The sequence below is a fragment of the Euleptes europaea genome, chromosome 11 (assembly GCF_029931775.1).
Source record: "Euleptes europaea isolate rEulEur1 chromosome 11, rEulEur1.hap1, whole genome shotgun sequence".
Classification (NCBI taxonomy): Eukaryota; Metazoa; Chordata; class Lepidosauria; order Squamata; family Sphaerodactylidae; genus Euleptes; species Euleptes europaea.
The window spans coordinates 75,722,636-76,010,993 of NC_079322.1; the positions used below are offsets into that span (position 1 = coordinate 75,722,636).

The 288,358-nt window shown below is 46.3% G+C and overlaps 3 protein-coding genes across 3 annotated transcripts in view; 1 reads left to right on the top strand and 2 right to left on the bottom strand.

The window, feature by feature from the left end:
* Positions 1–6,772: 6,772 nt before the first annotated feature.
* On the top strand, positions 6,773–8,305 carry LOC130484660 (5-beta-cholestane-3-alpha,7-alpha-diol 12-alpha-hydroxylase-like). Its single transcript, XM_056857741.1, has one exon. The coding sequence runs from the start codon at positions 6,773–6,775 to the stop codon at positions 8,303–8,305; it is 1,533 nt and encodes a 510-aa protein (XP_056713719.1).
* An 8,160-nt stretch (positions 8,306–16,465) lies between these two features.
* Positions 16,466–241,174, bottom strand: OBSCN (obscurin, cytoskeletal calmodulin and titin-interacting RhoGEF). Its single transcript, XM_056857144.1, has 117 exons — positions 240,451–241,174; positions 240,040–240,327; positions 229,187–229,456; positions 225,515–225,775; positions 221,756–222,058; positions 220,557–220,823; positions 220,122–220,148; positions 219,674–219,949; positions 218,046–218,321; positions 216,283–216,558; positions 215,211–215,486; positions 213,818–214,093; positions 211,875–212,150; positions 210,740–211,015; positions 209,602–209,877; positions 207,644–207,919; positions 204,619–204,894; positions 202,657–202,932; positions 201,502–201,768; positions 199,614–199,883; positions 198,515–198,781; positions 195,062–195,328; positions 193,781–193,893; positions 190,881–191,034; positions 189,333–189,494; positions 187,170–187,274; positions 186,064–186,330; positions 184,899–185,168; positions 183,653–183,919; positions 182,973–183,242; positions 181,741–182,007; positions 181,270–181,539; positions 180,839–181,105; positions 179,456–179,722; positions 176,182–176,448; positions 175,290–175,556; positions 173,507–173,770; positions 172,202–172,468; positions 171,267–171,530; positions 169,807–170,073; positions 167,904–168,170; positions 163,770–164,033; positions 162,310–162,576; positions 161,227–161,490; positions 159,944–160,207; positions 158,522–158,785; positions 157,548–157,811; positions 156,750–157,013; positions 155,119–155,385; positions 154,415–154,678; positions 153,223–153,489; positions 151,563–151,835; positions 149,903–150,169; positions 149,229–149,495; positions 148,311–148,577; positions 147,618–147,887; positions 138,996–139,268; positions 134,273–134,545; positions 133,121–133,393; positions 131,258–131,527; positions 127,195–127,586; positions 126,237–127,149; positions 123,821–124,099; positions 121,561–121,639; positions 120,539–120,663; positions 119,002–119,199; positions 117,189–117,221; positions 116,692–116,790; positions 113,652–113,873; positions 112,540–112,606; positions 108,805–108,842; positions 107,249–107,362; positions 106,309–106,448; positions 104,589–104,789; positions 103,549–103,631; positions 101,766–101,939; positions 100,362–100,521; positions 99,936–100,052; positions 98,944–99,108; positions 97,383–97,541; positions 96,246–96,423; positions 95,274–95,387; positions 94,203–94,370; positions 93,291–93,393; positions 90,604–90,733; positions 89,687–89,792; positions 81,928–81,970; positions 76,148–77,516; positions 70,210–70,291; positions 69,109–69,235; positions 66,152–66,261; positions 65,595–65,707; positions 64,828–64,996; positions 62,993–63,074; positions 60,690–60,890; positions 60,249–60,309; positions 59,653–59,730; positions 57,775–57,947; positions 55,999–56,025; positions 55,183–55,335; positions 53,891–53,936; positions 53,333–53,410; positions 51,100–52,315; positions 50,275–50,460; positions 48,580–49,206; positions 47,861–47,971; positions 46,711–46,821; positions 45,698–45,865; positions 43,585–43,707; positions 42,003–42,155; positions 40,418–40,426; positions 39,619–39,709; positions 29,842–30,081; positions 28,559–28,782; positions 26,989–27,064; positions 19,780–19,929; positions 16,466–16,640 (listed from the first exon to the last, which is right to left on the bottom strand). The coding sequence occupies exons 1-117, from the start codon at positions 241,172–241,174 to the stop codon at positions 16,466–16,468; spliced, it is 27,000 nt and encodes an 8,999-aa protein (XP_056713122.1).
* A 42,228-nt stretch (positions 241,175–283,402) lies between these two features.
* The window catches only part of IBA57 (iron-sulfur cluster assembly factor IBA57), a 5,932-nt gene continuing 976 nt past the window's right edge, over positions 283,403–288,358 (bottom strand). The window contains exons 2-3 of the mRNA XM_056857145.1: positions 286,311–286,657; positions 283,403–283,797 (exon numbers count right to left, since the gene is read on the bottom strand). Of these exons, the coding sequence (XP_056713123.1) occupies positions 283,403–283,797; positions 286,311–286,657 (742 nt within the window). The remainder of the gene's footprint in view (positions 283,798–286,310; positions 286,658–288,358) is intronic.

Below are 288,358 nucleotides of genomic sequence, written 5' to 3' on the forward strand. Positions count from 1 at the left end.
GGAGATCTCCTGCTATTACAACTGATCTCCAGCCGATAGAGATCAGTTCACCTGGAGAAAATGGCCATTTGGCAATTGGACTCTATGGCAGTGAAGTCCCTCCCCTCCGCAAACCCTGCCCTACTCAGGCTCCACCCCAAAAACCTCCCACTGGTGGAAAAGAGGGACATGGCAACCCTAATTATATTGGGTGCTGTGGAACACATATTGGGTGCTGTGGAACCTGGTTGGCCCCTGTGTGGACAGACTGCTGGACTTGATGGGCCTTGGTCTGATCCAGCAGGGCCATTCATTCATTCATTTACTGCGGTCGATAGACCGAAACGTCCAGCATGGCCTTTCTTATGTGCTTATGTTTTCAGCCAAGAAAAGCTCACGGAAACAAAGTTGGGTTACACAGTTTGTGAAAGCGACCTGGACAGAGCGCCCTGCAGTGGCGGACCTACATTTTTGGGGCCCTGAAGCTTGAACTGTTATGGGGGCCCCTTCGCAACCAGCAACAATAGGGCAACATCAAACAAGATCCAAAGGGCCTTGCTGCTTTTGCAAGGACCTTGAGGCCGAAATGGTGGAGAACAGGGTGGTGGGGTGGAGTCCTTGAAAATACAGTGATGAAATAAAACCACAGAACTATTAAGCTGTGCACCAACAAAGGATTTGAGGATCCCGCTACTGTGTAGGCTGTGAATAGACTCGTACAGCCGGGGGGTTCGAGCGCTGCAAACCCCCAAGAAAATTTTGAAATTTGACCAATTACAGGGACATTTTCAGGCCTTATGAAACGGGTATTAGAGCATATTCTAAAGTCAATATTAAGTACTTCCACCCATTGGCTTATGATTCTATCACTAAAATGCTCCATTGTAGTGCCCAGATATAAGGGCTGGTATATAACACTATGTGCTCATATGCACACACATGGAAGCTTTGGGGAGGCTGGCATCCGGGGGCCATGAACCTCTAACCTTAGCAATGTGGTTTCTGTCTGCTAGCTCACAAGATCAAGCACTTTCCTAAGTGACGCCTTCGGGCAATATCTATAGGCTATGCTAATTAAAATGGAGTAGACACCTAATGTGTATTGGTGCTTTTGTGTATCAATCTGCTTGTAAGCAGCTATGGGCCTGCCCCATTCTAATGGCATAAATGATGCTGACCTTCCTTTGTTTGCTTGGTGAGTAACCCTGTGCTTTGTCTGTGGTTAACTCACCCCAGCTCTGTGTTTAGCTAAATAAAGAACCGTTGCTTTTAACTTAGCCTCCTCCTTGTTGTCTATCATTGGACTCTATAAGACAACCAGGCACTTCACCATCAATTTTGTTGAGAAATTAACTCATTAAAAAAAAGTTGCTTCTGCTGGCCCCTCCAGGATTAGGGGCCCTGAAGCTTAAGCTTCATTAGTTTCACAGTAGATCCGCCTCTGGCGCCCTGTGCACCTTCTTTGGCAGATCATTCCATAGGGTTGGCGCAATTGAGAAGTATGTGGTTGATCTCACAGAGGATAATTGCACCTCCTGATAGGAACATACTTAAACCTGCTGCCCAAGCAAAGCTGGTGGGTAGATCGGTAGGCCTCACAGTCACCCATTGTGTGATACTGCATGTTTCCCCATAGTGCATGCGTCCTCCCTGCCTTTGGTCCCCACAACAATCCAGTGGGAGGTTATGTTGAGAGAGAATAGAGCGGCAGCTCCGGGTTTGGAAATACCCCACTACATGCCCAGAAGATGATCAAGATGTATTCCCTCTCATCTTCTGCTTAAGGCTATAGAATCAGCATTGCTGACAGATGGCCATCTAACCTCTTCTTAAAAACCTCCAGGGAAGGAGAGCTCACCACCTCCCGAGGAAGCCTGTTCCACTGAGGAGCCACTCTGACTGTTAGAAAATTCTTCCTAATGTCTAGACGGAAACTCTTTTGATTTAATTTCAAGCCGTTGGTTCTGGTCCGACCTTCTGGGGCAACAGAAAACAACTCGGCACCCTCCTCTATGTGACAGCCCCTCAAGTACTTGCTTGCTTCATCTCCAGGTGACAGAGATCAGTTCCCCGGAGAAAATGGCTGCTTTGGAGGGTGGGCTCTATGCCGTTATACCCCCTCCACAAACCCCGCCCTCCCCATGCCCCAAATCTCCAGGAATGTCTCAATCCAGGGTTGCTAACCCGTCGATCAAAACAGCTGTGGTCCTCAGACATTTCAATAGTCAACTTGCACCATCTGCAAGGAGCAAAGATGTACAACTTGTTTTCCCCATACAAGTGTGGTGTGCTTGCCAACTGGCCAAGAAAAGGCAAAGATTTGAATGCAGATGGAGGAGAAGAAAACAGTTCCAGGGATTGAAGCAAGCTGGAAGGGGTTGCAAAGAGATCGCTGGCCAACAGAAGCGTCGTTTCATCTGTTGTGGTTCTGAGCTGGAACTAGCACATCAATTTATATGCTAATGTGTCAATGCCTTAAGCTTGCCAACTTCCAGGTAATAACTGGAGATCTCCCACTATTACAACTGACCTCCAGCCAACAGAGATCAAATCGCCTGGAGAAAATGGCCGCTTTGGCAATTGGACTCAAGTGGTGCACACGCACACACCCAGGTGTTCCGGTGCATGAAAAGGCACAGTGAGGGGAGGGGCAGAACATGACTGTCATAGGCCCGATCAGGCTTGGGCCCTCGCAGCATTTTTGAATCACTTTAATACGGTGGTGTCCTCATGGCGGCCCCATCTAGGGTTGCCAATCTCCAGGTACTAGCTGGGGATCTTCTGCTATTACAACTGATCTCCAGCCGATAGAAATCAGTTCACCAAGAGAAAATGGCCGCTTTGGCAATTGGACTCTATGGCATTAAAGTCCCTCCCCAAACCCCGCCCTCCTCAGGCTCCACTCCAAAAACCTCCCACTGGTGGGAAAGAGGGACACAGCAACCCTACAATGCCTGCTCTACCGGTAACTTTGGACCTCACAAAAAAACCAGACCAAGTTTGCCAATAACCAAGATGCTAGAAGAACAGCTTTCTCCAGTACGTGTCCTCCCTCCAGGAGTCAGCAGAGGTCGGTTTATTGGCTGGTTACGCTCCCATGCCTAGGGCTGCCAGCTCTGGGTTGGAAAATACCTGGAGATTTTGGGGGTGGAGCCTGAGGAGGGTGGGGTTTGGAGACAGGAGGGACTTCAATACCATAGAGTCCAATCACCAAAGTGGCCATTTTCTCCAGGGGAACTGATCTCTGTCACCTGGAGATCAGTTATAACAGCGGGAGATCTCCAGCCACCACCTGGAGGTTGGCAACCCTACCCATGCCACACCTGATGGACGTTCTCGTCACATCACTGAGGTCTCTCCACCTGCAGCTGTTTTTGGGGTTGCATTCCCATCCAGCTGCTGCTGGCAGATGCCCTCACTGCTACCGAACAGCTCATCTCTTGCTGGAGTACAGAGGAAATTATCACCATTATGGAGAATTCATAATTGATCAAGCCACGTGGTACCAATCTTTTCCTGCCACGTCTTGTGCGTGCTCAGTACTATCAAGTTGCGGCTGACCCTGTGGTCAGCTATCAAGCTATCAAACATATCTATCAAAGAAAGCCTTGAGGGCTAAATAGGAGATAGATGTTCAGGGACACTCTGTCTCTGCATGATGGGAACAAAATAAATGGGAGACCTTCCTGTTTTCTGTTAATTTAAGTTAGTCACTTTCACATATGCTGAATAATGAACTTTCAATCCATTTTCAATCCACTTTAATGATCCTTTGCAAGTGGATTTTGACCTTTCACACAGTAAAGTCTGGCTGCAAAGTGGATTGAAAATGGATTGAAAGTGCATTATTTAGCATGGGTTAATCACACATGCACACCAAACTTTGTGTAGGTGCACATGGCCCTTTAGGGTGAATTTTTTTTCATGGGGTGCAATTTTTGGGGAGAGGCAATAGACTTGTTTCTTTAAGCAGAAACAAACACTGATTTGTAAAACAGGTTTATTAACTTCTGTTTGGGGCAATCAATACTTCCCTCCTCCCCCAACCAATGGTAATAAAAGATCACAAGGAGGGAACCTTACATTGAGGAAAATGTGTTGTTTCCCCCCCTAAAATTAACAATTACTACTCACATAGCTTATCCTAATTATTCAAATTACTAACTATTATCAAGAGTTAACAGGGACCAAATTAGGGTTGCCAGCCTCCAGGTGCTAGCTGGAGATCTCCTGCTATTACAACTGATCTCCAGCCAATAGAGGTCAGTTCACCTGGAGAAAATGGCTGCTTTGGCAATTGGACTCTATGGCATTGAAGTCCCTCCCCTCATCAAACCCTGCCCTCCTCAGGCTCCATCCCAAAAGCCTCCCACCAGTGGCAAAGAGGGACCTGGCAACCCTAGACATGGGGGATACTCTAGCATTTTGCAAACAATCTATGGAAGAACCAGTAGGCTATTAATGGGAGTGCCAAGGGACTTAGGTTGCCAACTCCAGGTTCGGAAATACCTGGAGATTTGTGTGCGGAGCTTGGGAGAGCAGGGTTTAGGGAGGGGAGGGGCCTTGGTAGGGTATAATGCCATGCAGTCCACCTTCCAAAGCAGCCATTTTCTCCAGGAGAAGTGAAACAAATGTTTTAAATAAATAAACAGCAAATAAATACATGATTTTTGTAGTCTGGAGAGCCGTTGTAATTCTGGGAGATCTCCAGCACCCACGTGAAGGTCGGCGACCTTACCTCCATAGCAGGGTTGTCAGGTCCCTCTTCGCATTGGCGGGAGATTTTTGGGGCGGAGTATGAGGAGGGAGGGGTTTGGGAGGGAAGGGACTTAAATGCCATAGAGTCCAATTGCCAAGGTGGCCATTTTCTCCAGGTGAACTGATCTCTATCGGCTGGAGATTGGTTGCAATAGCTGGAGATCTTCTATTACCTGGAGGTTGGCAACCCTACTCCATAGCCATTCCCCAAAGCACAGATCTAGGGCCCATTGCTAAGCATGCAGCTGATGGCTGGGAGCGAGCCACATCCCAGCAGTTGGCATTTTCCCTTTGGCGTCTTGGGAAGAACCAGCCCTGCAAGCCGGCAATATAACCCACAGGTGGCCGGCATATTGCAACACTCTAAGTACCTACTCTGGGTTGTTTCAGTATTGGCCATGCATTCAAGTTTTCAGTCCCAGCCCACAGACACTGCAAGCTTGCTGGCACCTGAGAGCAGTACCCGTGACAGCCATTTGTATATAAATTTCAAGATTTCAAAGCATTTCACCTACATTTACTTCTAATCCTTCTAATCCTCGGAAGTGTAAAATAGCATTTTTTTCCCCTGGCTAGATTTTTTTTTTTAGATTTTTTTTCCCTGGCTGAGGAGAGCGGGGTTGGGGAAGGGGAGGGACTTCATAGGGTATGATGCCATAGAGTCCACCTTCCAAAGCATCCATTTTCTCCAGGTGAACAGATCTCTGTCACCTGGAGATCCATTGTAAGCCCAGGAGATCTCCAGCCACCACCTGGAGGCTGGCTAAATCTCCTGTTATCACACAGTATTTCAACACGCAGCCACAAAAATTCCTTTTGTTATTTTTATAAATTATTTTTCTTATGCTCACATAGACAAATATTCCCAGCTCACAGAATCATCATTGTAAACAAAGCAACCTTGTAATATTACAACTAACAAAAGCTTATCAAGTAACTATAAAGAGACAGGATCGAGTTACTGTTCATCAGAGTCACTCTGATGAACAGTAGCTCGATCCTGTCTCTTTATAGTTACTTGATAAGCTTTTGTTAGTTGAAATACTGTGTGATAACAGGAGATTTAGCCAGCTATTATATGCAACACGCCCTTCTTAATAGTACCACCTGGAGGCTGGCAACCCTGGCATGAACACTTCAATCAGTCACAACTGTCTGCCGATTGCGAATGCACTTCATGCACCTAAGGAAGTGGGCCTTAAACCACAAAAGCTTATGATCTGATCATTCTTTTAGTGTTTAAAGAGACATGTGTCTCCTCTTCCCCACTTTTGCCATGATAGACGCAGTTACCCCACTGTAGGTCCCTCCCCTCCCCTTCACAAACTCTGCCCTCCCTAAGCCCCACTGTCTCGTCCACCCCCACCTCAAATCTCCAGGAATTCCCCAATCCAGAGTTGGCAACCTTACCTGAAATTCTTCCATTTCCCCCTTTCTCCCTTTGGCACAAGGCATCTGCCTTAATCTTCTTCGCACTTCCATCTTCAGTGATTACATTGTATTTCTCTCTCTTTGCCCCTGTTCTTAGACCGAGGTCTCGAACAATAAAAGCATAAAACCTAAATAAGACTCATCTCTAAAAACCTCTCCCTTCGACTCTTCTCTGCAGCCTCCAAAAAACGAGCAACAAAATAAGTACGCTGAGGGTCAGAGTCCTCTATGAGGAGCTGAACCTCCTGCTCCAAAGTCGCTCAATTACATTGTATTTGTGTTGGCTGGAGAGGGGAAAATATGCATTAAAATGGTGATGTGAAAGACTTTCCATTTGGATTCTTCAAAAAGTTATCAATTGGAATAATGAGTTGCCTTATGCCCCCGCTCAATTATTCCTCCTGGTCTCCCTGCTACGAACATGATTCTTTCATTGGAGAGCTTGCCCTGCTGAAAACCAAGTATGCATAACAAAGAGTTAATGACAGCACACAGTCTCTCTCTGTTTCTGCCAACTCCCTTTGTAACCAGATAAAACATGCCCTATAAGCACTTTCTGAGTATAAACAGCTTTCAGCGTAGCCCTGGCACACAGCTCTCCGAGATGGCACTGTGGCAGGCAATACTGTGTGCCCTCTTAGCGGCCGCTTTGGGTGGGCTTTACCTGGCAGGCGCGTTCCGCAAGCGGAGAGCCAACGAGCCCCCCTTGGAGAGAGGGTTCATCCCCTGGCTAGGATGTGCGCTGGAATTCAGGTACGACGGCATGGAGTTCTTGCGCAGGATGCAGAAGAAGCACGGGGACATTTTCACGGTGCTGTTCGGGGGCGACTATTTCACTTTCCTGATGGACCCCCTCTCTTTTGGGACAGTGGTGAAAGAAGCGAGAGCCAAGCTGGATTTCAACGAGTACGCGCACGAACTCGTCGAGAAAGTGTTTGGATACCGGCCTTCTTTCATGACCCATAAGATAGTGGAGAGCGCCAGTACAAAGCACCTCAAGGGGAACGGGCTCGTGGTGATGACTCAGGCTATGATGGATGGCTTGCAAACGGTGATGCTTCACAGCCTGGGCTCGGCGGAAGGGGGGAAGCCCTGGAAACAAGATGGGCTGTTCCACTATTGCTACAACTCAGTCTTTAGAGCGGGATACCTCGCTTTGTACGGAAACGAGCCGAGTCAAAGTGCAAAGGACTCCCCAAAGGCCCAGAAGGAGGACCTCCTGCACTCTGAGGAGGTCTATGAAGAATTCCGGAAATACGACCAGCTTTTCCCCCGCTTGGCCACTTCCACGCTCTCCTACAGGAAGAAAAAGGAAGCTGAACGCTTGAAGAGACTCTTCTGGGGGCTCCTCTCAGTGAAGAACGTGTACCAAAAGGACAACATCAGTGGGTGGGTGAGGGAACAGGAGCAGCATCTTGCTGAGGAGGGCATGCCTGAATACATGCGGGACCGGTTTATGTTTTTGCTCCTCTGGGCAGCCCAAGGGAACACTGGCCCAGCGTCCTTCTGGCTCCTTCTACACCTCATGAAGAACCCAAAGGCGATGGAAGACGTGGGGAAAGAGGTGGACAGAGTGGTGAGAGAATCTGGACAGGAGGTAAAGCCAGGCGGGGCAGTGATCAATGTCACCAAGGAGATGTTAACCAACACGCCTGTCTTGGACAGTGCTGTAGAGGAGACCCTGAGGTTAGCGGCGGCTCCCCTGCTGATCAGGGCTGTGGTCGAGGACATGAAGCTCAAGATGAACGACGGGAAGGAATACGCTTTGCGCAAAGGAGACAGAATCGGGATCTTCCCCTATTTGGCGGCACACATGGACCCAGAAATCCACCCCCAGCCTCACGTCTTCAAATACGACCGCTTCCTGAACCAAAATGGCGCCAGAAAGGAATTCTATAAGAACGGCGAAAAGGTGAAGTATTTCACCATGCCCTGGGGCGCGGGGACCTCCATGTGCCCCGGACGGTTCTTTGCTGTCAATGAGATGAAGCTTTTTGTCTTCCTGATGCTGACCTACTTCGAGATGGAGTTGGTGAACGAAGACAAGGAAGTCCCTCCACTGGACAAGACCCGCTATGGGTTTGGTGTGATGCAGCCCGCCTACGACGTCCAGTTTAGGTATCGGCTACGATATTGACTGGCGGGGCCAAGTTTCTGGCCTGGCTACCCGAGGGACTGTTTGGGGGTGGCAAAATGAGGAAAGCACTAATTCACAGCAGGGGTTCGATTCCCTCACAGTCATTTCATTTCATTAACCTTTATTGGCATACCAAAAGACAGTCCTCAGTGACACAAGGTGATTAGCAACAGTATAGGCCCAGGAGTAGGGTTGCCAGCTCTGGGTTGGGAAATACCTGGGGATTTGGGGGTGGAGCCTGAGGAGGGTGGGGTTTGGGGAGGGGCTTCAATGGGGTATAATGCCATAGAGTCCACCTTCCAAAGAGGCCATGTTCTTCAGGGGAACCGATCTCTGTCGCCTGGAGATTGCATGTAATAGCCGGAGATCTCCAATCATCACCTGGAGGATGGCAACCCTACCTAGGTGAGAGCTGTGACTCTCTTGAGGTGACAGTTTTCCTTGACCTGGACCTGTTGCCTGAAGAAGCCCACTGTGTCACCGGTGACATCATTACATCGCCAGCAAGGGCTCCAGCAAGGTGACGCTGCCGCCAGTTGCCATAGGGGATCGGGCAACCCTAGGTTTCCCACATCCTAGTTCTACACTCTAACTCAAGGCTCCCCAACCTTTTAGGAGAGCCAGCGTGGTGTAGTGGTCAAGAGCGGTGGTTTGGGGGCAGTGGACTCTAATCTGAAGAACTGGGTTCAATCCCTCACTCCTCCACATGAGCTGAGGAGGCTAATCTGGAGAATTGGATTTGCTTCCCCACTCCTACATGTAGCCCTGCTGGTCCATGACGTAAAAAATAATTCAACAGCAATAGTAGTAGGACGCTTTTATCAGGCTTACTGTTCAGTAAAGACAAAGAGGTGGGGAGAGGGAGAGGAAAACATCTCTATATATTTTTTCTTGACTGAACATCTAGTTCAGGGGAATAATGCCAAAGATCAGTTTACTACATCATGATATTTTATTTCATCCTAGCTGTAAAAAGGAACCAACTGTACACTTAGGGATGCTAATGAAATGAGGGGAGGGAGGCTTCCAAAATCAAGTTGGGCATCAACCAAGGTGAGTTAACATCCAGCTGTTTTTGTTCCCTGAGGATGGAACTACACACTTGGCACTAGAAACAGGATCCCTCAACTGGAGGTTTTTAAGCAACGTGCAAAGTATATGTGTCTTTGCGTTTGCTTGGGGAGGGGAGGTATGTGTAGGGAAGAAGGTGTGTTCTTGTTGTGGATGCTTAACCCTTCTCTTGTGTGTGTGAAGCGCCGTCAAGTCGCAGCCGACTTATGGCGACCAGGAAGAGACTTTCAAGGCAAGGGAGAAGCAGAGGTGGTTTGCCATTGCCTTCCTCTGCAGAGTCTTCCTTGGTGGTCTCCTATCCAATACTCATGGCAACCCCAGCAAGGGGCTTTCAAGATAAGTGAGAAGCAGAGGCAGTTTGCGGTTTGCCTTCCTCTTTCCGAGCCTTCCTTGGTGGTCTTCCTTCCAAGTAGTGACCCTGCTTAGCTTCCGAGATCTTATGAGATCAGGCTATACCATGCCACCTTCCCTCCAACCTCTTACCCATCACTTTTCCTTTGCAACCCCTCCTCTTAGCTCTTAAACTTGTCCCTTTAAATTTTTAACAACTTCAAGCTCTAAGAGAGTGTACACTGGCACAACCTGGCTCCGATGTTGCCTCAGCCATGAACCATATAACGGCTCCAGGAAAATTACCATCTCTTCCCTCCCCCACCCCCCGCATGTCAGCTTCATAGGGGATAGTAACGATGGCCTATTTTACAGGGATGGTATATGGGTCACTGAAACAGAGGGTTGCCAACTTCCAGTTGTGGCCTGCAGATCTCCTAGAATTACAACTGATTTCCAGATGACAGAGGAAAATGGCTGGTTTGGAAGTTGGACTCTATGGCATTATGGTCCCTCCCCCAAAACCTTGCCCTCCCCAGGCTCCACACTTTTCAAATCTCCAGGAATTTCCCAACCCAGAGTTGGCAACCCTGCATGTTGCATATTACTGAATTGCATCCCGTAAATACTGAGGTTTAAGCACATGCCCAGCTCTCTGGGAAAACCAGCGGGACTTAAAATGAAATCTTCGGATGGATTTTCCCCCTAATATTTTTTTTTAACATTCTATTTGCTGCATTGCTGTATCGTTTGTTGTTTAAAAAAAGGTCTTTCTCTCCACGTCTCAGGATTCGTTCCCCAGGTCTCTGGTATTCTGGCACAGAGAATTGTTCTAGCTTCCACTTTGAGGCTAATTAAAAGGAGAAGATTTAGGAATGGGGATGATCCGGAAAGGCCTTAATTCAAAGCAGTTTCCTGGCATCCTCATTTGGCAGCGGCTGGCATTGTTTTTACCCTGGAACTCCAAGTGCAGTTAAAAAACTTGCTTGTCCACAGATATTTGGGTAGTTAAAAATACATGTCTAGACTGATAGATACAGGAGTTGCTGAACATTTCTTTTCCAGCAAAGAGAGGCTTTAACCATTTCTGTCTTCGGAATTATTTTATTCCCATTTCACATGTGACATGTCAGTTTCCGTCTTGAATGGAACGGTTTGTTCTACAGCCAAACGAATGACAGATGTCATTTTCTTAAATGTCATTTTGTTTTTGATGGGTTAGGCCGATTTTCGCAGGTGCTTCTCCAAAAATCATCTCCTTATTTATTTGCTGATGTCAATTCCTGGTGCAAGGGTAGGTTCATCACCGTGTTGCTGGCAACATCAATGTGTCACCGGTGACATCATTACATCGCCAGCAAGGGCTCCAGCAAGGTGACGCTGCCGCCAGTTGCCGGAGGGGATCGGGCAACCCTAGGTTTTCCACATCCTAGTTCTACACTCTAACTCAAGGCTCCCCAACCTTTTAGGAGAGCCAGCGTGGTGTAGTAGTCAAGAGCGGTGGTTTGGGGGCAGTGGACTCTAATCTGAACAACCGGGTTCGATCCCTCATTCCTCCACATGAGCGGAGGCGGCTAATCTGGGGAATTGGATTTGCTTCCCCACTCCTACACACAAAGCCAGCTGGGTGACCTTGGGCTAGTCACAGCTCTCTCAGCCCCACCTGCCTCACAGGGTGTTTGTTGTGGGGAGGGGAAGGGAAGGTGATGGTAAGCCGGTTTGATTCTTCCTTAAGTGGTAGCGAAAATTGGCATATAAAAACCAACTCCTACTCCTTCTTCTGCCTGTGGGCACCTCAGATCCAGGTTGGGAAACTCCTGGAGATTTGGGGATGGAGCCTGGGGAGGACAGGGACCTCAGTGGGCTCCAACGCCACAGAGTCCACCCTCCAAAGCAACCATTTTCTCCAGGGGAACTGATCTCTGTAGTCTGGAGATGAGCTGTAATTCCAGGGGTTCCCCAGGCCCCACCTGGAGGCTGGCATCCCTAGATGCAAGAGGCAGCGCCGACTACAAAATGGAGGCGGAACCAACTACAAGTTGTTAGGGAGGGAGGTTCTGCTTAACTCTAGTAGTATCTCTTCTAACATTTCAGGCAGGAGTCGGGTACCCCTGCTCTAACCTCTACAAATCACTGTCCACTGTTCGTAGCCAATTTGCTGTCTTTCAATTACTTCATTAGAAGGTTGTGAAGATACAGAGAACTAACCTACTGTGAGGTTGCAGAGGTATGGTGTGCATGTAGTCTTCTGTTCCAAACGTTTCTGTCCACAATCCAGTCCATTTCCGTTGACTCCCTGTTCTTCGATTGAACCGAGAGAGGAATATCTTCAAAATCAAATAAACCAAAGCAAAATGTCTTCACCGTTGTGTAATGATCATTCTTTTTAAGCACCTCATTTATGTACAAAACACTTAGGGATACTGTGAAAGAAAGATCAGTCACAGGTGTGTGTGTCACAGGTACCTTTGCCCTTGGTTCCCGGCTGATAAAATTCCCAGCTGTGGCAAAAATATATATGTGAACTTTGCTCTTTTAAAAATGTAATTCCTTCAAAGGACCTTGTCTGGCTACTTTGATGTGGGACTGTTTCTCTGGCTTGCTGGAGACAAACAAAAGATTCTTTTCAGATAGTGGAAGGTAATATGCTATGGCTGGACACAGCGTGAAATGCTAATTTCTTTTCTCCCATTTTCACCTCTGGTCAAACAGGTTTTTCAGATTTTTTTGAAGCAATATAGAAGCCATTTACTGTTATCGCTTACTAAACTCCTAGGTCATTTATGCGTGGGTACTTCAACTCACATTCAACCCCAGACTGACTCGGTTGTTTCGTGGAGTTATGCATGAGTTTCCCGTCCATTAGAGATGATCTCACACACATCCCTCGCAAATCCTGGGTCTTCCCGCCCCTGTTTTAACCCAATTCTTCGATCTCCCCTGAGATCAGCCCGGGTGAAAGCTCTATGCATAAACCAAAACGCGGGACAAGGAAGCTGAGGCGGTGACGCTTTTCTCACAGCAAGCGCTGCAGCCCATCTCAAAGCAGCATTTCAAGGGTGGGGACTCCAATGCATCCTGGTTTGTCTCCCACATGGAGATATGCCCTGGATCCTGGCTAGTTCTTGGTTTTCTTACCACGTTAAGTCAATTTAGGAGATTATGGAATCTGCTAGCATAGATCAGTGTGGGGATTCTATAAGGGAGGGAGGAAAGTAAAGTTCTCAAGACATACCTCTGCAGGGGTTGCAACCCAGAGATGGCTGGAGGGGGACCATCAATACCATCATCTCTATGGCCCATAAATTCTTGTATAGGAGCTGCTTGTAGACCCATTTCAGAGTTCCAAGCTTCTGCAGTTACCACCAGAAACACATTTCCCACCATAATACAAATAGAACCAACAAACATGGGATAAAGTCTTTATTAAATTAATTTATTTAACAAAACAACATTATGTTCATAAATATCTTCAGGTGTAAACTAGATGCTGCAGCTGACATGAGTCAGGGTTCCTCTTGACCTGGTTGTTCTTTTTACAGTCAGACATGATATCAGGGAACTACTGTTCCCAAATGCTCTGGGGCTTAGTTTGGCTTGGAAGTGCGGTGCTCGCCGAGAAGGCACTTCAGCTTTCCCTCCCACACCATTTTCCCAAGCCAAAAGAGCTATGCGGGGAGCCTATTGGGCTGCCCTTCACAGCCATTTCAGCTCTGGAAAATGGCTTGGGAGGGAAAGCTGAAGTACCTTTTCTTCCAGCTCTGTACTCCTGAGGAAAATTGGGCCTCAAAGCACTTGGGAATGTTCACTCCCTGATGTCACCTCTGATTAAAAAGACTCATGTCAGACACGGCATGTAGTTTGGGCCACAGCCATGCTCAAAATGCATGCAAACAGGAAAGAAACAAATTCACTTCATTCACATCATATACAGAAGGTAAGATGTTGGGAGACCAGATGCCAAATGTTTAACAAACCAAAAACCTATGTTAAAATCAAGACACCTTTTCCTCCTCAAAATAGTGGTTTCTACGTTATCAGCCCAAACCTCAAACAATTAAACTGTGACAACTTTTAAAAGTTAGCAAATTAATCAGTTGCAGTGATTTGTGGAGAATCCTTTGAACTAGATTCTCACCTCACAGGTATGAATGCAAGAAGGAAACTTTAAGGGATGGAATCAAGATCTGTAGTTTAGTCACAAAATCCAGAGTCTCTGCACCGGACTATGGAGATGGCTTACTTTGAAATTCAAAGTTCCACAACAGCCTAATTAAACCTCCAGTCTTTACTGAGATGAGAAAGCTCTGCAAACCAAACTTTAGTTCGCAACAATAGTCATTATCGAAAGGACCAGTAGCAAATATGTAAACAAATATTCTCACCTGCATCCTTGATACCATTTTTGCATGGAAAAGGTAATTGCTTTTTGCCCATCCTAAAGATATGACATTTGCATCATCTTTCAAACTAGATTATGGACAGATGCTCTTTCACCCAAACCTAAACTCGCCAGTTTGCAACACACCTATCACAGTTTCACGATGTTACACTGTCATTATAAAAAAGCAATTTCCTTATCTTACTCCACACCCACAGGACTTCAGATAAGCTTTTCCTTTGTGTGTGTTAAGTGCTGTTAAGTTGCTTCCAACTCATGGTGACACTATGAATCAAAGTCCTCCAAAATGTCCTATCTTTGACAGCCTTGCTCAGATCTTGCAAATTGAGGGCTTTTCATTTACTTTTTGCAATAAGAGAAAATAAGAGGAAAAAATAAGAGAAAAAAGAGTGCCTGGTGAAAGAAATGGGATAGAACTGAAATTACATATAAGTATTTACTTGTTTGACAGAAGCTTAGGAAAACAAGCTGATTTATTCCACATTGGGGGTGGGGGAGAAATGAGTATCACCACCTTGAACTGTCAAAGAATCAAACAATACTCAACAGCTCCTGTAGACAAAGAAGAACCACACAAACTCATGGAAGGGTTGGCATTTTGAATGTGGGAAAAGAATCAAACGGTTGCTGGTAATCTCTTCAAACATCATATTCCAAAATTGGCCATACAGCTTGCCCAGTCTACCAAATGAATGCAGAAAACCTTAAAAACACTGCATGTAACCTTGGCAAGTCCAGAAGGAGAAACAAATCTAGAAAGACGCCCATAGCAAAATGGGAAATATTTGGACTGCAAATCACATATTAGTAATACTTAGTAAGGAATTGTTTTATCATGCAGACAACTCTCTCTTTGCTAGAAAAAGCAATCTGGGCTACAGGTATGGGTCTTGCCCACACGTAAGACTATGAAGGATTCTCATACACGAACATGCTTTTTTACATGTGGAAATTAGGCACTTAGGTGATGCTTTTAGAATTCTCAAAAACAAGATCGCTTTTGTTTTCTAACAAGCGATGTTCTTGAGTGGCATCTCTACAGAAGTACAGACAGTGCTCAGCATTCCGAGTTTATGTCCTGTAGAATTAGCAGGTAATTACTACAACCTCTCTATCTGTGGCTGCTACCTTCAGCGGGTTCAAGGTCTCTCTGAGGAGCAACGCAGATAAGATTGCAACAGCTTTATTGACTCCCCACCCCACTAGCTGAAAAGTGCAAGGTTTGTATGCATTTTGTAACTTTGGCCATTCCAGGAGGAGGAGGAAGAGGACGGGGGCCAAATTTGGCTTCCGCAGCAAAACGGGGATATTTTGAAGGCCGATTAGTTGTGTATATACTGAAGTATACTAATATACAGTTATTTATTTACTTGCTTTACACCACACCCTTCTCCCCAGTGGAGTCAAGGATCTCACATCTTTCTCCTCTTGCTTTGACACTGCTGAAAGGCACTCTGGGCTACAACATGACATGTTCACTAATATGTAATCCACGTTACATTTCATGGCCTGGTGTGATCCAAACAGGGTTGCCAACCTTCAGGTGAGGCCTGGAGATCCCCTGGAACTGCAACACATCTCCAGGCGACAGAGATCAATTAATCAGGAGAAAATGGCTACTTTGGGGGGATACACTCTATGTTATTATACCCTGCTGAGGTCCCTCCCCTAACCCAGACCCCTCCCTTCCCAGGCTCCACTCCCAAATCTCCAGAAATGTCCCAACCCAGAATTGTCAACCCTAGATCCAAACCTGGTAATATTTAACAGACTTTTCAGTTGTCTGGTTTCATATGAGGCGCTTCTGTTTTCTCAGACCATAAAAAGCATGGTTTGCCTTAGAGGTTTTTTTTTTTAAATTAACAAGCCTTAGCTGATAAAAAAGTTATTCATACAGCATGGTTGGGGGTCCACTACATTCATGACATTATACACATGGTTTTGTTAAATGCATATACCAAAATATGCAAATTAGCCACAGGTGAAGAGGGGCCGTGGCTCCAAGGCAAGGCATCTGATTGGCATGCAGAAGATCCCTGGTTCAATCCCTGGCAGCATCTCCAGTTAAAAGGATCTGGCAATAGGTGATGTGGAAGACGTCTGCCCGAGACCCTGGAGAGCTGCTGCCAGTCTGAGTAGACAATACAGACTCTGATGGGCTGATGGTCTGATTCAGTATAAGGAGGCTTCACATATGTGTTTCATTTGTGCCATTTGGTCTGAAAACGGCATCCATTCCTTTTCAGTTCCAGAAGTTAAAAATCATAATAATCTAGGTCCCAAGCATCCTGTGTAAATATTCTTGGGACATGGAGATGGAAGACAGCATCACAGTGATCGTGTCTGGAATTGTTGCACTACACAGTCATCACGCCATACTTTGAGCACAGTAAGGCCCTTTTCCTTTCCCGCTCTGCGACGAAATTCCTCAGTTTGGTGGTGGAGAAAGTCACTGTCGCTTGCTGCCTCTCGTCCAAACCAGTCTCCTGCAGCCAGGGAGACTCAAGGCATTCAGACGCTGTGGGTCTCCTCCTAGCGAAGAGGGAAAAATAAGAAATCAGGTAAGAGCAAAGAGAAGCAGAAGGAGGAAATGTAGAAAGGTGGTTTTCACAGTCCCTAAGAGTCCCATGGTGCAGAGTGGTAAGCTGCAGTACTGCAGTCCAAGCTCTGCTCATGACCTGAGTTCGATCCCGACGGAAGTCGGTTTCAGGTAGCTGGCTCAAGGTTGACTCAGTCTTCCAGTCTTCCAAGGTCGGTAAAATGAGTACCCAGCTTGCTGGGGGTAAAGGGAAGATGACTGGGGAAGGCACTGGTAAACCACCCTGCAAACAAAGTCTGCCTAGGAAACGTCGGGATGTGACGTCACCCCATGGGTCAGGAATGACCCGGTGCTGGCACAGGGGACCTTTACCTTTTTAAGAGTGAAGAAAACCAAGTGGGAACTAATTTGGCTATTTCATATTGGATTCCATGATTAAAAATACTTACTGTAAATCACACTCTGAAAAAATACATTCAGTGTTGCTTAGTATTAAGGAAATATTCCACCACATCTGGAGGAATGGGGGGGGGGTCAGGAAAGTCTAGTGTTAGAACAGGGGTCCCCCCACCCCTCATGCAGATGGGCTCCATGACATCTACTGACACCTTTATTGGAGCCCTGGCTGGGCAGATTAAAATAACATTGATTCCAAGGCAGCTGCCAACAGTGTTTGTTTTATTTTCTCTCACCCTGTGTGTTTGTTAAGTACCCCTCTTTTCCCCTGTACTTGGGCTTCCTCTCTGTGCGTGGCCAGCATGCTGTAGTGGTTAGGAGTGGTGGATTCTAATCTGGAGAACCGGGTTCGATTCCCCACTCCCCCACACGAAGCCTGCTGGGTGACCTTGAGCTAGTCACAGTTCTCTCCGAACTCTCTCATACAAAAAGAAGATTGAGGAACTTCTGGACCCTGCCACATACAAAAAACTAAAACGAGATCCAACTTGCAAAATTACCAGGAAAACTAGCATTCTGATCAAGAATTCCACTCTTCATCCCGACACACACAGAAAACTATGCAAGACAGAAGCACAACCACCACGATTATATGGACTACCAAAAATTCATAAGGATTCCGTTCCACTCCGACCCATCGTGAGTGCCATTGGTTCCCCAACATATGAATTAGCTAGATATTTGACCACCCTCCTACAGGACCACATTGGAAAAACCACTTCTTACATCAAAGATTCAACTCACTTCATCAACAAAATCAGTCCGTTGAGACTCAATCCACAGGATATATTAATCAGTTTTGATGTTGTATCCCTCTTTACCAAGGTTCCAGTAAAAGACACAATCTCATTGATTAACCAGATTTTTCCAGAAGACATAACAGCCTTATTTCACCATTGTTTGACAACAAGTTACTTCCTATGGGATCAAGAATTTTATGAACAGATTGATGGAGTAGCTATGGGAAGTCCACTCAGTCCAGTAATAGCAAACTTTTACATGGAATATTTTGAAAAGACAGCATTAGAATCAGCACCTTACAAACCTACAGTCTGGTTCAGGTTCGTAGATGATACATTTACTATTTGGAGCCATGGTGAAGAAAAATTAATGGACTTTCTAAACCATCTTAATAATATCCATCCAAACATTCAGTTTACCATGGAAAAGGAAATTGAGGGTAAACTCCCATTTCTTGATACCCTTGTCATCCGTAAAACAAACTTTCAGTTAGGTCACAAGGTCTACCGGAAACCAACTCACACAGATCACTACTTACACAAAAACTCCAACCACCACCCCCGACAGAAAAGAGGAATAATCAAAACATTAATGGACCGTGCAAGACGGATCTGTGAACCACAGTTTCTCAAGGAAGAAACTAATCATCTAAATCACGCACTGCTAGCAAACGGCTACTCCAAGAATGAAATCAGAAGGGCCATTAAACCAAACAAAAATCAGAAAACTCAGGAAAAACAGTCTCCCATAGGAAAGGTATTCTTGCCATTTATTAAAGGAGTCACTGATAGGATGGAGAAACTTTTGAAAAAACATAACCTACAAACAGTGTTTAAACCCACCAAGAAAATACAACAAATGCTACGATCAGCAAAAGACAAAAGAGACCCCCTCACCTCTGCAGGAGTATATCGTATACCTTGCAGCTGTGGAGAAGTTTACATTGGGACCACAAAACGCAGCATATAAACAAGGATAAAAGAACATGAAAGATACTGCAGACTTGGCCAACCTGAGAAATCAGCAGTGGCTGAACATGGACTGACACAAACAGGGCACAGGATCTTATTCCAAGACACTGAAAGACTGGACAATTCTACCAACTATTTTGTCAGATTGCACAGAGAAGCCATTGAAATTCATAAACATCAGCACAACTTTAACAGAAAAGAGGAGAGTTTAAGAATAAATAAGGCTTGGCTTCCTGTTCTAAAAAACCTCCAGACTAACAAAGACAACATTCAACAATAGCCATGCAGATTAGCTTTGGATTACACACATTAACAGATCACTTCAGGATACAATGGTTCCATATTAACATACCATACCCTCATTAGCACATTATCTTGATACTTACAGGACAATGATTAGCACATTACTTTTGCAGGACAATACTCAGCTCAAACCCAACCCCTTTCTGACTATATAATACTCTTCCTACACCCTTGACACTGAGAGACACTGTCCTTCAGTGTTACTACTCTGAAGATGCCTGCCACAGTTGCTGGCGAAACGTCAGGAAAGAAAATTCCAAGACCACGGTTACACAGCCCGGATAACCTACAAGAACCAATTATACTGACTTTGATAGACCAAGGGTCTGATTCAGTATAAGGCATCTTCATGTGTTCAAATGAACTCTTCTTCTAAAAGGAGTCCAATGAGTACTGGACCACTGTTCGCTTCCACAAATTTCCAGGAGTACAATTTTTACAGCTTGCCTCATATACAAATGCCTGACTGTCCATTGCCCATGGGGCCCCTCTGTACAACCCACTTGACTCAATGACTAAAGTCCTTGCTTGTCTGAGGAGGGGCCAAGTGAACTTCACAGATCCTTCTTTGTTCAGTAGAAAAGTCAAACAACCACCACCACCCCAAGAACCTTTCCCTTCTCTAAAAAGCTTCCTTCCAAGTGGAAAAGCAGCATCTTACCATGGATTAGAGGAAAGCGTGCTTTGGAGGAAGGAGACAGCGCCTCCGGAAAGCCCTGCGTAGCATTTGTTCAGCTTGATTTTCTCTCGCTTGACCAGTCTCCCGAAGTCACAGGCTGCCTCGGAGCCGATGGGGTATTCAGCGCTCAGCCTGAGAACAAAGAGGGAGGATTCCATAAAATTCTTGTTCTTCGGTTGTGGTGAGCAGGGCTGCCAAGAGCCACCACTGGCCCCCAAAGACTCCACCTGCCCCTTCGCATATGACCTTAATATTACAAGAAATCTTTAGTAAGTAAATCAGTAAAATCTACTTCCGTTTACTCTTGTACCTCTACTAGGGTTTCCAGGTCCTACTTCGCTACCAGCAGGAGGTTTTTGGGGGCAGAGTCTGAGGAGGGCGGGGTTTGGGGAGGGACTTCAGTGCCATAGAGTCCATAGCAGCCATTTTCTCCAAGTGAACTGATCTCTTTCAGCTGGAGATCGGTTGTAATAACAGGAGATCCCTTGCTAGTACCTGGAGGCTGGCAACCCTAACCTCTACCTAGAACAAAAGCAAGTGCAGAATGAGTGATGTAGTGATGCTGGATAAGTACTGGGATCACTGGGACTGATTTTGCTGACTTTTTACAAAAATTGCATCGTTTTATCATGTAACGTGAAGCTTAATGCCTACCTTAGCAAAGTACCATTCATGAAGGGGTATTAGATGCCCCACCAATACTATAATAATCCCACTGCTCAAACAGTGTGCAAAACAGTCTCAGGTGGGTAGCTGTGTTGGTCTGCAGTAGAAGAGCAAGATTCTGGTCCAGTAGCACCTTAAAGACCAACCAGAACCAAAGGGTTCTCCCCCTCTTTGCGGCTCTGGTGCTGAGAACTTCCTGGACCATTTCCAGCTGCTGAAATAGCATAGAATCATAGAGTTGGAAGGGACCACCAGGGTCATCAAGTCCAACCCCACACACACACACCCAGTGACCCCACTCCATGCCCAGAAGATGGCCAAGATGCCCTCCTTCTCACGATCTGCTTAAAGCCATTGAATCAGCATCGCTGTCAGATGGCCATGGCTAGCTGCTGCTTAAAATTTTCCAGGGAAGGACGCTTACCACCTCCAGTGATACCATTCCTTTTTTCTTGCTGGGCTTGCAAGCTGAATGAGGGATTACACACCTGTTGTTTAGATCATCCTTTGTTACTTGGAACAATTACAGAAAAAAAAGTGCTTGATTAATTGCTTTTTAAGAGTTGCAATTGGCCTTATCTTGGTATCTCAGATTATCTCAAACGCATTTGCTCATTGGCTGTTTGCACCTGTGGTGCTATCTCTTATTTAGAGTAACCTGTTGGGTATTTAAAAATAATCACCTGATGGAGAGAACCTAAGTTAGAGAAAGATAAGATTGTTAATTTTCTCTATAGATAAGCACTCCTGTGAGAAGCAAATCAGATTTCTCTGATTAGACGTCTCAGAATGCAGAGGTTTAAGAAGATCTCTTGGTGGGATATTGGGTACTTTGGGGCTTTTTTTTTAATAATCCCTAAAAGCAGAGACAAAAACCAAAAACCTGATTTGTTTTAAACAACTATGATCAGTAGGGTTGCCAACTGCCAGGTAATAGCAGAAGCTCTCCTGCCAATTCAACTGATCTCCAGCCAATAGAGATCAGTTCACCTGGAGAAAATGGCTGCTTCGACCATTGAACTCTATGGCATTGAAGTCCCTCCCCTCCCAAACCCCGCCCTCCTCAGGCTCCACCCCAAAAATCTCCCACCGATAGCAAAGAGGGACCTGGCAATCTAATAATCAGTTATAATATGAAGACGTAATATAGGAACGCTGATATTGTTAGTGCGCGTTTCCATAGTTTCTGTGGGTTAATTTTTTTTATGTCTTTATTTTTCTTTTGTCTTGTCTTGTTTTGTTTTGTTTTGTGGAACTCCCTGCCCCAGGATGTGGTGATGGCTACCAACTTGGAAGGCTTAAAGAGGGGAGTGGACATGTTCATGGAGGAGAGGGCTATCCATGGCTATTAGTTAAAATGGCTACTAGTCATGATGCAAAGCTATTCTCTCTAGTATCAGAGGAGCATCCCTATTATATTAGGTGCTGTGGAACACAGGCAGGATAAATGCTGCTGCAGCCGTCTTGTTTGTGGGCTTCCTGGAGGCACCTGGTTGGCCTCTGTGTGAGCAGACTGCTGGACTTGATGGGCCTGGGTCTGATCCAGCAGGGCTTTTCTTATGTTCTTGTTCAATAAAAATAATCTTTTCTTTGCTTAAAAGATAAAATATTATACAGGTGTCTTGTTTAGTTGCTGGTCACTCAAAAGAGAAAAAAACCCAACTCAGATCCAAAATATTGTTTTTGTATTATCAAGAGACAGAGGCAGAGGAGTTTCTCTAACATGATCAACCCCAGGGAACTTTCTGATCAGTGTTTCACAGGCCAAGCTTTGAAAGACTGTTCGGTGCAAGTCTCTCTAACAGGATGCAGGGAGGGGGGGTATTCTCATGCTACACAGCCTCCCTCCAAAGCAGCTGAATCTTATTTCAGTTTTAGAGATGAGGACCTCCAGTTGGGGGCTGAGCTAGGGTTGCCAACCTCCGGGTGGTGGCTGGCAATCTCCCGCTATTACAACTGATCTCCAGGCAACAGGAATCAGTTCCCCGGGAGAAAATGGCCACTTTGCAATTGGACTCTGTGGCACTGAAGTCCCTCCCCTCTCCAAACCCCGCCTTCCTCAGGCTCCACCCCCTAAAATCTCCAGGTATGCCCCAATCCAGAGCTGAGCCGGAACAAAGTCATCTGTGTAAGTCATATCTGACGAAGGGAGCTTTGACTCTCGAAAGCTTACACCATAAAAATCTTGTTGGTCTCTAAGGTGCTACTGGACTTAAATCTATCTGTGTACAATAAAGGCATGGTGGAGGACCATACAGTGGGAGCACACCTGCTAGCTCCACCCTGGCCCTCCACACTTAAACTTATATATGTCAGCTCTGTTCACAGGTGTGGGTGAAACTGTAGAAGGCACATCCGCAGGCATAATCCCATACTTCTCCTTGATTAACTCTTCCTACTTCGGTATTACTCAAACTGTGGCTAAATTGGTGTATAAATGCACGCCTTCTAGATCAGCACTGCCCACAGTGAAACTGTGGAAGGAAACTGTGAAACTGTGGAAGGCACAGCTGCAGGTATGATTCCATACTTCTCCTTATGAACTCTTCCTACTTTGGAATTGCTCCATCCATGGCTAAAGTGGTGTATAAATGCACGCCTTCTAGAGCAACACCTGCCCACAGTATGGAGAAGAATGAGAGGTTTGCTTGTGAATACACTTCTTATTCCATGGCTTTCAGGGTGTTTGGGAGGAAGCCCCCACAAAGTGTCCTAACACAAGAAAGCAGACCTTGAAGGCTACACAGAAGGAGGAAAGACAATTTTATCAAAGTACAAAGAGTTTAATACGGTCCAAGACCAGCATAAAAACATACCAGATATACATACATAACATAACACATATAAAAGTGCATCAAGTGTGAGCCCCTATAACATCTTACAATCTCTCACTCATAAAAGCCGTTAAGCGCTTAATTAAAAATATTACATGTTTGGAATTAGTATAGATATAAATATAAAATCGCTCAACCATTAAGTTCGACCCATGCACGCCTGGTCCTCATTGCTTGCCACCCAAATTTGGCCATTTTAAAAGTTATCTCCATATCTTTGTCTGAGAGCATGTTAGAAAGACTAAAGGCTCTGGATCGCCCTGGGAGGTCCGATAATACAGAAAGAATGGCTTCTCGTATCTTGTTGTAGATTTTGCACTCAAACACAACGTGAATACACTTCTTATTCCATGGCTTTCAGGGTGTTTGGGAGGAAGCCCCCACAAAGTGGCCTAACACAAGAAAGCAGACCTTGAAGGCTACACAGAAGGAGGAAAGACAATTTTATCTTAGCCCTGTGGCTCATAAAGGATGCAAACTCTACTTTCTGTTCAGACATACACATCTTTGGTGTTGGTGGAACATGTCATCAATTTGCAGCTGACTTACGGCGACCCCTTATGGGGTTTTCAAGGCAAGAGGTGTCCAGAGGTGGTTTGCCATTGCCTACCTCTGCGTAGCAACCCTGGACTTCCTTGGTGGTCTCCCATCCAAGTACTAACCAGGGCTGACCCTGCTTAGCTTCTGAGATCTGACAAGATCAGGCTAGCCTGGGCCATCCAGGTCAGGGCAGACATCGTTGGTACAGCTTGGTAAAGGATAAAGCTTTTTTTAAAATCCATCTCTTAATTGATTCAATTTGTTAAATTTGCATGTTGTCAGTTCCTCATACGTGTGCCTTGTAGAGATCCTGAAGCAAGTGCATGATTGCTTGCACCTGAATAAGCAAAAGCTACCCCTTATTGACAGCAGGAGAGATCCCCTTAATATTTCCTCATTTCATTCCCTGTTACATCGACACATCAGAACAGAAAGAGAATCCATGGTTGTTTATGCATGGGTACTTTCACTCAACTTCGCCCCCGGTCTGTCTCGGTTGTTCCTTGGAGTTCTGCATGAGTTTCCCCTCCATTAGAGATGACCTCACTGCCAGCCCTCACAAATCCCGGGACCTCCTGTCCCTCTGTTAACCCAATTCTTCCCTCTCCCCTTAGCTCAGCCCGGGAGGAAGCCCCATACATAAGGCAAAGTGCAGGACACAGAAGCTTGGTTTATCTTACAGCAGTAGACAGCCAATTACAAAGCAGTATATAAATGGGCAGGGGTTCAAATACTTCCTGCTTCCTCTGAGTTCTTTCTGAGCAGAAGGCTTTTAAAAACGAGCCTTGAGTTTCTCCCCTCTTTCCTTTCAAATAACTCTGGTTTTTGTTCTTAAAATGCTCTTAAAATGCTTTTTTATGTGGCAATTGGGTTTCGGGCGGGGGAGGAAGTTTTCTCTCAGTACAGCCAATTTCAAAACAGCATTTCAAGGGGCGGGGATTCAAATACTTTCTGATTTGAGCTTGGAGATGGCTGATGAATAGATTCCCAATAGGAAAGTGTGGGTCCAGTGAGCAACAAACCTCAGGTAAAACACCTGTGCATAAATGACCATAATGGACAGAAGCCATTCCCTTTCAGACCGAAAGTCTCGAATTGGCCCCTCACCAATTAAATAATTAAAGTATTAGATGATTAATCCATTTATTAAACCTTGCAACCCTAATATTTATTCATAAAGACACGCCGCTGAGTTCATTGGGACTGACGCCTTGGTGATTATCCTTAGGCAGACTGGCAATGCATTTTGCATTCGGTTATTTATTTATTTATTTATTTGCAAAATTGTATATCCCACCTTTCTGCCAAAACTGGGCCACCCAGGCAGCAAAGGAAATGCAGGAAAGGTCCGCGTCAGAGAATCGCAAGGCTGGGAGACACCTTGAAAGGTCTAGCCCAGGGGTGTCAAACATAAGGTCCGGGGGTCGGATGCGGCCCCTTGAGGACTCTTATTTGGTCTGCGAGCCAGCTAATACAGCAACACACACCCCGATCGAATCTGGGCTGGCCAGTCAGCTGCGGGCTCACCAGCCGGGGCAGCCCTGTTCCCGAAGTGTCAATTATCAAACACTGTTAAATAAAAGAACATACAGTAAGAGTGTAATTGTTTTAAGCATGTTTGTATTGTAAGTAAAAAATGAAGGAAAATTAATATAATTAATTGGCTCTGCCTGGGTCTTCTATAAAGTTTGTATCTCTGGGACCTGGAATTAAAATTTATGGTAAACCAAAACAAGCAAAATCAGTGTTGTTCAAACTGTAACTATAACAAAAAAAACAACACTAGGCTATTGTAATATTATATACTATGTTCACTACGAATTTCTATCAAACATGACTGTAATGTATTGAAAATAAAGTACTCATACCATATTTTATAAGCAATTGCACAGAACCCAACCTTCCGACAGAGGTAAAAGCAAACCCGAGAGTTCAACAGGTAAGTCAACAAGGTTCAACAGGTAAATCAAAAAGTCTGTATCTTTAAAGAACCAAGTGATATATCTTCCTCCTTAGGTGCCAAGTGGGTCTCTAGAGATTCTTGGATTATTATACTTACCTGGCCCACTTGGTTATTATATGCCAACTTTGTCTACCACTTAAGGGAGACTCAAACTGGCTTACAATCCCCTTCCCTCCCTCTCCCCACAACAGACACCCTTCGAGGTAGGTGGGGCTGAGAGAACTCTAAGACAGCTGTGACTAGCCCAAGGTCACCCAGCTGGCTTCACATGTAGGAGTGGGGAAACAAATCCAGTTCACCAGATTAGCCTCTGCCACTCAGGTGGAGAAGGGGGGAATCAAACCCGGTTCTCCAGATCAGACTCCACCGCTCCAAACCACCGCTCTTAACCACTACACCACGCTGGCTCTCAGCTTTTTATTAAAATAGTTTTTTCTTGAATATTTGATATATGGGCTATTCAAATTCCTCCACATTCATAGAATCGGCTGTTGAAGGACTCTGCTGTTAAAGAGGTAGAGTATTCTGCACATGGTCAGTGCTGGGATATTACCCCTAAAGAAGCAAGTGGGTTATTTTCCTTCCCCCCCCCCCCAACAGACTTAAGGTTCTACTGGACTCAAATCTAGACCTTCTCCTGCAGACCAACATGGCTACTCACCTGCAACTGTCTTCAGAGATAGGGGCTGTGACCTCTACCTCTGCATCACAACCTATCACTGTATGTACGCTCCAGGCTAGGTAGTTGCTACCCCACTTACTGTGATTATGTTTAAAAGCTCATCCTTTGTTTCAGCTGTCTGAGATTTCTGTTTGTTTTCAGAGTGCTACAGTCCAAACCCTGTTTTACTACTCATTGGATGTCCCACCCTGTTGATTGTACTATACAAAGTAATATATTTAAGACAATAGACTTTTTCAATGGTTTCTATAAAGTTCCATACAAATTTTATTTCTGGTTTCAATTTCCCAGCACCTACGCTGTTCAGAATATGTTTTTTTTTTCAAGTACTACCCGATAAAGGATTATCTGTTTTATTCCTGCCTCCAGTTTCTAGTCAGCGTATGTAATTTTCGGATTATTTTCTAAGCTCTTGTAGTGTCCGAGTGGATCTGCTGTGAATCTTCGGTGGATGTAAAGCTAATTACTACTTTCGCAAAAACGCGGAAGGACGCGAGAAGACTTACATGATGAAAGCGGTTACGCCAACTGCCCAGATGTCAGTCTGCGGGACAGCGCCTTTATCCGACAGAAGTTCTGAAGCTGTGAAGATGCATTTGGATTAGGAACGCTCCTTTCAAGACACGCCCAGGTGTGGGGCCTGCTAATGGTCAAGGGTGGCTCAGGGCTGACCCAGGAGGAAGAAGAGTTGGTTTTTATCCCCCACTTTTCTCTACCTTTAAGGAGTTTCAGACTGGCTTACAATTGCCTTCTCTTCCTCTCCCCACAACAGGCACCTTGTGAGGTAGGTGGGGCTGAAGGAGTTCGGAGAGAACCATGACTGGCTCAAGGTCACCCAGCAGGAATTCTTGTCCTCCCGCCCTTGTCCTACCAAGTGGTGGACACACACACCACCAGCTGCTCTGGTGCTTGGCATGCAGAAAGTCCCAGGTTCAATCCCCGGCATCTCCAGTTAAAGGGACTAGGCAAGTAGGTGATGTGAAAGACCCCTGAGAAAGACCCCTGCCTGAGACTCTGGAGAGCTGCTACCAGTCTGAGTAGACAATACTGACTTTGATGGACCAAGGGTCTGATTCAGTATAAGGCAGCTTCATGTGTTCAGGGGAAGAACATGACTGCCATAGGCCTGATCAAGCTCGGGCCCTCACATCATTTTTGAATCACTCAATGGTGGTGTCCTCGTGGCGGCCATGAGGACCCCATCAAGTCTAGTTGGACCCTTAGTCATGGCTAACTTTAGCTGCACTGGGACAACGATTATGAACAGGGTGTGATATTGAGGCTGTTGTGTACTCTGTGGGGTTACTGAGCATGGCGATGGTTCACATGCAGATGTCTGGCATAGACAAAACATTTCTGCCTGAGGCACAGTCTGTAAGAGGCACGTTTTGGAGACAGAAGGTTCAATCTTTGGCATCTCCAATTAAAAGTATCTCTGGTATCAGGGTGGGGAAAGACCTCTGTCTACATGAGACATTGGAGATTCGTGGCTAATCAGAACAGAATGTATTGAGCTAGAAGAAGAAGAGTTGATTTTTATACCCCGATTTTCTCTACTTTTAAGGAATCATAGAATTGAAGGGACCACCAGGGTCATCTAGTCCAACCCCCTGCACAATGCAGGAATTTCACAACTACCTCCCCCCAACACCCCCAGTGACCCCTACTCCATGCCCAGAAGATGGCCAAGATGCCTTCCTCTCATGATCTGCCTGAGGACATAGAATCAGCACTGCTGACAGATGGCCATCTAGCCTCTGCTTAAAAACCTCCAGGGAAGGAGAGTTCACCCCCTCCTGAGGAAGCCTGCTCCACTGAGGAACCGCTCTCACTGTCATAAAATTCTTCCTAATGTCTAGATGGAAGGAGTCTCAAAGCGGCTTACAATAGCCTTCCCTTCCCCTCCCCACAACAGGTAGGTGGGGCTGAGAGAGTTTGGAGAGAACTATGACCAATCATCTGATTAAATACGAGAGGTCTTCATCTTCACCTGCTTCCTGTCTGAACTTGACCTTCCAGATCTGAATCAATCCCTACCGATACCCCACTTACAAACCAGGGATGAAAGGAACTTACCCATCGTTTCCACATAGTCCGTGCACCCCTCCAGAGTAATCACCTTCTCTGGGGTGTAGAACTGGGCACTGCCAAAGTCCAGGAGTTTCAGCAGGTTGGGTTCAGTAATAACCATGTTTTCAGACCTCAGATCCAAGTGCAGGACATTCTGAGAGTGGAGGAACTCAACGGCAGTGAGGATCTGCCACAGGTAGTCTCTGACTTCCACCTCTGAATAGGAGGACCTAGTAAAAGAGAACCCATCACAAAATAGCTGATGCATAAGAAGAAGAAGAGTTGGTTTTTGTATGCCGACTTTCTCTACCACTTAAGGCAGAATCAAACCGGCTTACAATCGCCTTCCCTTCCCCTCCCCACAACAGACACCCTGTAAGGTAGGTGGGGCTGAGAGAGCTCTTAATAGAACTGTGACTAGCCCAAGGTCACCCAGCTGGCTTCGTGGGTAGGAGTGGGGAAACAAATCCAGTTCACCAGATTAGCCTCCGCCGCTCATGTGGAAGAGTGGGGAATCGAACCCGGTTCTCCAGATCAGAGTCTGCCACTCCAAACCACCGCTCTTAACCACGCTGGCTCTCAGGCGGAGCCATACCTAGAGGAAGTCCAAATGCATGGGAGAAGAGGGTAATTTCAAAAATACACTGAGAAAGGGGACTCAGAGAGAATAAAACAAACCAATAGTGGTAGCAGCTGCCACAGGTAAAAGATAAAGGTAGTCCCTTGTGCAAGCACTGGGTCATGGGGTGACATCACCCTGCCATAAATCAAAGGAAACAAAGTTCCAGCCACAGATCTCGGCAGCAGGCGCATCCTTCCCACTGAGATTTCTCCTGCTGAATTCAAGTCTGGGCATTGCTCTACAAACAGGAATTGCCTCACCCTTCTGAAACTTCCAGTTTCGGCAGCTCCCCAAATTGAGCTGAGGCCACAAAAGGCTACTAGCCCACGCATATTTTCCCAGATCGGTTGGAACCTCCTATGTTTTGCAGGCCTCCAACTTTGTTCAGCTTTCCCAAGATCTTTGCCCGCACTTCGCTGCAGAAACGGGAGGCCTGCAAACGGGAGTTTCTGGGGAGGAAAAATGTCTTCCAGCAAGGAGAAAAGAGGTCCTCAGATTTTCCAAACCAATTCTAAATACAATCGGCTGAGCTCAAGGCATGGAGCAGGGGTCGCTGGGAGTTTGGGCGGGGGGGAGGTAGTTGTGAATTTCTTGCATTGTGCATGGGGCTGGACTAGATGACCCCAGTGGTCCCTTCCAGCTCTATGATTCTATGAAACACGTTTACCTTCCCGCCAGGGCATGGAGCAGCTCAGGCCCCACACACAGCTCCAGGATCAGCACCAGGTGGCGGGGGCTGACATATGCCCCCTGCAGCTGCCCGATGTTGGTGTGGTGAAGCTTCCTCAGGATGTGATACTCTTGGAGCACAAATTCCTTGTCTTCTGCTTGGTAAGGAATGATTTTGGCGGCCAGGGCGTTCCCGCTGAGCTTCTCCCGGCACTGCTTGATGATGCTGAAGCGCCCTCTGCCCCGATAGAAACAACACACACACACAAGCTGATTGCTGGCATGATGACCAATAATTCATCATTAAGTGCTGCCAAGTCATGATGGACTTATAGCTACCCCTGATGTTGTTTTCAAGGCTAGAGGTGAGCAGAGAGGATTTGCCATTGCCTTCCTGCATCTATGGTGCATTCCTAAGAAGAGTTACTCCAGGCTAAGCCCACTGAAATGAATGGGCTTAGACTGGAGTAACTCCCCTTAAGAATGCACTGTTAGTCTTTCTTGGTAGTCTCCCATCCAAGTACTAATCAACCATGGCCAACCCTGCTTAGCTCTCAATCCACCGGGCTCATAAGAACGTAAAAAAAGCCATGCTGGATCAGACCAAGGCCCATCAAGTCCAGCAGTCTGTTCACACAGTGGCCAACCAGGTGCCTCTAGGAAGCCCCCAAACAAGATGGCTGCAGCAGCACCATCCTGCCTGTGTTCCACAGCACCTCATATAATAGGCATGCTCCTCTGTGTGAGGGTCTCTGTGTATGTGTCTCTGCTTCCCATCACCTGCTATCAGTGAACTCGTAAAAGCAGTTCACACCTTCTGGTCTCAGGCGCCAGGCCTGATTGCCCCATGTATCTTCCCCCCCGCTGTTCTTCCTGTCAGTACTCCCTCAGGCCGATGCGGCCTTGGAAGTGTGATAGCTTCACCAGACTTCCTGGGACTCGTCTGATGTTTTGTATTATGCCAAGCTTGTAACTTCCCATAACAATAAGTGTGAACCCCAGTGCCCCAGTGCCCTGGAGTCAATATATTCTGTAAACCCGATTAGCCCCTCACTTGCAACTTGCTATCTGTGCCTGTCTCAGCTCCTGATGTCTTCAATAAATCCTTTGTTTCTTTATCAACGTCTGAACATTTGATTTTGAGAAGTAAACTCAGAGAGAGGGGATCTCTCACATTAAGTTGCAAGTCAGGGGCTAATCGGGTTTACAGAATATATTGACTCCAGGGCACTGGGGCACTGGGGTTCACACTTATTGTTATGGGAAGTTACAAGCTTGGCATAATACAAAACATCAGACGAGTCCCAGGAAGTCTGGTGAAGCTATCACACTTCCAAGGCCGCATCGGTTCTCTGGGTAATCACGGACCTTTTTTCCAAACAGGTCCATTTTGTTCCATGTGCAGGTCTTCCTTCAGCCCAGGGTTTGGCTAAACTATTTGTTACACATGTCCTCAGGCTACACTCGGTACCGAGGAAGGTCCTCTCCGACCGGGGGGTCCAGTTTGTTGCCAAATTCTGGCGAGCATTTCTAAAGCTCATGGGGGTGGAGGAACAGGGTTTGTCTTCCGCCTATCACCCCCAAACGGATGGTCAAACGGAACGAGTAAACGCGGTGGTAGAATGTTATTTGCGTTGCTATGTCAATTTCCACCAGGATGACTGGGTCGACCTGCTGCCATTCGCCGAATATGCGTACAACAATGCGCCTCATTCCTCTACCGGCTTTAGTCCCTTCCAACAGCGGCTCCGGGACGCTTCCTTACAGGAGGAGGAGCACCATCTCCTCCCTACTGGCCTGGAACGAACCAACACTTGGTGGATGCAAGGGGGGAAACTGTATGTCCCGTCCTCCCTTCGCAAGGAGGTATTGGGACTTGTACATGGTGCCAGATTGGCGGGTCATTTTGGCTTCATTAAAACACTTCACCTGGTACGGAGGCAGTTCTGGTGGCCCGGTATGAGAGCCGATGTGGAGCTGTATGTGCGCAGCTGCCCCACTTGCGCCACAGCTAAGAAACGGATGGGAAAACCCCCCGGGCTTCTCAAACCGCTGGAGAACCCCTCCCGCCCATGGGAAGTCATAGCCATGGATTTTATCACCGACCTACCTCCCAGTCGGGGAAAAACGGTTCTCTGGGTAATCACGGACCTTTTTTCCAAACAGGTCCATTTTGTTCCATGTGCAGGTCTTCCTTCAGCCCAGGGTTTGGCTAAACTATTTGTTACACATGTCCTCAGGCTACACTCGGTACCGAGGAAGGTCCTCTCCGACCGGGGGGTCCAGTTTGTTGCCAAATTCTGGCGAGCATTTCTAAAGCTCATGGGGGTGGAGGAACAGGGTTTGTCTTCCGCCTATCACCCCCAAACGGATGGTCAAACGGAACGAGTAAACGCGGTGGTAGAATGTTATTTGCGTTGCTATGTCAATTTCCACCAGGATGACTGGGTCGACCTGCTGCCATTCGCCGAATATGCGTACAACAATGCGCCTCATTCCTCTACCGGCTTTAGTCCCTTCCAAGTAATATACGGGACGGAATTCGGTCCTTTCGGTTCCGCCCCCGTCACGCCAGAGCTCCAAACCACCCCTGATCTTCAGGAGTGGGTCCAGGCAGTTAAATCTACCTGGCCGTGGCTGCTCAAAAATCTTGAGAAGGCAAAAAGCAAGTACAAGGAACAAGCAGACAAACACCGGTCTCCGGGATGGGAGCTAAAGGTGGGGGAGCAAGTGTATCTGTCCACCAAAAACCTCCGCTCCCTTCGGCCCTGCAAAAAACTGAGCGACCGTTATGTGGGACCTTTCCCCATTACCAGAGTGATCAATGAGGTTACCGTGGAACTGAAGCTCCCAAAGACTCTCAAGGGAGTCCATCCGGTTTTTCATATTAGTCTTCTCAAACCGTATGTGGCAGCCCCCCAGTTCCACCCCCCTCCCGACCGTGAGATTCCTACTGTGGTAGGAGGGGATACCCATCTGGAAATATCCAAGGTCTTAGATTCCAAATGGAAGAAGGGGAAACTGTTTTACTTTGTTCGTTGGAAAAACCTTGGGTCCGCTCACGACGAGTGGGTGGCCGCACCCCACATGGCGGCCCCTCGCTTGGTCCGAGAATTCCACCTCGCTTATCCCGATAAGCCTCGCCCTCTCGAGGACCCCGGAGGGGGGCCTTAAGGGGGGCAGAATGTGAGGGTCTCTGTGTATGTGTCTCTGCTTCCCATCACCTGCTATCAGTGAACTCGTAAAAGCAGTTCACACCTTCTGGTCTCAGGCGCCAGGCCTGATTGCCCCATGTATCTTCCCCCCCGCTGTTCTTCCTGTCAGTACTCCCTCAGGCCGATGCGGCCTTGGAAGTGTGATAGCTTCACCAGACTTCCTGGGACTCGTCTGATGTTTTGTATTATGCCAAGCTTGTAACTTCCCATAACAATAAGTGTGAACCCCAGTGCCCCAGTGCCCTGGAGTCAATATATTCTGTAAACCCGATTAGCCCCTCACTTGCAACTTGCTATCTGTGCCTGTCTCAGCTCCTGATGTCTTCAATAAATCCTTTGTTTCTTTATCAACGTCTGAACATTTGATTTTGAGAAGTAAACTCAGAGAGAGGGGATCTCTCACACTCTGATCCTGGAGAGAATAGGGATGCATCATGACTAGTATCCATTTTGACTAGTAGCCATGAATTCCCCTTTCCTCCAAGAACATGTCCACTCCCCTCTTAAAGCCTTCCAAGTTGGTAGCCATCACCACATCCTGTGGCAGGGAGTTCCACCATTTAAGTATGCGTTGCGTGAAGAAATATTTCCTTTTATCTGTTCTGAATCTCTCGCCCTCCAGCTTCAGCAGATGACCCCGCGTTCTAGTATTATGAGAGAGGGAGAAAAGCTTCTCCCTGTCCGCTCTCTCCATACCACGCATAATTTTATAGACCTCTATCATGCCTCCCCTTAACCACCTTCTTTCTAAGCTAAACAGCCCTAAGCGTTTTAACTGCTCCTCATAAGGCCATTGCTCGAGCCCCCTGATCGTTTTGGTTGCTCTTTTCTGCACAGACTCTTTTCAGCTCAGACTAAGTTGGGCTATTCAGGCTGCTGGCCTGGTGACGGCAGCCCCCATTGCGCCCTGCCTTGAGAAACCAGACCCTTTTATGAGCAACCTGACATTGCTTGACAAAAACGCTGCCCATGCAAGGTCTTGTACGCCTCCTGGTGTCTGCGGTTTTGAGCCCACAGATCACCTGTCCTCAAGGGATCCCTTCACCTGTGGTCTGCTTCTCTCACACCCTATAAGCTGCTACCCATTTGCTACAGAAAATGTTAGGGTTGCCAGCCTCTGAGTGGGGACTGAAGTTCTTCCAGAATTACAACAGAGCTCCACACGACAGAGGTCAGCTCCCCTGAAGAAAATGGCAATTTCAGAGGGCAAACTCTGTGGTACACCTTAGATTCCCCCCTCTGCACACCCAGCCCCCAGAATCTCCAGGAATGTCCTAGGTCAGAGTTACAGTAGCAGCCCTGGGTGGTATCCCCTCCGGCTACTGCTTGTTGCAGGAATACTGCATTTCCCCACTGCTCATGAGACTCATCCCCACAGCACAGCTGCTGTTATTGAATATTTATTTTAGAACATACATAACCCACCCTTCCTCCCTGAAGCTCGAGTTGGCGAACAACAAACAAATTCAAAACCCGTACCTCAAAAATCAAATCATAATACAGAAAGCGCAGGAACCAAACGTGGCGGTGGAAGCGCCATCAAGTCATAGTTGACTTATGGGGTCCCCTCATAGAATTTTCAAGGCAAGAGATGAGTGTTGCCTGCCTCTGCATAGCAACCCTGGACTTCCTTGGGGGTCTTCCATCCAAGTTCTAACCAAGGCCAACCCTGCTTAGCTTCTGATTCCCGTCAGGATCGGGTTATCCTGGGCCATCTAGGGCAGGAGATACACAAGTGCTTCATGGCAAATTCACCCAAATGCCCTTTTGAAAGGTTCTTCCCGTTTTCCTGCAAGCTAGCTGCAATGAGTTCTTATAGACCTCACATGAACACACATGAAGCTGCCTTATACTGAATCGGAGCCTTGGTCCATCAAAGTCAGTATTGTCTACTCAGACCAGAAGCGCTCGCCAGGGTCTCAGGCAAGGGTCTTTCCCATCACCTACCTGCCTAGTCCCTTTAACCGGAGACACCAGGGGACTGAACCTGGGACCTTCTGCTTGCCAAGCAGATGCTGTACCACTGAGCTATGGCCTTTCCCCCTCCAGGAGAGTTCTTTCCAGATCTGGAGCAACTAGAGAGAAAGCACGTGTGTAGGTTGGGGCGCCCTGTCGAAATCTAAAATTAACAAGCCCTGATCTGCAGAGCATAATCGCTGTGTGGGTTCCTAAGGGAAGAGCTGAGAAGGGTTGCCAAGTGAAACCAGTCTGGATTTAGAACCAGGATCTACTAATGGGCATTATCATGGGCATTCTGGATTGGGTTGCTCCATTTATCCATTTATGGAGGTGGTGCCAGAAAAATTTGTTTAGCCCTTGCATCGGAAAGTGTTCCCAGGTTACGGACTAGCAGCAATGGAAGGAAGTGTGAAGAATTAAAACACTAAGGGCCAAACTAAATGTTACAGTTTTTTTAAACAGTTGGGTTTCCGGAGCTCAATTCCTGTTCACCGCAGTCACACGGAACTTGTGGAAACAGCTTTTTAAAAACAGAGATGGCCCAAACAGGCTCAGAACAGCACCCCGGGGAGAGGAAGGGCCCCTGCTTTCCCTGCAAGTAGGGTTGCCAACCTCCAGGTACTAGCTGAACAACTCCTGCTATTACAACTGATCTCCAGCTGGTAGAGATCAGTTCCCCTGAAGAAAATGGCCACTTGGGCAATTGGACTCTGTGGCATTGAGGTCCCTCCCCTCCCCAAACCCCGCCCTCCTCAGGCTCCGCCCCAAAAACCTCCCACTGGTGGCAAAGAGGGACCTGGCAACCCTACCAAGAAATATTTCTTTACACAACGCAGAGTTAAATTGTGGAACTCCCTGCGGCAGGATGTGGTGATGGCTGCCAACTTGGGAGGCTTTAAAAGGGGGAGTGGACATGTTCATGGAAGAGAGGAGTATTCATGGCTACTAGTAAAAAAGCTACTAGTCATGATGCAGACCTATTCTCTCCAGGATCAGAGGAGCATGCCTCTTATATGAGGTGCTGTAAAACACAGGCAGGATGGTGCTGCTGCAGTCGTCTTGTCTGTGGGCTTCCTAGAGGCACCTGGTCGGCCACTGTGTGAAGAGACTCCTGGACTTGATGGGCCTGGGTCTGATCCAGCAGGGCTTTTCTTATGTTCTTATGTACCTGCAAGCCATTTCCCGCATAAAAACAGCACCCCGGAGGACTTATTACCCCAATTTTCCCAGTTTGCTGCTCGACATGGAATGTCTGTGTACATGGAGTAACAAAATCAGGGAACCCCCCGCGCGGTTCAGTTTTAGGTGGGAAAACAGCTTGGGGGGGAAGGCGAGAGCACGTCCTCTCCCCAGGGAACCATGCCAAGCTCATTTGGGCTCTCCTTTTTTTGAGAAGCCATTCCCTGCAGCCTCTTGGTGGCTGCGGGGAACCCAGATTCAACTCTTTAAAAACCTTTACATTTAGTTTGGCTCTAACCAGTACCTCAAAAGTCGAAAAACAAGCCAAGAAGAAAAAAAGGTTGTCCTGATAGGTATCCAAAATCCTCATTCTACTCCTGAGTTTGATAAACGGTCTCCCTTCTAAAAATATATACAAACACTGCCTGTCCTGTTTAGAACAGCTTGTATTCCCACTCTTGAGAAAATAGGGATGCCAACCTCCAGGTACTGGAGAGAATAAAGGCTCAGTGCTGTATAGATAATGGAAAAGATCCAAACAGCACTACAAAATAATTTTAACCAGAAATAAGTTTATCTAAGTGCAGAAGTGCAAAAAAGTGAAACTATATATAAAGGAAACACAAACAGCAATATCTATACAGTATGCGAAACGTGTGTAGGATCTAGACGACACGTCCGGACACCTCCTCTTTGCACCTCCTTGTTGTGGTCCTCTTTTTGACATCTCGTGTCCAGCTACTTTGAAGCACAGGAAAGTCTCCCATGGACAGTGACATTGTTCCTAAATGACTCATTGAACAAATTTTTCTGTCATATTGCATATTTTGCTGGACTGTTTTGCATACTGTATAGATATTGCTGTTTGTGTTTCCTTTGTATATAGTTTCACTTTTTTGCACTTCTGCACTTAGATAAACTTATTTCTGGTTAAAATTATTTTGTAGTGCTGTTTGGATCTTTTCCAACCTCCAGGTACTAGCTGGAGATGTCCCACTGTTACAACTGATCTCCAGCTGATTGAGATCAGTTCACCCTGAGAAAATGGCCACTTTGGCAATTGGACTCTATGGCATTGAAGTCCCTCCCTGCCCCAAACCCCGCCCTCCTCAGGCTCCACCCCAAAAACCTTCTGCCGGTGGCAGAGAGGGACCTGGCAACCCTATGAGAAAAAGTGCTTTGGCATCAAATGAATGGCTTCCAGAAAACTGATGAGATCACTTCTGCTGGAGAAAAGGGCTTCGTTGGAGAGTACATACCGTCTGTGGCATTATACCCCGCTGAGGTCCCTCCCCTCTCTAAACCCTGTCCTCCCCAGGCTCCACCCTTAGCTCTCCAGGAATTTCCTAAACTGGTAGTTGGCAACCATGAGCACAGATCTTCCCTCCCCGTTTTGAAGAAGAAGCCACAAAATTCTGCAAGGCTTTCTTTCTGTCATAAATCCTGGTCTCAGGGTTGGGCGTTCCCTGCCCAACCAGCACCGTGAATGCCGTCAGCCGCATGTCACCACTGCTGATGGCAGGCGTGAAGTTGACAAAGACCATTTGCAGGATTGTCGGAAGACTTTGCTCACACAGGGAACGACAAATGCCTCAAAAGGCTGGTGTGAGGACACACCGCCATTTCACCTCCCACCTTTTAAAAATAGCAACAGTCAACTGCATGGCTGTCTCCGTCCCTTCCCAGAACACCTTCCCCTCCCTCTATACTCCAGATATAAATCTGTATGTTTAAGTGCCGTCAAGTTGCAACCAACTTATGGTGAACCCGAAGGGTTGCCAACCTCCAGGTACTAGTTGGAGTTCTCCTGATCTCCAGCCAACAGAGATCAGTTCCCCTGGAGAAAATGGCTGCTTTGGCAATTGGACTCTATGGCATTGAAATCCCTCTCCTTACCAAACCCCGCCCTCCTCAGACTCCGCCCCAAAAATCTCCCACTGGTGGTGAAGAGGGAGCTGGCAACCCTATGACCCCACCAAGGGGCTTTCAAGGCCAGGGAGAAGCAGAGGTGGTCTGCCATTGCCTTCCTCTGCAGAGCCTTTGTTGCTGGTCTCCCATCCAAGGATCAACCCTGCTCAGCTTCTGAGATCTGATGAGATCGGGCTACACCATGCCACCTTCCCTACCCCAGATATGTGTGTGTGTAGGTAAAGCGCTGGCAAGTCACAGCTGACTTATGGCGATCCCAGCAAGGGGCTTTCAAGGCCAGTTAGAAGCAGAGGTGGTTTGCCATTGCCTTCCTCTGCAGAGCCTTCCTTGGTGGTCTCCCACCCAAGACTAGCAAGGAGCTTTCGAGTCAAGTGAGGAGCAGAGGTGTTTTGCCACTGCCTTCCTCTGCAGTCTCCCTTCCAAGTACTGACCCTGCTTAGCTTCCAAGCTCTGATGAAACCAGGCTATACCATGCTGCCTTCCCTCACTCTCACAAATATGTGCAGTACTGTAAATCCAGGGATTGCATACAACACTATTATTGAAAGATTCATAAGTGCATTGCATCACAGGGGAAAATGCAGAGATGATTTATTACCCATGCTTCTAGTGAGGAATAATGCTATAAATATGTCATAAAACATTTCCCAGAATTGTGGATAATGACCAACCCAAATTTATTTATGTAGGTGTGTCGCATTACACATCTTGTCTGCAAGAAAGGCAGAACCAAAGAAGGGGAAAGCCTCTCTTTAGAGAGAGCAAAGGCGAATATTCGACCTGGCCATAAGTTATTTGTGTGTGTGTATCTGCCGTCAAGTCACAGCTGACTTATGGTGACCCTGTAGGGTTTTCAAGGCAACAGACGTTCAGAAGTGGTTTGCCATTGCCTGCCTCCATGTCATAAAGAGAAGGAGGAGGAGGAGAAGTAGAAGAAGAAGAGTTGGTTTTTATATGCCAACTTTCTCTAGCACTTAGGGAAGAATCAAACTGGCTTACTATCACCTTCCATTCCCCTCCCCACAACAGACACCCTCTGAGGTAGGTGGGGCTGAGAGAGCTGTGGCTAGCCCAAAGTCACCCAGCTGGCTTCGTGTGTAGGAGAGGGGAAACAAATCCAGTTCACCAGATTAGCCTCCAGAGCTCATGTGGAGGAGTGGGGAATCAAACCCGGTTCTCCATATCAGTCCACTGCTCCAAACCACCACTCTTGACCACGATACTATGCTGCCTCTCAAGAATATGTACAGAATGAACATTGCTGAGAATTATATTTCCCGGCCCCACTCCCAAATCTGAAGTGAGTTGCAGCTTGCAAAGAGCTGGGCTAAACACCAATGGTCTTGCCGTTATTCAGAACAGCAGTGCGAACTGCAAAGCTCCCATCTCTTGCCTCGAAGCTTCCTGTTTATCAGACAAATTCCTATACAGACATAGCATCCAATGGTCTAAGCATTCCTGCAAATGTTTCTCATGCAAAGGGACCTCGGTACCTTTTGATCTCTGTCTGGAAAGCGTAGGTTTGGTGGGTAGGCTGAGCTGGAGCCGTCATTTTGCTGTCCTCTGCATCAGGAGAGTGGAATGCTGGGGGGGCGGAGGGAACGTCAAAGCAAAGAGTGAATGTCAAAATTGCCACTGGCCCGATACACATGCACAGCATAGAATCATAGATTCATAGAGTTGGAAGGGCGCTACGGAAATAGCCAGAGTGCAGCTCATCAGAGCATAAAGCCACAAAGCATCAATACTCGAAACATGCATTTAGTTAGGTATTTCATAGAATCATAGAGTTGGAAGGGACCACCAGGGTCATCTTGTCCAACCCCCTGCACAAGGCAGGAAATTCACAACTGCCTCCCCCCCCACACCCCTAGTGACCCCTATTCCATGCCCAGAAGATGGCTAAGATGCCCTCCCTCTCATCATCTGCTTAAGGTCATAGAATCAGCATTGCTGACAGATGGCCATCTCTGCTTTAAAACCTCCAGGGAAGGAGAGCTTACCACCTCCAAGTGGGAGGCAGAAACGAGTAAATAAATATTTATTTATTTAAAACATTTTCTGCTGCCTTTCCACCAGATCAGGGTCCCCAAGGCAGCAAACAGAAAAAAATTATTTATTTGTTCATTTAAAATATTTATTGGCTGCCTTTCTTCCTACAGAGCTCAAGGCAGCTTACAATATTAATAAAATCAATAAAATAAACACACATCAACAAAAACATGAATAATAGTTGTAAACAACTGACAGAAAAAAATCTCAAAACTAACGTAAGGAACCTCCCTTTCCAACATGGAGCACCTGTTTTTTTTTTTTAAAAAAAAAATCGAAGTGATTTTGCACAATTTTGAATTTTTACATGCAAATTTCAGCAGACTTTGCGGTTTTTACAAAGGCACACAAGTTATGGCCAGCGGGACTGTGGAAACAGCGCACGCGGGTAAGCTGTTGGCCATTTTGTCATGTGATACCCCATTGTTAGGGTTGCCAGGTCCCTTGTTGCCATTGGCGAGAGGTTTCGGGGGCGGAGCCTGAGGAGGGCGGGGTTTGGGGAGGGCCTTCAATGCCATAGAGTCCAATGGCCAAAGTGGCCCTTTTCTCCAGGTGAACTGATCTCTATCGGCTGGAGATCACTTGTAATAGCAGGAGACCTCCACCTGGAAGTTGGCAACCCTACCCATTGCTGGGGACTGGAAACCAGTTTGGGAAGTGGCACGTGAGATTAGGAATGGCAGCACCCAAGTGGGACCTGAAGACCCTCCAGAATTACAGCTCATCTCCAGACTACAACGATCAGTTCCCCTGGAGAAAATTGATGCTTTGGAAGGTGGACTCTACGGCATTGAACCCCATTGAGGTCCCTGTCCTCCCCAGGCTCCATCGCCAAATCTCCAGGGGTTTCCCAACCTGGATCTGGCAACCTAACCCCCCCCCCTCCATTCTGCACCAGTGGCCAAGGGGGACCTGGCAGCTCTAAGCAGCCTCCACCCCCAAATCTCCAGAAATTTTCAACCCAGAGTTGTCAATCTTATCTCCAGACTACAGCGATCAGTTCCCCTGGAGAAAATGGATGCTTTGGAAGGTGGACTCTATGGCATTGTACCCCACTGAGGTCCCTCTCCTCCCCAGGCTTCCCCCCACCCAAATCTCCAGGAGTTTCCCAACCTTTGAGCAATGTTTATTGGTTTCTCAAAAACATCTGGCTGGCCACTGTAGAAAATGGAATGCTGGACTAGATGGGTGCTAAAGGTCATAGTTCATCTAGGGCACACACAAAACAACAACCCTTGGGCCAGCCCTGGATGGGCCACTGTATCTAGTAAATTTGGACTTCTGGGTCGCCATACCAAGAAGGCTGGTAACTAATACATCTATTCTAGGTGAAATCACTCCCCAGATTGCCCTCTCCACAGGCACTGCCCCCAAATCTCCAAGAATTTCACAACCTGGAGTTGGTAACCCTAGACGAGATTGGCCTTGTCAGACCAATGGCATGATGCAGTACACATGAACACATGAAGCTGCCTTATACTGAATCAGACCCTTGATCCATCAAAGCCAGTATTGTCTACTCAGACCAGCACCGGCTCTCCAGGGTCTCAGGCAGAGGTCTTTCACATCACCTACTTGCCTAGTCCCTTTGACTGGAGATGCCGGGGATTGAACCTGGGACCTTCTGCACGCCAAGCAGATGCTCTACCACTGAGCCATGCCCCCTCCCCATGAATACTTGTGCATGACAGAAACAACAAGACATCTGTGGGGCTAGAAATGTTTTCTCAAAGTAGGATGGTAATCCAGATTTATGCTGCAGGAGAAGAGAGCCCAGCAGCTATCGCGGTTTGTATTCGGATTGTACCTGATTGGTCCTTTTCGCCAATCCTCACTTTGGCAGATGGGTTGCTGTAAGGACCCACGCCGGCTTTACTGACACAGGCGATCCGGAAGGAGCAGACCAAACCCCACGGGAGGTTTCTGGCAGTGTAGCAGCAGTTGGAGATGTCACTGGCCAGAGTCTTCCATTCTCCGTCTAGGCCCGTGAAACAGAAGGAAAGGTAAATGCGTCGAACCTAGTGGGACTGCATATAGCCATGCCATTTTTTTTTTTGATAAATTATGCAGCAGAATGGACTTGCTTAGCAGTCTGCAGAAAAGGGGAACTCTGCTTTGAGCAGAAGTATGTGGACAGTTTCTGAGACATTTTATTAGCCTCCTCAATGGTCTGGAACCATCATACCCGTGGGATTGCCTCTCCTAGGGTTGCCAACCTCCAGGTACTCAGAATCTTCAATAGTCCATTGGATCTTTCTTCAAAATATAGTGTGTATATATGTCATTTTGTATAGGTTTGTTGTAGTTTCTTGTAAATTGTTGTATGTTGAACTTGCACAGTTGCACTGCACATTGTTGTATGTATTGTGGAGTTTTTCTAATATATATATATATATATATATATATATATATATATATATATATATATATATATATATATATATATATATATGACTGTTGATAGAGCCTAGTACTGGTTATTTTTGCTGATATACTTTACAGTACTAGTGATCCTTTTGGTTGGAACCTCCAGGTACTAGCTGGAGATCTCCTGCTATTACAACTGATCTCCAGTCGATAGAGATCAGTTCCCCTGGAGAGAATGGCCGCTTTGGCAATTGGACTCTATGGCGTTGAAGTCCCTCCCCTCCCCAAACCCCACCCTCCTCAGGCTCCGCCTCAAAAACCTCCCGCCGGTGGCAAAGAGGGACCGGGCAACCCTAGCCCCTCCCGATATACCCCCCCAAAGAGAGCTCCACTCAGCTGGAGAAAACCTACTGGTGATCCCTGGCCTGAAAAGCATCTGGTTTTCCTTGGCCAGGGCCTTTTCGACTCTGGCCCCGGCCTGGTAAAATGCTATGCCCGGTGAGATTTTGGCCCTGCAGCACTTGAAGCAGTTCTGCAGGGCCTGTAAAACAGAGCTGTTCTGCCAGGCATATGGTTGAGGACAGAGACGGTTTCCATCTGTCTGGCCTCCTCTCCTTCTCCCCGCCCCTCTGCAATGGTTCCCGTTACTGTTTTTATTGTTATTAGTATCCATGATTATTGTACTTTTTGCTGCTATGGCTGAAGGTGCCTGGTTCTTACTATGTGTGGAATTTTATTGTAACTCGCAGATTGATTTTAAATTGTTTTAAATGGTTGTGAGCTGCTCTAAGCCTGACCTCAATTTAGTCATTTTAGCTTCCAGGGACAGTTCAGGCTTGATTTGATGTATAACCCACTGATTTGTCTTTTGGGGGGGGGGTCTATGGTAGGCAAGTGTTATTACTCTGTGATGGTGTTGTGATAATGTTGGTCCATCTACAGCCACTGAGTCCGTTCATTGCAAAATTTGAAGCAGATGCCTCCTGAATGATAGCTCATTCCACCTCTTGGACACTACGGATACCAGGGTTCCCCGTTACCTTCCTTCCTGCACAGAACTGTGTAAGTCACGGGGGTGTGGAGTTCCACCGGCTTCCAGACCAGCTGTACTCCATCCTCAAGGATCTCCACGATATCAGGAGACGGAGGGTTGGACGGAGCCTCTGTCGGATGAGATGCAAAATTGTTCGTTACGGCTAGAACAAGACCTTGTCTACACTTCAAATTGTATTTATTTATTTACTTAAAACATTGATCTGCCATCTTTCTACCTTATAGGAACTCAAGGTAGTTTACAATGTAAATAATAATTATAAAATACCATAAAATACATATAAACCAATAATTAAAATTAATAATTTAAAACTGCCAGCAAGCAGAAGAAATAATCAAATGCCATCATGAATCAAACTGTCTTCAGATGCCTCCTAAAGGTTTTTTCAGAGGGTAGCCAGGTTAGTCCGCAGAAGAACAGCTAGATTTGAGCCCAGTAGCACCACAGAGACCCACAGATTTTTCAGGGTATGAGCTTTTGAGAGTTAAAGCTCCCTTCATCATACCCTTAAAATCTTGTGGGTCTCTAAGGTGCTACTGGGCTCGGCTCTACCTCTCCTAAAGATTGAGAGTGAGGGGGCCAGGTGTGCCTCACTGAGGAGGTTGTTCCATAATTGTGGGGCTGCCACTGAAAAGGCCCTCTCTCGTTTGCCCACCTGATGTACTTCTCTGATTGGTGGGACAGTCAGGAAGGCCTCTCTTTGAGATCTTAATTCCTGGGCAAGGAAATATGGGAAAAGACGGTCCTTCAGATATCCCGGTCCCAAGCCATGTAGGGCTTTAAAGGTCAAAACCAACACCTTAAACTGGGCTTGGGAGTGGATCGGTAGCCAGTGAAATTGCTATAGGATTGGGGTCACGTGATCCTGTTTAGGAGTGTGTACTTTTTTTTGGTATTTTTCAGATTCGGGTTTAATATAACCAGAAATTTTCAGAAAAGAAAAATAATAATAAAAAAATAAAGCCAAATCTCAATACAATATGGGGTTGTTGTTTTTTTTAGCTTTTTTCGAATATCCGAAAAATTTCAGGTCTATTAAACCCTATGGGAAACTTTTGTGGGGCTGTGGGGCATTGGTTCTTTAAGGTAGAGCCACCACATTTTCAGTGTAGCTTCTGGCGATTCTCCTTAGAAGAACCCCCCAAGTTTGGTAAAGACTGGGTCAGGGGGTCCAATTTTATGGGCCCCCAAAGAGGGTGCCCCCATCCATTCTCCATTGTTTCCAATGGAGAAAAAAATGAGCCCACATGAAATTGGATTCCTTGACCCAATCTTCACCAAACTTGAGAGTTCTTGTAAGAAGAATCACCAGCAAATACACTGCAAATTTGGTGCCTCTACCTAAAAAAACCTGCCCCTTCAAAGCCCCACAAAGATTTCCCAATAGTTTTCTTATGCTGGAAAATATTTTATTCTGTGATTCCCAGCATGTGTTTTGCTCCCTCTAGTGGTCAATTCGATATTACATCGGTTTATGTCCAGCATATCTTGCTGCAGATTTAACCTACAGGTTTTTATGCCAGACATAAACCAACGTAATATTGAATCGACCACTAGAGGCAGCAAAACGTGTGGAACAGAGAGAAAAAACCCTGAAGCAACAGAAAGACACAAATGAGGAAAATAAGAATGTGGAAACGCCCTTGACCTGGGAGTGGATTGTTTTATTATTCTAAGTTTAATTTTAGGTGGGATAATTTACTTGATTTACTTTCTCCCTATGGTGGGAGGCATCCCACTAGCAGCACTCTTGGGCGGGGGGGGGGGGGAACAGTGACATCAGCAGTGTCATTATGTCACTTCCAGGAAAAACCCAGAACTGACCTAGGGTAGCTCTAGGAATTCCTGAAAACTCTATGGTGATTTCTATAGAGATCCTATGTCACTTCTGGGTTTTTCCTGGAAATGATATAGAGAAGCCGCCAACATCTTGCTCCTCATATCCCTACCCCCAGTGCTCCTGCTTATGCCAGGCTCAGCCTGGTAACTCTAAACATGTCAGAGGAAGGCAACGCCAAAACATCCTTCCACAGTACTGCTTTAGATAATTGTATGCAGCAATCTCAAAAGATCAAAGCAGAAAGATCTCCTTCCTTTACCAGCTTTCCTTATTACACAGGAGGTAGAGACTGTCCCCTGGGCATTGGTGGCCACACAGGTGTAAGTCCCAAAATCATCCTTTGTAGCCGCTAATATAGTTAAAAGCTGGTAGTGTTTGAGCGTGGACGAGATCAGTATCCTGTCTGTGCTGCGAAGGGCGGCCCCATCTGCAAACCATAAAGAAAACACTGTCAGTTTCACCTCTGATCAAGTTGCACGTGGATCTCACTGATGAAGGATCTGGGGTTGCAGTGTGAGGCTGGCCTTAGAGATAATGTATGCCACTGTAGGGTTGCCAACCTCCAGGTGGGGCCTGGTGATCTTATGGAATTACAACTGATCTCGGGACCACAGCGATCAGTTCCCCTGGAAGAAATGGCAGCCTCAGAGGGTAGAGTCTATGGCATTACCCACTGAGGTCCCTCCCTTCCCCAAACCCTGATCTCCCCGAGGCTCGGCCCCCAAATCTCCAGGAATTTCTCAACCCAAAGCTGGTAACTCTATGACACCATGGAGAACATGAAAGCAGGGGTGCTACTGCAGAAAGCACTGAGGCTTGGCCAAAGAAGAAGAAGTTGGTTTTTATATGCCGACTTTCTCTGCCACTTAAGGGAGAATCAATCTGGCTTACAATCACCTTCCCTTCCCCTCCCTATAACAGACACCCTGTGAGGTGGGAGGGGCTGAGAGAGTGTGACTAGCCCATGGTCACCCAGCTGGCTTTGTGTGTAGGAGTGGGGAAACAAATCCAGTTCCCCAAATTAGCCTCCGCCGCTCATGTGGAGGGGTGGGGAATCAAACCCGGTTCTCCACATCAGAATCCACCACTCCAAACCACTGCTCTTAACCACTACCACCCCCAAAAGTAATGGTTTAAAGGGCAGCCAGGCCAGAAAAGCAACAAACAATTTCTTAACGCAGCTAGACTGGAACTGGTTCCAGTCCCCAGATCTGATCAGCAGATTTACACTCCACACTTCAGAAGTGGTCAGGGGAGGGAACCTTACATTACCTTTGAACCATTCAACGTGAGGAGAAGTATGTGCAGTAGTCCGGCAGGACAGCGTCACAGACTGTCCTGAGGCAATCGTCTGGTCAGTGAGCTCCTCTACAAAAGAAGGTGCTACGGAAATAGCCAGAGAGCAACTCATCAGAGTTTAAAGCCGCAAAGCATCAATACTTGAAACATGCATTTAGTTAGGTATTTCATAGAATCATAGAGTTGGAAGGGGCCACCAGGTTCATCTTGTCCAACCCCCTGCACAAGGCAGGAAATTCACAACTCCCCTCCCACACCCCCAGTGACCCCTTCTCCATGCCCAGAAGATGGCCAAGATGCCCTCCCTCTCATCATCTGCTTAAGGTCTTAGAATCAGCATTGCTGACAGATGGCCATCTAGCCTCTGCTTAAAAACCTCCAGGGAAGGAGAGCTCACCACCTCCTGAGGAAGCCTGTTCCACTGAGGAACAGCTCTAACTGAAATTTGACAAAATTTATATCCTGCCTTTCTGTCTTCATAAGGGCCACCAAGGCAGGCTGACAAATTAAAGCATAGATAATAAACTAACATTTTAACCATTAATACCCCCCCCCCGAAATCACATCATTAAAGCAATTGAATCCATGCAGAAACATAAAAACCTCTCAAAAACATTAAAAACAGCCATTAAAACACCCTCGTAGGCACCCTGACCTAGATAGCCCAGGCTAGCCCGATCTCGGAAGCTAAGCAGCGTCGGCCCTGATGAACACTTGGATGAAAGGCTGCCAAGGAAATCCAGGGTCACTATGTAGAGACAAACCACCTCTGAATGTCTCTTGCCTTGAAAACCTTATGGGTTTGCCATGAGTCAGCTGCTGCTCGATGGCCCTTTCTACCACCATCTTCCCTGGAGGAGGGTAGAAATACTGGTGCAAGAGATGTGGGAAAACACATTGGTTACTTCCTCTCCTGCCATTGCCTCACCTCTTGTAAAGCACAGGCAGGATCTGTACCCTGCAATCCAGCCGCTCGAGTTTTGGTTGACCATATTGGTCGGTACAGTTTTTTTTCCTTTGCTTTGTTTCTTGAGAAGATTTTTACTGTACCAGCTGTACAGTTTTCAACCTATGCTTTTACAGGCGCTGACTTTCTGTGTGTGGCTGTTTTTTTTTAAAGTACCTTTTTCCTTGGTTTTGAAGCTTGGAAGAGTAAATGATGGGAACCCGGCCTTTTTCTTTAAAGTTCCAGAAGCCTCCGTCAAGGAGTCCCTCTCCTTCCTCTCCTCTGAGCCTGTGGGAAAGGAGGATGAGATTAGCCTCCTAATTTGGCCCATTTTACAGCAGCTGAGTTAAGACAAATGTTCATCAAGTGCATCAGCAACCAATGTTTTATTTGAGTTATTTGGTTTGATTTTGTGAAGAAGAAAAAGTTGGTCTTTATACCCCACGTTTTTCTACCATGAGTCTCAAAGCAGCTTACAACTGCCTCCCCTCCCCTCGCCCCACAACAAGAACCTTGTGAGGTAGGTGGGGCCGAGAGAGTTCAGAGAGAACTGTGACTGGCCCGAGGTCACCCACCAGGATTCATGAGTAGGAGTGGGGAATCAAACCCGGTTCTCCAGATTAGAGTCCACCGCTCTTAACCACTGCACCACGTTGGCTCTCCCCCAGCAAGCTGGGTACTCATTTTACCAACCATGGAAGGATGAAAGGCTGAGTCAACCTTGAGCCAGCTACCTGAAACCGACTTCCATCAGGATTGAACTCAGGTCGTGAGCAGAGCTTGGACTGCAGTACTACAGCGTACCACTCTGCGCCACGGGGCTCTTTATTGCAGGCTTAAGAAGGGTGAAATGTCCCATTCCCGTGGCCATTTTAGACAGAAAAGCAAAGTGTTACCTTCCCTGCTTCTCTGATCGGGGGACGGCTTCCTCGACAGCATTCTCGAAAGGTGGGCAACCGACGCTTTCATCTTCTTCTTCAGGCTTTGCTCCATCAGCTCCATGGACTGAGACCGGACAAAAGGCTTGAAGGCTCCCAGTCTGCTTTGTAAAGAGCTCCTCCGCTTCCCGGTTGGGTCTGTTGGGAGGACATATACCTGCTGAGACCCCGTGGGTATGTCTCCTTCTGAGTCGGACCTTTTCCCCATTCGGGGTGCTTTGGGTCTCACTGACGCGAGTGCAGCCGTCTCTTCGACTCTCAAAGCTTCTCTCGTAGCCCCACCTGCCAAGATATCCTCCTGAAGGCACATTTTTTTACCATGAGGGGAATGAACTTTTAAGCCTGGCGACAGCTTGGCCCTTTCCCCAGAAGGCAGACGTCTTTTGCTGGGTAGATTCTCGGGGGCTTTTCTGAAGCTGAGGAACTCAAACGGGTAATAAGCAATGTCGTAGAGTTCATACAGGTTGAGGAAGGCTGGCTCAACCTCGGAGATGTCAAACTTTGCTGTCTTGCTGTCGGGACGAGGCATGTCATCCCAGAGGTCTTGGATTTGTACCAAGGCAATGTCGTATGGTCGGTCACTCCCTGAATAATAGTAGAATTGGTCTCCAAAGCCAGAAGTAGGGAATGGAAATCCCGTCTGCATTTCCATCCCTACATTGTCTCTGCCTTCATAAGGAGGAGCCATTCTGGCTTTCTTGCTCGTAAAAGGAGGCATATTGAAATATTCTTCTTCACCAGGATAGATAACACCTGCTTCTGACGGATCTGCTAAGCCAATGCCCCCTTCTCTTTTTCCCCTTCTCACAAGATACCTGGAGACTGGCCTTAATGTTTGTCCAGGTGGGCCTTGATAGAATATCTCCCTTGGTGGGAAGGTCTGTCTCTCGGATCCCTCTTGATCTGAAACGGACTCTGCTAAAACATTCATCTCTTTTGACAGGCAAACCATCTCATCCACCAAGCTCTCCAGAGCTTCAGCCTCTTCCTCAGTGTAAACAGAAGGTTTCCGGTATACATGTTCCCCACTCCTTACTGGGGTTCTCTTTAGTGCGGTTTTGTCCTCAGCGGTTAAAAATGGTGCCATTGAAATGGCTGAACTAGATAGCCCTTGGCCCCTCATAACAGAAGACTTGACTTCGCTGACGTTGGGTGGTATATAGTGGAGCAACTCTCGATTTTCAACTCCAAAGCTGGACAATGGAGTTGCTTTATTTTCTGAAGCTGTTAAAATATGAGGACTTTTGCCCTTCGGGACAGCGGAAATTACCTCACCCTGTGTCAAATATTCCTCATGTCCACGTTCCCGACTTTCGCCAGCAGAAGCTAAAACTGGGCCTGGTCTCGAAACACCTCTGAGAGGTTCTCTGCCTTTTTCAAGAGCTTCAGGCTTCCTCTCACTTGGAACAAAAGGTTTCTGGTGTAGCTGGTCATGGCGTCGACCCTCAAGGATCAATGTCTGGATTGTTTCTGCTTGTCGAGGGGAGCTTTTCTTCTCACTGAGAACAGACCTCGCTTCACCATGAATGGAGGACACTGGAGGAAGGTCCTTATGGCTTCCTCCAGAAGATGGAGATATGGGGGCAGTTTCTACTTGGGAAGCCATTTGAGTAACACCATCTGCACTTCTCAGGATACCGGAAACCACCTCACCGTAAGCAGAAGGCTTCTGTGGTACCGTGCGCTGGCTTTCTCCCTCAAAGTAGCCAACAGGCCCTGTCTCTACATGCTCAGGACCTTTGCCTTGTATAATGGGCAGCTTCATCTCACCACGCATAGCAGGTGTTTGGCCCGCAAGCGTCTGGGTCTTGTTTTCAGAGATCGAAACTGGCACTGTATCTGTTTGAGAAATAGGTAAACCGATCGGGCCTTTCCCCTCCGAAACAGCCATTTTTGTTAAACCAACTGCCGGTTGTTTCTGAGGTAGAGTTTTCTGGTCTTTCTGCTCAAAGGCTGATAACGCAGAGGCGCCTGCTTGCGAGACTGGCATACTTGAAGTTTTGACCACCTGGATGACTGGCTGAAAAAGTGAAAAGCTGTCCCCCACTGTGGCCGGTTGTTGGACCCCAGGGGTCATTCCTTTCACCGTTGCAACCTTTTGTGGCTCACCCTGAACAGAAGGCACCTGAGGCAAGAGATCCCCACTTCTACATGTCCCTGGAAGTGGGGCAGGCTTTACAGAATCGGGGCTCTCGCCTTGGAGAACTGGTCTTTGTGAAGTCTGAAGAAAAGTTGGTTTGGCCTCGTGAGGGAGATATCTTGCTCCCTCACCATCTTGGGAGGTCAAAGGGGCTGCCTCTGCTTGTGAACTCTGTTCCTTTAAAGGAACAGGTACTGGACCCTTGGGAACGGGTGCTTTGGACTTCTCATGTAATTGTTCCTTTCTCGCATCCTTTTCGGATGGCGCCAAGGCAAAATCTGATTGTTCTGCAGTTGGAATAATGCCTTCTCCCCCTAGAACAGCTGTTCCCATCTTACTAGACAGAGGGGGCTTTGGTTTCTCAAGTAAGCTTTCCTCTATTCCAGGTTGCTGCGTTGCAATCAAAACCGGTTTTTGTCGCCGCGCGGCCATGGAGGAGCCTGGCCTGTCGCCCTGCTGTGCTAACAAGACTGGTTGCCCCTGTGAAGAAACCGGTGTCGACATTTTTGAGACTTCCTTTGCGGACGTCTTTTCAGAGCCATCTTCAGAAACGTGACGCTGATGGGCTGCTTCTGTGGGGCTGCCCTGGGGAATCAGGTCGGATTCTTCCTCTTCAATATATGGCTCCTCCGCAAAGCTTGCCTTGCGTATCCTATAATCATCCAGAGAACGGCTTCTGCTGGAAACTTCAAAAGTAACCCGCGGCGATTTCTGGGCGGTGTCGAAGGAAGCGGATTTGGTCAAGGGGCCCCCTTCTCTCCATCTTCCGATGTCCTCGTCGCCAGACAGCCTTCCTCCTTCCTCCCCAAATTCAAACTGTTCCAGAAGGGGTTCCCGCAGACCGCTCAAAGCCCCCTTAGAGTATCCTGCTTTCCTATAGGTTCTCTTGGCTCTTTCTAGATGTTTCCGGTGCTCTTTGCCCGGCGAAGAAGGTACATTTGCGAGACTCTCTAACGGATGGCTGTAGAATGTGCTTTTAATGACACTGTGTCTGGGAACGCAACCGGGGGACCTTCCTACTTCAGCTTTTTCCATTTTACCTTCTTCAGGGAGCAGCAAACTATCTTTTTCCTGTGGGGGAAAAATTTCCGTGGTGCCTGTCTCCGGCTGCAAAGCTCTCTTGGTACCCCTTTCCAAAGGATGGCCCCTTTGTGTTCGCTCTGGACCAACTCCCTCCACCTCCTGAACAAAGGCCCTGGCAATTGGTTCTTCGCTTTCACCCAATCTCCCCTTTGATGAAGCAAGTTTGCGTTCTGAGGGCTTCAGGGCCGGCAGCAAAGTTTCGGGATATTTTGCTTCTGCTGTGTATTGTGGGAGTCCTGAGTAAGTTGACCCGTCCAGCACCGACAGGTGAAGTTCCGGCACAGGACCAAAGTGTCTTCTCCCCAGGGGGGCTGAAATTTCGTTGTCTGAAGACGATCCGCTGCTGCTAGTCGAACTGCTGTCTTCTACCAGGTGTCGAGAGACGCCAAGGGATGTGTTTTCCTGAGATTTCTCCAGGATGTCTGGGATGGGTCTCATTACCAGTACAGATTTATAGCTCATAAGAGAACGCTAGGCAATGAAGAAAATACAGGAGAGATATGTTAAAACGAATGATAGGGGAAAACAGATCACTTTTTTAAAAAAAGCTGCTGCTGCTGCTAGAAGCCCTGAAAAGATGCTCTGCTGTTGGAAACAGCATTTTTAATCTGTGCACATTACCCCTAAACTTCTAGTTATTTTTTGCTCACTTCTTCGCAAATAAGGAAACTGCACAGCGAATCAGTGGCCATCAGGAAACAGACTGATAGCTGTCATCCTAAATCAGCCCTTTGAAATTATGGTTTTTTTAAAGTGCACACCTAAGATTTTTAAAGCGTATTTCTATAAATGTAATGCATGATCAAGGAAGACAGACATTTGGAGATGCATTCTGTATAAAAAAAACTGGGTTTGCTACTCTGTAAAGTATGAAACTCCCCTTTTGAGAGAAGTTATAAAAACAACTACTACTCTTAGCATTTGTATGGCGCTTTCAAGTGGCTTAAGTGCTTTGCGGAGGTTATATTATAGTATTTCTTACAACATCCCCATAAGGTAGGTCAGTGTATTTTATCCCTTACTGCAGATATCAGGGGGCTGGGGCTAAAAGAATGGTTTGCCTTAGGCCAGCTCATGAGTTTAGGGCCAGGCAAGGTTCAAATGCAGGATGTCCTGATTCATAGCTTAGTTATTTAATCGTTGCTCTAAGCCTGCCCTCGTTTCTTTCATCATTATCTTGAGCAATGGAAATTCCTCTTTCAAATTCCTGTGACGAATGACAGAGGACCACTGAAGGTATGCTAATAGGGCAAAATTACACTGACAGATAACCAAGGTCACCCTTTCCTACCCGAGAATGAATGATAAATCAAAATTATCCTCCGTTTGTGCATGGGTCCTGGTTGTAACCCAATAACAAAACAGACTGCAGGGGTCCCTAAAGCCTGTGGGCACCTTTGGAATTCTTTGGAAGAGGGATCTGGCAACCTCCACCTTCTAAAATGCACACTTGGGAAAAGTGAGTTGGCTGGACGGATGCCCACTGACCTGCCACTTGCTTCGAGACACAAAGAATTTGAGCTGCTTTGTATCGATAAAACGAACTTCCTCAAGTGGGGGTTGATTCTGTAAAGGCGAGGAAAAAAGTAAGAATGAGAATACGATTACTGTAAAAAAATATAGATCTTAAGGTCTTTAGGCACTCCAGATCAGAGTCCACTGCTCCAAAACACAGCTCTTCACCACTACACCACGCTGGCTCTCAACACACGGACTTTCATCAGACTGTATAGTGGTAGTGGCCAACGAGGGGAGAAAAGGGCTGGTGGAATGAGGAGGGGACAGGGTAGGTGGTTGGGTGAGGAGACGGGAGACAAAATGTTGGGAGAGTGTGTGATCAGTAGGGGGGATGAAAGCATACAGAAGATTCTCAAGCAAACAGGGCAACAGGAAGGAATACAAGATTCAGCAGTGAAGGAGCAGAATTTCCCATTCCCATAAGTCCTTGTAGGTCCTCCTTTTATTAAAAGATCTAACTGCTAGAGTCTTCAACTGTGGACCCTCCCTCTCTCTGTCCTACACCAAGAACCTCCTTACAAAACTTACCACAAACCATCCGTGGGAGAGGCATTCCCTGGCACTGGGTCTTGTCCTGCAAACACCGACAAACATGCCATAGCTTGTTAATTCATGGTATACATTTCTATTCCAGCATGGTTTAGATGAAGATATCACCACACTGGAAAATTCCCCTCATGTTTGAGTGAATTGTTTTAATAATAGGCAGGCCATGGCTAGCCCGATCTCGTCATGTCTCAGAAGCTAAGCAGGGTGGTCCCTGGTTAGTTCTTGGATGGGAGACCTCCAATGAAGTCCAGGGTTGCTACACAGAGAAGGCAATGGCAAACCACCTCTGCTGATCTTTTGCCTTGAAAACCCCATAGGGGTCTCCATGAGTTAGTTGTGACTTGACGACACTTAATTATTAGCAGCCTGTTCAGCCCTGACAAGCCTGATCTCACCAGATCTCAGAAGCTCAGCAAGGTCAGCCCCGGTTAGTACTTGGATGGGAGACCATCAAGGAAGTCCAGGGCTGCTACACATAGGCAGGCCATGGCTAGCTTGATCTCATCAGATCTCAGAAGCTAAGCAGGGTCAGTCCCGGTTAGTACTTGGATGGGGGAGACCACCAAGGAAGTCCAGGGTTGCTACAGAGGCAGGCCATGGCTAGCTTGATCTCATCAGATCTCAGAAGCTCAGGAAGGTCAGCCCCGGTTAGTACTTGGATGGGAGACCACCAAGGAAGTCCAGGGTTGCTACAGAGGCAGGCAATGGCTAACCATGTCTGTTCATATCTCTTGCCTTGAAAACCCTATGGGATCACTATATGATGGCTGCAACTTGGAGGCACTTTCCCCCACTGTACAGTAGACACTCCATCATGCTGAAGTAGTTAAACTGAAGAACTCCCTGCCCCAGGATGTGGTGATGACTGCCGACTTGGAAGGCTAAAGGAGGGGAGTGAACAAGTTCATGGAGGAGGGGGCTATCCATGGCTACTAGTTAAAATGGATACTATTCTCTCCAGGATCAGAGGAGCATGCCTATTATATTAGGTGCTTTGGAACACAGGCAGGACAATGCTGCTGCAGTTGTCTTGTTTGGGGGCTTTCTAGAGGCACATGGTTGGCCACTGTGTGAGCAGACTGCTGGACTTGATGGGCCTGGGTCTGATCCAGCAGAACTGTTCTTATGTTTTTAGTGTTTGGCTGCAAGTATATTTTTGCAGGTACTTGTGAGTGTCAGTTTAAGAGTCCAAGAGATGGCTGCATTCTCCTTGCCCCCTGATAAATGCAGCTTGCATGGTATCCCTGGAAAACGACAAACCGTGGACTCACTCTGCCGACTGCTGCAGTGTCCTTCTGATAAAATCCTTTCCATCGTCACTCAAACAAACAAAATCGGGAATGTCCCATGAGATTGTCCCATTCTGAATATTCCGCAGGGTTGCTCGGTCATTTTCTCCGGCAAATGGAGATTTGCAGGTCAAGCTAATAGTTTAGAAAAAGGTAAATAATTTTTTTAAAAACTTTGCTCCTGAGTCTTGTTATCAACATAGAGAAACATCAGGGTCAACAGATCTATTGCTGTCCACAAGGATCTCTCACAGCCAGACATGGTTGGTGCTGATCAAATATTAGAGTGTGAAAAAACCAAACCTGGACTTTACTGCCCAACCAAAGAAAGTTGATGGAAGGGTATGCAGTGTAAAAGAGCCAGTCTATCCAGACTTAATAGGTTCTCAGGCCTGAAGGCTGGATGCAGGGTTCTGTTTACACACACACACACACACACACACACACACACACACACAAGACAATCTTCGTATGTGGATTGCAACCTGCAAGATGAACATTCTTCCCCTTTGTTACACACTAGGGGCTTTTAAGCATTCTCAGTTTCCTCGCATCTAACTTCCTGTTTCCTTGGGGTTTTTTTCCAGTTCTGCATGTGTTTTGCCTTCAGCTTGCAAAACCAGAGCAAGGCTGTTAAGGAGAGGATGTTTTGGAGTCACCATAACTCATGGGCCCCCATACGTCGGAAGCGAGCTGCCAACACTTAACCCACGCACATAGGGAAACATTTTCAGAACTTATCTAGAAGTACCTTTGGTCAGGTCACAATGAAGATGGTCTTTGCCATCATCTGCTTACCTTAAATAGCTAATAACTCCAACAGGCCTGCAGAAAAAGAGAAAGGTCAAAAGTGATGTTAGTCCACATGGAATCTATAGACAATTTCACCTCTCATAAGAAAGTAGCCTTCTAAATATCCACATAGTTGAACCTGCATGAGGGTTCCCAGGTCCCTCTTTGCTACCAGCAGGAGGTTTTGGGGATGGAGCCTGAGGAGGGCGGGGTTTGGGGAGGGGCGGGACTTCAATGCCATAGAATCCAATTGCCAAAGTGGCCATTTTCTTCAGGGAAACTGATCTCTATCAGCTGGAGAGCAGTTGTAATAGTGGGAGATCTCCAGCTACTACCTAGAGGTTAGCAACCCTAACCTGCATAGATCAATTTAATGTTCAACTTGATGCCAACAAAGGCCCTAAAGCAGGGGTTCCCAACCTTTTTGAGCCGGCAGGCACCTTTGAAATTCTGACACACTGTGTTGGGCGCACAGCTTATTTTCAGTCACACAGTGACTGGGGTGGAAGCTGCTGCCAAAGCAATGCTTTTCAAAATCTGCACAGCCAATCAAACCTCTAACGACCAATCAGAAGCTTTGCTGGGCAAAAGCTCCACCTGGCCCCACCTACTTTTTGAAAACACTTGGTGGGCACCAATAAAGGTTTCGGGGGGGGGGCCATGGCACCGCTGGGCACCATGTTTGGGGACCCCTATGCTTAAATATCACTAGAACTCTCTTGATAAGCATCTAGAAACAACACTCTCAGGGGTGACTGCCATTTCTTCAATTCTGAAATTACTGGCTCAGTACCAAACAAGGCTATCAGACCAGGTTTTTGTTAGTCCATCCAGGTAGAAAGATTTTTTGGTCCTCAAGGGGACAGTGATCGGACAATATGAATGTAGTTTTCTTCAGAATACTTATTTCCAAGATCACACAAAACTCTAAAGCCAATGAGTGGTCAGTCAGTTGGGTTGTATACTATTTTGATATTGTAACTCGCCTGAGCCTGGTTCTGCTGACTCAGAAGTCTAAGATAATAAAAACAAAAATAGACTACTGGGTATTTATTACATATGCTAAGAAGGCCTGACCCAAAGCTTGAAGAGATAACTTGGACGTATGTGTCCAAGCACTTCAGACTACTATGCCTACAAGATACAATTCCTTGAGGTCAACTTATCATGTCCAGTAGCCATCAGTACTCACAAGCAATCCTGCTCTGTGTAATAAAGGTAAAGGTAAAGGTCCCCTGTGCAAGCACCAGGTCATTCCTGACCCATGGGGTGATGTCACATCCCGACGTTTACTAGGCAGACTTTGTTTACGGGGTGGTTTGCCTTTCCCAGTCATCTTCCCTTTACCCCCAGCAAGCTGGGTACTCATTTTACCGACCTCGGAAGGATGGAAAGATGAGTCAACCTTGAGCCGGCTACCTGAAACCAACTTCTGTTGGGACTGAACTCAGGTCGTGAGCAGAGCTTAGACTGCAGTACTGCAGCTTACCACTCTGCGCCACGGGGCTCTGTGTAATATACCCTCATAAAAGTGCAGGTGAAACAGGACGAGTTACAGACAAATAAGCCAATCTGGTATCACAGATTAATGTCTCTCATTGAGGCCAAGCTAGGTATGAAGTGGACAGCCATTTAAGCTCATTCATCTGTCTGTCCAATTCATATATAAAGCAGCGGATGGGGTCTAAATTAAACGATTAATAAGAACACATCCTACATTGGCTTGGAACTCTAAATGTATTCTGCATTTAGTATTAACATACATATATGTATATATTTTACCAGATATCAGATGCCATTGACACCGGTGACTGAGAGAGAATTTCTGGGGAGACAAACTCTGGAGACCCATATTTACTGTACTGAGGCTCGGCCGGATTTATCTTTTGAGCAAACCCAAAATCGCAGATCTTAATGTCGTCCTTGTCGTCATAGACCATCAAGATGTTGGAGGGCTGTGGAAACAGGAAAAAAGTGGGGGATGTACATGTGGTAGTGGATAGCTCAATGAAGATGTCAACCCAGTGTGCGGCTGCTGTAAAAAAGGCAAATTCCATGCTGGCCATAATTAGATGAGGAATAGAGAATAAAACTGCTGATATCATACTGCCCTTGTACAAATCTATGGTGAGACCACACTTGGAATACTGTGTACACTTCTGGTCACCACACCTAAAAAAGGATATTACAGAGCTTGAGAAGGTGCAGAAAAGAGCAACCAAAATGATTAGGGGACTAGAGCAACTGTCCTATGGGGAGCGGTTAGGACGCTTAGGGCTGTTTAGCTTGGAAAGAAGGTGGCTAAGGGGAGACATGATAGAGGTCTATAAAATTATGCATGGTTTGGAGAGAGTGGACAGGGAGAAGTTTTTCTCCCTCTCCCATAATACTAGAACACGGGGTCATCTGCTAAAGCTGGAGAGCGAAAGATTCAAAACAGATAAAAGGAAATATTTTTTCACACAACGCATAGTTAAATGCCCCAGGATGTGGTGATGGCTGCCAGCTTGGAGGGCTTTAAGAGGAAAGTGGACATATTCATGGAGGAAAGGGGTATTCATGGCTATTAGTTAGAATGGATACTAGTCATGCTGCATACCTATTCTCTCTAGTATCAGAGGAGCATGCCTATTATTTTGGGTGCGGTGGAGCACAGGCAGGATAGTGCTGCTGCATTCGTCTTGTTTGGGGGCTTCCTAGAGGCACCTGGTTGGCCACTGTGTGAACAGACTGCTGGACTTGATGGGCCTTGGTCTGATCCAGCAGGGCCTTTCTTACGTTCTTATGTTCTTAAAGTTTACCACTATTTGAGGCAGCAAGGTTATCTATCCCCTGCAGTTTATTTCTGTTAAGCTGTATGCGGAGAGGCCTGCGACCCTGTCCAGTAGTCGGGAATATTCATCACATGGACACATGAAGCTACCTTCTACTGAATCAGACCATTGGTCCATCAAACTCAGTATTGTCTACTCTGACTGGCAGCAGCTGTCCAGGGCCTCAGGCAGGTGTCTTTCATATCACCTACTGCCTGTTCCTTTTAAGAGGAGATGCCGGGGATTGAACCTGGGACCTTCTGCATGCCAAGGAGAGGCTCGTCCACTGAGCCAAAGCCCCTCCCAGAGACTGGCAGTCTTTTCACATCATCTACTAACTGGACCTTTTTGAAAATCTGGAGATGCTAGAAATTGAACTTGGGACTTGCAGCATGGAGTCAGTAGGCCTCCACAATCTCTGAGCCACCTCAAGAAGTTATGGCACACTCAGTCAACAGGATAGGAGCCTATGTCCTTATACATGAAAAGGACCCGGTGTGAAATCTCTCTCAGGCCTAGGAGAAATATCTTCCAGAAGATCTGAAGCGTTTACTGAACCCTCAGAACATGGGGAGTTAGACTATGGAGACCATTGCTCCAAACTGAGGTCCTTGAGGCCTAGGTCTTTGTCAACTTCTTTCTTTCCACCCATCACCAGATAGGGTTTATGCCGATTTTTTTCACCCAAACCAAAACTTTGTCACATGCTTCCCAAAATGTCCTTTAAAGCAGTGTATCCCCACAGAAGTTACTAAAACTGATACCCGAATGTGTCTCCAAGAAAGACTTCCTGCAATTTATTAAACAATTCCTACAACTCACTGTGCATCTCCTGTTCAAAGGTTACCTTAATGTCCAAGTGAAGTATTTCATTTTCATGGATATAGGCAATCCCTTCTAAAAGTTGTTTAATATATAGCTTGACCTATAAGTGAAAAAATAACCAAACAAAAAGTTTAATGGGGAATTTAATAGGGGATTTGGAGAGGTTTTTGCATTCCTGAGGGCATAGAGCAAGTATCACTGGGGGAGTGGGGGGGGTAGCTGTGAATTTCCTGTGTTGTGCAGGAGGTTGGACTAGATGACCCTTTAGGGATCTTCCAGCTCTATGTTTCTAGGTTTCAGAATGAAAAAATGCCATTCTGATTTCAAAGGTATTCTGGACTCAAGCTCTACTCCATCTGTGGCAACACTAAGGGACACCAACACTAGGTTGGCACATTCCTGGAGATTTGGGGCTGTAGCATGGAGAGGACAGGGTTTGGACCTCAGTGGGGTACAAGGCCAGAGAGTCCACTCTCCAAAACAGCCATTTTCTCCAGGGGAATTGATCTGCATAGTCTGGAGATGAACTGTAATTCTGGGAGATCTCCAGGGCTCACCTGGAGGTTGGTAACCCTAGCCAAAGCCATGCCCAAAAGATATATAAGAAACAAAAATCACCTCCGTTTCCGTTACCACGTTCTTCCTGAACAACCTGTCCAAAAGCTCTTCATTGGAGCATCTCACGTATTAAGGAACATGGAGTGTTTTGAGACAGTATAAAGCAACGGATAAATTGTGGACTACCGTAATTATCCAACCTCAGAAGAATCCTGTGAGTCAAACGAACAATTAAGAGTACCCTTTTAAGAAAGGAGAATGGAAGCTGAAGCTGTTGGCGGCCCAAGATATTTTGGCAACCCAGGGAGATGTTGCTTAATAATGTCTGAATAGGTGCAGATGAGGGTGGGGTACCACTCTAGTGTCAGATGCTGGCACCCCGACTTTAATTGCATTGTTTCGGATATGTTGCTTGCCATTGCTAAATCGCCCTCCCCAGCACACTTCTGCAGAAACAACTAACACACATCCCACCCCTGGATTTTCAACAACAAAGGATACAGCTCCAAAATAAGGATCAAGGTCTTCCGCGTCTCGAATTCGTCCAGCAGCCGAGTGATCCTGTCATGGGACAGCGTGGCTAGAACGTCCCTCTCGCGATAGGCCTGATCCCTTGTTTTGCTGCGCAGTGGAATGAATTTGGCTGCACAGAGCATTCGGTTGTCCTTATGGACAACCCTCTTGAGGAAGCCAAAGGAACCCCTGTAAAGATTTAAAAACCAAGGCTTTAAGGGGAAGACTCAAGTCCAGGGTTGGTTCCAGGTTTGGCGGGGTCCTAGGTAGAAACTGCTCAGAGCCCCTTCTTTCGTCTGCCCACCACCAGCCTCCAACTTACAGCATTCTTCCCACACATACACCTACATACCCTTCCTCCACCTACTCATAAGAACATAAGAAGAGTGATGTTGGTCCATCTAGTCCAGCATCGAGTCTCACACAGTGGCCAACCAGTTCCTCTGAAGGGCCAACAACAGGGCGTAGGGCTCAAGGTCTTTATTAAACATAAGAAGAGGCCTGCTGGATCAGACTAGTGAGGGTCCCTCTAGTCCATCATCCTGTCTCACACAGTGGCCAACCAGTTCCTCTGGAGGTCCAACAACACAGGGCAGAGAAGAGGGCATTGAGGCCAAGGCCTTTATTAGAACATAAGAAGAGCCCTGCTGGATCAGACTAGTGAGGGTCCATCTAGTCCATCATCCTGTCTCACACAGTGGTCAACCAGTTCCTCTGGAGGTCCAACAATCAGGGCATAGAGGCCGAGGCCTTCATAAGAACATTAGAAGAGCCCTGCCAGATCAGACCAGTGGTCCATCTAGGCCAGCATCCTGTCTTACACAGTGGTCAACCAGTTCCTCTGGAGGTCCAACAACAGGGCATAGAGGCTGAGGCCTTCCCCTGATGTTGCCTCCTGGCACTGGGATTCAGAGGTTGACTGCCTCTGAATGTGGAGGTTCCCTTTAGCCACTGTGGCTAGTAGCCACTGATAGACCTCTCCTCCATGAATCTGTCCAATCCCTCTTTAAAGCTGTCTATGCCTCTGGCCATCACGACGTCCTCAGGCAGAGAACTCCACATTTTAATCACTCGCTATGTAACGACGTATTTCCTGAATGGACTGGCCATCAGCTTCATTGCATGCCCTCGAGTTCTAGTATTTTGGGAGGGGGGATTCATGAGCCCTCCCACTGCATATGCTCACAGCTGCCCACAGTCCCGTTCCCCAAAGGTGTCAGACAATGCACAATTAGGAGCATTACCACTGTGGCTGCCATAAGCATCATCACCATAGTGCAACGGCACAACCTTCCCCGGTATGTGCAGTCGAGAACATGGGCGGCAGAATGCTCCTAAGTGGACGGGGTAGTGGGAGCTGACGGGAGGGCAAGGCAGGTTTGTGGGCAGGGAGATGGCAGAGGTGGGCCCTGCTAGAAGCCCTGGGCCCTGGCAGCTGCCCGTCCTAGGGGATGCTCATGCCGGCCCTGCTTATGTTTCCAGTACATAATGAAAGAAGATGTCTTTCTTATTTAAGAAGATAATTCACAGTGGGTAGCCGTGTTAGTCTGTCTGCAGTAGGAGAAAAGAGCAAGAGTCCAGTAGCACCTTAAAGACTAACAAAAATATTTTCTGGCAGGGTATGAGCTTTCGTGAGCCACAGCTCACTTCTTCAGATACTTTTTCAGGTATCTGAAGAAGTGAGCTGTGGCTCACGAAAGCTCATACCCTGCCAGAAAATATTTTTGTTAGTCTTTAAGGTGCTACTGGACTCTTGCTCTTTTCTATTATTTAAGAAGAGCTGGTTTTTATATACCGATTTCCTCTACCTTTTAAGGAGATTCAAACCGGCTTACAATATCCTTCCCTTCCTCTCCCCCACAAAAAAACACCTTGTGAGGTAGGTGAGGCTGAGACAGTTCAGAGAGAACTGTGACTAGCCCAAGGTCACCCAGCTGGCTTCATGTGTAGGGGTGGGGAAACAAACCCAGCTCACCAGATTAGAGTCCGTCGCTCCGAACCACTACACCGCGTTTTCTCTCCGTCCCCAAAGCAACAGGACCAAAGATGGCTCTCTGGCTGAGCTACCCAAGTGGCAACTTGAGATGGCAAAGCCAGGCACCAATGCTCCATCAGTGGTGCGGAAGGAGACTGGCACCCCCTCCTGGACGAGCACCAGCACCAGCTGGTCTGACTCTCAAAGACTATTTACCTTGCTTGGGGCCACAAAAAAACCCTTGAACCAACCCTGAACCACACAACAACACAAACAGAGTGTATCATTTCTGTGGAACTGGAAAAGCTTCCCTGACCTTGCTATTTCTTGCTTGACCTCGTAGAAGGAATGGAGCTTTCTTCTTGTGCTCTCTTTCTTTGCCTCTTGGCTTTTCTTGTCTGCGGGACAACACCAAAAAGGAAAAGTGAACAAAGCAACAAAAACTGAAAAAATAATTAAAATGCCTGGCTTTTCTGCATGATCTAGGTCTCGTTTGCTGACTGCGTTCCACACCTCTTCCCTTCCAAGGAGCATATTTGTGGGGGCAACGCTGCATTTTTTTCCGAGCGCCGTACCTGAGCAAATGGGATACTTCCGTTGGGTAGTTTATTAGCTGCAGTTGTGGTTGCTGGTCTGTAATCTAATGGCTATAAAGAGTTGCTTCACCTAGATCCAAATCGCTGATTCACCAAGCCCGGTACTGTCAGTACCTGTTCTGGCATCAATTCTGCGGGATTTCAGATACAAGACGTCCCAAGTCCAACTACCCAGAATTATTTAACTGGAGATGCCAGCGGAGCCTGGGACCTCACTCATGGCACAGGATGCGCTCTCTCGTTTGTGCGTCATCAGCATAACTGACTTACGATGCCCTGTTCCCATCCAAGCCACTGCCTGTACCTGCATCATGGAATGCCCACAAACATTCTAACTGCGTGGAGTGATGGTGATATTGTCAGTCAGAAACTGGACACGCAACGCTGCTTCTTGGAAGGGAATGCAATTTTAATTTGGCCTCGTGACCGGTCGAGTTGTGCAAGCAGGAGGAAAGGTTGTAAGGGGGGGAAGGCTCAGGAAGTAGGGAGTCTCAGGTCCCAGGGGCCCAGATGAAGGGCAAGGAAGCTCTCACACAAGACAAGAGCAGAGAAAACCCTACCCACAGGCCATACGGATGGGAAGGCACATATTTTTTTGCCAGGCAAAGCAAGCCAGTTTGGGACTCACTGGGGGTTGAACCACATTAGAGTTGCCAGTTCTGGGTTAAGAAATACCTGGAGATTTTTGGGGTGGAGCCTGAAGATGGCGGGGTTTGGGGAGGGACTTTAATGCCATAGAGTCCAATTGCCAAAGCGGCTATTTTCTCCAGGGGAACTGATCTCTATCAGCTGGAGATCAGTTGTAATAGCGGGAGATCTCCATCCGATAGAGATCAGTTCCCCAGGAGAAAATGGCGACTTTGGCAATTGGACTCTATGGCATTGAAGTCCCTCCCCTCCCCAAACCCCACCCTCCTCAGGCTTTGCCCCAAAAACCTCCCGCCAGTGGCAAAGAGGGACCTGACAACCCTATATATTGTACTTAGTATACTCAAAGTACTTCCAGGGTGAACTTTTGACAGTGCGCAACCCGCGCAATGCGTCCACATCACTTCCGGTTTTACCCGGAAGTGATGCGGACGCTCTATCAATCTCTGCCACTCTGGTTTCCATAGAGTTTCGGTGGAGGTTGCTAGAGCGTCCGCGTCACTTCCAGGTAAAACCGGAAGTGAAGTGGGCGCGGGTGACTGGTGGATTGGTGGGATTTTACCCACCACCAGGCACTTGGTAACCCTAGTTCAGTAGCCTTCAGCTCGATTCCACATGGGGAATTATGCCTGCAGCTTCAAAGAGCAGATATCTGTGTAGTGTGTGTGTATAGGGTTTCCAGGTCCCTCTTTACCACCGGCGGGAGCTTTGGGGGGCAGATCCTGAGGAGGGTGGGGTTTGGGAAGGAACTTTCATGGGGTATAATGCCATAAAGTCCATCTTCCAATGCAGCCATTTTCTCCAGGTAAATTGATCTCTGATGCCTGGAGATCAGTTGTAATCCCAGGAGATCTCCAGCCACCCCCTGGAGGTCGGCAACTCTACTAGCAGAAACTATCCATACTACCTTCTTGCACCACTAATTCTGCTTTGCATAACACCTCCCCTCCTGTGTTTTTAGCCATGCAGGTGTAGACGCCGCCATCTTCGGATCTGGTCTGGTACAGAATTAAAGAGTATCTTGTGCCCTCGCTGAACAGACGGACTCTTTCGCTGTCTGCCAATAAGGAAATACCCTGGAAGAAGGAAAAGCCATAGTGAGCGGCAGATCAGGTCCGACCAATACTATTTACATTCGAGTCTGGTGGCGCTTCTCTCTAAGGTGCTCAAATGCAGCTGTTCTACAGCAGAACAACATGGCTAACCTCTGAAGCAAGACTATTTAGGCCATTTATACAGGGCTGTTTCCCTCCCGATCACCTCGCTGACTGCTCCAGTGCTTCATTTTGATTATGCATGCCTTTTGCAACTGTCAGAGGTCGCCTCGCTCTCCCGCACATTTTGCCCGTGTTTTCCAGATGCTGTTTTAGCGAGAATCCGGAAAACACGGGCAAAACACGTGGAAACCCTCAGGGAGAGCGAGGCGACCTCCTCCACACGAGCGGCGGACTCTGATCTGGAGAACCAGGTTTGAGTCCCTGCTCCTCCACATGAAAGCCTTCTGGGTGACCTTGGACTAGTCACAGTTCTCTCCGAACTCTCTCAGCCCCACATACCTTACAAGGTGTGTGTTGTGGGGAGAGGCAGGGAAGGCAATTGTAAGCGTGGTTGAGACTCCTTAAAGGTAGAAAAAATTGGGGTATAAAAACCAACTCTTCTTCTTCTTCTACCTACCTTGAACCAAGTAACGGTTGGCTGGGGATTCCCTTCAATAATGGCATCGAATTTTGCCATCTCCCCACATCGAACCAGAACATCTTCAATCGTCACTTGCATGTACGGAGGGGCTGTGAGACATAACATTCCAGTCAGTTTTCCAAAAAAAGAAGAGAAACAAAGCAGAGCTGTGATCCATTTCTCTCTTCTCTGAAGAGGCTTCATTCTTGTGCCCCATAACCTACGACGGGAAGTGAGACGAGGCCATGCCCTGCCCCCCCGCCCCTTCATGTGCATGGTGAACCACGAATTCAAGTGGGGAACAGATGGGAAGGGGCTGTGGCTCAGTGGTAGAGCCTCTGCTTGGCATGCAGAAGGTCCCAGGTTCAATCCCCAGCATCTCCTGTTAAAGGGACCAGGCAAGAAGTTGATGTGAAAGACCCCTGCCTGAGACCCAGGAGAGCCACTGCTGGTCTGAGTAAACAATACTGACTTTGATGGACCGAGGGTCTGATTCAGCTTCATGTGTGTGTTTATGTTGACCTCATGCCAGAACATGTAGTGGGTCATCTTACTTGCCACACTCTTCTCTGCTGCACAGACAGAGGTCTGGTCCATGGTCTCCCTGTAAGCTTCCCTCCGCACATCCCCGATGACATCAGCTGCCGCCGCGATTTGGGGTGTCCTTTAAACATTGAATCAAGAAGGAAGGATCATAATGCGACCAGAACTTATGAGACACAATAACCAGCCCCTGTGCAGATCAGAATTGCCCACTACTTCAAATGAGACAACCAAAATAGCCACCAAAAGATTGTTTGAAATGAGAAGCAATTATTTTCCAGTAAGTTATGGGTACGAAAACCCTTTTGCATGAGATCAAGATTCAAGTCCAGTAGTACCTTGGGGAGGGGCTGTGGCTCAGTGGTAGAGCCTCTGCTTGGCATGCAGAAGGTCCCAAGTTCAATCCCCGGCATCTCCAGTTAAAGGGACTAGGCAGGTAGGTGATGTGAAAGACTCCTGCCTGAGACCCTGGAGAGCCACTGCCAGTCTGAGTAGACAATACTGACTTTGATGGACCGAGGGTCTGATTCAGTATAAGGCAGCTTCATGTGTGTTCGTGCATACCTTAAAGACCAACAAGATTTCCAAGATATAAGCTTTCATGAGTCAAAGCTCCCTTCGTAGGAACATGTACCTGATGGAGGGAGCTTTGACTCGTGAACTTTCATTCTAGGGATCTTCTGCGTGGTGCCCATGGGAGCCACGGCATCTGTCAACACCTTTCCTGGTGCCCAACCAGTGTTTTCAGAAGGTGGGTGGGGCTTCTCCCCAGCAAGTTTTCTGATTGGCCATTGGACATTTGATTGTCGGTGCAGGTTTTTAAAAACATAGGTTTAGTAGAAGCCATTGGGTGGCAGCCATTTTGTAGCTGTGCCCACCACACTGTGTTAGAAGGTACCCGCAGTATCACAAAAGCTGGAGATCCCAGGCTTATACCCTGGAAATCTTGTTGTTTTTAAGATGCTACTAGGATTGCAAACTCTGGGTTCAGACATACCCGGAGAGTTGAGGGTGGAGCCTGGGGAGGGTTGGTTTTAGGGAGGGGAGGGACCTGGGTAGGGTATAACGCCATGCAGTCCACTGTCCAAAGCAGCCATTCCTGCCAGAAGTGGGATAAATGTTTTAAATAAATTAATAATAATAAATAGGGTTGCCAGGTCCCTCTTCATCGCTGGCAGGAGGTTTTTTGGGGTGGAGACTAAGGAGGGCGGGGTTTGGGGAGGGGCTTCAATGCCATAGAGTCCAATTGCCAAAGGGGCCATTTTCTCCAGGTGAACTGATCTCTATCGGTTGGAGATCGGTTGGGACAGCAGGAGATCTCCAGCTAGTACCTGGAGGTTGGCAACCCTAGGTGCTACTGGACTCAAATCTTGCTCCCCTACTGCAGATCACCATGGCTATCCACCTAAAACTATCTTTTACATGAGGTTATCAACTTTATTTCTCTCTCCTTAGGAAAATATTTTTGCAATATCCGTCTCAATCCGTCTTGTTGGCTATAAACTGGACCACTGTTGCTTACCCTTCCTTCTAGTGGTAAATCTTCATGTATACTCTAAGAAGGACTGCATTCTGAGTCACGTTATGGTTACTCCATCTAGTTGCTAGGGTTGTCACTCCAGGTTGGGAAATACCTGGAGATTTTGGGGGTGGAGCCTGAGGAGGGTGGGGTTTGGAGAGGGGAGGGACTTGAAATGCCTGTAATCATTATTATTATCTGAATGTATGCTTTTGTGTTCAGTCTGCATGACTGCTCTTGTGGAAATGCTAGGCCTAAAGTATTAAGAGCTGATTCGAAACACTATGTGTTCATGTGCACACACATGAGGGCTTTGGGAAGGTGGCACCCAGGAGCCATGAGTCAGTAAATCAGGCCCTCTGTGTCTGGCACAGCCTTCCACCAATACACAGCCCAGAATTACCTACTGCTTAAGGAATGTTAGGTTTTGGTTCCTGTTGTAGATCATGTAACCAACTAAAGTGCCCGCCTCAACCCCCACTGATAGGCCTATGCTAATCCAAAGGTGTTCATTATTGGATCTTTGTATGTCTATGCTCAATGTTACGTGTGTTGTACCACCCCTGACCAGAGGTTATAAAGGTTCTAACAACCCTTTGTTCTGGTGTGTGAATTTACCTGCTTCTTTTGAGGTAAACACACCCGACTGTATTTATTTTGGCCACAATAAACAGATCGTTAATCTCCTAACCTCTGACTGTATTATTATTGGCTATTGAGTAATACAGGACTACTTCAGACTTTAATGCCATAGAGTCCAATTGCCAAAGCAGCCATTTTCTCCAGGGGAACTGATCTCTGTCAACTGGAGATCAGTTGTAATAGTGGGAGATCTCCATCCACCACCTCTACCAGTTGCCGAGGTCGAAGCTAGTGACTTCAGTGGGCTTGAGGTTCTTTTCCTCCCCACAAAAAGAGTGAATGAATTTCCAACCCCATTTCCCCGTTCATGGCCTATATTTCCCCAGCTGACATTTCTTCAGCAACGTATAGTTAACTGGTGGAACTCCCTGCCCCAGGATGTGGTGATGGCTGCCAACTTGGAAGGCTTTAAGAGGGGAGTGGATATGTTAATAGAGGAGAGGGGTATTCATGGCTTCTAGTTAAAATGGACACTAGTCATGATGCATACCTATTCTCTCCAGGACCAGAGGAGCATGTCAAATATATTAGGTGCTGTGGAACACAGGCAGGATGGTGCTGCTGCAGTCATCTGGTTTGGGGGCTTCCTAGAGGCACCTGGTTGGCCACTGTGTGGACAGTCTGCTGGACTTGATGGGCCTTGGTCTGATCCAGCAGGGCTTTTCTTATGTTCTTATGTTCTAATCACATCAATAATCTTGCTCAAACTGAGATTGCTAAATGAATGGAATGGTATCTCGGTGCTTATTAGCATTTTCTCTAACTGCCCATGCCATCCAGAGCTGCAGAACTATACGTTGAGGTTACCTGGTAATGGGAATGGTGCACTCTTGAATGCCGTCCTCCCGGGCAGTGGCATCTGTCTGAACAATGCTGGGACTCGGCAGTTTTTCAGTTTTGCCTGGAATCTTACCAGGAGTTTCCTGCTGTTCAGCTGGCAGCAAAAACAGAACTTATTAAATAATGCACGTAGGAAAAAAGCAGAGGGAAAAAGGAGAAAACTTTAGCTATGGCTGTTTATGCAGGGCTGTTTTCCCGTGGTCACCCCTGCCGACTGCTCCGGTGCCTCGTTTTGATTATGCAAGACTTTCCCAACCGTCAGAGGTCGCCTTGCTCTCCCAGCGTGTTTCTGCGTGTTTTGCCTGCATTTTCCAGATTCAGCATCTGGAAAACCTTCCGATTTCTACGACTCTTAGCCAGAGGTTGGAAAACATATGAAATTGTTTCATAGAGAAGTTCTAGAAATTTGCAAGACTAGGTTCACAGTGCAAATCATGATATCTGTTCTGTTGCATCTTTCGGAAACCAAAGAACCTCTGCTTCCTTTCAAATGGCTGAAATCAGTTTCCAGCACTGATCTGGCTGGAGTTTTGAATGGCCAGGAGTGATGGAATTTATTCCTTATGTTCACCAGCGTGTATGTCTTTCCACTCATACTATAGTCCCTGCATCATTCACCAATAATATCCATGAGAGGCCCAGCTCTTCCCCCTCTATTGGTAGGGCTGCCAACCTCCAGGTAGTAGCTGGAGATATCCTGGGATTACAATTGATCTCCAGGCAACAGAGATCAGTCCACCTGGAAAAAATGGCTACTTTGGAAGGTGGACTCTATGGCATAATACCCCCTTGAAGTCCCCCCTCTCCCTAAATTCTTCCCTCCTCAGGCTCCACCCCCTCCCCCTAATCTCCAGGTATTTCCCAATCCAGAGCTGGCAACCCTATCAAGTGGTCACATCTCCGCCTCCCCCAAACCACACCCCAAAAATACTAGAAAAAGAAAGGAAAATGTACAGTAATAGCACAATAGTACATATGTTTCCCCCCACAAATTTGCATAGTTCTAATAGTTTGGTGGCACTTCCAAATGCTTGGAAAGGTTAAGAGAGATTTGTGAATAATGTGTACCCCTCTTGGTGCCATACTGTGAGTCATCTTGTCGAATGGCGTGGCCAGATGAAGACTTCATGTTTACATTTTTCTTTTCACACTGAAAAAAAGAAAAGTTATTTTTCTTGTCCATAGGGGAGGCCTTGCCACAGTCAAAGCTGGAGAATTTCATACAGCCCTTACTTGGACACAGAGATCATAGGGTTACCAACTCCCCGGTGTGGCCTGGAGATTTCCTGGAATTACAACTGATCTCCAGGCTACAGAAATCTCCTGGAAAAAATGGCTGCTTCAGCGGGGGGCCACTATGAAAACAAACTCTGCTGAGGTCTCTCCCCTCCCCAAATCCAGCTGTCCCCAGGTTCCACCCCCAAATCAAATTTTCCCAACTTCGAGTTGGCATCCCTAAGAGATCAGGAGATAATGATGCCCCTTGAAAATCCTCATTATTTAAGCCACAAGTAGAAGAACATAGACTGACTCCATGACTGTAAAAATGCAGCAAGAGGGCAGATGGGCAGAAGAACCCCCCCTCAAACCAATTCCAATGCTTGTGGATGAACCCCCAAGAAAATCAGGAGTAACTCAAGCGTGCAGAAAAGTTCTAGTTCTGCTGACAATGGTGTTGAGTCATCCATTTGGGAGGCCTGGAAAAGGGTTCCCCCCATAAGCCCGTTGAACTCGGATTCCGTGTGAGACTTGGGACCACTTTGTAAGGAACATAGAGGATGGGCTCCTTGCTACGAGAATCCTGTCCCACTTCCCAAATTTGCCCTTCTGATTGGGGATGGTGGGGAGCATTCATGACAACATAAGCCACAAGGTCTCCATTAGGGTTGCCAAATTAGTTGGACTCGCAGGCAATTGCCCGCCAATCCATCGTCCAGCTCAGGAGCAGGGATCGCACGCATGCGTGGCATGCCAACGTGATTACGTCACTTCCGGTTTACACCTGGAAGCTAGGGTTGCCAACCTCCAGGTATTAGCTGGAGATCTCCTGATATTACAACTGATCTCCAACCGATAGAGATCAGTTCCCATGGAGAAAATGGCCGCTTTGGCAATTGGACTCTATGGCATTGAAGTCCCTCCCCTCCCCAAACCCTGTCCTCCTCAGGCTCCGCCCCAACAACCTCCCACTGGTGGCGAAGAGGGACCTGGCAACCCTAGTGGAACCGCCACATTGCGACAGGCTGCTTTACCACTCAACCTCCCCAAACGCTAGCATTTGGGGGGGTTGAGTGGTAAAGGGGCCCGTCACGATGCGGCGCTTCCGGGTGTAAACCAGAAGGGACGTAATTGCTTCGTCATGGCTGCACATGATCCCTGGCCAAGCTCCGCCCCAAAAGCCTCCTGCTGGAGAAGAGAGGAGAACTGGCAACTGGAGACCAAGTCCTATGAAGAAAGGTTGAAGGAGCTGGGCATGTTTAGCCTGAAGAGGAGAAGACTGAGAGGGGATGTGATAACCATCTTCAAGTACTTGAAGGGCTGTCATATGGAGGATGGTGAAGAGTTGCTTTCTGTTGCTCCAGAAGGTCGGACCAGAACCAACGGGTTGAAATTAAATCAAAAGAGTTTCCGTCTAGGCCAGTGGTTCCCAACCTTTTTTTGACCAGGGACCACTAGGACTTTTTTGTTCAGTGCAGGGACCCCAAGGTTCAAAATAAAAATTCCGAGAATTTGAAAATAAACTTTAATCATAACTGTTAGTTAAATATTAAACTTAGAATAATATTTGAATATATATTTTTATAATAGAGAACTTTTAATTGCAAATATTAATTTATTATGGGTTTATAACTTTGTTTCGTGGACCTTAATTTAGTTCTTGCGGACCCCTGGGGGTCTGTGGACCCCCCGTTGGGAACCAGTGGTCTAAACATTAGGAAGAATTTTCTAACCGTTAGAGAGGTTCCTCAGTGGAACAGGCTTCTTCAGGAGGTGGTGAGCTCTCCTTCTCTGGAGGTTTTTAAGCAGAGGCTAGATGGCCATCTGTCAGCAATGCTGATTCTATGACCTTAGGCAGATGATGAGAGGGAGGGCATCTGGGCCATCTTCTGGGCATGGAGCAGGGGTCACTGCGGGTGTGAGGGTTTCCTGAATTGTGCAGGGTATTGAACTAGATTACCCTTGTGGTCCCTTCCAACTCTATGATTCTAACCCTAGTCTCCATTGACCCTGGGAGACAAGGGAAATGTCTTTGGAAACCACCGTTCCCATGCTTCCTGGCATCAAACGTAAGCCTTTGGGCTGAGCCTTCTGTCATTATGACAGCTCCCCAGAAATGCCTCCCCCAATCATGAGGAAAAGGAGAGGTCTGAGTTGAGAAATACCCTTAAGCCTGGTCCTTACAGCCCCCCGACTTTAAACAGCAAGAGTTTTGATGAAACTCATCCAGCAGTTTCACCGTTACAAGATGTGAGTGTGTATTGCTAAAAACACTATTTTTAAAATATCAAATCAAAGCAAGAATCCAGAAAACCAACTAAAAGTATCTTCGTGAGGAGACCACGCAAAAGCAAGACAAAAGCAAGAGAGCTGATCTGAGACATTTATTGATACGAAATTGAGCGCCTAACAACATATTCTGACTTAGAAGTCGACTGAAGTTTTAAAAAAATTCATCTCTCGAGCAGACTGGTTTCCGCTATTGTCACACCCTCCCCTCCACTGGGAATTTGCCGTCAAGCCAGTTCGGTTGTTCTGAGTTTTTTTTAAAATACAAACCTGTGCTTTTGTTCTACAGGAAATAAATCCCCACACACTTCCTAAACTCTTATTCACGAACAAGCCTATTTTCATTTAATCTCTAGGAAAATACTTTAAAAATAAATATATAAGATGCTTCAGAGCTTTTCCATTAAAAAAAAATACTGCATACGGTTTGTTGTTGACTGAAAGTTGCTTTTCTGTTTAAATTTTTAGAGAAAATACAAACAGATGGGTTGTGGGGTTGTTTTTGTTTTTTTAAATTGGTTGATCAAGAGACTTCCTTGCATTTCTTGAAACAAACTACTGTTTAGTTCGGCACACCGTTATTCCGCTAAATAAAACTGAAAGATTACGCATTTTCTGCACATTTTCACAGACAGAATACCTTAAAATTTCTGCAGGTAACATCATAAAAGGCCAACATCTAATATTTCTGGCGTCGAGGTTCATTCCTCTGACCTGAATGACAGTATTCTAGATTTCCACAAAAGTATCTGAGCTAAACAATATGGCCCTAATAAGAAACACACTTCAGCAGAGAGGTATTTTTCATGTTCTGTTAAGTCTGCAAAATTCATAGTGCAAGAAGACATTGATGTACAATCACATACCTTACTTATATACAGAAAAAACCAGTGAGGCGTTATGAAATAGAATAGCTGTTATGTAAGAAAGATCCACAAAAGATAGCCATTGAGAAACATTCAACTTTTCTAGAGAAGTAGTAAGCGAGGTACGGCATGGTAGTTGGGATTTTAAATTAGCCATGCCGTTTTTGAGATGAAAATTGTCTAATGATGTTTGTGAAGCTACCTGTCTTCCTCCCATAGACTTAAAAAAAAAATCAAACCCACAGGAAGGAAGCCTAGATAACCTTTGCTTGGTATCCGATTGGGGAACGTTTGGAAGCAAAGTCCACCACATACCAGTAAAAGCAACTTATCAATATTTTTATAAGATGGGCAGCAAGTGAGCTGCCATAGCATAAAATCACTTTAATTCGTTCATTTTAACTCCATGTCATTTAACATGATTAACACTTTTGACTTTGGTAAGGTTGAGCTACCAGATTAGAAACCTTTTGAAATCATTTAAATGAGTCCATAGCAATGTTGGTTAATAACAGATCAGGACTTCTACAGGAGCAAATAAATACTTTTCCTCTGCAAACTTCTTGAGCAAATTCATCAATGCTATTTGCCATGTCTAAAGTCCCTTTCCTACAGACTCTTTAAACTTGCTGTGGCTTCTGACAGCAAACACATTCTTTTTTAAAAATGTTTCACACACCTAAAGGATAAAGTGCAGCAACCACCACAACAAAAAAGATCAAAACGGGCTTTGGAAAACCTGAAGTAAGGCTTTATTAACTGTGAGAGGACACCATTTTATCTTTAAGGAATGTGAAACCTTAAAAAAATCTGTTGGCCTTCAGAAGTCAAAGTACATTGAAGAGAAGAAAAAGAAAAGCTGGTTTTTATACCCCAATTTTCTTTCCCTTTAAGGAGTCTCAAACCGACTTACAATCACCTTCCCTTCCCCTCCCCACAACAGACACCTTGTGAGCTGGGTGGGGCTGAGAGTTCTGAAAGAACTGTGACTAGCCCAAGGTCACCCAGCAGGCTTCAGATGGAGGAGTGGGGAATCAAACCCAATTCCTCCGCTCTTAACCACTACACCGCATCGGCTCTCATATGAAAGGGACCAAAAGAGGAGGAAGCAACCCATTCCTCTAATGGGTGGTATTTTAGGAGAAGCCTATTCATTGTCTATTTTTTAAATAGGCAATGTCAGTGTGTGCTTCTTGAGTGGTAAGGCATCCACTTTAGGTATATGTTAAAACAAACATATGGATACCTTAAAAGACAACCACCATTTTAATAAAGGATGAATGTATAGGCATGGTATGATTGCAAGGTTAAATGCTTATACTAGGGAGTACTGCTGTGCCAACCCCCTCCCAACAAGAAAAATTATATTATATCTGTAATGCAAAGACATTAAGCCAGCTTTACAGGTGTTAAAAAAACAAAGCGCAATCCACAAACTGTTGAAACAGGGGACGTTTGCACTTGGTCTGTCTTCAATATGACCCAAGTTAATGGAGTAAAATGAAATTCAGTACAAAGTTGCAGCCTTAAGCAATTTGTGGATCCCACTGTGGCAATTCAAGTTCACCCCTGAAGTTGAGCAGAGCAAAGTCTGGGCAGTTTCTTCAGATATGGTCTAAGGTCTTGTATGCATGACTGTTTCACGCGCCATTACCCCTCCGGCAACTGTGGGTCTTTGTTTGAATTATGCATGCCGTTTCCGACCGTCAGAGGTCACCTCGCTCTCCCCTCCCCATGTTTCCCTGTGCTTTGCCTGCGTTTTCAAATTTGAAATAAAACAGATCTCTGAAAATGCAGGCAAAATACAGGGAAACGCAGGGGGAGAGCGAGGCGACCTCTGACGGTCGGAAATGGCATGCATAATCAACATAAAGACCCAAAGTCATAGGAGGAGAGATGGAGAGGAAAACAGCCATGCATAAAAGACCTGAGTTTAACTGAACCGCAAGGAGATGAACTATTATACAAGTTGTATATTCCGCAAAGTAGGCAAACAGCAAACAGCTGTGCTGTCCGCCATTTAAAAGTTAAAATAAGTCATTTTTTTTAAAAAGCACATTTAAATGTGCAGAAGCAGTTTATGGTCATTACATTGTTCTTTAAAAGTTTCAGCTCAGCCACTTTTTTCCACAGTTATGGCGTGCACAATACGAACTAGAAACAGATAGAAACACTCAGCCTTCCTTCGGTTGCCGGGAGGAACTGCCAAATCGTGATACTGCAAGGATAATTTAAGGAGTCTGGCAACTTGAAATAATGTATACATATATATATTTAGAATGAGACCTATTTAGATCTCCTCGCTAATTATGCCCTAGGTCTATACTACCTGCTCCTTACTGTTTCGCTATGGAATGGTGTTGTCTTTTTAGCTTTCAGTCACAATCAAAGATTAAATGATATGTCCTGAATTGACAGAAGTGTTCCCTTTTAAGAATGGAAAAGTTCCACATTTCATGCTTTACAGTATTTTCCTTGGGAGAGTTTTCTTTTAGGTTCTTTATTATTCCCATCATGGTTTTCTTGGTGTCGTTTCTTGTGGTTTATGGCAAAGTTTATATGTGGTAGTAGAAACCAAACTGGTTCCCTGCTTAGCTTTGGGAGGGGTCTTCCTTCTTGATACACAGCGTTACCGGTTCCCCAACAGTGCCATAGCTGAGGGTTCTTGTAGAAACTTCTGTTTTGAAGCTAGATTGTCCATTATCTGCAGACAGCTGGACTTCGGTACAGAAAGATGGTGCCATTTTGAATGGAGATTCGGCTGAAGCTCCCGCAGCTGTCGTATGTGATGCAGGTGTCGCCACTGCCTCAGTGAGGGTCTCACTGACATGGAAAGAAATGTTGGATGGACCACTGGACTGCATTCCGGTCACTCTGGATGCCGACATGAAGACGCCGCTTGGATGATGCCCTTCGAACTGGCTAAAAAAGGTTTGCTTCGTCTTAGGAACCACAGGCCGGCCCACATTGAGTAAGACAGGCTTCCCAATGGTGGGCTTGTTGATTTCAGTTTGAAGCACAGCTATTTCGCAAGGCTTGTCTTCATAGTTTGGATTTCCACATCGGTAGGTCTCCCCTTCTTCAGGGACATAATCTTCAAGGTCCTCCAAAGTCAATGCTTTTCCATTTCGGGTCAGGATTTTGTGATCTCGGTTGCTAAGGTCAACAAACTCTGCCTCTTCGGGCTCATCGATTATGATGTTTTCTTCTTCTGGAAGGTCTTTGTCTGGTGCGGGACTTGATGGTCTCTCTTGGGCAGCCCACATTGTTTCAAAATTAGCAGCAGCATCTTTAACCTCTGCATCTCGATGGGAATCCTTGCCCGGATCAGTTGTCTCAGCTTGTTCGTCGACAAAACTGACCATATGAGAAGCAGCTGGGGAATCAGTCATACTGACTGACTCACGTGGGCAGTTCTTTCCTTCTTGCTCAGACCTATGTTTGGAACTTACATTTTCATCACTGGTTAATATCCCCTTGTCTTCAGCTCCAGATGTTTCAACATCAGAGGGTAGGGAAGACTTGTCTTGCTCCACCAATTTATTGTTGGAATTATTTGTGTTTGGGTCATCTTCAGGGGAACGCCTGGGTCTGGAGCCAGACCAAATAAAACTTGATTCATCTTTTTCCAGTCTCACAGGAGAAGCTCCTCTTTTCCTTGAAGTCTGAGCTGACTTCTTCACGTTAAATTGAATTATTTCCTCCACCTCAACCCATTTGGGTTTCTGCTCTTCCGCGATGGTTTCTACGGTGCTACTTCTGACTGACGCTCCTTTCCTTTCTTCTGCCTCCGTCACAAAAAGAGTGGGAATGGCTGCTCTTTGCATGGCTTCAATGTCATGTCGGTGAAGAGGCTGCCTGACTTTGGTCATATAAACTGGCTCAGGAGTCGAAAACTCTGATCTCGAGGAACGTGAAGGGGAATAGCTCGAAGGCGGGCGGGCAGGAGAGATCCTTCGCTTTACCCTGGGGGTCTTCACCACCGTTGTTATCGTTTCCTCTCTGACGATGGAAAACGTTGGAAATTGTGTTGTTGCATGGAGAGAAATGAGCTCTCCCCTTTCCCACCCTTTGGAGGTCCACACACCATCACATGCGGCAAAGGCACTGCAATCGTGTTAGTTGTGTGAGCACCGCAGCATTGTGTGAACCCTGATACTTCAAAGGGGCATGCAATAATATACGCCCCCACACCCATCTCAGGTTCAGAAATTATCCTCTGTTGGGCTAGGATCCTATTCAATGTATCCCAGCTCTCTATGAGTTGTTCAGAATGGATAAACATGGTCCGAATCCTTCTCAGTTTAATTCTTTGAGCTGCCCACTCTAACAGTGGCTTCAAAACTTTGGGGTCAAGTAACACGATCATCCCTCACATCTCATGCAGACTCGCTGTGCCTTTTGGGCGTACTTTTTAGTTGGGAAAAAATATAATAGGGCTCAACAGAACAACTTAGAATTAACAGTTGGTTATTAGTAATATTTTACGATGTTTAATAAATGACTAATATCACTGTGTTTCTGGGAGAGGCTGTGGCTCAGTGGTAGAACATCTGCTCGGCATGCAGAAGGTCCCAGGTTCAGTTCCTGGCATCTCCAGTTAAAGGGACCAGGCAAGTAGGTGATGTGAAAGACCCCTGCCTGAGACCCTGGAGAGCCGATGTCCGTCTGAGTAGATGATACTGACTTTGATGGACCAAGGGTCTGATTCAGTATAAAGCAACTTTAAGTGTTTCAAAGATTTTTTTTCACTCCTAGATTGCTTACATTCAGAAGCGTTACCTAATTTAAACTCCATAAAGAAGTTCTGAATGATAATGTTGCATATTTTCATTATTTAAACTGTTTTTTATTTAGCAAGATGTCATTCGTGTATGGGAACAAGCAAGCAAGACTGCAAAACACAGCTTGGTTAGAAAACAGTAGCAAAAAGTAAGTCATGCCCATTACAGAGCAAAAGACTGAAACAATGAAAACTGATTGTGCCAAGCTAGAAGTATTCTCTCTGGAACTTATCTTTGCATTTCGTAAATATTATGAGGGTGATGGAAAAGATTCATTCCTGACACTGCTGCCTTGGACATTACTTGAACATCATCTCATTTTGTGGGGCCCTACTGTCTGTTCCCATACATTTGTCTGTAAATTTCTAGAGTTATCAGCCCCCATTGTTAAAGATTGAAAATGACGTATGTCACCTATGCAGAAGAACCCCTAATCACTTGGTTATGAAAGCAAATGCTGAAGGTTGATTTTAGAATCAGTGTTAAAACTGCTGAAATCTGAGGTTATTGTTTAAAGCGGTTTTGGGTCCTCAGTGGGGAGAGAGGTGGGGTATAAACGTATTGGTTGCCTCAAGTAATGTCCATCTGTCCTCAACCAGGGCCAGGGTTTTTTTCCAGCTCCGGCACCAGCCTGGTGGAACTCCCTCTCAAATGAGACCAGGGCCCTGCGGGATTCATTACAGTTCCACAGTGTCTGTAAGACTGGATTGTTCTGCCAGGACTATGGTTGAGGGCAGCAATGGTTTTCCATCTTAGCTGGCCTCCCTCCTCTGTGTAGGAGTGGAGAAACCAACCCCGTTCACCAGATTAGAGTCCGCCACTCATGTGGAGGAGTGGAGAATTGAGCCCGGTTCTCCAGATTAGAGTCCACCGCTCTTAACCACTACACCACGCTGGCAGAAACACATCAGCCCACTGCTGTCAGCCAAGCAATACACTCTCTGCCTTGCCACACAAAATGAAACTACCAGCAACAGGAGTGTTTGACAGGTACCCTCAGCAGGAACGAGAAATGCCTGATATTCAAACTGGTTTCAGAAAAGGAAGAGGCACTAGAGATCATATTGCAAATATAAGCTGGTTACTGGAGCATACGAGAGAATTTCAGAAGAAAATCAGCTTGTGTTTCATAGATTACAGCAAAGCTTTTGACTGTGTGGATCATGAAAAGCTACGGCTGGTTTTAAAGGAAATGGGTGTGCCACTACATCTGATCGTTTTGATGTGCAACCTGTACTCTGGACAAGAGGCCACAGTTAGAACAGAATATGGAGAAACGGAATGGTTTCCAATTGGCAAAGGTGTCAGACAAGGATGTATTTTATCTCCCTATCTCTTCAATCTATATGCAGGACATATAATTAGGAAAGCTGGATTAGATTTAGATGAAGGTGGAGTGAAAATTGGAGGGAGGAACATTAATAATTTGAGATATGCCGATGACACTACATTATTGGGAGAAAATAGTGAAGATTTGAAACGACTACTGCTGAAAGTTAAAAGAGAAAGTGCCAAAGCAGGACTACAGCTGAACATCAAGAAAACAAAAGTAATGACTACAGGAGAATTACACAACTTTAAGATTGACAATGAGGAAATTGAAATTGGTTCTTGTGGGTTATCCGGGCTCCACCATCAACCAAAAGGGACACTGCAGCCAAGAAATCAGAAGGAGATTGACACTGGGAAGGGCAGCCATGAAGGAGCTAGAAAATATTTTGAAGTGTAAGGATGCGTCACTGGTCACCAAGACTAGATTAATTCATGCCATCGTATTCTCTATTACTATGTATGGGTGTGAAAGCCAGACAGTGAAGAAAACTGATAGGAAGAAAATAGATTCCTTTGAAATGTGGTGTTGGAGGAGAATGTTATGGATTCTGTGGACTGCCAAAAAAACAAATCAATGGGTGTCATGAGTCAGCCTGCAGAGAGTCAGCCTGCAGAGACCTCCTCCGATGAAGAGGAAGTAGAGACCAGAATAGAGGATCAGCCAAAGTCAGCAAATGACTCACCATGTCTGCAGCCTGCCAGCTCAAGGTCTCCAGTTGGACCTGACACCTTGCAACATGCAGTGTCTCCAGAGGCCTCACCAGGGCCGCTGGAGCAGAGAAGAAAACAGGTCCGTCTGGCAATGCAGCAGAGATGGCAGAGTGCTAGGCTGAAGGCTTTATAGAGGAACCTCCCCAGTAGCAGTGATGAGGAAGAGCAGGGCTGAAGCACCACCTGTGAACTCAGCCTCATCAGCATCAGCTGGCTGCTACAGCAGCAGGGGAAGGGATTTAAGCCATCACTTAGGCTTGGCTGTGGTGCAAGCAACTTGTCACCAACCTCCTTGAGTACCTGCCTTGTTTCCCTGCTATCCTTTGGATTCCTGGTATCCTGACTTCTTGGACTGACTCTGACTAACGCCTTGGACTTCCCTTGCCTGTATTGATATCTCGGACTCTGCCTTCACTGTGAATGACCTTGGACTGTTCCCCAGACTACGCTTACAGCCCTCGCTCCTCGCCTGTACCACGACAATGGGTTATAGATCAAATCAAGCCTGAACTGACCCTAGAAGCTAAAATGACTAAACAGAAGCTAGCGTATTTTGGTCATGCCATGATACGACAAGAGTCACTGGAAAAGACAGTGATGCTAGGAAAAGTTGAGGGCAGCAGGAAAAGAGGAAGACCCAACAAGAGATGGATTGACTCAATAAAGGAAGCCACAGCCTTCAATTTGCAAGATTTGAGCAAGGCTGTCAAAGATAGGACATTTTGGAGGACTTTCATTCATAGGATCGCCATGAGTCGGAAGCGACTTGACGGCACTTAACACACACACCCCCTCCCAGCAGTGAGGCTGACATGTTCCTGCCTCCCCCTTCCATTCAGAAGGCAGCGTGAGCGCTTTTCTTGTCAACGGTTACACTGCTCCATTGCTTAACCTGACAGGCTATACTGTGCCATCACATCTTCATGTCAACAATGTGATCCCTGATGAGTTGAGATAATGTAGCCTGAAGGACAATTATTTGGAAAACATCACCGAAGCAACAGCTAGCAGGGCTACAAACAGGCACAAGCAAGCAAGGAGAGGTAGCGAACTATCAGGGCCCTACGCCGACACCCCTTTTTAAGATAAATGTGTTCGCTCCTGAAAATTCAGCACAATGTTTCAAGAGTGAAAGCTAGGCCGTGTTGATGAGCTTCACCAAGTTCTCCATCAAACCGTTTCTTGGCGATGCCGACAGTAGCAGAGAAAAATTGAAGAGGGAAGAATTGCAAGTTAAGAGGCTCGTTAGTATGCATAAGCACATCTTTTGAAGTTGTGGTGTTCAAAGATAAAAGATTGTTATTCCTGATGGATCTGAGCCTGCTCAACGCCTGTTGCTGTGCAAGAATTAGCCCAACACCGTGGCTACGGGTTGGTCCTGTTGCACGTAAAATGAGGGGCGGCTACAGGTTTGTGGGCTAACTGGCAACCTACTTCTCTCTTTTCCCATAACACAAAAATACCACAAGATTCTGATGGGATGGGAAGAGACACACTCGCATGGCCAATAAACACAGGCTTGTTATTGGTTCATGCAGAGGCAGCGACGTCAGAACACGAATGTTAAAGAAAATATCAGCACTTACATGATGATGGTTTTCTTGGGGACCTTAGTCTCTTGTTCAGTGACTACAAAGAAAACAGTATGAACAGCATGGGGTTAAAGAGAGGCAAAAGCTGAAACGATCACATTAACCTTGTTAAGCGAATCAAGAAGGAAAAAAACACCCTTGATTGAAAAGAATTATAATTTAAAAAAACAAAAAACAAAGCATACACCATCCCATCATTGCTTGCTGTGGTTATTTCAAGTGTTATAACTGGTGTCTCTAGGTGCTATACTGGAGAATTTGGACAATCAGATCTACAGATCACTGAAACTGGCAATGCGTTTACACCGGGACCAATGCCCCTAGTGTTAATGGCACATAGCAGCAATTCACGGCAGACTCTAGCCGGATCATCTAGAATCATAGAGTTGGAAGGGACCACCAGGGTCATCTAGTCCAACCCCCTGCACAATGCAGGAACTTCACAACTGCCTCCCCCCCACACACACCCAGTGACCCATACTTCATGCCCAGAAGATGGCCAAGGTGTCCTCCCTCTCATCTGTGCTGGCAGTGTTAACGGGTTATACATAAACAATGATGCCAGTTCCTATTCCTTCAACCTCACCCCTCATGCTGGGACTTCTCTTCCAGTGCGGAGAAGGGGCAGTTAGGCAATCGAAGGGTGAGGGCTGCTATGGGGCAGTTAGGCAATCGATGTGTAAGTAGGGAGGGGCTGTGGCTCAGTGGTAGAGATCAGCTTGGCATGCAGAAGATCCCAGGTTCAATCCCTGGCATCTCCAGTTAAAGGGACCAGGCAAGTAGGTGATGTGAAAGTCCTCTGCCTGAGACCCTGGAGAGCCACTGCCGGTCTGAGTAGACAATACTGACTTTGATGGACCAAGGGTCTGATTCAGTATAAGGCAGCTTCATGTGTAGGATAGCTTAACTGGTTTGTGGATCACAGCCTAAGGCTAGTTCACCACCAAATAGTTTTGGGTGGCATGACTATAAGCAGTAATGGTAAAGATGGGTATGTCTACCTCCAGCCATGACTTGAAGGCCAAAACCTACTATGATGGTGGAAGTTCCAGGACCAAAGCTCTCAAACCTTTTTTTTCTTTTTAGATACCTGATTCAGATTCACACTAGGGAGGGAGGTTAACACTTCCTTCCGGTGCCATTTTCGTGACCAGAAATGCAGAAGAAGAAGAGTTCGTTTTTATACCCCGATATTCTCTACCTTTTAAGGAGTCTCAAACTGGCTTACAATCGCCTCCCTTCCCCTCCCCACAATAGACACCCTGTGAGGTAGGTGAGGCTGAGAGAGTTCGGAGAGAGCTGTGCCTAGCTCAAGGTCACCCAGCAGGCTTCATGTGGAGGAGTGGGGAAACCAACCTGGTTCACCAGATTAGAGTCAACCGCTCTTAACCACTACACCATGCTGGATTTCAAACGGCCCTCCAGAGCTTTATTTGCCACCTTGGAGAAAACATGCAGGCAACATAAAGTGGGGCTAACAGCAGCTCTGCGGGGCCATTTCATGTTGAGGAAATGCCATGGGGGGAAATAGTATGAGGTCCCTGCCATTTTTTAAAAAACAAATGCCTGGAAGCACCAATTACAGCAACTGTGGGCTGTACATCGGGTTTGGCCCTGGGTCATCTTTGCATTTTGAACAGGGCAGGGAAACAAAATCCTAACAGCTGCTCCTCTTTGAGCAAATCCATCAGAAGAGTTTCTGAAAGCGGATGGCGGAGGGGATCTTTCTCCACCTTCCCCAAGCAACCGCCCGTTTGTCCTGAAACTCCTTGCTGAGGGCCGGGAGGTCTTTGTAAGCAAAATGCACACAGGACTGAATGCTGAATCGATGAGGGTGTATGAGGTAATATTGCTGATTTCCTGAGGTAATATTGCTGATTTCCTCATGCTAAAGCGATGAGGGTGCATGAAGTAATTTTACTGGTTTCCTCCTCATTGTTGCAGTCACACCTCCCTTATTCATGTGGCACATTTTTTCTTGTGAGGCGCTTCCAATCCTTAGAGAGGAGTTTCAGGACAGACAGCAGGCTGAGTGAGGTAGGGAAATGTGGGGAACGACCCATATTGCCAATGGGTTCTGTGAACTCTTCTGATGGATCCAACCCAAAGAGACGATACTGAGATATCGAGAGTGAGGGTCATTGAAACAACATATTAAGGGGTGAGATCAAACCGTTTACACTGGAGTGGAGTCAGTATCAACTTCAGGGGAAGTATACCTCACAGATAAAAATGTTTTACCAAAAAATTCAGGGGTGTGTGTGGTTTATATAAGAAAATAAGACCAAGACTCTTACTCCTTCTTGGTACTGGTTTCTAGCAATCTGTCTCCTCTATTACAGTCTCTCTTTTTGCAGGGTGGAAGTCTTTTTCTCTGAAGAACAAACGTTGAGTCCAGTAACACCTTAAAGATCCACACGTTTGACCAGAGCTTAAGCGTTTGTGAGTCGGTGATCACTTCAAGTTTATACCCTGGTAAATTTCATTATTTAAGGTGCGACTTGACTCAGAGTTTGTTCTACTATTGCAAACTAACACCGCTACCCACTTGAAACCATTGCTCTAGAAGTACTTAAATCCTGTACTCAAAAGTACTCAAAATCCAATTATGGGCGGATGCTCTTTTTTGAAACCTGAAAGGTCATCCATTCCTTTATCTTGGATTTCAAAACGTGTATGGTATAAGCAAAGCATGACACCACACTGTACTTAATGAGTTAGTAAGTCCTAAGGGGAAATAATCTGTTTCTTAACATTATGTCTTAAATAATCTCTTCCAGGCATTTCTCCTGTCACAAGTTTAAAATATCTGGATGACAGCCCCAGGACTCATGCCTATATTTGCAAAGCACATATGAATATCTTGTGTGCTATCAAGCAGCTTCCAGATACACCGATAAGCAGCTGACTGTTGGCAGATCACAGGTCTGTATGCCAAACATGTATATTATACATTCAGAGTACTTTGTGTTTCTTTGCAAAACATAGGAGTGTCCTGTGGGAACCGCCGGGCGTTTCAAAAGCATCACATAAAAGAGAGCTTCACAAGCAATTGGGGGCAAGAAATGAACCCTCCAAATCACCTGAAATATGGGTGCTTCGGTCTGTCTCCATGTTGTGCATGACGTCAGTACAACTGACTACAAAATGCCCAGACGACAACTCTCATTGCCAATTGGGCTAATATAAATCAGGCTATCCACAGACCTGTTTTGGCTTGACTTGCATCTAAAATGTGACTAAAGGGTTGCATCAGGTACCGAATTTTCACTAAAGATGCCCAAGTCCCCCTCATGTTGTTCCTCCAGAAGAGGCAATTCAGGTAGCCTTTTGGGTTATACCTTGCAAGAAACGGCGGCCTTGAACTCCTCTTGTTTTCAGACAGAACAACTGTAAACTAGTCTAAATTAACAGACTCCTTTGGCTTAGGATCTTTTTAGAACCACCTTCAAAATTGTTGCGTTTTAGCAGCATTTAGCTTTGCAAAGCAGGGAATCCTGATGAGCAGGTTAAAAGCTGTTAAGTCAAAAGGCTAGCCACGGTTTCTCTGCTACAGGCCCTCTCCGCTGTTAATGGGTTAAGCTGGCCGGCCGCGCAATGCAGGGAGATATGATGGGTGTGTATGAAGGAAAATAAAACGCGCAGAAGGTGGCTTCCAGAAGACTTTATTATAAATCTTGACGATCCCCTTGAGAAGCAAATGGTTATTTTCATGGTACATTTATTCAGTCGGTTTTGTCAAGAAAACTAACAGATTCACAGATTTCCAAGAAAACAAGCTGTCAATTATGATACTTTGAGAAAGGAGTGTCCAAATCAATTCAACTGAAGCCTATTCGATAAGGGATAGAAAACACTTCCCAAAATGCATTTATGAATTTTACAACAAATCTAAACCATAAAGTCATTATTATACCCTAATAATTATCACTGGAAAACAAAGTCATTTCTCTGTGAAACCGTCTTTCGATCCATTTATTTTGAAATGAACAATGGTATTTAGTCTGGATTAACAATCCTGAACAGTGAAGCTGATAAAAGAGTTCAGCTACAAAAGATTCATCTTTTAACATCCTGGCTAAAGAGAACTCTAAATATGTCCTTAGCCTTTGCATAAAGAAAGGATTACTAAGCTGACAAATCAAACGTCACTCTGATCATAAACTGTATGGCCCTTGTATGGATAACGAAAGCGGCACAACAGAGTGACCACAGACAAAGTACCTCCACCTACTCAATTAGTTAATGTTAAAGATGCAAGTAGTTATGTTTTAACAGAAAGATGAAATGGAAGCAAGGATTCTTTAGTAATAGTTTTATTGGTGTGCTTTATCTAAAATGAATCTAGAAGGTTGTTGAGGTGTACCTCTTGCTAGGAGATTAATGATCCGCTTTCAGAAAGCTCACCAGACACCTAAGGCTTTTTAAATGCATGTCTGCATCTGAATCAGGCCTGACTGGAGTAATCCGGAGCTCTACAGCCTGGCTCTCAGGACAGGCGAACTTCAGACGCTGGCCTCGGGGGCCTGGCAGAAAGGAGGGATAGAAATGTTGTAAATAAATTAATGTGCCATTTCTAGATGGGAAGCCTGCCAAGTGCCCGATTGAGAAGTGCATGGTACCTTGGGAAGAGCTGAGGAAGGGTACTATGAAGAAGAAGTTGGTTTTTATATGTCGACTTTCTCTACCACTTAAGGGAGAATCAAATCAGCTTACAATCACCTTCCCTTCCCCTCCACACAACAGACACCCTATGAGGGAAGTGGGGCTGAGAGAGCTCTAAGAGAGCTGTGACTAGCCCAAAGGTCACCCAGCTGGCTTCATGTGGAGGAGTGGGGAAACCAACCCAGTTCACCAGATTAGCATCTGCTGCTCATGTGGAGGAGCGGGGAATCAAACCCGGTTCTCCAGATTAAGTCCACCGCTCCAAACCACCACTCTTAACCACTACACCATGCTGGCTCTACACTATGCTGACGTATATATTCCATAATGTTGTGGGTGGGCTCAGGGGGAAAGCAGGCAGTGTTGTTCCTATCATGGGCTGCACCATGGTTTTGACCACTCGGCCCCAGCTACACTTGTCCAGATGGAGAGCTAGGATCATGGTCCAAGTCTCATCTTTGCTTAAGGCAAGCAAACCATCTCTCAACTTCCGCACACACGCCTCAGCAATAATCTTACTGGCCTACCTTACCAGGTTATTGTTGAGATCACTAACATAATGTACGTGAAGCATTTGAAATGCCTGAAACAAACGAGCTGCTGTATATTAATTATTATTGCATAGTCTCTCCACATCAGGAGTTCCCAAACTTTTTGAGACTGGGGGCACCTTTGGAATTTGTACACAGCATGGTGGGGGCAGTAGCAAAATGGATGCCGTGGAAGGCGGAGCCATACACACACCCAGAGAAAGTCCAACTGCAGGGGAGAAGAGGGGTGATTTTAAAAATACTCTGGGAAAGGGGACTGAGAGAGAGAATAAAACCAACACTGGTGGTAGAAGAAGAGTTGGTTTTTATATGCTTATTTTCTCTACCTATTAAGGAGAATCAAACCAGTTTACAAACTCCTTTCCCTTCCTCTCCCCACAACAGACACCTTGTGAGGTAGGTGAGGCTGAGAGAGTTTGAACTGTGACTAGCCCAAGGTCACCCAGCTGGCTTCATGTGAAGGAGTGGGGAAACCAACCCGATTCCCCAGATTAGAGTCCACTGCTCTTAACCACTATACCACGCTGCCACAGAAGCTACATTATTTTAATCTGCACAGCCAATCAGATCTCCAGTGGTCTAACAGAACTATGCTGGGCAAGAGGCCCACCTGACTCCATCCACTTTCTGAAAACACTGGCTGGACACCAGGTCATTGGTGGGTTTCATGGTCCCCACAGGCACCATGTTGGGAACCCCTGCTAAACACCATGCTTTCCTGGTGCCACTAGTAGCAGCAAATGCTCCCCGTTCTCAACTGGAAGCTTAATGACATGGAAATGGCCTCAAAAGAAAGCAGCTGAAACCTGATTTCATACCCGAGAATTCAAGAAAAAGGAGCCAAACAAACTACATTCGAAGATGAACATCTGGCGCAGAAGTGGGCAAATGACAACCTGGGAGTTGCAGCCTGACAATAGGAGCTTTTCATCCAGCCCTCGAGTGGCTTAATCATTTGTCACAATCCTTGGCCAGCTGGCCTACAGTGCCATGACAGGCACAATTTCTCCCAAGAAATTGTGTAACAGTTCAAGGGACATTAAGAGGAAAGACTACATCTGGTGCTAGAAATAGGAAGCGCCTGATTCGAGCTCAGAGCCCCCACCAATAGCGGCCAAGACGTAAACCTGGCCCTTGGCCCGAAAAGAATTTAGCCACCCTGCATTCTAGTCATACATTCCTTGCTAAGAAATAAAATTTTGAGAACACGGCTAGATGAGATGCTGGTGAAACATATTCAGGACTCCAGGGGGCTTTAATTTTCTTCAAAATAGCCATGAGGAGGCAGGGAGGGATTAATTTTTCCCCCATGCCATTTTCCTGAGAGAAATCCCATCACTACCACTATTGGGCTTTTCCACATTCTCCTTTTCCTGGCTTCTAAATTCCTGTTTTTTGAGTGGGGGGGAGGTGTTTCAGTTCCGTATGTGTTTTGCACCCTCTAGTGGTCGATTCAATCTAACCCAGCGTTAAGTTCGGCGTTAAAAACCTGCTGGACATAATGCTGCGCGTTATCAAATCAACCACTAGAGGGACCGCAACACGTGCAGAACTGACCTCCCCCCGCCCGCCCGCCCCCGAAGAAACAAAAACTTAGAAGCAAGGAAAATGAGAATGCAGAAAAGCCCACTCGCTTCTCCCCTTCCTTACCAGCGCTCACAGCTGCTTGGCAGAGAGTGATTTCTCTTGGGAGGAGAGAAGGTTTAATCCCCCTTGTGCAAAAACCACAACCTGAATCCAAAGCGAGTGTGCAAAAATACATGCAGCTGCTTTGGAAGAAAATCTGATCGTGGATCTCCGGGCATCTTACTGAGCCATGTCATTTGTTATTGCTTATCCTTTACCGTGGCCTATTTTCCATAGGACTGGACAACGCAAGAAAGACACTGACTAACTACCAGATGCCTTGTGAGGTACCCCTAAGCTGATATGAATGAACAGGCTAAGCCAGGGGCGTCAAACATAAGGCCCGGGGGGGGGGGAAATCTGGCCCCTTGAGAGCTCTTATCCAGCCCACGAGCCAGTCAAGGCAGCCGCACACCCCCCAGTCCTGATCTGGGCTGACGAGGTATGGCCTGGCCAAACCAAGTGACATTTATGTCATATGCGACCCTCGTAACAAATGAGTTTGACGCCCCTGGGCTAAGCAACAGAGCACGGGATTGTCATTGTTTTGCGAAGAGGATGCCTCTTAACACTTGTGCTATGATTATTATTGGCCCTTTCTACAATGACAATCGACGACACACTTACAAATTCATCAAAAAGCATGGCATGTCCCCACGACCATCTAAAAGGCTTCAGGTATTGAGGCTTCCAAGACAGCAAAATCTCCCACTCAAAGAAGTTTGGAAATCGACAGACTTTGCATCTGCAAAAAACCTGCAACGCATTCTTGTACGGACAAGTATGCAGATGACAGGCGTGAACATAATTGCTTCTGGGGTAAGAAGCAAATGTATCCAGCCCTTAAGGAGATGACTTCACAGTAGCAGTAATTTTAACAACATACTTCCAGAGAAGATAAACAGCCATACCTTCAATTGTAATGGCTTGATCCGCTCTCCTCTCTTGAGCCAAAGCAGCTGCGCTCTGGTGGTAAAGCTGAGCCCCGCTCTTTGCCGTCCCTAGTCTGTTCACCAGCTAAAGGGGAGCATGGAACGTTAGTTAAAAATATATCAAGATCCCCGGCTAAAGAGGAAAACTGTTTCTTGCGTTTCCGCCACTCTCAAACAGTGACTTTTCGGCATATGTGTGAATTTTTGCTGCCATTTCATAGGTTCATAAAGCTAGCGTTCCAGGGGAGTATACAGGCAGCTATTGTATACCCTTGACTGAAGAATGGTATACTCCATCTATCTGGGATGGTCATCCTTTTCCACCGGGTGTGCAGCTTCAGGAGGAACACATATGGAGTGGGGAGGGAGGGAGGGGACACCCGCCTAGCCAGCCAGATCAGCCAAATCAACCCTGGTGATCAATGGGGTGACAGATGTTGCAGCCAGATCACCCTCACATCAGAGTATACAGGCATACCTCAGAGATATTGAGGGGTCATTTTCAGACCACTGTGATAAAGCAAATATTGCAATAAAGTGAGTCAAACGAATTTTTGGGTTTCCCAGTGCATGTAAAAGTTATGTTTACACTATACTGTAGTCTATTAAGTGTGTAATAGCATTATGTATAAAAAAACAATGTACATGCCTTAATTAAAAATACTTTATTGCTAAAAATGTGACAGACAGGAAGTGAGTACATGCTGTTGGAAAAATGGCACCGATAGACTTGCTCAGTGCAGGGTTCCCACAAACCTTCAATTTGTAAAAAACGCAATATCTGCGAAGTGCGATAAAGTGAAGCACAATATATCAAGGTATGCCTGTAATGCTTCTCTGCCATCGAAGACAAAATTTGACACTACATCAGTATCCCTGACAATATCCCTGCTCACCTCGCACTCGTAGAATCCCATGTCGTCCTTACAGGCATTTTTAATCACCAGAACAATCACGCCACTCCGTTGCTCACTGAAACTCTGGTGCTTATTTGGGTCAGTCAACAGATTTCCATCTTTATACCACCTGATGGGGGAAGAACGAAAGAGAGAATGGAGGTGTCCTAGGTGAAATATATTGGCAAGGATCAGGTTGTGGGTAAAGAAAATGACATTATACATGGAATGGAGAAAATGGATAGAGGGGACTTCTTCCCCTTCTCCCATAATATACAAATTCGGGAGCAACCAATAAAGGTGATGGGTTGTAGAGTCCGGATAGAAAAAGGAAATATATACTCAATGAGTAAATTGTGGGATTCACTGACAGTGGATATAGTGATGGGCATGGGCATAGACAGCTTTAAAAGGGGGTTAGAGAGATACATGGAAGAGAAGTCCATGGAGAGGCGGACGCTAATCTGGTGAACTGGATTGGTTTCCCCACTCGTACACACAAAGCCAGCTGGGCGACCTTGGGCCAGTCACAGCTCTCTTAGAGCTCTCTCAGCCCCACCTACCTCATAAGGTGTCTGTTGAGGGGAGGGGAAGGGAAGGAGATTGTAAGCCAGTTTGATAGAGAAAGTTGGCATATAAAAACCAACTCTTCTTCATCATCAGTGGCTACTAGCCATTGTGACTAAAGGGAAATATGTTCTTATTGCCCATGAGGAATGTTGTCCCTCTAGTCACCAAGACCTAAAAGTGGTGGAGAGGAAGCAGAAACAGGGACTTCTTCATCAAACCCTCTGCATAAATGGAAATTGAACCAACTTTCTCTCTCAATGGGAACAACAGCCAGAGTCGGCAGAAAATGCACTTCATTAGAATGATGTCAGAAGATCGGAGGTTACTGTGAATGGGTTTTATCCCATGGACTGCGGGTAAAGTGACATGCCTCAAGGAAGCCAGAACTATGATAAAAGAATGAAAGTGTTTCTTAATACTGCTAGTATCTCCTCAATGGAGCTTGTGTTAAGAAATGTCTCTGTCCAAGCACCCATGAGGACTTGTAAGAGGGACATATGTGTATCTGAAGAAACAGTCGCTGAAATTCTAGAAAACAAAGGGAGAACACATGAACACATGAAGCTACCTTATACTGAATCAGGCCCTTGGTCCATCAAAGTCAGTATTGTCTACTCAGACCAGCAACAGCTCTCCACGGTCTCAGGCAGAGGTCTTTCACATCACCTACTTGCCTAGTCCCTTTAACTGGAGATGCCGGGGATTGAACCTGGGACCTTCTGCATGCCAAGCAGATGCTCTGCCACTGAGCCACGGCCCCTCCACTTGTGAATGGGGGGAGAGTTGGCAGCCATGAGGCCTGCTAGAAGGCCTGGGTAGCTGCCCCACCTCAGGGTATGCTGATGCCAGCCCAGTGTACAATCTATCGTAAAGAAAGCAAACACAACAAAATGCTGCATCTCCAGCGCTCTCTCTTCCGTAGGGAACCAACCCAGGTGCATAATTATTTGGGGAAAGAACCACAAAAAACCCTTTTCATCAGCCCCCAGAAGACAGAACATGTAACTTTTCCACCAGGCCTAAAATTGAAGACAGCCGCAGGTGGTTCATCAATGCTGGCCTCCCAATCCTTCCCTCCCCGTTTTCTGCACAACTGGTATTTATATGGGGGTGTCCGGCCTACTTTGCTATGTCATTTCTTGCTACAGCGGGCACTGCAGTAAGTTGTGCGCCATCTATTTTAATAATCTGGTTAATAACTGGGAATTTGTACCTACGATTTGATGTTTTACTTGGTTTTCTTAATTGATATTTATATGCATGCTTTGTGGTTTTATTCTTGTCCCGTCCCCCCCGCCCGAGCCTGGTTTCGGCCGGGGAGGGTGGGTTGGAAATATAATTAATTAAATAAATACTGGATTTGCAAGTAAAATATTAAATGGAATATACTGAAACATTTCAATTTAAAAGATAAATGACTGCTCCTTCCGATATCATGTTAGACCTTATTTTCTTTGCAGCGAGAGTATACAAAGAAATTTTATATGATGCATATGCATCAAAATCAGATAGCAGAAATATAATTTTATCTGCATCTGAGTGTGTATTGATACCGGATAATATTCCTGCCAAAATTTAGCCCTGGGGCCTACATAGAATGGGCAAAATAGGATGTAGTGAGGCAGGTCTTCCAGAGTTGAGGATCCACAAATACAGACACATTGATCCCTTGGTGTTCGAGAATAGAGCCCCTCCAATAAAGCTGTTGTGGTGTAGTGGTTCGTGTTGGAGTAGAAACTGGGAGACACAGGTTCATATCTCCACTCTGCCATGCACGTTTGCTGGGGGATTTTGGGCCAGTCACATACTCTTCCTCACAGGAAGATTCGAGTCCAATAGCACGGTAGAGACCAACACACGTTTCAGGGTAGGAGCTTTCGAGAGCCAAAGCTCCCTTTGTCAGTATTGCTAAGGGGCTACTAGACTCAAATCTAGCTGTTCTAGTGTGCACCAATGCAGCTACCCCATGAAACTACCTCACAAGGTTATTGTAAGGATAAAACAGAGGAAAGGAGAACTATGTATGCCACTTTAGGTCCCCACTGGGGAGAAAGATGGGGTATAAATTAAGTAAATAAGCAATTTTAATGTGATGAAATAAGGGCAGGACAACTCACCTGATCTGTGGAAAAGGCGCTCCTTCAATGGTGCACGTGAACTGCGTATCTTCACCATCAGCATAATACGCATGTTTAATCTTGTTCACAAACCGTGGAGGAACTAGAAAGCAAGATTAAGCCTGATGCATATCTGATACCACATGGCTTGAAAACCCTACTGGATATACACTCAAGCAAGCTGAGAACAACCTATGGCTAGACTGCTGACAGAGGAAAGCCTTGCTGTGGCGCGAATTTGTTGGGTGTGGTTTTAACCGTTAAGAGCCGTACGGTTGATCTGCACACAGGATGACTGAGCAGCTTTGGAAGAAAATGGAGGAAAGAGAAGGAAACAACCAGATTATGGGTTAGATCCAGACAGCTTTTCTACTGAATCTCACCCAAGTCTCTTCCTTACCATACACCCAATACTACATGGCTTTTGTACACCAAGGTCCCATGATTCCCAGAATAAACTGTTTAAGTGGACCCATCTTTCCTTTCCACCAGAAGAAAAACTGGTTGGAAGTAACCCTATGGCAGAGGTGTCAAACATATGGCCCACAGGCTGGATTTGGCCCCTTGAGGGCTCTTATTCTGCCCGCAAGCCAGGTAAGGCAACCACCACCACCCCACTCTCAATCTGGGCTGGCAAGGCATAACTCAGCCCAACCAAGTGACATTTATGTCATATCCAGCCCTCGTAACAAATGAGTTCGACACCCCTGCCCTATGGGATTAAGTGGCAGCTATCAAGGTGCACCCATTTTGCATGACCAAGAGGTTTATATCACACGTTTGACCCATATGCAAATACGAACTGACTTCAGTGAGAACTTCCAGCTACCTCATCACATGATGCCTGGATATTTCCATGCACTGCACAACAGGCATATTATCAGCAGTTCTTTGAAATGCACAATCCTTTACCTTGAACAAAGATCTTTCCCAGGGTACTGGCATTTCCGGCAGGGCTGGCAGCATAGCACATATATTGTCCTGAGTCGACACCTGCCAAGTTGTCAAGGATCAAAGTGCAGGAACCGTCAGGATCTTCGATGATAATGTGATGAGGATCCACCTCCACTGGTTTACCATCTTTCAGACAAAACAAAAGGACCCAGTTTTGCAATAACCGTCATTGGCCTCGACCCTGGTTTTCAGAGCTATGTGTATTTATATGTTTGTGTTTAATTACTGTACATACACTTTATTTTGCCCTGACCTGAAGAGCCTAGACTAGCCCAATCTACTCAGATCTCAGAAGCTAAGCAGAGCCAGCCCTAGCTAGTCCTTGGATGGGAGACCATCAACAATGACCAGCGATGCTATGCAGAGGAAGGCAATGGCAAACCTCTATTGAACTTCTCTTGCCTTGAAAACCCTATGGGGTAGTTAATTGCCCTGACATGGACGGTCCAGGCTAGCCCGATCTCATCAGAAGCTAAGCAGAGGCAGCCCTATTTAGTACTTGGATAGGAGACCACCAAGGAAGTCCAGTGTTGCTACACAGAGGCAGGCAACGGCAAACCACCTCTCTATGTCTCTAGGCCTGACCTAGTTGGCCCAGGCTAGCCCGATCTCATCAGATCTCAGAAGCTAAGCAGAGCCAGCCCTGGTTAGTCTTTGGATAGGAGACCACCAATGAAGCCCACCTCTGAACGTCTCTTGCCTTGAAAACTCTATAGGGTTGCCATAAATCAGTTGTGACTTGATAGCACCTTCACAAATTCTTTATTTTAAATCTTTTTCAATAATTAAACATTTTAATGTTTGATGGTTGCTGGCTTGGGGATCCTATTTGGGTGGAAAGGCACCATTGAAATGTTTTAAATAAATTAAAAAAATAAAATTACACCATGGAGCTCAGAGTTGAAAGGCCAGTGAGTTGGGCTACTTAAACATTACTGAAGAATAGTCAAACTGACTGCTAGGTATTTGGATGCAGAGGTTGCCGAATATCCCAGAAAAGCGAACATGCTCAGCCAGCATTAGTAATACCTTTATACCAGCTGACACCCGGCTTGGGAGTTCCTGTTACGCGGCACGCTAATTTGACGGTTTCACCGAGTTCAGCTGTACAGTCCGCCAGCTCCTCCTCAAACTCTGGTGGATCTGAAAGAAAACAGATTTAAATCAGGGTTGTTCACCAAGAAGCCAGATTAGCCCAATTTGGTTCAAGCTTGTCAGGGCTTGGGAGTAAGCAGGGTTGGCCGTGGTCAGTATTTGGATGGGAGACCACTAAGAAGATTGGGGTCGCTTACATTAAGGAAAAGAAGAAGAGTTGGTTTTTATATGCTGACTTTCTCTACCACTTAAGGGAGACTCAAACCGGCTTACAATCACCTTCCCTTCCCCTCCCCTCAACAGACACCCTGTGAGGTAGGTGGGGCTGAAAGAGTGTGATTGGCCCAAGGTCACCCAGCTGACTTAATGGGTAGGAGTGGGGAAACAAATCCAGTTCACCAGATTAGCCTCCGCCGCTCATGTGGAGGAATGGGGAATCACACTGGGTCATTCCTGACCCATAGGGTGACATCACATCCTGACGTTTACTAGGCAGACTATGTTCTCTGGGGTGGTTTGCCATTGCCTTCCCCAGTCATCTACACTTTACCCCCAGAAAGCTGGGAACTCATTTTACCAACCTCAGAAGGGTGGAAGGCTGAGTTGACCTTGAGCCGGCTACCTGATACCAACTTCCGTCGGGATCAAACTCAGGTTGTGAGCAAAGCTTTTGACTGCAGTACTGCAGCTTACCACTCTGTTCCAAGGGGCTCACATTGAGGAAGGCAATGGCAAACCACCTTTGGCAGAGGACACCATGAGTCAGGTTGCCACTTGACAGCATGCCCTTCTTCCTCCTGCACCAAGATGCATGGTAAGGACATGCTGAAGAGGAAGGTTAACCAGAAGAGGCACACAGCAAAGAACCTTAGGGACAAGAGATTCCGCTTTCTCAGACAAACTTACCCCACACCGGCAGGCTGATCCGATGCTGGATACCACAGATTTCCTTCACCCAAGAGTTCTTGATAATGACGGTCCGGGCTTGAAACACATATTTACGGACCGAGTCTTCCCGCTCGTGCCAAATCTCAAATGCTCGGTCATCCCCTTCTACCAGATCATTGACATCTATGTTTGACAGCTGGAAAGATGGAGAGGGATGTTAAAAGTTAAGTATGGCATCGGCTCAAATTACAGAACCATACAACCAACCTTGAGTCCTTTGGAGACAAGCAGGCTGGAAATAAGGTAAATGAATAGCTAAAGAGATCTTAACTCTAAACCTATGCACTGAAGTTTGCCGTAGAATCCCTGCAAGGTTTTGTGTATGTGTGTGTGTGCATGCATTTGTCAAACTGTCTCTGGAACGCCACCTATAGCATCAAACACACAACTACTCTGAGCTTGCCTCTACTTTGGATGCATTGATCTACAAATTCTAGACCAGGGATGTCAAACACATTTGTTATGAGGGCTGGATATGACATAAATGTCACTTGGTCAGGCCTGGCCATGCCTCGCCAACCCAGATTGGGATAGGAGGGGGGTGGCTGCTTCCGCTGGCTTGCGGACTGGATAAGAGCTCTTAAGGGGCCAGATCTGGCTCATGGGCCTTACATTTGAAGAAGAGTTAGTTTTTATATGCCGACTTTCTCTACCACTTAAGGGAGACTCAAACTGGCTTACAATCGCCTTCCCTTCCCCTCCCCACAACAGACACCCTGTGAGGTTGGTCGGGCTGAGAGAGCTCTAAGAGAGCTGTGACTTACCAAGGGTCACCCAGCTGGCTTCGTGTGTAGGAGCGGGGAAACCAATCCAGTTCACCAGATTAGAGTTTGCCACTAATGTGGAGGCGTGGGAAATCAAACCCGTTTCTCCAGATCAGAAGCTACCGCTCCAAACTGCTGCTTTTTACCACTACACCATGCTGGCTCTCCTGTTCTAGACAAACTCTTGGAAGATCACCAGATCTTCTTAAGTGTTTTCTAAAGCTAAATTGCAGCCATGCAAGGTGCCAGTTCGAGTTGGGAAAGAAGGCAGGGAGAGAGATTACAGTTGACAAGTAAAAAAAAGAAAGAAAGAAAGAAAGAACAGCCCAACCTTCATCATGTTCTTGAAGCTGTAGCTGTAAGTGTCTGTCTTGGTGTCTCGTTTGGGCTTGCACACCAAGAGGTAGTTCTTGAAGAGGAAGACGTGCCGCTTATGGCCCTTCCAGGCCATTCTGGATCCAGGTGCCCCCTCCCACACAATGAACTGACCCTGAAAAGACAAGGGAAATTCAGTTAGCAGAGCTGCTGACCCTTGGCAGACGTCAGGAGAGCTCCAGTTCAATGCAAGTGCTCTTCAGGAAAAGGAATTTTTACTGAGCTGGGTCCCGGCAGGGAAGACAGGAACCTGGCTGCTTTCTGCCCTCCCCTCTTAAGGCCCCATCAATGACTACCTGAAGAAAAAGAAGAGTTGGTTTTTATACCCACATTTTCTCTAACTTTTAATGAGTCTCAAAGCTTCCCTAAATAATGCTGAATAAATTCAGCAATTTTTGGTATCCACTTTTCGGCTCCCTCTGGTTGCTGCCATTTTTTTTAAATAACCCCCCAATACCAGAAAGGTATTTGGGGGGGGGGTTCGGCTTTACCTGATGCACACCTCTACCGCTCAGTAAAAATCCACAGAGGTAGCCATACCATTCAGCCACTGCATTTTATTCCAGCGTAAGCTTTTCTGGCTTAGTCCACAAAATCTTGCCCTGACCTGGATGGCCCAGGCTAGCCTGATTGTGTCAGATTTTGGAAGCTAAGCAGGGTCGGCTCTGGTTAGTACTTGGATGAGAGACCACCAAAAAAGTCCAGGGCTGTTATGCAGAGGCAGGCAGTGGCAAACCACCTCTATTCATCTCTTGTCTTGAAAACCCCGTGAGAGATCACCATGGCCATTTACGCAGGGGTATTTAGCTCACAATCCCTGCGGGACTGCTTTGGGGCTTCCTTTGCATTATTCATGATTTTACCAACCTTCAGAAGTGACTTCACTCCTGCCTTCTTCTTTCCCCACAGTTCTAGGATGCTGTTTTATAACAAATTTAAACTCTGCTTCGAGGCAAGATCGAGGCAGATCCCCACCATTTCCATGCATAGCCCTAACTTTGAGTTTCTCTCCCCATGTCCATTCTAGCTTCTCCCTCCCACGTGATGGTCCATACCATTCAACACCTTCCCCTTCAAAGCGAAGCACAAAAGAGGGAGTGAAACATAAGAACATAAGAAAGGCCCTGCTGGATCAGACCAAGGCCCATCAAGTCCAGCAGTCTGTTCACACAGTGGCCAACCAGGTGCCTCTAGGAAGCCACTAACAAGATGAGTGTAGCAGCACCATCCTGCCTGTGTTCCACCGCACCCAAAATAATAGGCCTGCTCCTCTGATACTAGAGAGAATAGGTATGCAGCATGACTAGCATCCATTCTAACTAACAGCTATGAATACCCTCTCCTCCATGAATATGTCCACTCCCCTCTTAAAGCCCTCCTGAAATGTGCCCTCCTGAAATGTGCCTTCATGAAATGTGCAGGAAGACACCAGCCGAAGAGAGGCTGCAAAAATATTTTAGATGCCACAAGATTCCTGTTTATCACTGCTCAGAATAAGACTCTGTGGCTTCTGTTACCTGTCGGATGGGCTCTCCGAGGATTTCTAGGGTTCCTGGATAGTTCTCAATGAGTGACACGTGCAGATTGTCTTCTGCTCGCCGTGAGAGCGCAGATACGATAGCATAAGCCTGCTCCAGAAGCGCACAGTTTTGATTGCTCCTTGCTTTGTTTCGGATTAATTCCTGGGAGGGGGAGACGACAGGAATTTGTCCAATGCATACAATCCTACATCATCTAATTTAGGGATTCTTTCTTTCTTTCGAAAATTTGCATGCCGCCTCTCCAGAGACCACCTTGAGGTAGCTTACAACTGAGATAATAATATAAAACCACTAAAATGCACCCATAAAAAGCAAAGCTGGGTTAAAAGGAATGCTTTAGTCAGGCACTTAAAAGAACGTAGGGTAGGCACCAGGTGAGGCTCAAGGGGGAGGGCGTTTCAAAGGCAAGGGGCCACCACTGAAAAAGCCCTGTCTCTGGTCACCACCTATCTCACCTCAGAAGGCAGGGGGCATAGAGAGCAGAAGAGGGTCTTAAGTGGCAGGCAGGATAAAATGGGTGGGGGCGGTCCTTCAGGTACCCTGCTCCCAAGCCCTTTAGGGCTTTAGGGTAAGAACATTCATTCTGAATTGTGCCTGGACATATGGGCAGCCGGTTCAGATCTTTCAGCATAGAGTTGATGCAATCCGTGTATCTCACCCCCTGCAATAACCTGGCTGCTACATTTTGAACCAACAGAAATATCCAATAGGTTTTCAAAGGCAGTGCCACGTGACTTTCCATAGAAAGCATTTTAACTAAAGCAAATAGAGGGAGGGGGAATTAAACATTCTGGGAAATCAAAAAGCCATTTAAAATATTTTATGCACTGTCTGTGTCAGAAAATAATCTGTGTGAAGCCAGGAGAATCAATTAGGGTTATAGTCAATAGAGGGGGGAAATGCCTCCCTCCACTCTCCCCCAAAATGACACAAAAAATCACACCAAACCATAAAGAAAAACTTCTGACCTTGATTATAATTTGATACTTCTGGATCCTGTTTATTGGTCTCTCTAGATAGTGCTGCAGCGGAAGCACCGGTGGTTGAGAAGGGTCTTCAATAGATAACATTTCTTCTGTATATCGCTGGGGTTGAAAAGAACAACAGTACGGATTTTACTGGAAATTCCAGGCTGCATGTGGAGGAGCGGGGAAACAAATCCGGTTCACCAAATTAGTGTCTGCTGCTCATGTGGAGGAGTGGGGAATCGAACCCGGTTCTCCAGATTAGAGTCCACTGCTCCAAACCACTACACAATGCTGGCTCTCAAGAGAGACAGAGACTGTGATTGGTCCAGGGTCAACCAGCAAGCTTCACTGCAGAAGGGGGATTGGAAGCAGGGCCTCCAGATCCTAGTCGCACACATTAAAAACTGCACCACACTTGCTCCTTACCTTATAGAACTCCTGAACAGTTTTGCTGACAACGACAGACTCGGCCTGTATCCGACCCACCAGGTACTGGATGTACTTGTCAAAGTCCCCCTCGTTCTTAATGAAACACATAGCCACGTCATCGTCAGTGTCGCATTTCTGAAGCTCTGGAAAGAAGGTGCTGTGAAGAACAGGAAGAAGGGGAGACTTTGACAATCGAATGTTTCACTTCCTGACTACAGCTGCCTCTCCCGCAAAGACGGGAGCAGGTTTGACAGCTATTGCAATACGAATACTCCCAAGAAATTCGTGTCGAAATGAACTGGAGCCATGCAAAGACATGGTGGTCCCTGTACCATCTCCAGCCCCTTGAGAGCTTTTATCCGGTACACAAGCCAGCTGAGGCAGCCACCCCTCCTCTCGATCTGGGCTGGCGAGGCATGGCCCGGCCCGATCAAGTGACATTTATGTCATATCTGGCCCTGGTAACAATTGAGTTCAACACCCTGATTTAAGACAAAGCAAAACAGTGAAGACAATTCTAAACGGAGGAGGTGTGGGGGGAAGAACTTGTCAGAACCTGCAAACAAATGACATTTATGTGAAATTTGCTGAATTTTCGTCATTTATTCTGAATGAAAAATACAATTGATCACTGAATGTATGGGTTGTAACGCAAAAGGTTTGCAGGACCTGAGAAAGGCTGTTAATGACAGGACATTTTGGAGGCGATTAATTCATAGATTCGCCAAGTCAGAAGTGACCTGACAGCACTTAACACGCACACAATGCAAAATAATTTGAGGTGGACCCAAAGATGCCCTTGAACCAACAGAAGGCGCTCCTGCTGACACAAGGTGGAATACATGATTGTCATGGAGGTAAATTTCCCTGTTCTACATCTCAAGTTTCACCCCCCATGATGCAGTCCACACTGTTCCTAGGAGACTCCCGTCCCTCAGGAGGGTTTTGGTGATGCAGGGGGCTATAATAATTGAGGACCCTGTTTGGGGTCCCTATTGGGGTGGAAAGGGGGGGGCGTAGAAATATTTTAAATAAACAAATGAGGGGAGGCAGAAATGATAATCTTCAGATCTAACCCTAGATCTATTTAGAAGAAGAGTTGGTTTTTTAAGGATTCTCAAAGCGGCTTACAATCGCCTTCCCTCCCCACCCCCCGCAACAGGCACTTTGTCAGGTAGGTGAGGCTGAAAGAGTTTGGAGAGAACTGTGACTAGCCTAAGGTCACCCAGCAGGCTGCATGTGGAGGAATGGGGAATCAAGCCCAGTTCTCCAGATTAGAGTCCACCACTCTTAACCACTACACCTCGCTGGCTCTCCCACCTCACTTCTTTGCCAGCCCGGCAAAGGGTAGAAGAAGGGTGAGGGCAGATGGCCCGTTGAATATCAATTGGATTTACATACTTGGAATGGAAGTGAGTGATCTCAGTGACATTCCTGAAGATTATGAGCTTCTGGTTGGACACGGCGGCTGGGATGTAGGGGCAGGTCTCTGTGTACTGGATATGATGGGTCTGTAGGAACTGCAAGTCCTTTACAAACTCCTCCTCCGAGTTCAGCATGTCCTGAATAATGAGGCTTGGCAGCCAAGGAGAACAGCAAGATAAGCACAAATAATCCCAGCACACCGAGAGACTTAAATCTCATCCCACGATTTCCACACTTCAGGAAAGAAACTCTGCCATCAGCCACACAAAACACAGCAGCTCCCCCCTCATTTCCATTGGCTTCATGAGAATTTAACCCAGTAGGAATGAAAAAAAATCCTTAGAGGTTGAGGTGCTTTTGATGCATGTTTTCTATCACCCAAATGCTTCCTGGAGAATTAGATGTATTTGTGTAAATTTTGTGGAACCCCCTGCCCCAGGATGTGGTGATGGCTGCCAACTTGGAAGGCTTTAAGAGGGGAGTAGACATGTTCACGGAGGAGAGGGCTTTTCAGGGCTACTAGTCAAAATGGAATTGACTATGATGCATACCTATTCTCTCCAAGATCAGAGGAGCATGCCTGTTATATTAGGTTCTTTGGAACACAGGCAGGATAACACTGTGGCAGTTGTCTTGTTTGTGGGCTTCCTAGAGGCACCTAGTTGGCCACAGTGTGAACATGCACGGCTGTGACGACTTCATTTCTGGATTTACCCCTGGTAGTGCCGCATCGCCATGGCTGCTTTAGCACACAAACCCCCGAAACACTGGCATTCGGGGGTGGGGGTTGAGTGCTAAAGCAGCCATGGCGTTGTGGTGCTTCTGGGGGTAAACCCAGAAGTGACGTGAACACATGGCGTGCAGACGTGCATGTGTGCAATCCCTGCTCTTGAGTTGCTGGGTGGATTGGCGGGCAATTGCCCACTGAAACCACCCACCTGGCAACCCTACCTGTTGGGCACAGGTGGCTTGTTGCACTGAATTGAAAGATGCCCAGAGTGAGTAGGATTATCGGCCTTCTGGTGGGGCCTGGAGCTCTCCTGCACTTAAAACTGACATCCATACTACAGAGATCTCTCCCTCTAGAGAAAATGTCAGCTTCAGAGGGCAAACACTATGGCAGCGATAACAAAGCCCGGATAACCTACAAGAACCAACTATGGCAGCGGTTCCCAAACTGTGCTCCACAGAGCACTTGGAGCTCTGCGAAACATCTCCTAGTGCTCCGTGAAGAGATTGGGAAGAAAAATACTACTATCTTTCAGTTTAGTATATAGGTGCTAGGTGAAAATTAGTACTCCATGACGAATTTCTCTCCTGAAAAGTGCTCCATGACTCAAAAAGTTTGGGAACTGCTGCTCTATGGCATACCACAGATTCCAGGTGAAAGCCTTTCCCAAATTCTCCCCTCCACAGGCACTGCCCCCAGATCTCCAGGGATTTCCCAGAATGGATTTGGCAACCATAGGAGTGAGCAGGGAAGGAGAATTAGCTGCTCGAGCTACAGGGCTAGGGGTGAATTGGGGTTGACAGCAGAGAAAGAGGTGGTGGCAGAGGTCAAGGAGCCAATGAGCCAATGGAAACGACCGCCTTACCTCACCTCAGTAGAGAGCAGGCTCTGATAAGGCAGCTTCACATACTCGTCTAAGTTCCCGTGTACTTACTACAGATAGGGAAGGCCTGATAACAACAGCATAGAGGAAAAAAGAAAGTAAACCTTTCCCCCACCCCTAGGAAGGACCTATCAGGAAGGGCTCACCTCAATTTCTTTTTGTAGTCATCCTCTGAAACGGACTCCCCCGGGAACTCTGGAACCTCTGGTACCCCCCATTCGGTGGACAGCTGAAACAAAGGAAATAAATGTCAGGGTTTTGTGGGATTGGTCCAGACTGGGTGTTCTGTGGATACATCAACAACCACCAGCTACCATGGAGAGCCTCTGATATGAGATTAGAGTCCGCTACTCTTAACCACTACAGCCCGCTTGCTCTCAATACCTGGATGCTTTAGGTCAAGCGAATTCTTCATAGTGCAATCCAAATGACTTTTCCTGGGAGTAACCCTTACTCTTGCCCCCCTTTCCCCCTGCACTTGGATTTCCTCTGGGTGTGTGTATGGCTCCATCTCCCACGGAAGCCTTTTTGTGGTTGCACTCGCCACCCTGCATCAGAATTCCAAAGGTGCCCAAGGGCTCAAAAAGTGTGGGGACCCCTGACATTGGCCGATGGATCTTATGATGATTCTTTCTCAGGTTTAAGACAAGGGTAGAAATATATGCGATTCTGACACGTCAACTTCACCAAGGAAACTCACAGACGGAAGACACAAAACCAAATTTCGCCTGTGTGTGATAAGTGCCATGGAGTTGCTTCTGACTCATGGCAACCCTATGAATCAATGTCCTCCTAAACGTACTGTCGTTAACACCCTTGCTCGGGTCTTGCAAACTGAGGGCTGTGGCTTCCTTTATAGAGTCAATCCATCTCATGTTGGGTTTTCCTTTTTTCCTGCTGCCTTCAACTTTTTCTTGGATTATTGGCTTTCCCAGTGACTCTTCTCTTCTTACAATGTGACTAAAGTACGACAGCCTCACTTTAGTAATTTTAGCTTCTAGGGACAGTTCAGGCTTGATTTGATCTATAACCCACTGGTTTGTTTTTTGGCAGTCCATGGTATCTGTAACACTCTCCTCCAACACCACATTTCAAAGGAATTTCAAAGGAAGTTTTGCCTACTTACCGATTAACCGATTAATCCGTTTTCGGGAAGGGGGAAAGCAAACCCAGGGATCAGTCTCACCTTTAATTTCTTATCCAAGTAGGCTGGAGAAACCCAGCCTTGCCTGGAGGGGCTAGATTTGGTGGGTTTGGTCCTAACCAGCCACTTCAGAGGATGAGCGGAATCCAGGACTTCTACATACTGCCCTTCTTTCAGTGTGATAGTCTCACGGTCAGCCCCCATGGGAGTATAGTCAGCAGTGACCATGTAGATGTCAAAAATCTGCAGGCAAAAGTCATATTAATTATAAAGAGAAAGCAAAAAGAACTGAGATGCAAAGAGGATAACATACACACGAATTGTGCTGTAGGCCCCTGGAAACTGATATATGCAGAGAAATGGCCTCCACAGCTCCTGTGGTGGTCAGCTGGTTTTATTTGCCCACTTCCATGAAATATGTATTGATTTATTAAAACATTTATATCCCGCCGTTCCTTGTGGTTCAAGGCAGCTTACAATAATAGTGAAAAACATTTCCAATAACCGTATTTTTTGCTCCATAAGACGCACTTTTTTCCTCCTCAAAAGTGAGGGGAAATGTCTGTGCGTCTTATGGAGCGAATGCCGGCTGGGTGTGTGCGCATTGGGACGGCGCAAGCCAGAGTTCCCCGCCCCAACGGCCAGCTGGGAGGCGGGCAGGGCCACACAGAACAAGCCGGCGCACACGCCCAGCCGGCTCTGTGTGGCCCCGCCCGCCTCCCAGCTGGCCGTCGGGGCAGGGAACACCGGCTCAGGCCGTCCTGACGCGCACGCGCCCAGCTGGCTCTGTGCGCCCCGCCCGCCTCCCAGCTGGCCGTCGGGGTGGGGAACGCCGGCTCGCGCTGTCCCGACGCGCACACGCCCAGCCGGCATTCGCTCCATAAGACAAGTTTTTAGAGGAGGAAAACAAGGTTTTTTCTTGTTTTCCTCTTCTAAAAACTAGGTGCGTCTTATGGAAAGGTGCGTCCTATGGAGCGAAAAATACGGTCAACCAGAATAAAATAGCAAATCCTCCAGCCGACACAATACTTCTGGGTTTACCCTGGAAGTGACAAAGATGCTCTAGCACATTCCTCCAAAAACTCTATGGAAACCATAGAGTTTTTGGAGGATTGGGCTAGAGCATCCCCGTCACTTCTAGGGTAAACCTGGAAGTGACATTAATTGCTCCCCCTTCAGCTGGCCTGCTTCCGCCTGCCGGCCAGCTGAGGAGCAGCAGGCAGCCTAACATTACTTGGTATCTGGCAACCCTACTCCCTCCCCCTCTTAAAGATGGCTGCCATTCAAACCCCCTCAAAAGCCCTAGCAGACAAGCAGGACTTGCAGTGCCTCCTGAAGATCTCAAAGGAGGGGTCCCCTCTCACCTCTTCAGGGAGCCCATAATAATTTGTGGCAGCTAGGGGAAGTACTGAGTGTTGCTAATCTCATTCAATCAGAATTATAAATCAGCTTCTCAGAACCGTAAAGAAATCAAAAGCCTTGAAAACACTGTTTCAGGTGCGTTTAATTGACCTCCTATCCTCTAAACAGAGGATCCTCTATTTTAAAACTTGCCTCCAGAAACCACAACAGGGTGTGTTGTTTTGTATCTCTTACTCCTTGGAGTCAGTTTAGCAACAACTATCCACCCAACTCCCGTGAGATGAAAATGCAGTTCCCTTTAATCATCTGAGAATCACGTGGCGTGAAGAACATGCTGTGATTGTTGAAATTCTTTCCCTCAAGAATGGTTGTGCAAACTTTATTTATACAGACATGGTACCTCTCCTCTTGCATCCCCTTCATCAGATTCTGAGGAAGACTCCTGAGCGGTTGATGAAGGCCGGGATCTGCCATGTCGAGGAGATGGGGACGGCGTTTTTGATTCGTCATCACTGTCGGCTCCAGGGACCCGAAGTGTGGCTGGAATGGAAGGATAATGATTAAAAGTCACACATCAAAAAGAGTTTTAGAGGGTAGTTGCATGGGACTCTAGTAGAACAGCTAGATTCGAGTCCAGTCACACCTTAGAGACGAAGAAGGAGGATTAGTTTTTAGACCCCAGTTTTTTCTACCTTTTTAAGGAGAATCAAACCGGCTTACAATCGCCTTCCCTTTCCCACCCCACAAGAGACACCTTGTGAGGTAAGTGAGGCTGAGGGAGTTCGGAGAGAACTGTGCCTAGCCCAAGGTCACCCAGAAGGCTTCATGTGGACAAGTGGGGAATCAAACCCAGTTCTCCAGATTAGAGTCCACCACTCCTAACCACTATACCACTATATCTCCAGCAAGGTTTTTGAAGTGTGAACCAGCAAGGCTTTGGGGGTATGAGCTTCCAAAAGTTAAAGCTCCCTTCATCAGATATCTGATGAGAGAAGCTTTGGCTCTAGAAAGCTCATACCCTGAAAATCTTGTTGGTCTCTTAGGGTGCTAGTAGACTCACATCAAAAATAAGGTGCTAGTAGACTCACAGCTGAATTATTGTGACCCTGTAGGGTTTTCAAGGCAAGAGGTGTTCAGAGGTGGTTTGCCATTGCCTGCCTCTGCGTCGTGCCCCTGGTATCCCTTGGAGGTCACCCATCCAAATACTAGCTAGGGTCGAGGTTGAGACTCGCCCAAGGTCACTCTGCAAGTTCCCATGGCAGAGTGGGGAGTTGAATCCGGGTCTCCCAGATCTCTGCCTCACACCTGACCGAAATAATTAGGGCTGGTTGACTTCTTACCTTGGCTTATCTTTGCAGAGACCATTTCTGTGATCTGTGACGTCAGTTTCTGGAGGAATTCCTCCGTCCCAACTTCGGCAAGTGAGAATTGGCCCTTGGTGGCTTCTCTTTCGCCTGCCAAAGGGAGAAAGTGGTGAATAAAGAGCATTGATGCATCAGCAAATGCCCTTCTCCCACCCAAAAACACCACCCAGAGTATAAAGTAGCACTTTAAAAGAGAACATCAAAGACACAGTTATTGAGATCATTTCAGACAGTCCCATAAGAACAGCCTGGTCTCTTTTTATGAAGACAGGCAATTTAGAAATATCTCAAGCAAGAAGGCCAGAAATCCATATAGTCAACCAAAAAAGGGGGGAAAGAACTCAACCAGGAAAGTACGAGAAACCTAAGAGTTGAGCTGGAAACTAAAAATTCTTATAAAATAATATATTTATTATGTGTACACAATAAAATGGATTAAAACACTGGGCCTGGAATACAGGGTATGTACAAACGACCAGCATAAACAGTTACAAAAAACACTGCTGATGATATACAAAATATAAATGACCAATAGACCATACACGTTTTGGCCTTTTGGGACAGAACTGTGGTCAAAATATACAAGACGTGATTATTTAAAAACATGATTATTTTAAAAAACTTATCCAGAAATGCACTTTACAAGGTATTATATCAGAAATGTATAAACCTGGTGCAAAACATTTTTGTTTCCGGATGTGTTGTTGGGTCCCCAAGGTTGGGTGGGATAAATAAGATAAATTGATAGTGAAAATATAATTTATTTAAGGCACGTCAAGAGAAAAAATATTTTTAAAGATAGTCAAAAAAGCACAATGGCATTTCCTAAGGTTGATATACTGTAACCACATGCCAGACACTGTTTTACCAGGTTGATAATTGCACACACGTTTTATATGGGAGACATATGCAGCCCAGTATAACAACTTGTAGACAATCTAACCAGATGTTTGTATAATTGGAAATATACCATACAACCTATACATGCCTACTCAGATATATAATTGTCTGTGTATGCTTATATATCTGTAAATATGTGTGTATGTTTTACATGGGTTTCAACTGACCACTGAGGAAGGCCAAATAGGCCGAAATGTGTCCTACCGGCATAAAGGTCCATGCCGGCATTCCAGCTAACCTCCCCGCCGGCGTTGGGGCCACTTACGGTGCCATAAGTAGCCCGGACACTGGCGTGGGGGGCCCCAACGCCAGCACAGCCCCTTCCTGGTCTCCTGAGGACTTTAACAACTTGTAGACAATCTTTAGTCCTCAGAAGTCAGGAATGTGCTGTAATAGGACTGTAAATGTTAATTTATAGTTCACCCTTTCAAAAGTGTTAATGATATAATGAGGTTATTTCCCTCTTTATAAGTCCCATTCCTCTTCTGTTTCCCATTGGAAAAAAAATTTTTTTTTTGAGCAGGCAGTTCATGATTACCATTGTTAAATGATAAATACAGAGGTTTAAGGAATGGAAAACTGTGATGCAGATTTAAAAAAAAAATAGCGAAGGGATAACTATTTTCCATTACCTTTTTTCACATCAGGAGGGTGAGCTGAAATGCCTACTCTGAAAAAGAAAAAAGGGGAGACAGAAATCATAATGTGTAAGGAAAAGAGAAAAACAAGAACTACTGATGCCACACTATTGCCCTGCCATTCTAGTTAGGAACAGTTTTGGAAGGTGAATACCCCGATCACATATCTGACTGCAAGCTGTATTGGGGGACTCCTGATCCGACTCGCATCACATGTATTGTGGCATTTGTCCCTCACTTTCTCCTTGCAACTACTGGTACTGCCTGATACTGAAACTGAACTCTAATGGCAGACCCATTTGTTTAAGCATTTCATAGAATCAGAGTTGGAAGGGGCCATACGGGCCATCTAGTCCAACCCCCTGCTCAATGCAGGACTGGCCCAAAGCATCCCTGTCAAATGTTCGTCCAGCCGCTGCTTGAAGACTGCCAGTGACGGGGAGCTCACCAGCTCCCAAGGTAGCCAGTTCCACTGCTGAATTACTCTCACTGTAAAAAGAAAATTTCCTAATAAATATCCAGCTGGTACCTTTCCACCTATAATGTAATGTATACCCATTATTGTGAGTTCTGTCCTCTGCTGCCAACAGGAACAGCTCCCTGCCCTCCTCTAAGCGATAGCCCTTCAAATACTTAAAGAAAGCAATCATGTCCCCCCCTCAACCTCCTCTTCTCCAGACTAAACATTCCCAAGTCCTCAGCTTTCTGTGTTGACACTATACAGAGCCTAAGTAAGGGTGCTTTTGCAGAACATAAAAGGGATGCAGTTGTTTGTGCGGGACAAGGTGATACCCCATCTCCATTCTCTTTCCCCACTTAGTGCTTCTCTCCTTAGATGAGATCTGTTGTCAGAAGCGAGCTTGGTGAGAAGGAAGGTACATATAGGGAAGGATCAGGCGGCTAGGTGTGTTGGTCTGAAACAGATGAACAAGATTCGAGGCCAGGAGGACCTTAGAGACCGACAAGATTTTTGGGGTATGAGCTTTCAAGAGTCAAAGCTCCCTTCATCATCTGAAATCTAGTTGGTCTTTAAGGTGCTACTAGGACTGTCGATTCAGTTCATCCCAAACCAAAAAACAGCCCAATTTCTCCTGATTCGGCGGTTTTCAGTTCGGATGGAACCAAATTCAAAAAAAGGCAGGAAAACAATGAGCCAAATTCAGCGAGTTCGGGGCGATCGCCGAATAAATTCAGCAAATTTGGGGGCTCCGAATCAGCAGTATAACCGTCAGTTAGTAAGCAACTAGTAGCATTCCCCCGTGGCCAATGGTGGCCAAGCCGGGTCTTCTTCTGGCCAATCAGTCGCGGTTGAGTGCATGAGCCCAGCTGCTGCGCAGCCCGGGGAGAGAAAGAGAGAGTGTCTGTTTGTGTGAGAGAGAGATCCCTGTGTGTGTGTGGGGGGGTGCGTGTGCACATTTGCGCCTTTCCGCAGCTCGGGGGGGCATGTTTGGAGGTAGAGGTCCCAAACTTTCAGTGTAGCTTGAGGGGACCCTTCTTGCAAGAACCCCCACGTTTTGTGAAGATTGGGTCAGGGGGTCCCGAGTTATGTGTTTTTAATGGCTTTATTCGGCCGAATTTTTTCCCGAACTCCGAACTTAGTGCCAAATTCCATGGATCCGAATCAGGGGAGTTCGGAATTCGGCATTTCCCAAATCAAAACAGGCCAAATTTTGCCAAATCCAAATTTTACCGATTTTTTCCCCCAACAGCCCTAGGTGCTACCAGAATTGAGTCTTAGGGGAGGGACTGTGGCTCAGTGGTAGAGCATCTGCTTGGCATGCAGAAGGTCCCAGGTTCAATCCCCGGCATCTCCAGTAAAAGGAACCAGGCAAATAGATGATGGGAAAGACTGCTTGAGACCCTGGAGAGCCCTTTCAGTCAGAATACTGAACTTGATGGACCAAGGGTTTGAATCAGTAGAAGACAGTTTTCATATGCATTCATATGATGCTGCAAACTTTACTGTGAACCCATATGGCAGGCAAAAATAGCATCCACGATAACTCATGAGCTGAACCTTGGACCTCCTTGCTTCGCCAGCATCCAACCATGGCTCAGTGGTACAGCATCTGCTTGGCATGCAGAAAGTCCCAGGTTCAATCCCAGGCATCTCCAGTTAAAGGGACTAGGAAAGTAGGTGATGTGAAAGACCTCTACCTGAGACCCTGGAGAGCCGCTTACTTTGATGGACCAAGGCTCTGATTCAGTATAAGGCCGCTTCATGTGTTCATGTGTTCACACACAGAGATAGTTCAGTACTGCTCACTTTAGCACCCCTTATTCTCTGAGAACAAAGCTGCACCCTCACTTCATACTTCCTTTGCACTGAGCCTGGTTTAAACAAATAGGTCTGCTGGCATCCCACTCATTTGGGTCCTCCACATTACAGGATGAATGTATTCTGTTTTGGTAACACTGGGCAGGGGTCATTTTTTTAATCTGCTTTTACTCAACCTGCCTTTGCAGAGAGCCGTTTGCATCTGAAATGTACACCCCCGAAGTTAAAATTCAGCATTTGAACTAATCAAACATCTGAAAAGCCACTCAGATCAGCAAGAGGTCCCATTTTTTTTAGAAGAACATCTATGCAACATTACCCATGGTCTTTCCTTTCCTTGCCTTCTTCATATCTGTGAAGAGGGAGAGAATTGTTTATTTCTATTAAGTACCACTAGAGTCTTTTAGAGCATTTTATAAACTCAGAGAGAAGGGAAGAAAGCTACCTGAAGGCAATTCACAGTCTGATCAATGGCTGGACCAGCCTAATTTTCCCTAGTTACAGGGCCAGAGTGGTGTAGTGGTTAAGAGCGGTGGACTCTAATCTGGAGAACTGGTTTTGATTCCCCGCTCCTTGCATGAAGCCTGCTGGGTAACCTTGGGCCAGTCACAGTTCTCTCTGAACACTCTCAGCCCCACCTACCTCACAAGGTGTCTGTTGTGGGAAGAGGAAGGGAAGGTGATTGATTGTAAGCTTGGCTCATGCTGGGACTGCTTGCAATCCAATATGGCTAAGTGTGTTGAACTTAGACCTGGGAGACATGGTTTACAATCCAAGTTCAGTCCCAGCAGGCAACTCAGGAGACAGATACACCTGTGGACTTGCCTCAGGGAACTGTTGTCAATTACAGCCCCAGAGCATGGTGGTGGTGGTGGTGGAAAGTGCCATCAAGTCACAGCTGACTTATGGCAACCCCAGAGGATTTTCAAGGCAGGAGACGAACAGAGGTGGTTTCCTGTTGCCTGCCCTGGGCTTCCTTGGTGGTCTCCCATCCAAGCACTAACCAGGGCTGACCCAGCTTAGGTTCTGAGATCTGACAAGATAGTGCTAGCCTAAGCCATCCAGGTCAAGCCAAGAGACATTCAGAGGTGGTTGGCCACTCCCTGCCTCTGCACAGCAACCCTGGTCTTCCCTGGTGGTCCCCTATCCAAGTACTAACCAGGGTTGATCCAGCTTAGATTCCAAGATCTGACAAGATCAGGCCAGCCTGGCCCATCCAGATGCCCCCAAAAGTGCCTGGAGACACCCACCTCCCCTTTGCTCTTCTTACACTTCCTCTGGGGGTCACCGGAATAAACTAGCAACTATGTCTACTGCTGTACATGGCTAATTTGAATCCATGATGGTTCAATTTCCAAATTCTAATAGAGGAATAATGACCTACCCAACTTTGTGACGTCTTAAACGTTGTTCACAACATTCTTACCTCTGACCCACAGCTGCCAACTTACCCAAGAGTGGTCATCAGAGCCTCAGTCACCATCATACGCTCCTGGGTCAGAACTTCAGCCTCTTTCACTGCAGGAGAAGAACAGAAGTCAACTCTGGCTCAGAGCAAATAACAGGGTACTAGAAAATATTCCCCATTCTACCCAGGCGTTGCTACGGCATATGCTGAGCAATCCTGCAGCTATTAGAAGGTAGAAAAGAGCAAGAATCCAGTAGCACTGTAAAGACTAACCAAATTTCTGGCAGGGTGTGAGCTTTTGTGAGTCACAGGTCCTACCCTGCCAGAAATTTGGTTAGTCTTTACAGTGCTACTGGACTCTTGCTTTTTTCTACAGACTAACAAGGCTACCTATAGTAATCTATTAGAAGGTTACATTGTTTTCTTCTTGACAATTGCTTTGAAGGTGTCCCTCTATATTTTCCTGAAGCTTCTCTTGTCTCCCTCTTAATCCTTTGCCTTTTGATCCTATGTCAGTTCACAATTTCACTCATCTTTCTCACTTTGGAACGCCCATGTTTTGCTTTCAGCAAAAGTGCTCGGAAATTATCAACTAATGCTTGACATGGTAGATATTGTTTCCAGGGTCAGTTCTCACTGTCCAAAATACAAAAGACAGCAATGGGAAGGGCAGGAGTGACCACTAGGGAGGGCTGGCCTGCAACCCACTTTCAGAGATGTCATTACCCACTTTTGGGTCCCAACCCCACAGGTAGGGAAACGCTGAGCTAAGGGATACGAGCCCAAACCAGCCAATGCATATCGCTACTCCGTCTAGACATTAGGAAGAACTTTCTAACAGTTAGAGCGGTTCCTCAGTGGAACAGGCTTCCTCGGGAGGTGGTAAGTGCTCCTTCCCTGGAGATTTGTAAAGCAGAGGCGAGATGGCCATCTGTCAGCAATGCTGCTTCTATGACCTTAGGCAGATCATGAGAGGGAGGGCACCTTGGCCATCTTCTGGGCATGGAGTAGGGGTCACTGGGGGTGTGAAGGGGAGGTAGCTGTGAATTGCCTGCATTGTGCAGGGGGTTGGACTAGATGACCCTGGCGGTTCCTTCCAACTCTATGATTCTATGACTTGAATTCTTGGGACAAAAATGCAGTGAGGGAAATTACCATCCAGAACTTCGAGGGAGGCGCTGCAGATGGACTGGCCAGCCTGGTTGGAGGCGATGCAGGTGTAGTTCCCGCTGTATTCCTTCCTGACGTCCAGCAAGATCAGGCTATGCTGCAAGTTGGAGCTGGCCAGTTTGTATCCAGGAGTGTCTGATTTGATCCAGAGGATGTCTTCTCCATGGGACTCTTCCTTCAACCACATCACCGCAGGCGCTGGACTTCCTGGAAGGAAAACATGTGGGTCGTTAGCAGTGACAACACCCCCCTACCTTGACGATTAAGAATTCATCTGCCCTCTAGACCCACCCTTTCTGTAATTATTTTTCTTTTTGCTTAGTCCCCCCCCACACACACACACAAGTCGAAGCCTTTATTGGCATAAGAATGAAGCATACAAAAGCAGTGGTGGAATGCCCAGCCTCAGAGGGTGGTGGAGTCCCCGTCTTTGGAGGTCTTTAAGCAGAGGCTGGATGGCCATCTGTTGGGAGTAGGGCTGTTGATTCGGTTCGGCCCGAACTGAAAAACAGCTGAATTTCCCCTGATTCGGTGGTTTTTAGTTCGGGACGAACCGAACTCAAAAATGGCGGGCAACCGGGGGGGCCGAATTCAGCGAGTTCAGGAGTTCACGAATAAATCCGGCAAATTCGGGCCGTCAGTAAGCAGCATAACCATCAGTAAGAAGCATTCTCCTCCCCCGGCCAATCGGTGGCCAAGCTGGGTCTTCTTCTGGCCAATCAGTCAGGATTGAGTACTGGAGGAATCAGCTGATGTGCGGCCCGGCCGGGGAGAGAGAGAGAAAGGGAAATCCTCGTGTGTGTGTGTGGGGGGGGTGCTTGTGCACATTCACTCCTTTCTGTGGCTGCAGGGGGCGTATTTTTTGGAGTACAGACCCCAAACTTTCAGCAGAGATTCAGACAAGCCTTCTTAAGAGACCACCCAAGTTTTGTAAACATTGGGTCAGGGGGTCCCGAGATACGGGCTCCCCCCTTTTTTCTTTCCATGGCTGCAGGGGGCGCATTTTTGGGGGTACAGACCCCAAACTTTCAGTGGAGCTTCAGATGAGCCTTCTAAGATACCCCCCAAGTTTTGTAAACATTGGGTCAGGGGGTCTCGAGATATGGGCTCCACCCCTTTTACCTCCCCCCTTTTCCATTTCCGTGGCTGCAGGGGGTGCTTTTTTGGGGATACAGCCCCCAAACATTCAGCATAGCTTCAGACAATCCTTCTTAAGATACCACCCAAGCTTTGTAAAGATGGGTTCAGTGGGGGGAGAAATATCGGCTCCCTCCCTTTTCTCTTTCCGTGGCTGCAGGGGGCGCATTTTTGGGGGTGCAGATCCCAAACTTTGAGCGGAGCTTCAGACAAGCCTTCTTAACAGACCACCCAAGTTTTGTAAACATTGGGTCAGGGGGTCCCGAGATATGGGCTTTCCCCTTTTCCCTATTGGGATGAATGGGATCCTGTATGCATCTCCTCCAGAGCAAAACGTCCCGTGCCTAAATGGAAACGTCTTGGATTACCCAGTCCTCCCCAGCCCCTCCTGATGGAACAGAAGACAGCCACAGTAAGACCCCTTTGGGGGCTTTAATGTATAATTTTTCTCCTGTGTGTGTGGGGGGGGGAAGCAGAGTCTGTGTGTGTGTGGGGAGGGAGCAGTTTCTGTGGGTGGGTGGGGGAAGCCAAAGGGGGCTTTTGCTGGTTCTGCCTGGGGTGTGTGTTCCCCCTCGAGTCTCTCTCTCCCTGGTTTGAGGGGGGGTTTCAGTTGTGTGTCTTCAGGTTTTCCCTCATTCATAAAAAACTTCTCAGCTGTTTGTCGGGGCTGGGAGCTTTGTGCGTGGGCGGCAAGCTCTGCTCAGAGATGCATATTAAGGGTGGGGGACCCCTTTCGGGGCCTATATCTCAGCCCCCCCTGACCCAATCTTTACAAAACTTGGGGGGTCTTTCAAGAAACGTCCTTTGAAGCTCTGCTGAAAGTTTGGGACCTCTACCCCCAAAAATGCCCCCCCAGAGCCGCGGAAAGGCACGGTTGTGTGTTTAATGGCTTTATTCGGCCAAATTTTTTCCCCCAACTTTGAATTCCCGCCGAATTGCACGGACCCGAAGCGGGGGAGTTCGGACTTCAGCATATGCCGAATCTAAACGGGCCGAATTCAGCCGAATCCGAACTATACTGAATTTTTTTTAATTCAACAGCCCTAGTTGGGAGTGCTTTGATTGTGGGATCCTGCATGGCGGGGGAGGGTTGGGGTCACTGGGGATGTGGGGGGGGGAGGTAGTTGTGAATTTACTGCATTGGGCAGGGGGTTGGACTAGAAGACCCTGGTCATCCTTTCCAACTCTATGATTCTATGATTCTAATTACAATAAGACCATAACATACAGGGTACATCAAATCTCCATCAGTTTTACAGTAAAATCGATTTAAGTGGGTTACTTAATTTCGCGGTCCTAAGCCAGCCTTATTTGTGGCTTTCTAGAGGCACCTGGTTGGCCACTGTGTGAACAGACAGCTGGACTTGATGGGCCTTGGTCTGATCCAGCAGGGCCTTTCTTATGTTCTTATGACACACAAGCGCTCACGTGCGTTGATTGCAAGCTGTAAGAACCTTGCCACCAATTCAATTTTTATTGGATCTTGTGTGGTCATAAGAAGAGACAACTTAATTTTGGAGGGTAACCATTCCCTGTCTGCAAATAATGGGTCTCCCCCACAAGTCTTCCTCTCCAGTTGCGGTCAAATGTACTTTGCAAGTCATTTGTTCCTGACCAGACTGAACTCTTCCTGCTCCTGAGTAGGGTGGGGTTTGGGGAGGGGAGGAATTTCAATGGGGTATAATGCCAAGGAGTCCACCTTCCAAAGTGGCCACTTTCTCCAGGGGGAACTGATCTCTGTTGCCTGGAAATCAGTTGCAATAGTGGGAGATCTCCAGCCCCCACCTGGAGGTTGGTAGCCCTATATGCCAATAACTATAATGACAGCACCTCCCCTGATACTGCAATTCCAAAACTGAAGCAAAAGCTTGCCCTGGAACTAATTTACCTTCAACTTTCACGGAAAGGGTAATGCTGACTCCTTTCTTCACTTTTTTGTTGGTAAATCTTTCCAGGAATCTTGGTGGTAGCAGCTGTTCACGAGCCTCTGAAAATTAAGGCAATTCAGAGAAAACTTTTAAAAACGTGACACGGCATTTCCTAGGTGATACTAAAGACACGCCTTGTAACAGGTTTACTCGGGCCAAGCTCCAGTAGGGCTACTTTAGACTTTGTGGCTTTTGGGTGGGCAACTGTTCAGGTTGCCAGGTCCCTACCGGCGGGAGGTTTTTGGGGCAGAGCCTGAGGAGGGTGGGGTTTGGGGAGGGGAGGGACTTCGATGCCATAGAGTCCAAAGGCCAAAGCGGCCATTTTCTCCAGGTGAACTGATCTCTATCAGCTGGAGATCAGTTGTAACAGCAGGAGATCTCCTGCCACCACCTAGAGGTTGGCAACCCCAGCAACTGTGTCTTTGGGCGTGTGTGTGTGTGTGTCTTTTTCTCTCACCTTTTTCTTGTTTCTCTTCTTTGTCACCAGGACCTGTAGAATAAAAAGAAGGGAACAGAACCACTGTGAATCAAAAGCCACAAACACACTTTTGGCCATTGTACTGATTCTATGATGGCAAAGAATGAGTCAGTTCAAATTGTATTTCAGGGCACTCCTCTCATGTTCCTTGTGAGCACTATGTATGAAGAAGAAGAGTTGGTTTTTATATCCTGCTTTTCTCTACCCTTTTACAGAGTCTCAAAGCAACTTACAATCACCTTCCCTTCTCCCCCCGCCCAAACAGGCACCTTGTGAGGTAGGTGGGGCTGAGAGAGTTCTGAGAGAACCGTGACTGGCCCAAGGTCACCCAGCAGGCTTCATGTGGAGGAGTGGGGAAACCAACCCGGTTCTCCAGATTAGAGTCCACAACTCCTAAAAGGGGGAGGGGGAATATTTCTCCAAATGTTTTTTGGGTGGGTGGGAGATTCATCCCAAAAAAACTTAAGAGTTCCTGCTTCAGAATCAAAACAGGAGAATATTTGGCATGGCTTCGGAGGGCAGCCGCGTGGGTCTGCAGCAGAAGAACTAGAGGAGTCCAGTGGCATTTCAGAGAGTCAACGCTTCCTTTCGAGATTCAATGCTCCCTGTGTCTGATACCTTCATCTGACAAAGGGAGCTTTGAGTTTCAAAAATGTATACCCCGAAAATCATGTGGGTCTCTAAGGTGCCAATGGATACCAAGCTAGCTCTTTGACACAGCTGTAATTAAAATTCGAGAAAGGTCCCAAGAACCAGATGGAATTGTACTGTCCATTGGCTCCTATTTAATTTTTGGTGGGTAGGGGCCATGGCTCATTGGTAGAGCAGCTACTAGGCATGCAGAAGGTCTCAGGTTCAACCCTCAGCATCTCCAGTTGAAAGGTGATGTAGTTGGTAATGGGAAAGTAGGTAACCGGAAATACCTTGCCCTAAGACCCTGGAGAGCTGCTGCCAGTCTGAGTAGACAGGACTGACCTTGATGGACCAATGGTTTGATTCAGTATAAGGCAGTTTCATGTGAGGGGCTGTGGATCAGTGGTAGAGCATCTGCTTGGCATGCAGAAGGTCCCAGGTTCAATCCCCGGCATCTCCAGTTAAAGGGACCAGGCAAGTAGGTGATGTGAAAGACCTGCCTGAGACCCTGGATAGCCACTGCCAGTCTGAGTAGACAATAGTGACCTTGATGGACCAAGGGTCTGATTCAGTAGAAGGCAGCTTCACGTACATGTTGGGGAGGGGCCATGGCTCAGTGGTAGAGCATCTGCTTGGCATGTAGAAAGTCCCAAGTTCAATCCCTGGCATCTTCAGTTAAAGGGACCAGGCAAGTAGGTGATGTGAAAGACCTGCCTGAGACCCTGGATAGCCACTGCCAGTCTGAGTAGACAATAGTGACCTTGATGGACCAAGGGTCTGATTCAGTAGAAGGCAGCTTCACGTACATGTTGGGGAGGGGCCATGGCTCAGTGGTAGAGCATCTGCTTGGCATGCAGATGGTCCCTGGTTCAATTCCCAGCATCTCCAGTTGAAAGGACCAGACAGTAGGTGATGTGAAAGACCTCCACCTATGACCCTGGAGAGCCACTGCCAGTCTGAGTCGACAAGACTGACTTTGATGCATCCAAAGTCTGGTTCAGTATAAGGCAGCTTCATGTGTTCAGAAGAATTTTTGCTTTCATTCTACCAGTCTTCACTGGTTGCATGGTGAGAAGCCCTGCTCTTACTCATTCATACTGGAGACTATTCATTTCCAGGCATGCCATAAAACCACCATTTGGAGAGGAGAATCCCTTACCTTTGACCAGAAGCCTGGCTGCTGAATAGGCAGAACCCGCAGAGTTGCTGATAAACACAGAGTATTGTCCAGCATCCTCCTTGGTGATGCTGAGAACTTCGAGGGCATGAAACTCTCTTTTGTCTGTCTTTAGGATTCGGTCAGAGGCATGCAACGGCTGCCCATCTTTGAACCAGTAGAGACGAGGCTGTGGATACCCTGTGAGAACAAGAGTTGGTTATGATTCTAAATGGCTCCAGGGCTCTCTGACCCTTGGTTTGTTCCTCAATATGGTACACCTTTCCTGACCTGGACAGCTCAAGCTCGCCCAATCTCCTCAGATCTTGGAAGCTAAGCAGAGTCGGCCATACTTAGTTTTTGGATGCGAAACCACCAAGGAAGTCCAGGGTTGCTATGCAGAGGCAGGCAATGGGTAATTCTTGTTAGTCTCTTACCTTTAAAACCCTCAGGGGTCACCATAAGTCAACTGCAACTTGACAGCACTTTCCACCACCATGGTACACACCTAGGCCATTTATGCAGGGCTGTTTCCCCACGGTCACCCCTGCCGACTGCGCCGGTGCTTCGTTTTGATTATGCTTGCATTTTCTGACTGTCAGAGGTTGCCTTGTGCATTTTGTGCATCCCTGTGCATTTTGCCTGCATTTTTTCCAGATTCTTGCTAAAACAGTATCTGGAAAACACGGGCAAAGTATGCGGAAATGTCCGGGGAGAGTGAGGCGACCTCGGACATGCATAATCAAAGCGAAACACGGGAGCAGTCGGCGGGGAAACAGCCCTGCATAAATGGCCCTATTGTTCAGCATGAGTTTCCTGTCCCAAGCTCTCTGATATCCCACAAGTCCTGACCTTGACACTAGTGAGGTCATAGCTCTGGCTTCCTCTCTTCCTATCATGTGACTCTGATGTCACGTGCTTGCAGCTCAATATGACCCAGGTCCAGAAAGAGTGAACTCCAACTATTCTTACCTGTTCTCATCACTAGACCCCGAGGGTCGAATCCACAATGTCATGTTCAACCACTGAACTAAGGCCCCCTCCCAAAGGAAGATTAGCTGTGATGTGTCTGAAACTCAGCTTTTAGACCTTGCTGGAAATGAAATGCTACAAATGCAGCTTTAGAATGTGGGCTATGGCCTTTTATGCAGAGACGTCTCCCCACGGTCACCCCCACCGACTGCTTCGGGGCTTCCTTTTGATTTTGCATGCCTTTTCTGCCTGTCAGAGGTTGCCTCGTGCTCCCTGCATGTTTTGTCCGTGTTTTCCAGCTGCTGTTTTAGCAAGAATCTGGAAAATGCGTGCAAAATGTGGGGGGAGAGCGAGGCAACCTCTGACGGGTGGAAAAGGCATGCAAAATCAAAAGGAAGCCCCGAAGCAGTCGGCGGGGGTGACTGCAGGGAAACGTCCCTGCATATAAGACCTATGTCCCCCACACCTAATACATTCTTTAGCAATCTCTATTAGTATTACAATGTGTTTATACTGCTTTGCACAAGTCGGAATCTGGCCATGCAGCAAAGATGGGAATTCCTGTTACCTTTCACCTTCAGGTGGAATTTGGCCAAGGACGCTCCCGGGGCCACCTGGATATCATGAAGCTCGTCTAGGATCTGGGGCAGCTGTTCCTCTTCAGTCATGGATTCCACTCCTTCTTGTTCTCGGCTGGCGCAGGGGAAAGAAAGGAACCTTTTGACACTGATCACCCTCGTGGAAAACCAGCATTTTGTGTGCTACAGTTATCGCAAAAGAATGTTACTGGGGTCTGTCAAGATAAAGGGGAATACTTGGCCATTGTGTACTATGAGGTCTTTTTGAAGTCCGAACTCATGACAGGCTATTACAGGTATACTTCTAAGAGTTTTCTGATGACAAAGGAGGAATATGATTTACAGCGCAATCCTGTGCAGAGTTATTCCAGTCTAAGCCATCGAAATGAATGGGCTTAGCCTGGAGTAACTGTCCTTTGGATTGCACAGTTAGTTACTTAGACTTTAGTTACTTGACTGAGGCAGTAAAGCCCATGAAAGAGGCTAGTTAGATAATTCGCATGTGCCTATTAGTCCAATGTCACATCTGTTTGGACAACATGAGCTCAGGATAAACCACATGGTCAAATAACCTAACATGGGCTCTCCAAGTAAGCAAGAATGGCTGACTCTCTGGCTTCTTTCCCCCATGTTCCTAGCCTCCCCGATCAGTCCAGATTGACAGTATGGGCTTCACCATCTATGCAATCTTAACAGCTGTATCATACCTCTGAAGCCAGATATAACATGGCCGCTTTGGCAATTGGACTCTATGGCATTTAAGTCCCTCCCCTCCCAAACCCCACCCTCCTCCACCCCAAAAACCTCGCGCCAGTGGTGAAGAGGGATCTGGCAACCCTAGCTGCGGCCTGAACTTTCAAAGGCCGCAGACTGTTTCAACAAAGGAATGATGCGTTCATCCAATTAATGAAGTAGATCGTTGCTGAAGAATGTCAGTTTCTCATGTGCCGCAGCACCAAAACAGGTTAGGGCAACGTAAGCATTTTCCCAACATGCAATGCTGATAGTTTACCTGGAGAAATACCCTTTGGCACTGTAGTAGGACGAGGTCTCTGTTGCGTCTCCTGCTGTGTCGTAATCTGTACTGGTCACTAAGCAATAGAAAAGAAAGATTCTATGTGTTTCCTCCAATACTGCCCAGAACTAACTTCAAACGTTCCCAATAAGCTCACCCTAGTGGTACATTATACATTGTACCTGTACATTATATATACCTAACCAGGGAACAGAGGGGAACGTAAGGATTTTTACAAACAATACATTATTCCCCTTTCTGGATGTTTAATGAATAATGCCATCTTGCCTCCCTGGATTTTCTCTTCTGCTCAGAGGAAACTTGGGCAAGAAGGGAGAATAAAATAAAATAAGGGAAGTTAAATTCTAGTGAACTTAAACGGTAGCTCCCTTATGACCTCTGGTGGTGGCCGTGCAAACAGATGTTTGGGAGAATAGTAAAGTTAGACAGTGAAATCTGCTCATTGATGTTGGGTCATTTGGAAACTTAGAACCATAGAGTTGGAAGGGGCCATAGAGGCCATCTAGTCCAACCCCCTGCTCAATGCAGGATCAGCCTAGAGCACCCCTGACAAGTGTTTGTCCACCGTTGCTTCAAGACTGTTAGAGAGGGGGAGCTCACCACCTTCCAAGGCAGCCAATTGCAGTGCTGAACGGCTGGGTAAAAGGGGGGCGCCCGTACAGGCTGCTTTATCACTCCTTACATTCTAAATCAGTGGTTCCCAACCTTTTTTTGACCAGGGACCACTAGGACTTTTTTGTTCGGTGCAGGGACCCCAAGGTTCAAAATAAAAATTCCGACAATTTGAAAATAAACTTTAATCATAACTGTTAGTTAAACATTAAACTTAGAATAATATTTGAATATATATATATTTTATAATAGAGAACTTTTAATTGAAAATATTAATTTATTATGGGTTTATAACTTTGTTTCGCAGACCTTAATTTAGTTCTCGCGGACCCCTGGGGGTCCACGGACCCCTGGTTGGGAACCAGTGTTCTAAATCCATTCTTGATCTCATTTGCCTCTCCAGAAGAGCTTATACCCCCCCACAAAAAATCTTTCTTTTCAACTGTTTTTATTTTATTTTTAAAGAGAAATACATTACATAAACGTACAATAAAAAACATACATGAAGACATTACAAAACATAAAATAGAAAAATCAAGTGTGGCTCATTTTAATCTAAATTTTCTGCCTATTACATTTGATAATATATTGTCACCCTTTCTAATCTGTTCTTACTTGTTGCTTACTTGTTATATATTTGCCAGTAATTTAACGTTTTTCATAGTGTTAGCTACTTTGATATACTCAAAGAGAAAACAAAACATTTAATATTTCTTACTTGTGTTTTTATACATCTATAGAGGTTTATGAAACTTTCTTTAAATTGCATATCTGTCTTATATATCTATATATCTTGCCACTTATATTGGTTAGCTATTATAACAAAACTATATTTCTAAGCTATTAGATTATTTACTAAGAGTAAAAAAGTTAACAATTTGCATATTCATAGTAAACTTTCCATTTTCTTGTCAGTTCTTCCATTGGTCTTTTGTTCAACAGGTTTGTTAGTTTAGCCATCACTGCATACTCAGACATTTTCTCTTGCCAGCTGTCTACTTCTGGGAGTATACCCCCCCGAATCTTGTGGGTCTCTAAGGTGCTGCTGGACTCGAGTCTAGCTCTTCTGCTGCAGACCAACATGGGCTACCTGACTGAAACTATTTGCTTCTCTAGTTTCTCAACTTCGGGTTCATCTGCTCATGTCAAACATACTGGATTGGCACGGTCATAATCGGGGTGGGGAGGAGGGCAGCTGCCCCTGTGGCATGCAGAGAGGGCGGCAGAACTGTCTCTCCTCCTCGGCCCACTCCTCCTGTAGGAGAGGCAGTTCTGCTGCCCTCTCTGCATGTCACAGGGGTGGTGGCTGCCCTCCTTGCACCCCCCCCCCAGCTACGGTCCTGTGGATTGGTCAAAATGTACTTTGACCTCCTGCCTCATTACCAGTGCTGCCAACCTCCAGGTACTAGCTGGCGATCTGCTATGACAACTGATCTCCAGCTGATGGAGATCACTTCACCTAGAGAAAATGGCTGCTCTGGCAATTGGAATCTATGGCAATTGGAAGCCCCTCCCCTCCCCAAACCCTGCCCTCCTCAGGCTCCTCCCCAAAAATCTCCCGTTGGTGGCAAAGAGGCAACTGGCAACCCTACTCATTACACTTCCTTTGGCCCTTGGTACTCACGGTCCACGCGTAGCTCTGCTTTAGTGGAAGCCACGCCCATGCTGTTCTCGGCCAGACAGCGGTAGACCCCCATGTCGAGAGGGACCACAGCAGTGATGATCAGCTGGTGGCAGCCTTCCTGGTCCTCATTGATCATGTAGTGGTCATCCTCCTCTATCACTCTCCCATCCTTGAACCAGCGGATGGTCGGGGTCGGCTTGCCAATGACAACACAGTCAAAGCTGACCGGATAGCCATCCTGCACCTCTTGGTTTTGAAGTTCCGTTATGAAGATGGGAGCTGGAATTGTTTTGAAGATATTGATGGCAAACAGAACAATAAATAATGGATTTACATCTATGTGTAAGTAAAGGTAGTCCCCAGTGCAAGGACCGGGTCATTTCTGACCCATGAGGTGACATCACATTCCGTTTACTCGGCAGACTATAAGAACATAAGAAAAGCCCTGCTGGATCAGAGCAAGGCCCATCAAGTCCAGCAGTCTGTTCACACAGTGGCCAACAAGGTGCCTCTAGGAAGCCCACAAACAAGACAACTGCAGCGGCATTTATCCTGCCTGTGTTCCACAGCACCTCATATAATAGGCATGCTTCTCTGATCCTGGAGAGAACAGGGATGCATCATGACTAGAATCCATTTTTACTAGCAGCCATGAATACCCCTCTCCTCCATGAACATAAGAAAGGCCATCCTGGATCAGACCCAGGCCTATCAAGTCCAGCAGTCTGTTCACTCAGCGGCCAACCAGGGGCCTCTAGGAAGCCCACAAGCAACACAACTGCAGCAGCATTCTCCTGTCTGTGTTCCAAAGCACCTCGTATAATAGGCATGCTCCTCGGATACTGTAGAGAATAGGTACATATCATGACTAGTATTCATTTTGTCTAGTAGCCATGGATAGCCCTACTATGTTTATGGGGTGGTTTGCCATTGCTTTCCCCAGTCATTTACACTTTACCCCCAGTAAGCTGGGTACTCATTTTACCAACCTTGGAAGGATGGAAGGCTGAGTCAACCTTGAGCTGGCTACCTGAGACCAACTTCCATCGGCATTGAACTCAGGTTGTGAGCAGAGCTCTGCAGTACTGCAGCAGCTTACCACTCTGTGCCCCCATAAATCTGTGTGTGCACATCTATGTGTACATAGGAATAAAATTCACAGACGACTATGACAATATGACAATGCACCTAGAATGAAGTGTGGGAATCCTTAAGCTGCTTTGGGCATGTCTACATTGGCACTTTTCAGGACTGCGCCAAAGCATCTACACTGCACAACCATCGGTACAGTCATTTTTTCTAGATTTGCATCGCCTTGGAACCATGCCGGCTCCGGGCCATTCTAGCCCAGACTTATTAGGTACTGAGAAATCCCTGCCTTGACTTCCTGATCATAGAATCATAGAGTTGGAAGGGACCACCAGGGCCATTAAGTCCAACCTTCTGCACAATACAGGAAATTCACAACTACCTCCCCCAACCACACCCCTAGTGACCAGAAGATGGCCAAGACGCCCCCCCTCTCATCATCTGCCTAAGGTCACAGAATCAGCATTGGTGACAGATGGCGATCTAACCTCTTCTTAAAAACCTCCAGGGAAGGAGAACTTACCACCTCCCGAGGAAGCCTGTTCCACTGAGGAACCGCTCTAACTGTTAGAAAATTCTTCCTAATGTCTAGACGGAAACTCTTTTGATTTAATTTCAACCCGTTGGTTCTGGTCCAACCTTCTTGGGCAACAGAAAACAACTCGGCATCCTCCTCTATATGACAGCCCTTCAAGTACTTGAAGATGGTTATCATATCCCCTCTCAGTCTTCTCCTCTTCAGGCTAAACATACCCAGCTCCTTCAACCTTTCCTCATAGGACTTGGTCTCCAGACCCCTCACCAACTGGGGTATGTCAAAGTGGAAGAGAGCAAAATGTTCTGCTGGTGCTCTGAGAGCTGCACAGTACTTGCCAGGTGTGAACAAGCCACACAACTCATGACATGAAGGCAACGGAAATGCTGATGGTCAGCAGAAGCCCAAAACCGAACAGCACAGATCCACAAAGTTAGGTTGACCATACTTACCGTTTTGAACAGGACAGCCCGTTTTTATCATATTTCCCGGCCATCCCATCTTTTTAATTAAATGCTCAAAAACAGGGTGGAAAAAAACGTAAATTCTTTTATACTTTTAGTAATATTAAGATGGTAAGCCTACTTTTGTGTTATGCACTAATATTTTATATTTTATTAATATCAGAGTTTTATCAATTTTTGTAATTTGCATCAGTTTTACAGTCTTATCAAGTTAGACAATCTGATGTACTAACTTCTGGCTGATCAAGAAGACCGTATCAATAAACTTGACTTGACTTGAAGCACTGGCCCCACCTGCTCCATTGAAATATTTACATGCATAACTTACCAGTATCAGACGTGAGCAGAGGAGGTGGCGGCCGTTTCACCAAGCTCCGTAGCTGCCCCAGAGCAGGTGGAGTGGCTTTCCCTATGCGCAACTCGGTCTTTTTACTGCCTTGATCCAGGATGTCAATCTCGACCGCAATACCCATAGCGGCAAACATTTCTTTAAACCGGCTGGCTGCCGTCTTGGCCTCCGACATGACTTCAAACTTGATGTAGATGTACCTCTCATCTTCCCGGTAGGTCTGATGGTCAACTATCTCTATGTCTCCCTCGTCAGCACTGACAAAGAGCTCCTCCTCCACGTCTGAAATCTCGGTGGAGATCTTGGACTTGAACAGCTTGTGAAGCCTCCTCCCAGCTTTCCGGAAGGCGTCGTCCAGTTCGCTGCCGGAAGAGCTCTCTGTTTCGCTCTCAGGGAGCTTCCTGGTATGTTTGGGCTTGCGTAGGGGTGCCAGAGGTGGGGGGCTCACCATCACCTTGGCGTTGTGGGACACCTTGCCAAATTTATTCGACGCCTCGCAGGTGTACTTGCCCACGTCATTCATCTCCAGGCCGGTGATAATCAGGGAGCAGGTCCCGTCGCTGTAAGTGTCGATATGATAATGGCGCCCATCTGAGATTTCGTTACCGTCTTTCAGCCAGCGGACGGTCATATCAGTTTTGCTCTGAGCCACGCATTCGAGATGAAGGTTGCCTCCGGGCTCGCCCGAGAAGTCCTTGAAAGTCTCGGCAAATATGGGGCATTCTTGCTGCTTGATCTCCTTCCTCACTTTGTAGCCTTTGAAAGCGGCCTGGATTTTGACAGCCGCCTGAGCCATGGAAGGGTCGTCCAAGTCTCCTTCTAGGACTTCTGGTTCAGCTGTCTTGGCGGGAGGGGATCGTTTGATAGTTTCGACGCTCGTTTTCTCCCCCCGCTGATAGGTTTTCCCCACAGAGACAGTCTGGACTTTGCCACCGACGCCAACACTGGATGAGCCAGCCTTTTTGAGGTAGTTAATGAGGGAAGGAGTCCCGGCTCTCGACTCATCATCCGAGCTGGTGAAAGAGAAGTCTGCTTCTCCTGCTCTCACTGATTCATCGCAAGTAGAGTATTCCTCTGAGTAGGGGCCTCTGTCGGCTTCTTCCTTCTTCTGTTTCTGAAGCTTGTCGTCTTCTTCTGGCAGTTCACTGATGGAGTCAAGGGTTGGCTCCCTACTCATTCGACGCTGCTTGGGGAAAGCTTCCCACAGGAGGTGGAGATCACCCTCCTGAGCAGCTTCAGGTGGTAAACTGGGTTGCAGCTGCCCATCCACCATCTTGTCCAGCTCCTTAGCAATGGGAGTTTCCTCAGCAGCCTGTTTTAACTTTGACACTGTGGAAACGAATAGGAATCAGATGGAAGAATAAGAATTGGTTATAATATCCCCATTTTCTCTAAATTTTTAAGGAGACTCAAAGTGCCTTCCAGTGTGGTGTAATGGTTAAGAGAGCAGCGGTTTGGAGAGATGGACTCTGATCTGGACAACAGGGTTTGATTCCCCACTCCTCCACATGAGCGGCGGAGGTTAATCTGGTGAACTAAATTTGTTTCCTCACTCCTTCACATGAAACCAGCTGGGTGGCCTTGGACAAGTTACACCTCTGTTAGAGCTCTCTCAGCCCCACCTACCTCACAGGATGTCTGTTGTGGGAAGGGAAGGTGATTGTAAGCCAGTTTGGGTCTCCCTTAAGTGGAAGAGAAAGTCAGCATATAAAACCAACCCTTCTTCTTCTTCTTCCCTTCCCCTCAACAGTCACCTTGTGAGGTAGGTGAGGCTGAGAGAGTTCGGACAGAACTGTGACTAACCCAAGGACACCCAGCTGGGTTCATGTGGAGGAGTGGGGAAACAAATCCAGTTCTCCAAATTAGAGCCCACTATTCTTAACCACTACACCACGCTGGCTCTCATAAGAGTCTCAAAACATGCAGAGCTTTATGTATGCAGGAATATCTCCTTATGCTTTAGTGTGTCTGGGATAGCTCATCCCCTTGTCTGCCCAGAGCTGTTACAATATTGAAATGAACAGAAACATATCAACTCACATGGAGCTCTGTGGGAACACTGGGACTTTGTAAGGCTTGCAGTCTGAGCATGAAAGGAATCCAATCACAATGCAAAAAAATGGGAACATATTAAACTGTTTTTTACTGAGTCGGAGTCTGTCGTAGACACCAACATTGATGTAAAGATGGATGGATGGATGGAATTGTCTGTGGCCAAAGGCCATCACAATCCACCATACAAAACATTAAAATAACATAAAGATATCGTAAAATAACATTAAAATAACTTTAAAACAGTCTGACCCACAAGAAACTAATATTTAAATATGTTAAGATCCCTGGTTAAAAACAGCTTTATCTTGGATTTTCTTAGCTGCTAAAGCAAAGAGTGACACTTCGTAGGAAACATCAGGATTGAGCGCATTTATAGAATATAAATCTGAGTTTATGATGGAAACCCGACTATTTTTAGGCACGGACTCACTAAGACTGTGAAACAGAAATGCAAATATTGTCGAAGGCTTTCACGGTCAGAGTTCATTGGTTCTTGTAGGTTATCCGGGCTGTGTAACCGTGGTCTTGGAATTTTCTTTCCTGACGTTTCGCCAGCAACTGTGGCAGGCATCTTCAGAGTAGTAACACTGAAGGACAGTGTCTCTCAGTGTCAAGGGTGTAGGAAGAGTAATATATAGTCAGAAAGGGGTTGGGTTTGAGCTGAGTATTGTCCTGCAAAAGTATTGTCCTGTAAGTATCAAGATAATGTGCTAATGAGGGTATGGTATGTTAATATGGAACCATTGTATCCTGAAGTGATCTGTTAATGTGTGTAATCCAAAACTAATCTGTATGGCTATTGTTGAATGTTGTCTTTGTCTGGAGGTTTTTCAGGGCAGGAAGCCAAGCCTTATTCATTCTTAAACTCTCCTCTTTTCTGTTAAAGTTGTGCTGATGTTTATGAATTTCAATGGCTTCTCTGTGCAATCTGACAAAATAGTTGGTAGAATTGTCCAGTCTTTCAGTGTCTTGGAATAAGACCCTGTGTCCTGTTTGTGTCAGTCCATGTTCAGCCACTGCTGATTTCTCAGGTTGGCCAAGTCTGCAGTATCTTTCATGTTCTTTTATCCTTGTTTGTATGCTGCGTTTTGTGGTCCCGATGTAAACTTCTCCACAGCTGCAAGGTATACGATATACTCCTGCAGAGGTGAGGGGGTCTCTTTTGTCTTTTGCTGATCGTAGCATTTGTTGTATTTTCTTGGTGGGTTTAAACACTGTTTGTAGGTTATGTTTTTTCAAAAGTTTCTCCATCCTATCAGTGACTCCTTTAATAAATGGCAAGAATACCTTTCCTATGGGAGACTGTTTTTCTTGAGTTTTCTGATTTTTGTTTGGTTCAATGGCCCTTCTGATTTCATTCTTGGAGTAGCCGTTTGCTAGCAGTGCGTGATTTAGATGGTTAGTTTCTTCCTTGAGAAACTGTGGTTCACAGATCCGTCTTGCACGGTCCATTAATGTTTTGATTATTCCTCTTTTCTGTCGGGGGTGGTGGTTGGAGTTTTTGTGTAAGTAGCGATCTGTGTGAGTTGGTTTCCGGTAGACCTTGTGACCTAACTGAAGGTTTGATTTACGGATGACAAGGGTATCAAGAAATGGGAGTTTACCCTCAATTTCCTTTTCCATGGTAAACTGAATGTTTGGATGGATATTATTAAGATGGTTTAGAAAGTCCATTAATTTTTCACCATTTGGAGCCATGGTGAAGAAAAATTAATGGACTTTCTAAACCATCTTAATAATATCCATCCAAACATTCAGTTTACCATGGAAAAGGAAATTGAGGGTAAACTCCCATTTCTTGATACCCTTGTCATCCGTAAATCAAACCTTCAGTTAGGTCACAAGGTCTACCGGAAACCAACTCACACAGATCGCTACTTACACAAAAACTCCAACCACCACCCCCGACAGAAAAGAGGAATAATCAAAACATTAATGGACCGTGCAAGACGGATCTGTGAACCACAGTTTCTCAAGGAAGAAACTAACCATCTAAATCACGCACTGCTAGCAAACGGCTACTCCAAGAATGAAATCAGAAGGGCCATTGAACCAAACAAAAATCAGAAAACTCAAGAAAAACAGTCTCCCATAGGAAAGGTATTCTTGCCATTTATTAAAGGAGTCACTGATAGGATGGAGAAACTTTTGAAAAAACATAACCTACAAACAGTGTTTAAACCCACCAAGAAAATACAACAAATGCTACGATCAGCAAAAGACAAAAGAGACCCCCTCACCTCTGCAGGAGTATATCGTATACCTTGCAGCTGTGGAGAAGTTTACATCGGGACCACAAAACGCAGCATACAAACAAGGATAAAAGAACATGAAAGATACTGCAGACTTGGCCAACCTGAGAAATCAGCAGTGGCTGAACATGGACTGACACAAACAGGACACAGGGTCTTATTCCAAGACACTGAAAGACTGGACAATTCTACCAACTATTTTGTCAGATTGCACAGAGAAGCCATTGAAATTCATAAACATCAGCACAACTTTAACAGAAAAGAGGAGAGTTTAAGAATGAATAAGGCTTGGCTTCCTGCCCTGAAAAACCTCCAGACAAAGACAACATTCAACAATAGCCATACAGATTAGTTTTGGATTACACACATTAACAGATCACTTCAGGATACAATGGTTCCATATTAACATACCATACCCTCATTAGCACATTATCTTGATACTTACAGGACAATACTTTTGCAGGACAATACTCAGCTCAAACCCAACCCCTTTCTGACTATATATTACTCTTCCTACACCCTTGACACTGAGAGACACTGTCCTTCAGTGTTACTACTCTGAAGATGCCTGCCACAGTTGCTGGCGAAACGTCAGGAAAGAAAATTCCAAGACCACGGTTACACAGCCCGGATAACCTACAAGAACCAAAGAAATGCAAATGTTTAAACATCTGTTATAGCAAAACGAGGTACCTTCAACTGAAACCTTGGCTGAAGTTTTTATATCAGGAGAGGCCACGCAGGTGTAGGATCCTTGATCTTCTGTTTTAAAATCGTGAATGATGAGTGTCTGTTTTTTGCCCTCAGAGATAAGTTCATATCTTTCTCCAGGCTGGACCTGTTCTTTTCCTTTGAACCAGACAACATCTTGGGCTTCTTTGGACAATTCACACTCCAAGAGTGTCTTCTGCCCTTCCAAAACAGACTTGTCAACCAAAGGTCGAGTGACTCCGGTAGTAGACTCTATATTTGGATGCAACAAAACCAATCAATGTGTTCCATATAAATTGAATTTTGCAGCTCCAGAGAGCAAAATAACTATCAAGCAGGCCAATTACCAATAATCTAAAGGGAAAACACTGAGAAATACCACAGTGTATATTGGTTACGAGTGGCAGCAGGTATTATGAGGCAACTGGATCCACATACCCCATATGAATAGGGCAGTAGATTCCCGATGGACAAAAGGAAATAGTTCTTTTCTTGACACAGTGAGTGATTAAAATGTGGAATTCATTACCAGAAGATGTAGTGATGGCCACAGGCATAGATGGCTTTAAAAGGGGATTAGATAGATTCAAGGAGCAGATGTCTATCACTGGTTATCAGCCATGGTGACTAAAGGGAATGTCCACATTCCGAGGCAGTAAACCTCTGAATCCCAGTGCCAGGAGGCAACCTTAGGGGAAGGCCTCAGCCTCTGTGCCCTGTTGCTTGCTCTCCTGAGGAACTGGTTGGCCACTGTGTGAGACAGGAAGCTGGACTAGATGGACCCTCACTGGTCTGATCCAGGAGGCTCTTCCGATGTTCTTATCAGGGGAAGGTCTCGGCCTCTGTACCCTGTTGTTGGACCTCCAGAGGAACTGGATGGCCACTGTGTGAGCCAGGATGCTGGACTAGATGGACCCTCACTGGTCTAATCCAGCAGGGCTCTTCTGATATTCTTATCAGGGGAAGGCCTCGGCCTCTATGCCCTGTTGGTGGCCCTCCAAAGGAACTGGTTGGCCACTGTGTGAGACAGGATGCTGGACTAGATGGACCCTCACTGGTCTGACCCAGCAGGGCTGTTCTTATGTTGTTATGAATAAGTGGATTTACAAGTTCTCAGAACGTTACAGGCTGAAGCCAGGGGAAAGTGGAAAACATACTGGTCTGTGTAATACCATGGTGATCCATGCTTTTGTAACCTCACAGTTGGACTACAAGGGGCTGTCCCTGAAGACAACCTGGAAATTGCTTTTGTAACATCCTACTTGTTGAGGAGCATGCCATTCTGATTGACCATCAGAAACTAGCTAGAAGAGAAAGGTTCCATGGCTTAGTGTATATTCGTTCATAACCAACATGGCTTGTCTTCCTCTCCTCCTTTCTTTTGCCTAGAATGTATTTATTTGTTGGTTGGTTTTTTCAATTTGTAGCCCCCCCTCCCCGAACATAGCCAGGCTCAGAACAGGTAACATCATAAAAAAAAATCATAAGTAATCAACAATAAAATTAACCATAAATTCTAAATTTAAACAATAAAATCCTGATTAAAACCTCAGAAACTCCAGATGGCACCTAAATTCAATCATGTTGCCCGAGATAAGCAGCAGGTTGCCCATTCGGTTAACATAAAATTAGCAACATTTCAGCACCACAATAGCTTCCAAGGGCCCCGAGGAAGAAAGGCTTGGGAAGAAAGGAAAGGACCTAGGCCCATTCTGGAGACACCCCCGAGGGATTACCACAGCAGAGAATGGAGACAATAAGAATGAATGGGGAGAACTGGAACGGAACAGGATGTTGGCTCAGTCAGAGCGATGGTCACTGAGAACGTGGCCCATCCCAACCTACCTATGACAGATAACTTGGAAGACGCAATGGCGTCCCTTGCAGCGAACGTCACCTCCCCGGAGTGATGCGGCTGAGCGTTCTTCAGGATGAGTTTGTAGCTGTTCTCTTCCGCCTGGATCTCCCAGTTGTCATCCGCTTGGATATCCACATCATTAAGATACCAAGCAACCTCATTCACGGGCACTGCTTCGCTCAAAACACAGCTGAAGATTGCTCTGCCTCCAGCCGTGACTATGATGTCAGTTAACGGCTGCAGAAATTCCAGGCGCCATCCTGAAATTATAAGGAGGGGAGTGATCGCAGGGCCTGCAGGGCCGAGATGTTCTGCCAGGCCTATGGCTGAGGACAGCGATGGTTCCCATCTTAGCTGGCCTCCCTCCCTTCCATCCCTTCCCTTTTACCCTGCCTTTTTTAGTTTATTAGTGTTTGCTTGGCACCTGCTGCTGTAATGAAATTATTAAGGGGCACCACTAGGATTTTTAAATGTTGAGAATTTTAGCTGTAATTGTGATGCTTTAAATTGTTATAACATGATGTGAGCCACCCCCAAGCCCAGCATTGCCAGGGAGGGGTGAAATAGAAATAGAAAAATGAATGAATGAATGAATGAATGAATGAATGAATGAGCACCTTCAAAATAAGGAAGACAATGAATTAAGGTCCTGCTGTAAAGTAGTAGAAGTAGCTTATTTTTATATGCCGACTTTCTCTACCACTTAAGGAAGAATCAAACCAGCTTACAATCATCTTCCCTTCCCCTCCCCACAACAGACACCTTGTGAGACAGGTGGGGCTGAGAGAGTTCTGAGAGAACTGTGACTAGCCCAAGGTCACCCAGCTGGCTTCATGTGGAGGAGTGGGGAAACAAACCCGGTTCACCAGATCAGAGTCCACCACCCATGTGGAGGAGCAGGGAATCAAACCCAGTTCTCCAGATTAGAGTCCACCGCTCTTAACCACTACACCACCCTGGCTCTCTGGAAGAAAACCACAGTTTCCAGTGATTCCTACAGCTATTTTGTGTCACTTCTGAGTTTTCTCTGGAAGTGACATAGTGCCACAACCAACTTTGCACATACACACACCCCAATGTCCCCTGGCTCCCAACCCTAGCTTCAGTGGGGCTACAGAGCAATACAAGGTTGTCATTACCTTTTACAGTCAAGAATGCAGATGTCACTACATCACTAGCAATGAAAGTCACCCTGCAGCTGTCTTGGGATGTCAGATTCTTCAAGAGGAGGAGATGCCGCAGCCCATTTTCAAAATAGACCATCTCGATATTTTCAGAGGTTTTAGCAGGTTCGTCGTCAATCAGCCAATTATAATTGTAGCACTCTGGCTTGGAAAGGTAACATTCGAACAGGGCTTCACCGCCTTCCATGACCTCTACATTCTCTAGGCCCTGGACAATCGTGTTCTTGGCTATTTAAAATAAAAACAAATAAACGAGTTACGCCATATTTGTGCATTACCTTGGAAATACATGGCATTACATTGGTTGAAAAGAGATATTTAAAACTGTAACCAACTGGTTTTGCAATTACAGTGATACAAAGGCTGGATCCAAAGATTCCACTTCAGTAACAGCAGGGTATCCATGGATCCAATCCTAACCCATCTTTATTTGAGTCCTTGTGATATGACCGAACAATTGCATATGCCTCTAAATCAGGGATGTCAAACATAAGGCCCGAGGGCTGGATCCAGCCCCTTGGGAGCTCTTGTCTGGCCCACGAGCCAGTCGAGGCAGCCACCTCCACCCCCATTCTTGACCTGGGCTGGCGAGGCATGCCCCAGCCCGACCAAGTGACATTTATGTCAAATCCAGCCCTCGTAACCATTGATTTCGACACCCCCGCTCTAAATGATGGTGCTTTGTTTGACTGCGAAGTAATCGTTTGCACAGTAGCCCGGGTCCTAGCAACCCAGTAATGTTCGCTATAAAGAAGAAAGGATTTGCAGCTAACTGCAAGGCTCACAAAAAGCCGGTCTTCCATTGTTCACAGCGAGCAGAAATGTCCAAATTTGCACAGCACAAACAGCTGACTCATTTGCCATGAGCTGAAGAAGAGAGCAGAGGCTGGAAGAATCGCTTCAGGACAGGATGGTGTTTTTAAAGTCAAGATCATATAAAATGGTGAATCTATTTTTTCGTTGTCCAATAGGAAACCTCACACCTCCTGTTACCAAAAGGTCAATAATGATGTGTTGTTACGGAATATGATAAGAGTTAATGGCCACTGAGTCATGGTTGTGTGATGTCATCTTAAACACTCATTAATACTTGCAATAACATATAAAATATTACCTTGTCATTAAGAATACTTCATTTTTATTTTTTTAAAAATTGGTGAACCACTTTAAGGCAGTGAACAAGCAGCAATTAAAACTAACATAGTTAAAGTGTACCTTTTTTTAAAAAAAAAGTCATATGATAATATCACCAAGTGAATAGCAACCAACAATCCCCGTCAGCATTTAAACAACAATATACAAGCCTTATCCCAAGTGTATACAAGCATACCTCATAGATATTGTGTGCTCAGTTCCTGACCACAGCAATAAAGTGCATTTTTTGGTTTCCGAGTGCATAGAAAAGTTATATTTACACTATATTGTTGTCTATTAAGTGTGCAACAGCACAACCTATTTTAAAAAGCACTGTAATAACAATGAAAAAGTGTGAAATACTGCGAGAATTACCAAAAGGTGCCACAGAGACATGAAGTGAGCACGTGCTGCTGGGAAAATGGCACCGATTGACATGCTCAAAAATGCAACATCTGCGAAGCGCAATAAAACGAGGCACAATAAACCGAGGTATGCCTGTACTAATAATACCAAAGACAACAATAATAATATTTTGTATTTACACAGCACTTCTGAGTGTTCAAAGGGCCTGACATACATTATTTCAGAAATCCTTACAACAACCCTGTAAGGTAGGTCAGTATTGATGGGCTGGATCCAACCACTCCTTTCTGCTAAGTCGTCATTGTTGGGTGACATTTTTTCTCCATTAGGCCAAAGGGAGTCCCTGCATCCAACTTAGAAAAAGGGAGGTATGGTTGTTGCCATGATAAAGACAGAGAGGCTGAACCTGAAACCGTGACTTGTTTGAGATCAACAGGAGTGCCATCAACCTAAAGCACTGTGACCGGATTTCCCTACCTGGCTCAGGGGAACAAACAATGGAGGTAAGGGAGTGTCGCCTCAAGACTTTGTCTCACAGTGCTCCTACAACAGCTACAGGAGCTTGCTCCCCTTATTTCCCCATTCCCATAGGCCAGATACGATAATTGCCCAACCCCGTCCCCTTTCAAAGAGCAACGCTCGCACACACACACAGTGTGACCTGGAATGGCCACCACACTCCTCAGTTCTGGCGTCGCCTAGCATAGAGGGGAAACGGCTGAAGGCCGTAGAATTTTGCCGCCCGGGGTCAGTCGGTGCCGTTCATGCTCTCTGTATTCACATGCACGCTCTCTGTATTCACCCGACAGTCTTCTTTCCACCGTGGAAGACCTCACCTTGAACGTCAAGCATGGCCACCACTTTAGTGCCGCCAGCTTCGCAAGAATAGATGCCGGTGTCCCCCGGAAGAGCAGGATTGAATTTCAGCTTGGCCACGTTCCAGTCCTGCTCCACGACAATGCGCCGGCCGTCGGTGTGAACGTCCTGGTCGTTTTTCTTCCATGTGGCCTGCACGGGCCTAGAGTACTGGCAGACGAATTCCGCTGTGCCATCTTCGTCGACGAGAAGATCCTGCATGGGACTGACCACCTCAATGGTTGGATCTGTCAACCGACACGTCAGGAGGGACATGCGTTAGCGGATCCTTTGGGAATGATCACGGGCACTTTTTAAAACACAGAGCGCGGGCTGCGAAGCAAGTGAGAGGTGTGAAAGGGGACCGGAAGCGCTATCTAATGTGCTGAGTTTAGTGGTTGCTCAAGTCAGGAATTAGCATGAAAGAAGAAGACGGGTAAGCTATTAAGGTAGCCGGGGTGTGGTGTGCAACTGAGACATTAGATCAGTTTTTGTGTCGGTGCATTTCCAGAGCTCAGAACCAGGTTCAAACCCCACCCCACCCTGCAGATCAACATCATGCTAAGCTCCTCAGCCCCAATGTGCGCTGCTAACAGGATCAGGTGTGTTAACGGGAATAGAAGCACCAAAGCGGAATTTCTGGGAATTTTATAGGCGTTGTCCTACAGCTCATTGTCCCTGGTTCTATCTCTCTCAGCCTAATTTAGCACACAGCATTGAGCTCTTTGGAGGACTTGCAGGATAAAAATGTACCAAACAAATAATTACACAATTGCTGGGGACAGAGGTTTTCTACGACTCCTGGTATTATTTTATTTAAATGTGATGCAGACGAGGCCACACTTTATGGGGTCAATTTAACTTCAAATTATGCTGAGCCTCATGCAATGCAACAGGTATTACCCAATTTCTTTCACATCCATTATTTCTTGGGAACAACCTAGCAGAACTGTTCTCTCATATTCCTCCTGAGTCCTATGAACAAATTCCAGTGGGATATTGGAAATGGGAAGCACGAGCCAGCTCTCGCAATACTTATGACTATCCGTATGCAAACAGACACTGCTGTTGCATCCCCAGGGGAGGGGCTGTGGCTCAGTGGTAGAGCATCTGCTTGGCATGCAGAAGGTCCCAGGTTCAACCCCCAGCATCTCCAGTTCAAGGGACTAGGCAGGTAGGTGATGTGAAAGACCTCTGCCTGAGACCCTGGAGAGCCGCTGCCAGTCTGAGTATACAATACTGACTTTGATGGACTGAGGGTCGGATTCAGTATAAGGCAGCTTCATGTGTTCATGTACAAGAGGAAGACATGCCCCCCTTAACAGTTTTATAGAGAGGGAAACAGTATTAGGAATGTCATGGCAATCTGGCAAATTTGATTTCCAAAAGTAGTTACAGTAGCTTTGCTGGTGTTGACGCATATTCCGGATCCAACTTTTGTCTGATACTGGTAGGGAAAAAGTTACGGGGAGGGGCTAGATGCATCCTATGGAAGGAAAAAGAAAGCATCTACATTTTGATAGGCACCCACATGAACATCGGAACATGCACCTCACTGAGAGCAATATATATCACCTGCATTTGGATGTGCGTATGACTTGTAATCTGCACTTCTAAAAAGAAGGCTATCTAAGATGTGTTGTGGACTTCCCACAAATTTTACAGACCATGGGGTGGAAACGCAAAATGAATAAATAAGGGGACTAGTTTCGTATACCCGTTTGGATCTTATTACTAAAACAAGCACAAGATTGCAAGAAGCCCTACCAGAAATGTTGTTAGTCTTTAAGGTGCTACTGGGAACTTCTGTTCTTTCCTACTGATTAAGATTGCAAGAAAACATTTAGTTTAATAGTCTGGCTATCAGCTCTTCAATCATCAATGAAATTTCCTCCATTATACTGGATCTCTCTGCTTCACTTGATCAGAGAAGTGAACAGCCTGAGCTTAATAGTGCCTTGATAGTACATACAAGGAAACCACAGTTTCATTTTGCTTTATGGAAAACTAAACCTCCTGTGTGTGCACATGAAATGCCCTTGAAACCGTAAACTATTCCTAGTTCTTGGATGGGTAAGGAACTACCAAGCCTTATTCTTTCAGGAAGACAATAGACAAGATTTTTAATTGTAAGCTGCCTCGAGTAGGACTCTATTTATTTATTTTTAACATACAGGATTGTGCTTATAGGGTAGTTTGCTGGTTAATGCATGCCTTGTAATAGCCGTTTTGCAGAATTGGGTTAAGGGCTACCCAAAGGCAGAAGCAAAAGCAGCGTGATTTGTGGGCAGACTTGTCAGCTTTTCAGTACGAGCCAAAATACCTTTGATTAACAATTTAGCGGAGGATTGGAGAGGGCCCGCCCGGAAGGTCACAGTTCCTGAATCATTAGGGCCCAGGTCTTTTAGGGTCAAAGTGTGAGTTTTCCCATCTTGCACAGAGATCTCGTTCACAGGGCTGCTCTGAAGGGGGGATCCGTCCAGCCACCACTGCACATTTTTCACGCCGGAGTGCGAGAGCACACAGGTGAAAGTGGCCGATTCGCCCGCAAAGACGTCTGTGTTCTTTAAATCAGAAACTATCTGCACTTCCTCTTCTGCGTGACAGAGTAAGAGAATGCAGACCAAGGGAGAAGAAAGGTGCAAGCGTTGGTTCCTACATCCTTCAACAAAACTCAACGGTCACCGCTTAAGCCGGGGACTTCATTTGTATCAAAGGGATCCATCAACCTAGCGTGCAGACCTTTCACACTTAAACAGGAGCACACTCCAAGCCAGAGTTTGGACAACCAGTTTTTCAGAGTGAAATCGCTACAGCTGACATCTCCTGACGAAGTCGGCACAGTGAAGCCGTCTGATGAATATCTACCATGAACTCACATTGAGAGTTGCCAACTCCAGCTTAGGAAATGCCTTGAGGTTAGGGTGTGATGCCTGGTAACAGCGGAGTTGGGTGACGGAACTCAGTGGGGATGTGATGCTATAAAGTCTGCCCTTCGAAGTTAGCATTTCTTCCCAGGGGAACTGATCTCTGTAATCTGGAGATCAGTTATAACTCTGGGAGTACACCTCCACCCCCACCCCCCTGCTTTGAGGTTGGCAACCCTACCCATGTCTCAAAAAAAAATCTTTAGAATCAAAGCGGACATGTTGCAAGCCACAATTAAAAGATGCACTGGAGCATTCGGAAGATCCATATTTATTTATTTATTTTATTCAATTTCTAACCCGCTCTCAATCCCCAACCAAGGCTGACTGCAACTTCAAGTTGCGCTGATGACACCATGTAAAAATACACTCATTATAACTTAAGTTTTGCTAGGGTCAGTTCAGAATTATTCCTTCACGTGACGGTTCTTGTTCAGAAGAGGAAGAAGAGTTGGTTTTTATATGCCGACTTTCTCTACCACTTAAGGGAGACTCAAACCGGCTTACAATCGTCTTCCTTTCCCCTCCCCACAACAGACACCCTGTGAGGTAGGTGGGGCTGAGAGAGCTCTAAGAGAGCTGTGACTAGCCCAAGGTCATCCAGCTGGCTTCATGTGGAGGAGTGGGGAATCAAACCCGGTTCTCCAGATCAGAGTCCACTGCTCCAAACCATCGCTCTTAACCACTACACCATGATGGCTCTCAGCTATGCAATTGTGAGCATCTGTGAGCAGAGACCTTTCCAGCAAGAATGGTTCTATGGGCACCTCAATTCTCTGTTCATACCACAACCACTGATTTTATAAGGAAGTTTGACCCATGGCTGTTCTGTAACTGACCGTTCATACAAACCAAGCTACCCCTTGATAGTTGCAAGGATCTTGTGATACCGTCAACCGTACAAATGCCCTGAATGTAAGGACTCAAACTGATGCGTGACTTTAAAAACCCTGCTGCTTCACGGAAACAAGTGATTCAAAGAAGAACATTAAACATTACCACAGCAAACTGGTGTTTCGTTGTTGACAGCTTGTGAGTTCGGTTTGTTTTTTAAGAGGTAGAATCTGGCGGACATGATTCAGATATAGTAAACCATTCGCCACTCCCCAGCAGGGCTTCACAACGTGGTGCCCATGGATGCCCACTGATTCCTTACCTGGCACCCAAGTGGGTGGAGCCAGGTGGGGTTTTTGGAAGCATGACATCTGATTGGCCACTGGAGATCTGATTAGCTGTGCAGATTAAAATAATGTTGCTTTGGCAGCAGCTGCCACCACAGTGTCGGCTTTATTCTTTCTCTCTCATTCTCTTTTCCAGCGTGTTTTTTAAATTTCCCCTCTTCTCCCCTGCACTTGGACTTCCCCTGTGAGTTTGCGTGTGGCTCCGCCTCCTGCAGAAGCCATTTTGCGGTGGGCTCCACCTCCCAAAGCAGGTTGTGCCCACCACCCTATGTCAGAAAACCAAAGGTTGCCACAAGCTCAAAAAAGGTTGGGGACCCCTGCACGATTGGATTAGAAAACTGGTGCCTAGTAACCCATCCAACTCTATGGTTCTATGGTTCATTGGAAGGAAAAACCTAGTGACATGTCCTGCCCAATTACAAACAGGCCCTGCTTTTTCATGGGCCAGTTCAGGATCCCGGTTTATATTTGGCTTGGGTGTGTGTGTTAAAAATATTCTGGTGGCAGCATCTGCCGCTTTCCCAGACCAGTGACTATGCCACTGCTGGTTCATGCGGACCAGTTCTTCGCTCAATGAAGTAACCTGCATGTGGGAATGAGCCCTGACCAAGCAATGTCCACATTGTATCCCCTCAAACACAATGCTCGACAAGGAAACCAGTTCACATGCTTGGCTGAGAGATATCGACACCTGAGCAATTAAGGAATGGGAAAGGAAAATGATGTAAACAGGAATGCGAACTAGCCCTAGAAATTTTAAAGGAATGCAAAATGTCTTCATACACAGTAGGACTTGCATAGAATCATAGAGTTGGAAGGGACCACTAGGATCATCTAGTCCAACGCCCCACACAATGCAGGAAATTCACAACTAGCTCCCCCACACACCCAGTGACCCCTACTCCATACCCAGAAGATGGCCAAGATGCCCTCCCTCTCATGATCTGCCTATGGCCATAGAATCAGCATTGCTGACGGCTATCTAGCCTCTGCTTAAAAACTGCCAGGGAAGGAGAGCTTACCACCTCCCGAGGAAGCCTGTTCCACTGAGGAACCGCTCTAACTGTTAGGAAGTTCTTCCTAATGTCTAGACCCGTGTTGGCGAACCTATGGCACGGGTGCCACTTCCGGCACGCGTAGCTCTTTCTGCCGGCACGCACGGTTCCGCTGGCCTTTCCGGCTCTGCCCCACCCCGGATGGGGGAGGCTGTAGCCCAGGGGTGGGGAACCTCCGACATCATTGGCGGTGGCCCCCGGACTCTCCCACAGAAGCTGCCGCCATTGCCGCCGCTGGAGCGTGCGTGGCTAGCCAGGCGGGTGGGAGAGCGGGGAACAGAAGCCGAGCGCTCACACTCGGCATGGCCGGCGGCTTCTCCGGCGCCCTCTGGGCCTGTGCGGGCGGAGGGGCATGGCTGGTCGGTGGGTGCGAAGGAGGCACCCTCTGCCCCACCCTGCTCGCCTCTCACAAGCCTGCCGCCGCGCCCCACCGAGTGGCAAATCCAAGGCAAAACCTCCCATGCATAAATGGCCTCTTTCTTTTTCTGTCTCCCTCTGTCCTTTTCTTTCTCTCCCTTGCTCCATTTCTTTCTCCCTTTCTCTCTCTTTTTCTTTCTTTCTCTCCCTCCCTTCCTTCCCTTTCCCCCTCCCTTCCCTTCCCTTCTTTCCTTCCTTCTTTCCCTCCAGCGGCTTCTCCGGCACCCTCTGGGTCTGTGCGGGCGGAGGGGCGTGCAGTCCTATTCCACCTTTGAAGTGCCCACAAGCTATCCTCCAAACACCTTTCCATTTGTCTTGATATGTAGAGAGAAAACACTAAGGAACTAGTTGCCAATCTCCAGGTACTAGCTGGAGATCTGCTATTACAGGTGATCTCCAACCAATAGAGATCAGTTCCCCTGGAAAAAATTGCCACTTTGGCAATTGGACTCTATGGTACTGAAGTCCTTCCCCAAACCCCGCCCTTCTCAGGCGCCACCCCAAAAACCTCCCACTCATGGCGAAGAGGAACTTGGCAACCCTAGCCTCTCCCTCTGGGCCCCCTCTGGGGGTGGTATTCAGGTTAAATTGCCGCATTGGCACTCGGCGATAAATAAGTGGGTTTTTGGTTGCAGTTTGGGCACTCGGTCTCTAAAAGGTTCGCCATCACTGGTCTAGACGGAAACTCTTTTGATTTAATTTCAGCCCATTGGTTCTGGTCCGACCTTCTGGGGCAACAGACAACAACTCGGCACCCTCCTCTATGTGACAGCCCTTCAAGTACATCTTACCAGGGATGCACTGCAACAAACATGCCTCCGTGCATAGGAGTTCACCCAGAACCAGTGAAGCGAGCGGCATCGTATGTTGCGCGCCAGTGGCGCAGTTTATAAAATGCCCCTGAAAGAAACCCGGTGAGCATACCTTGTACGTAAACCGCTCCTGTCGTTAGCTCGTCTCCCGTGCTACAAGTGTAGGGCCCACAATCCTCAGGCTCAACGTCGTGAATGATCAGCTCGACACTGGTGCCTTTCTGACGCATCTCATACTTGGCACTAGGCTGGAGGACCAGGGCTCCTTTCCGCCACTCGACAGCGGCGCCCGGCTGGGAGACTTCACAGTGCAGGATGGCGTGCCCCCCGGTTTCTGATTCCACGTTCTGCAACTCTTCTTTAAAGAGCACAGGCAGAACTGGAGGGAAGAGAGAATCGGGGCAGTCTCTATCAAACAGAGTCTTCCGACGCACCAACGAATTGGAAAAGACTCACAGGCCCTGGGCACCACTACTGAGCCAAAACTGAGGCTTCCTTCCATGATGCTTGTTGCTTCCACAGCTCTGAGCTGTGCCAGTGTGGTGTGGTTGTTAAGAGCCAGTGTGGTGTAGTGGTCAAGAGTGGTGGACTCTAATCTGGAGGACCAGGTTTGATTCCCCGCTCCTCCACATGAAGAAGAAGAGTTGGTTTTTATATGCCGCCTCTCTCTACCACTTAAGGAAGAATAAAACCGGCTTACAATCACCTTCCCTTCCCCTCCCCACAACAGACACCCTGTGAGGTAGGCAGGACTGAGAGAGTTCACAGAGAACTGTGACTGGCCCAAGGTCACCCAGCTGGCTTCATGTGGAGGAGTGGGGAAACAAATCCAGTTCACCAGATAAGCCTCCGCCACTCATGTGGAGGAGTGGGGAATCAAACATGGTTCCCCAGATCAGAGTCCACTGCTCCAAACCACCGCTCTTAACCACTACACCATGCTGGCTCTCTGGATATGCCAGGGGTTGAACTTGAGACCTTCTGCATGCCACAGTCCCTCCTCAGTAGTAATAAAACTGCCATGGGTCATTTATGCATGGGAATTTTACCTGAGGTTTGTTGCTTGCTGGACCCACACTTTCTTCCTTAGAAGCTATGCACCAGCAGTCTCCAAGCTCAAAACAAGAAGCCCACCCCTTGAAATGCCGCTTTGTGATTGGCTGTAGTTCTTTCTTTGAGAAAGAAGTCCCTCCCCCCGCGAAAATCCAAGTGCCCAGCCAAAATGCATTTTAAAAGACAACAAAACAGAACACCCTAAAAGGAATTGGGGGGGACGACCCAATCCTCGTTTTAAAAGTCCATTCTTCTGCCCAGAAAGAACTCCCAGGAAGCAGGAAGCATTTAAATCCCTGCCTCTTTACACGCTGCTTTGTAATTGGCTGTGAGAGAAACCAAGCGTGTCCCGCGCTTTCTCTTATGCATGGGGATTTCACCCGGGCTCAGCTCAGGGGAGAGGGAAGAATCGGGTTAAAAGAGGAATGGGAAGTCCAGGGATTTGTGAGGGCTGGCAACGAGGTCACCTCTAATGGACGGAAAACTCATGCATAACTCCAAAAAACAACCAAGTCAGACCAGGGGGCAAACATGAGTGAAAGTACCCATGCATAAATGACCATAGTCAACTATTAATCTCAGTAGAACATGGTCTCTCACGAGACCTACCATCTCTCTCAGAATGAAGACAAATAATTATTACCTCACTGAAGGCAGGATGTTAATAAAAACTATAACCTCCTACCCCTGGAAATCCATAGCAAGGAACTCGTGCGAGTCATTTTTTACCTTTGACTTGCAGCGTGGCAGAGGTCTGTTGGTCCCCTGAATCACAGGTGTAGTCCCCGGCGTCCTGGGCTTCCACGTCATAAATCAGAAGCTCCGCAAAGTTCCCTTCTTGCCTGATCTCGTATTTGTCACTAGACTGAAGTGCCACTTTCCCTTTCTTCCACACCACTGAAGCCATAGGCTTGGTCAGCTCACAGCACAATGACACTGTGTTCCCGGCCTCGACCTCCTTGTTTTGGAGACACCGTTTGAAAAGCACGGGGAGGGCTGTAAGGAGACCCAAGTACAAGAAAGCACTTGTTTGCAAAAGGACAACCCAAAAGCAAATTATAACCAACGTGACCAATTCTGTCTTAATTTGCACGCTTACTAGATGAGGAGGAGGAGAAAGAAGGAGAAGGAGAAGGGTTGGTTTTTAAATGCTGACTTTCTCTACCACTTAAGGAAGAATCAAACCAGCTTACAATCACCTTCCCTTCCCCTCCTCACAACAGACACCCTGTGAGGTAGGTGGAGCTGAGAGAGTGTGACTAGCCCAAGGTCATCCAGCTGGCTTCATGTGTAGCAATGGGGAAACAAATCCAGTTCATCAGATTATCCTCTGCCGCTTATGTGGAACAGTGGGGGAATCAAACCCAGTTCTCCAGATCAGAGTCCACCACTCCAAACCACCGCTCTTAACCATTACACCATGCTGGCTCAAGTCGAAGAGGTTCCTGTCAAAAAGAAGTTTCAGAGGGTAGTTGTGTCCAGTAGCAACACAGAGACCAACAAGATTTTCAGGGTGTAAGCTTTCAAGAGTCAAAGCTCCAGGAAGCCTCAATTTGTCTCAGAGCCATGCAGGGAAGGGAGAGGGAGTTTAACTCTTCAACCTCCACTCCACTGGTATCTGATGAAGGGAACTTGGACTCTTGAAAGCTTATCCCCCAAAACTCTTGGTGGTATCTAAGATGCAACTGGACTCAAGCCTATCTGTTCTACTGCAGATCAACATTCTCTGTTGCTCCAGAGACTAGGACACGGAGTAATGGATTTAAACTAAGAGAAAAGCAATTCCACCTAAACATTAGGAAGAACTTTCTGACGGTGAGGGCTGTTTGATGGTGGAATGCGCTGCCTCGGAGGGTGGTGGAGTCCCCGTCTTTGGAGGTCTTTAAGCAGAGGCTGGATGGCCATCTGTTGGGAGTGCTTTGATTGTGGGATCCTGCATGGCAGGGGGTTGGACTGGATGGCCCTTGTGGTCTCTTCCAACCTTGTGATCTTGTGAACATGGCTTCCCTCTGAAACGATTTCCGATACATGCCTTTTAACGCAGGGGTTACTAACTCAGGAAAATCATCTGAATTTTGAGGATAGGCTTACAACCATGGTAGGAAGTGCCACATTATGCTATGACTAGGCAATCAAAGGAAATGTTCTCACCTTTAACCTTAAGCCTGGCTGTGGTTGTCCTATCAGCAGTGTTGCAGCTGTATTCTCCCGAGTCTTCAGGGATCACGTCACGAATTGTCAAGGTGTGGGCATTTCCTTCCACCTTGATTTCAAACTTCTGGCTAGGCTGGATCATGGAGGAACCTTTCTTCCATTCCACACGGGTACCGGGCTTGGAAACCTCACAGCGGAAGATGATCGTGCCATTCTCTTCTTCTTCCTTATTCTCCAGCTGCTTTACAAAGATGACCGGAGAAGCTGTAGAAAGGGGAACAGAAACCTTGGCTGTTACCGCACTAGGTATTCCCAGCAATGTATCAAGAGTTTGGAAATGTTATAAAAAACATCACTTTAAAAGGGTTTTTGGATGCCACGGCTAAAAAATGGCTGGAAGACGTCTTCACAGCTAAAGAGGCCAAACAAAGTGCGCACAGTATTTTTTTATAACAGTTTCAAACTCTTAATACATTGGTGGGAATACATAGAAAGTGCTAACAGTATTTTTTATAACATTTTCAAACTCTTAATACATCACTGGGAATCCCTAGTGCGGTAACAGCCCTTGACTGTACTGACAACTATCAGAGTATCACTCAGTAAGCAGTACATTATTCATAAGGCTTTGCAGACAAATTTTTCCCCCGCCTTCAACTTTGTAGGTAGAAATTTTCTGTTATGATAGGCTCAAAATGTTGAGGATTGCTCCCTTCCCCAAAGGTATGATTTGAAGAAGAACAAGAGTTGGTTTTTATACCTCACTTTTTCTCTACCGTAAGGAGTCTCAAAGCGGCTTACAATCACCTTCCCCCCCCCCCACAATAGGCACCTTGTGAGGTAAGTGGGGCTGAGAGAGTTTGGAGAGAACAGTGAATGGCCCAGGGTCACCCAGCAGGCTTCATGTGGAGGAGTGGGGAATGTGACCCGGTTCTCCAGATTAGAGTCTTAACCACTACACCACGCTGAAGTGAGCAAACTGGGCAGATATGCAGAGCTGTGTTTCATACGGATTGTTTCTTCGAACTGATTATTAAGAACTTGGTAGAATTTAAAACATTCCAACAAGGGCCAAGATAACAGAAGACAAGGTGACCCCCAGTTGGTGGACCTAGGTTAGGGTTGGCAACCTCCAGGTATTAGCTGGAGATCTCCTGCTATTACAACTGATTTCCAGCAGACAGAGATCAGTTCCCCTGGAGAAAATGGCCACTTTGGCAATTGGACTTTATGGCGTTGAAGTCCCTCCCCTCCCCAAACCCTGCCTTCCTGAGGCTCCACCCCAAAAACCTCCTGCCAGTAGTGAAGAGGGACCTGGCAACCCTAACCTAGGTTGTCTCACTTACCCTGCACAGTCAGCCGGGCCTCGGACGAATGCTGACCCACTCTGAAAGTGACCACCCCAGAGTCTTCCAGCGTGACCTTCCGGAGGGTTAAAGTGTGAAGTTTCCCTTGAACCCCAATTTCGTTCATTTCGTTGGACTGGAGAGGTACCCCTCCCAGACTCCACTGCACATCCTTGGCCTTCTCCCGAGAGACCTTGCATTGAAATATGGCATCTTCGCTTTCAAACAAGGTGATGTCTTTCAAGGCGTCCGCTATAGTGGCTGGTGGTTCTAAACAGAAATGCAAGAACTTTTTCAGATTCTTTTCCATTCCTTGACGAAGCTGCACGAAAACTGCGTAGGGGCTATAAAAACCATTAAAGAATTTGTTTCCCTCTTCACCATTTTGTCTCCTTGCCTTTGTTTTGCCTTGGTGTGGCCTCCCTCTTTTTTTTCTTTTTATCATGGCTCATAACACCCTCTGTCTTGCAAGAGGTCACTCCAAACTAGGGCTGCCAACCTCCAGTTGGTGGCTGGTGATCTCCTGCTTTTATAACTGATCTCCAGGTGACAGAGATCAGCTCCCCTGGAGGAAATAGCTGCTTTGGAAGATAGTCTCTATGACATTGTACCCCACTCCCCTTACCAAACCTCACCCTCTTCAGGCACACACACCCCCAAATCTCCAGGTATTTCCCAACTCCAAACCCCCACCTTTCACTAGCAGAGATGCAGTGGTATTCTGGTCTCCGGTGTCACAAGTGTACTCCCCGCCGTCGGAGGCGCTCAGTTTGCAGATCATCAGTTCCGCCACACCTCCAACCTGCTTCATTTTGTACTTGTCACTGGGGCGGAGCAGGGATCCCGCTTTCTTCCACTGCACGGGAGCGCCATGTTTCGAGATCTCGCAGCTCAGGGAGACCGTGCCGCCCTCTTCAGCCTCCTGATTCTCGAGCGGTTTAATGAAAAGCACTGGCAAAGCTAAACATGAAAGAAACAAACACCATGCATGGCTATTGAGCATCTGTTCTGAGTCACTGTGCAGATGAGAGAGTTCCCTTACTTAGGAACTCCAGTTTGGTCCTCTCCTTCTAGGAGCAACTAGTTCAGAATGTCTCTGAATGCAGCGACTTTATGTGTGTGCTTGAAATATAAGGAGGACAATATTTCCAGTTGCTGGGGTTGGGGCAAGGACACGGGATAAATGAATTATTTATTGTTTGGTTAAAACAAAATTGGACTGTGAAGAGCTCCAAAAGGATATCTTCAAACGGGAGGAATTGGGCATTAAAATGGCAAATCAGATTCAATGTGAGTGTAGAATCATAGAATTATAGAGTTGGAAGAGACCACCAGGGTCATCTAGTCCAAACCCCTGCACAATGCAGGAAATTCACACCTCCCCCCACACCCCCAGTGACCCCTACTCCATGCCCAGAAGATGGCCAAGATGCCCTCCCTCTCATCATCTGCCTAAGGTCACAGAATCAGCATTGCTGACAGATGGCCGTCTAGCCTCTGCTTAAAAACCTCCAGGGAAGGAGAGCTCACCACCTGCTTTCCGCGGCCTGCCAAATAATCTCTGCATGCAAAGTCACTCTGTTGAGGGGGTGAAAGATATCCCTTTCTCACCTTTGACGAGCAACGATGCCGTCGTCTGCTGGTCGCCTGAGTCGCAAGTGTAGTCTCCCGAGTCCTCGGGCTGCGCATTGTGAATGAGAAGCTCGACCGTCACGCCCTTCTGCCTCATCTCGTACTTGTCACTGGCTCGCAGTTTGGCCGCGCCTTTGCTCCACTTCACGGCCACATTGGGTTTGGAGACCTCAGCCCGGAGAGTGACCGTCAAGCCTTCTTCCACTTCTTGGTTCTCCAGCTCAGCTTCAAAAAGGGCTGGAAGGGCTGAGAGAGACACAGGGGAATTGAAGAAGAACCGTGAGCTGGTGCTACTAGAAATGGAAAAGCTCTGGGGAAAAATAACAGTGTTTTTCCCGTAATTGTTCGGGAGGGGGGGGTAGAAATTTGGGGCAAAATTGAACACATGAACACATGAAGCTGCTTTTTACTAAATCAGACCCTTGGTCCATCAAGGTCAGTACTGTCTACTCTGACTGGTGAGGTCTTCCACACTACCTACTGCCTGATCCCCTTTTAAGCTCGAGATGCACATGGCTCTGTTACCCTAAAGGTCCAACATGGGAACCAATAGGGCCCTTTAAAGTTTAGAACAAAAGACAGTTACAGGAAAAGATGTACAGGATCATGACCAAACAGAAGATGGTTCCTTTCCCGCTTAGCAAAGCCCCTACCTTCAACAGTGATCATGGCCATGGTCTTCTCATTTCCAATGTCACAGGTGTATTTGCCAGAGTCTTCCGCTTTCAGATCATAAATCTTCAAGGTGTGTGTTGTTCCTTCTTGTTTAATTTCATATTTGGGGCTTGGAGAAATCACCTGGGTGCCTTTTTTCCATGTTGCTGAGACATTGGGCTGGGAGACATCACATTTCAGGATGGCCGTGCCGTCCTCTTGGAGCTCTTTGTTCTCTAACTTTTCTTTAAAGAAGGGAAGCGGTGCTGAAAAAGTACACATGAAGGATTTTTAAAAACAGAAAGGAACTAGCAGAGATTCTGATCTCGGTTGCATCCCTCTGCCTCATGCAGGAGCACACAAAACAGTGGGAATCTGGTCATGTTTACACATGAAGGACTGGATCTCGAGGGACTGGATCCTGAGCATCCTCTCGGTTTCATGAGATTTGGTGTCAAATGGGGACTCTGCCGCACATTTCCCTTCAAATACTATTATCTGAATTTCAAAACCTAAAAAAAAGATCAGGCTGCATTCCAAAGCACAAACCTGACACTGATAGTTCCCTCCCGGGGTGAGCTCAGATTTTTTGACATCAATAACTCTTATGACAGTTCAAACCTGGCGATAGTTGTGACCCACTCATTATATTTACTTGTCTTCTCTCCTGTTTGAGTTCATCTAGTGCAACTGAAGTAGGGGAAAGTGGTACAGCCCGATCTCATCAGATCTAAGAAGCTAAGGAGGATTGGTACTTGAATGGAGGACCACCAATTAAGGCTCTGCAGAGGAAAGCAGGGGCAAACCACCTCTGCTCCTCACTTGCTTTGAAAGCCCCTTGCTGGGGTCATGTAATCATAGAGTTGGAAGGGGCCATACAGGCCATCTAGTCCAACCCCCTGCTTAAAGCAGGATCAGCCTAGAGCATCCCTGACAAGTGCTTGTCCAGCCTCTGCTTAAAGACTTCCAGAGTGGGGGAAACTCACCACCTTCCTAGACAGCCAATTCCACTTCTGAACTACTCATACTGTAAAATATTTCCCCTAATATCCAGCCGGTACCTTTCTGCCAACAGGAACAGCTCCCTGCTTTCCTCTAAGTGACAGACAGCCCTTCAAATACTTCAAGAGAGCAATCCTTTCCCCTCTCAACCTCCTCTTCTCCAGACTGAACATTCCCAACTCCCTCAGCCTTTCCTCATAGGGCTTGATCTCCAGGCCCCTGATCATCCTCGTCACTCTCCTCTGCACCTGCTCCATTCTGTCCACATCCTTTTTGAAGTAGGGCCTCCAGAAGTGTGCACAATCCTCCAGGTGTCGCCTGACCTCTGCTTCTCACATCCACATGCCTTAAAAACCCTGTGCTAGGGACACCTTAAGTCTTGGATGGCAGACCACCAAGGAAGACTGCAGAGGCGAGCGATGGCAAACCACCTCTGCTTCTCACATGCCCTGAAAGCCCCTTGCTGGGGTTGCTATAAGCCAGCTGCAGCTTCACATGTATGTATGTAATGCTACTGGCTTACAGCTAATATCAAGTTGAGCAAAGCTGCAAAGGATAACATTGGTGGGTAGTAGCCAGCCAAGCAATGCTGCATAAGGGACCCATCGTAGGGAGTAGATCTTTGTAGCAATCCCCAGACAGTGTGTTTTTCATTACCTTTCACTGTGAGCTGCGCTGTGGAGGTGTATGGTCCAACTCGGAAGGTGACAGCTCCCGAATCCTGCTGGGTGACCTTCCTCAGCCTCAGGGTGTGGACCCTGCCTTTCTCCACCGAGATCTCGTTCATCTCGTTGCTCTGGAGGGAGGCGTCCTGCAACTTCCACTCCACATCCCTTGCGTTGTCGTGTGAAAGTTTGCACTCAAAGGTCACGTCTTCGTCCTCAAAGACCTCCGCATTCTTCAGACCCCTGATGATGGTGATGTCCAGTCCTGCAAGGGCCACACCATCCATCCATGAAAAAGAGGGAAAATCAGGGAGCAAAGTCCATGCGCTATGAGATACCCACTGTTTTGTTCTGTGCACACAACAAAAACTATGAGGGTGAAAATGCATGGTCGCTTTAGCCTCCTTTATTCCCTGTTTCAGCCAGGATTGAACACATGCATTCCGCCGAACGTGTGTTTGATCCTGGCTGAATCCTAGCTGAAACAGGGAATAAAAGAGGCTAAAGCGATCGTGCGTTTTCGCCCTGAGAGTTTTGCAATTCCAGAAGGAACACCGAATTTGGTATCTGGCACAGATTTCAACACCCTAAGAATCTTCTTGGACAAAGAGCAGGGAAAAAATATGACAAGTAAGTAAATTTTGCCTGATCTGGATGGGCTAGCATGATCTTGTCAGATCTCAGAAGCTATGCAGGGCTGACCCTGGTTAATATTCGATGGGAGACCTCCAATGAAGTCCAGGGTTGCTACATACAGGCAGGCAAACCAGCTCTGTTAGTCCTTGGCCTTGAAAACCTTATCCGGTCACCATAAGTCATAGAATCATAGAGTTGAAAGGGACCACCAGGGTCATCTAGTCCAACCCTCTGCACAATGCAGGAAATTCACAGTTACCTGCCCCACACACATCCCTGGTGACCCTTACTCCATGCTCAGAAGATTGTGATTTGACAGTGCTTCCCACCACCAAACAATACATTTTCCTGACCTGGATGGCCCAGACTAGCTGGATCTCATCAGATCTCGGAAGCTAAGCCATCTTCAAGCTGTCATATAGAGGATGGTGCTGAGTTGTTTTCTGTTCCCCAAGAAGGTCGGACCAGAACCAACGGGTTGAAACTAATCAAAATAGTTTCCGTCTAGACATTAGGAAGAACTTTCTAACAGTTACGGTTAGTCCTTGGATGGGAGACCGCCAAGAGAGTCTGAGGCAGGCAATGGCAAACTACCTTTGGTTGTCTCTTGCCTTGAAAACCCTGTGGGGTTGCCAGAAATTGGCTGCAACTTGATGACACTTTCAACCATTAAAGAGGTTCCTTCATTATTTAAGGTTAGGTTTCAGCCCTAGTAGGTGAGAACTAGCAAGGTCCCTTAGGGCACACTTAGACAGCTGTTCACCAAACCTTTTTCTTAATCAGCAAGTGAGCAAATTTTAAACCTTGGAGTTCACACAGGCTGTTTCAAAGAGTCTAGTGTGTACTCTATGACATCACTACATTATCATGCAAATCACTGCCCGGGGTTGTTTTTCTAAATTTTGCTGCATTGATTGTTTAGTAATTAAGAACATATCACAGACTTCTGGTACAAAAGCATCCAGATGAGGTAGGCCTAGAGCAGAAAAAAATAGTAAAATAACACTGTCTCTTACCCTTCACCGTCAGAGTGGCAGATGTTGTCTGATCCCCAACAATACACGAATATTCTCCACTGTCTTTAGGTTCCAGATTGTGAATGAGCATCTCACGGACAGTACCTTCTTCTCGGATTTCGTATTTAGAACCAGATTGAAGAACCACGCCATCTTTCCGCCATTCCACTGTGGCCTTCGCCAACGTTACCTCACAACGCAACTTGGCTGTCCCGCCTTCTTCGGCTTTCTGGTTCTTCAGACATTGCTGGAATTCAGGCTTGAGGGCTGGGGAGTCAAAAAAAAGGTTGAGGAAGGCAAAAGCATTCATGTTTGCCAGAAGAGGAACCTATCAACTGTTCCAAGACCCCGGAGCCGTCACTACTGTAGAACAAAACCCAAGAGGCAAAGAAAGCCAGAAGTGGCAAGAAGGGACATTTTCTTCAAGTTGACACTAGACAGTTTACTGCAGTGTGAAGAACTTTTACCATGGCCTATATTGTGAGAAAGAAAGGGCATCCCCAATGTCCAGTGAAGATACGTAATTTAAAAGTGGCTAATTATAAATGGTACACTGACGTTACGTTATTTGTAAGGGGAAACAGCACCGTTGCTTTAATGGAGACAAATTAACCTTGAAACAAATGCCGAAGTGTGAAAATTTCAAATTCGATTCAAGAGACCACGATTAAGAAACATGCCCAAACTTCAATGTTTATGAATTTCCAAATTACCAACATTTCAACAGCTGGAATTGCATATGAAATACCCGAATATCCATGATATTAAAGAACTTCAGTTCTTTAAGAATAAAATCAGAAAGAAAAACAACCAAGGTTGCCGGAAACTGATTATGTAGTATTATCACAGAAGCGGGTTCATCACTTGATTGCAACATTAAGAGGTCTAACTTTAGCATCACATATAGCACTTTCATCCCACTTAATACGACTTCAGATGCAGAGTTTTCAGTGACAACAATATAGTGAGCGTACTGGCGTAATTCAAGTACTATGACAATTCGTATACCACGTTGTCATCAGGTATGGCCATAATCAAATGATGCATATGTATTTGTAGACCCGACCATAGGTTTTAATTTAAGTATCTACTTCAGCCCTCCCATACACCTAAACTTCTCTGCCCTTTATTGATTAGCCTAGGATTCAGCTGTCAGTATATACATTGGCTGGCTCGACTTCGAACATTTTACCGTTAACTGTTAACACCGCTGTGGTTTTCTGGTCTCCACATATACAGGTGTAACTCCCAGCGTCCTGAATATCTAAATCGTGGATCACCAGTTCTGCGACTGTATCTTCCTGTCTGATTCGGAATTTGCCACTTTCAGCTAGCTTCACGTCTTCCTTCATCCACTCCACGGGAGCATCCTTGGTAAGCTCACAACGCAGCATGGCTGTTCCCGCTTCGGTGGCTCCCACATCCTTCAATTCTGTTTTGAATCGTGGTGGGAGGGCTGCAGAACACAAAATAAATGTATGGGTTCAGCATTGTGAGTTGGATGTTGTGACTGGAGGGGATGTGTGGCAGGGATGAGTGAGAAACAGGAAAACGAGGTGGACAGTTTGTACATAGGTTTACTCCTGCGTCTGCTGAATTTGAATGGAACGACGTCCATTGACGTGAGCAGGTGCTGGAGTATATATAACCACAAAGAGGAAAGAGTAAGACAGACAGACAAAGTGATCTCTGCATGCTATTTCTCAACGAACAATGGACATCAGAAACGTAATGGAACCTGAAGACAGACAACAGAAATAGGACCACAAACATTCAGACATAACCGCTATCTTCAGGAGTGATGTGAAATGGAATAACGGTGTTTAAGGCTGGCGGTAAGGTAGCATAAGCAAGGGTATACGCTCATTCAATGTCTTCTGCAGAACATGATTTTACCATGGACTGCTAAGGTGGCTGTCGTCTTGTGGTCTTCGCAAGCACAAGTATATTCTCCGGCATCCTTCAGATCCACGTTAGAGATCACCAACTCAACAAACGGTCCATCTTGCCTAACAAGGCACTTTCCACTAGGTTTGAGGACTTCGTGCTCCTTCTTCCACTGCACTGAAGCACCGGGCTTGGTCAACTCACAACGCAAAGTGACCGTTTCGCCTTCTGTGGCTTCCTGAGCGCGCAACTCTCCTTTGAAACGGGCAGGCAAGGCTGGAAGGTGCGAGACAGAATTCAAACGCAGAGAGTTACAAACCAGAGGAAAATTGTGAGAGGAGGGTTGTCGGTGACAACAGAAGGGGCAAAGAAGTCAGTAAAAGGAGAAGCACTCTGAAACAATAAGGAAATTTACCTTGATGCAGTTGTAAACCAAAAAGAAGAAGAGACACCACCCCTTTTATACCACCTTAGGATTGGTTAGATTAATTTTATTACAAATTTCTGTCTCTGGAGTTTTGGCGCTATTGAGGGGCATTATTGGGCTATTTTAAATTGTATTTTAAACTATTTTAATGGGTTATTGTTTTATTGTGTTTTTAGACTGTGTAAGCGGCTCTGAGCCCGACCTTCGGGTTGGGGAGAGCGGGGTAGGAATGTAATAAATAATAATAATAATAAGAAGAAGAACAGTTGGTTTTTCTATGCTGAATTTTTCTACCATTTAAGGAGAATAAAACCAGTTTACAATCGCCTTCCCTTCCTCTCCCCATAACAGACACCTTATCAGTTAGGTGGGGATGAGAGAGTTCGGAGAGAACTGTGACTAGCCCAAGGTCACCCAGAAGGCTTCATGTGGAGGAGTGGGGAAACCAGCCCAGTTCTCCAGATTAGAGTCCACCGCTCTTACCCACTACACCATGCAGGCTCTTGGTGGAAAGCCACCAAGGCATTTTGAAAAAGGGTGAAACAAATTCACAGAGATCTATCGACAGCTATAAACCATGATAGCTTTAAAAAAAAGAACCTTCATGCACAGAAGCTCTATAACTCTGAATTCCAGACGTTGGTACAGCATAGGAAGACCATTGCTTTCATGCCGTGTTTGTGAGTTTCCTAGAGCTATCTGGTTCCTTTATACTACCTAGTTCCTCTGCATGTCTATCCTGCTGGTGATTGCAAAAGTCATTATTTCACTGGAGGAGGGGCAAGGAAATGAATCTACCCTATATCACTTTAAACCCAACAGAAATAGGAACAGACAGGTTGTATATGTGAGGTCCATGCTAAGGGACTCCAACTCTGGTCTCATTAGTAATAAGCACGTTGCAGCCAGCCATGCAGCATGGGTCCCATTTACATGACAGTTAAGGGCGGAAAATGGTCAGGGAATGAAGGAAGTATCTAATGGGAGAGAGAGATACTGAGGACACAAAGTCATCTTCTTGGAGCAGGTCAGGTGAAACCAGCAGGATGGGGAAAGTAGGCAAGTAATTCATCCAATTCCAACAGTAAGGAATGTGGGAAGGATCAGTGAAAGGGATTAAGGAAAAACAAATGCAAGTGCAGGAATCTGTTTCCAAAACTGTTACTCCAGAAGGACAAGGTAAAAACCAGATGGGTTTTCAAGTATTCTTTACCATTGACTTTTAAGGTTGCGGTGGTCTGCTGGTCTCCACAAACGCAGGTGTACTGCCCCGCATCTTTTTCCTCTGGATTGTGGATCACCAGCTCAGACATGACACCCTCCTGGTTGATCGTGTATTTCTCGCACCGCCTGAGAACCAGATCTCCCTTTCTCCACTCAACCAGAGCCATTTTGGTTAGTTCACACCGCAGAACAGCCACTTCACCTTCGGTGACCTCTCGGTTCCCTATTTCTTCTTTGAAAAGGGCAGGCAAGACTGAGGACACAAAACATTAGCATTTATCTGGGGAGGGATCCTGTGCAAAGGGTTGAGGTATTTTGTCACCCTACGCAAGGCACTTTCGTTCTCTCCTGGCCCTGCACCACCAGCAGCCATGTGGTGCCACTGCGACAGTGGCTCAGTTTGGATCTGGACAGTGACGGCACAGGTCCAGGAGGTGATGCTATTCTACTCCTTCGCTACTGTTGGCATGCACTGGCATCCTCCTGACTGCGCCACCCCTAACAGCTGGCTTGGGTGGTTCGGGTGGAGCCATGGCAGAAGAGACACCATTCAAATTAAGAATAAAACAAAAGAACGCATGAAATGACCCTTAGTTATAGACAGATTTGTCTGACATTTTTCAAAAACAGAACCTCTCTTAGTTGTTTCAACAATAGAGACAACAAACGGGGACCTGCAAGGAACCTGCTGGCCCCTCACCTGTAGAGGGGAACTATAACTAAGTAAACTGAAAATAGCAAATTTGACAGCAGATTACGAGGCACTCGTTTATAATGCATAGTTTACCATTTACAGTCAAAGATGCTGTGGTTTGCTGGTCTCCACACACACAGGTGTAATCTCCCATATCCTGGAGCTCCACTTCATGGATTACCAGCTCGACATTGACCCCGTCCTGTCTCATGACATACTTCCCGCCGGCTCGGAGCACTTGTTGCCCCTTCTTCCACTGCACGGCTGCGGCCTTGCTCAATTCACAGCACAGCATGGCCATGCCCCCTTCAGTGGCTTCCTTGTTCTCCAGGTTGCTTTTGAAACGAGCAGGCAGAGCTGAGGACCACAGAATGGAAACATTGCAATTATAAGCAACACGAGACAGCTTGCAGGAGGCAACAAGGACAACACATTGGGAGAAAACCGAAGCGTGTACTGTAATTGACAGGTTTTAAAGAAGGATGGCATTAATGCATGGTCCACATCCAGACAGCCAGGGCCAAGGAGAAGACACAGAAGACAATTTTTCCAGAGAACGTATCTCATGGGAACACCACTAAAATGAACTGAGAACCTGCAGTTTATTTCAACAGTGCTGAAACTGGAGACATTGTGACAGGAATTGACCAACAGACAACACAACAAATACAACACCGCAACAGAAATTATATCAATCACACTGACAAATGCTTACAAACAGAAATTAAATCCAACTACAGACTGGCGTACCCTGACTTGAATGGGCCAGGCTAACTCGATCTCGTCAGATCTCAGAAGCCAAGCAGGGTTGGCCCTGGTTAGTACTTGGATGGGAGACCACCAAGGAAGTCCAGTGTCACTAGGCAGAGGCAGGCAATGTCAAACCACCTCTGAACATCTCTTGCCTTGAATAGTCCATGAGGGGTTGCCATAAATCAAAACAAATCAGCTGTGACTTGACAGCACTTCACACACACACACACACACACACACACACACACACACACACACACACACTGGTGTCGATAATGGGATTGTCAGGTGACTCTATATTTAATTTTCTTTACCATGCACAGTTAAGAAAGCTGAAGTCTTCTGATCCCCGCAGAGGCAGGAATATTCGGCAGCATCCTCCAGATCCACCTCTTGAATCTCCAGCTTAACAACCGAGTCTTCCTGGCTCATTCTGTATTTCTCGCTTGCTCTCAGCAAACGGTGGCCCTTCATCCACTCCACGGGAGCAGCCTTAGTCAGCTGACAGTACAGAGTGGCTGTGGCACCTTCCGTGGCATCCTGGCACTTCAGGTCCTCTTTGAAGAGGGTTGGCAGAACTGAGGGATGCAACAGGCAGAGAACTTTAGGGCGCAGACACAAAGCAGAGAGATCCACTCTGGTTGACGTGGCGCAATCTCTCGAGGTTTCACAAGTAGAACAGAGTGGTGCTATCTCCTCTGCATGTTGGAGAAGATATTAGATCTTGTTCAAATGTCTCATTGATCCTTCCCACATCCATACCCAGGACAAAAATGTCCAGATTGGGAGCCATCTTGAAATTCCTGGATGTCATGGCGGCTTTGTGGGTACAAGGTCATGTGTACACCATTTGAAGTTGAAATTATTGCATGTCTTCCCCATGATCCAGGAGATCGCCCACTGGCATTCCAGGATGAATCTGGGTTATGTACACTAAACAGCCCATGCAAGATCCACATATATTTTGTCTGAAAATGCTATCACGAAGATTGCAGCGGGACAGGTGGGTGGAATAACAGAAGTGACTCTGGATAAAGCACCAGGGGAGGTGAGGGGATGTTGGCTGATGCGGACCATCCTGGCAAGGAAACATTCTTATGGATATGATCCAGAATTTGAAGCAGCTATTCGGTTGGACCCTAATGGCAGATACTGTATTGGGGTAGGCCAATGAAAGGTACAGTTCAAAACACATTAGCCAAACAGATTAACATCTCTGAAAAATGCCAACAGGGACAGTGGCTCAGCAGTAGAGCATCCGCTCGGCATGCAGAAGCTCCCAGGTTCGATCCCTGGTGTCTCCAGGAAGGATCAGGTCACGGGTGATGTGGAAGACCTCAGCCTGAGTCCCTGGAGAGCCGCCACCAATCTGAGTAGGTGATGCTGACTCTGATGGACTAATGGTCGGATTCTGTATAAGGCAGCTTCCTGAGTGCTCATGTGTTTAAAAGGAGACAAAAAGCAACAATTGGTGCAAGGGAAATATTTAACAACTAAATTGCCCCTACGAATTTCTCAGCGAATGCGAAACACATAGGGGCAATTTAATTATTAAATATTTTTCCCTTGTACTGATTGCTGCTTTTTGTCTCTGTTTGGTTTGGTGCGGCCCTCTTTCCTTTGGTTCGTCATGTGTTCAAAAGGACAACAAACACACAGTACAAAGACAAACACATGACACAACAGAAAAGGGACGGTAGAAACCAATCCACGTAGCATAAGACGTTTGCTATTACCGTGTACTGCTACAGCGGCGGTGGTCTGCTGGTCACCGCACACACAGGTATAATTGCCAGAGTCCTCCTCGTCAAGGTTCTGGATCACCAGCTCTAACTCAGTGTCCTTCTGGCTCATCTTGTATTTCACGCTGGGCCACAGCAACTTGCCATCCTTCTTCCATTGCGCCGGGGCAGCCTTGCTCAGCTCACAGCGCAGGGTGGCTGCCTCGCCTTCTGTGGCTTGAACACTTTTTAGTTCCTCTTTGAAAAGCACAGGTAGGGCTGAGGAATAAGGAAGGAGCAAAGACACTTAGCAACTTTGTGTCCTATGGCAGTGCATGGAATTAACAGACGGCTATCTTTCCTTGACGACAGTAAGCACATTGGTCAGCAGTAGAAGAGCTAAATTCAAGTCCAGTAACGCCTTAGAGACCAACGAGATTTCCAGGATATGAGCTTTTGAAAGTCAAAACCCCCTTTATCAGACTTGACTAAGGAAGCTTTGACTCTCGAAAGCTTATACCCTGGAAAATCTCGTTGGTCTTTGAGGTGCTCCTGGTCTCCAATCTAACTATTCTTCCTGTTCAACATCTGTCACTCCATTGCCCTCTTCAGCTAAAATGGGAGCATTCCTCTACAGACATGGACTGAAACCATAAAAGTATTCATCTATACTGATCAGACCATTTCTAGCCCCATCCTCCCCCCAAAAAAAATATAATAGAGCATTTTAAAATAAAAATTAATAAAATCCTTTCATGAGGGAACTATAAGGATGCCTAAACAGATTTCAGGACAGCAGTTGTCATTCTTTCGGCCTTTGAAGAACTCTTTCCACATTGTCTGCCACAGAACAAAGAATTGTGGAGTACAGTCTACAGCCCAAACAAGGTTCATACTAGGTTCTGAATAAGACACTTCAAGTGTCACTGACATCCCAAATGACTCCAGAGGATGACCTAGAACACAACGAGCTCCAACATTTAAAGGAAGATCGGTAAAGGAAGGGCCAGCGGTCCTTCAATTTGAAAATTAGTCTTCTCCCTAAGGACCCCCTTGATAAGCACCCAAGGAACCCCAGAGATCCTTAAGCAAAGACTGAGGAACGCAGCTATTTGGCAAGAGCAGGAACAGCAAAGAAGTAAGCAGTGTTGAAATAAAACACTGGAATTCCCAGAGAGTTTGAGGGAAATCAGGCACAACACAGTGGAGAATGTGATTTTAACCTTCTGGAACCAAGCAGCAGGGGAAAATCAGGGCTTTCCAGACCAGACTATTTAACGCAGAATATTCTGATTTACCATGGACGACCAGAGCTGCAGTTGTCTTTTCATCAACACACAGGCAGGAATAGTCCCCAGCGTCTTTAAGTTCTAGACTGTGGATCGCAAGCTCCAAGACCGCACCGTCTTGCCTCATTTGGTACTTGTCACTTGGCTTGAGCGTCTTGTGCTTCTTCTTCCACTCCACCGGAGCGGCTTTCGTCAGCTCGCACTGGAAAGCGACACTCCCGCCTTCCGAAGCCTCTTTGTTCTCCATGCCTTTCTTGAAGAGGGCAGGGAGGGCTGAGAAGTTTGGAAGGAATAGATTGTGTGAATGATAGCCTCTGGCCAATGAAAAGTTCTTGGTACGGATCCAGAAGGATCTGAATCCAGGTGATTTCCATGCTACATTCCATGAAGCGTCTCTTCCTACGCTAAACTGCAGTGTGTTTTTTAAATTTATTTTTTATCATATGATATTAATAAAAACAAAGCATGAAACAAATTACAAAAAGAACTACTGCAAATGGTATAGAAGGATTCAAGCCAAGGTCTCCTTTAGAGATAACATAATAAACATATAATAAAAAAAATATCATTACTTAGAAAAAGGCAAAAAAATCAATAGTGAGTACAAGAGTAGGCAACATATGGTAAGATATGTGATTAAAACTGAGTGTTTTTATCATGAGCAGAGGGAACCTCTGAGATCTAAAGCAATTTTTCCACAATTCTCTTCTAGGATGAGTTAGCCAAAAAAAAAACCCATATAATATAGCTATTATATGACGGGACAAACAGTACATAAAGGAATGTCCCCCCTCATCGATACACAGATGAGAGATAAGACTGACAATAGAAAGACAATATGGCAGAATCACCCATTTTGCAGAGTTACATTTAGCCAAGACCACAACATGTCCTTTTAATGTACTTCTATGCTACCGGCATCCTTGCGGAAACCAAACTCTTGTTATTCTGATTTCTAAATGTTTGGGTTCTTCCTCTGAGCCACGGAAGAGCGGAGACTGTACTCAGTCTATAAGGCCTTTAAAGTCTCTTCTGAACTTACATGCTTCATATCTGCCAACAAAAAACAGAAAACAACACCCTTAAATGTACCCTTCACTGTCAAGGAGGCCGTGGTCTTCCACTCCCCAAATGAGCAGCTGTAATCGCCGGCATCGGCCAGTTCCAAACTGTGGAGAACGAGCTCGGCAACGGCGCCTTCCAACTTCATTTCATATTTGTTGCTCGGCTTGAGCAGCTTGTTGCCCTTCCTCCACTCCACCGGAGTGGCGACCTTGGTCAGCTCACATTGTAGGGTGGCAGTCCCGTCCTCGGCAGCCTCCACGTTCTTTAGCTCCTTTTTGAAACGTGGAGGGAGGGCTGGAGATCGCAAAGAGCAGATTGCAATTCAAAGGTTGAAAGACTCCAGGAGGATTCTCTTATCCACCTAAGTTATTATTTGTATTATGGGCCATCTATCTGATGACCTCGGCAGGAGAGAAAAAATCAGACACACCAGTACTGAATTTTGAATCCCTCGTGTTAGCGAAGAGGGAGGAAAGCTTACAGACAGCCACTATTTTCGTTTTGGGGTCTTGAACGAGACAGCACCTTGCTTTTTACGCTTCATGAGAACATGGTGCTAGAAATTGCCCATCCAGATGTAACTTGATACAATCATAGAATCATAAAGTTGGAAGGGACCACCAGGGTCATCTAGTTCAACCGCCTGCACAATGCAGGAAATTCACAACTACCTCCCTCCCACACCCCCAGTGACCCCTACTCCATGCCCAAAAGATGGCAAAAAATAAATAAAAGCCTCCAGGATCCCTGGAGGAAAATTGCTTCCTGACCCCAAAGTGCCAATCACCACTACCGTGGGCATGCAAGAAAGGGCCACGAGAGCCAAGCACTGATGTAACCCTTCCTGCCCTCCCTCTCATTATCTGCCTAAGTTCACAGAATACGTATTGCTGACAGATGGCCATCTAGCCTCTGCTTCAAAACCTCCAAGGAAGAAGAGCCTTGGTAACTGATAATTAGTTTAATCCCTAAAAAACTTGAGCCTTGAGGCTATGTTGTAACATTTTTGCAGTTTTCACATGGCTACGTGCTCCGCATACAAGATGGAAGAACTGAGCACCCACAGCTTCAATCACTTCCTCTGAACCCCCCACCCTCCCCAACATAGCAGGCATCACACACCATCCCACCTCCTGCCCCCTTTCAGCAAGGCACAGCCAACAGAAGTCTTGGATTCAAAAGACAGCAGACCACCCAGCCCCACCGCTCAGTACAGGGTATGAGAGATCCCTAAATTTTTCACCACAGTAGTGACCCCATGGCCCCAAATCCCTATATATTAAAATAAAAAATATATATATTCACAGTCACGGTCACACACTGTGAGAAAAAAACAACATTAGTGAGACCCTAGAAAGGAATATGACATCACTAGAAGCAGAAATCCACACTGGAATGGTGAATTGTATGGCTATATCTTTCTGTAGTAATGACAGATTATGGTATGGTGCCAGTATCTCATGCATATATGTACATGTAATATTTACCATGCACGGTTAGAGATGCAGAAGTCTTCTGATCTCCACACACACAAGCATAATCTCCAGCATCCTGTTCAGTGACGTCATGCACCGTCAGCTCAGTGACAGTATCCTTTTGTTTCATTTTATATTTGTCACTGGGCTTTAGCTGCTTCCCATCTTTCGTCCACTCCACCAGGGCAGCTTTGCTTAGTTGGCAATGTAGGGTGGCCAATCCACCTTCTGCCACCTCCTGGCTTTTGAGCTCTTCTTGGAAACGGGCTGGCAAAGCTGAGGGACGTAATATCAACAGAGAGAGCGTCACGGCCCTTCTCAGCCAAACCCTGGGAGCAAACCACCAAGAGCCACCACCATGGAAGCCCCATTCAAATCAGCAGAGGCTTTGGAGCAAGTGGCTCTTTGTGGAATACGCCCTATGACTTCTCTTCCTTCAACAACAGAATGGCACATAAACCATGTATAACATTTTTGAAAAAGCTCTATAAAATGCCAAAAAAAAAAAAAAAACCCATCAAAATTACAAAGGTTCCAAAACTTAAAATGGTAGCATTTTAACTTTCAATATAACCTTGATATTTTAGACTTCAAAAATAAATTTGAAAACATAAACATAAAACATAAAAACAGAACATTGGCATACTGAGATTTTCAAAAATGTCAGGGTTTTTTCATATTGGACAAACCAAAAATAATTAAAATGTCACCCCAGCTGTTTGTTGAAATGAAGCCATTCAATATTACATGTTCATACATGCAGCGACTTCATGTCGACTTCATGTTCACACATGTAGCGACTTCATGTCCACACATTCACAGCGTAGTTGTAACATACAGACAGGAAACAGGTATAAACAATTCTAGTCACAGATTTTTTGGAGGGTGGGGAACTAGTATACAATACACATACAAACAAAATATAAATGTAAACACCACATGGAAAAAAAGATTGGATGTACAGTTCTTTGGCTGACATAACTGAATGGCAACTACCCACTAGGGGAATGTTGGCTTTCTTTCCACTTCACTATAAGCCTGCTGAATCAGTATATAAGTTCCTCTAATAAGATGTCACTTTTCACACAAAAAGGTCCTAAGCACTGGTCTCTGTCGGCTCGAGAGTTGCCTAAAAGGCCAACTTTTGAAATGCTTCCATGATCATTCGCCAGTTTTGTTTGCCAGGTAAACACAACTGTGTTCGTTCTGTAAATAAACAGCTATTTCCATTGGAAAGGGGAGCTGTTTGCTTTCTTGCTTGTGTTTAGGGAAGCAAGAGACCCTTGAAACGTTCATAGAAATATTGTCGAAGGTTCATAGAAATGATCGGCCGAAAATGGCCAGGTCATAGAATTATCTTGTGAGATTCGTGTACATAATTTTTCTATAATAGCTCTCATTTGAAACTATTGAGTTCCTGAAGCCAAACTTTACTGTATTCCAAACAAGGTGTTCCTTGAACCATTCGTCAAGAATGTGTATTCTATATTACCAAATGCAGTGACAACTGAACCACTGGATTGAAAGCTATTTCCCAACACAGCCTACATTTGTGAAGCTTAGGTTCCTAAGATTCTCTATAGGTGAAGGTAAAGTGAGCCATTGAGTCAGAACCAGCTCTTGGTGACCCCATGAAGTCCCATCGCGTAGGGCTTTCAAGGCAATAAATAAAGCAGAGGTGGTTCTTGTAGGTTATCCGGGCTGTGTACCTGTGGTCTTGGTATTTTCTTTCCAGACGTTTCGGCAGCAGCTGTGGCAGGCATCTTCAGAGGAGTAACACTGAAGGTCAGTGACTCTCAGTGTCAAATGTGTAGGAAGAGTAATATATACAGTGACTCTCAGTGTCAAATGTGTAGGAAGAGTAATATATAGTCAGAAGGGGTTGGGTTTGAGCTGAGTCATTGTCCTGCAAAGTATTAAAGGTAATGTGCAAATCATTGTCCTGTAAGAATCAAGATAATGTGCTAATGAGGGTGTGGTATGTTAATGTGGAACCATTGTATCCTGAAGTGATCTGTTAACATGTGGAATCCAAGGCTAATCTGCATGGCTATTGTGGACTGTAGTCTGTAGACTGTAGGCAGAGGTGGTTTGCCACTGCCTTCTTCTGCATAGCAGCCCCATCTTCCTTGGTAGTCTCCCATCCTAGTAATGACCATGGTTGGCCCTGCTTAGCTTCCAAGCTCTGACAAGATCAGGCTAGGCTATTAGGCCCACTACAAGATCTTCCATATCAACAAATAAATATTTCTCACAGGGAATAGTGACCACTCAACTACTCAAACATCACAACCATTTGCACTGGGCTAGTGTCTAATTCAGAAAGCAGCTGAGTGGGTCAGTTGCCTTAAAGAGGAACAAGGAATTATCGAAAGATGCTTTCATACAAGAAAATAAGGTAGGGTGGAATAATATGAGATCAGAGCAGCATGAGGGTGCTGGAGGGTGCCACACGAAAAGGCTTTTCAGCCACCATGAAAACACTGGTACACAATTTAGGCTGCTATTCAGCCCAGGGTGACATCATGATCCATCAACTGTAGCACAAGAGATAATTTGTGCAGAAACAAAGAAGGATTCAAAGGAGAAAAATGTATCTAGCTGAAAAGGGCAAAAAAATTAGCATGGATGGTAGATAAGTTCTTGGTAGCTCGGTTCAAGACTTGGCTCGATTATATTGTTAAAAGAATACCATTTGGGGAATGGTCATGGGCTCAGTTGCAGAGAATCTGCTTTGCACATGGAATGACCAAGTTCAATCCTTGTCATCTCCAGTTAAAAGGATCCAACAGCAGGTGATGTGAAAGACCTCGACCTGAGACCTTGGAAAGCGAATGCCAATCAAGAGTAGACAATACTGACTTGATAGGCCAGTGCTTTGACTCAGTACAAGAAAGCTTCATGTGTCAGTGACCTTTTGGACATCGACAGTCAAGCATATGAAAAGAAGGGAAGCAGGATGCTACCAAGAGACACACCCAGAAAGTGCAGCATTCAAGACGTGGTTCAAAGTAAAAGTAATATTAAGTAAAGTATTGGAAAGCACTTCTAAAATTGTAGTGAGCTGCTTTAAGAAACAGCAAATCAAGTTGCACTGGAGATTTTAAAAAACGGTCAAGACCTGTCCAAGAAGAAGTCAGGCTATAAAAACATGCTTCAGGGCATGAATTTGAGTAATGGAACTTTGAAAGTCCTCCATACCTCCAGGTAACGACGTCTTCATTACTGAGGCACCCAAGCTGACAACCAGCCTTCCAAATGAAAGTGCCAACTCAGCATTTACCCCGAAATATCTTTTTGGGACACCAAACACCAGACCCTTTACTGAGACTCAGATGACCTCATTCAGCACATCCGTTCCCCATAAGTCATGCTGCTTATTTTCTTTCTGCCAAGGACCTGTGACCCTTTGCAATGCAGATGGGATCAGCACAAGGATGATAAAGGGGTAAAGTAGTCTGGCTTGGGATTTCTTCTACTGATGTGCTTTCTGGTTCCAGGAATTTCTCCTTCCACATCTGGGTCAGCACTCAAGTGCCAAACGAGAAATACAGGAGCTTCGAAAGCACCACCACAAGCCCTAAGTGCTGTTGCCCCACTGTAGCACACCACTGCATTTCTCCAACATTGTTCTGATGTCACAGATCAATAATGCACATACAAAGCCAGCATGACATCGTGGTTAAGAGCAGCAGACTCTAATCTGGGGAACAGGTTTGATTCCCCACTCCTCTACATGAAGCCTGCTGGATGACTTTGGGCTAGTTCACAGTTCTCTCCAAACTCTCTCAGCCCCACCTACCTCTCAAGGTGTCTGTTGTGGGGAAGGGAAGGCGATTGTAAGCCGTTTTGAGTCTCCCTAAAGGTGGAGAAAAGGAGGGTACAAAAAACCAACTCTTCTTCTTCTTCTTCTTCAGATGTTTATGGCCAAGACACAAGTGAAAAATATGAACTAAAACATTGAGGACGAATTTGTGAGACGCTCTCTGACACCAGACATAAACACATAACACAACCAAAAAGGAAACAGAGTTCAAAAGGAACTCTGCTGGAAAAATAATAAACCAAAGTAACAGAAAGACAGGAATTCGCACAATGAAGACACATCCTAAAACATCACTATGGTAAAAGGGAGCCTTTGGTTACCATGGATGGTCAAGACGGCCGTTGTCTTCTGGTCTCCACAAACACAGGTGTAATCTCCCGTGTCCTCTACCTGGAGATCACGGATCAGCAGTTCAGCTTCCGCACCTTCCTGCTTCATTCGGTACTTATCACTCGACTTGAGGGTCTGGGCCCCCTTTCTCCACTTCACTTCAGCCCCAGCTTTGGTCATTTCACAATGCAGAGTGGCCGTGGCACCTTCGACGGCCTCCCTGTTCCTGAGTCCTTCTTTGAAAAGCACAGGCAGGGCTGAGAAGATGGCAACAAGGAAAGAGATTGCAGAAGTCAGCGGTGGGGAGAAAGGAACACAAATTCATTGCCCACTCAAACCCCTTCCTGCAACCACTGGATCTCCACCAGCCAATGACTGCTAAAGACATATTTGGGAAATATTATTTCCTTGAAATATTTGGGAAATATTCGTTTCCCGCTGGATTCCCACCAGTCAATGACTGCAAAAGACTTATTTGGGAAATATTCGTTCCCTGAAATTTCCTAGACAGCCTTTCCCCCAGCAGGAAGGAATCCCAAGGATAGAGAGAAGGTATGTAGAGTTTCCAAGAGCCCAGTGGCGCAGAGTGGTAAGCTGCAGTACTGCAGTCCCAGCTCTGCTCACAACCTGAGTTCGATCCCAACAGAAGTTGGTTTCAGGTAGCCGGCTCAAGGTTGACTCAGCCTTCCATCCTTCCGAGGTCAGTCAAATGAGTACCCAGCTTGCTGGGGGTAAAGGGAAGATGACTGGGGAAGGCACTGGCAAACCACCCCATAGAAACAAAGTCTGCCTAGAAAATGTCGGGATGTGACGTCACCCCATGGGTGAGGAATGACACGGTGCTTGCACAGGGGACCTTTACCTTTTATGTAGAGTTTAGACCAGGAGTGCAGCTTTGCATAATTAGAGTCATATACCCTTGACCGAAGAACAGTACACTCCTATCTGGGATGGTTGTCCTCTTCCACCGAGCACACAGCTTTGGTAGGGACACACATGAAACAATGAGAGCAGTAGGGGACACCTGCCTAGCCAGCCAGATCAGCCAAATCAACCCTGGCGATCAATGAGGTGACAGGTCACCTTCCCATCCAATAAAGAGTGTCACGGTGACACATGGGACACCTGAACTCCAGTCTACTAAAGACACTTTTCCATCCATCATGGCTTCGGAGCACCTTCTGAGCTTGCCGTTCATGTGATGCCCTGCCCAATTACTGTGGGATTCTCTATCCAAGAACCACTTTTTTCTTTAGACAGTTTTTTGAAGATATGGGTTTAAACTGGATGGTAATGAAAAAGTTAGCCCCTGCTGTGGGTGGGTTTTTTTTTTTCCAGTAAAAAAAAACCCCAACAGAATATATCTCATGTCCTTAACTTTGCTACCACTTCAGCGTTTCTGGTTGTATACCCTTAAAGTTTTAACACTGGAAGGGAAGAGAATAATAACCTTTCAGTTGATGCACATTTAAGAACCTGAGTTCAAAACTATCAAAGTCTTGTAAGGTTTCTGTGTCCAGTGAAAATAGAGGAACACACTCTAAAGCAGGGGTGTCAAACTCAATTGTTACGAGGGTCAGATATGACATAAATGTCATTTGGTTGGGCCGGGCCATGCCTCATCAGATTAGATTGAGAGTGAAGGGGGCTGCCTCGGCTGGCTCATGGGCTGGATATGAGCAATCAAGGGGTCGGATCCGGCCTGCGGGCCTTCTGATTGACACCCCAGCTCTAAAGCGAAAAAAGGATTTTCATTATTATCTGTTAATCTGGAGAACATTAGCTCCATTGCTATGATCAAGGATGCAAGCAGGTCCACAAGCCAGGGGAAATCATGGAAATCTACCCAGAGCAGCAGAGGAAAACTAGAGAAGTGTGTGGGTTTTTTTTTACCCTTGACTTCTAAAGACGCCATGGTCTGCTGGTCTCCAGACACACAGCTGTAACTTCCCGAATCTGTTACTTCGAGGGCTTGGATGACCAGCTCAGCGTTGGCCCCTTCACGCCTCATTTGGTATTTGTTGCCTGGCTTAAGGGTCTTGTGTCCCTTCTTCCACTCAACGGCCGCGGAGGTTTTGTTCAGCTCACAGCGCAGAGTGGCACTCTTGCCCTCTGTAGCTTCTTCGTCCTTCAGGGACTTGGTGAAAAGAGTAGGCAGGACTGCAGAATGAATGCAATACGGGACAGAAGCACATCAAAATGGAGATGGACGGAACCACAGGTTGTTCTTTTCTTATGAAACAATCACAAAGGGACTATCTGCGTGACCAGGACAATTTATTTAGGGCTCGATCCATTACTGAGCCATACAGTGTTGTTTTTTAACCAGAGCAAACCCATTCAGACAGGCTGCAGAGTTCAAGAACAACATTGATAGGGCTGACAGATCCCTCTTCACCACCAGCAGGAGGTTTTTGAGGCGGAGCCTGAGGAGGGTGGGGTTTGGGGAGGGGAGGGACTTCAATGCCATAGAGTCCAATTGCCATAGTGGCCATTTTCCCTAGGTGAACTGATCTCTATCAGTTGGAGATCAGTTGTAATAGCAGGTTGGCAACCCTATACATTGAAGACCCTTAACATTTGAGATCTTGGCCTAGTCTTCCCTTCCATGCATCCCGAGGGTTGCCAACCTCCAGCTGGAGCCTAGAGATCTCCCAGAATTGCAACTTATCTCCAGACTACACAGAAAAGTTCCCCTGGAGGAAATGGCTCCTTTGGAGGGAGATACCTTCAATGGTACCTCTCCTACTCAAACCCTGCACTCCCCAGGGTCCTCCCCAAATCTCCAGGAATTTCCCAACCTAGTGTTCACAACCCTATGCCTCCCTATTTTTGCAGATTATGTTCTTTCTTTTTCCCCAAATCAAAAACAGTAACACATCCAATGAGAGTAAAATATGTTGAATTCAATAGTTGGGAGGCTAGGGGAGGAAATTCTCCTTGTCACTTGGAGCAGTGACCCTCAGAAAAGAGCCTATTTAGGAATTTTGAAAATGCAAAGAATCCGCTTAAAGTCATAGTAAATTACCAAAGATTTGATACTATATAGCGACAAAATTAAGATATTAGTTCAATGCTCTAATAATTTCATATTGCACATTTCTATTCATTGACAAAATCAACCCCTATCTAAAGGAAATCAAAACAAATGCCCAATAACCCCTCCCACAAAGAAGAACCCCTTGCCAAATGAAGACCCAAATAATGTTTTAAAGGGAATATCAGGCACGTGTTGATACATGACATCAGAACGTCTGCTGCTGAGCTGAACTGCAGAAGGGAAACTGAAAGTCCACTCTAGGAATGCGCAGTTTGGTTCAAAGCATGCACCGTTTGCATCTTTTTTTTTTTACCATTCACAGTCAGGGTCGCTGTTGTCTTCTGTCCTCCACATGTACAAGTGTAGTCTCCTGAATCTGTTCCGTCCAAGTCGCAGATTGCCAGCTCAGCACACGGCCCCTCCTGTTTTATTTGGTATTTGCCACCCGGCTTGATAGCCCTGTGCCCTTTCTGCCACTCCACTTGGGCAACCTTGCTCAACCTGCAATGCAACGTGGCGGTCTCGCCCTCCGTGACCTCTGCGTTTTTGAGCTCTTCTTGGAAAAAAACAGGCAGGGCTGAGAAATGCAATATGGACAAGAGAGACAGGGTTAAGACCACTGAAAGAGCTGGAGAGGGTGTTGATTAGAGTTGCCAGGATTCCCCCACTCCTCCAGCAAAGGTTTTTGGGGCGGAGTTGGGGCAGGGATCGCACACATGCAGCCGAGCGTGATGTGATTACGTCCTTTCCGGTTTACACCTGGAAGTGCCGCATCGCAATGGGCCGCTTTACCACTCAAACCCTCAAAGCGGAAGTGACATAATTGCATCATGTGTGGCCTCACGCATGCACGATCCCCGCTCCTGAGCCGGCCGATGGATTGGCGGCCAATCCAAGTGACCTGGCAACCCTGGTGTTGATGGATTGCCACACAGGCAAGTTCTGTGTTGCTGGGAATATGCACATGGTAACAAAGTTCTGGGGAGGAAAATGCTCATATAAAGGTTAGCGGCACATGAGTTCTCCCTAAAACACGAAGCAACGGTTGCCCAAGGCAGGAGAAAGAGCATTATGCATAAAATAAATATGAGGGTATTTCATAAGGAAGCACAAGTGGATTTTTGTACATATCAAGAGAAGGGAGGACTGCATGAAAAAGAGATCCACAAAAATACAGCGCATCAGTGCTTAGAGCTCGATTAAGCTTGCCTGCGAGCAGCCTTTTACTCCGGACATAAATTTAATTACCATTCACTTTCAAAGCTGCAGTGGTCTTCTGATCTCCGCACATGCAGGTGTAGCTTCCTGCATCTTTCACCTCCAGGTCTTGGATGGTGAGCTCAGCAAAGCGTCCTTCTAGCCTCATCCTGTATTTATCACTGGGCTTCAACGCCTTCTGATCCTTCATCCAGTCAACAGAGTCAACAGCCTTGGTCAGCTCGCAGTGCAGAGTGGCTGACCCACTCTCTGTCGCTTCTTCGTTCTTGAGCTCTTTTTTGAACTGCGCCGCCAGGGCTGAAGGATGCAGAATGAACAGACACGGGGTCAAAAGCCAGTACAACGATGGGGGACCCTTGCTTTTTGACATGTTGCTGCACGGTGCCAACTAGAGTTCTTTTACAGAGAACCATCTGCCTTGTGGTATAAAGGTAAAGCCTACCATTGAGTCATGGCCAACTTATGTTGATCCCATGAATTCCACTCATGGGCTTCTCAAGGCTAGAGATGAGCAGAAGTGGATTGCCATTGCCTTCCTCTGCATAGTGACTCCAGTGTTCCTTGGTGGTCTCCCATCCAAGTGCTGACTGTAGTTGACCCTGCTTAGCATCCAAGCTCTGACAAGTTTAGGCTAGTGGTGAACACTTGTAAAGGATGCTGTAGGCTAGGAATGTCAAACTCAATTGTTTCGAGGGCTAGATATGACATAAATGTTGCTTAATCGGGCCATGCCTCGCCAGTCCAGATCAAGAGTGGGGGGGGGCTGCCTTGGCTGACTCGTGGGCCGGATAGGAGATCTCAAGGGGCCGGATCCTACCCGCAGGCCTTATGTTTGACACCCCTGCTCTGGGCTGATCCTGAATTGAGCAGGTGGGTTGGACTAGATGGCCTGTTTGGCCCCTTCCAACTCTATGATTCTATTCTGGACTAGTCTGGACTATTAGGGCTGCTACTTCCCATGGTATGCTTTCATGAAAGTCTGCTCTTTTCCCTAATAACTTTTGGGAATGTCTGTAGAAACCCTGTTAAAACAGAGCTGAGACAGAAACAGCTGAAATAGCACAAGAAGGTACAGCTGTATACCATCATACCATACGCATGTTATGGCCATGACATTTGGCAAGACCGGAACCTTCCTATGGTATGTCAGCATTAACATGCAGCAAAGATACACTTTGCATCCTGAGAGGACAGAGAAGAGTAAAAGCAGGGACCTTCCTGCTAAGGGAAACAGAAGATCAAAGAAAGAAGTAGAGTCAAAAGTCCAGTTTTCCTAGGAAACAAATAAAAAGGTGATAGAACGACTCCAAAAGACAGACAGTGACAAGATTTTACCGTTCACGGTTAAGAGAGCTGTTGTCTTTTGGTCTCCAGATGCACATGTGTAATCTCCAGCATCCTTCAGGTCCAGGTCTTGAATGGTCAACTCGGCAACACTTCCCTCTTTCTTCATTCTGTATTTGCTGCTGGGCCTCAGGCCTTTGCGCCCCTTCATCCACTCAACCGGAGCGGACTTGTTCAGCTCACAGAGCAAAGTGACCGATCCCCCTTGCACGGCTTCCGTGTTCTTGAGTGGTTCTTTGAAATTGGCAGGCACAGCTGAAGGGTGGAAGGATGTTTTATGAGCTTCACTTGCCAGTAGGGTTGCCAGGTCCCTCTTTGCCATCGGCAGGCGCTTTGGTGGTGGTGGGGGATTCATGAATGCGCAGCACACGTACACAATAATGTCCCTTCTGAGATAAACCTGGAAGCGATGAGATGCTCTAGCACGTCCCTCCAAAAACTCTAGGGAAACCAAAGAGTTTTTGGAGGAATGTGCTAGAGCATCCCTGTTAAACCCAGAAGTGATGGGGACGCTTTAGCATATTCCTCCAAAAACTCTGTGGTTTCCATAGAGTTTTTGAGGGACATGCTAGAGCGTCCCCACCACTTCTGGTTTTACCCCAGAAGGGACATTATTGTGCCATGCGCCGCTGCACACACATGCTGATCATCATCCCCCCTTTAGTTGGAATGCTTTCCCCCACCAGCCAGCTGAGGGGCAGCGGACAGGTCTGTTATTTGGCGGGCAATTGCCCGCCATTAACTACCAGCTGGCAACCATACTTGCCAGCCTAGCATCTGAACACAACGCAAGAAGCCTGAAGCCAAAGAGGCAGCTGGTTATTTTAAATCAACGTGTTACTTCAACCTTTCTTGTCTCTATGACTACTAGAGCTCAAGAGTCCTTATATGCCATCCAGCCTAACTCCAGGAAACCCAAAGCTACAGCATTCCCAAGAGACAGCAATCTAGCCTCTGCTTACAGTCTTCCAGCAAGCAGGAGAGCACCCTGGTAATTAGTTCCATTGTCAAATGGCTCTTATTAATAAAGCCAGATTCGAGTCCAGTAGCACCTTAGAGACCAACAAGATTTGCGAGGTATGAATTTTTTAGAGTCAAAAGCTCCCTTCGTCAGATACCAGTTGGATGAAAGGTGCTTTGACTCTCCCCAAAAATCTTGTTCACTTCTAAGGTCCTACTGGACTTGAATCTAGTTGTTCTACTGCAGATCAACATGGCTACCCTCTGAACAGCCACAGCTCCTCCCCAAGGAAGAAAGGCTTAAGACCTCTCTCACCATGCACTGTGATCCCAATCCAAATCAGGCCTCAATGCACCTGAGAATTAAGTTTCACCATGGAACTCCCAGCACGTCTGGTTTGAAAGATGCAGGGCAGACCAGTATCCAGTGTAACATGTAGTTTGGCCCTGAGCAGCTCAGACAGTGGCAGCCAAAAGCTCTGCTTGGTCTTTGTACCAGCAACGCCACTCATTGTCACTGTGTAATTCTTTAGCACTCCACAATGTAGGTGGACTGGCTTCTGATGGGAATGGTGCTAAATAAATGGTGCTAAATATGCCACACTATTGAATATCATGACTGTTGGCCGAAGGCAAGGGTACAAAAACCGAAACTAACATTACAGGAAAACCTCCACAAACTCTCCAGTGAGATGGACTGATTCTGTCTTACATTTTCACAGGTAAAACTCAGCAAGCTGAGAGACTCTAGGGCAAGAAGAAGAATGGGGGAGAAAGAAAAGAGAAGAGATGAAAACTCCTCCATTCAGCCTACCGTGGATTTTGACCTGAGCTGCTGTCTGCTGGTCTCCGGTGACACAGAAATATCTCCCAGCATCCTCTGGCTCCGCACCATGAATGATCAGCTCTGCCACACACCCCTCCTGCTTCATTTCGTACTTCTCACCAGCCCGAAGAACACTCGTCCCTTTCTTCCAGGTCACGGAAGCTTCAGATTCGGCGAGGACACAACGGAGACCCAAGGTGTCCCCCTCATCCTTTTCCATGTCCTTAAGCTCTTCCTTAAAAATGACTGGTGCTGCTAAAATGCACAACCAGGTTGGAGAGGAAAGGATGTCAATTAAAATGTTGGACATAAGTGGCATACAGCCACTTAGAGCCCCATGCAAGCAAGATTGCCCAGCAGGCAGCGAGAGACAAATGCATTTCATTTTTTCAGCTGAGCGATGGTGGACTCTAAGACCTAGTCCTCCCTGCATGTAGAAAATTAACCTGCTAGGGAAAAGGCAAGATATCTCCCTGATATCTAGCTTTTTATGTGTTCAGAGAATATTTCTGCACAAAGAATTCCCACCAATACAGACACAGGCTGGCCAATGACAACTACCCAAGTGTCCGGCTTTCTTGGAAGTCTTTCAATAAGACCTCAAAATGGAGATGCGCCACTTTAAATAACAAGTGAACTAGAGGCACTATTCCCTTGTACATCAGCACCACCATCTTGGGCCTCTCTGCACATGCTCAATACATGACAAAGGATTCAGTCACCCGTTCCCAAGCACTAGAGATGAGAGCTGTTACACATAGACTTGTGCGTCCTAACATTCAACCGAATTGTGGAATGAAAAACAAGCACCAGTGACTTACGAAGAGTACAGAGTAGATGTGACACAACGGAGAACTACAAAATGGTATGTTCCGCCTACCCGTTACTTCCACGTGAGCAGTTGTCTTGAGCTCGCCGGTGCTGCAGGTATATTCTCCTGCATCGGTGGGCTTCGCGTCCCGAATGACAAGCTCTGCCACGGTGCCCCGCTGCTTAAATTCATACTTGTCGCCCGCTTGTAGAACTTCATTTCCTTTCATCCACTGTACCGGCAGATCCGGTTTGCTAAGCTCGCAGGAGAGTCGGACCTTGCTTCCTTCGTTCGTTTCCCTGTTTTGCAGGTCTTGTTCAAAAACAACCGGCAGAGCTAAAATGCAGAAGGTGAAATACCGAGAGAGGGAAAACTAAGAAAATGGGCATGCTCTTTGTTTTCTTCCAAGCTTTTGCAAGTGGGAATTCAAAGCAAAGCGAAACAGAGGTTGGAGGTGGAAAGATAACATAGCAAGGTGTCTACTGCCTGTTGCCAGCATGGGGGAAAGGACAGCCAAAAATATAAAAATAATCATAACCTGTACAATGCTTTTTTGAACCTTAGTGTCCATTGATTTATCCCTCCGCTAAAGGCCACATACCGTCAGACAGAACCAACACAACAGCAAATGATAAAGTAGAAGGAGTACATACATACGGCAGACAAGGGACAAACACACAAGATCCAAAAGCACACAACTTGATGGCCACGGAGAGTTTCAAAATATACGACAAGTAGACTTCATTATAACTCTGTATCCATTGCCTCTGTTTTCTCCTCCTCATCCATGCTTTCTATGGGATGTAGAAGTGAAAATCTTGTTTAAAAGCAGCAGCAGCCGACAGAGCACAGGTTATTGGTAACTGGTCCAATGGTCGTCTTTTTTCCCTAATACTTTGATCTAACAGACAACAGCAACTGCACAAAGATATAGTAACAACACATGCACAGATTCAATTGAAAAGCGCCAGCGTTTTATCAGACGTTAACAGCATGAACTGGGAGAGTCATTTTTGAGGTTGGTATGCTTCATAGGGGAAAAAAGATATGTTGTTTGGTCGTTTCACGTTGTATTTCCAACTGTCTTATCGCATGAGGTTATGAAGACAGGACACCTCTTCTGAATCGCTCTTCTGAATCACTCGCTCATTTTCTGTTGCTTCAGACTCGTTCAAACCAAAGTCATACCCATCTTCTTTCGGTACCACTTCTTCTATAAAATTTGCAATGACCATTACTAGACAAGCATAACATTACAATATCTTTGATCACGTGGTCTTCAAAATGCAGATCACCAGGATCTGTTATTTCCTTTTTGATCAGCAGAATCGGTGTTTGTAAATCTGACTGTTCTTCTGGTCCTCCACTGACAGAAAAAAACTCTCCTCAAGGAATCAAACTTGGTATGCCGTATGACCAAACTGAGGGGATGTTCTTTCTCAAAAAAACCTTTCACACAATTTATTCTCTTTCCCCCAGTTGTCGTGAACAGTCCAGCAAAACCAAAACACCAAAATGGTAATGCCAATGGAACAAACAAAAATCAGTCTTTACCAATTGCCCATAGTTTAATCACACTAGCAACAATCCTCCTTTTTGATTCAGGAAACATCTCATGTGGACTTTCTCCAGGCACATGAAGGTAGCAGTGGTTGATATTCCTCAGAGATGGGTATAAATTGATAATGTAATCCATTCTGCTCACAAGAGAAAGGGATTTTTTTTTCCCAAATAGATTGCTCTGAATTCTGTATTCCTGGAATGTATTTCGATCCAAAGGAAAACATTTGCTTGACTTCATACATGCCACATATACTTCCAAGATGGCTGACAAAATCAGTTGATTGATGAAAGCAGGCAGAGACGTCTGAACAAACAAGAGATCATTTTCAGCCCTGCTGCTGAGTTGAATAAGGCTGTGGTTGTTGCTATAAGCAACAGAAAGAACATAAGATCTTGCATGTGTAATTGTATCACCTTAGGTTGCTTCTATTAAAACAACCCTTGTATCTGATAATATATGAGCTTATTCACCTCCCAAATTTCTAAAACAACACCCTGCCTCTGGCGGAACAGTTTTGACAGAAAACAGCTATCACTCCAAATGAGGAATCCAATGTCACCAATGTCACACAGTTTTGCGCTACTGTTTTTCCTGTCCCACTGCCCCCTCCACACCGACTGTCGGAATCTAATGCTTCCCTTCATCTGGTTTACCCTTTCCTGCAATCTTCCTGTCTGAATTATTTCTTCACCAGACTAGCAATCTCTTTATCAAATGCTCCAAAGTAAATAATCCTTTGAGTGGTGGTTGTATCTGATAGTAGAATATCGTCCTGGCTGAGGATAAATCCAGCCAGCATGGAGTGAGGTCTTATCCAGAGTACAGCGTTGCACTGTAGAGATTTTCCATTGGAACAGGGCAGACTTTTCGTTCATCATTTATGTACGTTATGGGAACCACAAACACAAGCCCAGACATAGTCGCAGCAGGAAGTTTCCACAGCTAGCCCATTTCAAAGAGAACGTGAGAGTTAATGTTGCACATGAGACCATCTCTGGGTGAAAACGTTAGCCTGCAGCACAGAGTAGGAGACTTAAATGCAATTCCATGATTATTTCCCTTTCTTTTCCCCAGATCAGATTCAACAGCCATTGGCTATTCATCTACCATTTCACACTTTAAAAAAAAAGAAGGGAATCAACATTATTTTTTTCTTGGCACTATAAAGAGAAAAGTTGTCATATCTCTCATGCAATTCACAGATCTACTTCAGCAGATAACGCAGTTTCAGCTTCTCAGAAAGTCATTAGCTGTTTTATCCAGGGAGTAAAATATTTATTTTGTGCAGCATTATTTTGTGAACATGTTGAAACAATGTGGGCTAGGGAGTCTACTTGATATGAACAAAATGGGCATTTGCATTCTTCTGCGATGAGCTCATGGTATCTCCCTTGCATTTCGGCTGAGTCTAAGGCACTACACCTTGCCAATAAGAAAACTCATCTAAATTAATTATTATTGATAAATGTAAAAATTACATATTGCAATGAATACAGTGCATTACCGATCTGCCAAAATGGGCTCGAAGCAACTGGTTTGATTGGAAAATATAAAATGTTCACAATTTACCAGAGAAGGTGGCAGCTTGGACTATTTGTCATGTCGGTCCCACCTGACGCAGATTAAAAGATATTTCATTGACACAAGAACCATTCTGATATTCTAATACCCTTACTTACCAATATTAGGAAATCTAAATATTGGGAGTGTAGCATAATTATTCCTCATATTAATTTGATAGCCCATATCTGCTGTAAGACATCTTTACAAAATTCATACCTTGTACAACCAGTTTGGCACTGGATTGAGAATCGCCGATGTCACACGTGTAGATGTCGCTGTCATTTTCTTGTAGTTCATTCACTGTGAGTTGCAGGACATTTGCCTTTTGGCTGATCTCGTATTTTTTGCTTGCCTTAAGATCGGCAATTCCTTTCCTCCACGTCACTGTGGAAGTGGGCTTCTTGGTTTCGCACGTAAAAACTGCTTTTTTATTTTCATCCAACTTCAGATCCGAAAGGTCTTTAATGAAACAATTCCCTGTTTCTGAAAGCAATTGAAATACAGCGACCTTTCAGCTTAGGAAGAAGAACATGCTATCAAGTCCCAACTGATTCAGGGCAACCCCTTCCACAAGGAGTTCCAGGCATGAGATGAGCCAGGGGTGTCATTGGTCTTTTCCGCATTCTCATTTTCCTTGCTTGTAAGTTCCTGTTTCTTAAGGGGTTGGGGGTCCATTTCTGCACATGTTTTGCTCCCTCTAGTGGTCAATTCGATATAACATAACATTAAGTCTGGCATAAAAACCTGCAGTTTAAATCTGCAGGGAGATAACGCAGGACTTAAACCTGTTTTATAGCTAATTGACTACTAAAGGGAGCAAAAAACGTGTGGAACTGAACCCCCACCCTACCCTGAAGAAACAGGAACTTACAAGTGAGGAAAATGAGAATGCGGAAAAGCCAGTTGTCTTCCTCTGCAAAGCAACCCCAGCCTTCCTTGGAGGATTTCCTATCCAAGTACTAACTACGGCCGACCCTGCTTAGCTCCCAAGTAGGGTTGCCAGGTCCCCCCTCCCAATCAGCAGGAGGTTTTAGGGGGCAGGGCTGGGGCAGCTCCAGAGCAGAAACACCTGCGGAAACCTTCAAGGTGTCTCAAAGCGGCTTACAATTGCCTTCCCTTCCCCTCCCCACAACAGACACCTTGTGAGGTAGGTGGGGCTGAGTTTGGAGAGAACTGTCATTGGCCCAAGGTCACACGAACAAATGAAGCTGCCTTATACTGACTCAGACCCTTGGTCCATCAAAGTCAGTATTGTCTATTTAGACCAGTAGTGGCTCTCCAGGGTCTCAGGCAGAGGTCTTTTACATCACCTACTTGCCTAGTCCCGGGGATGCCGGGGACTGAACCTGGGACCTTCTGCATGCCAAGAAGATGCTCTACCACTGAGCCACAGCACCTCCCCAAAATGAGAATCACCCAGCAGGCTTCATGTGGAGGAGCAGGGAATCAAACCTGGTTCTCCAGATTAGAGTCCACTGTTCTTAACCACTACCCCATGCTGGCTCTCTAAGCCAATAACCATAACCACATCTTGTGGCTGTGAGTTCCACAAGTCAACACCCACAGCAGGAGTCTTCTTCATGGGGTACAGCCACTGACCTTCCACAGTAAGGGTGGCTTTGGTTTTGGAAATCTCCGTCTCACAGGTGTATACTCCACTATCCTTGACTGAAACATCATGGATGATCAATACGGCCTTGGTTCCTTCATGACGCAGGTCAAATGTTTGGCTCCTCCGGATCTCTTTTCCATCCTTACACCACTTGATGTTGCCATCCCACTTGGATGTTTCGCAACTCAGGCTAACTTCCTGCCCCACGGACACAGTCTTGTCCTCCAGCTGTTTTGTAAATTCTGCGGGCTTTTCTGGGGGAAAGAAGTGGTAAGGGATTGATCATCCTACAAATTTCTTTCCTGCAAAAAATTGCTGCAAAAAGCACTAATTAAGGGAACATTTGCATGTCGCTAAATGGAACTGGGTGAGCTGAGCAATGCCGCCCCCCATAAAATGTGCATGCAACACTACCTACCTTTCACAACTAGAGTGGCTTTGGAGTTTAAGTCACGGACTGAGAAAACCACTTCTCCTGCATCCGAAGGTCGGGCCTTTTTGATGTTGAGGGTATATTTCCGCCCTTTGTTGAAAGCTCGAATCCGTCCATCCTGGCCCACTTCGGTTCCATTGACCAGCCAACGGCAGTCTTCGACACTTTCGTGGGAGAGAACGCATTCAAAGCTACAGCTCTCCCCTTCCAACACATCAACACTCTTTAGACGCTTAGTGATGCCAATGTTCAGCTCTGGAGAAGGCAGGAAGAAGGAGAAGAGTTAGTTTTTATATGCCGACTTTCTCTACCACTTAAGGATGAATCAAACCAGCTTACAATCAACTTCCGTTCCCCTCCCCACAACAGACACCCTGGGAGGGAGGCAGGGCTGAGAGAGTGTTACTAGCTCAAGGTCACCATTGATGGCAAACACACACACACACACACACACACCTTGAACGCTGACTTTCGACTTGGCGACCTCGGTACCCAGATCACACGTATACAAGCCGGCGTCACTCTTGCACAGGTCGTGGATGATGAGGCCCAGCGTCTTCCCAGCCTGCAGCATCTCATACTTGTCTCCAGGAGTGAGTTCCACACCCTCCTTCTTCCAGATAGGCTTGACCTTTGGCTTGGAGGCCTCACACTCCAGGGTGACTGTCCCACGTTCCTCCCCAACAACGTCGTCTAGTGATTTCATGAAGACAGAGGGCTTCTCTAAAAAAGTATAAAAAAATCAACAATGCTGATTCTATGACCTTTAGGCAGATGATGAGAGGGAGGGCATCTTGGCCATCTTCTGGGCATGGAGTAGGGGGTTACTGGAGGTGTAGGGGGGAGGTAGTTGTGAATTTCCTGCATTATGTAGCGGGTTGGACTAGATGACCCTGGTGGTCCCTTCCAACTCTATGATTCCATGATTAGATCCAACTTAATGAAATGGTGGCTTGTATCCAACGGGTCATGCAATGTTGCCAACTCTGGATTTGGACATTCCTGGAGGTTTTGGGGAGGGGCCTGGTGAAGGTGGGGTTTGGGGAGGGGGGATTTCAATAAGGGTATACTACCATTAAGTCTATTCTCCAAAGCAGCCATTCGGGGGAGCTGATCTCTTTAGTTTCTCTCTTGGCCTAACTTGGGACTAGGGTATCTGAAGTACCGTCTTCTCCAGGAAGATGCCCTCTTGACTATCTGACCAATTAAAGAGGCTTGTTTGGTGGGTACATGAGAGAGGGCCTTATCAGTGGCAGCCCCACAGTTAAGGAACAACCTCCCCAGGGAGGTGCCCCTAGCCCCCTCATTGTCAATCTTCAGGAGGAAGTAGAAGACAGTTTTATTTAGGACTGCTTTTTTTATTTAGTTTTTATCATTGGCAGTCCTAATTGGGAGCTTTATCATTGTTGTTCTTACGGTGTTTTTATAATGTTTTGTTTAAATTCTAAGCCACTCTAAGTTCTGCAAGGGAGAAAGGAGTCTAATAAAGGTTTTAAAAAAATAAAAACCTGTCTCGGCTGTTGTGAGGATTGTGGGCAATGGAAGAACCACATTTGCCACCATGGGATGCATGGAAGAAGGACAGGATGATTGGATGGATGGAGACAGATAAAACCTCAAGACCAGTAATAATTGAAAGCAAGGGGAAGAAGCAAATAAAAGTCCCAAGGCGAGGAAGGGGTGCTCACCTTTCACCTTCAGTCGGGCGCTCTCAGAGAATCTCTTCTGCACCTTCACGGTCACGGTCCCTGCATCTTCCGTCATAACGTGTTTCAGCTTCAGGGAATGACACTTGCCCACGCTCTTGATCTCGTTGAAGTTGTTGGGGTAAAGATGCGTGTCGTTGAGGAACCATTCCACTTCCTCGTTGTCCTCCGACAGCTCGCAGGAGAACACGGCACAGCTCTCCTCTTCGATTTCCACGTCCTGTAGGTGTTTGGTTATCTCAACTTCGCGGTCTGTTGAGGGGGGGGGGTTAAATGCAAAGAATGAGAATCCCAGCTTGTCAATAAACCCTTTGGTATATTGCAAAGTTCCCTGGCATCTAACACCATCTCCTTTCCAGGCATGAAAGCAGTTTTTTCCGATAAATAAGCTATTGTCTCAACCTTCCATCCCTTCCAAGGTCGGTAAAATGAGTAGTGACACAGCCCAGCACTCACCTGCTCAACGCTTACCCGAAGAATGGAAAAGAAAAAATTATCCCAGATTGTTAAAATTAAAAGATCCAAAAAGTCAAGCACAGGTTGAGTTTGGAAAGAAACATAATTTACCTGATTTCTGTTTCCACAAGAAATGTGTGCATCACAAAATGGCGCATTTTCCTTTCTACACAAAACCACAAGAAATCTGGACAAAGGGCACTTACCCAAGACAGACAGCTTGGCTTTGGTCTCTGCATTCCCAGCTCTGCATTTGTAGATGCCAGAATCTCTGGTATTTATCCTCAAGATTTTGAGTTCCGCAGTATTCTTATCCCACTTGGGCTTAAACCTCTCTGAGGTCTCGATACGGGTGTGGTCTTTGTACCATTCTACCGTTTTCGGCAAAGGCTTGAAGTCACAGGAGAGGACAACGGAATGACTCTCCAGAACAACCTTGTCTTCTAGAGGCCTGGTAATGGTCACTTGAAGATCTACAGAGAGAATACCGCGTTCCAAGAGGTGTGGTTTGATTTCAAACTTGGGAAAAGAATGTATATTTTCCAACACAAAAAAGACAGTAGATCAAATAAGCGGGGGTTTTGTGGCATATTAAAGCCTTAAAACATATATGTTTTTATTCTAGCTTTACCTTTTATGGATTGGGGTCTAGCCTGAGACAGCTTATGGTAGAAGAAAAAGTTGACTAGGCACCTGTTTATTTTTTTTGCAACCAAGAAACATTGCTATTCCTCCAGGATTAGTACCTATAGATCAACGTTTATTCCTGGTTGAAGCAATGTTATGCATAAGTGCAGCCACATTTCTCATCTCTGCCAACTTATGATAAAGAAATCCCAGTGAAGCAGTGGGTGATTGGGCAACAAAAATAGCAAATGACAGAGCAGTTCCTCAGTGGAAAAGGCTTCCTCTGGAGGTGGTGGGCTCTCCTTCTTTGGAGGCTTTTAAGCAGAGGCTAGATGGCCATCTGTTAGCAATGCTGATTCTGTGAACTTAGGCAGATCCTGAGAGGAAGGACAGAAAGGGTTGTGTCAGTGTTTGGCTCTCATGGCCCTTTCTTACATGCCCAGGGTAATACCAATTGCTACTTTGGGGTCAGGAAGCAGCTTTCCTGCAGGCCAGATTGGCCAGGGATCCTGGGGGGGTTGTCATCTTCTGGGCATGGAGGAGGGGTCATTGGGGGTGCTGGGGGGAGGTAGTTGTGAATTTCCTGCACTGTATAGGGAGTTGGCCTAGATGACCCTGGTGGTCCCTTTCTATGATTCTAAATACCAGATTTGGAGGGCAAAACCCAGGGGAGTTGTTGGTCTCTGCCCCTTGTTGGTAGGCCTTCCAAGGATGTCTTGATCCAATATGTCTGATCCAAGGTGGCTGCTCTTAAATTTTTATGTTCTAAGTAACGTGCTTGGGCACATATGACCTGAAGGCCAATACTGTTTTCAAGCAACTCACCTTTCACAACCAAGTTTGCCGAGGACTTAGATTTGCCAATTGCAAACTGGATGGTGCCGGTCATGTCCGCATCAGTCTTCTTCAGGATGAGGCGGTGGATGGTCCTCTCTTGCTCGATCACCACATCCTTGCTGGGCTTCAGGAGCTCTCCACGAAGAGACCATTTGGGGGGCCTCACAGACTGGATGGAAATTTCACACTCAAACCTGGCTTCTGCCGGTTCAGTCACCTCCACGTCCCTCAGCTCCTTCACAATGTTGATTGATTGCTCTGAGGAGAAGACAGAAGAGAGGAAAGTTAATGGCTCACCCTAAGTCCATGATGCAGCTGCTGCTGATTGGAGATCTGAAGAAGAGGAAGAAGAAGAGGAAGGAGAAGACTTGGTTTTTATACCCTGATCTTCTCTACCTTTTAAGGAGACTCAAACAGGCTTACAATCACCTTCCCTTCCTCTCCCCACAACAAACTCCTTGTGATGTAGGTAGGGCTGAGAGAGTTCAGAGAGAGCTGTGACTAGCCCAAAGTCACCCAGCAGGCTTCATGTGAAGGAGTGGAGAAACCAATCTGGTTCACCAGATTAGAGTCCACCACTCATGTGGAGGAGTGCGGAATCAAAAGCTGGGTACCCAAGGCCGGGTGGGATAAATAAAATACATTGAAAGTGAAAATATAATTTATTTAAGGTGCTATGTCAAGATAAAAATTATTTTAAAAAATAGTTAAAACAGCATAATGGCATTTCCTAAGGTTGATATACTGTAACCACATGCCAGATGCATTTCAGCCAATTTGGCCTTCCTCAGTGGTCAATTGAAACCCATGTAAAACGTACACACTTATGTACAGATATATAAACATATACAGACAATTATATATCAAACCAGGCATGTATATAGGTTGTATAGTATATTTCCAATTATACCAATATCTGGTTAGATTGTCTACAAGTTGTTTTACTGGGCAGTATATGTCTGTCATATAAAATGTGTGTGCAATTATCAACCTGGTAAAACAGTTGGGGTGACAAAATACCTTCAGCAAGCCCTGCCATTATACCATTAATCCTCTTGTTCATATGATTCTCGGTTACATGACTCAGATAATAGTGCATGCTCTCTACTGCATGAGCTCCATCCATACTTGCTAGCCAAGAAATGGGAGATACCTTCCACGTAGAACTGAGCACTGGATTTATCATCGACGGCATCGCAGGTGTAAATATCCTCATCGTCGAACTCCGTGTCATTGATTATCAGCTTCCTGTAGACCCCATCGCTTATAATCTCGTACTTTAGGCTTGGGCAGATCTCTTGGTTGCCCTTGTACCATGTGACCATAGCATTGGGACGAGACACTTGGCACTCCAGGAAGCCCCGGTGTTTCTCAAGAGCGATCTTAATGCGGAGAGGTTTTACAATCTTTACGGGCAGTTCTAAAGGAGGAGATTTATTTTAAAGACCAAGACATGACAACAGCAATGCCAACAATATGAAGAGATGTAGAACAATCGAAGCATTTCGTGCAGATTACGTCAATAATCTTTTTTAAAAGAAATTATTTTTACCCCCAGCCTGTAAGGTAGGACAGTATTATGGTCACCCTATTTCAGATAAGAGGTAAAGTCTGAGAGGCAGGGATCTAGGGCAGGGGTGTCGAACATGCAGCCCAGGGGCCAGATCCAGCCTCCTGAGAGCTCTTATTCAACTCACAAGTAGGGTTGCTAACCTCCAGGTACTAGCTGGAGATCTCCTGTTATCATAACTGATCTCCAGCCGATGGAGATCAGTTCCCCTGGAGAAAATGGCCAATTTGATGATTGGACTCTATGGCATTGAAGTCCCTCCCCAAACCCCGCCCTCCTCAGGCTCCGCTCCCAAAACCTCCCGCCAGTGGTAAAGAGGGACCTGGCAACCCTATTTCATACCCCACTAAGACCCTTCCCCTCCCCAAACTCCATCCTTCGCAGGCACTGCCCCCAAATCTCCAAAAATCTTCCAGGCTGCAGTTGCCAGTTCTAGCAATAACTGCAGGCTTTTGTCTTGTTGTTTCGTTTAGCATGCCCCCCCAAAAATAATAGTTATTGCCCCTCCTCCCTGATTCTGGTGTTGTATATGTGTTTTTATTGAATTGTTTTATAATTTCACATGTTCTTTTTCAATTGTTCAAGCATTTTAATATCTTTTATGTTTGCTTCCTCTGGGATCCTGATGGGGTAGACAGCTGGCATTAAAAATGATTTGAATAAAATAATAATAAATAAATAATAATTACCGTTCACTTTAAGCCGCGCTCGAGATTCTGCTGTTTCCGCAAAGAATTTGATCTCTGCAGAATCCTGCACTTCCACACTTTTGTAGACAAGGGCGAAATTCTTCCCTGCGAGAAGAAAGACTGGCTCAGTTGCAGAATACCAACATTAAGGCAAAAATCACTCCACCCACCTGAAGGGGAACTACATTTAAGAGCCATAAACAGTGTCAAACAGTTCAGAAGATTTGCAACTCAAGGCAAAAATCAGGATTTTTTTACAGCCCACTAACCACTACAAGAGAGCCAGTGTTGTGCAGCGGTTAGAGGAGGAATTAGGAGACCCAGGTTCGAATCCCCACTCTGCCATGGAAGCTTGCTGAGTGACCTTGGGCTACTCGCGCACTCTCAGCCTAGCCTACTTCACAGGATTGTTGTGAGGATAAAATAGAAGAGAAGAAGAAGGATGTAAGCCTGATTGTATCCCCACTGGGAGGAAAAACAAGGTAAAAAAGAAATAAATAAAATACATAAATAACACTTGATCCCATCAACAAGAAACTGACGCAGCTAAAAGTGCACAAGTATTGGACAATGACCAGTTTCTCTTAGAAGAAGAAGACGAGGAGGAGGAAGAAGAACAAGACAAGGAGGAGGAGGAAGAAGAGGAAGAAGAAGAGGAGGAGGAGGAGGAGTTGGTTTTTATATGTCAGCTTTCTCCACCACTTAAGGAAGAATCAAGGAGGAGGAGGAGGAGGAGAGGAAGAAGGAGGAGGAGAAGGAGGAGGAGAAGGAGAAGAGGAGGAAGAAGGAGAAGAAGGAGGAGGAGAAGGAGGAGGAGGAGAAGGAGGAGAAGGAGGAGGAGGAATTGGTTTTTATATGACGATTTTCGCTATCACTTAAGGAAGAATCAAACCGGCCTAAAATCACCTTCCCTTCCCCTCCCCACAACAGACACCCTGTGAGGTAGGTGGGGCTGAGGGAGCTCTAGGAGCTATGGCTAGCCCAAGGTCACCCAGCTGGCTTCATGTGTTGGAGCGGGGAAACGAACACAGTTCACCAGATTAGAGTCGGCCACTCATGTGGAGGAGCGGGGAATCAAACCCAGTTCTCCAGATTAGAGTCCCTCGCTCTTAGCCACTACACCACGCTGGCTCTCTTAACCTCATAGTAGCCAACAGCTCACAGGCAGAGGCATTTTCAGAGGTAGATCTCATACCTCTAAAAGCCTCTTGATTACCAGTGGTTCAGCCAAAAGCCAAGCATCTTTTGGAAATGTTGTAAAGGGCTGCTTAACAGCTCCCCGATCATACTTAGACCCTGGGCATGCCCAGCTAGTAGGTTCATTCCTGGGCAGCTTCATCCCATAAGCTCAGGTTTGCCTTGAACTGACTTCATCCTTCTAAACCCTATTAGGGCTCAAGGTGGGCTCTAAACTAAAATTTTGTCAGCAGTATAAAATGTTTAGAAAGCTCTATCCCAAGACACAACTTCCTATTGGAAACGTGGCCACCTTTGACTTCTGATTAAAATTTCACACAGTGGACCTTCCCGGTCAGAGAACAGACTTGCACTGGTTCGTCAGCAGTTCCCATACTCCAAGAAACCCGGGACCAATGAAATGAGAGCGCTCAGCACTTTCTTCAAACTACTTGTTTCATCAAGAAGTTTCTTCTTCAAGACGTTTCAAGTTCTTGTATCTGACAAAGAGAGCTTTGACTCTCAAAGGCTTATACTCTGAAAATCAAGGTGCTCGTGGATAGGGTTGCCAGTTCCGGGTTGGGAAATACCTGGAGATTTTGGGGTTGAAGCCGAGGACAATGGGGTTGGGAGAGAAGAAGGTCTTCAATAGGGTCTAATGCCATAAAGTCCACCTTCCAAAGTGGCCATTTCCTCCAGGCGAACTGATCTCTGTCACCCAGAGATCAATTGTAATAGTGGGAGATCTCCAGCCACCACCTGGAGGTTGACAACTCTACTCCTGGACTTGATTCTAGCTCTTCTTCAAATTACAATTCTCATAGCTCTTTTGCGGAAGCCATAGCTGTCAAACTGTTACATATACATTTTTTGTTCCTTGCCAGTTCTAGAACAGATCAGCCTCCCTACTCTCCGCCCATCTTCTCTAGGTCCCATAAATGGCCAGAAAAATTCCAGCAAGTCCTCCTTCATCTCTGCCCTTCCTACCTTCTTGACGCAGCTTAATGTTGTCTCCAGCCCGAATTTTGTTCTCGTTGCTGTACCACTCAGTCTCGACATCGTCATGTGAGATCTCGCAGAGGAAAGAAGCACTCTCTTTTTCACTTACTTCCACATCTTCCAAGGGTTTCACAATCTTGATATCTCGAGCTAAAGATTCACAGAGATGGGGGTCACTGCGAAATATTTGTTACTTCTCTTGTTCGTTTTAAGCAACATCCAAACAAACCTGCAAAGCCAATCAGATCTCCAAAGGCCAATCTGAAAACCGGCTGGGCAAAAGACCCACCTGGCCCGAATCACTTTCTGAAAACACTTGGTGGGCATCAAGAAAGGTCTCAAAGGGTGCCATGAGGCCCCTTAGCACCACGTTGAGGACCCCTGCCCTAGAATCTCCTGTTGTGCCCACCTATTTTGTCTTTCAGTTATAAATACAACAGTGGTGGTAGCAAATAAGTAGTGAAATCTGGGGGAGGCTCTGGGCACCTGGGTTCATGCTCTTGGATTGTTTTGTGGGCCAGCTTTGCTGCTAGCTACTATTCTAAACTGTTTTAACACTCAAAAGAATACCTGTACCCCATACAGGACCATCTCTTTCCATAGGTTCCCCATCAACCACACAAATTAAGCTTTGCATCAGATGCCTTAATTCATGCCATCGTGTTCCTGATTACTATGTATGGCTGTAAAAGCTGGACATTGAAGAAAGCTGATAGGAAGAAAGTTGATTCCTTTGAAATGTGGTACTGGAGGAAAGTGTTACGGATACCCTGGACTGCCAAAAAAAAAAAAAATCAGTGGGTTATAGATCAAATCAAGTCTGAACTGACCCTAGAAGCTAAAATGACTAAACTGAGGCTATCATATTTTGGTCACATTATGAGAAGACAAGAGTCACTGGAAAAGAGGGAGACCCAACAAGAGATGGATTGACTCAATAAAAGAAGCCGCGCCCCTCAGTTTGCAAGATCTGGGCAAGGCTGTCAAAGATAGGACATTCTGGAGGACTTTGGTTCATAGGGTCGCCATGAGTTGGAAGCGATTTGACGGCACTTAACACACACACACACACACACACACACACATCAGTTGCCTTGTTCTGTGATCCATATCGCTTCGGCCATTTATGCAGGGCTGTTTCCCCATGGTCACCCCCACTGACCGCTCCAGTGCTTTGTTTTGATTACGCATGCCTTTTGCGACTGTCAGAGGTCGCCTTGCTCTCCCTGCACGTTCTCATGCATTTTCCCCGCATTTTCTCGATTCTCGCTAAAACAGCATCCGGAAAACACAGCAGGCGAAATGCGCGGAAACGCACTGGGAGAGCAAGGCGACCTCTGACGGTTGGGAAAGGCATGCATAATCAAAATGAAACGCTGGAGCAGTCAGTGGGGTGGCCGCAGGGAAACAGCTCTGCATAAATGGCCTTTGACTTCACTACGGAGCATGGCTTTTTTTCCCTTAACTGATCAATGCCCGCACTCCATGTTTTGTAAAGGCATGGAGAAAGATTTTGCTCCTCTCACCAACACATACCGTGGACCTCCAAAGTGGCCAAACTCTTGTCGTCAGCAGCGTCACACATATATTTTCCTTGGTCTTCGGGTTCACATTTGTGTATCGTGAGGCTCCGCTTTGTTCCTTGGGAAATTATTCCCAACTTCTTACTTGGTCGTAGCTCTTTCCCATCCTAGAAGGAAGAGGGTCCAACGCGGGTTTATCAAGGCACTGTTAAGGTAAAGGTAAAGGTCCCCTGTGCAAGCACCAGGTCATTCCTGACCCATGGGGTGATGTCACATCCCGACGTTTTCTAGGCAGACCTTGTTTATGGGGTGGTTTGCCAGTGCCTTCCCCAGTCATTTTCCCTTTACCCCCAGCAAGCTGGGTACTCATTTTACCGACCTCAGAAGTATGGAAGGCTGAGTCAACCTTGAGCTGGCTACCTGAAACCAACTTCCGTCGGGATTGAACTCAGGTCGTGAGCAGAGTTTGGACTGCAGTACTGCAGTTTGCCACTCTGCATCACGGGGCTCTTAAGGCACTGTTAGTGGAATCATTAACCTGTTTCTGTCTCACCAAATCCACTATGGAACAAAAGTCTCAAGCTGCTGTCTGCTCCTTTCAATTTAGGACTATGCATGGAATTGGCAGGGATTTGCCTCACTCTTGCCTCGAAGCAGAATTTAAATTAGTTATAAGACAGCATCCTAGAACTGCGGGGAAGGAACGAGGCGGGAGCGAAGTGACTTCTAAAAGTTGGTAAAATCACGAATATTGCAAAGGAAGCCTCGAAGCAGTCCAGCAGGGATCGTGAGCTAAATACCCCGGCATAAATGGCCAATGGTTCATCAGCCAATTCAGACAGTTGGTGGGAACAAATGGTAGGCCCCCAAGAGATCCACAATGGGGCCACCCTCTGTGTGACCTTGTTTCTGTAGCTACATAAATACAAAGTAAAGAGAATATATCTTATGGCTCAAGAGAGGAACAGGGTCCTCCGAATGCAACTGGGTACAGAGCTCCAATGTCCTTCGATCTCAAATCCAGCTCTGATTCTCTTATATATATAATAGGCTAAAATCAGACTTTCTTTTGTCTGTGAACTCCCCTCTCCCATACACACACCAACTAGCTGACGGCTTCAAACACACACAATTCTAAGTGCTTGGGGTCGGGTGGAAGAGGTTCACCATGGAACAGTGAGATCACAGTGAAAAGTCAGTTTGGCTGGGAGACCGGACCTGGGGCACAGAAGAGGCCGAGTGAGGAATAGGGACCAGAAGTAGGAGGGAAGTCTGGAGAAGAGGAGGTTGAGGGGGGACATGACTGCTCTCTTTCAGTATTTGAAGGGCTGTCACTTAGAGGAGGGCAGGGGGCTGTTCCTGTTGGCAGCAGAGGATAGGACTCATGATCATGGGTTTAAATTGCAGGCAGAGAGGAATGAGTTGGATATTAGGAAAAAACATTTACAGTAAGAGTTGTTCAACAGTGGAATCAGCTACCGAGGGCGGTGGTGAGCTCCCCATCACTGGCAATCTTCAAGCAGAGGCTGGACAAGCACTTGTCAGGGATGCTCTAGGCTGATCCTGCATTGAGCAGGGGGTTGGATTAGATGGCCTGTCTGGCCCCTTCCAACTCTATGGTTTATGATTCTATGAAGCTGAATTTGGGGGACTGAGCAGGAAGCAGACCCAATCAGTTAAGGGAAGATGGAGCCCAGGGGCCAAAAAGGGGACCAAAGGGGGGAACAGGAAATTGAGGGCTGGAGGCAGAATCTAAAGGAAAGGAGGGCTATGGAGAACGTCTTCAGGACCAAGGCTGTGCCTCCGGTCTTGGCAGAAATGCAATGGGCAGACCTAGGGACTAGAGACCAATAGGTTCCTCTATCCTCCTACGAGGTAATGGAATTAACATCCTAACAAGAGGGTTAACATCCTAATTGTTACTGGTATTATTACTGGTAAGAAATATGAGACATTTTTGTTGACATATATTGCTCAGCTGGAATTTTGTTACTCAGATGTAGTGCTGAGGATAGAGGAACCGATTGGTCTTGGAACCCGGGTGGGTCATTTTCTTATTATTAGTAAGAAATATGAGTCATTTTTGTTGACATATATTGCTCAGCTGGAATTTTGTTACTCAGATGTAGTGCTGTGTGTATGTTATTTGCATTTTTATTATAGAGGCATCTTGCCCTGGAGACTGACACAATTAAAGACGTAACTGAAGAAGCAATTTAGCGAAACGAATACCAACCTAGAGGTATCGTCTTGCAACTGCAACTGTGTTATCAGCAACATTTGGATTATCTTCTACAATTTTTTTGGGACTGCGTTTATGGTGATGTAACCTGTTTTTTTCCCTTCTGGATCACAGCATTAGCTTGGACTTCTCAGTTGTAATTATTCCCATTACTTTGGACTACCTTTATTGCCCAGTTGGGACATATTTACATTTGTGGCTTTGACTCCCTGAGTAGGATATTCTTATGTATTTGCTATTCTGAAGGAGATTATATTCATTGTTGTAACAATTTCCAGTGATGTGCTATTATTTGAGTTGAGCCTGCATGCTGCTGTTGTTGCAACCTTGTTAATTATCAGCACAGGTATTTTTGTTTGTATAGTATATCTAATACCTGGAGGTTGGCAACCCTAATTACTAGCCTGGAGTACTGCAACGAGACAGATCTGGTTAACAACCTAAACCACTTTCCACTGCTGCCTGGCAATGGTGGATTTAGCAGCAGCGGAAACAAACTGACAGCCATCGGAAATGCTCTGTGATATATTTTTTCTAGATTGGCTGCCTGGCTTTGGCATCTGTCGGACAAGAAATAGCTTTCCTCCACTTTCTGCAGGAGTCAGTGCGTGCTAGAAGCACCCAGAATGCCCGGAGAAAAGGAAGAGACTCCATGCCGCTAAAATCAGTACCTTGCGCCACTTCACGTTTGCATTGGACCGGGAAACTTCACACTCCAACGTTACGTCGTCCTTGTGCTGAGCTTTGATATCTACTAAAGGCTTGGTGATTTTCACAGGCCGTTCTGCCAAAGAAAAGGAAGGCAATAAAAGGAGGTATGAATTAACAGGGTTTAGAGTTTCTTGCCTGAGAGCACAAACACATGGCATGATGTATCAGATCAAAGTATCAGTATCAAACCAAAGGTCCACGTCTTCCAAGTCCCACCAATGTATATTTGTGCTTTGCTCCACCACACCAGTAGGGCGAGCCAGAGTGTTCCCACTTTCCTATGGCTAGCCTGAAACAACATGCAATTATTTGGAGCACATGGATCTTGCAGAGGTACCTTCAATGTTGGCACCTCCAAGGTGTCTGATGTCTAGGAGGTGCAGCCTTCCTGTCATGGGGGGAGAAGCTACATTTGCTCCACCCTCCTACTGAAAAGCTGCTGTTCAAAGTCATGGTGGGTAGGGTTGCCAGGTCTCTCTGCGCCACCAGTCGGAGATTTTGGGGGGGCGGAGCCTGAGGAGGGCGGGGTTTGGGGAGGGGAGAGACTTCAATGCCACAGAGTCCAATGGCCAAAGCGACCGTTTTCTCCAGGTGAACTGATCTCTATCGGCTAGAGAACAGTTGTAACAGCAGGAGATCTCCAGCTAGTCCCTGGAGGTTGGCATTCCTAACAGTGGGAGAAAACTTTTTAAAAACTTTAAAAAAAACCCTCAGAACTGTAGAGTTTGTCATGAATGTGCCGAAGTGGTGTTTTTTTTTTCCTTTTAAAGGAGGTTTCTTCCTTTTCTACTGCTGTACCCAGCCGTCCCGAAATGATCCTGGAAAAAAAGCTGGTTTTCCCCCCGGGTTTTTTGGGACCAGTATTACCAGCTACATTTTTTACCAGCCGAAAACAGCCGAAAAATACTGGTAAGTTTTGGGTTTGTTTTTTTCGGTTCAACTTTACTGAGCATCTAAACCAATTGACTCACGCACAGATTGGGACTTGATGCTTTGGATATGTCAAAAATAAAACATAGGTGCGAACAACTCGGAAACTCCAGTTGGTTCAGAATGCCGCAGCCCAGCTACTATCTGGTACTAAGTAGAATCTACATATTGCTCCCTTTCTGTAGACACTCGTTTGATTATTGATCAGTTACTGGGTTAAACTCATAGCGCCAACTATCCAAAAGGACAGGCTGGCACTAACACAGACATCCACCGTGGAAAATGAGTCCCAGACTACAGCGGATGCTCACCTGTCACTTTCAGTCTGCCTGTCGATTGAACACCTTCCGCCTTGAAGGAGATGAGGCCAGAATCCTCCAGTGCCAGGGAAGAGAGAGTCAGCGAGTGCTTCTTCCCCTGGACGCCGATACGGCAGTTCTCTTGCGCTTTCAGTCTCAAGCTATCTTTCATCCAGGTGGCTTCCACATTCTCATGCGACAGTTCCACCTCAAACGTGGCACAGTCCTTCTCGTGGACATTCACCTGCTGTAAGCCTTTCACTAGCTTGATCGGCCTCACTAAGAAGAAGAAGAAGAAAAAGAAGGAGGAGGAGGAGAGTTGATTTTTATACGCTGACTTTCTCCACCACCGAAGAATCAAACAGGCTTACAATCACCTTCCCCTCCCCTCCCCACAACAGACATCCTGTGAGGTAGGTGGGGCTCAGAGAGCTTTAACAGAACTGTGACTAGCCCAAGATTACCCAGCTGGCTTCAAGTGTAGGAGTGGGGAATCAAACCCAGTTCTCCAGACTGGAGTCTACCACTTCAAACCACTGCTTTTAACCACTACACCACGCTGAAACTAAGAAACAAACAAACAAAAAAAAGGATGCCCTGCCTTATTTTTTAAAAAATGTTTATGCCCTGCCTTATTTTTTTTCTAGACTCAAGACGGCTAACAGCACAGCTACAGGTTTCAAGGACACAAAACAAAGAAGTCCATTAACAGATGCAAATAGTGCATTGATGTAAAAACACAGCCAAATCCGCTGAGACAGTTTGCCCTCCTCCAAATGGTCCCTGATATGCACCAAGACCATAGGGACCAATCCTTACCCTTCAACCAAGCATGAAAAAGTGGAACACTTATTTTTATTTTATTTTCTAGCCCGCCGTCCCCACTCCAAACTGGGGGATGCTCAGGGAGGGCGACAACAATAACATCACAGTTATAAACATACACTAATAAAACCATCTAAAACCATAAAATACTGACTCCTAAAAATCTCAGTACCCTACTGGAAAGTACCACCTGCCACTGATATGGACCAGACCCCATGGACTAATCCTTTTTCTTCCACCAGGTGCAAGAAAGTGGAACATCTCAACACCTTACTGGAAAGTACCACCTGCAACTGGGAAAGACCCCAGCAGGGTACAATGCTATAGAATCCAAAGGAGCCCTTTTCTCCAGGGGACCTGATCTCTGTAGTCTGGAGATAAGTTGTAATTCTAGGAGATCTCCAGGCCCCACCTGGAGGCTGGCAACCTTGCCCACACTGGATTAATAATTATGCTAAATACACCCAGCAGCAGAGATCTTAACAGGAGTTTCCACCCCACTTCCCATCTTGGCTCCTTTACATTACGGCTGCCAGGTGCAAGATTTAACTTCTGAATACCACCACCACGTGGTTTGCCTGCTTATACTTATTATTTGACAACTTGTTGACTTTCTAGAGCCTTCTGTTTAGCTAGACTGAATGCTAATCCCTCTATGGTTACGCAGGGCAGAATTTTGAATATACCATACCCAGACAGGACCTGTCCTTGCTCTTCTGGCTCTGTTGATTCATTAGCTCATGCCCTCTTGGAATGTGGCTTTTATTACGAACTTTGATCACGTTATATCTCTCCCCTTTTAACATATAAATCTAATGCCTCTGTCTCTGACATAATGCCTTTTTATTAAGTGACAGGGATCCCAAGGCTACATTGTCAGTGGCGAGATTTGTTTCAGTCCTTATATCCATCAAACATTAGATATATGCTGCTCAAGATCAATGGATCAATGAGCTTCTAAGGGATAAAGGAAAGGAAAGATTTAACTTCTGATTTTCATGCTTTAATTTTAAAAACATACTCTATAACTGGAGGGAGAGGAAAGACTGTACCCTTTCCTCCCCTACCATTTCCTCACTAGAAAAAGCTACCTCTGATCAGCTGGGGGTGGGGGGAATATGTGTACCTGTAAATTTTCCCCAGCAAAAGTAAAGCCAATATATAGCCTTTGATTTATTTTACAGCGGTCTTTTGAAGGCCCCCTTCTCTGATGTTTCACTCACCATGCTGCGGGATATTCCAGAAAATCCAGCATCCCTGTTATAGGGATGACCTTTGGATTGAGCCAGTGGATATTCCATCACTCCAAACTGGGGAATGTGCTTGTAGGCAGACTGGGGTTATTTTGGGGGGTGAACTTCAAGTGAAGGGATTAGCTAAAGCCCTTATTTGCCACATGCAGGAGGAGCACAAGGAGGCATTCCTCCTGGGGTGTAACAGGAGGGGCGGGGGGGGGGGAGAACAGAACCAAAAGCACTTTTTGTTCTGTAAACCAAACTCAGAGTGGGCAAGTTCATATGACCCAGCTGATTTGCTGAGCATTTGGGGGTGAGCTAGGGTTGCCAGGTCCCTCTTCACCACCAGTGGAAGGTTTTGGGGGGCAGAGCCTGAGGAGGATGGGGTTTGGGGAGGGAGGGACTTCAATGCCCTAGAGTCCAATTGCCAAAGTGGCCATTTTCTCCAGGTGATCTCTATCAGCTGGTGATCAGTTGTATTTGCAGGAGATGATGAAGAAGAAGAGTTGGCTTTTATATGCCGACTTTCTCTACCACTTAAGAGAGACTCAAACCGGCTTACAATCACCTTCCCTTCCCCTCCCCACAACAGACTCCCTATGAGGTAGGTGGGGCCGAGAGAGTGTGACTAGCCCATGGTCACCCAGCTGGCTTCATGGGGTGGAGAGGGAAACAAATCCAGTTCACCAGATTAGCCTCCGCCGCTCATGCGGAGAAGTGGGGAATCAAACCCGGTTCTCCAGATCAGACTCCACCACTCCAAACCACCGCTCTTAACCACTACACCATGCTGGCTCTCAGATCTCCAGCTAGTACCTGAAGGTTGGCAGCTCTAGGCTGAGACCATGTAAAGTGATCAAGTGATTATTTTCTGCCATGACTTAAGGAGCTGTCACTGCACCAGCTCATGCTCTGGGATACTTAGGTCAACTTCCTCAGAACTTTTCCCCACCAAACCCTGGGAGGGGCCATGGTTTAATGGCAGAGCATTTGCTTGGTGTGCAGAAGGTCCCAGGGTTCAATCCCCGGCATCTCCAGTTAAAACCATCACATAGATCCGACCCTTGGTCCATCAGGGTCAGTACTGTCTACTCAGACTGGCAGCAGCTCTCCAGGGTCTCAGGCAGAGGTCTTTCACATCACCTACTTGCCTAGTCCCTTTAACTGGAGATGCCAGGGATTGAACCTGGGACCATCTGCATGCCAAGCAGATGCTCCACCACTGAGCCACGGCCCCAAACCAACCCCAAGAAAAGATGTACAATGACAACCAAGGGAGCTTTGACTCTTAAATGCTCATAACCCCAAAATCTTTTTGATTTCTAAGGTGCGACTGGATACAAATCTCGCTCTTCTACTGAAGACCAGCATAGCTGCCCTCCCAAAATGATGACCCCGGACTTACTTTCCACGTTGACTTTCCCCTGGGTCTTGTCATGGAGGGTCTCGCAGGAATAGAAGCCCCGGTCTGCACAGGTGGCGCTTCTGATCACCAGGCTGTGACTTGTCCCATCAGCCTTGACCTCCAGATTGGCGTTGGGATGGAGCACGCTGCTGTTCTTCATCCACTTCACCTCCGTGCTTGGTTTGCTCAGCTCCACTTCCAGAGTCACCGTCTCTTTCTCCTCAACAGATTTGGGCTCCAGTTTCTTCACGAATAACACCGGTGCCTCTGCGTGCAACATGCACACATAAACACATGGGGGAAAAAAAATGCAATTTCCAGAAAATCTAGAAACTGCAAAGCTAACAATTATCGTTTACCAACAAAGAAGGGCCAGGAAATAGGTTGGAGGATTCTACCAGCATGACAGGTCAAGTTCTCTTACAAAGGGATTTCCAAGGGAGATTAGAAAGAGAGACTGCTGAATTACAGCTAATAATGAAGCTCAACACAATGCATTCACCTGGATTGAATAGAGATCTGGGATTCTTGTCTCATTACCAATGCTAAGTTCTCCACGCCTACTACCCCTCTGCTATCACACCTCATCCAATCACGCCTGCTAATGTAATTTTCCTGCTTTTTACATTTATATTGCCATTGTGTGTCTAATTCACCAGTCTCTACTTAAGGACAGATGGAATCACATTCTAACTGTATCTGAAAAAGAGAGCTGTGGCTCAGGAAAGCTCATAACCCTGCCAGAAATTTTGTTCGTCTTTAAGGTGCTACTGGACTCTTGCTCTCTTTCTCATTCTGCCGCACGTGTAGACCCAGCCCGAGGGAACGGCTGTAGAAACAACCCATTCAATGACGTCATCTGTATTCCTTCATAGAATTAAAGAGTTGGAAGGGACCACCAGGGTCATCTCGTCCAACCCCCTGCACAATGCAATTCACAACTACCTCTCCCCCACACCCCCAGTGACCCCCTACTCCATGCCCAGAAGATGGCAACAAAAACCCTCCAGGATCCCTGGCTAGTCTGGCCTGGAGGAAAATTGCTTCCTGACCCCAAGGTGGCAATCGGCATTACCCTGGGCGTCTTCCGTCTTCTCACCTTCCACCTTGAGGGCCGCTTTGCTCACCACGCCTTCCGCTTCGGCGGAGATTTCAGCCGAGTCCTTCAGGGTCAAGTCGGTGATGGTGAGGCTGTGGTTGGTATCCTTCTGAGCAACCACGTATTTCTTACTGGCCTCGATTTTGGTTCCGTTGCGGCTCCAAGTGACAGCGGCGTCGCCGGGAGAGACCGAGCACTTGAACATGGCCTCTTTGCCTTCTTCCGCTACTACGTTATGAAGGCCTCTGAAAAACTTCACCACTCGAGGAACTGGAAGATGAAAGAATGATGATCAGAATGACAGAAAGAATCGAAACGTTATAAACTATTTTGCGGGTTAGTTTCTAGCCCAGGGGCAAACCCTTTTAGGGTGCTGATGAGCCCGGCTTCAGCTCGGATAGAGAGCAGGTTCGAAATCTAAATAAATAAGAATGTTGATCTATGCTGTTTTTATGCTTGTTTTATTGTTGATAATTCCTGTGTTGAGAGATGACAACCCAGGTTGGGAAATACCTGGAGATTTTGGGGCTGGAGCCTGGGGAGGGAGGGAGGGGTTTGGGGGTGGGGGGGACCTCACTGGAGTATCATGCAATACAGTCTACCCTGCAAAGCCACCATTTTCTCCAGAGGAATTGATCTCTGTAGTACAGGGATCGGTTGTAATTCCCAGAGATCTCCAGGTGCCACTGGGAGGATGGCCATCCTACCTATGTTGTTCAGTTTTTTAAATCCTCTTAGTGAATTGTTTTCAGTTTGTGAGGGCAGACCTCTCGAGAGAGGGCATATATGTTTCCTAAACAAATAATAAATAAATCTAATCCAGCCAGACCCCTGATTTGTGGACACAACTATGTGCTATGAAGAAACTGGGGTGGGGGGAGAGATTTTTCCCTGCAATGCACCTTCCCTGGCTTGCTGATCTTCCCTGCATTTCTACCTCCCCTGCAGCCAATTTCAATCAATTTTTCCCAGATGAAATGTATGACTGTGGGCAAAACAGCTAAACAAGAGACATTTAGCACCCTTTCTTCCTTGAAAACATCTTCTCTGCCTCATATTTGCAGGCTTTTCACATTCAATAAAGAGTTTTTCTCCTGAGGTTTTTTTTTTGGTGCACGGATGCATTATCTTGGCAAACACTGGAACATACATTTGTCTGGTAACGTACACACACACATGAACACACACATGAACTGCCATACTCTGAATCAGACCATCGGTCTATCAAGGTCAGTATTGTCTACTCAGACTGGCAGCTGCTCTCCAGAGTCTCAGGCTGAGGTCTTTCCCATCACCTCCTGTCTGGTCCTTTTAACTGGCGGTGCTGGGTATCGAACCTGGGACCTTCTGCACACCAAGCAGATGCTTTACCATTGAACCATGACCCTTCATATGAAGCTGCTGTATACTGAATCAGACCATTGGTCGATCAAGGTCAGTATTGTCTTCTCAGATTGGCAGCAGATTTCCAGGGTCTTTCGAGTCGCCTACTGACTGGTCCTTTCAACTGGATATGCGAGGGATTGACCTGGGACCTTCTGAATTCCAAGCAGATGCTCTGCCACTGAGCCATGGCCCTTCCTGTCTCCCCTCTCTAAGCTGCTACATGCTCCCAAATGCAGGACGACATGTCATGGCTTGCACTACTTTCCCTATGGTGGTCTGCTCTCTCTTCCCCCGCTGCTCTACCCAAAGGGTGCTCTTCTTCGTGGATGATCCACCAAGTTCCTGATCCCTGCAAAGGACAACGATTTGCTTTTGCAACATCTTCAAAGTGGTCTGTTACCTAAGAGGATGGGCCCTTAAATGCCCAGGATTGGGTCAGCCCTTTGGCAAATAAGGTGTTCTCCCCCCACCCCCGCACTGAGGCCTGGGCTCCAACCCATACCTATGGGGGTCACATGAACGCTGCATTTGTCATCCCTCGCTTCACAGCAGTACTCTCCCTTGTCCTCCGCCCGAAGCCCCGTCACCACCAGGACTCGCTTTTCACCGATCTCGTGCATTTGGAAGCGCTTGTTGGCTTTCAGCTCCACTCCATCTTTGCGCCAGATGACTTCGCCCCTGGGCTGGCTCAGTTCACAGGTCAGAGTCAAGGTGCCGCCGATCTCAGCTTTAACGGGCTCCAACTTCTTGGCAAACTTCACCGGGATTTCTGAGATTCGTTGGAAGGAGGAAAAAAGGACATCATCACACATACACCAAGAAACAAGCTTCTCAAACATTCATGTAAATAAATAGTACAATTTTCTTTTTTCTGATTGTCCCCTTCTTATATATGCTAAACAGAAAGTTCTCACAGACAGGATGGCTTTCTATAGCCTTAGTCTGATTTCCCACTGACTGAACCAAACAGAAAAGACACCAGACAAACAAGAGTGTGCCAACCAAAAGGATAATATCATACGGCATCTTTTTTTTTTGCTGTCAAGTCACAGCTGACTTAGGGCGACCCCATAGGGTTTAGAAGGCAAGAGATGTTCAGAGGTGGTTTACTGTTGCCTGCCTCCACGTAATGACCCTGGTATTCCTTGGAGGTCTCCCATCCAAATACTAGCCAGGGTCGACTCTGCTTAGCTTCTGTGATCTGACGAGATCAGGCTAGCCTGGTCCATCTAGGTCAGGTCTACTGGATTGGGTAGACTTCCCCAAAGTTGCCTCCTCAATTGTTGCCATCCCTGGACCCAGCATGGCTCCTGGTCTCTGCCACCATTGCCAACAGAGAAAAAGTTAAGTCCATGGTCTGTGCATTTGCACACAATGGTCTAATTTGGTAGGGGAAATTTAAATCCCTCCCTCAATGTATTTTGTAAGGTTTTCAGATTTTTCTTCTGGCAGGGTCCCCCAAGTTTGCAGAACTATCTATTTTACATCAGCATGGCCCCATTCCGCAGATTTATGTATCCACTTGACGATTAGAATGTAAGATAAGCAAATCCATGCAAACAGGTAAATATACAGACCACAGAATTAAGCTTTCCTACATATATATTTGTTTACTATTTACTCCTGGCTCTAAATAATTCTGAGCTGCTTCTCTCACCTTCAACTTGCACCTGGAACTGCTGCTTATCACTCTTGGTCTCACAGGTATACACGCCCATATCCTTCTTGTCCGCCAGCTTCACAATCAGGGACCGAGAGGCTCCTTCTTTTCTAATCTCGTACTTCTTGTTTGTTTTGATCTCGTTGCCATCCTTGAACCACTTGACCTCAGCATTATCAGGCACTACAGTCGCCGTTAGGTTGATGCTCTTATGCTCTTGAATGGCAATGGGTTCCTCTTGGGCAGCTTTTTTTTGGAATTTCGGCTCTGGTTCTGGAAGAGTAATCAGGGAAGGGGGAGTTTGCAATTTACACATGCAAAAACATCAAGATTTCCATGTTTTCTAAAGCAGTCAAGAACACTGAGGGAAACGGTTTAAAAATAAGCACATACATAGAGGACATGAGAAAAGCCCTGCTTGATCAGAACAAGGCCCACCAAGTCCAGCAGTCTGTTCACACAGTAGCCAACCAGGTGCCTCTAGGAAGCCCACAAACCAGACAACTGCAGCAGCACCATCCTGCCTGTGTTCCACAGCTCCTAATACAATAGGCATGCTCCTCTGAGACTGCAGAGAATAGGAATGCATCGTGGCTAGTATTCATTTTTACTAGTAGCCATGGATAGCCCTCCCCTCCACAAACATGTCCACTCCCCACTTAAGCCTTCCAAGTTGGTAGCCATCACAACATCCTGGGGCAGGGAGTTCCACCATTTAAATATGTGTTGTGTGAAGACATACTTCCTTTTATCTGTTTGGAATCTCTCATCCTCCAGCTTCAGCAGATAACCCCACGTTCTGGAGAAAACGGTGAGAGAGGGAGAAAAGCTTCTCCCTGTTCAGTCTCTCCATACTATGCATCATTTTATAGGTCTCCATCATGTCTCCCCTTAATCACCTTCTTTCTAAGCTAAACTGCCCTAAGTGTTTTAACTGCTTCTAGTCTCCTAGTTCTTTGAAACTCTGATCTAACAAACAGTAGTGCCCATGGAACAATTAAAAAAAAAAGTTCTCTCTTTTAGGACTCAGATACATGATGAAGAATATCTGGTGCTTTTATGTATTCTCAGTTTCCTCATGTCTAACTTCCTGTTTCTTCTGGGGCCAGCTGATTCAGTTCTGCATGCGTTTTGATCCCCCTAGTGATCAATTCAATATAACACCAATTTTTATCCAGCACAAAAAGCTGCTGATTTAAACTGCAGGCAGAAATGCCTCATTTAAAGCTGTATGATGCCAAATCAACCCTCAGAGGGAGAAAAACATGTGCATAACTGGGGGAAAAACCCCAAAGAAACAGGAAGTTAGACATAAAAAAACTGAGAATGCTTAAAACCCCTGTAATCAGGATCCCCCCCTTTTTTAAAAGAAAGTAACATGGGGAACTTTGGTTCAGGGCAGCAGCCCTCACCAGGACATGTTTTAACCCCCCCCCTCCCCCGTACAGATCTGGACTTCCACCACCACCAATGGATATTAGCGTTCTAAAAACTGCCAAAGATTCTGATCATGGCTGTCCATGAATCGCACGTAGCTTGTCCTAAATCCTATGTGACATGCACCAGTGGGCACACAACCCTCTGTGGCCCTTCTGAAGTTACCCTACATGAGCATAAGAACATCGGAAGAGCCCTGCTGGATCAGTCCAGTGGTCCATCTAGTCCAGCATCCTTCTCACACAGTGTCCAACCAATTGCTCTGGAGAGACAACAACAGGGCACAGAGACCGAGGTCTTCCCCTGATGCCACCTCCTGGGACTGGTATTTCCAACATTCTCCCTATTCTTGGAAAACAAGATCTCCAGTCTTGCTGTCCACATTTCAGAAAAATGTGGTCCAATTGCCAGCTGCCACTCAAAAGAGGCTCATCACAATTCAAACACAAGTTTCACTCATTCACAAATTCCTGCTCTCGCCTCTGTAACTATTTCCCATGTGTCAGAGGGAAGGGTGCTTACCTATGGCTTCCACCTTGAAAGTCAGTTTTTGCCCGGCGGCTTCACAAACGTACTCCCCGGCATCTTTCTTCTCCACTTGCTCGAGGACCAGCTTCCGAGAGGCGCCATCCGCCTCCGTCTTGAATTTTTTGCTGGAGCTGAGGGGCTTCCCATCCTTGTACCATTTCACCTGTGTCTCGGCAGAGGCGACTTCACAAGCCAAGATGGTGCTCTCCCGCAAGACAGCCTTCACCTCTTTCTGCACCTTTTCCTTGTTAGCAAAGACATCTGCTGCTTCTGAAGAAGAGCAAGAGGAAAAAGAAGAAGAGTTGGTTTTTATATGCCGACTTTCTCCAACACTTAAGGAAGAATCAAACTGACTTACAATCTCCTTCCCTTCCCCTCCCCACAACAGGCATCCTGTGAGGTAGGTGGGGCTGAGAGAGCTCTAAGAGAGCTGTGACTAGCCCAAGTTCACCCAGCTGGCTTCATGTGTAGCAGTGGGGAAACCAACCCAGATCACCAGATTAGCCTCCGCCGCTCATGTGGAGGAGTGGGGAATCAAACCCGGTTCTCCAGACTAGAGTCCACCGCTCCAAACCACCACTCTTGACCACTACACCATGCTGGCTGTTTGCCATGTGGGGGAAGACAGGAAACATCTTTTGGCTGGAGACATATTTTGCTAGGGTTCAGGATCTAACCTACTTAGGTAAAACCATTTTGGTCTTTTATGCATGGCTGTTTCCCTCACAGTCACTCCTGCGATGACTTCGGGTCTTTGTTTGGATTATGCATGCCATTTCCGACCATCAGAGGTTGCCTCGCTCCCCCCCCCCCCCGCGTTTCCCTGCACTTTGCCTGCGTTTTCAAATTCGAGATAAAACAGGTCCCTGAAAACGCAGGCAAAATGCGGGGAAACACAGTAAGAGAGTGAGGCGACCTCTGATGGTTGGGAACGGCATGCATAATCCAAACAAAGACCCAAAGTCGTCAGAGGGGTGACTGCAAGGGAAACAGCCCTGCATAAAAGACCTTTGTAATCGTTTTAACAGCGGTCCCTTAGATGGCCATGAGGGCGTTACTGTTTGTGAACAGGGTCGCCAGGCAGCCCTTGCCGGCTGCCCTCATTGTCTGCAACCACTCTGACTGGTGGCAGGAGGAAAACAAAGTTGACAGCCTGTGCTCCATGACATCACTTCCAGGGAAAACCATAGAGTTCCCGGTGATTCCTAGAACTACCCAACGTCACTTTTACTATAGAGTTTCTGACAATTCTAGAGCTACCTGACATCACTTCCAGGTTTGCTCAGAAGTTATTTCATGGTGCTCCCCTCATGTTCCTATCCCCTCCAAGTTCCTGCTGGTTGCCAGGCATAGCCAGGCAACCCTATTTGTGAGAGTGATGGAGCTTTTGTTGCTACGCACTCCATAAAAGCTGCAATTCCCGACGTTCATCAATTCCTGACGTGCTTCAGGAGCCCCGACAGATCAGCTTCAAGCCTAGTGAACTATTTATCTTGTGTATGTTTTCCTCGAACCCTTCCTAAAGGGAGCTCCGGGTGGCATGCATGGCTTCTCTATTTTATTCTATAACAACCCAGTGAGGCAGGCTAGGCTGAGAGAGAAGGACCACCCCAAAGTTACCCAGCAAGTTCGTGTAGGTTATCCGGGCTGTGTAACCGTGGTCTTGGTATTTTCTTTCCTGACGTTTCGCCAGCAGCTGTGGCAGGCATCTTCAGAGGAGTAACACTGAAGGACAGTGTCTCTCTTCAGTGTTACTCCTCTGAAGATGCCTGCCACAGCTGCTGGCGAAACGTCAGGAAAGAAAATACCAAGACCACGGTTACACAGCCCGGATAACCTACAAGAACCAATGAACTCTGACCGTGAAAGCCTTCGACAATATTTTACCCAACAAGCTTCAGGGCTCTGTGGCAACTTGAACCTGAATCTTCGGGGTCCTTGTCCAACACACGGACCTACACTGCTTTCCATCTACACATGCCGTGTAAAAACAAGCAGTGGAGAGATGTTCCACACGCAACAGTTTAGAAATCTTCTCCAATGCACATAGTTCAGATTATTTCCAAAAACAGCAAATGTTGTTTTAGAGAACAATTCTCTATGTAGCTCTCATTGCTGATTAGAATTCAGTGGCAATCCAGCATTCAAATGGACGTTTTCCCTGTACTTTTCTTGTCTCAGACCTCTGTACCTCCCCATAACCACCAGATGGCTTTAAAAAATATTAGTAATCCTTAGATTGCCATAGCATTATAATGATATACCATAACGATGTATTAGAATCATGGGATCATAGAATCAAAGAACTGGAAGGGACCACCAGGGTAATCTAGTCCAACCCCCTGCACAACGCAGGAAATTTACAACTGCCTCCCCCACCCCCAGTGACCCCTACTCCATGCCCAGAAGAGGCCCAAAAAAACCCCTCCAGGATCCCTGACCAATCTGGCCTGGGGGAAAATTCCTTCCTGATGCCAAAGTGGGGATGAAAGAAAGGGCCATGAGAGCCAAACACTGATGCAACCCTTCCTGCCCACCCTCTCATGAGCTGCCTAAGTTTACAGAATCAGCCCTGCTGACAGATGGCCATCTAGCCTCTGCTTCAAAACCTCCAGGGAAGGAGAGCTCACCACCTCCCGAGGAAGCCTGTTCCACGGAGGAACCCCTCTGACTGTTAGAAAGTTCTTCCTAATGCTTAGCTGGAAACTCTTTTGATTTATTTTCAACCCGTTGGTTCTGGTCCAACCTTCTGGGGCAACCGAAAACAACTCAGCACCATCCTCTATATGACAGCATTCTAGATTTTTTTTTGGTATACCCTACCCTCCTGACACACACACTCATGCACCCGCTTTTGCTAGTCAGAGAACTTGAAGTTTCTCCCTGACAATAGCAGGAGAAAAATACACAATGTCCGGGGTAAAGAACGATGCTATATTGAGCCTTCCTGATGTCAATGACCTAAGTGGGGTTCTGAGGAAAGCCTCTCTCATTCCAGGAAAGCACCTTTCACTCTTACCTGCAACATCAAGCTTGAAGGTCAGCTTCTGGTCACCAGCTTCACAGGTGTATTCCCCAGCATCCTTCTTCTCCACCTGCTGCACAATCAGCTGTCTGGATTTGCCTTCAGATTCTATCCTGAATTTCTTGCTGGATGTGATCCGCATCCCGTCCTTGAACCATTTCAGCTCCGTCTCAGCCTGGGAGACCTCGCAACTGAAGGAGGCATTTGCTGAAAGGGTGGCCATCACCTCTTTCTGCACCTTCTCCTTGTTGGCAAAAACATCCTTGGCTTCTGCAGCTATCAGGAAGGAGGGGAAAATAGCCAATCATTCTACCTTCCTTGAGCACCTGCTGTGGAGCAGAGCTGGATGAAGCCAACAGATGTTGGGAGCTCCAAGAATGACATTACCAGCTGTTTATTATTTTTCTATGTAAATCAGAAAGGTTAAGGCTTTCACCCGGTACTGTTTTCCCAACCTGAAACAGCCTACATCCCAATCCTGGATCAGTACCACAATGGAAAGTAAAATAGGTCCAGTGGCACCTCAAATGCAAACGAAAGTTATAATGATAAACTTAACAAAACGAAGGTGACCCTGGGTTCCTGTTGTATTTTGTGGCTACAGACTCCTTTGAAATGTGGTGTTGGAGGAGAGTGTTACGGATACCGTGGACTGTCAAAAAACAAAAACAAATCAGTGGGTTGTAGATCAAATCAAGCCTGAACTGACCCTAGAAGCTAAAATGACTAAACTGAGGCTGTCGTACTTTGGACGTATTATGAGAAGGCAAGAGTCACTGGAAAAGACAATCATGCTAGGAAAAGTTGAAGGCAGCAGGAAAAGAGGAAGACCCAACATGAGATGGATTGACTCTATAAAGGAAGCCACGGGCCTCAGTTTGTAAGACCTGAGCAAGGCTTTTAAGGATAGGACATTTTGGAGGACACTGATCCATAGGGTCACCATGAGTCGGAAGCAACTTGACAGCACTTAACAACAATAAACAGACTCACATGGCTGCGCATCCTAGAATGGATCCAGCAAGCCAGGGGGCAGGGGTGGGGGAATGAATGACACCATGCCATCACTTTAGGCAAATGCCCAGAAGTGACATCACTTCACCAGCATGACATTGATGCAACACTCTCAGATTTAGGAAAAATGCTATGTGAAATTCGGGGCTTTTCTACATTCTCATTTTCTTCGCCTGTAAGTTCCTGTTTCTTCAAGGGGAGGCATTTTGTTCCTGTTTCTTCAAGGGGAGGCATTTTGTTCCGCACGTGTTTTGTTCCCTCTAGTGGTTGATTCGATATCACAGAGTTTTATGTCCGGCATATCTCCCTGCAGATTTAAACTGCAGGTTTTTATGCCAGACATAAACCTTTGTGATATTGAATCGAAAACTAGAGGAAGCAAAATACATGCAGAACAGGAAAAAAAAACCCTGAAGAAACAGGAATTTACAAGCCAGGAAAATGTGAATAGGGAAAAGCTAAGTGGTAGTAACATGAATGAAACCCTCAATCTTTTTTTTAACAATCAACATGAAGGGTTGCCAATTTCCAGGTGGGGCCTGGGGATCTTCCAGAATTACAATTGATTTCCAGACGACAGGGATGAGTCCTCCTGCAGAAAATAGCTGCTTCAGAGGGACTGTGGTTCAGTGGTAGAGCATCTGCTTGGCATGCAGAAGGTCCCAGGTTCAACCCCTGGTATCTCCAGTTAAACAGACTAGGCAAGTAGGTGATGTGAAAGACCTCTGCAGGAGACCCTGGAGGGCCACTACCAGTCTGAGTAGATAATACTGACTTGATGGACCAAAGATCTGATTCAGTATAAGGCACCTTCATGTGTTCATGTGACTCTAAGGTAATACAGCCTGCTGAAGTCCCTCCTCAGGTCCTCCTCCAAAGTCTTCAGGTATTTTACAACCTGGAGTTGGCAACCCTAAATATATGCAGGCTGCTTGTACCTGATGAAGTGACTTTGAAGGTCAGTTTTTGGCCAGCGGCCTCACAGGTGTATTCCCCGGCATCCTTCTTCTCCACCTGCTGCACAATCAGCCGTCGGGATTTGCCTTCGGATTCTACCGTGAATTTCTTGCTGGAGGTGATCAGCTTCCCGTCCTTGAACCACTTCACTTCTGTCTTGGCCTGGGACACCTCACAGTTTAGGAAGACATTCTGTGAAAGGATGGCCTTCACCTCTTTCTGGACCTCCTCCTTGTTGGCAAACACATCCTCGGCTTCTGCAGAGAGAGCGGAGTGGGGTAAGAGCTCTTCAGTAACTCCATGTCCCTTTTTAGGGGCCAGTAGGGTTCCTGATTAACATAGCTCAAAACCTCACAAAAGAGTCTCTGGGCTTCAGAGATCAGTTCCCCTGGAGAAAATGGCTGCTTTAGAGGGTGGACTTATGGCATTGCACACTGCTGAGGTCCCTCCCCTCCCCAAAACCTGCCTTCCTCAGGCTCCACCCCCAAAGTCCCTAGGAATTTCCCAACCTGAGTAGTCAACCCTAGGTGCGGGATTTAACACCAGCAAAAGAAGGCCTAGGCCTGAGTTGCCAGTAGGATTTGCCAGGTCCCTCTTCGCCACCAGTGGGAGGATTTTAGGGGGGATTCTGAGGAGGGTGGGGTTTGGGGAGGGGAGGGACGTCAATGCCATACTCCAATGGCCAAAGTTAACATTTTCTCCAGGTGAACTGATCTCTATCGGCTGGAGATCAGTTGTAAGAGCAGGAGATCTCCTGCTAGTACCTGGGGGTTGGCAAGCCTAATTGGCAGCAATGCAGAGAAGAAACTTCTGACCGCATTTTAAAATTCGTGATAAAACAGGTCCCTGAAAAACTGGGCAAAATGTGCAGGAACACAGGGGGACAGCAAGGTGACCTCTGACTGTCGGAAACCATACACAATCAAAACAAACACCCGAAGTCGTTGGAGGGGTGACTGAGAGGGAAACAGCCCTGCATAAAAGGCCTTCATTTCTGGGAGCTAATCTTCACATTCAGTGCTACCAAAATTGTGCATTTTCTGAAGGAAGAGATGCTCCAAAGGAAATGGCAGCCTCAAATATGGCAGGATATAAAGATATCACACTAGCTTCTTCTACCTGTTGCAATGACTTTGAAGGTCAGTTTTTGGCCAGCGGCCTCACAGGTGTATTCCCCGGCATCCTTCTTCTCCACCTGCTGCACAATCAGCCGTCGGGATCTGCCCTCAGTTTCTACCGTGAATTTCTTGCTGGAGGTGATCAGCTTCCCGTCCTTGAACCACTTCACTTCTGTCTTGGCCTGGGACACCTCACAGTTTAGGAAGACATTCTGCGAAAGGACGGCCTTCACCTCTTTCTGGACCTTCTCCTTGTTGGCAAACACGTCCTCGGCTTCTGCAGAGGGAGCTGAGTGGGATAAGAGGCCTTCAGTAACTCCACATCCCTTCTTAGGGGCCAGTAGGGTTCCTGATTAATGTAGCTCAAAATCTCACAAAAGAATCTCTGGACTACAGAGATCAGTTCCTCTGGAGAAAATGGCTGCTTTGGAGGGTGGACTTATGGCATTGTACACTGCTGAGGTCCCTCCCCTCCCCAAACCCTGCCTTAATAAGGCTCCCCCTCCAAAATCTCCAGGAATTTCCCAACCTGAATTGTCAACCCTAGATGCAGGATTTACCACCAGCAAAAGAAGGCCTAGGCCTGAGTTGCCAGTTGGGTTTGCCAGGTCCCTCTTTGCCACCAGTGGGAGGTTTTCGGGGCGGAATCTGGGAAATGCGGGGTTTGGGGAGGGGCTTCAATGCCATACAGTCCAACTGTCAAAATGGCCATTTTCTCCAGGTGAACTGATCTCTATCGGCTGGAGATCAGTTGTAATAGCAAGAGATCTTTTGCTAGTACCTGGAGGATGTCAACCTCAGTTGCCAGCAATGTGCAGAAGACACTTCTGACCACATTTTAAATTCGTGATAAAACAGGTCCCTGAAAAACCGGGCAAAACGCGTGGAAAGGAAGGGGGAAAGCAAGGCAACCTCTGACGGTCAGAAACCGCATGAATAATCAAAACAAACACCCAAAGTCCTTGGAGGGGGGATGGAGAGGGAAACAGCTGTGCATAAAAGGCCTTCGTTTCTGGGAGCTAATCTACACATTCAGGTGCTACCAAAACTGCATTTTCCGAAAGAAGAGATGCTCCAAAGGAAATGGCAGCCTCAAATATGGCAGGATATAAAGATATCGCACTAGCTTCTTGTACCTGTTGCAACGACTTTGAAGTTCAGTTTTTGTCCAGCAGCCTCACAGGTGTATTCCCCAGCATCCTTCTTCTCCACTTGCTGCACAACCAGCCGTCGGGATTTGCCTTCAGATTCCAACTTGAATTTCTTGCTGGAGGTGATCAGCTTCCCGTCCTTGAACCACTTCACTTCTGTCTTGGCCTGGGACACCTCACAGTTCAGGCAGGCATTCTGCGAAAGGACGGTCTTCACCTCCTTCTGGACCTCCTCCTTGTTGGCAAACACATCCTCGGCTTCTGCAGAGAGAACGGAGTGGGATAAGAGGCCTTCACTAACTCCACATCCCTTCTTAGGGGCCAGTAGGGTTCCTGATTAACATAGCTCAAAACCTCACAAAAGAGTCTCTGGGCTACAGAGATCAGTTCCCCTGGAGAAAATGGCTGCTTTGGAGGGTGGGCCTATGGCATTGCACACTGCTGAGGTTCCTCCCCTCCCCAAACCTTGCCTTCCTCAGGCTCCACCCCCAAAATCTCCAGGAATATCCCAACCTGAGTTGTCAACCCCAGGTGCGGGATTTACCACCAGCAAAAGAAGGCCTAGGCCTGAGTTGCCAGTAGGGTTTGCCAGGTCCCTCTTCGCCACCAGTGGGAGGTTTGGGGGTGGAGTCTGAGAAAAACGGGGTTTGGGGAGGGACTTTCAATGCCATACAGTCCAATGGCCAAAGTGGCCATTTTCTCCAGGTGAACTGATCTCTATCGGCTGGAGATCAGTTGTAATAGCAGGAGATCTCCAGCTACTACCTGGAGGTTGTGTCAGTCTGACAGGTTGGCAACCTTAATTGTACCTACAAGTAGCCTTGATAGCAACTAAAAGAAACCAAATCTAGTAGGGTTGCCAGGTCCCTCTTTACCACCGGCGGGAGGTCTTTGAGGTGGAGTCTGAGGAGGGTGGGGTTTGAAGAGAGGAGGGACTTCAATGCCATAGAGTCCAATGGCCAAAGTGGCCCTTTTCTCCAGGTGAACTGATCTCTATCGGCTGGAGATCAGTTGTAATAGCAGGAGATCTCCTGCTAATACCGGAGGTTGTAATCAAACAAACGGCTTACAAGTGCTTACAGGAGCATGGAATTCAAAATATGGCACCAAATAAATGTTTCCAATATAGGAAAGAGACAAAGCAATACTTGCAATTAGAAGAATATAATGAGAATATTGAAAACAGGTACACTTCTAAAGCAACATATATACAACAATGGGTGAAGTCCCAAAACAAACACATTTTTTAAAATATGCCGGCGTAAACGCTCAGTTCATATCAGTTCGTTGTCTATAATGTTCATAAATATATCAACTCTACGTCTGGTTTCCGTTGCTATGTAACAGATTTATGAACATTATAGACAACGAACTGATATGAACTGAGCGTTTACGCCGGCATATTTTCACAACTGTGTTTGTTTTGGGACTTCACCCATTGTTGTATATTTGTTGCTTTAGAAGTGTACCTGTTTTCAATATTCTCATTATATTCTTCTAATTGCAAGTATTGCTTTGTCTCTTTCCTATATTGGAAACATTTATTTGGTGCCATATTTTAAATTCCAAGTACCTGGAGGTTGGCAACCTCAGTTGCCAACAATGTGGAGAAGACACTTTTGACCGCATTTTCAAATTCGCGATAAAACAGGTCCCTGAAAAACCGGGCAAAACGTCTGGAAATGCAGAGGCAGAGCAAGGCAACCTCTGATGGTCGGAAACCACACGCATAATCAAAACAAAGACCCAAAGTCATTGGAGGGGTGATGGAGAGGGAAATAGCCTGCATAAAAGGACTTCATTTCTGGGAGCTAATCTACAAAGTCAGGTACTACCAAAACTGCATTTTCTGAAAGAAGAGATGCTCCAAAGGAAATGGCAGCCTCAAATATGGCAGGATATAAAGACAGCACACTAGCTTCTTGTACCTGTTGCAATGACTTTGAAGGTCAGTTTTTGGCCAGCGGCCTCACAGGTATATTCCCCAGCATCCTTCTTCTCCACCTGCTGCACAATCAGCCGTCGGGATTTGCCTTTGGAGTCTATCGTGAATTTCTTGCTGGAGGTGATCAGCTTCCCGTCCTTGAACCACTTCACTTCTGTCTTGGCCTGGGACACCTCACAGTTCAGGTAGGCATTCTGCGAAAGGATGGCCTTCACCTCTTTCTGGACCTCCTCCTTGTTGGCAAACACATCCTCGGCTTCTGCAGAGAGAATGGAGTGGGATAAGAGGCCTTCACTAACTCCACATCCCTTCAGGGGCCAGTATGGTTCCTGATTAACGTAGCTCAAAACCTCACAAAAGAGTCTCTGGGCTACAGAGATCAGTTCCCCTGGAGAAAATGGCTGCTTTGGAGGGTGGACTTATGGCATTGTACACTGCTGAGGTTCCTCCCCTCCCCAAACCCTACCTTCCCCAGGCTCCACCTCCAAAATCTCCAGGAATATCCCAACCTGAGTTGTCAACCCCAGGTGCGGGATTTACCACCAGCAAAAGAAGGCCTGGGCCTGAGTTGCCAGTAGGGTTTGCCAGGTCCCTCTTCGCCACCAGTGGGAGGTTTTGGGACCGGAGTCTGAGAAAAGCGGGGTTTGGGGAGGGACTTTCAGTGCCATACAGTCCAATAGCCAAAGTGGCCATTTTCTCCAGGAGAACTGATCTCTATCGGCTGGAGATCAGTTGTAATAGCAGGAGATCTCCAGCTACTACCTGGAGGTTGGCAACCATAATTGTACCTACAAGTAGCCTTGATAGCAACTAAAAGAAACCAAATCTAGTAGGGTGGCCAGGTCCCTCTTTACCACCGGCGGGAGGTCTTTGAGGTGGAGTCTGAGGAGGGGGCAGTTTGGGGAGAGGAGGGACTTCAATGCCATAGAGTCCAATGGCCAAAGCGGCCCTTTTCTCCAGGTGAACTGATCTCTATCGGCTGGAGATCAGTTGTAAGAGCAGGAGATCTCATGCTAGTACCTGGAGGTTGGCAACCTCAGTTGCCAGCAATGTGGAGAAGACACTTTTGACCGCATTTTCAAATTCGTGATAAAACAGGTCCCTGAAAAACCGGGCAAAACATCTGGAAACGCAGAGGCAGAGCAAGGCAACCTCTAATGGTCGGAAACCACACGCATAATCAAAAAAAAGACCCAAAGTCATTGGAGGGGTAATGGAGAGGGAAATAGCCCTGCATAAAAGGCCTTCATTTCTGGGAGCTAATCTACAAAGTCAGGTACTACCAAAACTGCACTTTCGGAAAGAAGAGATGCTCCAAAGGAAATGGCAGCCTCAAATATGGCAGGATATAAAGATATCACACTAGCTTCTTCTACCTGTTGCAATGACTTTGAAGGTCAGTTTTTGGCCAGCGGCCTCACAGGTGTATTCCCCGGCATCCTTCTTCTCCACCTGCTGCACAATCAGCCGTCGGGATCTGCCCTCAGTTTCTACCGTGAATTTCTTGCTGGAGGTGATCAGCTTCCCGTCCTTGAACCACTTCACTTCTGTCTTGGCCTGGGACACCTCACAGTTCAGGCAGGCACTCTGCGAAAGGACGGCCTTCACCTCTTTCTGGTCCTCCTCCTTGTTGGCAAACACGTCCTCGGCTTCTGCAGAGAAAGCGGAGTGGGATAAGAGGCCTTCAGTAACTCCACGTCCCTTCTTAGGGGCCAGTAGGGTTCCTGATTAACATAGCTCAAAACCTCAGAAAAGAGTCTCTGGGCTACAGAGATCAGTTCCCCTGGAGAAAATGGCTGCTTTGGAGGGTGGACTTATGGCATTGTACACTGCTGAGGTCCCTCCCTTTCCCAAACCCTGCCTTTCCCAGGCTCCACCTCCAAAATCTCCAGGGATTTCCCAACCTGAGTTGTCAAACCTATGCCAGTAGGGTTTGCCCAGTTACTCTTCACCACTGACGGGAGTCTGAGAAGGGTGGGGTTTGGGGAGGGGAGGGACGTCAATGCCATACTCCAATGGCCAAAGTGGACATTTTCTCCAGGTGAACTGATCTCTGTCCGCTGGAGAACAGTTGTAAGAGCAGGAGATCTCCTGCTAGTACCTGGGTGTTGGCAAGCCTAATTGGCAGCAATGCAGAGAAGAAACTTCTGACCGCATTTTAAAATTCATGATAAAACAGGTCCCTGAAAAACCGGGCAAAATGTGCAGGAACACAGGGGGACAGCAAGGTGATCTCTGACTGTCGGAAACCACACACATAATCAAAACAAACACCCGAAGTCATTGGAGGGGTGATGGAGAGGGAAACATCCATGCATAAAAGGCCTCATTTCTGGGAGCTAATCTACAAAGTCAGGTACTACCATTTTCCGAATGAAGAGATGCTCCAAAGGAAATGGCAGCCTCAAATATGGCAGGATATAAAGACAGCACACTAGCTTCTTGTACCTGTTGCAATGACTTTGAAGGTCAGTTTTTGGCCAGCGGCCTCACAGGTGTATTCCCCAGCATCCTTCTTCTCCACCTGTTGCACAATCAGCCGTCGGGATTTGCCTTCGGAGTCTATCGTGAATTTCTTGCTGGAGGTGATCAGCTTCCCGTCCTTGAACCACTTCACTTCTGTCTTGGCCTGGGACACCTCACAGTTCAGGCAGGCATTCTGCGAAAGGACGGCCGTCACCTCTTTCTGGACCTTCTCCTTGTTGGCAAACACGTCCTCGGCTTCTGCAGAGAGAGCGGAGGGGGATAAGAGTCCTTCAGTAACTCCCCGTCCCTTCTTAGGGGCCAGTAGGGTTCCTGATTAACATAGCTCAAAACCTCACAAAAGTGTCTCTGGGCTACAGAGATCAGTTCCCCTGGAGAAAATGGCTGCTTTGGAGGGTGGGCCTATGGCATTGCACACTGCTGAGGTCCCTCCCCTCCCCAAACCCTGCCTTCCTCAGGCTCCACCTCCAAAATGTCCAGGAATTTCCCATCCTGAGTTGTCAACCCCAGGTGCGGGATTTACCACCAGCAAATTTACCACCTGAGTGGCCAGTAGGGTGGGCCCCATCCCTCTTCACCACCGGCAGGAGGTTTTTGGGGTGGATTCTGAAGAAGGTGAGGTTTGGGGAGGGGAGGGACTTCAATGCCATAGAGTCCAATTGCCAAAAGGGCAAGAACCAAATATTAATGCTGGTGGTTTGAAAGATTGAGATTATTATCTTTTGATAGGAACTGTAAGTATATTTTGTGAATTAATAAAATAATATGCATTGACTATGTTATAAATATTTATTGTAAACATTACATTTAATGTGTTTATATACAAAGGATTGGAAGTGGGACTGAAGAAGAATTCGAAACGGCCATATCGCCTTCCATTTCTATTTTTGTGGTACCGGTTTTGGACCATGTGGAATATGAAGTTTGATGACCTACATTCAATACAAGGACATTCAGCCACTCAGTAGTTGCTTACTAGTATATATTAGGATTTGGATATTATTGTTGTTCATGTATTAGGTGTTTCATTGTCAGATTGTTTATATGATGTTGTAGCATTCAATATATGTTTTTGCACTTTGCTATACTCATTCGCTCCCGTGCTGACTACCTGGAGGTTGGCAACCCTAATTGTACCTACAGGTAGCCTTGACAGCAAGTGAAAGAAACCAGATCTAGTAGGGTTGCCAGGTCCCTCTTCACCACCGGCAGGAGGACTTTGGTGTGGAGTCTGAGGAGGGGAGGGTTTGGGGAGGGGAGGGACTTCAATGCCATAGAGTCTTATTGCCAAAGTGGCCATTTTCTCCAGGTGAACTGATCTGTATTGGCTGGAAATCAGTGGTAATAACAGGCAATCTCCTGCTAGTACTTTGAAGTTGGCAATCCTACTTTCCAGCAATGCAGAGATGATACTTCTGACCACGTTTTCATATTCGTGATAAAACCGGTCCCTGAAAAACCGGGCAAAACGCGTGGAAACACAGGGGGAGAGCGAGGCGACCTCTGAGGGTCACAAACCACATGCATAATCGAAACAAAGACCCAAAGTCATTGGAGGGGTGATGGAGAAGGAAACAGACGTGCATAAAAGGCCTTCGTTTCTGGGAGCTAATCTACACATTCAGGTGCTACCAAAACTGTGCATTTTCCGAAGGGAGAGATGCTCCAAAGGAAATGGCAGCCTCAAATATGGCAGGATATAAAGATAGCGCACTAGCTTCTTGTACCTGTTGCAATGACTTTGAAGGTTAGTTTTTGGCCAGAGGCCTCACAGGTGTATTCCCCGGCATCCTTCTTCTCCATCTGCTGCACAATCAGCCGTCGAGATCTGCCCTCGGATTCTACCATGAATTTCTTACTGGAGGTGATCACCTTCCCATCCTTGAACCACTTCACTTCTATATCGGAATGCGACACCTCACAGGTGAGGTAGGCATTCTCTGAAATGACGGCTTTCACTTCATTCTGCACCTTCTCCTTGTTGGCAAATATTTCCTCAGGGTCTGGAGCAGAAAAAAAAAATACAGAAGATAACTGATGATTATCGATTGCCAACATTTGTTCCTTGATTGGATACCAACCTACAAGAAGGAGGAGGAGAAGACGAGGAAGAGGAAGAAGAGGAGGAGGAAGAGGAAGAATAAGAGGAGGAGGAGTTGGTTTTTATATGCCAACTTTCTCCAGCACTAAAGGAAGAATCAAACCAGCTTACAATCAACTTGCCTTCCCCTCCCCTCCCTACAACAGAAACCATATGAGGTAGGTGGGGCTGAGAGTCATGGTCCCTAAGAGATTTTTAAAGAAAACTTACTAATATTTATATAAAACAAGATAAATCAAGTTCTGTATTAAGTCCGTTGGGGCTGAAGGTATTGAATAATTGTATGAAGGATGCTTCTTTCTGTAGTAGAATTTTTTGCACGTTGTTGTAGGGACCATGAGTCAACAAGAACATCCTCATTGGTATTTGGCGCACACGTGAGACTATTAATTAACTCAGTGACTTTTTTTCGCTATTGCAAGCTTTGAACTACAATCACAACCAGTCCTGAGAGGCAAGGTTAAGACACGAAGCCCTTCAGAGCAGACAAAAGCTGACTGTGCTATAGAGATGTATGCATACTTTAATTGCTTCATTGTTTTTTATGGGTTCACAACACTGCTATATAAATGTTTTTGTAATGGTGTTTGGAGTAAGCAACATTGCTTATTATATTTATATTTTCTGCAAGGCTGAAGAAGCCCCCTAGGGCGAAAACGTGCCAAAACAATCCGGAAGGTGTTCCTTTTTCATTTTCCTTTCTGGCGGCAAAGACTTCTCTACAAGCCATAACATTATTGTTATCATTAAGTATGAGCTTTAATAATGCCATGCGCATGAAAAAAACATAGAGTTTCTGTATATATTATTTGTGTAATTGTTGTAAGTGTCTTTATATGTTGAATGTAATTATTGTTGCACTTCGGTGGTGTTTCTCACTTATACACTGTAGTAACGTATTATCATTTTTATTAGTTCAATAATATTTGTATTTACATTTTTTGAGCTCCTTGCTGTTTTTTCTACCAACTACTTACCTTACAGCATTGGTACTTTTTTCTTGTCAGCCTCCAGGTAGAGCCTGGAGATCTCCAAGAATCACAATTGGCCTCCAGATGACAGAGATCATTTCTCCCCTGGAGAAAATGGCTGCTTTGGGAGCATGATACCTGCTGAGGTCCCTCCCCTCCCTCAACGCCACCCTCCCCAGACTCTACCTCTCAAATCTGCAAGAATTTCCCAAGCTGGAGTTGGCAACTCTAATCATAACACTTCCTGGTCATGGAGACACGAGGAGATTTGACCACTGCTCACCTTTCACCTCAACGTGAAATGTTAGCTTGTCATTCTTGGTTTCACAGGTGTAGACCCCTTCGTCCTGTCGTCTGGCATCCCTGATAATGAGTTTCCGTTGTGTTCCCTGAAAAGTGTATGCTGTCCTCTCGTCCGGTCGAATCTCCTTCTTACCCTTCTTCCATACCACGGAATCGTGTTCTGACGCCACTTCACAAACCAGTTCAAACTTCTCGGAAAGCCTGACTGAAATCCCAGGGGCTGATCCAATGGTGTCCATGAACTTCGCTGCGTCTTCTGAAAAAAGAAAGTTGGGGGTAGAGTTGAGTGCATACCAGTGATTTTGAATTAAAACAGAGATCATAGTTTGCGTTCATTAAAAACCTAATGAATTTTAGAGGATCTAGTGGATTCTGAGATTTGCCTTGAGGAATGCAAGTCTGAATTCTGAAAATTTATACGACAGGACGGTTAGAAGTGATACAATCAGGACTTGCTAGAAAAATTCTTGGACTAACAAATAACAACAATATTTAAATGCTGACTGTATTTTCTGTGAATAAAAGTGTAGAATATTGATTCCTTCCACACTTCTTCTCTTATCTCCATGAAAAAGACAAGAGTTTTCTGGCTCTAAAGTTAATCCCACAAGATCAGAAAATGATGGGTTGCTGTGTTAGTCTGTCACTAGCAGTAGAAAAGAGCACGAGTCCAGTAACACCTTAAGGAATAACAAAAGTTCTGGCAGGATCTGAGCTTTCGTGTATCTGAAGAAGTGAGCTGTGGCTCATGAAAGCTCGTACCCTGCCAGAAATTTTGTTAGTCTTTAAGGTGCTACTGGACTCTTGCTCTTTTCTACTGTAAGTTCAGAAAAACAGAACAAACAATATATGTATAAAAATACCTGTCAGTCTTATCTTGGCAGTGGATTCAATACCATTGGTGACAAACTTCACCTCTGCATCCCTGTCACTCCTCGTCACCCTCTTGATGGTGAGGCTGTGAGTCGTTTGGGTTCTTGTAATGATGTATTTATCACTGTTCTGTAAGACTTTGCCATTAAGATACCACGAGCCGGAACACATTTTTGTGAGGTCAACAGTAAAAGTGGCGTCCCTGCCCGGAATGACATCTACAGTTTTCAGTGGGGTTCTCACAGCGAACACTGGTTCTAGGGGTGAAGAACAAAAAAGGAGAATAAGAAAAATGCAAGTCAGAACACACCCAGGATGAGGGGAGGGGCTGTGGCTCAGTGGTAGAGCATCTGCTTGGCATGCAGAAGGTCCCAGATTCAATCCCTGGCATCTCCAGTTAATGGGACTAGGCAAGTAGGTGATGTGAAAGACCTCCGCCTGAGACCCTGGAGAGCCGCTGCTGGTCTGAGTAGACAATACTAAGTTTGCTGGACCAAGGGTCTGATTCAGTAGAAGGCAGCTTCATGTGTTCACGTGTTCATGAGGTGGTCGCTAATTAATTCGAATTGGGGACTAAATCCAGTATTCCAATTCCTTTCATTGTTTGGATTAAAATTCCATTCCAATGCCTGCTCCTGACCTACATACTTCCAATTTAATAGTTCCTTCATTTGGTGTGTGGATATCCCGAGCTCTTGGCTCTCTGGGCCTCCAAGCTCAGAGATGGCACAAAATTGTCCAAGGCTGCCTGCTATGGCAGGAGGGGATGTGGCTCAGTGGTAGAGCCTCTGCTTGGCATGCAGAAGGTCCCGGGTTCAACCCCTGACATCTCCAGTTAAAGAGACTAGGCAGGTAGTTGATGTGAAAGACCCCTGCCTGAGACCCTGGAGGGCTGCTGCCGGTCTGACTAGACAATACTGACTTTGATGGACCAAGGGTCTGATTCAGTATAAGGCAACTTCATGTGTTCATCCCACCAACAGCCTTAGTTGCCCAAAGCGGAGCAGCCGTGAGCACACGCTGTTGAAAAAATGGCGCCAATAGACTTGCTCGAAAATGCAACATCTGCAAAGAGCACTAAAGCGAGGTGCAATAAAACGCGGTGTGCCTGCACCCTGGTGTACCCCAACCACCCTCAAATGCCTACAGAGAGTTCGAAAGACTGTCGCCCATCACTGTTTCCACTCACCAAGGTGAAGAGTTCCTGGGAACTCAAGGTAATCGCTCTGGCCATAGTTGTTCACTGCTGATACTCGGAAGTGGTAGTCGGACTCTTCAGCGAGGTTGCTCACCGTGAATTCCGTCGAGGTGATGAGGGATTCGTGGCACCTCAGCCACGTGAACCCCGTCAGCTTCTTGCGTTCCACCAAGTATCCATCGATGGGGATGGGGCGCTCCATCTTAGGAGGGGACCAGGCTAGCGTCACTGAGGTTTCTGTTTTATTTTTCACCACTGGGTCGGTGGGGGGTTGAGACGGGGGCTTCTTTGGGGCTGTGCAGTATGAGAAAGGAATGCTGCAAACGTTAAGCGCCACTGTGTGTTCTACACACTTACTTATAACAATTGATATCCTAAGCTGGATTCCAGTCCAGTAGCGCCTATATCCTAGATTCTCTCCCCAATCAGAAATTAAAAGCAGGTGGTAGAATAAAAATAATATTCGCACATAACGCGAATTTTCAAATGCCTTAAAACTATACAAAAGAAAATGGCAATCCCTGGCGTAGTGGTTAAGTGCAGGGGACTTTAATCTGGAGAACCAGGTTCGATTTCCCACTCCTCCACATGAAGCCCGCTGGGCGACCTTGGGCTAGTTACGGTTCTGTCTGAACTCTCAGCCCCACCTGCCTCACAAGGTCCCTGTTGTGGGGAGGGGAAGGGAAGGCGATTGTAAGCCCCTTTGAGGCTCCTTTATAGGGAAAAGCGGGATATAAAAATCAGCTCTTCTTCTTTAAGTCATAAACACATCCATGTACAAGAGGAACAGAAAGGAGTCCTCACACAACATTGTTGTTGCCTGCAACTTTGACTAGAATTGTGTTTTGGCTAGAATTGTGTTTTGCTAGAAAATATTTCTAGCACTCATGATAGCAAAGGTTATTAATAATCTTAAGCAAGAACCCACTGGAGATAAGCATTTTAGGTTCCTATATTTCAAAGGGAGACTGAAGTATATTACTTAAATATCCTAAATCAAAACGCAAATGTTTGACATCAGCTGGATCATGTCCCTAGATTCTTAGGATAGTGTGTTTGAAAAATTAGAATCAAAACCAAAAACCCCAGAAGACAGAATGTAAAATGTGCATGTATTTTTTTCCCTTTCAATTATCATGCTGTTAAATTCCTTTTATCATTTAAGAGGCCATGATTAAAAGTTTTGCATCTGGGGCTAATAACTGGATTGCAGGAAACAGGAGCAATATGTCCCACGCCTCCCGTTTGAAAACAACCGTTATCTTTGCAAACAATACATTGACCTCTGAATCACAAATCATACTCTCTTGAGCCTTTTATGCAGGGACTTTTCCCCGCAATTGCCCCCACCGACTGCTTTGGGGCTTTCTTTTGATCATGAATGCCTTTTCCATCTGCCGGAGGTCGCCTTGCTCTCCCCGCGGGTTTTGCCTGTGTTTTCCGGATGCTGTTTTAGTCAAAATCAGGAAAACGTGGGCAAAACATGTGGGGAGAGCAAGGCAACCTCTGATGGACGGAAAAGGCATGCATAATCAAAAGGAAGCTCCTAAGCATTTGGCGGGGGTGACTGCGGGGAAACATCCCTGTATGGAAGGCCATAGTGTCTTCAGAGGGCTCCTAGAGTTTTGGTGCAAGTGCTAGAGCATCCCCTGGTCCGGTGCTGGTGCTTCCGCATCACACCAGAAGTGAGGTCATCACCGCCCCCTGTACCCACCTCCCAAAAGCTCTCACCGGTTGTCAGGAGAGACATGGCAACCCTAGATCTGTTGATATTCTGGGACATCTCCAGGTTCCACCTGGAGGTTGGCAACCATGATAACTGCATGCATTTGTCGTGTTAAGTTGGTAGCTTGCCACTTCAGAAGTCAGCTTCAAGAATTTCATAATGCCCTGATGCAATCTTTTTACTGCATGCATTTCCCCCCTTGATTTTATAAATCTGTACCACTTTCCTTCTCATGATCAGGGCCTGTTCACAACACACAGAAACGGCAGGACTGAAATCCACATGAAATCAGCGTAAAAGGAAACTTTGTTCCATTTAGAGCCGTTATACAAAGAATAAAAATAGGGCCCCTTCTTGGTCCAATACACTGTGTTTCCTTAGCTACCCACGTAAATATATTGGTGTCACCAGATACGATGTCACCCCCACCCCCCCCCCCCACCCCGAGGTTTTAATGGGAAAGGCAATGTTTCAGAGCGCCTGACGATTTAACATCCAGCTCAGGTTCAGAAGACTAGCTAAATAGTGAAATCAGATCCTGGGAGCTCACCCTTGGCATATTACTAACATTTAAACAGAGCCTTCCCCCTTTTAACCGGATTCTCAGCTGCCAACTCAGTGTGATGAGACAAACGATGTTTTGGCCATTGTTATCTTCAGGCAATGGCTATTGGGTTTTTCTTGTTAGAAAATATTTCATGGAGCTTAGGCTAGATTCATCCTTCTCAGAAACAGGGACGGTGAACTTCTCTCCACGTTAGGCAAGAAAACAACGGGATGTGAGCTGCTGCCTATCTAATTCCCTATTACAGTCTTGCTCGTTTCTTTCGAGGACAAGAACAGGCAAGCATTTTTTACTCTGTCCTTGGGCGCTAACGCACGACTGTTTTGTCCTGCGACTCTCACGCGGATGGTGCGTATCTTCCCAATCAACAGCACACATACTCCTCTCCCTCCCAGGGGGTCGACCCACCTCCTTGCAAAACTTCCCCAGGTTTTCCAAGTCCTGCTTCGTCACGATTTAAACTGAAGCTTCGCAGCAGCCCCGGGAGTTTGCCAGTGCGTTTCAGAGCCTGGGTCGACCTCCCACTGGGTTGAAGCCACTACCCGGTCCCGACGGCGGCAGCAGCAGTGGCAACTTTCTGCCCTCCGGACCCCGCGCCACCCTCTGTCTCTTCTCCCGTCCTCAGCACGACGGGCAGCTTTCGGGAGCTGCGGAGCAAGGAGGCTAGCAGCCCGGACGCCTGGCCCTCCTGCGGGCTGGTGCGCCTGCTCAGCCTGGAGCCCATTGCAGCAACGGCACTGCTGGGGCTCAGCCTCCAGAGCCGGAAACCGGCAGAATATGGGGCAGGGAGTGGGAATTCCCAGCAGACATCAGGCAGCGGAATGAACAGTCTTCTCTTAGACTTCACCATGTGTTTGCATTTTGGACAGTGGGATAGAAAGGTGTGGGACAGGAGAGGGAGTATCGCCAGACAAAACGGCCATGCATTAACACCCCATAGAATCATAGAGTTGGAAGGGACCACCAGGGTCATCTAGTCCAACCCCCTGCACAATGCAGGAAATTCACAACTACCTCCCCCCTCCCACACCCCCAGTGACCCCAACTCCATGCCCAGGAGATGGCCAAGATGCCCTCCCTCTCATGAACTGCCTAAGGTCATAGAATCAGCATGGCTGACAGATGGCCATCTAGCCTCTTCTTAAAAACCTCCAGGGAAGGAGAGCTCACCACCTCTCGAGGAAACCTGATAAAGTAATTTATATTTTGTTTCAGGGTTCCCCAATGTGGTGCCTGTGGGCACCATGGCACCCATGAACCCCTTTCCTGGCACCCGCCAAGTGTATTTCGAAAATGGCCGGGGTCAAGCAGGGCTTCTGACCGGCTGTGCAGCTTTTTTAAGGCGTTACTTCGGCAACTGCCACCACTGGATCTTCACTGTTACACCTGCTGTGCGTCAGCAAGACAATGTTTTTAAATAATACGTTTCAAATAACTGGAAGAAAACCGAGCCGCTCACCAGAGACAGTAAACTGGGTGGATGTTCTGCATTCGTCGGCCACGAAAACAATCTCTCCCGCATCCTCCATGTTACAATCTCGGATGGTCATGCTGTACTCCTTGCTGGATGACGTGATGGTGATTCGGTTGTTGGGCTTCAGCTCTTCCTTGTTCTTCAGCCATCGGAATTTCTGGCACTTGTTCTCCAACTCCACGCAAAATATCGCGGTGTCTTTTACGCTGACCGCGGTCTTCCTTGGCAGTTTCTTAATAATGTTCCCTTTACGGGGGGAATAAAAGATCAACATTTGTGCACGTGTTTAAATACAAGGTCCTAGATCGATGATTATCGTCATTTCAGCTAAATCCGAGGCAGGTTAAAAATGCTGAACATGCATGATATAGACCAATTTGCCATCCTGCAAATCGGTAAAGTCATCAGCTGGCTGTTACCTGAGCATTCTTTGATGTGGCTCCCACCTGGTGGAATGGCAAGGCCAGGAAATCTCCCATGCTTAGGGTTGCCAACCTCCAGGTACTAGCTGGAGGTCTCCTGCCATTACAGCTGTTCATTGTATGAATGGACTGCTAGACTTGACGGGCCTTGGTCGGATCCAGCATGGCCTTTCTTAGATTCTTATGATTGCCTTTGGTTGATTAAGCTGACTGCATGCAGCTGTTAGCAGAGCTATCTTTTGTCGTTCTCAATCTCCTAAGGGAGGAGGAGGGAAGGGGCTGTGGCTCAGTGGAAGAGCATGCAGAAGGTCCCAGGTTCAATCCTCAGTATCTCCAGTTAAAGAGACTAGGCAAGTAGGTGATGTAAAAGACCTCTGCCTGAGACCCTGGAGAGCCGCTGCCGGTCTGAGCAGACAATACTGACTTTGATGGACCAAGGGTCTGATTTAGTATAAGGCAGCTTCATGTGTTCATGTGAGGAGAGTATAAGTGCCAAGAGTTGCTGATCAGTAGGCTTGGTAAGCAGGACTCCACAGGCTCAGTTTATCAGGTTTCCAACCTCCAGGTGCCACCTGGAGATCTCCCACTATTACAATTGATCTCCAGACAACCAAAAACAGTTCCCTTGGAGAAAATGGCTGCTTTGGAGGGTTTACTCTATGGCATTATACCCTGCTGAGGTCCCTCCCCAAACCCCACCCCCAAATTCTCCAGGTATTTCCCAATCCAGATCTGGCAACCCTATCAAATGAGCCAGCGTGGTGTAGTGGTTAAGAGTGGTGGTTTGGAGCAGTGGACTCTAATCTGGAAAGCTGGGTTTGATTCCCCACTCCTCCACATGAGCAGCAGACTCTCATCTGGAGAACCAGGTTGGCTCCCCCATTCCTACAAATGAGGCCAGCTGGGTGACCTTGGGCTAGTCACACTCTCTCAGCCTCACCTACCTCACAGGGTGTCTGTTGTGGGGAAGGGAAGGGGACCGTAAGCCGGTTTGATTCTCCCTTAAGTGGTAGAGAAAGTCAGCATAGAAAAACCAACTCTTCTTCTTCTTCTAACCCACAAGGCCCCACCGTTCAGACTGTGGCCCCAGAACCAATTAGTTGTTACAAGACAACAATTTGACTAGGCTTTGACAGCCATTTTTTAATTCTCTGCTACCCAGTAATTGCTGTCCAGGTTTCTAATTCCTACTTAACTCAAGCCTTCCTGTGCCTCAGGAAGGGACTTTTATGGGTCCAGGTCAGCTGTCCATGGCAGCAGATACATTAAAGAGACGCAGGAATCCCTTCCTACTCCCACGCAGCATCCGCTTATGCCCCGCTGGTGTAAGGTCTGGATACATTTGATAATCTTCTTCCCATTGTATAAATGGTAATGCCACATGTCGGATGAGAGAAGTATTTCAGAGGGCAGGGCGGAGGAGATGGGATGGGCATTTGATATGTTTTCATGGGACTTGTAATTTATTTATTTAGATTATTTATTTATATTAATTAAACTTATTATCCCGCTCTCCCTGGCTGAGGCCAGGCTTAGAACCATGGAGCTGGAAGGGGCCACCAGGGTCATCTAGTCCAACCCCCTGCACAGTGCAGGGAATTCACAACTATCTCCCCCCACACCCCCAGTGACCCCTACTCCATGCCCAAAAGCTGGGAGAAAAAACCCTCCAGGAACCCTGGCCAATGTGGCCTGGAGGAAAATTGCTTCCTGACCCCAAAGTGGTGATTGGCACTATCCTGGGCATGTAAGAAAGGGCCACGAAAGCCAAACACTGGCGCAACCCTTCCTGCCCTCCCTCTCATGATCTGCCTAAGTTCACAGAATCAGCATTGTTGACAGATGGCCATCTCTTCTCTGATTAAAAACTTCCAAAGAAGAGCCCACCACCTCCTGAGGAAGCCTATTCCACTGAGAAACTGATCTAACTTTCAGGAAGTATGACAGGAAACACTGGAACAACAGCTAATTCAGCCATTGTGTATCTCGGTCTTTGAATAAGTTAGTGTCACTTGGTCTTCGAATAGTTTCTGTAGAGGTAGGTATATCATCAAGCCCATTCTGCTACTTAAAAGGGGAAAGGTTTCCACCTGAGTAAAAACAAATTCACACATTCCCATTCATCATTCAGCTGCCTTGAGTCCCTGTGGGATATAATATTTTAATACATTCAACCAATTAATTCAGTGCCCTATTTGTAGGGCTGCCAACCTCCAGGTACTTAGAAAAGAAGAGGCTCCGTGCTGTATAGTAGGTAGAGCAACCAAGAACAGCACGCAAAAAACAATATGATATAAATATATAATAAAGTGACTATGTGAAAAAATGTGAAATATGCAAAAGTACAAATAGAACAAAATGCACAAATATATATACAAAGAATTCCCAGCCTAGACAATTCAAGCAATCATCAGAACAACTGATACAATGTATCAAATTCAAAGGTAAGTATTCACTTTTGACCAAAGGTCTTGAAAGTTTTTTTGTTCTTCAAAGTCTTGTATTTTTCTTTTACAGGAAAAAGTAGACAGAAGGCTTGGGAATAAACATCAAAATCATAGCTCAATCAATAGAGGACGTGTCGTCTAGATCATTGACCACGTTTCGCTATGGGCTTCATCAGCTATACAATCATAAGAGAAGAAATAGAATAACCCCAATAGGTATAGTTTCACAACAGACCAGAATGGTTCCTCACAAAGATCTCAAAGACATTTATTTATTTGTTTGTCATAAATTTGCTGCCAGATAGGGTTGCCAGGTCCCTCTTCTCCACTGGCAGGAGGTTTTTTTACGATATGCCATCCCTTAAAAAAAATTTTTGTCTGCATTGGCTTCTAATTTGGTAATCCAAATCTTTTTGTTTTGTTGATTGGATGTCATATGCATTGTTCTTAAATTGTAGAAAGGGATCACTGCACTTTTCATTGCTTATCATCCATATGTAAATGCCATTAAGTCAGGAAAACCAAGGAGGTGAATGTTTATGATAAGCACAATATCTAATGACGTGCCGTTTCAGCCAACAATATATTTCTGTTAATTCTAGTTATGCGTTTGGCACTAGTGCCGTTTGGTTAGACATCCCTAGCCAGAAGGATCTGACCCTTGGCATCTTTCACGTCCCTAGCTGCTCCCACGGCCAATTCTGGCTGGGACCCCAAACACTGTCAGAGAGACGTTTTAATTCAAAACTTTGTAAGCAAAGGGGGGCACAAACCCCGTTCCCACTTACCTTGGACAGTCAGCTCAGCAATGGTTCGGCTCCCTTCTTTCATTTCACAGATGTAGACCGCATCGTCATCCATGGTAACATTCTGAACCGTAAGCTTCCGATAAATCCCTTCTTCTTCAATGTCATACTTTTTACTCTGCTGGAGTTTGGTCTCTTCTTTGAACCAGGAGGTTTCTGTGCTGGGAACAGGGACCTCACATTGGAAAGTAGCCGATTCCTTTTCCCGAACTTCCAAATCTCTCAGCTTGGCCTTGAAAGGTATTTTGGGTTCTTTGGAACAAGACAGAGAAACATCAGCTCTTAGAGCACAAAACAAAATGAGAACTGGGTAAGGTTAGCTCTAAACAGTGCCAGAATAAATGCCCACCTCCTATAAATTAATCGATGGAGGACCTTACAACTTTATCAATACCTGAACTTAAAGCATATAGACAACAATTGCACACAGCGTGGTGTAGTGGTTAAGAGTGGTTGATTCTAAGCTGGGGAACTGGGTTTGATTCCCCACTCCTCCTCATGAGGCCTGCTGGGTGACCTTGGGCCAGTCACAGTTCTCTCCGAACTCTCTCGGCCCCACCTACCTCACAAGCTTTTTGTTGTGGGGAGAGGAAGGGAAGGCGATTGTAAGTCGCTTTGAGACTCCTCAAAGGTAGAGAAAAGCGGGGTTAAAAAACCAACTAGAGTTCTATAAGTTTCAGCCCTTCCTTTAGGCTTTAAGGAATGGAACAAAATGCCAATTCTCCCCTTCTATTCCCATCCAAAATCATCTACTCAAATGCTCAGATAACATTACTGAATGTGCTTTGAGTTGCGAATATTCTATTTAGTTCGAGTATTCTATATAGGTGCAAGCAGATCCATTGTGAGCAGGATTGCCAACTGTCTAGTTTTCCCCTGCCAAGACTGCATTTTCACATTCTGGCAGTTGCCAGATGAATAGGGTTGCCAACCTCCAGGAGGTGGCTGGAGATCTCCCGCTATCTCAACTGATCTCCAGCTGATAGAGGTCAGTTCACCTGGAGAAAATGGCTACTTTGGGAATTGGACACGATGGCACTGAAGTCCCTCCCCTCCCCAAACCCAGCCCTCCTCAGGCTCCACCCCAAAAACCTCCCACCAGTGGCGAAGAGAGACCTAGAGAGAGTTTTCCAAGATATGGTGGGAATTCATTGTTTTTGTTTTTATTGTAAACTGACACTCTTTTAAAGTTGTTACTTGTATTATTAGATTAGTCGCTTTGGAATTATGTTGGGGTGAGTTGCATAAAATGAAACTTTTAGGGTGGGGAAGCATCTAAATGTATGATCTCCGGCCAGTAAACTGAAGTGGTGCAGTCTCGGGAGGAATGCTTGTACCATGTGCTTTTAAACACACAGATCAGCCCTTCATCTGGAATGCTGTGCGTATCATCTCTAAAGTAACCGATTGTTTAAAACATTCAAAGTATTCCAAACACAGAAGGGAGCAAGGGGAAAGTTGTTTGTCATGCTGGAAGCACCGCCTGTTATTTCAAACAGGTGGACCCAGTCATGCTGCTGGCAATGATTTATAACCTTTGCACTCCCTGGCTAGCCTCTCGGAGGACGGTGGACAGAACTTATTTCTGGCCTGTGAAACATTCAGGAGGAGAATGAAATTTGGGGAGAAGAAGTGTCAAGGAGATGCACTTATATACATCTAAGGATGTGAGCTCTGATTCATGAAATCTCCTGGGGGGGAAGGAAGGAAGGAAGGAAGGAAAGAAGGAAAGAAGGAAAGAAGGAAAGAAGGAAAGAAGGAAAGAAGGAAAGAAGGAAAGAAGGAAGGAAGGAAGGAAAGGAAGGAAAGGAAGGAAAGGAAGGAAAGAAGGAAGGAAAGAAGGAAAGGAAGGAAAGGAAGGAAGGAAGGATGGATAGATGGATGGATGGATAGATAGATGGATAGATAGATGGATAGATAGATGGATAGATAGATGGATAGATAGATAGATGGATAGATAGATAGATGGATAGATAGATGTCTTTCTTTGCCACCAGCGGGAGGTTTCTGGGGCGGAGCCTGAGGAAGGTGGGGTTTGGGGAGGGTAGGGACTTCAGTGCCATAGAGTCCAATGGCCAAAGCAGCTATTTTCTCCAGGGGAACTGATCTCTATCGGCTGGAAATCAGTTGTAATTGCGGGAGATCTCCAGCTAGTACCTGGAGGTTGTCAATTACCCACCAACTTGAAGGTGCTATGGAACCAGGCTCAGGTGATCAAAGGGGGTGTAAGAAATGGCTGGCTTATTTTGTGAGCTGTTCTTGATCAAACCACATTCACCTAAATAAGGCTGATGAAGTTTTATTTTTGGCGAAAACGTTGAACTTAAACCGGTGGACACGTTTCCTGTGGTATTATCAGTCTGTTGACTAGGCTTTCCAGCTTCTGAAGGAAATTGAAGAAACTTTAAAAAAGGGACTATATATGTATGGACTGTGTATGAATATCCTTGGATTTCTACAACTTTGGACGGACATTGAGTATACTATAAACTTGTTGGTATTTGTGTGGTATTTCTGTTATAATTTGTATGTTATATATGTATGTTATATTGTATTGGCTAGAATTTATATTGATTTAATAATAGACTGTTCAAATATGAGCCTTCGTGCTGTTTTCTTCTAATTGACAATATTCATTACAGCATAGGTTTCTTTGTTTATGGTTTTTCTTCCAGTACCTGAAGCTCGGCAACAGATTGATAGATGATAGATGATAGATAGATAGAGGTACAGAGAGGTAGATATAGATATATAGTTTATAAAGTGCTACCTGACTCCTGTGTAATAAGCTACCACTAAGAGTACACTACCTTAGCTATTCTTCTTAAGGCCTGCCTGCCAATGAAATTGCTAGTCATAAAGTCCATGGAACTCTTGTTTTACCTTCCATATTCATTTAAACCAGTCTAACTTTTATTTCCCCAGTAACTATTTACCATGACGTCGCACCAAATTGCTTTGGGCTTTTTTTTTTTTTTTTTTAAGGAGAGGCATCATATTTTAAAGATTTTTAAACCAGCTTCAATTTTAGGATGCTTTTCAAAAATCTGTTCAGCATTTAAACCTGACAGAAAAACACAGCACTGACTTTTCCAGCTCGTCTTCCAGAATGCTAAACCAGGCAATGAGAAACCAGTGACACGGCCACTGTTTCTGAAATGAGTTTTGCATTGTCATTGGGCTAAAATAACCACACGGGCTGTGCCAGTCGTTTCAGTACTATCCTGCATTTGGTAACAGCTGCACAAATATACCTCAAATGGAAGGTCTGTTATTTTCTCACTAACCAACAAACAAACGTAGTTGCCAACAAAAATACACCCAGTATTTCCTACTGAAGCCCCATTTCAGTTTTCCTAATACCCCTACTTCTAGTGAGCTTTTTGAAAAGCGGTCATGTATCTAAGTAGGGTTTGCCAACCTCCAGGTAGTAGCTGGAGATCTCCTGCCATTGCAACTGACCTCCAGCCAGTAGAGATCAGTTCCCCTGGAGAAAATGCCCGCCTCGGCAATTGGACTCTATGGCATTGAAGTCCCTCCCCTCTCCAAACCCCGCCCTCCTCAGGCTCCACCCCAAAAACCTCCCGCCAGTAGCGAAGAGGGACCTGGCAACCCTATCTCCAGGTGATAGAGATCAGTTCTACTGGAAAAAATGGCCGCCTCGGCAATTGGACTCTATGGCATTGAAGTCCCTCCCCTTCCCAAACCCCACCCTCCTCAGGCTCCGCCCCAAAAACTGCCCACCGGTGGTGAAGAGGGACCTGGCAACCCTATATCTAATGTTGGTAACAATGGAAATATTGTCGAAGGCAACAATGGTTTTGTTAAGAGAAAGAACTGTATAGGCCAGCAGTCTCCCAAATGCCTTTTGGTGTTCCTTGGTCCCCATTCGCTGCTTAACACTTTGCAATAAAATCTAAAACGTCTTGAATGGAACAGGGGGAGGAATATAGAGCACTTTAGGTCACTCCCCTAGGGTTGCCAACTGCAAGCTGGGCAATTTCTGGAGATTTGGGGGTGGCGGTTGGGGAAGAGACGGACCTCAGTGGGGCATAATGCCACCCTCCAAAGCGGCCATTTTCTCCAGGGGAACTGATCTCTGCAGTAGGGTTGCCAGCCTTCAGGTGGGGCCCGGTGATCTCCTAGAATTTCATCTGACCTCTAAACTACAGATACCAGTTTCCCTGGAAAAAATGGCTGCTTTGGAGGGTGAACTCTATGGCATCATACCCTGTTGAGGTCCCTCCCTAAACCCCACCTTCCCCAGGCTGCACCCCTCAAATCTCCAGGAGTTCCCCAACCCAGAGCTGGCAACCCTGGTAGAGATGTGATCTCCTGGAAGACACAAATATGGCAAGAGGTGGACCCACTCACCCAGGGCCAAGAGCACTGTGGGGTCAAGTGATGGAAGCCATCCAAGAGAAAGGACTGAGAGGTCTAAGGGTGGGGAAAAAATCTCGATGGACAGAGTCAGCAATTGAGACAGCCAAAGACAGCTGCTGTTTATACTGAAGCTGCTTTTGAGGCTCAGAAAGGCCTGCACTGAAAATGAAAGTTAAAACCGGCTGTAAATGTAGGGCTGCCAAGATCTTAAAGAGACAACCCAGAAAATTCATTTTACCCTAAACATGTAAAAACCAGCCTCTTCCCTATTTCTTCAGTTATGGGGAAAACCTCACTTGGCCAGAAAGAAGAAAACGCAGTCGTGTCAGTGGAAAACTTGTCAATTGGAAGCCATACAAGGCAGCCATTCTGTGGCATCACTCAAATGCCTGGCAACCAGCGGGAAGGCTGTGGGGGGCAACTTCTCAGTTGAAAAATTAATGAAAAAAAATAAGTTTTGACCATAGAGATCCTGGCAATTCCTAGAGCTACCCATGTCACCAGTAGCTCTAGGAATCGCCAGGAAATCTATGGTCAGAACTTCCAGTAACTATACAAGGTTTTGTTTGTTTTCTAAACTTTTCAGGAAAATCGCCCCCCCTTCCCTTGCCCCCAGTTTCCACCTGTCAATCAGCTAAGCATCGGCTGTGATTGCCTGGAGGTCTCCTGCCATAGGTGGGCAAATGGGAACCATGCAAATATCCAAAAATGCTCATTGGTTAAATAAGGCTGGGGATCACTGGCGTATGGGGTTGCCAGGTCCCTCTTCCCGACCGGCGGGAGGTTTTTGGAGCCTGAGGAGGGCGGGGTTTGGGGAGGGGTGGGAATTCAATGCCATAGAGTCTAATTGCCAAAGCGGCCATTTTCTCCCGGGGAACTGATCTCTATCGGCTGGAGATCAGTTGTAATAGTGGGAGATCTCCAGCTAGTACCTGGAGGTTGATACAAATAAAACAGTAGTAGGCAAAAGTAATAAAGCAATAGGCAAAAGATAGCAAGCAGCACAAACAGCAAAGCTGTCACTGTATTGCAACAAACATAAATAGGCAAACCAAGCTAGGCAACCGAGGTTACAAAGCGAAGAAGTAGCAAAGGCGATAAGAATCAGCTAAGTGCTGATAATAGGTGCAAAAAAGTTCATGTAAGGCGTGGAGTGATTTTCTAGTCAATTTTAATGTATCTTCAGGCGACGGAGATGCAGATGGTAACGCAGCTCCGGACGTATTCCAGCGTTTTCGCTACAAAAGTAGCTTCATCAGCCACAAAGGCTTAATCTTACTATTCCTAGGATTAATTTGGAGCTCCCTAACGGGCTGCTATCTTGAGAATTCAGGCGTCACGCTCCGTTAGGGAGCTCCAAATTAATCCTAGGAATAGTAAGATTAAGCCTTTGTGGCTGATGAAGCTACTTTTGTAGAGAAAACGCTGGAATACGTCCGGAGCTGCGTTACCATCTGCATCTCCGTCGCCTGAAGATACATTGAATTTGACTAGAAAATCACTCCACGCCTTACATGAACTTTTTTGCACCTATTATCAGCACTTAGCTGATTCTTATCGCCTTTGCTACTTCTTCGCTTTGTAACCTCGGTTGCCTAGCTTGGTTTGCCTATTTATGTTTGTTGCAATACAGTGACAGCTTTGCTGTTTGTGCTGCTTGCTCTCTTTTGCCTGTTGCTTTATTACTTTTGCCTACTACTGTTTTATTTGTATCAACACTACTTACAGTAGAGTGAGTTATTTGTACAGTACCTGGAGGTTGGCAACCCTAGTTGCCAGGTCCCTCTTCACCTCCGGCGGGAGGTCTTTGGGGTGGAGCCTGAGGAGGGCGGGGTTTGGAGAGGGGTGGGAACTCAATGCCATAGAGTCTAATTGCCAAAGCGGCCATTTTCTCCAGGGGAACTCATCTCTATCAGCTGGAGATAAATTGTAATAGCAGGAAATCTCCAGTTGGCAACCCTACATGTTTAGAACTAACATCACGTGCTTTTGGGTTGCAGGTGAACGATCTCCGTTTGCCAGCTCAACCTCCCCCCCAGGATTAGTGACTGCCTTATTAGGGTTGCCAACCTCCAGGTGGTAACTGGAGATCTCCCGCTATTACAACTGATCCCCAAGCGACAGAGATCAGTTCACCTGGAGAAAATGGCTGCTTTGGAAGGTGGGCTCTATGGTATTATACCCCATTGAAATCTCTCCCCTCCCCAAACACCACCCTCCTCAGGCTCCACCCCCAAAATATCCAGGTATTTCCCAAACTGGAGCTGACAACCCTATCCCTTATACAGAACATCTAGTTCATGGCTGTTCTGCTAACCAAAACACCAGTAATTTAATATAGATAATCCAAAACAGGAAACAATTGTGCACATTCAGTAAAATAACAGACACTGCCAAATACAAAAAGAATATCAAACACATTTTGGCACAAACCCTTCATCAGTGGCTTATAACCATAATTATAGTCATAATTAGAACAATCATATCTACCTTACACCGTAAAAGACATAACAAATCACAAGAACCAGCAAGATAACTATTTGATAATAGCACAGCAAGACACTCACACACATATATTGATGTCATTATTTGGACCAATCCAAAGATACTAGGGTTGCCAGCTCCAGGTTTGGAATTACCTGGATATTTGGGGGGTGAGGCCTGAGGAGGGCAGGGTTAGGAGAGGGGAGGGACTTCAATGCTATAGAGTCCAACTACCAAAGCGGCTATTTTCTCCAGGAGAACTGACCTCTATTGGCTGGAGATTTGTTGTAATAGCAGGAGATCTCCAGCCACCGCCTGGAGGTTGGCAACCCTAAGAGATACCCAGCTATGGAAATATTTGAAGACTGGTTTTATATAAGGAGCATTTAATTCACTCCAAGAAATCAATGTGGTCATCTTGCTGGTTCTTGTGATTTGCTATGTCTTTTAGGGTGGGAGTTAGAGATGATCGTGCTAACTATGGCCATAAGTCACTGGTGAACGCTTTGTGCTAGAACACGTTTGGCATTCTGTTTCATTGTATTTGGCAGTGAGTGTTATTTTACTGCCTGTGCACAAGGTTTCCTGTTTTGGATTTGTGTATATATTAAATTACAGCTGACCTCTGGAAAAAATATACAGTTTTGTGGTATCTGAAGGCCCAGCTAGTTCTGGCTGTATTTATTTCAACCAGGATCCGCCCCATCACACATTAAGCGGTGGGGAGGGGGAAGGGTTGCTTGTTTTTGGTAAGAGTAAAAAGGGCACGCGGGTGGTGGGTGTGAATCCAGTGACATGAAAACAATTACCCGGAGCTTTTCACATCCAGCTGCTTAACAGTTGGTTGGGAGTACCCATCTGTCAGGTAAGGCTGCCAACCTCCAGGTAATAAGTACAGGAAAGGCTGATGATATTCAATCAATCAATCAATCACAAGTTTACAAAAACAAGGTGTATTAAGTGCAGTGAATGACATACAACACACAAATCTATATACAATCCTATGTTAACAGTCCTAAAGGGTAGAAGTCTCAAACGTTCCACTATGAGTAATCTTCATAGAAGAATGGCGAGGGAATTTGGTATAAAAAAGCAGCTATGCCAAATAAATCTTGTAGTGTTCCCAAAGGGATACAAAGAGCAACTCTTTGTATCCCTTTGGGAACACTACAAGATTTATTTGGCATAGCTGCTTTTTTCATCCCTATGGGAGAAAGGAAATAATATGAGAATTTTGAATGCATACAAATTGGCTTTGACTAAACGGGGCTGAGGAAGAACAGAAACGATCGTCCTCCTTGCTCTCTTCTATGAAGATTTGTTGCAGTTCATTTGTACCTTGTACCTGTATGGGACTGTTTATACCAAATTCCCTCGCCATTCTTCTATGAAGATTACTCATAGTGGAACTTTTGAGACTTCTACCCTTTAGGACTGTTAACATAGGATTGTATATAGATTTGTGTGTTGTATGTCATTCACTGCACTTAATACACCTTGTTTTTGTAAACTTGTGATTGATTGATTGAATATCATCAGCCTTTCCTATACTTAGTTCCTTACCTGTGGTAGTAGTACAGAGGTGTTTATTTTGGTTGCTTAACCTCCAGGTAATGGCTGAAGATCTCCTGGGATTACAAGTTATCTCCTGGCGATAGAGATCAGTTCACCTGGAGAAAACGGCCACTTTGGAAGGTGGACCCCTATGGCATTATATCCCACTGAAGTCCCTCCCCTACCTGAATCCTGCCCTCTTCAGGCTCCCCCCCCCCAAAAAAAAATCTCCAGGTATTTCCTAACCTGGATCTGGCAACCTGTCAGGCCATAGTAGGGTTGCCAACCTCCTGGTAGTAGCTGGAGATCTCCCGCTATTACAACTGATCTTCAGCCGATAGAGATCAGTTCCCCTGGAGAAAATGGCTGCATTGGCAATTGGACTCTATGGCATTGAAGTCCCTCCCTTCCCCAAACCCTGCCCTCCTCAGGCTCTGCCCCAAAAACCTCCTGCCGATGGAGAAGAGGGACCTGGCAACCCGTCAGGCCATAGCATCAACTAGCAGGCCAACAGCCCTGAAAAATGGTTAAACCACTCAAAGACCGTTAAAAAGAGCAGAAAGGGAGAGAAATCAACACTGAGGTCTCCATCTGCTTCTGAGGACTTCCAGTTGGACACAAGCTTCTCCTGTTCCCAGTGCCAGTTTGGAGCCTCAAAAGCAGTGGAGAGGGGAGGGACTTCAATGCCATAGAGTCCAATTGCCAAAGTGGACATTTTCTCCAGGTGAACTGATCTCTGTCGCCTGGAGATCAGTTGTAATAGCTGGAGATCTCCAGCCACCACCTGGAGGTTACACACATATACATAAAGTACCACTGACACGCTGAATATGATGGTTTATATAATTTCAAAAACGTGACTTCCGACAAACAGAGGCTTGTGCACAAACAGCACGGTCTGCCGATATGAATATAATTAATGTGCTTGGGCAAGTTAAAATTGTGTTATGGTAAAACTGTATGGGCTGATGTTAAGTTTTAAAGGATTAATGTATTCATGTGTGTAATTTTCGTTGAAAATTCTGTTTTAAAGCAACAGGAGCAAAATCAGAAAGTCAAGATTTTCCTGTACAGCAGCAACAGACTTCTGATGAAGCTAATGCAAATTAGCGAAACAAGGATAAGATTCGCGAAACCTTGTACACTTGCATAGATTGTTTTGTTGCAACTTGTATAGATTGTTTTGTTGCATGACTTGAGTTATTTGTTGGAAATCACGTTTTTGAAATTATATAAACCATCATATTCAGTGTCATCAGTGGTACTTTATGTAGATGCGTGTTCCAGGTATCACTCCCTTTCTGGTATTGTATACCACCTGGAGGTTGGCAACCCTGTAGATGAGCTTCACAGACCTTTCAGCCTAGGCTCTCTGCTGAGTGCACTGGTGATCGGGTGCTTCCAGAGGTACTGCCTTTTGAGGCTGTGTTTGAGGCTGTGGGGGAACACCTGTCACCGTGGAAGGCGACAGAGGCCTCACGGCTCACGTCACCCGGGCTGGCGGACAGCTGTCCGGCCCTCCCAGCCTTCTGTCACTGCCTGCCGGAGCACCTGATGGACGTGGACAGGCTGGAGTCGAGCCCCACATACGTGCCTCGCAGCTCCCAGGGGAGCAGCCGTGCCGTGACCGATAATGACCAAATCGCGTGGCGTGTGCCTGGAGGCTTTAACGTGTCTGCGGATCAACCACAAAAGATGACTTCATTGCTAAAGCTTCCCTATTGAGAGCTGTGCCGTGTGCCTGAAGACTGGCGGAGTCCCCTTTCAAGCCAAAGAGGGCATTGGAAGAAGGCGACAGGCAGGCCATTCACAATCACAACTTGGAAGGGAGGAGAAAAATCCCTCTTGTAGACCACCCCGTGACAGGCCCACCCATCTCCCAGCCCAGCCATTCTCCTCAAGGTGCCTCATGAAGCGGGTTGCTAACCTCCAGGTACTAGCTGGAGACCTCCCGCTATTACAACTGATCTCCAGCTGATAGAGATCAGTTCACCTGGAGAAAATGGCTGCTTTGGCAATGGGAATCTATAGCATTGAAGTCCCTCCCAACCCCAACCCCTGCTCTCCTCAGACTCCACCCCCAACATCTCCAGGTATTTCCCAACCTGGAGCTGGCAACCCTAATTTGCCTATTTACAGGAAGTTCTGATCATAAAGTTCCTGGCAATTCCTAGAACTTCCCGGAAGTGATGAAGGGTAGCTCTAGGAATTGCCAGAAACTCTGCAGTAAAACACAGTGTCCTTGGACAACCTTGTTCAGATTAAAGGAGGAGGAGCACGAGGTTTCCTTTGTACCCCTGAATCTGGCTTTGAATCCAGTCTGCAGTTTTAACTCCTCCAAACAGAACTGAACCATCTTTAGTCAATGTCACAGTGAGGATAATAATCATAATAATTCAACCACGGCTACTCACCTTTTACTGTGACCAGCACAGAGCTGTATGTCTGCCCCGCCAGGTTGGAAGCCGTACAAGTATAGAGCCCATTATCTATCTGCTTGCAAAAGAGGATCTTCAGCACAAAATTCTCCTGCTCATCCTCATAGATGATGTGTCTCCGCCCTTCAAGGATGACTTCTCCATCCTTCTTCCAAACAATCTCTGGCTTGGGTTCTCCCGTAACGTAGCAGCTCATCTTGGCATGTTTCCCCTCAGTCACCGTGAAGCTGCGCGTGGTCACGCCGTAGGAAGAACCATCACTCCGGAAGCTCTTGGCCGTCAAGCTGGCGGCCCTCTCGTAGTCCAGGGAGAGGTTCAAGCCGATTTTCGACCGACCTTCCATGGAGGAGTACGCTGTGGAGATCACCGAGTCGGTAGTGGTGAGGTCCGTCTTTCTGATCTCTTCCCGCCTTTTCTGCAAGTGCGACAGCAACGGGGAAGTCTTGCTGTAGCCCATGTCGACATTGTGCCGAGTGCCGCCAGGGCTGTACGAATCCGCAGGATCCACGACCAATGCAGCCGCAGCGCTGGCGGCCCCGAGAGGGTTCTCGGCCCGGCAGGTGTACGTCCCGCTGTCCGCTAACCGCGTGCTTTGGATCTTGAGGGCGTTTTTCTCCCCCTGTGAGTCAATCTGGATCCTGTTAGACTCCGCCCGGCCGCCCAGGTGCCTCCCGTCTTTTTCCCAGTTGACCAAAAGCGGAGGGCTGCCCTGAACTATGCATTTGAACATGGCATCCTCCCCCATGATCACTCTGATTGAAGTAGGCTTCTGGATGAAGTAAGGGGCTGACTCCGTCACGGTGGTTTGCTCCCCGACTTTGATACTGACCGCAGCAAATGCTTCCCCAATGGTGTTCTTGGCCCGGCAGATATACTGGCCGCTGTCTTCCAGGCTGAGATCGTAAATTGTCAAGCGATACAAGTCGCCATCTTCCACCATTTTAAACCTTCCCCCTGTCTGGATAGGAAGTTTGTCTTTCTCCCAGCTCACCAGTGGAATGGGGTTTCCAATGATCTGGCAACTCAGCGTGGCATCTTTCCCCATGGATACCACGAAGGCCTTAGGCCTGGTCAGGAACCTCGGAACTCCACTGTAGGAACTGTAATCCATCTTGAGATCCTAGGAAGAAAAAGGAAACTGTAAAGAACTTCATTGTGAGACACAATCAGACTTTTGGAAACCTCAAAGTTCACACAACGTAAACTGTGGAACTCCCTGTCCCAGGATGTGGTGATGGCTGCCAACTTGGAAGGCTTTAAGAGGGGAGTAGACATGTTCATGGAGGAGAGGGCTGTCCGTGGCTACTAGTCAAAATGGATACTAGTCATGATGCATCCATGTTCTCTCCAGTATCAGAGGAGCATGCCTATTATTTTGGGTGCGGTGGAACACAGGCAGGACAATGCTGCTGCAGTTGTCTTGTTTGTGGGCTTCCTAGAAACACCTGGTTGGCACATGGGAGTTCTCTGTCTGTATCGGCTGCCATTTCCCCCGGTATTCCCTCCGCCCCACTTTTTTAAAAAATGGTAATTGTTATAATGTTAGAGCGCTATAGCAATTACCAAAGCTTAATGGGATTGATGGAAGAAAAATGGCACTGATCTTTGAAAATGCACACCTTCCCATCAAATTAAACTGCCTTGTACTGAATCGGACCAGCAGTCCATCAAGGTCAGTATTGTCTACTCAGACTGGCAGCGGCTCTCCAGGGTCTCAGGCAGAGGTCTTAAAGAACTTAAAGGCAGGATAACACTGCTGCAGTCGTCTTGTTTGTGGGCTTCCTGGAGGCACCTGGCTGGCCACTGTGCGTACAGACTGCTGGACTTGATGGACCTTGGTCTGATCCAGCAGGGCCTTTCTTATGTTATTATGTTCTTAAATCAATGCAATATTCAAGGGCCTCTTTTCAAACACACATGAACACATGAAGCTGCCTTCTACTGAATCAGGCCCTTGGTCCATCAAAGTCAGTATTGTCTACTCAGACTGGCAGTGGCTCTCCAGGGTCTCAGGCAGGGGGGTCTTTCACATCATCTACCTGCCTAGTCCCTTTAACTGGAGATCCCGGGGATTGAACCTGGGACCTTCTGCATGCCAAGCAGATGCTCTGCCACTGAGCCACAGCCCCTCCCAGTCTTCTCCAGATCATAGAGAGGCACGCTCAGAATTTTGAGCTCTCAGTGCTCCATCAGAGCTGATTCTTAGAATATATCGGCAGTCCCAAAACTCCATCCTGGTATTTGTGGATTACAGCATCCCTTACTAAAGACAATGCTGCCATCTCATCGTCAAGATAAAAGTACTTACATCCCCCCCCTCCATTCACAATCAGCATATCCCACATTTCAGTAGAACTGAGGTATAGCAGTCTGGTCCCCCCTCCACCAAAACAACAACAACAAAAACCAGACCATTGCTGACATTCCCTTTCAAAATCTATTTTCCACATTTTGGGCATTATCTGGAAGTATCCGTCTCTGAGCTGCCAGGCTAGGTGGAGAGAAGATCTCTGGTCACACGGCACCTTCCCTCCCCCAGAGATCCCCTCCAGCCAGTTCCCATGGCTTCGACATTAGGCGCCAGATCCTCAAGGTCGAAGAGCATGGCTTCCAGACAGGGGTGAGCCCCAGCACCTATCTTTTCACAATCAGGCAGCGTCCCATAGAAACCAACACCAACATATTTTCTAGCTTTGGGGTGATTTTTTTTTTTAAGCTGTCAACTTTTCCTTAAGAATAACATTCAAACCAGCCCCTCTATGCTTTTTAAAAGTTGGTATCGACATCTGGGGCCATTGATTGTGGGGCGCTGGCTATCCAATCAGGTGCCACAACATCTGTGACAATATAGGGATGAGGGGCACGCCCTGGAAGGGCGGTATTAAGAGATGGCCTGTTATAGTACTACGCTTCCAGGGATTAAGAGATGGCCCATTATCCAAAAGGCCAAGCAATAAATTTTATGATAAATGGAAAGCATATTACTTATACTGCTCTTTAAAAGAGGTATGGGGGGGGGAAAGAGTGATAATAGTGACAAGTATCATGTTCTGATATGAAAATCATGAATTATTTATAATACTTATAGTGTTTACCATTCTGTAATCTCATGCAAGGAGTTACTTCAAATTGAGTCACTGTAAAGTAACAATGGAATTTTGAACTTGACTCATAGTAGAAATATAATTAAATGTAATATAAATATAATTACTTACTCACACTATCTGAGAAACCATCTACATATAGGGATGAATATACATAGTGTGGCAATTTGTATCATTTCATTACTTATCTTACCATATATTGTATAATCTTGTACTTACTACTGAATTTTTGTATATTTTCCCAAGTAATGATGTGTTTCTTATTATAGGTTTACTACGTTATCACTAAAGAAGACTTTGGTATGAGCCCTTCTAGATTCATTTGTAGCAATCTCAGTTCTTTTTGTAATTTGTCTCATGATTCATTTGTATTAATATCAAATAATAATAAAAAGGGATGGCCTGTTGTCCCACACTTCTTTTTTTAAAGAACCTATGCTGCCATGAGTCGGAAGCGACTTGACGGCACTTAACACACACACATACATGCTGCTGACCAACAAAACGTATTCTAACCCAGCCTTTTAACTAAATGCACGATCCAAATATTATTTAGCAGCATTTTTTTTGACAATGTACAGAATGGAAGGATGCACAGATCCAGAAAAGCAGCCAACGTGTCTCCTTTCCCCTACTGCAATTCTGCAAAAAAAAAAAAAAGCGAGCTTCGCCATTAGAGCCGATCAACAGCTCTGAGCTGTTGCTCTTAAAATAGTTTCAGCTGCCTCTCTCCGTCTTTTCTCAGGGTCCATCTGCAGAAATGCAAGTTGAGAGTGAGGGAGGAGGACAAACAGGGAGGGGGCAGGTGTAGCTAGGATTACTCCTGGGCTGAGCGGAGGAAGGAGGTCAGAAAAATAACCCGTTTTTTGTTTGTAGGTTAAGGATGGAACCAAAACATGGCGGGGGGGAATCTGTTTCTTCCATATAGCACCATCAGGTTGAGGATTAAAAGAGAATTCCAACTCTCTCTGGTCATACATTGGCAGCCACATTGCTCAAGAGCTAGATTCGAGGCCAGAAGTGATTTAGAGACTGACAAGATTTTGCGGGGTGGGGTGCGCTTCTGAGAGTCAAAGCCCCCTTTGTCAGATACCCTTCGTCAGATGGGAGATTTGACTCTCGAAAGTTTGTGTCCCAAAAATCGTGTTGGTCCCTGAAGTTCTACTGGACTTGAATCTGTCTTTTCTGTCGCTGACCAGCATGGCTACACATGGCTCAAGAAAGTTGAAGAAGAAAAGTTGGTTTTCATATGCCGACTTTCTCTACCACTTAAGGCAGAATCAAACTGGCTTACAATCACTTCCCCTCCCCACAACAGACACTCTGTGAGGTAGGTGGGGCTGAGAGAGCTCTAAGAGAACTGTGACTAGCCCAAGGTCACCCAGCTGGCTTCATGTGTAGGAGTGGGGAAGCCAACCCGGTTCACCAGATTAGCCTCCGCCGCTCCTGAGGAGGAGTGGGGAATCAAACCTGGTTCTCCAGATTAAAGTCCACCGCTCCAAACCACCTCTCTTGACCACTACACCATGCTATAAACTAAGCACCCTAATTCTATTTCATCCTTGGCACCCAGTTTTCTCCTGTGCCGCAGAGGCAAAGCCCCTGATTTCTCCAGGCCAAGTGGAGCTCTAAGGGAGGTTTTCAAGCTTCTTGACCTTCAGACTTTCGTTGCTAGGTCCAACCTTACGACCAACGGCTGCACATAACATGGATATCGGTTCACGCGAGCCCCCTTTCTTAACAAGGCACCCAAAAGGTCTTCTGCTTTTTCCCAGAGACAAAACACAGGATCTTACCTGGACTCTTGTTATACTTGAATGAAAAGGGCCACTTTCAATGAAGTGAAGGAGATCCTTAGTGAGCTGTCACCAAACAGATCAACAGGTGAAGGGGGCATGGGGAGACCAAAAGTGTTTCTGGTCCCCCCTACCAAGTGAGAAATAAAACAGAAACCCCAGTGAGGTCGGGGACGGGCTGCTCCCCCAGAGCCGCTTCGGCACCGAGGGTTTAGCTTGGAACCGGCCCCTCCCTTCGCCTGCCCTCCTCCAGTCAACTTGGATAGCTGGCATGCCGGCTGCACCACCCCCCTCCCCTCCCTCCCATTTCCAAAATAGCCCTGGGTGTCATTTATCAGGGAGATTGAATTTCACGTGGCAGAGAAGGACAGGAGGACGGTTTAGGAAACCAACCGGGACCCACCAAAAAGCCATCCACCGAGAACGTGTGTGCAGACCTGCCCCAATTGGCAGGCTTGGGTTAGCATCCTTTCTCGAGTGGGTTGTTATCATCTGGAACCTAGGGACAGGTGTCAAAACGGGGGATAGAATAATAGAAACATAAGAGTTGGAAGGGACCACCAGGGTCATCAAGTCCAACCCCCTGCACAATGCAGGAAATTCACAACTACCTCCCCCCACACACACACAGTGACCCCTACTCCATGCCCAGAAGATGGCCAAGGTGCCTTCCCTCTCATCGTCTGCCTAAGGTCATAGAATCAGCATTGCTGACAGATGGCCATCTAGCCTCTGCTTAAAAACCTCCAGGGAAGGAGAGCTTACCAAGGAAGCCTCTTCCAGTGAGGAACCGTTCTAATGCCAAAGATGGTTTTTGTCCGTGCCTGTGTTGAAAAGAATAAAGGGAATGTCTTCCCAAAGTGATGACATCTTGGTTACTTGATGCAGATTCTTAAACTGAGTTTTGCTTTTTGGCTTCCTAAGGCTGATCTGTTTTACAGATGAGAAGGGAACAGGCTTGGTGCCAAAATTCCTGGGATACAGGGTCAAGGCAACAAGGATATCTCTATTTCGCACCCAGCACCACCTGATCCATTTTAAAACATTCCATATTCCAGTTGAGGCAACAAATGCAGACTTGGGTATTTACCTCCATCCATGCTTGCCAGAGCCAGGATGGGAAATTCCTGGATATTTTATGGATGGGACCTGGAAAGGGCAGGTTTTAGAGAGAGCCAGTGTGGTGTAGTGGTTAAGAGCAGTGGTTGGGAACGGTGGACTTTGATCTGGAGAACCAGGTTCGATTCCTCACTCCTCCACCTGAGCGGCGGAGGCTAATCTGGTGAACTGGATTTGTTTCCCCACTCCTCCACATGAAGCCAGCTGGGTGACCTTGGGCTAGTCACACTCTCTCAGCCTCACCTACCTCGCAGGGTGTCTGTTGTGGAGAGGGGAAGGGAAGGCGATTGTAAGCCAGTTTGAGTCGTCCTTAAGTGGTAGAGAAAGTTGGCATATAAAAACCAACTCTTCTTGTCTTAGGGAAGGGAGGAACCTCAGCAGGGTTATAATGCCATTGAGTCAATCCTCCAAAGGAGCCATTTTCTCCAGGGGAGCTGATCTCTGTAGTCTGGAGATCGGTTGTAATTCTGGGAGATCTCCAGGCCCCACCTGGAGGCTGGCAACCATACCTCCAGGACCTAGACAACCAATTTCATGCCCCTTCCCTAACTCTTTGTGATGGATGTTGGAGAACACACAAGGCTTGCACAGTTGTGTGGTGTTTTGGCATGGCCCTAGACAGCTTTTGGAGCAATACTGCAACGCTATGCACACTTATGTGGAAGTAAGTCCCACTGAACGCAGCAGCGCTTACTTCTGAGTAAACTTGCCTGAGAATTGCTTTGGAAGAAGTTCTAATGTAGACAGAGGTATTTTTTGCATGGCTGTTTCCCTTGCGGTCACCCCTCTGACAACTAGGGTTGCCACCTCCAGTTGGGAAATACCTGGAGATTTTTGGGGCAGAGGCTGAGGAGGGTGGGGTTTGGGGAGGGGAGGGACTTATAGAGTCCAATTGCCAAAGCGGCCATTTTCTCCAGGGGAACTGATCTCTATCAGCTAGAGATCAGTTGTAATAGCAGGAGATCGCCAGCTAGTACCTGGAGGTTGGCAACCCTACAGACAGCTTCGGGTCTTTTTTTTTATTATGCATGCCGTTTCCGACCATTAGAGGTCACCTCGCTCTCCCCCTGAGTTTTTAAATTCGAAATAAAACAGGTCTCTGAAAACGTGGGCAAAACGCGGGGAAACACAGGGAGAGAGCGAGGCGACCTCTGACGGGCCGGAAACGGCATGCCTAATCAAAACGAAGACCCAAAGTGGCTGGAGGGGTGACCGCGAGGGAAACAGCCATGCATAAAAAGCCAAAGGGTAACTGCTAGCATGTACAGGAGCAGTGGATGGGAGAGCCTTTGTAGCATTAATGCAAAAGAGGGAATTTTGACTGGGGGCGAAAACGCACGGTCGCTTTAGCCTCCTTTATTCCCTGTTTCAGCCAGGATTCAGCCAGGATTGAACGCCCGTTCGGCAAAACACGTGCGTTCGATCCTGGCTGAAACGGAGAATAAAGGAGGCTATTAGCAACCGTGCGTTTGCGCCCTCTGGCTGCTTTTCCTCTCCCAGTAAAATTCAGGCTTTTAATTTACTCATTTATTAGAGGTGCTGCAGAGCCGTCCTTCCTTGTCAACTGCCCACAAGTCGAACACCGATGGCCCCACTGGCCCAGTGCACCTTTCCCATAGGGTGCTTCTCAGCGGTTGCCAACTCCAGCCTAATTCCTGGAGATTTGGAGGCATTGCCTGTGGAAGAGGGAATCTGGGGAGGAATTTCACCCAGAATCTATAGTATACCATAGAGTTCGCTCTCCGAAGCTGCCATTTCCTCAGGGAAACTGATCCCTGTAGTCTGCAGCTGAGCATTGCATCTGGGAGAACTCCAGGCCTCACCTGGATGTTGGCAACCCTCTGTTCCTCATTGTTTGGTAGGCCTATGGCCTACCCCTTTTGTTGAATGCAATCATCACCCCCTCTCCCCATAAAGACTTTCCCTCTCTTTTGTAAGACTTTCCCTCTCTTTTGGCTCTCGTGGCCCTTTCTTGCATGCCCAGGGTAGTGCCGATTGCCACTTTGGGGTGAGGAAGTAATGTTCCTCCAGGCCAGATTGGCCAGGGATCCTGGAGAGGTTTTTCTCCCATCTTCTGGGCATGGGGTGTGTGGGGTGTGTGTGTGGGGGAAGTAGTTGTGAATTTCCTCCATTGCGCAGGGAGTTGGACTAGATGACCCCGGTGGTCTCTTCCAAACTATGATTTTAACTCCTTTTATAAAGACATTTTTTGGCTTTGTTTAGCTACAAACTATTTATCTGGTGTATTTCTCCTAATCTAGATTGCAGGGGTACTGTGTAGTTCGCTATAAAGTATTTTCCAGGGTTTCTATCCTGTTACTTTGGTATTGTTCTAGCACTGCGCTAAAAGGCTATTTTCTCAGCAGGTCAGTCTAGATGTTCTTAGGAGGTCCCTGAGTGGTGCTGGCTAGCTTCCAGAGTGTTTTCCAGGGAACCCTTGGTTTAAGAGAGTTTCCCAGCAAGAAAAGGCACCCCCTCCCACCTTACTTCCAAAGGGAGGATGTAAACAGCTTACATTGAGGACCAAGGCGGGGATGCCATAATCCAGTACATTTTCATTCAAGAAATCACTGGGGAAAGAAGTGGTACCTTTGTTGAACAGGACATATTTCTGAGGATCTCTCCTTTGGGACAGGCATGTATGGCCGGATATTTGAGGAATCTGATGGAACATCAATTGCTAAGTGGAATTACCCCTGGAGGAGGAGGAGGACCGCCCAGCAACTGGAGATATCATCTGGAGATGTTCTGGACTTGATGCTTCTAGAAGGAAGAAGAGCTGATTTTTATATGCCAACTTTCTCTACCACTTAAGGCAGAATCAACCCGGCTTACAATCACCCTCCATTCCCCTCCCCACACCAGACACCCTGGGAGGTAGGTGGGGCTGAGAGAGGTGTGACTAACCCAAGGTCATCCAGCTGGCTTCATGTGGAGGAGTGGGGAAACCAACCCAGTTCTCCAGATTAGTGTCCTCCGCTCATGTGGAAGAGTGGGGAATCCAACCCGGTTCTCCAGATCAGAGTCCACCTGTCTTAACCACTACACCACGCAATGCCTCAGCCACCACCACTGGGTACTAGCAGGGAAGCAATATAAGTCTGCAGCAATACCTCTTCCACTTCATCCTCGGTAGCCAGTTTGCACCTTGACTATGGCCTGAAGCAGGGCTTCTATCCATCACGCTAACACTCTCCCCCCACCACTGGGGTAAGAACTTGTTTTATTATTAGATTGCATACCACCCATTCTTTGTTGTAAGAAACAGTTGAGCGACAGTCAGCATGGTGTAAGAGCAGCGGACTCTTATCTGGAGAACCGGATTTGATTCCCCACTCCTGCACATGAAGCCTGCTGGGTGACCTTGGGCTAGTCACAGATCTCTCTGAATTCTCTCAGCCCCACCTACCTCACAGGGTGTCTGTTGTGGGGAGAGGAAGGGAAGGTGATTGTAAGCTGGTTTGAGACTCTTTAAAAGGTAGAGAAAATCATGGTATAAAAACCCAACTCTTCTTCTGATTCTAGACGTTATTCCAAAAAATAATTGCGAACGGGCACCAGAGAGCAACTTAAAAGCTCTTCTCTGATCTTAAGGATGTTCTTTTCTCCTTGGCTGCCAATCGTTTGAGCGGCCACATCTTCACTTCACACCCACCCACAGAGAGAGCCAGAGTGTTCCAAGACCAAGCAAGGAGATTATTTTGGGTCTGGTGACCTATCTGCTGCTCTTCTGCCTATTGCTGCGGACAGAGAGGAACCAATTCTAATGTTCTAATGAAAGGAACCAAAATACATCATCATTAGATTTTAAAAAATACTTAGAAAAAAGGAATATATCCAGACGGGGGCTACAAGATGATCACAGGGTTGGAGGCCCCTTCCCTATGAGGAAAGGCTGAAGAATCTGGGAGTTTTTTCTAAACTGAAAAGACAACTAAGGGGAGGGGGGGACAGAGGTTTATAAAATTATGTACAGGGTGGAGTGTTGACAAAGAGGATTTTTTTATCCCTCTCCCAAGATACTAGAACTCGAGGGCATCCAATGAAACTGATGAACGGTAGATTCCGGACGAACAAAACGAACTACTACTTTAGGCAGTGACTGATTAAAATCGGGAATTTGCTGCCAGAGGATGTAGCGATGGCCACAGGCATAGAGAGCTTTAAAAGGGGAGCTTTAAGACAGATTCATGGAAGAGAGGTCTATCAGTGGCTGCTAGCTATGGTGTCAGAGAACCCCCACGTTCAGAGACAGTAAACCTCAGAATACCAGTGCCAGGAGGCAAGATCAGGGGAAGGCTTCGGCCTCTGTGCCCTGTTCCTTGCCCATCCAGAGGAACTGGTTAGCCACTGTGTGAGACAGGGGCCAGGAAGCAATTTTCCTCCAGGCCAGATTGGACAGAGATCCTGGAGGGGGGGGGGGTTTGGTCATCTTCTGGGCATGGAGTAGGGGTCACTGGGGGCATGGTAGTTGTGAATTTCCTGCATTGTGCAGGGGGTTGGACTAGATGACCTCGTTGGTCCCTTCCAACTCTTATGATTTTAACTCTTTTTATAAAAACACTTTTTGGCTTTGTTTAGTTGCAATCTATTTCTCTGGGACATTTCTCCTAATCTAGATTGCAGGGGCACTGTGTGGTTCACTATAAAGTATTTCCCAGGGTTTCCATCCTGTTACTTTGGTATTGTTCTAAAAGGGGATTAAGACAGATTCATGGAGGAGAGGTCTCTCAGTGGCTGCTAGCCATGGTGACTAAAAGAGAAACCCCATGTTCAGAGGCAGACAACCTCAGAATACCAGTGCTAGGAGGCAAGGTCAGGGGAAGGCGTCGGCGCCCTGTTCCTTGCCCATTCAGAGGAACTGGTTAGCCACTGTGTGAGACAGGATGCAGGACTAGATGGACCACTGGTTTGCCAGCAGGGTTCTTACAGTCTTCAGCCAGAATTTGCATTTTATGGGCAAGCTTCTGTGACTTTTACCTCATTTTTCTGAGCTCTCAGCTTTTTGTGGTAACCATACACCCAAGTGTGGTTTTTTTTGGTTACCTCTTTAGGAATGGACAACAGGCAGAAGAGATTAAACTTGACGTGGGAACTTTTGAGGCTTAGTTTGATCTACTGCCTTTCTTTGACACTGTGAATGGTTCCCCATTCCCCTATAGAGTGTAATGTGTGGTTTGTGACTTCGTTAGCCACCTGCAGCTTGGGCAACCATTGGAAACACTGGGAACTACACAATGATTACTCGTGGTTCTGTTCAGAACGCAAGTTGCCTGTAATACCTTGCCTACTGTATTTTCCACTCGGGACTTGCCAATTTTCTCCTGAATAATCAGGCATGTACAGAATTGGGCTGCCTCCCAACATCCATTGGAACAGCAGGCAAGGTAACTGTCAGGCACTCCAATGAGCTTGCAATGAAGGATGAGCAATCAACCCCCTCCAATGACTTCATCAAGGCCAAGGCAAGAGGCCAAGACCCATCCATTTAGCCCAGGACACTCGTGGCTGGCAGCCAGACATTTTTTGTGTAGCCTTCCAGACTCACTGCCTCCGGCGGCATCCCACACTCAACTCAGGTTTCCAAAAGCTGGCAACAAAGTGGTCTTTTTGCCAACACGGGGGCCTTCGGCAGCACTGCCCAGCTCTAAACCCCAGGCCTCCAGGAATCAGGGAACTGAGCAATATCAAGGTATCAACCTACAGTATATGGCCACCCCCACACTAAAGAAAGGTGGTGCAAGCCAGCCTGATCTTGGTATCTCAGCAGGGTCAACTCTGGTTAGTACTTGGATAGGAGACCACCAAGAAAGTCCAGTTGCTACGCAGAGGCAGGCAACGGCAAACCACCTCTGTATGTCTCTAGGCCTGACCTAGTTGGCCCAAGCTAGCCTGATCTCATCAGATCTCAAAAGCTAAGCAGAGCCAGCCCTGGTGAGTACTTGGATGGGAGACCACCAAGGATGTCCAGGGTTGCTACGCAGAGGCAGGCAATGGCCAACCGCCTCAGAACATCTCTGGCCTTGAAAACCCCATGAGGGGTTGCCATAAGTTGGCTGCGACTCAACGGCACTTTCCCCCACCAAAACGTATAGTGTAGAATCTGACTTTGCAATTCCGATGTCTATTTTACACCAAGGAACCTTAGAGCTTCTTTCCCCCCCCCCCTTCCTCGAAAACAGTTCAACTTTGTTTCTGCGGCTGATTAACAAATAGCCCCTATGGTCAAAGATCTTAGACAAATTCCACCCAAAACAAAGTTGCAAACTAATTACCTCAAAACATCCACAGTGAAGTGTACAGGCCAGTCTCGGTGAAGTCTGGCCGTTTGGTTTGGACTCACGCAGAATGCAGACGCTTCCTGGAACTCAGCAACGCTGCCTTGACTTTACGTGAACAGCTACGCCAATAAGGGGTTTTCAGCCTCAAGCAGGCGGCCTGATGGGACCAGCATGTACAAGCGTTGTGTTGAGGGGTGAGGCAGAGTTTTGTATCACAAACCCGAGACAACCTGAGAGCTCACACTGGAAAGTTGTTCTCTCCGCTGCCTCTCCGTCTATCACGACCCCTCTCTGTTCCTCACCTGGAAAGGGGGGGGGTGCTTAGAGCTTCTGAGTTGTGACCTCACCCCACATAACTTTCATACCTGCTTCTCCGTAAGAGGTTGCTTGTCATACTCATTTGCTCTCCACAACATGAGCCTAAACCTTTATAGAACTATTGGAATGATAAAGAGTTCAGCAGCCCACTGAGATATTTCTTGGGCCCTTCTCTATATGCTTTCTGGAAGTGCAAAGACAGCATCTCTTAGCACCGCAGTATTTCTGGCATTTATAAGATGTGGTTCTTTGACAGTAGGACTTACAGGCATACCTCATTTTGTTGCGTTTCGCAGATATTGCGTTTTCGAGCAAGTCTATCAGCGCAACAGGCTCACTTAGTGCCTGTGGCACATTTCGGTAATTCTCGCAATATTTCAAACTTTTTCATTATTATAACAGTACATTGTTTAGACATAATGCTATTGCTCACTTAATAGACTACAGTATAGCGTAAACATAACTTTTACCTCCCAGGGTGTCTGTTGTGGGGTGGGGAAGGTGATTATAAGCCGGTTTGTTTCTTCCTTAAGTGGTAGAGAAAGTTGGCATATAAAAGCCAGCTCTTCTTCTTTTATATGCACAGGGAAGCCCAAAAATTCATGTGCCTCGCTTTAGCGTGGTGGTCTGGACCTGCAATATCGCCACGGTATGCTTGTATTAATTTTGCAGCTATCGTAACTACAAAAATAGCTCTCAAACTGCAAAACTTGAGGTTCTAAACTAAACTATCGTTTCTGAATGCATATCGAATCCGTTAACTTCCTCCATGTTTGATTGCTAAAGCTATCCAATTAGAGGTAACCCACAGACTGGGAGCGGCTTTCTAAGGTCTCGGGCTGAGATCTTTCATGGCATCTGATCCTTTTAACTAGAGATGAAAGGGATTGAACCCTAGACTGTTTGGATACCAAGGAGATGTTCTGCCACAGAGCCAGGGCCCCTCCCCAAGAGACTTCCATGCGGCTAGGTTAAACAGACTAAAAGGCCTCACCTCACTTTGCATGACTTCAAGGAAGTAGGGGGGAGAAGCTCCCAACCATAATAGTTTAAATATTAAATACTTTATTGTTTGCCAGCACATGTAACAGGTATTTCTGAGTGACAATTACAGAAGGGGAAAAAATTACCATAGGAAACAAGTCAAAAATTAATAACAGAATACTAGTGGTAACAATCAGGCACATTATCAATTTAGGTAAGGAAAAAATCCATATAAAAACAACGCTAGAACATTTTACTGACCATGATTTTTATAGGATTCACAAAGAAACATTTTGCACCCGTCTACTGTTCAATTGTTTTCTCAACGTAATCTACAAGTGCACATACTGTACGTCAAATGATTTCATGCCAATGAAGGTCTGCCTTGGCTCTACAAGGCATCGTGGTTCACGCAATACACTTAAATAGAGGTACTCCTCAACCCCAGCTTTAGGGAATACCAACGGAGGCCTTGGTCGACCGCCACGGAATGAACTTGATCGTCATCTAGAAAATTCCAGGAGAGGTAGAAGTGAGATATTTGCAGCTTTCAGATCCACAGTTGTTTCCAGATACAAGGAATCAGCACCTAAATTGACCAGTGATCAAGTCTCTTATGCAGCAAGTGACCTCCGCAGAGACACGTTTCTTGTTCAAGATACTACATGAAATCGACTGCTAAGAAGCTTTTCCATTTCGTCTCTAGCAGTGTGAAAGTGTGCAGTTAGACAAAATTGGCTAATGATTCACAGGACGCCGTGCTACAAAGGTTATATTAAAATAGACCATGTTTATCATCCCTTTATCTGTAATAAAAATAAGAAAGCAAGCTCATCTTCCCACACTTGCACTGCAAACTGCGGGAAAGCTTCCTACAGCTGTTTCCAGTTGATCCGCGGCCTAGATGCATGCTCTTTCTTGTCAGCCCTGCATGGTTCGCCAGCAAGTACAATCATTATTAAAGCTTACCTGGCGAAGCAGCCAAGTTAGTAATTTATTCGACTGATGCGCCTCAGGAACTTTTCGCTTGTCTGCAAGTTGGATAAGTCACCTAACACAGGTTGTTGTTTTTTTTGCATCACAAAACTATTGCTAATAGTCAACACACATATTATTTCTTTTTTTAAAATACTAGAAAGACTCACAGCCTTTAAAACCCAAGTGGCAAGATGCTACGCAAGTCTCTTGCAAAAGCATTTACAAAACGCAATTGTTTTCATAATCTCATAGAAAGGTTTACCGGGGGTGGGGGGGAATGTGCTGGTTAAGTAAAACCCATAAAACCACGCAAGGAGCAACTGAAAGAGGTGAGCTGCCGTTCAACCAAGTAAAGGTTAAAAACAAACAAAAGCCAAAATGCTAAACTCTCAAAAACTTGTAAGCTTGTTGGCTGAGGGCCTATCGTACTTTACTCAGCTGTAAGTAAAAGCATTCTGTCAATGCAAGTTCCCTTCTGGTATTTCTTGGTACCTGACATTCGAGAAGAAACGGTTTACAACCAAAGACGCATATGGCTAATGAAAATTAAGGTCAATAAAGTAATTCGAAAACCAAGGTGGCCTTTCTAATCAAGATGCCAGCTTTGCCCACCATCAAAAATATTTACAAAGACCGTAGCTTGCCGCAGCCTAGTGGGGCTTCAGCCCGCTTTCACCAAAATGGCAGCCCCATTGTCCGATTGAAGAAAAACGGGACAAATCATGCAGGACACGGACAAGTCCTTACTCGCTTGCCCACCACTCAATTCTAGCCCGTGCATGATAAACTCTAAGTGCTACAAATCAGCAGGCAAGACATTTCTGGAGAATCAGAACACGCTATTCAGCACATGTGGAAATACCATGCAGAACCCAATCTAAGGCTAAGCTATACAGCCTTCAGAATGAATCTTACACTGCCATCTACAAGTAGAACCATTCCTGCATAAACAAAACCCTTGGGGATTGAGGCGGAATTCAGCCCGCGCCAAATCAGGCTTCGACAAAACTACCTTCAATACTGTACACTACTGCACTTCCCCACAGTAGCCGCTACGCAGAAGAACTACAGAAATAAGCTTTTGCAAGTTTAGTAAAGCGCACACAAAATAACACTAATCTGGTCAAAGCACTTATGATTTTTTTTTTAAAAAAAGCTACCTATCCTTATCTACTCTGTGTAATTTAACACATCTGGTATTCAAGGGCACACAAGCCAAGTTCCACATACCACAGGATCCACTCAATGGCTGCCACATCACAGCGCACGACATACATTCTTTCAACTTGTGACCAAGGGGGAAGAGTGATCGTTGGCTTGGACCCTGGAGACCCCACCCCTCATTGGTCCAATTCCAAGGTCATTAAATCCCTCCCTTAAGTAACAACCAGGATAATACAGAACGCAAGCTGTAGTTCGATGCCTTGAATAAAGACAAGGGGGGAAATACTTCAAAGCTTTTCGAGAACGTGCAACCCCGTCAGCCTTTCAGATTGTCCAATTTCCCCCCCCCCACCAAAAAACAAACAACTCCAAGAGCAAATAGCACACGGCGTCAGACAACACCATCACTAATGGGCCAGTATCCCTGTCCAGCATCTAGTGAACCTGATCAGGTCTAGGCCAGGTGCATCGCACCTCAGCCAAATCTTAACGGCCGGGAATGACATGCAACTGTCAGCCGAAAGGCCATGGTCAAAACTGCAGGCAAGTAAGACAACACCCCACGCAGGCAAATAAAACCAGTAGAAAGCAGTTGGGTTTTTAAAGCCCAGGTGCTGAGAATTCACTTTCACAAAGCATGCATTAAAATTCTCAGCCTTTGGCGGGCCTCAGTCAATACCCTTTTCCGAGCACAGCTAGAAGATGCAGTGAGAGTATAGTTAGATGAGACATGATGCTTTTAAAGGCAATCGAAAGGAAACACTACAAACACATCCCAAGTATTCTAAAGCTAGGGAACCCAGTGCTGGAAATTGGTTATGAAACATTCATATAATAAACAATTAGCTATCAAAAGCAGCTTATCATCCCTTTAAATATATTGCTCAGTTACAACAAAATAAAGCAAGCACACGGATTATACTTACTTTTTAAGACTCTTAAAGGCACGTTACCTTGACCAACCAATTATCACAATTATATTAATGATTTCCTCATAAAGTAAGAACTCAGTGTGCCTAACGCATTTGCTACTATCACACAGTTCTGGAGAAGTACAATAATTTTGTAAACAAGAAAGAAGACAGTAAAATTACAATTTTTAACATAGCAAAGTTGCAAGAGTTAAATTCAATCAGCTCCTCATACCATAAACTAATTTTAACTCACAAAAGCATATTTGACCGTTATGACATTAAGTGCAAAATAAACACACACATCATTAATTTCTTAAGCGTTTATCTCTACTAAATCTTAGGCTGTAGATAGTCTATATTTTCCTGTAAGAATATGGCACCCTTGGGAAAATTGTGCCTTTCAAATATTTTTTTTTTAATAAGGAGGGAGAAGGCGAGGTATTTGCGTTTCCTGCTACACATGCCAAATTTCTTGTCCTGTTCATGCTACCTTTAGTCTAAACCATTTCTATACAAGCGCAATGCTAAATTATGTTGGGAATAAGTACAGAGAACCTATTTTTTATGTTTCTGGAATAGTATTCAATTTAACATCAACCTAAAGCCTCTCCTATGCCTTTTTAGTGTTTCTTTCCCCAATATGCCTCATTTTTCAATACAGTTGTTAAGAACTTCTTTCCAGAGTTCATTAATAAAATAACGAGTGCATTACTCGGTTATTGCAGATGTAACCTCTATAGTTTTGTACAACTAATATTAATACTCATAAGTGATTAAGAACCCAAACATTAAATCCCAATCCAGAGATTCCTTTCATGTGCAGGCATTCCCACACATGCACTCCACTTCTTTCTTCACTGCCATGTCAGGAGAACAGCTAGGCATGCACATGCGCACACCTTCATTTGCATGGAACTGCCCCTAATCTGTGAAGGGGGAAATACTTACACAGTGAGCAAAATCAAGAGAACACCTGGGAAACTCTGGCCAGGGGACACTGTCGGCTTCTCCATTTGTACATTCACAATGACGTGTAACGTATCTGATTGTCTGACACACTGCATGAAGCCTAACAATTCAACACACAGAATTTCCTTATGCAAAAAAATAAATTAGCCTGCTTTGGTAACTTAGTATAGAGTTAGTCTTATGTAACTATTCTATAAACACAATAAATGATTACGTGTATATATTATAGAGTAAACACACACAGACTTCCTGAGAGAACGTTAGGTCTGCCAAGTGATCAAAGTGTACTTTAAAAATTAAATTAAAATATATTAGCCATTAAAATAAATACTCAAATCATTAATAACCATTTTTTTTCATTAAGTGCACTCCAAGTTAGTTTTAAGCCACTACGGCATCATTACTAATCTTAAGGGACAAGTTAATCTCTCTGGCTAATGCCTGTCATAATGCAATGTTTACTGTGTTTACAGCCTACTGATTTTAAACCAGAACCCCACCGCTGTTGGAAACCGAAGTTTGAACCAGCTGGGCGTAAAGTTCAGGTTGGAAACACAGCTTCACATAAGTAACGCAAAACAGTGTTTGCTGCCGAGGGTTTAATCGTCAAGAAGTTCAGCTCCTGACAATACCGCAACGGGAACGGCATTATCCGTCGCTGATTCTAAAGACACTCAAAACCAGTATTTGGCAATCCCTTTGGCACCCCAAATATTTGAAGTTATAAACCCAAGAATGAATGAACCTACACGACAAAGACACGCTCGATTCGTAAAACAGCAGAATCAGCTTTGCCGCCTGCTGGTTTCCCAGTCAGCTTTGGATCGGTAGTCGGGAAGATGATCCACTATTGCTTTGTCTCTTCCTATCGGTCCATCCCTTCTATTTTACACAGCAGACAACACAACACCACCGACGTTAAGAAGGCTGCAACACTATTAACACAGATGCATATATCTAGACTTGAGCCACAACGGTGGAAACACACACCACATATCAGTGAGCTGCACTGACTGCCTGGCGCATTTTCCACATGGCTACAAGATTCGTTTTTTGACCTCCGCTCATCTGATGACCCGCTGGGGTTCTTTGTGGTTCCCCCTCTTGTTCTCCTTGTCTTCATGCTCCACGCCGGGCTTCCCCTCTAAGTGGCCGGTGACGGGACAGAGCTCCTGCAACACCCTTTCTACTTCTGCCTCCTTTGCTGAAACGCTGGCTGAAGTCTTTGGGAGAGTCATCTGGAGAGCGCACCATAAAGCTGTGCGTGTCTTTCGTGTGGAGAAAGCCAGCTCTTTAATGGCAGCCGCCAGAGCAAGAACATCTGCAAGACAAGCAGCATATCGTCACTGACCATTTCAACAGGGAATGCTTTTTTGCAATGATGCAACGGAAGGTTTAATAGGATTTAGAGTATCCCACGAAACAGACAAAGGGTGCATTTTTCACTACGCAACTTGGAAGGCTTTAAGAGGGGAGTGGACATGTTCATTGAAGAGAGGAATATTCATGGCTACTAGTAAAAATGGATACTAGTCATGATACATCGCTATTCTCTCCAGGATCAGAGGAGCAGGCTTATTATATAAAGTGCTGTGGAACAGAGGCAGGATAATGCTGCTGCAGTGGTTTTGTTTGGGGGCTTCCTAGAGGCACCTGGTTGGCCACTGTGTGAAAGGACTGCTGGATTTGATGGACCTTGGTCTGATCCACCAGGGCTATTCTTATGGATACTAGTCATGATGCATACCTATTCTCTACAGAATCTGGATCAGACCAGGGCCCATCAAGTGAAGCAGTCTGCTCACACAGTGGCCAACCAGGTGCCTCTAGGAAGCCCCCAAGCAAGACGACTGCAGCATTTTCCTGCTTCTGTTCCACAGCACCTAATATAACAGGCATGCTCCTCTGATCCTGGAGAGAATAGGCATGCATCTTGACCAGTATCCATAAGAACATAAGAAAGGCCCTGCTGGATCAGACCAAGCTCCATCAAGTCCAGTAGTCTGTTCACACAGGGGCCAACCAGGTGCCCCTAGCGAGCTTCCATTGCATGGGTGGGGATTCGAACCCAGGTCTCCCAGATACTAGTCCGACACTCTTAACCACTACACCGCACTGGCTCTCTAATTTTTTTTTTAAAGTATCCCCAATTAACTGTGGAAATTAAAAAACATTTTTAATATGTTGCAAAAACCACAGACAACTGTGCTCCTGGAAGAAGCATTCTCTCTTGTGCAAGGGAAAGGGGAGCATCTCTTCTAAGATGGCACCTACTGCATCAAGCGCGGCCTTTTTGTGTGGCTCCTTCAGAAATCTTCGCTCGCCTGCAGATGTCATCAACCCAGTGAGAGAAGAGCACACAAGTGAACACATGAAGCTGCCTTCCCTTGGTCCATCAAAGTCATTATTGTCTACTCAGACCGGCAGCAGCTCTCCAGGGTCTCTCCAACAGTCAGAGCAATTCTTCAGTGGAACAGGCTTTCTTGGGAGGTGGTAAGCGCTCCTTTCCTGGAGGTTTTTAAGCAGAGGCTAGATGGCCATCTGTCAGCATGGCTGATTCTATGACCTTAGGCAGATCATGAGACAATGGGCACCTTGGCCATCTTCTGGGCATGAAGTATGGGTCACTGTGTGTGTGTGTGTGTGGGGGGGGGGGGAGATAGTTCAGAATTTCCTGCATTGTGCAGGGGGTTGTACTAGATGACCCTGGTGGTCCCTTCCAACTCTATGATTCTGTGTCTCAGGCAGAGGTCTTTCACATCACCTAACCTGCCTATTCCCTTTAACTGGGGATGCTGGGGATTGAACCTGGGACTTTCTGCATGGCAAGCAGATGCTCTACCACTGAGCCACAGCCCCTCCAGTGTACAAAGTGTTGCAGCTATCAGAAAGTTCCTACCCTTTTCATTATTGTGGCGAGACGCTCCTTGCCTCTGAGGATTGACAGCATTCACTATCTCATCCTTGCGTCTTGCTTGGGTCGCACGGATGGCTTCCAAGTGATGTGCCAGAGTGACAGCTATGTTAGGGTGGACAGGAACACCACTGAGCCTCCCCATTTTTCCTATTAAAGTGTGCACCTAAAAAAAACGACAGACAAGGTTTAATTTTGTATGCACACACACACAATTCCCATTCCACTTTTACTGTTCAACAGAACAGATGTGCACATTCCCGTTTGCCCAATAAGCCCCGGTTTCTAGTTGTGACGGAACAATCGCTAAGCTAAGGACTGCACGCTCAGGCCAAGTTTGTGTGGCACTAAAACAAATCCATACTGAGCAGGAAATGGTCCAGAAGAGAAGCTGCTGCGTGCAATTCAGCTGCCAAGAGAAGAGAAGTTCTCCATCACAGTGTGGGACAGATCAAACTATGTTATGAAAGCAACAGGGAGCCAAGCAGCGAAGAATAGATGTACCTTCTTCCAGGACACAAAGGGAAGAGGAGGAAAACATAATTGGAAGGCCAGAGAAGGAAAAGTCATACACGCACAAAGCTTTGTGAGGAGAAGATGTGCCCATAGACACAAGGATGCTAATATCATACTGCCCTTGAACAAATATATGGTGAGACCACACTTGGAATACAGTTCTGGTCACCACACCTGAAAAAGGATATTGCAGAGATTGAGAAGGTGCAGAAAAGAGCAACCCAAATGATCAGGGGACTAGAGCAACTGCCCTATGAGGAGCAGTTAAAAAGATTCGGACTGTTTAGCTTGGAAAGAACTTGTGTAAGGGGAGACATGACAGAGGTCTATAAAATCAGGCATGGTATGGAGAGAGTGGACAGGGAGAAACTTTTCTCCCTCTTTCATAATTTTAGAACGCAAGGTCATCTACCGAAGCTGGAGGGTGAGAGATTCAAAACAGACAAAAGGAAGTATTTCTTCACACAACGCATAGTTAAATTGTGGAACTCCCTGCCCCAGGATGTGGTGATGGCTGCCAAGTTGGAATATCTTTAAGAGGGGAGTGGACATGTCATGGAGGATAGGGCTATTCCGTCGCTCCTACCAATTTCAATTTTTGTTCCGCCAAGCGACAAGCCTTTTAACAGCCAAACATTTTTTTTTGCGCCCACGACACAACCCAAACAGTGTCACCCTCGAGCCTGCTTACCCTCGCCTGTTCTCGGACCTGATCCACAATCAAACGGTCCACTCGGGAAGGCTTGGCAGGCAGCTTGGAAAATGGAGCGCTGTTGGAACCGGACACTCGCTTCCCTGGGAAGTTTCTTGCTAGGTCTGCCTCGGCCTGAAGGGGAAAATAAAAAACGTTCACTTCCCAGTATCCTCCCAGCTTTGCTGCTCTTTCCCATCCTTTCCCTGGAATTGTAAGAGAAATGTCTTATTTTTCAAAGTTTCTGATGAAGTGATACTCCAGGGGTGCCAAACTCATCTGTTATGAGGGCCGGACATAAATGCCACTTGGTCGGGCCAGGCCATGCCTCGCCAGCCCAGATCCAGGTGAGGGGCTGCCTCGGCTGGCTCGCAGGGCGGATAAGAGCTCTCAAGGGGCCGGATCCGGCCCCTGGGCTGTAGGTTTGACACCCCTGTGATGCACTGTTAACTGTAAAACAATGCAAATCCTTCCAAGCTTCCTAGTGCTACCACTTATCTGCCTACAGCCAAACAGGGCTCAAAATAAAATGTTATGGGCTCAAAGAACGACTCAGCACAGAAAAAGGCAGACCGTGCATCCTGGGGCAGAATTGGAGCGCTTTTAGTCTCATTCCAGTCCAATCATGAATCAGGATATTTTGGGGAAACAAGCAGTTTGGGGGTAGGGGAGAGAAGAGTCTAGACAGGCCTAATTGGGTTGTTAGGTTGCTTATCCCTACAGACCAGGTCCAAACAGTCAGAGATTGGCACTGATGTGTCATCTGCCCAGACTTTAGCTGAGCAGCTCTATTATTCCTCATGCCATGCTGTGTATCATCCAATATCTGCCATATAAAACACACTTTTTTTTTGCTTATAGGAAATGAAATGGAACCATCACATTTCAGAGGCAACATGGTTCTGAATTACAGTTATGTGCTGGGGAGAGCAGAACAGGGAAGGGCTATGTACTTTGTCTTTATTTATTTATTATCAGTCTTGTATCCCGCTCTATATCCCAGCCAAAGCCAGGCTCCCTCCAGTAGCACAGTCTCTCTGGGATGTAAATCCCGGAATAGACATGCGGCACCAGCGGGCTTTCCTAGGGGCAGAGCTCATGTTAGTCAACTTCCACAGCCCCTCCAGGCCGGGAACGCCCCGTCCAGCAACAGCACTGCTGCACCAGGGTTTTCCAGCTGGCTTCATGTGTAGGAGTGGGGAAACCAACCCGGTTCACCACATTAGCGTCCGCCACTCATGTGGAGGAGCGAGGAATCAAACTCAGTTCTCCAGATCAAGGTCCACCGCTCCAAACTACTGCTCATAACCACTACACCACGCTGTCTGTCTGACGGATCTAACCTTTTGCATGTGAAGCTACCCTCTCTACTTATTTTACCATTAACTACTCTTGAGATTTAAACTTCCCACGGATTACGCAACTGACCTTTTTCCGTTCCCTCTCGAGCGCTCTCCACTGATCGTAACATTCTTCCAGATGAATATGGAGCTCGTTCGCAGGCCCGCTACGATTCTTTGGAGGCCGGTAGTTGTTCAGAGGAGGGGGGAAGGCAAAACACGGTGCGGACACTTCTGCACAGAAGAGATCGTTGAGGAAGGGGCTCAAGTGGTGAAAATCATCGTAGTGGAAAAGGTCGACCAGTTCAGACAACGGAAAGGGCAACGGAGAAAAGGCAACGTTTGTCGGTGACGGAAAAGGATAAGGATTTAAAGGAGGAAAGCTGGGTGTGTGCTGATAGCCAGACACTAACGGGAAAAGAGGAAGGAAAGAAGGATTGATGAAGTCCGCCAAGCTGCCACCATTCTGATCTTGTTTTCTTCTCAACGCATCAAACTGAGCTCGATTTGGGCCCGCATAGCCTGGGTGCAGAATACCGTTATTTTTACCTCTTCTCTCATTATGCACTGTTCTTTCATTAGCATTGAACTGGCTTGGCTTGTTATGAAATCTGTGATTTGCAGAATACTGCGATGATAACCCGCCGGAGGGGGCACCAATAGGTATTTTACCATAGAATCCTTCAGAAGTCACTGAGGAAGCCTTCTGGGGATGTCCAATAGGGCTAGGTTTCTTCTGTTTTTCTGAGGAGCTGGAAAACCCTGAGCTATTGGGAATGTTACTGGACATTCGCAGTTTCCCATTGTTTCCTGAAGGAGATGCGGGTGACATCTGTGAATAGGCAGGCTGGACTGCTGGCTGATCAGCAGATGATCTACTTGAGTGAGCTGAAGACAGCTGAGAGCTCGTTTGCTTCCCGTAAGTGACACATGATGCAGTCGCTATGTTCAGTATTTTAGCATCCAACCATGTGTACCCATTGTAAGCTGAATTTGTATTCTGTAGAGCTGGTTTTAGAGGCAAGCTATTACAGGATAGTTTTGGAGGATGTTCAGGGATTTTACATTCAGTGTTACATAAAGTTGTTTCTGTATTAATAGAATTATAGATGTTTGGTGGGTAGGTTTCCTGCAATTTTGTATTCATTCCATCAGGAAGGCTATTTTCTTTATTAGATGTTGGCGTGCAAATATAGAGGGATGGACAACTAAACTGCTGTGATTCGTGAGCAGTGGTGAAATCTGTGTATCTTTCAGGAGACAAGCTGTTTTCTTGGGTCATTAGGTCCCAAAAGCCATCAGCGGAAGAATTATTGGATAGTTGGCTGAAGTATTGTCTTGGTCCTCCTGGATCATTTTCCCCAAGCACTATTCTTCCTTTATCCATTTTTGGATATTCTTTCTTAGAGCCGTCTTTTACTCTAGCTCGAGATGAGAAAGTGCTAAAATCCATATGGCTCCTTCCACCGTCACTATGTAATGGCTTCTTGTCATAACTGTGTATGTTTTGATACTCCAGACCGTCTTGTTGATTGATTCCATGTTGTTTGAAAACCTTGTTTATGGGAGTAGCGTCCCTGAACATCTTTTCAGGAGGCCGAATGCAAGCATCGGAAAGCGCATTCCAAGATCCTGTAGTGGGGAAACCATCAAAGTCCTTCTTTAATGACTCTGTGGAAGATGACTCTCTCAAGTGTTCTTCGTAAGGGTGCAGTGCACCAACTAAGTTGGTGAGATCTTTGTTTTCCAAAATATTTATAGGAAAAAGCCCTGAGAAACTGTTTTCTGAGTCCGATGACCACACGGGTGGAAACAATCTTGAAAGAGCGTTCCTGTAACAGACAAATGTTTTAATGCTAAATGTTTTGTTCCGTCAACACAATGTATGATGCTAGCTTGTACATGGTCAGAACTTGAAAAATTCTATTTGCTCTATATATTATCAATTATGCATTGAAATACTTATTATACAAGGCAGTAGTTATAATAGTTATGAAAGGTAGGATCAAAAAGAATATGGGTCAATGTATATTTCCTGTTTAGGAGCTTTTTATAATTATAAATAATAATTCAGAGTAAGATAGAACGTACAAAAAGATATAGAGAAATGTAAATGGGAGATTGTAAATGTATTGTGTGTTTAGTGTGAAGTGTAGTGTGTACTGATTGTTATGTATTATGTGCTAGATGTTTTTCATGTTGTTTTGAAAACAAGCATTTACTAAAAAAAAATAACTTGAAAAATTCTTTACAAGGCTCACAGCTACTATTTTAATTACAATCCATAATCAGTGTGAACACTCCTAAGTTCTGAAGAGATACTTTTACTCTCAGGTATACTCAGGCTGAACTCATTAAAAAAAACAGTTAAATCCTTTGTGATAACTTCAATGACAATTTTAATTATATGAGGAAGGGATTCGGACAAGTTGTGAATAAAGTCTTCTTTTAACCTGCATGTTGTTTTGTGTTTTAAATTCATGTTTTAACTGCACTGGCATATAACGTTGGAAGCCGCCCTGATCCTAACTTATGTTGGGCAAGGGCTGGGCTCAAATCAAATCAAACAATAAATATGCTCTGTTTGGAAACACACATGTGGCAAACGTATTTTCACTTTGTTCCTGTCAGCGATTAATTTATATTTTCTTGTCTGTCTGAAATAATTACAGCCTTTCAAAAGATTTTACAGCAACAGGAGAGGAAACCAATTAGACGTAAGTTCAACTAATCTGGCTCTGCAATGACTGAGGCTGCAATTCTATGCAAACTTAACATGAAAGGAGTCAGGCTGCGGGACAGTTTCGGAAAAGCTTCCGTGCTACTCTGCAATAACTTTTGTATCAATAGTCAACCTTTTGCTTACCAGTCTGTTGCAGGTTCTTGCTTGTTCGGCTCCTCCAGGATGCTGGACACTAAACCAAACATATCAGGCCCGCTGCCAGAGTATGACAGATTTATCTGTGCCCTGAAAATGAGACATTTGAGCACCACATTAGAGGCATTTTGCTCAGGCACAAGAATCTTTCCTTTGAGGCAGGTGTGGTGCTTTGAGGTGAGAGAAAGGGAGGGGGGAAGGCTCTGCGGCAGCTGCCTTTTGAACTAAAGAATACCCAGCCCCCCCACCCCCACCCTAGACTCTCTTATAGGTTTTTTAAATCGCAAATGCGCATAATCAACGTAACAACATAAGGCCATGCTGGATCAGACCAAGGTCCATCAAGTCCAGCAGTCTGTTCACCCAGGGGCCAACCAGGTGCCTATAGGAAGCCCACAAACAAGACGACTGCAGTAGAACCATCCTGCCTATGCTCCAAAGCACCTCATATATTAGGCATGCTCCTCTGATCCTGGAGAGAATAGGCATGCATCATGACTAGTGTCCATTCTTACTAGTAGCCATGAATACCCCTCTCCTCCATGCACATGTCCACTCCCCTCTTAAAGCCTTCCAAGTTGGCAGCCATCACCACATCCTGGGGCGGGAAGTTCCACAATTTAACTATTTATCAAAAAAAAAGGGGGACACAAGCTTTGGGAATGGTAGCTATGTGCTCCCTAAAGGTATCATATTTGGAAACCTGCTAGACCAGGGGTGTCTAATATAAGGCCCGAGGGCCGGATCCAGCCCCTTGAGAGCTCTTATCCAGTTCGCAAGCCAGCCACCCACCCCGCACTCTCAACCTGGGCTGGCAAGGCATGGCACGGCCCAACCCAGTGACATTTATGTCATATCAAGCCCTCGAAACAATTGAATTCGACACCCCCGTGCTAGACCAAGGCTGTACTTATTTGTGGGGCAAACAGAAATCTTATATGTTCTTATATGTTTAACATGACAGACGGAGATGATCAGCATAGGTTTATTCTACAGAAAATAAAGTGTTTAATAAGGTAAATCTGATGTGTGGATAATTTAAATATAGGAAGTAATGCTGGCTCTCAAGTAAAGCGAATGAACCCTGAAGGGAGACTTGATTCCTTTTTCTCCAGTCATGTTACCACAACAGGTTCAAGCCTGTTCTTTTCCCACACTGAGCACCTTTCCACACAACCAACATATACCAGTTAGGAATGACAGGCCCTTATCAGGATGTCAGCGTGGTGTAGTGGTCAAGAGCGGTGGTTTGGAGTGGTGGACTCTGATCTGGAGAACCGGGTTTGATTCCCCACTCCTCCACATGAGCGGCGGACACTAATCTGGTGAACTGGATTTGCTTTCCCACTCCTACACACCAAGCCAGCTGGATGACCTTGGGCAAGTCATAGCTCTCTCAGTCCCACCTACCTCACAGGGTGTCTGTTGTGGGGAGGGGAAGGGAAGGTGATTGTAAGCCGGTTTGATTCTGCCTTAAGTGGTAGAATAAGTCGGCATATAAAAACCAACTCTTCTTATGTGTCACACTAAAATAAGCTTTCTTCCCTAAGCTGACCCCTCCAACCCTAACTAAAAAGCTCAACAAATGCCTGGCTCAGCCGATGCTCATTTCCAGAGCCACAAAACCCATGTCCGGGGGTGGGGGAGTTTTCACCACCCTATTTATGCTAGGGCTGGCTCAGCCCCACCCATCCAGCAGAGTTCCATGGACTCTGATTGGCTGACAGTCACTGGACGTCCATGAGGCCAGAACCACAAGATTTGGTTCAGAGCCCTGGAGAGGCGGGACTTCTAAGGGTGACTGCCACCGGAGGCTTTTCTTCTCCTGTTGGCGGTATGGAACCGCACAATGCAACCCAAAATTTTTAGATTTCTCTTGTATACAAGAGAAAGGCCCTGCTGGATCAGACCAAGGCCCATCAAGTCCAGTAGTCTGTTCACACAGAGGCCAACAATAGAAATACAAAATCTCCATCACTCTGCTCAGAAAGACATCTCGAAAGTGCCCCCCCCTCAAGTGCCAATCATACCTTTTTTTGGTGTAGTCTTGCAACGAAGCAACAGCATTGGTGTCATCGGCACATGTTGACCAGCTACTGTATAACTGGGGAGGCTCCACGTTGGGTGGGGTATTTGTAATCCCTCCAAACAATGGAGAGAACAACTGTGCGTTCATTTCTTGCTTGCTGTTTACCTAAATGAAATTAAAAGGCAGCAGTTTTAGAAACAGGAGACTAACAGACCAGGTGTACCGACAAGTACAGTCCCTCCAGAAGAAAAACACATCTTTGGCTCCAGCACTGGCTGCCACGCAGGTCGTGTAAGGAGGAAGAGTTTCAGAGTGGGACTTCTTCCCTGTAACATCTGAAATAAGTCCCCACCACTCTTCCTTCCTCACTTTGGATCCATTATTAGGCTGAATTCATCTACCAAGTGATCACTGTAGACAGCCATCCATCTGCATTTGCCTACACAATGAAGGGCGTTTTGCAACTGCCACGCTTCCACTGTTTCTGACCTGGATATGAATGCATGGTAAAAAAAAAAATCCATATCTTCCTCTCCACACTTTCCCCAAACCTACTTTGGGCATATTTTAGGAACACAGGTTTGGGAAAAGATGCAGCGGAGCAGGGGAAACCCAGAACGGGGGTGACCAGATGACAACGTCTGTAGAATCCCCCAGAAAGACCACCACAGTTGGGTGGGGGGCAAAATGCAGAGGAAAACCTCTATGCTGAAGAAACCTTAGATATATGCATACTTCATAGAAATTATTTCATGTTATTATTTCTATTTCATATTGTTTCTATAGACATAGAAATTTCATAATACTGCAGATTGTCTTACATAAAAACTGTCATGTTACAGTTCTCAAAATGTTTCAATCGTTCCAAAAGACAATATTCCATAAGAGCTCCCCCCCAGTATTTCCCCAAATCCCATTTTCCACTGTAAAAAACTGTTTTATTGTAATACTACTAATTTAAAAATATATCATGTACTTCCCATACATTGTTTACATTTTAAAAAAATTGAATATACTGAAAGTTGTTGACACAGAACTTTTAGAGAACTGAGCATTACGGTATATTCATACAATTCATAGGGATAATCACCTGAAAAACTCTGAATCTGCCAAGTTTGACTAATGCTGTATTTCCAATGAAATCCATTCGATACTAGTTACAAATCTTCAGAAATAAGATCAGAAAAGCCCTGCCCTAGACGCCCACCCCCACCCTAGACTCTCTTATAGGTTCTTTAAACCGCAAATGCGCATAATCAACATAACAACATAAGGCCATGCTGGATCAGACCAAGGTCCATCAAGTCCAGCAGTCTGTTCACACAGTGGCCAACCAGGGGCCTCTAGGAAGCCCACAAGCAAGATGACTGCAGCAGAACTGTCCTGCCTGTGTCCCACAGCACCTAATATAATGGGCATGCTCCTCTGATACTGGAGAGAATAGGTGTGCTTCATGACTAGCATCCATTTTGACTAGTGGCCATGGATAGTCTTATCCTCCTAGAACATGTCCGCAAAAAAATAAAGAGCTATGAAATAAAGAAAATGTTCCATTTCGGAAAGTTTTCTATCCCAAAGAGGAAAGGCCTGGTCAAGCCCTAATTTTATATTATCATCTGGGTAGATTAGGACCAAATTATGTTCATTATGAGGGATGCATCCCCACCCCTGTCACTCTAGGATGCAAGATGCTTTTAAGGGCACTGACCATTCTGCAAGCTAGCAGGAGGTTGGATTAGATGGCCTGTATGTCTCCTTCCAACTCTATGATTCTATAAGAACCCTGGGCCAGGGGAATAAATGTACTGAGAGCAAAGACGCTTCTTCCAGCCCTTATTAACTTAGTCATACATAAACACCCAAGGTTTCATTGTAAATATCAGTAAGTCCATAAATTCTTATAGAATCCTGCAAGGTGGTGGAGGGGGGAGAGATGGAGAGAATTAAGGTCAGGACACACATTCCCCAACTTCAGGAAACATGACTGTTGCTATGCACTTACCTGGGGCTTGTAATGATTGAACGCTTCACTTGGTTTAACAAGGTCCTCGCAGCTCCTGTTTTCAGAATCCGCAGCATTTCCAAACAAGCAGAAATTCAGATTCTTAACCACAGGTTTCACCTGTTTAAAGATAATTGGACACTTTGGTCAACACCTTGCAAAACATTCAACTTGTGTATTTATTTACTTCATTTAACCCCACCTTTCTCCCCAATAGGGACCAACGTTGCTTACGTCAGATTTCTCCATTTTATTCTCGCAGCCAACCTAGTGACGGAGGGTTAGGCTGAGTTTTGTACAACTAAAAGAACTAAAGTGACTTTCAGGCCACTATTTTTTTTTAAAAACGGCAGAAGTAGACCAAAAACAAAATAGTAATGTTTAATCTGGCAGTTTACATCAGTAGATCATATTAACTCTCCTTCCCTGGGTCCATCGCCAAGGTAGTGAGAAGGATTCTTCAGCATGTCCAAATAACGTCTTGCTAAATATGCTCCTTTAGTTTCAAAAACCAAAGTCTGCTGATTGACAGATTTAAGCGCTACTTCCACAGGAACCACCGCAAACCAAACAGCTTTCTCATTTTTGCTCCAGATATGCAAGCTTCAAACAGTAAACTGCACATACATGAAAGAGCACATAGAACAGAGGAGGATATAAATCATGACCCACGGTTTGCATCCTGCCCATAAGAGCTTTTCATCTGGTCTTCAAGTTGCTTTAACAATTTGTTGGAAGCTTCTGATGGACTACAGTGCTGGCCAAAAAATAGGGAACAATCTAATGGCCGAGTGCCATTAAGAGAAGCCAAGAGGGAGAGAGAATCACAACTGATAAACATGCCTGATACTGAATCAAACATCCTCCCATGGTCCACCAAAGTTCGTATTGACTACTAAGACTGGCAGCAGCTTTCCAGGGTCTCAGGTAAGGGTCTTTGACATCACCTACCTCCCTAGTCCATTTAACTGGAGATGCTGGGGATTGAACTTGGGACCTTCTGCATGCCAAGCAGGTACTCTACCACTGAGTCCTTCCCATTCGTTCTCTAACCACTCTTGAAAGCTCTAGTTTGGATGCCAGCTTCAAATAAATCATTTTTTGGTAGTATCTCTTTGCTATAAAGTTTGCTTGAGTTACAACACCATCACATTATACATATTAAGGACATAAGAAAAGCCCTACTGGATCAGACTGAGGCCCATCAAGTCCAGCAGTCTGTTCACACAGTGGCCAACCAGGTGCCTCTAGGAAGCCCACAAACAAGACAACTGCTGCAGCATTACCCTGCCTGTTCCAAAGCACCTAATATAATAGGCACGCTCCTCTGATCCTGGACAGAAAAAGTATGCATCACGACTAGTATACATTTTGACTTGTAGCCATGGATAGCCCTCTCCTCCATGAACATGTCCATTCCCCTCTTGAAGCCTTCCAAGTTGGCAGCCATCAACACATCCTGGGGCAGGGAGTTCCACCATTTAACTATGTATTGTGTGAAGAATTACGTCCTTTTATCAGTTCTGAATCTCTCACCCTCCAGCTTCAGCAGATGACCCCGCATTCTGGTATTGTGAGAGAGGGAGAAAAGCTTCTCCCTGTCCAGTTGCTTCATACCAGGCATAATAGTTACTTACAATGCATATTGTTACTTACTTTGTCACATCAGCAGTCTAATGCAAGCCAGCAGTTTACAGATCTCAGCTGTAGCCCGTTCTATTGCCAAATGCTCCCAACTGTGTCTTACAAATATGGAGAAGGGACCACAGCTGAGCTCCATCAGCTACTGACTCGTTCCTTCTGGTGCTACAAGGACACCCAAGACCAAATAATTGTTGAAAACGGCAAAAAACAAACCCAAAACAAAACCTCAACATGGCCCCAAGACAGGCTGAAACCAAGCCTGTCTGGGTCTACTCAGTGCTTGGATGACACATACTGCCTCAAGTTCCACAGCGTACGAAAAGCATGGTGTGGACGCCCTGAAAAGCTCTAATGGACTAGGAGCATTTCCTTCTAGCCAGACGCAAAACTAATTTAGATCTCAGCAGACAAAATAAAACTCTGCAAGGTTTGCTCTTTTCAACCTTGCTTCCTCAGATTTGCACGGAGGGGGGGGGAAATCTGTCCCAAACAAACCTGCGAAGCCGTTGCTCCTGCGGATTCTGCGCGGGAGCAGTCAGGAACACACCGCCACAGCGAGGAAAAGGTAGTGCCGTCTCTAAGCGCGACGGACTCCTCAGCCTCTCAACCCTGCTGCTGTAGAACACTCACACACAAAACAACTCTCCTGCAACTCAACTGCAGACATGGTTGCCAGGTTATTGCGAGCGTCTCTTCCCCACCCGGAGACGTAAAGTAAACAAAGGAAGGGGAACGCAGGGCTGGATCCGTGCTCAGATGCAAACCCCAAACAAACTGTCAAATGCTCGTACAAGCTTCCCAGAGAGCTACAGTACCTCTAAATCACAGAGAACTCACTGAAAGCTTGTTGTACTTTAAAGCCACAAAATCTTCCTCCAAACACACAATTCCCATTTTCAGTGGATGACAAAGTTCTCTCTTCCTCCACCCACCCCCTTGCTAGAGTAAGGGAAGCACCACGCTTACATTTTGGGCTTTCTTTCTTTACAACCAGCTTCGGTCACGCCCTGATGCCACTGGAATACCAGTATGTGGAAGTATTATGGGAACTGTACTCTTCAGGCAAGTGTGCAAAAAACCACAACGTACAGGGCTCCAGAAAAGCGGCTGTTTTCCAAAGCACCTGCGGCAGCTCTCCAGCTACGGAAAGGAGTTAACTGGCATCTACTTGTTTGTGTGCCGTCAAGTCACAGGACTTACTTGCCTGGAAGTAAATCCAATTTTATTCAGAAAAATCTACATGCAAGCATGAACAAGACTTCAGTTAAGCCTAAACTGATACATCTTATTCTATTTGCCTGACCAAGTTAATGATGTTCAGATCCCTTTCCCATGCCACACCATCGCGATGTTCTGTTAGAAACACAGAGCAGCTAAGAAACCATAGATTTCACTAACCTCCCCACACTCTTACTCAAGAAAACGAAAAGATTCTCAAAGGGCCCCCCCCCCGCCCACATGAGAAGGGTCATCTCTTGACAGTGATAAAGGTGGGGAAGGGGGATCGTTTTCATCAACTTCTATAACATAATTCTTAGGCTTATTTGTCTCTGGAAATTTGCAATTTTGGCCCTGACCTGGATGGCCCAGGCTAGGCAGATATCATCAGATCTCAGAAGCTAAGCAGGGTCAGCCCTGGTTAGCACTTGGATTGGAGACCTCCAAGGAAGTCCAGGGTTGCTATTCGGATGGAGGGGGGAAATCTATCCCGACTTGTGGTGTAGTGGTTAAGAGCAGTGGTTTGGAGAGGTGGACTGTAATCTGGAGAACCGGGTTCGATTCCCCACTCCCCCACATGAGTGGCGGAGGCTAATCTGGTGAGCTGGATTTGTTTCCCCACTCCTCCCCATGAAGCCAGCTGGGTGACCTTGGGCTAGTCACAGCTCTCTCAGCCTCACCTACCTCACAGGGTGTCTGTTGTGGGGAGGCAGAGGGAAGGTGATTGTAAGCCGGTTTGATTCTGCCTTAAGTGGTAGAGAAAGTCAGCGTATTAAAACCAACTCCTCTTCTTCTACGAAGAGGCAGGCAATGGCAAACCACCTCTGAACGTCTCTTGCCTTGAAAACCCTACTGGGTTGCCCTATGTCGGCTGCGACTTGACAACACGTTGCACAGACGTAGTCCATAAACCGCTCCAAACAGAAGCAGTCAGGCTCTGTATCAGCCTCACCTACTTCACAGGGTCAGTGTGAAAAAAGGCAGAGGAGCAAGCACCAGATACACCCATATGAGCCCCTAGAAGGATCAAAATGAAACAGCATTAGATCCAGGCTGGCATGGGGCTGTGGCTGGGCGGCGGAGCATCTGCAGAAGGTCCCAAGATCCACTCCCAAGGTCTCCCAAATTAAAAGGATCGGGCAACAGGTGGTGCAAAAGACCTCCTCCTGAGGCCCTGGAGAGCTGCTGCCAGTCTGAGTAGACAATACTGACCATCCTGGACTAAAGGTCTGACTTAAGGTATAAGGCCGCTTCATGAGTCCAGGCAAGACTCGGGTTCGAATCCCCACTCCGGTACGAAGGTCATGGGCCGGGCCTGGACCAGTCTTTCTTTTCCAGTCAAACCTACCTCACAGGGTTGTGCTGAGCCTAAATGGAGGAGAGCCACGGGTGCTCCCCCGAGCTCCTTGCATAAAGGGTGGGACAAGGACAAGATACCCAGAGCAGCCTTGCTAAACCTGGTACATCCCACCCAGCAACCAATAACTGCCCTGAGGCCTTCCCTCGCCGCTGTCCCTTAGCACTGGTGGTCACAGCTCGACTGCTCCTGGCTATGGAGGCCCCGCTTGAGAAATAGCGCCGAACTTGACACGGACCTGAACGGGGCTCGCCCCCGCCACCTCCTCCCGCCCGGCCGGCCCCAATCCTCACCTCGGGCCGAGGGGTCCCTCCCGGGAGGGGGACGGCCAGGGAGCGAGCGCCGTCGGCCACCATCTTACCTCAGCCGTCCTTTTCCCCTCCCGCCCCTTTTGCCGCCTCACCCGCCGCAGCCAGCTGCGCATGCGCAGCGTCGCCTGAAGGGGCGGGGCCTAACGCCAACGGGCCTTTGGCTTCGTCGGCCGGCGGGGAGGAGGAGTTCTTCGCGGCCCCGCCCCCTTCGTGGCCTCGCAAGAGTGCGCGCCGCGCGCGCTGTCTGCCCGCGAAAAGGGAACGTCGGTGGGAGGAGCGCCAGGCAGTGACGTCGCGCTTAATTCAAAAATATCTCCTCAGCCGAGGAAGGGGGCGGTTGGACGTTGCTCATTAGCATACGCCAGCCTCGCTCGCTTAAAAAACCCCGCCCTTGGGGCGACAGGCGCCGCCCCCTCCTCCACTGCATCCTCACAGCAACCCTGTGGGGTAGGCTACCCCAGTGATTAAACTGTGAAGCTACGTTAGAGGCAGTGAATGGCTGGATGGTCCATATATTTCCAGCTGGCAACCCTAAACTCTAGGGAAAGAAGGTGGCTGAGGGGAGACATTAGAGGCGTGTAAGATTATGCATGGTGCAGAGAGAGTGGACAGGGAGAGGTTTTTCTCCCTCTCTCATAATGCCAGAACGCGGGGTCATCTGCTGAAGCTGAAGGGCGAGAGATTCAAAACAGATAAAAGGAAGTATTCCTTCACACAGCGCACAGTTAAAATTGTGGCACTCCCTGCCCCAGGATGTGGTGATGGCTGCCAGCTTGGAAGGCTTGACGAGAGGAGTGGACGTGTTCATGGAGGAGAGGGCTATCCATGGCTACTGGTCAAAATGGATTCTAGTCATGATGCATAATTATCTCCAGGATCAGAGGAGCAGGCCTCTTATCTCAGGTGCTTTGGAGCACAGGCAGGATGGTGCTGCAGCAGTGGTCTTGCTTGTGGGCTTCCTAAAGGCACCTGGTTGGCCACTGTGTGAACAGACTGCTGGACTTGATGGGCCTGGGTCTCATCTAGCAGGGCCTTTCTTATAGATACTATTCATGATGCATGCTATTCTCTCCGGGATCAGAGGAGCAGGCCTATTATATTAGGTGCTGCTGCAGTCGTCTTGTTTGTGGGCTTCCTGGAGGCACCTGGTCGGCCGCTGTGTGAACAGACTGCTGGACTCCATGGGCCTTGGTCTGATTCAGCACAGCTCTTCTTGTTCTTATGACCATGAATTAAAAGCAGGATAAGTTAAGAACCTCAGAAGAGTCCTGCTGGATCAGGCCAACGAGGGTCCATCTAGTCCAGCATCCTGTCTCACACAGTGGCCAAACAGTTCCTCTGCAGGTCCAACAACAGGGCATACAGAGGCCGAAGCCCTCCCCTGCATAGTGTACATGGCCACTAGCCAACTTGCCTGTGGTCAGAAAACTAACTCCAGACAATCAGGCACTCTCCTTTCACCAGGCACTAGTTTACATTATTTGGGAAAGCAGTAATTGGTAGACATTCCCTGGGGCAGGGATTCCCCAACCTTTTTGAGTCTGAAGGATGCTTGGGAATTGTGACACATGGCAGTGGGCGCAGTCACAAAATGACCGCCACAGGAGGTGGAGCCTGTCATAAAATACCCAGGGAGCAGGACCATATATAACATTCATAGTAACTTTTCAGCGTTTTAACAGGATGCCTTGAAATCAGCACCGCCAATCAGAGGCCCTGCTGGGAAAAAGCCCCATATCCCTAAAAAGCCCTTGGCAGCTGCCAGGGAAGGTGTCATCAGATGCCATAGCGCTCATGGGCACCACACTGGTGACCTCTGCCCTAAGGTCACACAAAGCTGTGGGATTCTTCAGAGGGAATAGAATCATAGAGTTGGAAGGGACCACTAGGTTATCTAGTCCAACCCCCTGCACAAGGTGGGAAATTCACAACTCCCCCCCTGCACCCCCAGTGACCCCTACTCCATGCCCACAAGATGGCCAAGATGCCCTCCCTCTCATCATCTGTTTAAGGTCATAGAATCAGCATTGCTGACAGATGGCCATCTAGCCACTGCTTAAAAACCTCCAGGGAAGGGTAGGTTGAATATTCTTGTTCAAGCTGTTCAGTCCCTCCCTGGATTAAACATTGTGTTCTTTTCCTCTTCTGGTTCTCCTTTTCTGTTTATGGACCTCAGGATATCTTGTGGTATGAGAAACAGAATGAGAAGTGGTGGTATAAGCTGGGAGCCACATGTCTGATGTCTGTTAGTAGAGGACATTGGAGGCAGAAGAGCCATTTTTGTTTCACACACCACCTCCACAAATCAGAAATTTTAGCTAAATGTCTTTTATGGCTGGACAACGCACTGTTTTAACTTGTCCAAAGACACTGCGCTGCATACCAACCTTTCCCCCTTCTCCATAACTGTTCATTGATTTCTGAAACTTGATCTACATTTTTGGCACTCCCGAGAGTTCATTTTAATTCAGAATATCTGGTTGTCAGGAGTATTTGCTTCCTCGTGCACTGCAGGCAGACTCCGAAAATCTGCATTACATGTGATTACTTCAACTCGCAGGATAATTATAGATAAGCCTGCCAAATCAACCCACTCTGGGTGGTGAAGTGATGATTTTAGATTGCTTCTACGTAATAAATTAAAACTGACTTGTTGGACTTTGAACTCCAAGTTTGCTCAATAAAGTGTGGGTCAGGCTGGCTGATTGTCGGTTTGCCAGTTCTATGCTGGGAAAAGACCTGGAGAGTTTGGGGGTGGAGGCTGGGCAGGGGAGGGACCTCAAGGATAATAATGCCATAATTATTTTCTCCAGGGGGACTGATCTCCAGTGCCTGGAGATCAACTGTGTGAGTAGGAGATCCCCCGGGCCCACCCTCATGATCAGCCAGCAAGCAACCCTGACTGGGCCGGGCCAATCTTTAAGCTGAAGAGGCTCTCTGTTCCGCTCTTCTTGGGGAATGGGGACTGGCCCATCTCCAGCGAGACTGGCTGCGTCTCAGGAGGGATTGAAATGAAGACTTCCCTGCCTGCTCCAGGGCAGCAGAGACTCCACGGTTCTCCTTGCCCCGCTAACAGCCTCCCTCTTGCCACTTCCAGGGCCAGAAGCACCATGGCCAATTCCTTTTTCAAAAATATATATATAATTTTTATTAATTTTCCAAACAGAACACAACACAACCAAACAATAACAAACCTTTCTAAAAACATAGAAACAATATAATAAAAAATACATAAAGTTGAGTCAGACTATTGACAGAGGGCTTAGTATTTAACACATTTTCCAATTTATTTTAATTACAGATAAGAATAATTAACTGACGGCTTTGGGGGTTCTTTAAATATTTTTTATATATTTTGGACTTAATTCCTTTTCCATAATCTCAACCTGCATGTTCCCTTACAAAAAAGAAAAGAAAAAAAGGAGAGGCTACATCTCTTGACACTAGATGGGGAAGTGGGGAGAGAGAACAGAAATCCATCATTTCCATTAAGGACCAATGTCCATACGATAATTGTTAGGTCTATTTGTTTTTGTTTTGTTCTCTTGCGTGTTGCAATTTCGGCCCGATTGCTCCTGGCTGTGGAGGCTCCGCTTGAGAAACAGCCCCGAACTTGACACGGGCCTAAACGGGACTCGCCCCCCTCCACCTCACCCCGCCCGGCCTTCCCTAAGCCAGCCCTCGCCCCCCAATCCTCACCTCAGGAGGAGGGGTCCCTCCCGGGAGGGAGACGGCCACCCCCTGAGCTCGGTCGCCCTCCTGCCCCTTTTGCCGCCTCAACCGCCACGGCCAGGTGCGCATGCGCAGCTTCGCCGGTCTGGCGGTCAGGCCGGCGGTTAAAATGCGTGCGGGGGGGTCCAACGGTTCTTTGGCTTTGCCGGCAGGCGGGAAGCTTGCCGGAAAGGGGGAGGGGTTGTTCGTGGCCCCGCCCCTTTCGTGACCTCGCGACAATGTGCGCGCGCGCCCTCTCTACCCGCGAAAGGGGAACGTTGGCGGGGGGCGGGGCTAGGCGGGAGGAGCGCTAGGCGCTGACGTAAGCGTTTAATTTAAAAAAGTGGGTCAGTTAGACGTTGCTCATTAGCATACGCTGCCCTTGCTCGCTTAAAAACCCCGCCCTTGAGGCGACGGGCTCCGCCCCCTCCTCCAGTGCAGCTTCACAGCAACCCTGTGGGGTAGGCTAGCCTGGGAGTGAGGGACCCCGGTGGGAGTCATGGCCGACAGGGCGTTTGAACCAGGTTCTCTACTATACCAGTCCACCATGAACCCCTTCACTACAGTATAAGGAATGAGAGCAAGCCTTGGTTCAGACAACGGCTTGTGAAGCCTCAAAGAAGGGTGCATTTATTGAGGCGGAAGAAGCCTGTGTAAAATTAATACATAATTTCCATATGTATGTGGACTTTGCAGGTTGGCATGGGTGGTGACAGAACCCACTTTGCCATAGAAACTTGTGTGTCATTGGGGGCAATCCTTAGCGAGTCTACTCCGAAGTACGTCCTGTGTTAACCAATACAATTTACTCCCAGGAAAGTGCATTTAGGATTACAGCCCTTGAGCAGTTCACGTTCTTTACCTTAACTACCTCGCAGGATCATTTTAAGAACAAAATGAGGAAGGGTGAACAATGTCAGCCACTCTCCACTAACAAACACATGCCGTATAAATGAATTAAATATTTTTAAATTTCCAAGCAAATGAGTGGACATTATACAAAAGAAAATAAATCAGTAGCCATCTGGTTTTGCAGAGTAGAGCTCACTTGGTCAGACACAAGAGGTGGGTCCTCATTGAGTGCATTTTAAGCGCCGTCAAGTCGCTTCCAACTCATGGCAACCCTATGAATTAATGTCCTCCAAGAAGAGTACCCAGCTTGCTGGGGGTAAAGGGAAAACGACTGGGGAAGGTACTGGCAAACCACCCCTTCAACACAGTCTGCCTGGTAAACGTCGAGATGTGACGTCCCCCCATGGGTCAGGAATGACCCGGTGCTTGCACAGGGGACCTTTACCTTTTTTACTTAAAAAGTCCTATCCTTAACAGCCTTGCTCCTTAAAAAGTCCTATCCTTAACAGTCTTGTTGGGTCTTCCTCTTTTCCTAGCATCATTGTCTTTTCCAGTATTTATAGTCCGACTTTCTCACTGGTACTCAAAGTGGAAGCCATCATACGCTCCTTGCGCCTAGGTGACCTAGTACCTGGTTAGCCCTGGCAGCTCTGTTTCAGACCAAGGAATTCAGGGAGTTCATGGGATTTCTCCTTCTTCTATTTTAGCCTCACAATCCTGTGAGGTAAAGTTAGGTAAGAATGGCTGGCTCTTGGTCACTCAATGTGTGCCATGGTGAGCAGGGGATCCCTAGTCTTGGCCTAACTGCACCATTCCGGCTTCTCAGCTAGGGTCGCCAACCTCCAGGTGCTGGCTGGAGATCTCCTGCTATTGCATCTGATCTCCAGGTGACAAGAGATCAGTTCACCTGGAAAAAATGGCCGCTTTGGGCGGTAGACTATGGCATTGTACGCCACTGAAGTCCCTCCCCTCCCCAAACCCTTGTAAGGTAGGTGGGGCTGAGACTTGGGAGAGAACTGTGACTGGCCCAAAGTAACCCAGCTGGCTTCATGTGTAGGAGTGAGGAAACCAACCGGTTCACCAGATCAGAGTCCGCTGCTCAAGTGTAGAAGTATGGAGAATCCAACCTGCTTCTCCAGATTAGAGTCCACTACTCCTAACCACTACACCACAAACTGGATCAATTTCTTCTTGTGCAACTGTCAACAGTACTGAAATAGGTAGGTAGCTGCCAATGTAGCAGCTTGAGCTAGCAGAAAGCAAGCCACCTCCCCTTTCCTACAGAATTTGTCATGGCATATGATTTTGCGGCCTCTAGCCTGCAAAACCTATCCTACAATAATCTCACTCATTTTAAAGGTGTCAGAAAGACTCTTCATTGTTCTTCTGGAATGTCTCCCTGTTGTTGCTTGCCCAAGGGGACTTCTGAGTTTATTGCTGGTTGAAAGGGAACTGAATAGACTTTCCCATCCAGTATCTGGGGAAGCTGTTTTGAGTACAAACCAGGCAACAATATTGACTACAAACCTCTAGTCTGTCTGCCTGCCCTGCGGACTCACACGTACAACTTAAAAACACAAAAATCAGCCAGAGTTTGTTTGTTTTTTAACACAGAGATCATTTAATAATAGCTTCCTTGGTAGTTTTTACAGTCAGGTGTGAAGTATCTGTTACACGTGATTGCTTTTCACGGACACACTTTATTTCACGTTAATGCTAAGATAAAGTGACCTTGTATGGGGGCTTAGGCCTGGCCCCCTTAAACTAGCTACTCAGATGTGTCCTACAAATACATCCTCCTTAATTCCAAATGTCTGCCCAACCCATGCCTTGTTCCAAATCCTGAGAGTAAGATTATTTCCTGAAGCATCAGGCAATTGCGGAAAAGTATTCCGCGTCTTGGGGTCTGGCTAAACGATACAAGTGACACCGGTTGGGAACCCCCTGACCCAACGCTCAGCCACACCGGGGGGTGGGGAGGCTCAGCTTAAAAACCACCCCAACATCCAGTGCAGCTCCAAGCATTTCAAGGGGGAAGAGGGGCTTCAGACTTCCCTCCCGGGTTGTTTTCGCCAATGGAAACAGCATGTTAGACCTCCTTCTTAGGCTCTACATTTCCGGAGATATGTGATCACAGGACATGTGAAGCCTGAGAAAGGGGCAATGTTTTCCATTGGTGGAAACAAAGCAGGACGCAAGCCTGAAGCCCCCCACCCTCACAGTTCCCGGAGCCTCAATTATCCCTTTCTAAGGTGACTGCCCCTCTGAATGTGTGGATGAGAGTCAGGCCAGGTGGTTTCCGACCTGACGTCTGTTCTTTGTATAATTTAGATGTCCCCTCGGATGTGAGCTCATTGGGCAGTGCTACTGCTGGGTGATCAGCCTGACCCATCAATCTGCCATTATGGGGAAGGGTGGAAAAAGATGGAGACAACTGCCCATCTCCTCCACCAGCAAGCAGCTCCAGTTCTAGCTGCCGTATTTCCTTCCAGCACCACACTAAGAGAGGGACATGCGTATGTAAGCAAACGTGGGGCTACCAAGTTGCTTCTTTACTGGATTTGGAGAAGAACACATGGATTCCACTGTGTTGAATTAGAATCTGTGGGTTGAATTAGAGCCTATATCGAACGTTCACTTTAGATCCTTGAAGCAGGATATTTTTGTCATATTCTGCGCCCACCTAACCCAGTGTTACACTTGCCTTTGTTCCTCTATGCTGCTTGAGAACCAGAAAAAGCTGCCACATGAGGGGAAGCTTTGCAAATTGCTGCAGCCATTCACTAGCTCTTAGTCACCAGGAGCCTTCTGATTAAATGGATTCACGTGTCGGCTGGGGGAACACTTGCTCTCTTTTGTAGTTTATACAAATGTCCATAACTATACACAGCTGCACAACCAGATGTAGCCAACTGCTAGCTGTGCAGAGAGGAACTCAGAACGGCAGCAGCTGCAGACAAAAATATTGCCCACCCCAAATCCTTACAAAAATCTCTCCCTATGCAACGCAATTTGAATCTTTTCCTAAAGCAGAATTAAATCACTCTTCTTAACTATAAACAATTCCTGAGGGTTAACTAGAACTAATATGCCTAAAGATTTTGTCATCAAAATTCTAAATAATAATAATAATAATAATAAAACCCCCACACACCCACATTTGAAGGGAATATATTAAAAGCCAACTGTAACTATTCTGAAATTTAAAATCCAGAACGATACACCTTTCCTTTACACGTGAGCCGTGAGAAAAATAACGGAAAGGCATTTTGCATCCACAAAGATCAAGAAAAACGTATTTTGTAAAATAAAGCAGAGGTGGTGTGTTATATATCTTTTAAAAACAACAGTTGAGTTATTCTCCTAAATATAATTCCAAGGGCCTTTGAGGTCAGGTTGGTAGGTTTTTTTAAATACTAATTAAAATAAATTTTTAATTGCAAAAAAAAAAAGTGTGCCACTGAGTCAACGCAAGGGGAGACGGATTTATTCCACAGTCCCTTTGTAGCTATCTCAAGTCTAGTCACAGACTGATAGCAAGTTCTTATACAATCATATTGTACCTCTATTTTGATTTTCCTTTTTACTTATCCCCCCTCTCAATTGCAAACCAGAACTACCAGTCTTCCCCCCGCCAAATCAAAACAGTGATGCAATAATTTCCATCTTCTCTTTGGCAAGAAACAATGAAGGTTACTTCAAGGGCATGTATCAAGCGGGAACACAGAAGGAAGCCCAGGCTGGAAGCGGCACCTTCAGACAGACACACCTGTGCTAGTTGCTGGAACTGGAGGCCAACACAAGGACACGGAGGCTTCTGTGCACCTGGCTCTTCATTGCGACGCAAATATGTGATCCAAGAACTTAGCAACTTTACTGGAGTTTGAAGAGCTCACCTCCTATTTTGCTTGTTTTGAATCCTTCCAGAAGGAAGGAAGGTGTGGATAAAAAACAAGGCTGTTTGCCAAATTTCCCCCCAAAAAAGCATACATATTAGAGTCAAAAGAAGAAAACTGAGTTCTCCTAAAAGAATTTATGCTGTGCACATTATCTAGTCCTCCCTGATACATGACATTGAAAATGGGCATAATTCCACACGGAACTTCTCTTGCACAAGTCCTGCTGAAATATAATTAAGTTGCACAAGATGATCAGATGAATAATTGAACGAAAGCAATGGAAGAGTGGATGAACTTCAATTCCAAGCGGTGCCCTCAGTGAGGCATGTGATGTTCAGCACAAGCTTTTTCTAACCATTAGTCAGTTTTGGCCACCATTTGGGAATGGAAGCAGTGAGATTCACTGTTGCGCCCCCTGACAGTTTCAGGCGCAGTGGTTCGTTGATGTTCGCCAGTCGCAGCAATGCGATCCCAAATTCACTAAGTCCAGCCCGGTACTTCCCAGCCGACTTTCCCGATTCTGTTACAATCTCAGCACCGTCAGGGATGCTTTCAGAAGGCACAGCTACGGCCAGCTCTATTGGCACAAGGCGTTTACGGATGACACCCATATGGTGGGTCCTGGCTGTTAGCTCCTGGCCAATATAACAGCCTTTGGTGAAGCTGACGCCATCCATGTAGGCCAGATTGGATTCCAGAGGCAGGGCTATTCCAGGAGGTAGGTCTTTAATGCCTTCAGGGATGCCTGGAAAACAGAGTCAAGTAAGGATAGTGGAAAGCCAGCGTGGTGTAGTGGTTAAGAACAGTGGTTTGGAGCAGTGGATTCTGATCTGGAGAACCGGGTTTGATTCCCCACTCCTCCACATGAGCGGCAGACTCTAATCTGGTGAACTGGGTTGGTTTCCCCACTCCTACACACGAAGCCAGCTGGGTGACCTTGGGCCAGTCACACTCTCTCAGCCACACCCAACTCACAGGGTGTCTGTTGTGGGGAGGGGAAGGTGATTGTAAGCCGGTTTGAGTCTCCCTTAAGTGGTAGAGAAAGTCGGCATATAAAAACCAACTCTTCTTCTTCTACTTCTATTCTGTGGTACCCATAAATTAGAGGAAAAGTTACTTTTTATACCCCAATTTTTTCTAGGGAGACTCAAAATGGCTTACAATCATCTTCCTCTCCCCACAACCGACACCTTGTGACGTTGGTGGGGCTGAGAAAGTTCGGACAGAACAGCGTTTTTACTCTAGTTTGGCTGAAAACAGTCATAAGAGCCAGCAAACAGCCACTAAGGGGCCTCAGACACTTTCCAGCATTTAATTTTCTTTCTTGGTAGTCCGGGACAGAACTCTGAGCTAGGGTTGCACATATTGAAATACCAAACTGAAAATAAACCTGAAATTAGCCGTTTCGGCAATGTTCAGGTTTTAAGTAGACCGAATATAAAAACCTGGGAATCTGCCCAAAGCCGAATAGCTGATTCCCCAAAAAGCAGAAAAAGAACAGTCAATAATTAACGGCATTCTGTTCTGGCTCATGTCTGTGTGTGTGCCATTGAGTCACAGCTGACTTATGGTGACCCAGTAGGGTTTTCAAGGCAAGATACGTTCAGAGGTGGTTTGCCAGTGCCTGCCTCTGCGTAGCAATCGGACCCAGCCGGCTTCACGTGGAGGAGGGGAATCAAACCCGGCTCTCCAGATGAGTCTGCCACTCTTAACCACTTACACCATGCTGGCTCTCTGGCCCCATACCAGCTTACTTTTGCCCCTGAACATCATTGGCGAATTGTGGACCCAATCCTCCAGAACATTCTTCTTCGCAATCCCCGCTGAAATAAAAAAGAGCTGAACAAAAGCACAGGAAAATGGTGCCTTCTGTCAGTACAATGCTGGGTGTAAAATGGTAAAATAATAATATACATAAACTGTGCTTCCATTTGAAACTCCAACATCTGCAGAGAGGCCTGTAAGAGTCCTACATCTGAATATATGACATTAGAAGAAAAAGAAGAGTTGGTTTTTATATGCTGACTTTCTCTGCCACTTAAGGAAGACTCAAAATGGCTTACAACCACCTTCCCTCCCCCTCCCCGCAACAGCACCCTGTGAGGTAGGCAGGGCTGAGAGTGTGTGACTAGCCTAAGTTCCCCCAGCTGGTTTCATGTGGAGAAGTGGGGAAACGAATCCAGTTCACCAGATTAGCATCTACCACGCATGTGGAGGAGTGGGGAATCAAACCCAGTTCTCCAGATCAGACTCCACTACTCCAAACTACCGATCTTAACCACTACTGGAGGCAGTCCAGTAGTCCATCTAGCTCATTTTGGTCTACTCACTGGCAGCTGCTCTCAGAGAGAATTCCTTCTCAACACCAGTGACCTGCAATCCTTTTGAAGCCAGAGATGCCAGGAACAGAACCAGAGAACGCCTGCTTGCAAAGCATGCACTCTGCCTCTGCGCCATGACCCCTCTCCTCCCTCCAGGGTTTTTTGGAACGCCTCCTCCCCAATCCCCACCACCCTGTCTTGGAATTCAAAGCCAACAAACTGCCTCACCCCTAAATAGTTCTTGACTCTATTCAGACTTGCATGGTTAAGATATTTCTTCCCCCCAGAGCAATGGGCAAAATAAACGGCATTAAGATGACCCCAAAACAGAGACGCCGAATATACAGGAAGGCACTTCCAAGATATAGACATGCGGCCACTCCCATTAAAGAACTATTTTTAAAACAGTGGAAAACTTTACTAAAAAAAGACAACCCAGTCACAGGAAGTGATTTGTAAAGCAATGTTTCTAATCAAGTCCAGGAGGATTCTCTCTGTGTGTAAGATTAAAAGACTGGCAATACTTGAAAGCATTTCGAAGGCTTCCCGTGCCATTAAAGATACATGTCACGCAGAGATAAGCTACATTTCCTGAAGATATACAAGTGTAGGTGCACATGGGGTGGTGGTAGAGTCAAGCAATAAAACTTTTCCTGAAGTTCAGGCTGTTGAAGTATATGGGTGCACAGATATGCATGTCAGAATACTTCCCTTCCCTTATACACAGATGCAACTCCCTGCATGTAGAAAACCACAATGACAGGAAAATGGGATCTGAATGTAACTAAGGAGCATTTATTCCCTCTACAGAATTTTAATGCATTTGGTTTGAATCTGTCATGCAAACATTATCATTTTATAAGCCCACTGCATAAAACACAACTATTCAATTTTGTCCTGTCGCAGAAATAATGTTCCCTAAGGGAGAAAGGTTTACCTTGTTTGTACCTGTGCCTATGATAATCTTTGATATTTCCAATCTGGCTTCCGGGAACAATCTCTAGAGGGTCTGTGCCTTGGCTGGTTATCAGTCTCCAACCCATAACGTCTACTCTGGGGTCTGACGTCACAACCACCGCTTTGCCGGTGTGGTGCTGGAGCTTACGGGAAGCGCCCTCGGACGGCTCCTTTGGGATGACAGCCCACAAAGAGAGGTCCAGGCAAGGAGTGATGGCCACTTTCCTTCGGATCTTGTACAGTTTCAAATGCTTCAGAAGGGAGTCCGAGACAACGGCATCACACTCCAAGAGAACGTGGGCCTCTTCTTGAGAGCTTTCATGAATCCTGGAAAAGATCAAGGATTTGAAAACAATCCTGGTGGGAGAATGATACAAGTCCTTTACCTTCATCCTAATTCTAGCCTCTTCCTTGTGACTTTGCTTTATTCATTCCCCCTAACATTGTACTGGAGTCTTGATAGCTCAGATTATTGCACAAAGGAGTTTCTACTGCACAAGGACAACTGTTTTCGGGAACAGTCATGCTGAAAATAAGAACAGATCACCAGGGATAAGTCTATAGACTCTATACTACTATAGACTTATGGTAAACAAAAACCAACAGACAATCTTCAGGGCACACAGAACTAAGAACACTTTCCTAGGAATAAATATCATTGAAGAAAACGGGACTTCTGAGCAGACCTGTTTAGGATTGCTTCCAAAGTCAGGAGTCTGTGGTTCTTGTGAGACTGCTGTGTGTGCGTGTGTTAAGTGCTGTCAAGTCGTTTCCGACTCATGGCGATCCTATGAATCAATGTCCTCCAAAGTGTCCTATCCTTAATAGCCTTACTCAGATCTTGCAAACTGAGGGCTGTGGCTTCCTTTATAGAGTCAATCCATCTCTTGTTGGGTCTTCCTCTTTTCCTGCTGCCTTCAACTTTTCCTAGCATGATTGTCTTTTCCAGAGACCCTTGTCTTCTCATAATATGTCCAAAGTATGACAGCCTCAGTTTAGTCATTTTAGCTTCTAGGGTCAGTTCAGGCCGAATTTGATCTAAAACTCACTGATTTGCTTTTTTGGCGGTCCAGGGTATCCTTAACACTCTCCTCCAACACCACATTTCAAAGGAATCTACTTTTTTCCTATCAGCTTTCTTCATTGTCCAGCTCTCACACCTATACATAGTAATAGGGAATACTGTGAGACTGCTGCCAAACACTAATTTCCACATAGGAATCCACAGTTTAGAACAAAGGGTCTCTGTAACCCTGCTTTATGGGTGCATAAAAGCCTCCTGCCAAATCAAAGGCTCACACTTTTAACTTTTGGGTATTAAATGATCAAGGACTAAATGTCAATATTCAGGACCAGGGCCATCAATCGTGAATGGAGCACACATGTAAACAGCTGGTTTCCCCCCACAATAAGGAGGGAGCTGAGCTTTTGCAGTTATCGTTGAGAAGTCTAACTGCGCATGCAACATTCACAACATGTTTATGTTGTGTATCTATGTTCAAAAAGTAAACTGACTGGGTTCAAAGACTTTGGGCAGGGGTGGGGTACTGATCTCCCAAGGGGACCTATTGGCTTCCAGGCTGGGTCTACCCCCAAACCCCAGATTTTCTCCTGCTCAACCTAAACAAGGGAACAAGCGTTTTTAAAACCTGAAACCCGTTCTTCCAATGGATGAGCAACCCCAGAAGTTACTGTCACTTAACCAGGGTCTCAAGCAGAGCCAGGTCTTCCGTGGCACCTGTTACATCAGATTCTTGAAGTGGAGACTGAACCTGGGACTTCCTGTGTGAGCCAGCGTGGTGTAGTGGTTAACAGTGGTGGACTCTTCTTCTTCCTTTGCTCCTATGACCCATAGGTCCTGAGCAGTTATTTCTTAGAGGAAAATATGATGGGGAGATATTTGGCCAAGGCCAGTGTTATAGTGGTGGACTCTAATCTGGAGAACTGGGTTTGATCCCCCACTCCTCCACATGAACGGCAAACTCTAATCTGGAGAACCAGGGTTGATTCCCCATTTCTCCACTTGAA

Excerpts from the sequence above, each read along its gene's own strand:
- OBSCN (XM_056857144.1), bottom strand. The coding sequence starts at position 241,174 with ATGGATTACAGTTCCTACAGTGGAGTTCCGAGGTTCCTGACCAGGCCT. Across the intron at positions 220,149-220,556 it reads TGCCAAGATAAGACTGACAG|CAAGTCCTGATTGTATCACT; the intron begins GTATTTTTATAC and ends GAATTTTTCTAG. Across the intron at positions 60,891-62,992 it reads GTCAAGCAAGAAATAGCAAG|GGGTTCCTTTGGCTTCCTCA; the intron begins GTCAGGGAAGCT and ends AAATCTTTACAG.
- LOC130484660 (XM_056857741.1), top strand. The coding sequence starts at position 6,773 with ATGGCACTGTGGCAGGCAATACTGTGTGCCCTCTTAGCGGCCGCTTTG.